The 209,820-nt window shown below is 48.1% G+C and overlaps 2 protein-coding genes across 6 annotated transcripts in view; both read left to right on the forward strand.

The window, feature by feature from the left end:
• Positions 1–626: 626 nt before the first annotated feature.
• Positions 627–132,031, forward strand: LOC147108854 (protein NDRG3-like). Of its 5 annotated transcripts, none has more exons than XM_086005763.1 (17): positions 629–933; positions 51,452–51,520; positions 66,311–66,346; positions 84,696–84,801; positions 88,084–88,204; positions 90,109–90,171; positions 90,315–90,375; positions 91,842–91,928; positions 93,707–93,763; positions 99,243–99,346; positions 104,251–104,316; positions 107,564–107,615; positions 112,188–112,235; positions 112,962–112,997; positions 115,037–115,088; positions 117,342–117,374; positions 130,479–132,031. In XM_086005763.1, the coding sequence occupies exons 2-17, from the start codon at positions 51,464–51,466 to the stop codon at positions 130,649–130,651; spliced, it is 1,152 nt and encodes a 383-aa protein (XP_085861889.1). In that variant the 5' UTR covers positions 629–933; positions 51,452–51,463; the 3' UTR covers positions 130,652–132,031. The 5 variants fall into 5 exon arrangements, with proteins under 5 accessions (XP_085861891.1, XP_085861889.1, XP_085861888.1 ...); XM_086005762.1 differs by lacking the exon at positions 117,342–117,374 and adding an exon at positions 125,130–125,168; XM_086005764.1 differs by lacking the exon at positions 117,342–117,374 and adding an exon at positions 117,418–117,432 and having other exon boundaries at positions 630–933.
• A 68,419-nt stretch (positions 132,032–200,450) lies between these two features.
• sla2b (Src like adaptor 2b) overlaps positions 200,451–209,820 on the forward strand; it is a 35,927-nt gene continuing 26,557 nt past the window's right edge. The window contains exon 1 of the mRNA XM_086005767.1: positions 200,451–200,737. The gene's annotated coding sequence lies outside the window, so the exon portion shown is untranslated. The remainder of the gene's footprint in view (positions 200,738–209,820) is intronic.

The following is a 209,820-nucleotide window of genomic DNA, read 5'->3' on the forward strand; positions in this document are numbered from 1 at the left end:
CCCACCAGAGGAAAGAGTTTCTCTCTGTCTACCCCATCAACTCCTTTAATTAATCATCTTAAACACCACAATTAGATCGCCCCTTAATCCCTTTAAAACGGCCCTAATTTGTCAACTCTTGTCTGTTTGTTCCAGGGGTTCCGGTGGGTGTTGCTACCCAACATTCCTGTCTAAACACTAAGCAAATTAATTCATCATTCACTTGATTGTGGCATCTTGCTGTTTACAATTAACTGGCTATTTCACTGCATTTGAACGGTGTCTGAGAGATATGATATGCTACTTAAATTCAAGCCAATTTTGAAAAAAATGTTTTAAGCTGGTGTAAAACATAAAACGCTGTAAATAAACATTGGATTCCCAACAGTGGCAGTATTTTAAAATTTGAATCAACATAGTCGCTGTTTCCTACATAATGCTGCATAATATTTGCTACATAACCCAAACAAGGTATGCTCTTCCCCATGATTTTTTTTGCACCATCTAGATTTGTTTTTCATATTCCTCCCCCTTCCCTTCTTGAACCTGCTCTTTTGCAATGTTTATGGAATAGAGTTCTTGTGATTCCGATGCCGTGTTTGGAGGTGGGGCAACATCAGTCACTCGCTGCCTTCACACAGGACGATTTCCCGGGGTGGCGAGAGATGGGCGGAGTAGATCCTCTGTCCCCTGTTGCCACAGTGACTCACGCTTTTCTCTCTCTCATTGCGGCTTCTTCCTTCCTGCCTGGAGTGTGTGTGATCCCTCCCCATTTTCACCAATTCTCCTCCCTCCTCTTCCCAGTGGAGCCGTGACGCAGCTGCTCAGTCGGAGTGAGATCAGTTCAGTATATAATCAAGAGGGGAAGAAGCGAGCAAGACAGCAACAACGTGAAGGGAGACAGAGATCGCGACTCCATCGAGATCCTAGAGACAGTCTATCCCTGTGCAGTCGGTGAGTGTCGGATACATTTTGTATCAGTTTAGACAGAATGGAACGCTGAGAAATGGATACAATGACTCGGATTCCACACATGTTTCCATTCACTCCAAGTGCATCTTTATTCCCCTTTTCAACAACTTCCCCTGAGCTGAGCGAGATTGAAATAGTTCGACTTTAATTTAAACAACAATGCACATTGGGCCAAAAAAGAAATTCTTAAAGCATTTTCAGCGGTGCCCCCCAGTTAAGATTAACAACTTATGGGGGAAGAGAGAGAGGGAGGGAGATGAAGAAAAGACATTGATCATTTACTTTAAGATCCTGTGACAATGAATGCAAAGAGTTATTTTATTTCCCCCTATTTGTGGTGATTTGTGTTCTCGGTGGACGGGGGTGTTGTTAAGAGGGGTGAATAGGGACATTTTGTGGCGGTAGAGAGATTGCTAGGTGCCGAACGCCCCTCTCTTTCAATTGCACTCGTCCGATTTTTTTTCGGAAATTAACGAGACACAGAAGGAAATCGACGCGCCAAGCCGCGCGGCTGATGTGAAGCGAGCCAGACCTGGCGACTTCGCTGCAATGGTGTGCATGCGGATCTCGGCCTCTGATTCACTCTGTATTGCGGGATGGACACGGCACAATTCTATTCTCTTCTCCCCCCCCCCCCCCCCCCAATGGCATTAGCCGAAGAGATTAGCGAGGACGGTGACACCTAGTGTGCACAGTTGCACTATCCTGTCCTCGGGTATGCCTCTTTGATCACGTCGCTTAAGACGAGATTGCAGGCGTCGTAAATTTCAGCGAGCTTCCCCGCACCCCACAGAAGTATTTAACAGTTCCGTATCAGAGTCTCCATCAGCATCATCTTTTCACCTTGCCCCATTTGTCCTTGGAGGAGAGGACGGCGGTGAAGGATGAAATATAATTCTACCATTTGAGCTGCAGAGTGATGGTTAACAGTTGCACGCTGTGTCCAGAGTTGTTAAATCCTATTCTTTCCATGGGCTACTTTCCCCACCCCCCTATTCTTTATTCAGAGCTGACCGCTGGCCGCTGTCCTTCAGAAAGGGGGAGGAGTTCTGAAAAATACTGCAGAAGATTGAGGCTAACAATTGGAGTGGCGGTGGGGGTCGCCACATCAGCAGCGAGAATGAACCAAGAGTTCTCGGAGTGCCCTGGAGCAAGCTGCTGTTGTTACTTGTGGCGCTGGAGTCCACAAGCACATGCACCCCTGCTCCCACTTCCTTCGCCCACCATCAGTGCAGTGCTGAGGGACAGGGTAACACAAAGAATTCGACCCAACACAATCGTCGCTAAGCAAAAGGAAAAATATCTGTCATATTGGGCAGAAACAACAAAAACCCAAAGCAAACTCAATTGCTACTTGGCCCTAAACAGACAATACAACATAGCTGATTACCTGACCATGGTAAAGGATAACAAACTGAGAAGAACCTTGACAAGGTACAGACTTAGTGAACATAGCCTAGCGATCGAAAAAGGCAGACACAGGCAGACCAGGCTGCCAAGAGAAGACAGGATATGCTCTCACTGCAGTCAGGGAGTAGTTGAGACAGAGATGCACTTCCTCACAGCCTGTGGAAAATATCAGGGCATCAGAGAGAATTTCTATCAAAAATTCTCACAAATATGCCCTGAATTCAGAAATCTGACTGACAACCAAAAACTCCCATTCCTACTGGGGGAGGAGAGAAGCTGTGTAACACTGGCTGCACACTATGTTACAGCTTGCCATGAACAGAGGGACAACCAGTAAACTAAGACAAGAGTATATATAAAGAAGGCGAAAATATATTTATAAACTCAGGGATATACCTGTTTATACACTGTATGAATGGAACCGCGTTTATGTGTTCAACCATAAATGTATTTTGATGCTTTGGCAACATAAGATGTACCTTATCATGCCAATAAAGCGATTTGTATTGTATTGTATTGAGTGCTGCACTGTCGGAGGTGCCGTCTTTCGGATGAGACGTTAAACCGAGGCCCTGTCTGCGCTCTCTCAGGTGGACGTAACAGATCCCATGGCACTATTTCGAAGAAGAGCAGGGGACTTATCCACAGTGTACTGGCCAATATTTATCCCTCAATCAACATAACAAAAACCAGATTATCTGTTTGTGGAAGCTTGCTGTGTGCAAATTGGCTGCCGCGTTTCCCACATTACAACAGTGAGAACACTCCAAAAGTACTTCATTGGCTGTAAAGCGCTTTGAGACGTCTGGCGGTTGTGAAAGGTGCTATAGAAATGTAAGTCTTTTATTGGAGTCCCTGCCTTCAACTGTCTAGGCCCTGAGCTCTGGAATTCCCTCCCTAAACCTCCTCCTTTCATGACACTCGTTAAAACCTGTCTCTTTGACCAAAGCTTTTGGTCACCTGTCCTAATATCTCCTTCAGTAAAACCAGGTCGTGCAGAGTGTCTCCTTAGGTTGGCTCGGTGTCAAATTGATAATCGCTCCTGTGAAGCGCCTCGGGACGTTTTACTATGTTAAGGCACTATATAAATGCAAGCTGTTCAGGATTAGGTGTGAGGCAATGTTCCCTTTTAAGTTATGCAGCCGCACAGCGTTCTGCAGTTCTGGCGCAGCCGGCTCACCGGCTTTTAAATAGGAAAAACCATGCATGCGCGGTATCTTGAATGGGCCTTAAAGGAGCCGCGCACCCCCAAAAAAAATTTAAGGGATCATTGGTGTGGGGCGATCACTATCTTTCTGCTCCAACTTTCGGCCTCAACTTTATGACTGACACTGGGGTATGGGTCCATCACTCGATGGCTGACACTGGGGTAAGGGTCCATCACTCTGGCTGACACTGGGGTATGGGTCCATCACTCTGACTGACACTGGGGTATGGGTCCATCACTCTGACCGACACTGGGGTATGGGCCCATCACTCGATGGCTGACACTGGGGTATGGGCCCATCACTCGATGGCTGACACCGGGGTATGGGTCCATCACTCGATGGCTGACACTGGGGTATGGGCCCATCACTCTGACCGACACTGGGGTATGGGTCCATCACTCGATGGCTGACACTGGTGTATGGGTCCATCACTCGATGGCTGACACTGGGTATGGGTCCATCACTCGATGGCTGACACTGGGGTATGGGCCCATCACTCTGACCGACACTGGGGTAAGGGTCCATCACTCGATGGCTGACACTGGTGTATGGGTCCATCACTCGATGGCTGACACTGGGGTATGGGTCCATCACTCGATGGCTGACACTGGGGTATGGGCCCATCACTCGGACTGACACTGGGGTATGAGTCCATCACTCGATGGCTGACACTCGGGTATGGGCCCATCACTCGATGGCTGACACTGGGGTAAGGGTCCATCACTCGATGGCTGACACTGGGGTATGGGTCCATCACTCGATGGCTGACACTGGGGTATGGGCCCATCACTCGATGGCTGACACTGGGGTATGGGTCCATCACTCGATGGCTGACACTGGGGTATGGGTCCATCACTCGATGGATGACACTGGGGTATGGGCCCATCACTCGGACTGACACTGTGGTATGAGTCCATCACTCGATGGCTGACACTCGGGTATGGGCCCATCACTCGATGGCTGACACTGGGGTAAGGGTCCATCACTCGATGGCTGACACTGGGGTATGGGTCCATCACTCTGGCTGACACTGGGGTATGGGCCCATCACTCGATGGCTGACACTGGGGTATGGGTCCATCACTCGATGGCTGACACTGGGGTATGGGTCCATCACTCTGACTGACACTGGGGTATGGGCCCATCACTCTGACTGACACTGGGGTATGGGCCCATCACTCGATGGCTGACACTGGGGTATGGGCCCATCACTCGATGGCTGACACTGGGGTATGGGTCCATCACTCTGGCTGACACGGGGTAAGGGTCCATCACTCAATGGCTGACACTGGGGTAAGGGTCCATAGTACCTCAGTGGCCACTTGGTTGTGAGCCTAAACAGTGAGTGTTGGTTGGCTGTTTAATCACTGAGTGCATCACACCTGAACCCGATCCTGTTTTGTGTCCATGCACATGCGGGTTTTCAGCAAGGATCACTGGATAATGATCAGGAGTGAAAACTTTGCCTGATATTCCTCTCTCTCTCCTATGGGCACTGTGACCAAGAGTCTGAAATCACATTTAGCAGAGACTGGGGATTAATCCTGGAGCCTATTGATTTGCATAAGGCAAATATGTTTTTATCAAATCCTTTTTGCTTGCAATTGTAGCTTCCTTGTACTTTGCACCCCGTTACAGAGTATAGGATTTTAAGAGTAGCTTTATTATTGCCGTGGGTCACAAATGGTTCAACAGCAGCACATTCTTTTCCCCTCCTAAGCTGTGACTTGTTTAGTTTCATAGGTGCTAGCCTTTGCCAGCTGGCCGTTGTTCACTTGTGAGCCTTGTGTTTCCAAGCTATTTGATTGTGACGGGAGGGGGTATCTAATTACCTCTCGGATATGGTGGTGATCACGAAGTCCTCACATGACAAGGTGGGTGGGGATGAACAGTAATTACAAGCTCTAGTTTATTGTATCTAGTGAAAATATCAGTGTCATCCGTGGCTCAGTGGGCAGCACCCTCGCCTCTGAGTCAGAAGGTTGTGGGTTCAAGTCCCACTGCAGGGACTTGAGCACAAAAATCTACGCTGACGCTCCAATGGCGTGCTGCATTGTCAGAGGTGCCGTCTTTCAGGTGGATGAAAAGTCCCCATGGCACTATTTTGAAGAAGAGCAGGGGAGTTCTCCCCAGTGTCCTGGTCCCAATATTTATCCCTCAATGTAACCAAAACAGATTATCTGGTCATTATCACATTGCTGTCTGTGGGAGTTTGCTGTGCGCAAATTGGCTGCCGCGTTTCCCACATTACAACAGTGACTGCACTTCATAACTACTTCAGTGGCTGTAAAGCGCTTTGGGACGTCCGGTGGTCATGAAAGGCGCGATAGAAATGCCAGTCTGTCTTTTAGTGACGAGAAGGGCTGGTGATCGAGGAATTTTATTTTGTTTTTGATAAAGGTATAGTTATAGATGAGTCTAGGCATCACTTATTTATATATGAATCCTTGTGTCATTCCTTACCTTGGTACTGCGGTTAACCTTTTGAAGGGGCAGCTTCAGCAGGAATTGCTGGCTTGCAAGGCAGGGATTTTTGTTCCATTGGCAGTTTCAAAAATAGCACCGTACGTCCAATAACACCGTCCCGGTCCATTTTGTTTACTTGATTTTTTTGTTTAGGCAAAATGCAATCTCGAGGCCAAGCTCTACCCTTCAGTGAATGTGCTGCATTATAATTCAATATTGATTCATTATCATGCTTCGTGCATTTTTAAAGCGTTTCATGTCAAAATCAAAAACTCCTGCTTCTACATTGTAGCCAGTGGGTGGTTCCTGTTTTGGTTTTACGAGGTCTGGCTGCATGATGGTCGCAATTAACACACTACCTGGTAACAAATTGAACAACATCAACTTGCATTTATATAGCGCCTTTAACCTCTGTGAAACGCCTTGGGATGTTTCACTGGGCGTTAGCGGACAAAATTTGACACCGAGCCACATCAGGAGAAATTAGGACAGGTGACCAAAAGCTTGGTCAAAGAGGTAGTAGGTTTTAAGGAGCGTCTTAAAGGAGGAAAGAGAGGCGGAGAAGTTTTGGGAGGGAATTCCAGAGCTTAGGGCCCAGGCAACCGAAGGCACGGCCGCCAATGGTTGAGCGATTTAAAATCAGGGTTGCCCAAGAAGCCAGAATTAGAGGAGTGCAGATATCTCGGGGGTTGTGGGGCTGGAGGAGGTTGCAGAGATAAGGAGGGTGAAACAGCTTTATATCTTTTTTTTGTAAAGAATATTTTAACTGCAGCTTTTATTAAAAAAAAAAGTAAGGGTTGCACCTGCGACCTTTATGCTGAGTGACGACAGGGCACCTGACTCTAGCCAGTTAGAGAACAGAGTTATGGGGGAAGGTAAGTATTCAGTAGCTTGTCAACTCAGCAGGGGTAGAGAGACCCCCCCAAAAGGAAGAGAAACGGAAACTCTGGAAAATTAGTGTCAAAGTCACAACCTCCATGGGGTATAAACCAGCAATGGATGCGACCAAATACACAACAATTACAACAGCAAAATACTGCGGATGCTGGAAGTCCGAAATAACAACAGAAAACGCTGGAAAAACTCAGCAGGCCAGGGCAGCATCGGTGGAGAGAGAAACCGAGTCAACGTTTCGGGTCGAAGACCTTTCGTCAGAACTGGAAAAAAGCAGGAAATGGAAAGCAAGTTTAGGGGCTGGGAAAAGGGGGAGGGGATGAAAGAACAAAAGGGAAGGTCAGTGATAGGATAGAAAGCAGGAGAGATTGAGAGATATTCAAGGTGAGAGGAGGTGGTAATGGGACAGGTTAAGGAACAAAGGATGGCTCTAGATGGGGTGTGAATTGCGCTGGCAGAATGAAGGACAGCTGCCCTGTGGGAGGGAAGAAAAAAAAAGGGGGCCAAACAAAAATTGGGGATTAAAAAAAAAAAAGAAAATATATCTGTGTGATAGGGGCCGAGGTTATGATCTGAAATTGTTGAACTCTGTTGAGTCCAGAAGGCTGTAGAGTGCCTAATCGAAAGATGAGGTGCTGTTCCTCGAGCTTACGCTGAGCTTCCAACAATTACCCTCTTGCCCAGACTCCCCAACTAACACTTTTTTATATGCGATTGTGCTCCTTGCCTGGGAGAGAGAGTTTTGATTTGAAGGCTGTTGTTGGTAGAATTTACTTCACCAATATTTACCTTCACCAATACCAGTTTAGGTGCCTGAAACCTGTAAAGGATCTGTGATTAACACGGGGGTGGCTATGACAATGACTGTATCACGCTTAGCAGCCTGGCAGTGTGGTCAGTTTGAAGAGGAGGAAGTCCAACATATTAGCTACAGCTCTGCCCGCCTACCATGCAGAACTAGCAGGAGAACAATGCTATTTGTAAATTGCATTTTTTTTTTTAAATATAAATTTTAAGACAGCGTGTGCTAGTTTGGCAGATTCTAAGTAGTAGAGGCATGAATCTTGAGCGGTTTGGTCCTCTGATGGTTTCGGTTCATGAATCCAGCCAGATGGATGGAACCTCAAATTCAGTCTAATCTGAACATTTCAAATCTAAAGACAGACTCTCCAATCTCGCAGATAAAGTTTTCATTACTCAAGACTCCTGTGGGTTAATCCATCACAGTCTGATGCAATGAGTGCCATCAGTAGCTGGCCTCGGGGAAAGAAGTTTTAGACCTTCGCAACTCATTTCCTACTGGGTGTAAGTCCAAAGTACATAATTGCCTATATCAACGCACTAATTTGGCAAACTGATTCAAGCACAAGACTGATCGGTGTCCTGTGGATTTATTGTTCACTGTGCAAATATATTTCAAGAAATGTTCTACACTGCGATCCTACAGAACCCTCTTAAAGATAAGACTGTTAAAAGTCGCACTTTCCTAGAATCATAGAATTTTGCAACATGGACGGAAACCATTCGGCCCATCGTGCCTGTGCTACTTGGTTCCATACCCTTCGAAAATGTTAATTTTTCAAATATTTATCCACTGCCTATTTGGATTCTGCTTCCACCACAGTTCCTGTTGGGTCACTCCCACGTCCTAAAAATCTTCTAGATAATAAAACAAGTTCCTAATCTCTTCACTCTTTTGCTGGTGATCTTAAACTTGGCTCCTCCAATTACTGACTCACCAACCAGTGAAAATCATTTTTTCCCTATTTACCTTATCAGAACCCCTCATAATTTTGAACACTTTAATCAGCTGCCCTCTTCACCTTTTATCGTTTTAATGTTAAGAACCTCCGTTTCACTAATTCTTCTCATAAATAAAGCCTCTTGTTCCGGGTATCATCTTGGTGAATTCCTTCTGCAGCCTCTCCATGGCCATAACCTCTTTTTCCTAAAGTAAGGCACCCAAACCAAGACACAATATCCTAAATAACAACAGAAAATGCTGGAAAAACTCAGCAGGCCAGGCAACATCCGTGGAGAGAAAATAGAGTCAACGTTTTGGGTGAACCCTTTGTCAAGACTAAAAAGACACAATATCCTAACTGTGGTCCAACCAGATGATCTGTATAGGGTTAGCATTACTTCTTTGCTTTTGCACTACAAACTGCAATTGAGGATCCCATATTTTTTCTAAAGCTTTATTAACTAAGATCTGGAATGCACTGCCTGAAAGGGTGGTGGAGGCAGACTCAATTTTATCTTTCAAAAGGGAGTTGGACAAGTATCTGAAAGAAAAAAAATTGCGGGGCTGCGGGGAAAGGGCGGGGTGGGGGGGGGGTAGACTAGCTGAGAGCCGGCATGGGCTCGACGGGCCGAATGGCCGCCTTCCGTGCTGTAACCATTCTATGTTTCTAACTTGTTTCTACTATCCGATTTGTGTATCTGCACACCTAGGTCTCTCTCTACTCCGAGAATCTTACAGCACAGAAGAAGGCCATTTGACCCATCATGCCTGTGCCGGCCTTTCCCCATAGCCCTGCATTTTTTGCCTTTACAAGTCTATAACCAATTCCCTTTTGAAAGTTACTATTGAATCTGCTTCCACCACCCTGTCGGGCAGTGCGTTGCAGATCATCATAACTCACTGCGTTAAAAATTTAAAAAAAAATTCTCCTCATCACCCCCCTTCCGGTTCTTTTGCCTTTAAAACGCTACCTTCCTTTTATTTCTCTTCTCAAACGGAACACTGAAATGATCTTTTAAACTTTTTTTTTGCTTCCCCCATTTGCTTGGCGAGTTCATCCGGCGAGCAGCCGAGCTGTATAGGAGCGGAAGGTTTGGTATCCGAGCTGTAGTCAGCTGATCACTGCAGTGCTCTCCTGCCTGGCACACCACCTACTACCTTCCGTAAACTTGAGTTCATCCAAAACTCTGCCCGTATCCTAACTCGCACCGAGTCCCGTTCACCCATCACCCCTGTGCTCGCTGACCGCCATTGGCTCCCGGTCCGGCATCGCCTCGATTTATATTTAAAAAAAAAAAAAAAAAAAAAAAATTCTCACCCTTGTGTGCAAATCCCCCCCCCCCCCCATCTCTGTAACCTCCTCCAGCACTACAACCCTCCGATATCTCTGCGCTCCTCCAATTCTGGCCTCTAGCACATCCCTGGCTTCCTTCGCTCTGTCATTGGTGGCCGTGCCTTCAGCTGTCCTGGTCCTAAGCTCTGGGGTTTGCCCCCTAAACCACTCCTCCTCCTTTAAGTCGCTCCTTAAAAGCTACCTCTTTGATCAAGCGTTTTGTCGCCTGTCCCGATAGCTCCTTGTGTGGCTCACTGTCAAATTTTGTTTGATAATCGCTCCTGCGAAGCGCCTCGGGACGTGTTACTACTTTAAAGGCGCTGTATAAATACAAGCTGTTGATGGTCACAGACAGGTCAGTGGTAGCCGTCTTACAAATGACCTCGGTGCCCTTGGGCAAGAGAGGGACTAGTCAGCCGGGGTTCCCGCTCCTGACCCATATCCAATGACCCCCTGCTTCTTGCGTGAATGTTGGGTCATGACACGATTGTGCTTGGTTCAGAGCTCCTGCAGTCGAATAGCCTGCCCACACTCGCCGTCAAGGCTCATGCACAAACCACCAATGACAGACTAATGGGTGCATGCTAGAATCTGACCGTAGGAAGAAGTAAACACCTCGAGGAGAGGAGCAGCAAAAATCCGCTGCAAAGGAAACTCTTGTTTTGCTGTTATTGATTCCAGGTGCAATGATATGGTGAAAAGAAGGGTCAAAGGGCAGAGGTCTGCACTATGTAGGCAACTGAACGTGTTGGCCCCTCAGTGAGGAAAAAAATTGCATCAGGTTCACAATTGATGTTTAAATTGGTGTACCTGTACTTGATAAAGAAATATCATTCTGAGACATGCTGTTCAGACACCAGCACTCAAATTTAGAAGAACATATTTTTTTTAAAGCCGGTGGCTACAGCTGTTATTATCAGAATTGAAGCAGTGCACCATGGCAACCATCCAACTGATTACCAGAGCGACGGGGAATGGGGCTTTAAACCTCAGCATGGGTGGAAAATGCAGTTCTCAATTTATTTAGCTTACTGTGATTCCGTTCCCTCAAGCTATTATGTCACAAACCTGCTTCCCTTCCGCGCCATGATTTACCTTTCTCCCTGCACGCACAGCGACACACACGGGGGGGAGACGGCGAGACACACACAGACACACTCCCTCCCTCTGGAACATTTTACCCACAGGGCAGTAGACTCGAGGAATACATTAAAACACAAGGCCATTGATGCAAACAGTATAAATGAGTTCGAGACAATTCAATAGTTGTAAATTTCTGTGTAGCATTTTTTTTAAAGTATAAAAATAATAGTCAGTGATCACCTGCTGCTTTGTTTTAGTTTTGGGAGGAGCTAGCAATTTACAAGCAATTGCCAATCTATAGAGATTCTTTCCAGCAACACAAATATCCTCTGATTGACCTCTGGATATACTTGAGAGTAATTCGCCTTTAATTGACCAGAATGTGTCTATACAGCAAATGGATCTTTTAGCCTTAAAGGGATACAAACGATCCACCTTAGCAGCAGAATAATACATAGTGTTACAGGGTACAGTAGTCCTCTCCTCATGAAGCAGCATATCCTCTGAGAGACCCAGTAGTTATATTAAAAATTAAGAACATTGCCCATCCAATGTGTGGCCTACTTTTGTATCTGTCTCTTTATGGAGAGCTGACTGGTCTGGAAACTAAGTGGTATTATTGGTCCAATCTGATGAACCAGCCTTATTGGAAAGTGGCCGTACAAAAGCAAAATATTACAGATGCTGAAAATCTGGAAAAAAAACAAAAGTGCTGGAAATACTCAGCAGGTCAGGCAGCATCTGTGGAGAGAGAAACAGCGTTAACGTTTCATGCCGGTGATTGTGACCATGTTTGATCTGTTACTGCTCCTAGTCTCTGGCTTTGACCCTCGCTGCCTCTGAAGGAAACCAACAGACCTATCTCCACCTCTCCTTTTAAGACATAGAATTACATGGAATTTTATAGCACAGAAACAGGTCTATGCCGATGTTTATGCTCCACACGAGACTCCTCTCACCTTACTTCATCTCACCCTAGCAACATATACTTCTATTTCTTTCTCCCTTGTGTTTATATAGCTTCCCCTTAAATGCACCTATGTTAATTGCCTCAACCGCTCCTTGTGGCAGCGAGTTCCACACTCTGGCTAAAGAGGTTTCTCCTGAATCCCCTATTGGATTTATCGGTGACTATCTTATATCTATAGACCCTAGTTTTGGACTTCTCCCCACAAGTGGAAACATCTTCTCTACGTCTACCTTATTGAACCCCTTCATAATTTTAAAGACCCCCTTAAAATCCACCTTTTGTACCAAAATTTTGTCCCCCCTGCCCTAATGTTTCCTTCTTTGGCTCAGAGTCAATTTTGGTCTGATTTAAGCTCTCGTGAAGCACCTTGGGACAATTAATATGTTCTAGAAACATAGAAGATAGGAGCAGGAGTAGGCCATTCGGCCCCTCGAGCCTGCTCCGCCATTCAATGCGATCATGGCTGATCATCCAAACTCAGTACCCGGTCCCTGCTTTCTCCCCATACCCCTTGATCCCTTTAGCTTTAAGAAATATATATTATTAAAGGTGCTACATAAATGCAAGTTGTTACATTTACTCACACAGGAAACAAAGGAATCTTGGCTAACCTGCACCCTAGACTGGCCTCTTCCCCTGGCCGTATACTATGGTCATCTTTTCCTGGATTTGCTTCTCCCTGGCTATAAGCTGCATTCTTAGACCCTGCAGACCTCGGCTGCTCCGTCACCTAACTGTGGCATTGCCTGTCTCAGCATTGCGCAGGAGCTGTTAAGAGTACAGCCTGGAACAAGATGGCTGAAGGGTCAGATTTATGGTGATTGCCAAAAGAACCAGAGGCGACGGGAGGGAAAAACTCTTACGCAACGAGTGGTTAGGATTTGGAATGCGCTACCCGATAGGGCGGTGGAAACAGATTCAATAGTAGCCTTCAAAAGGGAATTGGATAAACACTTGAAGGAGGAAAAAATTGTAGGGATATGGGGAAAGAACGGGGGAGTGGGATCAATGTTCCTCGTAATTTGTTTAGGTGCGCAGCCCCTTTAAGGGGCTGCATAGCCTATGCATAGTTTGGCGCCTACGCGAACTTTAACCTTGCAAAAGCCGGTCCCAGGCTGTGCGGGACCTGCAGAGAGCCGCGCGGCCTAAAGGGAACGTCGAATGGGACTAACGGGATTGCTCTTCGAAAGAGACTCAGTGGGCCGAATGGCCTCCCTCTGTGCTGTACTATTCTGTGATTCCATAAGAGAGAGCGAGCGAGAGACTCTCGGCTTTAAATTTAATTGGAGGGGCCATGACTTTCATTTATTCTCCAGTAGCCAGCTACTATCCTGAGGAGAGACCACTGGTTTTTGGGAACTTGATATTTTCTGATGGGATGTAAGTGGGGCAAGGGGCGGGGGCGGAATAACTAACCAGCCACAAGCAGTTTTGAAACATTAACACTTCTGTATGTGATAATAAAAGGTGAGGATTTCTATTTTAATGGTTGTTCTAAGATGAAAGGGAGGCAGCTTGTTCACAGAACACGCTCTACGGAGAAGGGCATAAAAAATGAGAAAATAACCATCAACAACGAGCTAGTTACACCAGTGTCAGTGGTAATGGCCCTCCTCTGTATTAACATCAGTCAGTATGCACTTTGTGGGTGATTATCAGCTGCCTGGCATCTCTTTATTTTAAATGTACAGACTGAATTGTTAGCGACGGTTGCTGACCCTCTCCTTAAGAACGCTTATTAATTTTGTTTGTGTCAATGCTGTGCTCTGCACCTGCCCCAGAACAGCTGAATGTCAAAGGATAAGCCTGATTTTTTTTTTTTCACATTATGGCCCTAACAAATTCTGTCTTAGTTTTGAACATAAATCTTGGAGAATAAATGTTCCAATATAAGCAGAGGGTAAAAGAGCAGATATTGAGAGTGGGATTGGGGGAATAAATTAGGTATAGAATGTTGAGACATTATCAGGGACAATGGACAAGTGGAAAGATGGAGAGGTATAAACCTTCGGAGAGAAAGATGGAAAAAGAGATTGAGGATATGAGGGGGACTGGGAAAGAAAGAAAGAACTTGCATTTATATATCACCATTCACAACCTCCGGATGTCCCAAAGAGCTTTACAGCCAATGAAATACTTTTGAAGTGTAGTCACTGTTGTAATGTAGGAAACATGGCAGCCAATTTTCACACAGCAAGATCCCACAAACAGCGATGCGATAATGACCAGATCATCTGTGTTGCTGATGTTGGTTGAGGGATAAATAGTGGCCAGACGATCTCGCCTGCTGTTCTTCGAAACGATGATATGGGATCTTTTCGGCGAGAGCGGACGGGGCCTCGGTTTAATGTCTCATAGAAACATAGAAGATAGGAGTAGGCCATTCGGCCCCTCGAGCCTGCTCCGCCATTCAATGCGATCATGGCTGATCATCCAAACTCAGTACCCGGTCCCTGCTTTCTCCCCATACCCCTTGACCCCTTTAGCCTTAAGAAATATATCCAACTCCTTCTTGAATATATTTAATGAATTGGCCTTGACTGCCTTCTGTGGTAGAGAATTCCACAGGTTCACCACTCTCTGGGTGAAGAAATTCTTCCTCATCTCTGTCCTAAATGGTTTATCCCTTATCCTTAGACTGTGACCCCTGGTTCTGGACTCCCCTGCCATCGGGAACATCCTTCCTGCATCTAGTCTGTCTAGTCCTGTTAGAATTTTATAAGTTTTAATGAGATCCTCTCTCATTCTTCTAAACTCCAGCGAGTATAAGCCCAATCGACCCAATCTCTCCTCATACGTCATTCCTGCCATCCCAGGTATCAGTCTGGTGAATCTTTGCTGCACTCCCTCCATGGCAAGAACATCCTTCCTCAGCTAAGGCGACCAAAACTGCACACAATACTCAAGATGTGGTCTCACCCAAGGCCCTGTACAACTGCAGCAAGACATCCTTGCTCCTGTACTCGAATCCTCTCGCTACGAAGGCCAACATACCATTTGCCTTCTTAACCGCCTGCTGCACCTGCATGCTTGCCTGCAGCGACTGGTGCACAAGGACACCCAGGTCTCGTTGCACTTCCCCTTCTCCCAATCTATTGCCGTTCAGATAATAATCTGCCTCCCTGTTTTTGCCACCAAAGTGGATAACCTCGCATTTATCCAAATTATACTGCATCTGCCCAATCACCCAACCTGTCCAAATCATACTGCAGTTTCTTGGCATCCTTCTCACAGCACACACGCCCACCCAGCTTTGTGTCGTCTGCAAACTTGGAGATATTACATCCAGTTCCTTCGTCTAGATCATTAATATATATTGTGAATAGCTAGGGTCCTAGCACCGATCCCTGCGATTAGTCACTGCCTGCCACTTGGAAAAAGACCTGTTTATTCCAACTCTCTGCTTCCTGTCTGCCAACCAGTTCTCTAACCAAGTCAGTACCTTACCCCCAATCCCATGTGCTTTAACTTTACACGCTAATCTCTTATGTGGGAGCTTATCGAAAGCCTTCTGCAAGTCCAAATACACCACATCCACTGGTTCTCCCTTACCTATTCTACCAGTTACATCCTCAAAAAATTCCAGTAGATTAGTCAAGCACGATTTACCTTTTGTAAATCCATGTTGACTTTGTCCGATCCTGTCACTGTTTTCCAAGTGCTCTGCTATTACATCTTTTATAATGGACTCTAGCATTTTCCCCACTACCGATGTCAGGCTTACCAGTCTGTAATTCCCCGTTTTCTCTCTACCACCTTTTTTAAATAGTGGGGTTACATTAGCTACCCTCCAATCTATGGGAACTGTGCCAGAGTCTATAGAATTATGGAAGATGACCAGCAATGCATCTACTATTTCTAGGGCCACTTCCTTAAGTACCCTAGGATGTAGATTATCAGGCCCTGGGGATTTATCGGCCTTCAATCCGTCAATTTCCCGAACACCATTTCCCTACAAATACTGATCTCATTCAGTTCCTCCCTCTCATTAGGCCCCATGTTCCCCGACATCTCTGGGAGGTTATTTGTGTCCTCCTTTGTGAAGACAGAACCAAAGTATGTATTTAAAATGGGATATGTGGAACATTCTTTGTTCCAGTCCTACTCGGGTCCCCTCCCTCACCTCTTTTTCTGGTACATCGATGACTGTATTGGTGCCGTTTCCTGCTCTCGCCCTGAACTAGATAAGTTCATTCACTTCCAATTTCCACCCTTCTCTCTCCTTCACATGGTCCATCTCCGACTCTTCCCTTCCCTTCCTTGACTTCTCCGTCTACATTTCTGGCGATCGGCTTTCGACTAACATCCACTACAAGCCCACCAACTCCCACAGCTACCTGGACTACACTTCCTCCCACCCCGCTTCCTGTAAGGACTCTATTCTATTCTCCCAGTTTCTCCATCTCCGTCGCGTCTGTTCTGACGATGCCGCCTTCCATACCAGTGCTTCCGACATGTCTTCCTTTTTCCTCAACCGAGGATTCCCCTCTACTGTGGTTGACACGGCCCTTGACCGTGTCTGTTCCTTTTACCGCACTTCTGCTCTCACCCCTTCCCCTCCCTCCCGGAACCACGATAGGGTTCCCCTTGTCCTCACCTTTCACCCCACCAGCCTCCACATTCAACGGATCATCCTCCGCCGCCTCCAACGTGATCCCACCACCAAACACATCTTCCCCTCACCTCCCCTTTCAGCATTCCGAAGGGACCGCTCCCTCCGCGACACCCTGGTCCACTCCTCAATCATCCCCAACAGCCCTTCCCCTTCGCCTGGCACCTTCCCGTGCAAGCGCAGGAGATGCAACGCATGCCCTTTTACCTCCTCCCTTCCCACTGTCCGGGGCCCCAAACACCCCTTCCAGGTGAAACAGCGATTTACTTGTGCTTCTTGCAATTTAATATACTGTGTTCGCTGCTCACGATGCGGTCTCCTCTACATTGGGGAGACCAAACGCAGATTGGGTGACCGCTTTGCGGAACACCTCCGTTCAGTCCGTAAGGGTGACCCTGAGCTTCCGGTCGCCTGTCACTTTAATTCTCCACTTCACTCCCACTCTGATCTCTCTGTCCTCGGCCTAATACATTGTTCTAATAAAGCTCAACATAAGCTCGAGGAACAGCACCTCATCTTTCGATTGGGCACTTTACAGCCTTCAGGACTCAACATGGAGTTCAACAATTTCAGATCATAAAACCCTGCCCCCATTTTTCATGCAGTATGATTTTGCCATTCCCATTGGCAACATTTTCACAGCATGTTCTTTCAATTCCTTCTTCCCCTCCTAACCCCCCCCCCCCCCCACTCTGTCTCTGCACCTGCTTAAAATCTGTTACATCTCCAGCTTTTTCCAGTTCTGATGAAGGGTCCCAGACCTGAAACGTTAACTCTGTTTCTCTCTCCACGGATGCTGCCTGGCCTGCTGAGTATTTCCAGCATTTTCTGTTGTTATTATGTATTTAATTGGTCTGCCATTTCTTTGTTCCCCATTATAAATTCCCCTGATTCTGACTGCAAGGGACCTACGCTTGACTTTACCAATCTTTTTCTCTTCACATATCTATAGAAGCTTTTACAGTCAGTTTTTATGTTCCCTGCAGGCTTGCTCTCATACTCTATTTCCCCCCTCTTAATTAATCCTTTTGTCCTCCTTTGCTGAACCCTAAACTGCTCCCAAACCTCAGATTTGCTGCTTTTTCTGGCCAATTTATATGTCCTCTCCTTGGACCTTATGCTATCCCTAATTTCCCTTGTTAGCCGCGGTTGCGCCACCTTTTTTGTCATCCGAAAGACGGCACCTCCGACAGTGCAGCACTTCCTCCGCGCTGCACTGAGAGTGTCAGCCTGGATTTTGTGCTCAAATCTCTGGAGTGGGACTTGAACTCTCAATCTCCTGACTCCGGCGAGAGTGTTACCCACTGAGCTACAGTTAACACCGTGGGAAGATGGAGAAATAGACACATGGAGAGAATCCAAACCTTTACTATCATTGTATCCTATATTGATATCCTAATGATGGAGAGACCTCCGCATAGACATAGCTCTTTGGTTGCTGCCAGGGAATAGTTTCTTTGAGGTGATTATCAGTCAATGGCACCAATCCTTTGCCCATGGAAATGTATTCTTAATAGTGAAGCATCATCTGACTTTGTATAAATTCATTGCACGAAAGGATTATTCCTGAACTCCTGCTGCACAGAACTACTGGGATATAAATAAATGAAAGGTGATTGTTGGCAGTTTCAGCCAGTGAGGAAAAAATAAAACTGGAAAGATTGAATAAATTGCCCTAAAATGTTTCCAAATACAAGGCGGCGACAGTAGACCCTCTGTAAGGCTGCATTTGAGTCTCTTAGAGTTGGTTTAAAGGGTGTGTACGGCAGAGATGATGTTTGTATATAAGTTTTCTAATAGAGAGGAAGCCAAAAATATCACTAAAGTAAAACTGACCATAATTATGTACAGATTGGCGTTAAATTTTTAGTCTTGCTTGGAGAAGCTGGTGCGAGAAATAGAAATGTCATATCAAAGAAAAATGATGGACAAGGAAGACCATTTGGCCCATCTTCGTTCCCTCCAGATGGACCGTAAAGTTCCCCCACATTGTAGCATCTGATTGTTTCTTAATTGACTCCAGGGCTTTTGCCGCCACTGGAATCCATTCCAAGTGTGTGCTGCACAATAAGGTTGGGTTACAGAAGGAGGCCATTCGGCCCGTCGAGCCCGTGCCGGCTCTCTGCAAGAGCACTTCAGCTAGTCCCGCTGCCCTGCCCTTTCCCCGTAGCCCTGCAAAAAATTTTCCTTCAGGTACTTATCCAATTCCCTTTTGAAAGCCACGATTGTCTGTTACCCGTGCAGCTCAGGATCTGACGCATACTTTTCGGTTCCTGCAAACACCTACATGTCTTTTGGTCTTGACTCCATCCACCTCACCAACTGACACCTCAGGCTAAGCCCAGAGGTGCAGCACTTTGCACGTGCTCGATCCTGTGCTAATCGCCCTTCCCAATCCATCACCAAGATCACTTTCTTTTACTTGTGCAACATTGTCCACCCCACCTCTACCCCCCAACACCCACCTCCACCCCCAACACCCTACTCCACACTCTGATCACCCATCAGCTGGATTTCTACAACTCTATCCTTGCTGGTTTCCGTCATTCCTAAAGTACAAGTCTCATTCCTCACTCCGTCCGCACCACCACTGGCAGCTGCTCCTTCAACGAGCGTGTCCCACCCTCTGGAATTTTATTCCTCATTCTGTCCGCCTTGTCACCTCCATCCTTGCCCTCCGAAACCTCCTTAAGACCATCCTCTTTGTCCGTGCTTTTGTTCTCCATGTGATCCCCGTTTCCTTTACCTCCACTTGGAATCCATCAAGGGTAGATGCAGGGAGGATGTTTCCCCTGGCTGGGGAGTCTAGAACCAGGGGACATAGTCTCAGAATAAGGGGTCGGCCATTTAGGACTGAGATGAGGAGAAATTTCTTCACTCAGAGGGTGGTGAATCTTTGGAATTCTCTACCCCAGAGGGCTGTGGAGGCTCAGTCATTGAGTATATTCAAAACAAATCGATATATTTTTGAATATCCAGGGATATGGGGATAATGCAGGAAAGTGGAGATGAGGTAGAAAATCAGCCATGATCTTATTGAATGGCAGAGCAGGCTCGAAGGACCGAATAGCCTACTCCTGCTCCTATTTCTTATGTTGTTATCACCCTGTGAGTGCTTGATGCTGGTTCTGGGCACTAAAGGTAGAAAAAAATTGGGCAAGGATAACCCCAACTCTCAGTTTAACATCAAGTCTTGATATGTGAAGAGAAAAAGATTGGTGAAGTCAAGCGTAGGTCCCTTGCAGTCAGAATCAGGGGAATTTATAATGGGGAACAAAGAAATGGCAGACCAACTAAATTCATACTTTGGTTCTGTCTTCACAAAGGAGGACACAAATAACCTCCCAGAGATGCCGGGGAACATGGGGTCTGATGAAAGGGTGGAACTGAAAGAAATCAGTATTTGTAGGGAAATGATGTTAGGAAAATTGATGGGACTGAAGGCCAATAAATCCCCAGGGCCTGATAATCTACATCCCAGGGTACTTAAGGAAGTGGCCCTAGAAATAGCAGATGCATTGCTGGTCATCTTCCAGAACTCGATAGACTCTGGAACAGTACCCATGGATTGGAGGGTAGCTAATGTTACCCCACTATTCAAAAAAGGTGGTAGAGAAAAAGTGGGGAATTATAGACCGGTAAGCCTGACATCAGTAGTGGGGAAAATGCTAGAGTCTATTATAAAAGATGTTATAGCAGAGCACTTGGAAAGCAGTGACAGGATCGGACAAAGTCAACATGGATTTACAAAAGGTAAATCATGCTTGACTAATCTACTGGAATTTTTTGAGGATGTAACTGGTAAAATAGTTAAGGGAGAACCAGTGGATGTGGTGTATTTGGACTTTCAGAAGGCTTTCGATAAGGTCCCACATAAGAGATTAGCATGCAAAATTAAGGCACATGGGATTGGTGTCGAAGTTTCGACTTCAATAAGACTCTGTGAAACAAAGTGATCGTCAAAGGCAGACTTTATTTAACTACTTGCTAGCAAGGGGAGCTTCACGTAGGCAAAGGCTATCGTGACTTCTCCGAATACATGGACAAAAACACCTCTTTTTATACACAAAGATCAAAACCTTTTATCACATGGTATGGTATTGAGACACAATTAATAACATTAAGAAAGAGATGAGTAAGGAATGCTTAAGGTCAACAAGAAGATGACTAAAGGGTCCGCGGAGCCTCAGTGTCTTAAGATAAGGTTAGTCAATAGATACCCAAAAGTCATGCTTTAGGAATACCTTTAGATAAAGAGAACTTATCATATACAATGAGAGACAGTTTGTCTCTCATCTTGGGTCTGGACAGTCATAGAATGTTTACAGTAAATGTCCTTCGGTTATCATGCTTTTGTTCTACTAGGCTTATCTTGTTTACTGGAACTGCTTAGCCTGCAAGCTACAAAGGAGTCACATCCTCTTCCTTAAACCGCTTCCTAATATGGGCCTGCCCGTTTCCCCTTATGTTATACTGTGTGAAGCCATTTTGGCCTGTTGAAACCGTTCCAGACTCCATTTTAATATAAGAGAGAGTATGTGTGCTTATTTTATACTAATATGTGTGGATATATATTTCTATGCTGATGCACTTCTACATTGGGGGCAAGGTATTGACTTGGATAGAGAACTGGTTGGCGGACAGAAAGCAAAGAGTTGGAATAAACGGGTCGTTTTCCGAGTGGCAGGCAGTGACTAGTGGGGTACCGCAAGGATCGGTCCTAGGACCCCAGCTGTTCACAATATATATTAATGATCTGGACGAGGGAATTGGATATAATATCTCCAAATTTGCAGATGACACAAAGCTGGGTGGGAGGGTAAGCTGTGAGGAGGATGTCGTGAAACTCCAGTACGATTTGGACAGGTTGGGTGATTGGGCAGAAACATGGCAAATGCACTATAATGTGGATAAATGTGAGGTTATCCACTTTGGTGGCAAAAACAGGAAGGCAGATTATTATTTGAATGGCAATAGATTGGGAGAAGGGAAAGTGCAAAGAGACCTGGGTGTTCTTGTGCACCAGTCGCTGAAGGTAAGCATGCAGGTGCAGCAGGCGGTTAAGAAGGCAAATGGTATGTTGGCCTTCGTAGCAAGAGGGTTCGAGTACAGGAACAAGGATGTCTTGCTACAGTTGTACAGGGCCTTGGTGAGACCGCACCTTGAATATTGTGTGCAGTTTTGGTCGCCTTACCTGAGGAAGGACGTTCTTGCCATGGAAGGAGTGCAGCGGAGATTCACCAGGCTGATACCTGGGATGGCAGGAATGACGTATGAGGAGAGATTGTGTCGATTGGGCTTATACTCACTGGAGTTTAGAAGATTGAGAGGGGATCTCATCGAAACCTATAAAATTCTGTCAGGCCTGGACAGACTAGATGCAGGAAGGATGTTTCTGATGGTCGGGGAGTCCAGAACCAGGGGTCGTAGTCTAAGGATAAGGGGTAAGCCATTTAGGACAGAGATGAGGAGGAATTTCTTCACCCAGAGAGTGGTGAACCTGTGGAATTCTCTGCCACAGATGGCGGTGGAGGCCAGTTCATTAAATATATTCAAGAAGGAGTTAGATATATTTCTTAAGGCTAAAGGGATCAAGGGATATGGGGAGAAGGCAGGGACAGGGTACTGAATTTGGATGATCAGCCATGATCTCATTGAATGGCGGAGCAGGCTCGAGGGGCCGAATGGCCTACTCCTGCTCCTATCTTCTATGTTTTAATGAATTGGAAGAAATTTTGATTCAGTGTAGCAAAACTGAAGCCGTTCTTTTTGGCTCTCGTCAGTTCCTACATGTCTCTCCTATTAACTGCATCAATTGTCACCTAGGGCTAAATCTGGTGATGCAGAGAAAGAAAGAACATTCATTTATATAGCGCTTTTCAGGACATCCCAAAGCACTTTACGGCCAATGGGGGAGTACTTGAAGTGTAGTCGCTGTTGTAATGTAGGAAATGCGGCAGCCAATTCGCGCACAGCAATCTCCCACAAACAGCAATGTGATAATGACCAGAAAATCTGTTTTTTATGATGTTGGTTGCGGGATAAATATTGGGCAGAACACCGGGGAGAACTCCCCCTGCTCTTCTTTTGAAATGGTGGCCGTGGGATCTGAGAGAGCAGACAGAGCCTCAGTTTAACATCTCACCCGAAAGACAGCGCAGCACTCCCTCAGCACTGCACTAGAGTGTCAGCCTAGATTTTTAGATTGCGGTTTGGGTTACAGTAACTGCGAGGACGGTCAAAGGTGCGACTGCAGAGCACAATATTATTATTTAAAGCTCAACATAGTAGGTAAAGTGAGTCAGATGGTAGAGGGTTCAAATGCTGCACCAGGAGTTGAGCTTTATAAGTTAGGCTGATACTCCGATTTCAATACTGAAGGAGAGCTGCGTCATTTGAGTGGTCATCCTCCAGATCAAAAGTTTAACCCAATGTCTCGCCTGAGACTCCATGATAGTATTTGAAGAGCAAGGAGTTCTCTCCCTGTCCTGGCTGACATTTCTTCCTTAAGGACTTTTTTTTTTGTGGAGTTGGTTAAGAGCAGAGAAGGTTAAGGAGTGATTTGCTACAGATGTTCAAAATCGTGACCGGTTTATTTACTCGAGGACATATTGGGGGTGATTTTATCAATTGGGACGTGATGGAGGCGGGAAAGCTGCTTGCCGGGTTTTAGTCCCCCCTCCATCGACGTCTGGCCAACCCACGCTATTTTCCCTTGATTGGCCTTGTTAAGCCTGCCCAGTGGGCTTAGCCGACCAATTAAGGGAAAGACAGTGACAGATGACGTCAGCGTATGACGCTTCATCTGTCAAGACTTTTTGACAGATGAATTGTCGCCGTTTGACAGCTCTGTGAAGCTTTCAAACACTGACCATCTGTCTTCTAAGTTGAGACCGAGGACACAGGCTCACTCCTGAGCAGAAAGCGGAAGGCTGCGGCATTTAAGAATGCAGCGGCCATTCTGCTTTCTCTGTCGGTGAGATGAGGCAGCTCCGCAGCCCAAAGGGATGAAGCCTGGAGGAAGAAGCAAAGGTAAGTAATCTTATTAAAACACTTCAGACTCACCTCACACACTTACCTCTCCACACTTGCACTCATCACTCACCTGCACACCGGACATTTTGGCCCCTCCGACCCCCGCAGACCCACGGCTCACCTCGCTGACCCTGGTGAGGTTCGGAGCAGTTGGGAAGCCCACACTTTAGGGCTCAAAATAGGGACTAGCCAAAAAACTACCTGTTAACTACCAGTTAATTGGCACTAATCCTCTTCCCGCCTCGAGGAGATGGGACCCGGCGCAGGTCGGGTACCCGCCTCCTGGGAAGATGGCATGGAGGCGGGTTGGGTACCCGCTCCCAGATTCTGCCATTTTCCCGGCAGTCCCGCCTCCCCGGGGCTGGGAAAATCGCCCCCTTAGTTTCCAATGGTAGAAGGGTCATTAACTTGAGGACACAGATTTAAGGTAATTAGCAAAAGAACCAGAGGCGATGTGAAGAAAACATTTTTTACACAGTGAGTTACGGTGATCTGGAACGCAATGCCTGAAAGGGTGGTGGAAGCAGATTCAATAGTCACTTTCAAAAGGGAATTGGATAAATACATGAATAGGAAAACATTGCAGGACTATTGGGGAAAGAGCAGGGGGGAGTGGGACTAATTGGAGAGCTCTTTCAAAGAACCGGCATAGGCACGATGGGCCGAATGTCCCCTTACTATGCTTATCATTCTATAATTAATTGATTATTCGGTTATTGCAAAATGGTTGCTATATTTGCCTTCATTACGTCAGTGACTGCGCTTCCAAGGTGTTTCACTATAGGCAAAGTGCTTTGGAATATCTCGGACCTTTGTGACGGTGCACTTTCTAAATGGAAGTGTGAATTTCCTTTTCAGTGGGCCTGGCCCTGAATGGAATCAACATTACTGCTTCAAGTGTTCAAGGAGATTAAATGAAGTTTTTATTTCTCCATTCCCTTTTGTAATGCCCAGATTGCAAAATGTATTTTTTTTTTAATTTATGGGGCTACAGTATATTGTGTAGCAGCTCTTACAGTTCACTGACATGGATTGGTGAGTTCTTCCGCCGCTGCTAGTCTGTTGGAAGACAAATTTGGTGCACCTGCAAGTATTTTTTTATTCGTTCTCGGGATGTGGGCATCGCTGGCAAGGCCAGCATTTATTGTCCATCCCTAATTGCCCTTGAGAGGCCATTTCAGAGGGCAGTTAAGAGTCAACCACATTGCTGTGGGTCTGGAGTCACATATAGGCCAGACCGGGTCAGGACAGCAGATTTCCTTCCCTAAAGGACATTAGTGAACCAGATGGGTTTTTAATGACAATCTGGTAGTTTCATGCTCACCATTACTGATACTAGCTTTTTATTCCAGATTTATTTAACTGTATTTAAATTCCCCAGCTGCACGTGGTGGGATTTGAACCCTTGTCATCGGATTACTAGTTGATCTTGGCTGAGGCCAGGATGGGATTATAGATTTTTTAAAACAAGACTTGCATTTATATAGCGCCTTTCACAACCACCGGACGTCCCAAAGCGCTTTACAGCTGATGGGTAATGAGGGGATATTGTCAGCCGCGTCCTTCTGCGTGCGGTCTTGTGGCGTATTTTTGAGTCTCATTGGGACCGGTGGCAGTTGCCAATTCTTCTCCGCTCGGGCATGGCATGTGGCACTGAGGGCTGTGGGTGGGCAGGCAAGAGAAGGAAAGAGAAATACGGTGTGTAAACTTTCCAATAAAGACAATACTTCTAGCTTTCCTGCTGGTTCATCGCGTAGTTGCATCACCTACTGAGCCACACAGAGCAGAAAGGTAGAAAGTTCTATCTCTGGTGCCCTGGCCAATATTTATCCCTCAACCAACACCTAATAACTAGATCACCTGTTTTACCACATTGCTCTTTGTGGGAGCTTGCTGTGCACCAATTAGCTGCCGCGTTTCCTACATTACAACAGTGGCTACACTTCAAAAGTACTTCATTGGCTGTGAAGCGCTTGGGGATGTCTGAGGTCGGGAAAGGTGTTCTATAAATACTAGCCTTTCTTTACTGAGCTCACTGATTTCGGTAAGGATAATGGTAGGGATGCTACAGTTGTCTCCCTTGGGTGAGGGAGAGGGAAACGTAGCCAGTTCCTGCTCTTGGCAACCACGCAAAGACCCTTTTGGGAACTGAGCACGCCTGGCTGGCAAGCAGGGACACGATCAGGCTCGGTTGTAATAACCCCATCCGAGTCATATAGTCTGTTTGCACTTGCGCATGAAGAATGGCTAATTGGCAGGTACTGGAAGGGTTCCAGAGGTCATTGAACCAGACGCCAGAATGAGTCAGTGCCTTCAGCAGATGAGAGGAGAACAGAGGAACAGGAGTAGGCCATTTAATGAGATCATGGCTGATCTGCGACCTAACTCCATATACCCGCCCTTGGCCCATATCCTGTAATACCTTTAGTTAACAAAAATCTATAATAAACTTTATTGTCATTGTTAGTGCACAAGTGCAGTACAACGAAATGTAGGCTTGCGGCTCCCGAGAGTGTACATTTAGATTAAGACATTTAAACATTCAACATTCATTTGGCTTGTAATACATTAACATAAACATAATAAAGTGCATTGGCAGATGTGCAGGCTTTAGAGTTTATTTGTGGAGTTCAGTAGGATGACAGCCCTGGGAAAGAAGCTGTTCCTAAATCTGGTCGTTCGGGTGCGAATGCATCTGTAGCGTCTCCCAGATGGCAGGAGGGCGAACAGACTGTGGCTGGGGTGGGTAGGGTCTTTGATGATGGACCGTGACCTCCGTAAACAACGTTTCTGGCATATGTGCTCTATGGTCGGTAGCCGGGTGCCGGCAATGCGTTGGGCAGTTTTGACTACCCGCTGCAGGGCTTTCCGGTCATAGTAGCTACAGCTGCCATACCATACTGTGATACAGTTCGTCAGGATTAATAATTGATCTAGCATCAATTGCCATTTGCGGAAGAGAGTTCCAAACTTCTTCCGCCCTTTTGTGTGTAGAAGTGTTTCCTAATTTCACTCCTGAAAAGTCTGGCTCTAATTTTTAGACTATGCCCCCTAGCCCTAGAATCCCTGACCAGCGGAAATAGTTTCTCTCTATCTACCCTATCTGTTCCCCTTAATATCTTGAAAACTTCAGTCAGATCACCCTTTAACCTTCTAAATTCTAGGGAATACAACCCTAGTTTGAAAACTGAGAGGGGGTGGGGAGGGAGTATTTTATCAAAGCGTTGCAGTTTATAGATTCTATTTATAAACCTCATGACTTCGCTAAGTGGCATTTTGCTGGGATCGGGGTTTCTGTCATTTGCAGATAGAAATAACCAATTAGGGAAGCTAATCCTTAACTTGTTCTATTGCCTCACTCAATTCTACACTTGGAAGGAAATGGATGGAAAAATTTAGTGACCGTGATTAAAAAGAAATTGCATTTATATAGCGTCTTTCATAGAAAAATAGGAGCAGGAGAAGGCCCTTCGAGCCTGCTCTGCCATTCAATATGATCATGGTTGATGCTCTATCTCAATACCATATTCCCGCTCTCTCCCCATACCCCTTGATGCCTTTTGTGTCTAAAAATCTATCTATCTCCTTCTTAAATATATTCAATGACTTGGCCTCCACAGCCTTCTTTGGTAGAGAACTCCACAGGTTCACCACCCTCTGAGTGAAGAAATTTCTCCTCATCTCAGTCCTAAAATGTCCTACCCCATATCCTGAGACACTGACTCCTCGTTCTAGACCCCCCCCAGCCAGGGGAAACATCCTCCCTGCATCCAGTCTGTCTAGCCCTATCAGAATTTTATACGTTTCCACGCGATCCCCTCTCATTCTTCTAAACTCTAGTGGATACAGGCCTAGTCGACCATCTCTCCTCCTACGACAGTCCTGCCATCCCAGGAATCAGTCTGGTGAGCCTTCGCTGCACTCCCTCTATGGCAAGTATATCATTTCTTTGGTAAGGAGACCAAAACTGCACGCAGTTGATGACCGCCGGATATCTCAAAGTGCTTTACAGCCAATGAAGTACTTTTTGAAGTGCAGTCACTGCTGTAATTATATAAGAACATAAGAAATAGGAGCAGGAGTAGGCCAATTGGCCCCTCGAGCCTGCTCCGCCATTCAATAAGATCATGGCTGATCTGATCCTAACCGCCAATCCACTATGACCGGACTATTTCCTGAATCTAACAGAATTAGACACACGAAACAGGAGCAGGATCAGGCTACACGGCCCCTGGGCCCGCTCCGCTACCCACAGGGCCATGACCGATCCGCACCTAAACTCACGTCCAAATTCCTGCCCGCTCCCCGTAATCCTTAATTCCCTTTTCTTCTAGGAAACTGTCTATTTCTGTTTTAAATTTATGTAATGATGTAGCTTCGACAGCTTTTTGGGGCAGCATATTCCATGGACCTACCACCCTCTGAGTGAAGTAGTTCCTCCTCATCTCAGTTTTGAAAGAGCAGCCCCTTATTCTAAGACTATGCCCCCTAGTTCTAGTTTCACCCATCATCGGGAACAGCCTCCCCGCATCCACCCGATCCAACCCCTTCACAATCTTATGTTTCAATAAGATCGCCTCTCATTCTTCTGAACTCCAATGAGTAGAGTCCCAATCTACTCAACCTCTCCTCATATGTCCATCCCCTCATCCCCGGGATTAACCGAGTGAACCTTCTTTGTACTGACTCGAGAGCAAGTATGTCTTTTCTTAAGTATGGACACCAAAACTGTATGCAGTATTCCAGGTGCGGTCTCACCAATACCTTGTACAACTGAAGCAATACCTCCCTATTTTTATATTCTATCCCCCTAGCAATGAAAGCTAACATTCCATTGGCCTTCTTAATCACTTGCTGCACCTGCATACTAACCTTTTGAGTTTCGTGCACCAGGACCCCCAGATCCCTTTGTACTTCAGTACTTTCCAGTTTCTTGCCATTAAGATAATAACTTGCTCTACGATTTTTCCTGCCAAAGTGCATAACCTCACACTTTCCAGTATTGTATTCCATCTGCCAAATCTCTGCCCACTTACTTAGCCTGTCTATGTCCCCTTGCAGGTTTTTTATGTCCTCCTCTCTCACTACTTTCCCTCCCATCTTAGTATCATCTGCAAACTTTGATATGTTACACTCGGTCCCCTCCTCCAAATCGTTAATATAGATTGTAAAGAGTTGGGGACCCAGCACTGACCCCTGCAGAACACCACTGGTTACTGATTGCCAGTCTGAGAATGAACCATTTATCCCAACTCTCTGCCTTCTGTTAGATAGCCAATCCTCTATCCATGCCAGAATATTACCCCCAATCCCGTGATTTTTTATCTTAAGCAATAATCTTTTGTGTGGCACCTTGTCAAATGCCTTTTGGAAGTCTAAATACACTACGTCCACTGGTTCACCTTTATCCACCCTGTATGTTACTTCCTCAAAGAACTCCAGCAAATTTGTCAAACATGACTTCCCCTTCATAAAACCATGCTGACTTTGTCTTATTAAACTATGATTATCCAAATGTCCTGTTACTGTCTCCTTAATAATGGACTCCAAAATTTTACCTACCACAGATGTTAGGCTAATCGGTCTATAGTTTCCAGCCTTCTGTCTACTGCCCTTTTTAAATAAGGGTGTTACATTAGCAGTTTTTTAGTCTGCTGGGACCTTTGCTGAGTCCAGGGAGTTTTGGAAGATTATTACCAATGCATCCACAATCCCTACTGCCACTTCCCTCAAGACCCTTGGATGTAAGCCATCAGGTCCAGGTGATTTATCCGCCTTGAGTCCCATTATTTTACCGAGTACCACTTCCTTAGTGATTTTGATCGTGTTTATCTCCTTCCCCCCCGCGCCCCCCCCCCCCCCCCCCATAGCCCCCTGCTTGTCCAGTGTTGGGATATTCTTGGTGTCCTCTACTGTAAAGACTGATACAAAATATTCATTCAGTGTTTTTGCCATCTCCATATTTCCCACCATTAATTTCCCGGTCTCATCCTCTAAGGGACCAACATTTACTTTAGCCACCCTTTTTCTTTTTATATAACTATAAAAACTCTTACTATCTGTTTTTATATTTTTGCTAATTTACTTTCATAATCTATCTTCCCTTTCCTAATCAATCTTTTTGTTATTTTTTGCTGTCTTTTAAAGTTTTCCCAATCCTCTATCCTCCCACTAGATTTGGCTACCTTATATGCCCTTGTTTTTAGTCGAATACTATCCTTAATTTCTTTACTTAGCCACGGATGGCTCTTTTCTTTTACACCCTTTTCTCAGTGGAATATACTTTTTTTGGAAGTTGTAAAATAACTCCTTAAATGTACACCACTGATCATGTATCGTCTTACCCTTTAATCTATTTTCCCAATCCACTTTGCTCAATTCTGCTCTCATACCTTCATAGTCTCCTTTATTCAAGCTTAGCACGCTTGTTTGAGATACAACCTCCTCACCCTCTAATTGAACATGGAATTCAACCATGTTATGGTCACTCATTCCAAGGGGATCCTTTACTAGGACATTTTTAATTAATCCTGTCTCGTTACACAGGACCAGATCTAAGGTTGCTTGCCCCCTGGTCGGTTCAGTTACATACTGCTCAAGAAACCCATCCCTAATACACTCAATGAACTCATCCTCAAGGCAGCCCTGCCCAATTTGATTTGTCCAGTTAATATGATAGTTAAAATCCCCCATAATTATAGATGTTCCCTTATTACAAGCCTCAACTATTTCCTGATTGATACTCCGTCCAACCGAGTTGCAACTGTTCGGAGGCCTATAGACTACGCCCACTAGTGTTTTTTTCCCCTTATTATTCCTTATCTCCACCCAAACTGTTTCATTGTCCTGATCTTTTGACCCAATATCATTTCTCTGTATTACAGTGATTCCTTCCTTTATTAACATAGCCACCCCACCTCCCCTTCCTTCCTGCCTGTCCTTCCTGATCGTTAAATAACCTGGTATGTTTAATTCCCAGGCATTGTCACCCTGCAGCCATGTTTCTGTAATGCCCACAAGATCATACCCATATGTAGCTATTTGTGCCATTAACTCATCTATTTTGTTACGAATGCTACGTGCATTCAGATAGAGAACTTTCAAATGTGTTTTTTGACACTTAGTTCCTGCTTTTGCCCTTTTTATTACTTTACCTTTTACTCCATACCTTCTGCCCCTTCCTGACACGCTCTGGTTTTTCATTTCCCCACTGCTACCTAAGTCTATGACCTTCTCTGTTGTCATTTTTATTATTTGTTCTCTAGGAACCTCCCCCCCCCCCCCACTAGTTAGTTTAAAGCCCTCTCTACAGCCCTAGTTATATGATCCGCCAGGACCCTAGTCCCAGCACTGGCCAAGTGAAGCCCGTCCCAACGGAACAGCTCCCTCCTGCCCCAGTACTGGTGCCAGTGTCCCAGGAAGCAAAACCCATTTCTCCCACACCAGTCTTTGAGCCATGCATTTAACTCTGATTTTATTTGTCCTAGCCAAAGTCGCTCGTGGCTCAGGTAATAATCCAGAGATTATTACCCTTGAGGTTCTGTTTTTTAATTTGACCCCTAGCTGCTCATACTCGTTTAACAGAACCGGCTTCCTAGTCCTATCTATGTCGTTTGTACCAACATGGACCACGACGACTGGATCCACCCCCTCCCACTGCAAGTTTCTTTCCAGCCCAGAGGAGATGTCCTTAACCCTGGCACCGGGTAGGCAACACAGCCTACGGGACTCTCGCTCTTGGCTGCAGAGAACTCTATCTATCCCCCTAATAATACTATCCCCTACCACTACAACATTTCTATTTACTCCCCCCTCTTGAATGGCCCCCTGTTCCACGGTGCTGTGGCCAGGTTGCTCATCCTCCCTGCAGCCCCTGCTCCCGTCCCCACAGGGAGTAAGAACCTCGAACCTGTTGGTCAAGAGCAAGGGCTGCGGCTCCTCCAACACTACCTCCTGGTTCCCCGTACCTGCCTCACTCGTAGTCACACCGTCCTGACCCTGGCCATGGGCTACATCTGAATTAATTAACTTCATAGGTGTGACCACCTCCTGATACACAGAGTCCAGGTACTTCTCCCCCTCCCTGATGTGTCGCAGTATCTGAAGCTCAGACTCCAGCTCATCAACACGGAGCTGGAGATCCTGTAGCAGCAGACACTTGTCACAGATGTACTCACCGTTAGCCTCAATGGGGTCTACCGGCTCCCACATCTCACAACAGTAACACATCACCTGCTCCATTCTATGTAATTAATTTTTAAAAAATTTATTGTTAGTTATGGACACCCTCTTCCCGATTATAGATGCTAGTATCCCCTTTAATTAATTGGATTTAAATTAAATCAATCCCTCTAATTACACCAGTTAAATGGTTTACCAACTGTCTCCACTACAGCACAGAGACCCTAGAAAAAAACTGCAGAATTTAAGATTGTAATAAAAAGAAGAAATACTCACCAACCAATCCAACCAATCACTTACCTCCTTCCTGGTGACGTCACACTTCGATTACTTTTTACCCCTCTCCCCTGCTGTTGAATTGGTATGCCTCGCCCCCTCCTTTTAAAGTTGCCGCGCTGCCTCTACCTCACGCAGGTCCGCTCTGGTCGGGCGTCGCTGCTCTGATGTCTCCGGGGGAATCTTGTCAATTTGCGTTGTGCTTGGAGCAGGTGTGTGTTTATCCGGCAGTGACTGGAGTACAATTCCGTTTGCTCGCAGGCACAAACAAGAGGTGCTGTGCTGTGAAAGAGTTAGATACTGAATCGGGGTTATTTGGTAAAGGAAGAACATGTATTTATACAGCGCCTTTCACAACCTCTGGACATCTCAAAGCACTTTACAGCCAATTAATTAATTACTTTTTGAAGTGTAGTCACTGTTGCAATTTTTTCCACCCCCTAACCCAAGGGAGCCCATGCCAATTGTAGCATCCCTATCATTGCCCTTACCGAAATCAGTGAACTCAGTAAAGAAAGACAGATTTGCATTTCTATAGCGCCTTTCATGACCTCGGCCCCGCCCCAACATGCTTTTACAGCCAATGAAATACTTTTTGAAGTGGAGTCGCTGTTGTAATGTAGGAAAACGCGGCAGCCAATTTGCGCACAGCAAGCTCCCACAGACAGCAAAGTGATAATGACCAGATTGTCTGTTTTAGTGATCTTGGTAAAGACTCAATTTATCTCGCGCCCCGATGCTTTTAGTCCTTAGATTTGTATTCACGGCGCTCTGAAATCATCACAAGCCTCTCGGTCTAGACATCCAGCGCAGAAAGAAACTTCTCGTAGCCTTTTCGCACATTGAGAGTAGATGGTCACGGGTGTGCCCTGAGGTGGTCTGCTAGCTGCGTCATCCTTTACTTTAGAAAAATTTGCCGTTTTTAAACTCTGCTGAATCTTGTGCATTTTAAAAGTGATGTCGATCACAGATCACCTATGGAGCTGGTATACTGCTCGCGGTTACTGCCTAATTCATAATTAATTAACAATATAGACAGCGCCTTTAACAAAGTACAACATCCCGAGGCGCTTCACAGGAGCGATTACCTAACAACATTTGACACCGAGCCACATAAGGAGATATTGGGACGGGTGACCAAAAGCTTGGTCAAAGAGGTAGGTTTTAAGGAGCCTCTTAAAAGAGGAGAGAGAGGCGGAGAGGTTTAGGGAGGGAATTCTAAAACTTGGGGCCATGGCAGCTGAAAGCACGGGTACCAATGGTGGAGCAATGAAAATCAGGGAGGCTCAAGAGGTCCGAATTGGAGGAGCGCAGAGTTCTCGGAGGGTTGTGGGGCTGGAGGAGGTTTCGGAGTAGGGCGGGGCGAGGCCATGGAGGGATGTGAAAACGAGGATGAGAATTTGAAAATTAATAGTGTTGCGAGAGAGTATGTAAGTGTCTGAGATTCGCAAGTGTTTCATTTCACAATACAAGTGTTGCATTGACATCTACTCTCAAATTTATTAAAGGAGATTTTGATGAGGGAATAAAGCCATGAGTTGTACTTGCTGCAGTGACTTTCAAAAGCAACGCAGTGATAATTCTAGTTGAAAGCAACTCGTCGTGTCTTGTGTTCACAAAACAACGGGGAATAGTTTTTTTTTCATACACTATTCAAGGAGGCCTTTCGGCACAACTCAAATCTTCAAACTAGGGAGGGAAGATCATTTTCAACCTCAATTCGTGATGAGCGAGAGCAGGGAGGAAATCTGTGTGTGACGCTTTTTTTTAAATTCATTCATGGGATCTGGGCGTCACTGGCAAGGCCAGCATTTATTGCCCATCCCTAATTGCCCTTGAGAAGGTGGTGGTGGTACAACTGAGTGGCTTGCTAGGCCATTTCAGAGGGCAGTTAAAAGTCACCCAGATCTGTGGGTCTGATGTCACATATCGGCCAGACCGGGTAAGGACGGCAGATTTCCTTCCCTAAAGGACATTAGTGAACCAGATGGGTTTTTACGACATTCTGGGAGTTTCATGGTTACCATTACTGATGCTAGCTTTTTAATTCCAGATTTATTTAATTAACTAAATTTAAATTCCCCAGCTGCCGTGGTGGGATTTGAACTCGTCTCTCCGGATCATTAATCCAGGCCTCTGGATTACTAGTTCCGTTGTGGGCTGGTGTAAGAGTTTAGTAAGCTACAGCATTGATTGACAAAAGGAACATTGTCGTGTGACAAAACTTTTATTTTTGTGAGTGCGTTACATAGTGGAGACCCCTATGATTTATTTTTTGGACTTGGCACACACGGGCTTGGCTGAATTCAGAGGTGAGGTGAGAGTGACTGCCCTTGACATCAAGGCAGCATTTGACCGAGTCTGACATCAAGGAGCCCTAGTAAAACTGAAGTCAATGGGACTCGGGGGGGAAAACACTCCACTGGCTGGAGTCATAACTAGCACAAAGGAAGATGGTGGTGATGGTTGAAGTTCAATCGTCACAGCCCCAGGACATCGCTGCAGGAGTTCCTCAGGGCAGTGTCCTAGGCCCAATCATCTTCAGCTGCTTCATCAATGACCTTCCCTCCAACATAAGGTCAGAAATGGGGATGTTCGCTGATGACTGCACAGTATTCAGCGCCATTCACAACTCCACAGATAATGAAGCAGTCCGTGTCAGCATGCAACAAGACCTGGACGACGTTCGGGCTTGGGCTGATGTGTGGCGCGAATGTTACCTGCCACTTAAGTGCCAGGCAATGACTATCTCCAACAAGCAAGAGTCTAACCACCTCCCCTTGACATTCAATAGCATTACCATCGCTGAATCCCCCACTATCAGCATCCTGGGGGGGGTCACCATTAACCAGAAACCTAACTGGACCAGCCACATAAATACTGTGGCAACAAGAGCAGGTCAGAGGCTAGGCATTCTGCGGCGAGTGTCTCGCCTCCTGACTCCCCAAAGCCTTTCCACCATCTACAAGGCACAAGTCAGGAGTGTGATGGAATACTCGTCACTTGCCTGGATGAGTGCAGCTCCAACAACACTCAAGAAGCTTGACACCATTCAGGACAAAGCAGCCCGCTTGATTGGCACCTCATCTACCACCTTAAACATTCACTCCCTCCACCACCGGCACACCGTGGCTGCAGTGTGTACCATTTGCACAAGATGCACTGCAGCAACTCGCCAAGGCTTCTTCGGCAGCACCTCCCAAACCCATGACCTCTTCCACCTAGAAGGACAAGGGCAGCAGGCGCATGGGAACACCACCACCTCCAAGTTCCCCTCCAAGTCACACACCCTCCTGACTTAGAAGTATATCGCCGATCCTTCATCATCACTGGGTCAAAATCTTGGAACTCCCTCCCTAAGCACTGTGAGAGCACCTTCACCACATGGACTGCAGCGGTTCAAGAAGGCGGCTCATCACCACCTTCACCAGGGCAATTAGGGATGGGCAATAAATGCTGGCATTGCCAGCCACGCTCACATCCCATAAATGAATTAAAAAAAACACGGAACAGTGATAATTAAACTAGAAGCTGAATGAATCTTAAGTAGAACCTGGTCACTAAATTGGAGGGAGAGGGAATTTTGAGAGTGGGAATGCCAGAATGGGTGTTGATGTTGAGTGGATCCTGTAGGGCTCAGTATCAGGACCGGTTGGTTTTTAATCTATGCCAATAACTTGGATATTCCAATGGAATGAGAGCTTGTTTAATTTGGTGATGACAAGAGGGAGAGCGATCGGGTCAGAGGTAGCAGCGAAAAAAATTTAGTGTTGGGGTCGCTAGAAATCAACAGGCTCTGAGACTTTTGTTGCAGCAAAGGCAAAACGCGTGTTACTTTATTCACTCTCCATGAGGACTGAGAGACTCAGCCTCATTGCAGGGCTATGACGTCATCATGCTACCGACGCTCTTAAAGGGACCCTGCCCCGATAACCCAACCAAGTACGTACATATAACAACATTGGCTATACTGTACATAGTGAATTGTGTTTAGGTACATAGGGGCAGCACGGTGGCATAGTGGTTAGCACTGTTGCCTCACAGTGCCAGGGACCCGGGTTCGAATCCGGCCTCGGGCGACTGTCTGTGTGGAGTTTGCACATTCTCCCTGTGTTTGCGTGGGTTTCCTCCGAGTGCTCCGGTTTCCTCCCACAGTCCAAAGATGTGCGGGTTAGGTTGATTGGCTATGATAAATTGACCCTTAGTGTTAGGGGGATTAAATACGTGGGGTTACGGGGATAGGGTGGGATATGTGTCGGTGCAGGCTCGATGGGCCGAAATGGCCTCTATCTGCACTGTGGGGTTTCTGTGATTCTGTGATATAACAACATTGGCTATACATTGTGAATTGTGTTATTGTCCCGATGTGGTCTCCGCCACATACGTTCCCCCCGCCCCCCCCCCCCCCCCCCAGAATTCAGTAGCACTGGCAATGTCAGTCGTTGGGGGGGGGGGGGCCGGATCACATGGTCGGAACGGCTCCTCAATTCCGGGCCGGGGACCGGGGGGTTCGTCAGAGGGACCTCGGGCGCTCGGTGGTGGACTGAGGGTGCAGAAACCGGAGGTCGGCCCCGCCTCGGGGGCTGTGCCAACTCAACGGGTCGGTCCAGATCCAGGTGGGCCGGCTTAAGACGGTCCACGGAAATGCAGTCCGGCTTACCGCTGACATGCACTGCGAAGGTGTTGTCCCCGGTTTCCAGGACGTGGAATGGTCCATCGTAGGGTGGCTGCAGAGGTCCCCGGTGGGCGTCGTGGCGGACAAAAATGTACTCCGCCGCACGAAGGTCGAGCGGAACGTGGGACTGCGGGAGGCCGTGCTGCGACGTGGGCACCGGCGCGAAAACCTTGGCGTTGTCCAGAAGGTCGGACCGCTGATGGGCTGCGGACCAAGGTTCCGTTGCGTTGGGGTCGAAATCCTCGGGAACCCGCAATGGCTGTCCGTAGACGAGCTTCTCGAACGAGGACTGGAGGTCCCCCTTGGGGGCGGTCCGGAGTCCCAGCATGACCCACGGGAGTCTGTCGATCCAACTGTCGTCCCGGAGGCTGGCACGGAGCGCGGCCTTCATGGAGCGATGAAACCGTTCGCACAGTCCGTTAGCCTGAGGGTGGTATGCTGTGGTGCGGTGGAGTCTCAACCCGAGGCCTCGAGCGACAGCGTTCCAGAACTCCGACATGAACTGGGGCCCCCGGTCGGAGGAAATGTCAGATGGGGGCCCCGAACCGGGCAACCCAAGTGCTGATGAACGCCCGAGCCACATCGGCGGACGTCGTTGAAGACAGCGGGACGGCTTCCGGCCATCGGGTGGTTCTGACGACCATTGTGAGGAGGTGGGTGAACCCGCGGGAGGGCGGCAGGGGCCCCACCAGGTCCACGTTAACATGGTCGAACCGCCTCGGGCACCGCGAAAGGTGCCAACGGGGCCTTAGTATGGCGATGCACTTTCGAGCATTGGCATATCACATAGGTGCTGGCCCAGTCGCGAACGTCTTTCCTGAGCCTGTGCCAGATGAACTTAGCCGCCACCAGCTTCTGTGACGGCTTCCTGCCCGGGTGGGAAAGATTATGGACGGCGTCGAAAACTTGCCGTCTCCGCCCGTCGGGCATGACGGGACGTGGCTGCCCAACGGAGACGTCGCACAGGAGTGTGGTGCCGGCATCGAACGCGATGTCCGCTAGTCGAAGGCCCATGACCGCCGTCCTGTAGGCCTGGACGTCCGGGTCGGAGGCCTGGTCGGCCGCCATGCGGGTGTAGTCGATGCAGAGGTGTACGGCGCTGGCGACTGCTCGGGAGAGACAGTCGGCGACAGGGTTGTCTTTCCCAGCCACATGCTGGATGTCCGTTGTAAACTGAGATGAAGGCCAGCTGGTGTTGCTGACGGGCCGACCACGGCTCGGAAGCTTTGGCCATGGCGAAGGTCAACGGTTTGTGGTCCACGAACGCTGTGAACGGGCGGGCCTCCAGCAGGGAACGGATGTGTCGGACGGCGAGGTAGAGGCCGAGAAGCTCTCGATCGAAGGTGCTGTACTTCCGCTTGTTGGGGCGGAGCTTCTAGCTGAAGAAGGCGAGCGGCTGCCAGGTGCCGTTGACCTACTGTTCGTGGACGGCGCCGACCGCATAGTCCGAGGCGTCGGTGGTGAGAGCGATCGGTGCATCAGGTAACGGATGCGCCAGCATGGTCGCGTTAGCCAGGGCCCTTTTCATGTCAGTAAAAGAATTGGCCATCTCCTCGGACCAGTCGACGGCGAGCTTGTCGGGCTTGTCTTTGAGGGCCTCGTAAAGGGGCCGCATAAGCTGGGCTGCTCTGGGGACGAAGCGATGGTAAAAGTTCACCATGCCCAAAAACTCCTGCAGGGCCTTCACGGTGAGGGGTCGCGGGACGTCCATCACGGCCTCCACTTTCGATGGCAGTGGCACCGCCCCGTCCTTCGTGATGCGGTGCCCGAGAAAGTCGACCGAGGACAGCCCGAACTGGCACTTGGCTGGGTTGACAATTAGGCCGTGCTGGCTGAGGCGTTGGAAGAGAGTCCGACGGTGCGACACATGCTCCGTCCTGGAGGCGCTGGCGATGAGGATGTCGTCCAGGTATACGAACAGGAATGTCAGGTCCCGTAACACGGTGTCCATTAGGCGTTGAAAAGCCTGGGCGGCGTTTTTGAGGCCGAATGGCATGCGGAGGAATTCGAACAGCCCGAACGGGGTGATCACCGCGGTTTTCGGGACATCCTGCGGCCAGACAGGGACATGGTGGTAACCCTGGACGAGGTCCATTTTCGAGAATACCACTTTCCCAGCCAGGCGGGCGGAAAAGTCCTGGATGTGTGGGATCGGGTAGCGGTTGGGGGTTGTAGCGTCGTTGAGGCGCCGGTAATCGCCGCACGGGCGCCACCCGCCGCCTGGTTTCGGAGCGATGTAGGGGGCGAGGCCCACAGAATGTTCGACCGGCGGATGATGCCGAGGCGCTCCATGGTGTCGAACTCGGCTTTAGCGATGGCGAGTTTCCCCAGGTCGAGGCGCCGAGTGCGGGCGTAGACGGGCGGACCGGTGGTCGAGATGTGGTGTTCTACCCAGTGTTTGGTGGCGGCGGACGAGAACGTGGGCTTCGTGAGGTCCGGGAACTTGGCGAGGAGGCGGGAAAACTCGTCGGAGGCCGAGAGTGCGCTGGACAACTTCGTCGTGCTGGACCTGCTGAGGGAACACTGGAGCGAGCTGAAAGTCTCAGCGTTGATGAGACGTCGGTTCTTGACGTCCACCAAAAGGCCATTGGCACAGCGGAAGTCAGTGCCGAGAAGTGGGGTGGACACTTTTGCCGTGACAAAGTCCCAGGTGAACCGCTGCCCACCAAAGCCAAGCGCCACTCTCCGTTTCCCGAAGGTGCGGATGGAACTGCCGTTGGCGGCTTTGAGGACGGGGCCGTGGTTCCCCCGTTGCATGTCTATGGTTGACGCGGGCAGGACGCTCACCTGGGCACCCGTGTCGCAAAGAAAACGATGTCCGGAGTCGGTGTCCGTAATAAATAATAAACTGCCTGAACGGCCGACAGCCATAGCAGCCGACGAGTGGTCTTTCGTTTGTTTCGACGTGGGAAAACTGCACGGGGGCTGGCACTTCCTGTCTTTGGGGCCGAACTGCGTGTGGTAGAAGCAGAGGCTTGGGGGCTGCCGCCGTTGGGCTGTATCATTGGGGGCAGGGCTCCGCGTGGCCGCGCAGTACTGTTGCCCGGCGGAGAAAAATTTGTCGGCCTCCTTGGCCAGGTCGCGGAAATCAGTACTGGAAGAGTTGGCTAAAGCCGACTGTACCTGACCTGGCAGCTGTTGAAGGAACAGTTCCTTGAAGAGGAAGCATGGCCTGTGTGTGCCCAGGAGGGCCAGCATGTGGTCCATCAGCTCCGAGGGCTTGGAGTCGCCAAGCCCGGGTAGAGAGAGAAGTCGGCGTGCGCGCTCGGCTTCGGTGAGTCCAAAAGTTTCTAAGAGGTGCGTTTTCAGCGTTTCGAATTTGTTGAGCTCCGGGGGGTTTTCGAGCAGGTTCACGACTCTGGCCGCGGTGGAGCTGCCGAGAGCAGAGGCGACGTAGTAGTACCTCGTGTCGTCAGCGGTGATGCCCCGGATTGCAAATTGAGCCTCGGCCTGGGTGAACCAAGCGGCAGCCTGTCGTTCCCAAAACTCGGGTAATTTGATGGAAATGGCATTCGTCGCCATTTCAGATGAGCTCTTTGGAATCGTCCAAAAGAGCAGCGGGGTCACCAATGTTGGGGTCGCTAGAAATCAACAGGCTGAGACTTTTGTTGCAGCAAAGGCAAAATGCGTGTTACTTTATTCACTCTCCATGAGGATTGAGGGGCTCGGCCTCGTTGCAGGGCTATGACGTCATCACGCTACCGACGCGCTTAAAGGGACCCTGCCCCGATAACCCAACCAAGTACGTACATATAACAACATTGGCTATACATTGTGAATTGTGTTATTGTCCCTATGTAGTCTCCGCCACAACAGAATAATTTGGACCCACTGTGCAGTTGGACAAACAAAGTGCTGATTTCATAGAAACATAGAAGATAGGAGCAGGAGTAGGCCATTCGGCCCTTCGAGCCTGCTCCGCCATTCAACGAGATCATGGCTGATCATCCAAACCCCAGCACCTGGTCCCTACACCGACAGCCATCCCACCCAAGCCCTATCCCCGTAACCCCATAGCCCCACGTATTTAATCCCCCCTAACACTAAGGGCCAATTTTTTTATCCAATCAACCTAACCTGCACATCTTTGGACTGAATATAAAGCATTTCGTAGTGATTGAGGCAAATAGCATGGATGCATTTAAGGGGAAAGCTAGATAAGCAGATGAGGGAGAAAGGAATGGAAGGTTATGTTGATGGGGTTAGATGAAGAAGGGTGGGGAGGAGGCTGGTGTGGAGCATAAACACCGGCATGGACCTGTTGGGCCGAATGGCCTGTTTCTGTGCTGTACATTCTATGTAAACATTTTTTTATTTGTTCACGGGATGTGGGCGTCGCTGGCGAGGCCAGCATTTATTGCCCATCCCTAGTTGCCAATTGCGAAGGTGGTGGTGAGCCGCCGCTTTGAACCGCTGCAGTTTGTGTGGTGAAAAGTATATAATGAATGGGTTTGAATTGACGGAAGGGGACTGGGGCTGATGTAGCAAAGCAATATTAAGCGATAAAACCCAGAATGCTGGGATGCATAAAACCAGACAATAAAGTCTGTGAAGAGCTTTAAAGTGAATTGATCGATCTTTCCTTTGGCGGATTGTGCTCAGTTTTGCACAGCAATATTAATCCTGAGTGTAAGAGGTTGTGTTATGAGGAAAGATTTGGGCTCTACAGTGTAGAAAGGAGGGCCGAGAACTTCGTCTCGGGCGGTGACACAAAGCCGACGGTATCGGATCGGCCGCCCGTTACACACAGCACCTGATGCTCAGTTCCGTTGCAGTCAGTAGAACTGAATATTGGGCGCTGCGTGTAACTGGCGGCCGATCAGATACCACCCGAGGCGAATTTCGAGGTTGAGGTACCTTGTTGATGTGTCTAGAATATTTAAATAGTACAGATTAAAGCAACCCGGAATAGTACTTAAAATACGCTCGGGGAAACTGATGAAGTGGACAGAGATTTAAAGCGGATATTCGGAAGAGCTTCACTCGTAAAGAGTGGTAAATGCTTGCAATAATCAGCCAGGTGGAATAGCAAAGCCGTAAAAAATGGGCATTAGTCAAAAAGAGATTGGTTACTGTAATGGGAGATATGGGATATTAAAGAGCCGACCTTCCGTGGGCCAAATGGCCATTTCTCAGCCTTAATTTTTCTTATGTTCTTGTAAGAGGCAGTTTAAAGAGTGTGCCAGTAAATGGAAAGCCTGAAAACATGTTGATCAAATGTTTGTGGCTGAAGTCTGGGGGAAATAAAAGTACTTGGCGGGGGGGGGGGGGGGGGAATAAAAACCTGGCGGGTGAGATTTGAACCCATTTAAAAAAAAATCTCCTGCGGCCCCCCTCACCGTATGTTTGCATTGTTTTATAAGGACAGGAAGATTACACGATGTAAAGCACGGTGTCGTATTCTGCGACTAAAGGGTGGATGTGTGCTTTTGCATGTTGTAATTGCTCTGCAGTTTCTGCGTGCTTGGGTTAGTTACAGGTCAGACTGCAGAATCGAAAACCCTGGCTTGGTGAAGTAGTCAATCAAGCGGCTGTTAACATTTCCAGCTCTGGTATTAATGTGGTACAGAAATTTGCATTAAACAGTGTGAGACATCTGGAGTTTAATCTGGTGTACAGTCTACTGATCATGCAGTCAATTTTTCCACAGAAGAAATTTGAATTATCCTGTAATTTTGAATGAAGCCATGTTAATAACCCAGCAAAGTGGGAACATAGTGCTAAAAAATTTCAATTATCAGGTAATTTTTCAAATATGCAACTTTAAATTAAGGGGTAGGGAAATCCATATTCTCTAGAGTTTAGAAGAATGAGAGCTGATCTCATTGAAACATACAACATTCATACAGGGCTAGACAGGGTTGTTCCACGGAAGCTCAACGTAAACTCGAGGAACAGCAAATCATCTTCCGATTAGGCACTTTGCAGCCTTCCGGACTCAATATCGAGTTCAATAATTTCAGATCATAACCTCGGCCCCTATTACTTTTTTCCTTTTAATTTTTTCCACCCCTTTGTTTTGGGTCCTCCTTTCTCCCCCCCCCCCCCCCCCCAACACACCTTTCCTTTTGTTTCTCTCTCTCACCTGGCAGCTGTCCTTATCCTGCCAGTACACTTCACACCTAATCTCAGCTGCCTTTTGTCTCCATGGGCCTATTACCATCTCATCTGGCTTCTAATACCTTTTATTGTCTCCTTTTCTTCTTTTGTTCGATCGCAGCTTTGCCTTCGATCTTTTTATTTTCTTTCCAGTTTTGAAGAAGGGTTTCAACCCAAAACTCAACTCAAATTTCTCTCCACGGATGTTGCCTGACCTGCTGAGTTTTTCCAGCATTCTCTGTTGTTATTTATTGTAGATATTTCCCCTGGCTGAGGAGTCTAGAACTAGGGGGTCACAGTCTCAGAATAAGGGGTCGGCCATTTAGGACTGAGATGAGGAGAAATTTCTTCACTCAGAAGGTGGTGAATCTTTGGAATTCTCTACCCCAGAGGGCTGTGGAGGCTCAGTCGTTGAGTATATTCAAGACAGAGATCGATAGATTTTTGGATATTAAGGGAATCGAGGGATATGGGGATAGCTGAGTTGAGGTCAAAGATCAGCCATGATCTTATTAAATGGCGGAGCAGGCTTGAAGGCTGAATGGCACACTCCTGCTCCTATTTCTTTAAGCGCTTAAGTATATGCGCCTCTAATCTGTCACATACACTTCCATAATCTCTGACAAATTCTGCGGATGCTGGAGACCTGAAATAGCAACAGAAATTGCTGGAGGAAACTGACTGGAGCGGGTCGGCTGCCCGTTTCATGGGCAACGCAAAGCCAAATGGGGGCGGGATACAAAGATATTCTGAACCAGAAACTGCGATGTGGATGAGCTCAGTCTGATTTGTCCTTTGGTTATTGTTTTGTAAAATTGTTGTTCTCTCTCTCTCTCTCTCACTGGGGGAGACACCGCTACAGATGGCCTGGCGTTGAATTTGCATCCCTTCAGCTGCCAAGGCCCTCGGCTCCGGAATTCCCTCCCTAAACCTCTCCGCCTCTCTCCTCCTCCTCCTCCTCCTTTTAAGATGCTCCTTAAAACCTAGCTTTTTGGTCGCCTGCCCTAACATCTCCTTATATGGCTCGGTGTCAAATTTTGTTTTTGATAACGCTCCTGTGAAGTGCCTCGGGATGTTTTTCTAGGTTAACGGTGCTATATAAATGCAAGCTGTTGTTGTTATCCGTCTCTAGAAAAGAGAAGGCTGAGGGGTGACCTGATAGAGGACTTTAAAATTATGAAGGGGTTTGACAGGGTAGGCGTAGCGAAGATGTTTCCACTTGGTGGGGGGGGGGGGGGGAGACCAGAACTAGAGGCCATCAATATAAGATCGTCAGTAATATATCCAATCGGGAATTGAGGAGAAACCTCTTTACCCAGAGAGCGGTGAGAATGTGGAACTCGCTGCCACAGGGAGTGGTTGAAGTGAATAGCATCGATGCGTTTGAAGAAAGACAGACTTGCATTTATATAGCACCTTTCACGACCACCGGACGTCTCAAATCGCTTTACAGCCAATTAAGTACTTTTTTTTTTGAAGTGTAGTCACTGTTGTAATGTGGGAAAAACGCGGCAGCCAATTTGCACACAGCAAGCTCCCACAAACAGCAATGTGATGATGACCATATCATCTGTTTTTGTTATGTTGGTTGAGGGATAAATATTGGCCAGGACACCGGGGAGAACTCCCACTGCTCTTCTTCGAAATAGTGCCAATGGGATCTTTTACGTCCACCTGAGAGAGCAGACGGGGCTTTGGTTTAACTTCTCATCCGAAAGATGGCACCTCTGACAGAGCAGCACTCCCTCAGCATTGCGCTGGAGAAGCTAGATAAGTACATGAGGGAGAAAGGAACAGAAGGATATGCTGATGGGGTGAGATGAAGTAGGGTGGAGGAGGCTCGTGTGGAGCATAAACACCGGCACGGACCAGTTGGGCCGAATGGCCTGTTTCTGTGCTGTACATACAATGAAACACTCAGCAGGTCAGGCAGCATCTGTGGAAAGAGAGCGGACCAGAGTTAACGTTTTAGGCCGATGACCTTTCAAGAAATGATGAAAGATCATCGGCCTGAAACGTTAACTCTGGTTTTTCTCTCTCTCTCTCCGCAGATGCTGCCTGACCTGCTGAGTGTTTTCCAGTCTTTTCTATTTTTATCCTTTTAATTTCTGCTCTGTTTCCAAAACACAATTTATTTAATTCCTGCCGAGTCTTTGCCCCGTAACAGGAAAGTCTTTTCGGTTTAAGTGACTCGTCTTTATATGTTGAACGAATTTCTGTTTTCGTGGCTGAGCTGAGCATTTCCCAAAACAAACATCCGACCCTGTGGTCGTCTGGGACTGAGCTACATTTAGTTTAGTTTACGGGGTCCCCAAGGCGGATGGGAGCTGCCGTCTGGAGGCTGGGTACAGCAGCTTACGCTAACAGTCGGATAGTTGATCCTGTCAACAGTGAGCTATGTAAGGCAGCTGTGTACTAAAGCAGGTTAGTTTACAGGGTAAACAGCGCGCAGCTTAGAGGCTGTGTCCTAATCAAAATAGATTACAGTGCCAGCTCAGTGTGGCTGTCCGGATGGTTTAGTGCATGAATGTCCCATGTGGTGAGGTTCTGCCCCATGTCCTAACTCGCATCAAGTTCCTGTTCACCCGTCACCCCTGTGCTCGCTGACCTACATTGGCTCCCGGTCCGGCAGCGCTGCGATTTTAAAAAATTCCAATCCTTGTGTTCAAATCCCTCCCGAGCCTCGCTCCTCCCTATCTCTGTAGCCTCCTCCAGCCCCTACAACCCTCCGAGATCTCTGTGCTCCACCTTCTCTTCTTAGGCAGTCCCTCGGAACCGAGGATGACTTGTTTCCACATTAAAAATGAGTTCTCAGGTGACTGATGAGTCCAATGTGGGACCTACAGTCTCTGTCACAGGTGGGGCAGACGGTGGTTGATGGGGTGGGTGGGTGGAGTGCTTGGGTTGACGTGCGCTCCTTGCGCTTGGCTTCCGCTTGCTCCCGGCGAAGAGACTCGAGGTGTTCGGCACCTTCCCGGATGCTTCTCCTCCACTTTGTGCGGTCTTGGGCCAGGGATTCCCAGGTGTCGGTGGGAATGTTACACTTTTTCAAGGAGGTTTTGAGGGTGTCCTTGAAGCGTTTCCTCTGCCCACCTGGGGCTCTCTTGCCGTGCTGGAGCTCCGAGTAGAGCGCTTGTTTTGGGAGTCTCGTATCGGGCATGCGGACAATGTGACCCGTCCATCGGAGCTGATCGAGCATGGTCAAAGCTTCGATGTTGGCCTGAGCAAGAACACTGACGTTGGTGCGCCTATCCTGCCAATGATTAGCAGGATCTTGCGGAGGCAGCGTTGGTGGTACTTCGCCAGTGTTTTGAGGTGCCTGCTGTACATGGTCCATGTCTCTGAGGCATACAGCAGGGTGGATATCACTGCTGCTCTGTAGACCATGAGCTTAGTGCCGGGTTTGAAGTCCTGGTCTTCAAACACTCTCTTCCTTAGGTGACTGAAGGCTGCACTGGCACGCTGAAGGCGGTGTTGGACTTCGTCATCGACGTCTGCCCTTGTTGACAGTAGGCTCCCGAGGTATGGAAAGTGGTCCACGTTGTCCAAGGCCCTGTCGTGGATTTTGATAATCGGGGGGCAGTACTGTGTGGAGGGGGCAGGTTGGTAGAGGACCTTTGTCTTACAGATGTTTAGTGTAAGGCCCATGCTCTCGTACACTTCGGTGAAGGTGTTGACGATGGTTTGGAGTTCGACCTCCGAGTGAGCGCAGACGTATGGGACGACCTACAATTCTGCGCTCCTACAATTCTGGCCTCTTGCGCATCCCCGATTGTCTTTGCTCCACCATTGGCGGCCGTGCCTTCAGCCGCCTAGGCCCCAAGCTCTGGAATTCCCTCCCTAAACCTCTCTGCCTTTCTACCTCTCTCTTCCTTTTAAGACGCTCCTTAAAACCTTTTGCTCACCAGTCCTAATATCTCCTTGGGTGGCTCGGTGTCAAAATTTGTTTGATAATCGCTCCCGTTAAGTGCTGTGCGGACATTTTACTAGATCAAAGGCGCTATGGAAATGCAAGTTATTGTTGCTGCATTCGGTGGGTGCAGCGGAAGTTGCAGTATAGCGAGTCTGCAACAGCGTGGCATGTTATAGCAAACAAGCTAATTTAAATTAAAATCCATCGGTTGTTAATCGTTTCATGACGAACAAAGAAAATAATGAGTGAAATAAGAACAGGTAATGCTGGAAATCCACAGCGGGTTAGTCGGACACTGTAAGAAGAGATGATGTTTTGGGTGCGTACCCTTCATCAGATTGAAGGCTAAATGATAAACAGGCATTTTAGCGAAGTTTGCCCACCTGGAATATTATAACTTGTCTTTTCTCCTCCTTCGAGTTATTTCAACTCTAATATTTCCTGTTAATTACCGTAAGTCAGGATAGAGAAGCTGGGGTTGTTCTCCTTAGAGCAGAGAAGGTTGAGGAGGAGACTTTACTAGAGGTGTTGAAAATTGTGAAGGGTTTTGATGGAGTGAATAAGGAGAAAGTGTTTCCACTGGCAAGAGGGTCGGTGGCCAAAGGACACAGATTTAAGGTGATTGGCAAACAAACCGGAGGCAGAAATGAGGAGAGATTGTTTTACACGAATTGTTGTGATCCGGAATGCGCTGCCTGAAAGGGCGGTGGAAACAGATTCAGTAGTAACTTTCAAAAAAGGGAATTGGATAAATACTTTTAAAGGGAAACATTTGCGGGGCTATGGGGAAAGAGCAGGGGGGAGTGGGACTAATTGGGATAGCTCTGTCAGAGGTTGGCACAGGCACGATGGGCCGAATGGCCTCCTTCTGTGTTGTAAGCTTTTATGATTCTAAGATGCTGCAGTTTATTTCCAGTGTTTTCTGTGTTTCTTTTGTAGTGGATGAACATGTGGGTAAAAAGAATCCGAACTTTCTTTGCCAAATTAACGGCGTTAATTTAAATTATTATGGTTGAAATCAGATCAAGGAAATGCTGCGGCCAGGGTACTCTATAAAGTTTCAGCTTGAACCGTCCCAGACAGCTGTTGTTGCAGGTAGACGGCAGGTGACCCCCCATCTGTGTCAAAACAGATAAGCACGAAGACTCTTCCACAGCTCCCAGCACCAGGCTTCAAAGCAAGATTGATTTAAATCGGAAATAAAAAGAGAAAATTCTGGAAATGCTCAGCAGGTCAGGCAGCATCTGTGGAGAGAGAAAAACAGAGTTAACGTTTCAGGTCGATGACCTTTCGTCAGAACTGGGAGAGGTTAGAGGTTGTACTTTTTATAAACAAGTACAGAGCCAGGGAAAGGAGGGAATGGAAGAAAGAACAAAGCCTGTGATGGGGGGTTTGGGGGGGGGGGGGCAGGAGTGGTTATATGACAAAAAGGGTAGACAACAGATCAAACAGGAGAAGGGGAACAGAAAGCAATTGAACAAGGGAAAAGAAACAAACTGAAATCCCTTCACAGCGAAGATTGATTTAAATCGGGCCTTGGAGTAGGCCACTCATCAGACATATCATCGGGGGTTGGCATACAGCATGGTGCAATATCAACCGAGAGGAAGGTACAAAATAGCTTCATTTATATAAAAAAAAATGAATAATCTTTTTCCTTTGACCCCTGCTCGAAAGTGCACATATGTGGGTGTCAAATGAGGACCAGATTGGACTAGGTTTTGACGCCTTCTCTGGTTGAATAGCTGTCAGATATTCACGATCCAGCCTCTCGCATGAAGACTGATCTCTGGCATCTGTGGAATCTGACCCTAGTTTGAGCCAAGACCTTCAAGAGAGGCCAGCCAGAATGAGAGAAAATTGGTATTGGGGGATGGGGTGGTAGGGTTGGTAAACAAGAAGCCTGCCCTGGTTTATTCACGGAAAGCTCCGGAGACATTTATCTGACTTCTCTGTGTAATCACGTTATAAGTACCAAATCTCCCAAACGGATTAGATCACGCTCTGTGCATAAGTTGATTTAGACGAAGGATGCATCAGTGAATGGATTAAAATGATTTTTGTAAGGAGCAGATGGTTTAGAATGAAATGTGTTTGTTTAAAGTGAGACTTTGATTATGCTTCAGTAATCCCTCTTCTCCGTCTTTAATGTGATTTTTTAAATAACTTTTTTTTCCCGTTGTATGGAGAAACTGTTAGTGATCTGCCCAATGATAGGGTTTTTATTCCCACTTCCTATTTTTTTTTGAAGTTTCTGCCTTACATAATGGAGATGTGTGTGTGTGTGTGTGTGTGTGTGTGTGTGTGTGTGTGTGGACACAATTGGGCTCCACTCTGTTGTGCCCTCCACAGTCAGATAGTGTCTTGAGTCTGGCACTTGGCCCAGATTTTCCAATCGAGATTATGTTAATGGCTGCGTTGACCTATTTAAAAATAAATGGGTTACCGCCAGTGTTGTATTGACGCCAGTCGGAAACTCTAGTCTTTGTTATCGAGGTCCACACATCAGTGGTCATTCGGGCCGAGTAGTGACTGAAGCTTCTTCAAATGTTCGTCAATGAGGGAGGAAACACCATCAGGAGAGGAGAGGATGGGGAGAAAAGATAAGTTACATTTATTTAAGCGCCTTTCACGACCTCTGGACGGCCCCAAAGCGCTTTACAGTCAATGAAGTACTTTTTGAAGTGGAGTCACTGTTGTAATGTGGGAAACGCGGCAGCCATCTGCGCACAGCAAGCTCCCACAAACAACAATGTGATAATGACCAGATAATCTGGATTTTTTTTTTAGTGATGATGGTTGAGAGGATAAATATTGGCCAGGACACTGGGGATAACTCCCCTGCACTTCTTCGAAATAGTGTCGTGGGATCTTTTATGTCCGCCTGAGAGAGCAGACGGGGCCTCGGTTTAAAGTCTCATCCGAAAGACAATGAAGCACTTTGGAAGCGTATTCACTGCTGCAGGGAAACACGGCAGCCAATCTCCGCACAGCAAGGTCCCAGAAACAGCAACATGACCAAATGAATTTTTTTTTAAAAGTGATGTTGGTTGCGGATTAGTGTTGGACAGGACACCCAGAGAACCCACTGCTCTTTGAATGTTGCCCTGGGATCTTTTGTGCTCACCGGAGAGGGCAGACAGGGGCCTCGGGAGAGGAAACTTTCATCCCACTGGCCCAAGCTGAATTGGGGCCCAGATCATAGAGTGGGCCAACCCGCTGTCGCACCCAGTCCCCACACAGGTTTTACACCTGACGAGAGCATGGTGTTCAATTTGCTTCTGCGTGCAACTTCAGTTTCTCCTTAATCCTGCTTACATTTTTTAAATTGCAAATACCAACTCCAGATCCTTCGAATTTCCCATCTGCTCCCAGCGATTATCTGATCCTCCAACATGTCGATCTGTTCTAAATCTCTGGCCCACTCCAGATTTTCGAATGCGTGCTAATTATCTTAATTGAAACCGGTTTGGCACGCTGTATTTCGGTTCCCTTCATGCGAGCTTGACCATCGTGATTCAAATGGACACCGTCCTCACTTCCTCGTCTAAAGGAAAGTGTGGTTCCACCCCTCTTCCGCCCTCGACCCCCCACACTTGCTGGCCATTCTTCAGGAGAATGCTGCAAACCTGCTCTCAATTGTCACCTCTGACTGTTAAGTCGAGTTGTGCTGTTGTACAAGACAAAATTCTGTCTGCTTCCCTCATCAATCAAGGTATTTTCCTCCCTAAACACCCCTACCTCTCTTTCCTCCTTTCTGTTGCTGCTTAACACCTGCCTCTTTGACCAAGCTTTTGGTCACCTGTCCTAATATCTCCTTCATGACTCTGTCAAATACTGTTTGATAATCGCTCCTGTGAAGCGCCTTGGGACGTTTTACTATAAAGGCGCTATATAAATGCTGCTGCTTCTTGTTATGACTGCATTCGGGACAGGGGGGTGGGGGGAAGGGAAATTGCAGTATAGCGAGTCTGCACCAGCGTGGCATGTTAGCGCAAACAAGCTAATTTAAATTAAAATTCATTGGTTGTAAAAAAAAAAAAAATGCTTTATGACGAACAAAGAAAATAATGAATTAAATAAAAACAGGTAATGCTGGAAATCCACAACAGGTTAGTCGGCAACTGCAGGGAGAAAAGAGGATGTTTTGGGTGCGTAACCTTCATCAGACTGAAGGCTAAAAGATAAACGGGTGTTTTAGCGAGGTTTGCCCACCTGGAATATTATAACGTGTCTTTTCTCCTTCGAGTTATTTCAATTTTAATACTTTCCGTGAATTACCGTAAGCGCTGCACCAAAACTACTCGGCCGAGTAGAGTTGATTTCTGTTAATTCAAGGTCATTTTGTTTTCCTCGTGCGCTAAAACATTCGATCCAGCATTTCAAATTAAGCGATTGTAATAAAGTAGCACTGGGGGCTTTTTTTTTTTTTAAAAAGAGAGATTCACGTCATCCAGTTGTTCGCATTGAGCGGTCTGCTCGGTGTACTGAAGACTGCTTTGTGATCGCATTTTCTGGTTGCTGTGTAAGTCCTGTTTGTTTACAGTAATCCTCCGCTCCCGGACTCTGTGCTTAACTTGTGCTCCTTCTGTGCTTGTGCAGATTTTGGTAGCGATGGAGGAGCTCCAGGATGTCCAGTTGACTGAGATTAAGCCACTCCTGACAGATGGGGTAAGGAACTGGTCCGTTTGAGTCTATTTTATGTTGCTGGACCCGTAATCCACAGAACGTGAGTGCAGATCCCCACCGTGGCAGTTTGAGAATTTGAATTCATTTTATTTTTATAGATCTGGAAATAAAAAGCTGCTACCAGCAATGTTCCCTGCCAAAAAAAAAAAAAAAAAAATTTTTTTATGCAGCCCGTTTAACAGGCTGCGCAGCCCATTCAAAATTCTGCGCGTGTGTGGCCTTTTCAACTTAAAAGCCGGCTCATTGGCTGCGCGGCTTACAGGAACCATTGGCTGCCAGTAAAAGTGACCATGAAAGTGACGTAAGAAAACTACTAGGCACTTGGTCTAAGCGTTAAACAAAGCTTTAATCAACTGTTTTACAACATGGAGGTCTAGTTGTGTCCTTCACCAGTTCCTGCTAAGAATGTCCTGCGCAAGCTGGGCCCGTGCCCGAGTATTTATACTCTCCCTGGACAGCGTCACCCGTAGGCCGCTCCAGTATTATTTCATAAGTCTTTCTTTCATGAATGACTGACTGATTCATGTCAAAAGTGTTGGAGTGTCATTAAAAACACAACTGGTTCACTAATGTCCTTTTTAGAGAAGGAAACCTGCTGTCCTTACCCAGCTTGGCTTATATGTGACTCCAGTCCCACACCAACATGGTTGACCTTTAACTGCCCCCTGAAGGGGCCTTGCAAGCCACTCCGTTGTATCATACCTAGACAACTAGGGATGAGCAATAAATTCCTGCCTTGCCAGCAACACCCACATCCTGAGAATTAATGTTTAAAAAAACAAAATCAGAGCTAAATACATGTTTAGTGTATTTGACATTGACCTGTGCAGATTAAAGTCATCAGGACTGTGTTAAGTTCCAGTTACACAATGCTTATATGTGCCGTGCCAAATTATTTAAGAATCATGCCACTGAATGTGAGGTGGAGCGCAGTCGCGCAGACGAGGAAAGTCCCTGGTTTAAATCCTAATCCGTGCCGAGCTAGTTGATCTCACTCGGCGCAGCTATGGGAGGCCAATCGTTGGCCCTGGGCCAGAAAGGGTTCCCGTCCTTGCTCACTGCCAAAAAAAAAAAAAATGAGCGTTGCTGGAAAGTGGTCATTGAGTGAGGAAGCATTAGGTTTGCCTACAATGCCCTCAGTGGTTGAACCATCTGCTGGCGGTCGCTGTCTGGCCTCACATACAAAGGAGGTAAGAGAGAGGGCTGCCAATGTATGAGCCAGAATGAGTCACCGCCTTTCACAAGAGGAGGGAAGGATTCCCTCAGAACCCTGAGCCACTGGTTGAAGTGTATTGAGAAAATCAGTTGGGGGGGGGGGGGAAATTATTTGGGAAGTAAAATACGTTTGTGTGAGAATTGCACACAATATTTTCCTTTATCTTTACATAGATAAAATGATTGACAAATGCCTAGGTGAGAGTGGGTAGAGATGCGGCATTGATACTTCAAACTGTCTATTGACACCACTGCATCAGCCAATGAGTCGGAGGTGGGGCGGCACATACGGCAAAACTCGCAGCAAACAGTTTATTTTACAGCAAGCAAAGTCTAGCCATGATTGATGGGGGAATTACACAATTACATCCATTCTGGCTGAGAATAGTGGTGTCACTATATGAAGCTATTTCACTACAGCAAACAGTCTACAGAGTCTAGTTAAAAAGTCTCTCTACAAACTACAGCAAACACAAACATAACATAAGAAATAGGAGCAGGAGTAGGCCATTTGGCCCATCGAGCCTGCTCTGCCATTCAATAAGATCATGGCTGATCTTCTACCTCATCTCCACTTTCCTGCACTATCCCCATATCCCTTGATTCCTTTAATATCCAAAAAATCTATCGATCTGTGTCTTGAATATACTCAACAACTGAACCTCCACAGCCCTCTGGGGTAGAGAATTCCAAAGATTCACCACCCTCTGAGTGAAGGAATTTCTCCTCATCTCAGTCTCAGAATAAGGGATCGGCCATTTAGGACTGTGACCCCTGGTTCTAGACTCCCCAGCCAGGGGAAACATCCTCCCTGCATCTACCCTGTCAAGCCCTGTAAGAATTTTTGTATGTTTCAATGAGATCACCTCTCATTCTTCTAAACTCCAGAGAATATAGGCCTAGTCTACTCAATCTCTCCTCATAGGACAATCCCCCCATCCCAGGAATCAGTCTGGTGAACCTTCGTTGCACTCCCTCTATGGCAAGTATATTCTTCCTTAGGTAAAGAGACCAAAACTGTACACAATACTCCAGGTGTGGTCTCACCAGGGCCCTATATAATTGCAGTAAGACATCTTTACTCGTACTCAAACCCTCTTGTAATAAAGGCCAACTATTTGCTTTCCTAATTGCTTGCTGTACCTGCATGTTAACTTTCAGTGATTCGTGTACAAAGACACCCACGTCCCTCAACACCAACATTTCCCAATCTCTCACCATTTAAAAAATACTCTGCTTTTCTATTTTTCCTACCAAAGTGGATAACGTCACATTTCTCCACATTATATTCCATTTGTTATATTCTTGTCCACTCACTTAGCCTGTCTCTATCCCCTTGAAGCCTCTTTGCATCCTCCTCACAACTTACACTCCCACCCAGCTTTGTATCATCAGCAAACTTGGAAATATTTTAACTGGTCCCTTCATCCAAATCATTGATGTAGATTGTGAATAGCTGAGGCCCAAGCACTGATCCTTGCGGTACCCCACTATTTACAGCCTGCCAACCCGAAAATGACCTGTTTATTCCTACTCTCTGTTTTCTGTCTGTTAATCAATCCTCAATCCATGCTAGTATATTACCCCCAATCCCATGAGCCCTAATTTTGTTTAATAACCTCTTGTGTGGCACCTTATCGAATGCCTTCTGAAAATCCAAATACACCACATCCACTGGTTTCCCCTCATCTATTCTGCTAGTTACAACCTCAAAAAACTCTTAACAGATTTGTCAAACACGATTTCCCTTTCATAAATCCGTGTTGAATCTGCCCAATCTTATTTTCTAAGTGCCCTGTTACCATGTCCTTAATAATAGATTCTAGCATTTTCCCTACTACTGATGTCAGGCTAACTGGTCTGTAGTTCCCCGTTTTTTCTCTCTCCCTCCTTTCTTAAATAGTGGGGTTACATTTGTCACCTTCCAATCCACGGGAACCGTTCCAGAATCTCTGGAATTTTGGAAAATGACAACCAATGCATCCACTATTTCTATAGCCACCTCTTTCAAAACCCTAGGATGTAGGGTTATGCTCATGATCGAAACCACAGCAACATCTCCCGATTAAAAGCAGAGCGATTTCTCCAGCAAAATGCAGTGAGAGAAGGATAGTTACATAATACAAATTATGTGTGTAAAATCAATCCGTTACTTACAGCAGTGCGGTGTCCAGGCAGGCTTGACGGCAGAATTCACCAATCATCTTTGTTCTGGCCGGGAATAGTGGAATATGCAACCTTGATACTTTAATCCCTCGGACAAAGGTTTGATTCCAGTTCTGTCAACTTGGGCCATTAAAGAGGTAACAAAGGGGAAGTGGGATTAAGCTCTGCCGTTAGCTAAACCATCGTATACTCAACACACTTCCTCGTCTGGTTGAATCAAGAGTAGTTTTGACGGCGGGCGTGCTGGGGGCTTAAAACAGGTTCCTTGCCTGTCCACTTTGGAGGCCGGGTTGTGGCAGATTGCTTCGGCATGCTTGCATTCCTGGCACTAAAGCGGCAATGTCAGTGGAGCCTCCAAGGTGAACGGTGTGGGGAATGGAAAAGGAAAAAAAAATGTTATCACTATCCTTTGAATATTCTGCTCTCCCGCACAAACCTGGACATCCTACCCTCTTAACACGTCCATTCTTGGGAGCAGCACACAGGCTCCGGGACGGATCCCTGAGATATGCTGCAGGCCACAGCTGACCAATTAAGGAGCCTCCCGTTAATTGCAACCCTATTATTTAACTAATTTATGACCCAGTTTCCAAGATCGTCCTGTATACCAGACGTCTTGACTTTATGTGCAGGTCCCTTGCGAGGCATTGTATCAAATCACTTTTTGATAGTCAGGCGCCAGGAATCTCCGCTGCGGATCTCCCGTTCTAGTGCTGTAAGATCAGTGGAAGCCCTGGCGAAAAGGTGTAATCTGAGTTTCTGCCAAAGTTACGATGAGAAGACCAATCAGAAATTCTCCCCCCTCAAACGTCTGATATTCACCACATTATCCTCTGCCCTTAAGCCTGTTGCGTCCTCAAATGATCCCGTTAAGGGGGGGACCTAATAGAGGTATTCAAAATTAGGAGGCGTATTGATCGAGCAAGTAGGGAGAAACTGTTTCCTCTGGCAAGTGGGTCGGTGACCAGAGGTCAATAGATTTAAGATGATTGGCAAAAAGAACTAGGGGGAAATGAGGAGAAATTTTTCACACACAGGCCTGTTAAGATCTAGAACGCACTACCTGAAAGGGTGGAATCAGATTCTATAAGAACTTTCAAACGGCTATTGTACATGTACTAATTTGCTGATTATCAGGAAAAATCTGGGATGTGGGGCTAAATTGGACATCTCTTTCAAAGAGCCAGCACAGGCACGACGGGCTGAATGGCCTCCTCGTGTGCTGTATGATTCTAAGCATGTTCTGCTTTTCATGTACTATTTTAGCCCTGGAATTACTGTCTTCGCTCTCATTGCTTCCTTTATGATTTTATTTTACCACAAATATCAAACGAGCAGGTGTATGATTCTCTGGGTCTGACCTTTTCTACAAAGAACTGCTAATTGCTTTCCACGCTTCTGGTATCTCCCTTTGCGTTAATGAACTGTGAAAAATTTCAGCTACACTTTCCCCATTTCCTTGAGTGTTGCTGAGCACTTCTCTATGCGATAAAACTGAATCTAATGAGAAACGAGCAGCTCTCTGCTAACGGGGAATATAAAAGGAATGAAGGCGAATGTCCCCGTGGCAGCAGAGACCCATATTTTCATGCGCGTTGTGAACGGATGTTGGAATCTCGACCTCTGCTTGGTGTATAATGCTGGAAAAGTAACCGGAGGAGAGGGACGGGGAAAGGGGTTTACTTAAGCTGGCACAGCAAGCTCGGGGGGGGGGGCTCTTGATTGTGTTCCATTTGGCCAGGTGTTCTGACGAATATTCTGGCAGTCCAAACATTATTTTGTTCAGTGAAAACTGATTTACAAATATCCACCATTTTTTTCCCCCTTCGCATTGTCCTACCTCTTTGGATCTGCCAGTTTTGAAATGAATCTTCCATTTCTGTATGGGGAAATATATTCACATTATTACTGTCTTCTAATTTAGCCTCCTGAACACTGATTTATTTTTACTCATTTAATATAGTTTTCCCCCCCCCCCCCCCCCCCCCAATTTTGACCCTTCGGTTTTGAGATCAGCTTTTCTGAAAACTGTCAAAACACAGTACAGGAAACTCTCTCTTAACCGGCAAAATTCAGGAGTAGGTTCAGGTAAGTTTTATTATATATTAGTGGTCGTGTAACCGGGGTTCCTGGATTTGTGGCCGTGTAACCGGGGTTCCTGCACCTGTGGCTGTGCAACAGGGACTCCTGGATCTGTGGCCGTGTAACCAGGACTCCTGCACCTGTGGCCGTGTACGGGCCTCTCTGTAATCCGGACTTTTTGATCAACCGGCACCACGCTGGTCCCGTCGGTGCCGGATATAAAAAAGTTTCCTGTAACATTTTCAGGCAGGTGACCATCTAACCTACACGTTCAACTTCCCACGAGATGCCTTTGATGAATTACTGATTCTATCACCCCTGCGTTCCGTTTGCTGGCTGGTACTTGTCTCGTCCTTCACCGAATCCTTAGTTTCTTGTTTCTCCACCCGAGCTTGTAGTCTGTTGCAGATTTTGCAATCGCCCCTTTACCGAACAAAATGCCAACACTTCCGATTTTCCTTTGTCCTTAATTTGAAACTATCTCCCCCATGCTCGTCAATTTTCCACATGGCAGAAACAAAATACCCAAGTGCAAAGTCTCCAAACTTCTCAATCTTTAAATATGTCTTTCAGATCATTTTTCAATCTTTTTTTCAAGAGGGAATATCACTGGGAGCTGCGTTAACCTCTCCTGATCGTGTTGTCCTCTCTTTTATATCTGGAATTCAGTAGCTCTCTTTTTTTGCGTTCCCTCCGTGGAGCCGAGCCGGCAACAGTGAGGAGGAGGCCGCGGTGACGAGGAGGACGGAGCGGCTGAGGGACATCGTGCTCCCACTGCCACTGGATGCCAAAGAATTGACTTTCAGAACGCGGCGCTGTAAAAATAGCTGACGTGTCTCGGTGAGCTCCCACAGCTTTATTGTGGGAGTGATTGGGGAGTAAGCATTCCATTGTACTAGTTACATATGGCAAATAAAAATCTTGAATCTTGAACTTAATATCCATTTCAAAATAGGGTGGCCAAAACTACACAAAGTGCTCCCGATGTCCTGAGTATCACACCGAGGCCTAATTTCATTTTTAGAGTTGAGGGGTTTTGATAGAGTAAATAGGGAGAATCTGTTTCCACTGGCAGGAGGGTCGGTAACCAGAGGACACCGATTTTAAGATAATTGACAAAAAGAGCCAGAGGGGAGATGAGGAGAATTTTAAAATTCTTTTTAGGCAGTGCGTTGTTGTGATCTGGAATCCACTGCGGTGGAAGCAGATTCAACAGTAACTTTCAGAAGGGAATTGGTTAAAGAATTGAAATGGAAACATTTGTAGAGCTTTGGGGGAAAGAGCAGGGGAGTGGGGACTAATTGGAGAGCTCTTTCAGAGAGCCGGCACAGTTACAATGGGCCGAATGGCCGCCTCCTGAGCTGTACGATTCTATGATTCCAATTGCGCCTCTCCATTTATATGTTACACCCCCAGCTGTACATCTCAACGTTCTGCTCACTTTCCTAACTGCTTGGGAACGCTGTGTTAGCAGCTCAAACCCCACGATCTTGTTCCTGGTGGAAGCGCATTTCCGTTTAGTACAAACTGCACAATATCCGTTCCGCTGCTAAGTCACATAACTTTCCACTTCTCTACCCGCAGATGCAGCTTCTCTAGGTCCTTTTTGATTTATGTAACTTGCATAATCGTCATTTGCCACTGCTTCCAATTTGGTGGCAACAAATTTAGAACCTTTGGGCGTATTTCCATTTCCAAAGATTATAAACAATAATGGTCCCAACACTGACTCCCTCTGGAACAACACTAGCTACAATCCAGATAACTGCCCCTCCCTCAATCGGTCTATTAACTTTTTTGGTTCTACCTGTACAACAGTATTAACAACAACAACAGCAACGTGCATTCATATAACGCCTTTTAATGTCCCAAGGCACTTCACAGGAGCGTAATCAGATGAAAATTAACACACAGCCAAAGAAGGAGACATTAGGACGGGTAATTGAAAGCTTGGTCAAAGAGGTAGGTTTTAAGCAGCGTCTTAAAGGAAGAGAGAGGTGTAGAAGTTTGGGGAGGGAATTCCAGAGCTTGGGGCCTAGATAGTTGAGGGCACAGCCGCCAATGGTGGGGTGAAGGAAGTGGGGTTGCAGAAGAGGCCAGAATTGGTGGAGAGCCGAGATCTCTGAGGAGTTTAGACAATGTTCCGAGTAATTTTTTTTGGGTGCATGGCCCCTTTAAGTTGCTGCGTGGCCCATTCACAGTTTTTAGCATACGCAAACTTTAACATTAGAAAAGCTGGTCCCGGGCTGTTTGAGTGTTCCTGTGTCTCTCAATTGTCCACCATCTTGGGCTCAGTAACTAATAAATTATGTCTGACCTCTTTCCCTGTTGTGAACCAGTGTTGTTTTCCTCTGTTACCCTGAGGAGGAAAACAGTCGTATAATTATTGTGCTTTCATCAACTAAATTAAAAACAGGACCTGGCTTTTTGTATGGAGGTCAGAAACTTAAAGATTAAAATTCGAGATGAGACATAAGAACATAATAAATAGGAGCAGGAGTCGGCCAGACGGCCTCTTGAGCCTGCTCCGCCATTCAATAAGATCATGGCCGATCTTCTACCTCAACTCCACTTTCCCACCCGACCCCCATATCCCTTGGTTCCCCTCGAGTTCAAAAATCTATCGATCTACACGACTGAGCATCTATGGCCCTCTGGAGTAAAGAATTCCAAAGATTCACAACCCTCCGAGTGAAGAAATTCCTCCTCATCTGGGCCTTAAATGGCCGACCCCTTATTCTGAGACTGACCCCTAGTTCTAGGCTCTCCAGCCAGGGGGAAACAACCTCTCAGCATCTACCCTGTCAATCCCCCTCAGAATCTTATGTTTCAATGAGATCACACATCATTCTTCTAAACTCCAGAGAGTATAGGCCCAATCTATGCAATAGAGACGAAGATTAAAATTATTTCTTAACGCTCAAAACACTGATCAGTCCACAACTTTTGGAACAAATGTTGAAAATTGAGACTGGTGAACAACGTCTCAATTGTTGTTTGAGCCTCAGTTTGATATTTCTCAACACTTTGGGGGGGAATTTTCCCGAAGCTGTCGGGGAAGAAGGCGGGACTTCAACTTTCGGGTTTCTGACCCGCCTACTTCGACGTCTGGCCAATCTGCTTGATTTTTCCCTTGATTGACCTTGTTGAACCCGCCCAGCAGGCCAATTAAGGGCCACCCGGCAACAGGTGACGTCACAGACTGCAATTTCATCTTGACAGATGAAATATCAGTGTCTCACAGCTGTTTGAAGCTGTGAAGCACTGAAAGTCTGATTTCTAAGATGAGTCCTTCTGCGCAGACTCATTTAGAAATCTCAGCAGCACTAAAAGCTGAAGGCTGTCGCTTTTGACAGATCGCAGCCGTTCAGCTTTAAGCGCCGGCTGACTGATGCGCTCCCGACGGCTACAGGAAGGAAGGCTGTAAAGGTAAGTGAAAGTTCTTTACACACTTTAGACACACCAAACACTTTAGACACATCAAACACACTTACTTTTGCACTCATGCACCCATCACTCGCCTGAGCGCTGACATCGCAACTCCTTCAACCCGACGGCCCGCCTGCTCTACCTGGCGTGGTTTGGAGCCATCGGGAAACCCACACGAAACCCCTCAAAATGGGGATTAGGCTAAAAACTGCCTGTTAACAGGCAGTTAATTGGCACTAATCCCTTCCCGTCTGGTTTCGGCGGGTCCCAGTGCGGGGTGGGTACCCACCGCCCCTGAAACTTACGCGGGGCGGGGTTTTGGGCAGGGTGCTGTCGGGGACCCCCAAAGTCGGGATCCCCCCCCCACACGCCTGAAACCCTGCCTGACAGCTCCCTGAAAATTTAGCCCTTTGTGTGAGCTGTGTAAGGAGAGAAAGAACAATTGTAAATTTTTAAAAAACCTAACCTGTTAAAATTCTTAAAGGCTAGAATGAAAATATAGAATGCAACAATTAGATCTTGGACTACATTTTTTCCCTCGCAAGATTACGACTAAAAATTGGGAACAAAGGGCTCAACTCCACTTCTTCCAAAGATTATTAGGGCCGGATTTTCCGATCGGAAAAAATCTACGCGCTTACCTGCTGGCTCCGTAGGTCTGAGACTTCCGATCCAGGGTCTCTCCACTACGAAATGCGCAGAGGCCCGGGTGTCCTGGGGACGCAGGTGGTTCGCAAGCGTCCCTGGGATCGCGTGGGCCGTAGGGAACCAATCAAAGAAGGGAATCCCCCTGCACACTTTTGGCAAGTCTCTCCGCACAGATCTGTCAAAAGTATGAATGGGGATCACTTAAACAGTTAAACATTCTGCCGAGGTGTGATAAATGGCAGTTAGGAAGATTACCTGTAAACATCTGACATTATTCTCTGACTATATAAGCTGTGTTTTTATGCATCGCTCCACGTCACCTGACGAAGGAGCAGCGCTCCGAAAGCTTGTGATTTCAAATAAAGCTGTTGGACTATAACCTGGTGTTGTGTGATTTCTTACATTTGGAAATATATCAGCCGTTCCTTCATCGCTGGGTCCAAATCCTGGAACTCCCTCCCTAACAGAACTGTGGGAGCACCTTCACTACACGGACTGCAGCGGCTCAAGAAGGCGGCCTGTCACCATCTTCTCAAGGGAAACTAGGGAAGGCCAATAAATGCCGACCTTGCCAGTGATGCCCACATCCCGAGAATTAATTAAATAAATTCTAATAGTAATGCAGTTCGTCAGCATTGCCCAAATAATCATTATTTACTTTTGTTATCTCCTCTGATCTTCACAATTCAGCTCCAGTGGGGACTGCTCTTCTAAAGCTGAGGTTCTACATGCAACCTGCGCTCTGCTTGATGCAGCAGTGTTGATGTCAACAGTGGCTCGGAAAAACATTTCATTCTTCAGTATTCCCTTCGATTACCTTGGAGATCTGACAAGGGAACTGCTGAGAGCAATCCATTTCAGAGCATAAGAAAGCTTGGACAGAAAAAAGGTCCTGTGGCCTGGCCAACATGGTCCTTTCAAATGTTGGTGTTCAGAGAGATTTGGGTGTCCCCGTGCAAGAAACACAGAAAGCTAGCGTGCAGGCACAGCAAGCAATGAGGAAGGCAAATGGCATGTTGGCCTTTATTGCAGGGGGGTTGGAGTATAAGAGTAAGGAAGTCTTGCTACAATTGTACAGGGCCTTGGTGAGACCACACCTGGAGCACTGTGCACAGTTTTGGTCTCCTTATCTAAGGAAGGATATACTTGTCTTGAAGGCGGTGCAACGAAGGTTCACTAGATTGATTCCTGGGATGAGAGGGCTGTCCTATGATGAGAGTTACTTCTCTCGATCCCTCCACGGTGTCTAAATTGTCAGACTGCTTGCCTGACATACAGTTCTGGATGAGCAAAAACTTTCTCCAATTAAGTATTGGGGAAAACCGAAACCATTGTTTTCAGTCCCCGCCACAAACTCCGTTCCCTCGCCACTGACTCCATCCCTCTCCCTAACATCTGTCTAAGGCTGAACCACACTGTTCGCAACCTTGGTGTCATATTTGACCCTGAAATGAGCTTCCGACCACATCATCCTCAGCATAATAAAGACCGCCTACTTCCACCTCCGTAACATCGCCCGTCTCCGCCCTTGCCTCAGCCCATCCGCTGCTGAAACCCTCATCCATGCCTTTGTTACCTCTAGACTTGACTATTCCAACGCACTCCTGGCTGGCCTCCCACATTCCACCCTACGTAAACTTGAGGTCATTCAAAACTCAGCTGCCCATGGCCTAACTCGCACCAAGTCCCATTTGTCCATCACCCCTGTGCTCGCTGACCTACATTGACTCCCGGTTAAGCAGCGCCTCTATTTCAAAAGTCTCATCCTTATTTTCAAATTCCTCCAGGGCCTCACCCCTCCCTATCTCTCTAATCTCCTTCAGCCCCACAACCCCCCGAGATATCTGCACTCCTCTAATTCTGCCCTCTTGAGCATCCCTGATTATAATCGCTCAACCTTTGGTGGCTGTGCCTTCTGTTGCCCAGGCCCTAAGCTCTGGAATTCCCGGCCTAAACCTCACTGCCTCACTTTCCTCCTTTAAGACGCTCCTTAAAACCTACCTCTTTGACCAAGCTTTTGGTCACCTGCCCTAATTTATCCTTATGTGGATCAGTGTCAAATTTTTTGTCTTAAAATACTCCTGTGCAGCGCCTTTGGACGTTTTACTACATTAAAGGCGCTATATAAATACAAGTTGTTGATGATTGTGTAGAATGGGCCTATACGCTGGAGTTTAGAAGAATGAGAGGTGATCTCATTGAAACATACAAGATTCTGAAGGGGATTGATGCTGAGGTTGTTGCCACTGGCTGGAGTGTCTAGAACTAGGGGGTATAGTCTCAGGATAAGGGGTTAACCATTTAAGACTGAGATGAAGAGGACTTTCTTCACTCAGAGGGTTGTGAATCTTTGGAATTCTCTGCCCCAGAGGGCTGTGGATGCTGAGCCTTTGAGTATATTCAAGGCTGAGATAGATTTTTGGACTCTAGGGGAATCAAGGGACATGGAGATCGGACGGGAAAGTGGAGTTGAGGTCGATGATCAGCCATGATCTTAGTGAATGGCAGAGCAGGCTCGAGGGGCCGAATGGCCGACTCCAGCTCCTAACTCTTATGTTCTTAAACCATGTGTGATGTACCTTACTGTAGATTCTATCCCAAACATAATCCCCAAACGGAATGTTCTCTATACATGCTCCCTGATTCCTAAACATAATGGAGCAAACATGTCCTATTGTTCTTGTATCCTCCGCTTTGGTCCGGTGACTTCTGTAGAACTGTCTCCGTCCCTCCCACCACCGATTTGCTCCTTTGTTGCCACATGCCCAGTACCAGTTATATCGTTTTGTGTGTCTGAAATGACAGAGATGCTGTGAGTCAAGTGAGGCTCGATTTGAAATCCAAGCTGTTGTGAAAGCCTGTCTGGCCCCACAGTCGCCGCGTGTCACTGTCTCTTCTTGGCCAGCTTTGAAGTAACCCCTCAATGACATTTCCGCATCCCTCGTCCCTGCATCGAGGAACGGCCGCATCTTGCGAATGATTGCTCCCCACCCCCTCCGGTAGAGATCCTCACTTTGGAATCAAAACCTCTACTCGGTAAACACACGATGAACCCATCTGTAGCCTCCTTCATCTCTGCTGAGATGGCCCAGAGAAAGCCAAGGAATCTCTGAGGGGCATCTGGCATCAGTGCAGGTTGCAGGTTGAATGAATGATTGTATTTACCAAGCTGCAGAATAAGAACTGACAGCGATATGACCGGTCCTAAGCACCCCGCGCACCACCTTAAACATTCACTCCCTCCACCACCGGCGTACCATGGCTGCAGTGTGTACCATCTACAAGAAGCACTGCAGCAACTCGCCATGGCTTCTTCAGCAGGTTTTAAAAATTATTTTATTCGTTTTATGGGATGTGGGTGTCGCTGGCAAGGCCAGCACTTATTGCCCATCCCTAGTTGCCCCTTGAGAAGGTGGTGGTGAGCCGCCTTCTTGAACCGCTGCAGTCCGTGTGGTGAAGGTACTCCCACAGTGCTGTTAGGGAGGGAGTTCCAGGATTTTGACCCGGCGACGATGAAGGAATGGCGATATATTTGCATGTCAGAATGGTGTGTAACTTGGAGGCGAGCTGGGAGGTGATGGTGTTCCCATGCGCCTGTTGCCCTTGTCCTTCTAGGTGGTAGAGGTCGCGGGTTTGGGAGGTGCTGCCGAAGAATCCTTGGCAAGTTGTTGCAGTGCATCTTGTGGATGGTACACACTGCAGCCACGGTACACCGGTGGTGGAGGGAGTGGATGTTTAAGGTGGTGGATGGGGTGCCAATCAAGCAGGCTGCTTGAGTGTTGTTGGAGCTGCACTCATCCAGGCAAGTGGAGAGTATTCCATCACACCCCTGACTTGTGCCTTGTAGATGGTGGAAAGGCTTTGGGGAGTCAGGAGGTTGAGACACTCGCTGAAAAATACCCAGCCTCTGACCTGCTCTTCTGGACACAGTATTTATGTGGCTGATCCAGTTAAGTTTCTGGTCAATGGTGACTCCCAGGATGTTGATGGTGGGGGATTTGGCGATGGTAACGCCATTGAATGTCAAGGGGCGGTGGTTAGACTCTCTCTTGTTGGAGATAGTCATTGCCTGGCACTTGTGTGACGCGAATGTTACCTGCCACTTATCAGCCCAAGCCTGAATGTCGTCCAGGTCTTATTGCATTCGGGCATGGACTGCTTCATTATCTGAGGAGTTGCATATGGAACTGAACCCTCTGCAATCATCAGTGAACATCCCCACTTCTGACCTTATGATGGAGTGAAGGTCATTGATGAAGCAGCTGAAGATGGTTGGGCCGAGGACACTGCCCTGAGGAACTCCTGCAGCGATGTCCTGGGGCTGAGATAATTGACCTCCAACAACCACAACCACCTTCCTTTGTGCTAGGTATGACTCCAGCCAGTGGAGAGTTTTTCCCCTGATTCCCATTGACTTCAGTTTTACTAGGGCTCCTTGATGCCACTCTTGGTCAAATGCTGCCTTGATGTCAAGAGCAGTCACTCTCACCTCACCTCTGGAATTCAGCTCTTTTGTCCAAGGCTGTAATGAGGCCTGGAGCCGAGTGGTCCTGGCGGAACCGAAACTGCGCATCAGTGAGAAGGTTGTTGATGAGTAAGTGCCGCTTGATAGCACTGTTGATGACACCTTCCGTCACTTTGCTGATGATTGAGAGTAGACTGATGGGGCAGTAATTGGCCAGATTGGAGTTGTCCTGATTTTTGTGGACGAGGACATAACTGGGCAGTTTTCCACATTGTCGGGTAGATGCCAGTGTTGTAGCTGTACTGGAACAGCTTGGCTAGAGGCACGGCTAGTTCTGGAGCACAAGTCTTCGGCACGACAGCCGGGATGTTGTCTGGACCCACAGCCTTTGCTGTATCCAGTGCGCTCAGCCGTTTCTTTATCACGTGGAGTAAATGGAATTGGCTGAAGACTAGCTTCTGTGATGGGGACCTCGGGAGGAGGCCGATATGGATCATCCACTTGGCACTTCTGGCTGACGATGGTTGCAAACGCTTCAACCTTGTCTTTTGCACTCACGTGCTGGGCTCTGCTGTCATTGAGGTTGGGGATATTATTAACACGTTTGAGTCCCGCTTCCCTCGCTGGCGGACTGCTGGCGGACATTGTTGGGTATATGTCTCCTGCGGCCCCATTGACCTCCAATACGGATGAGCAGCTGAACTGGGGACAGGTTGGTAATTAATCGAGTTATTGATGGCTGCCCTTTTCCCTTTCTTTCTCCGCAGAACTCCGCGAGGAACTTCCAGGATTTCGACTGTCAGGTGAGTCATGTCCATGTTCTCTGAAGTGTTTGGGAAATCTCTTCTGGAATTCCGTGGGGAGGGGAGGGGAGGGTGGTCTGCTTCTCCATTTTGTGGCATTTTATTCCATCGTTGGAAGGACGTATACAGAGGACTCGAGTTCTACCGGGTTGGTTGCTGGGCTGGAGGGAATGGGAGACAGGAAGAGGTGTACGGAATTCAGAAGGAACAGCTGAGAAGATCTCCCAATTGGTGAAAGCATTGCTCCGTGTGCAGCCGAGCCTTGCAGACCGGGAATATTTCAAGCTTAACTGCCCCCCGCCAGTCTAGACTGCATTAGCGGCTCTCAACCTGGGCAGCAATACAGATGCTACAGTTGGTTTTGGCAACATCTAGACTTCAATGGGGAAATATTGACTCCTGGTCAACATCCAGTGACCTTTGGAAGAAAACATGTGCACTACCTACCCTGCATGATTCAAATTTGTTTTATTTGTCCGATAATCCATTCTAATTATTCAATAACTTTGATTAAGATCACAGCAAAGGAATTTAGCACTTAAAAATAATTTGAATTGTCAGATAATTTGAATTAAGTGATTTTGAATTAAGAGTAGACTATACATGGACAGGATCTGGCTTGTTAGTGATGCCCTCCATAGTAAAATAGCCTGCTGACGCTGCCTAGACTGAGGGTGAAGAATGGTGACTTGGTTTTTGTTTGAATCTCTCCATTCGGGATTTGGTCCCTGTCATCGTATCGAAACGGCCCTGTGACCATGTTGCATTTTCCCCTCAACCGTCTTGTCTTTCACATAGTCGTCAACACTGCCTTCCTCCAACCCCTCCTCGCCATTATCCAGCTCAGTGAGACTGTCCTTGCTTGGTTAGAAACATAGAAGATAGGAGCAGGAGTAGGCCATTCGGCCCCTCGAGCCTGTTCCGCCAATTAATGAGATCATGGCTGATCATCCAAATTCAGTACCCTGTCCCTGCTTTCTCCCCATATCCCTTGATCCCTTTAGCCTTAAGAAATATATCCAACTCCTTCTTGAATATATTTAATGAATTGGCTTCAACTGCCTTCTGTGGTAGAGAATTCCACAGGTTCACCACTCTCTCTGGGTGAAGAAATTCCTCCTCATCTCAGTCCTAAATGGCTTACCTCTTATCCTTAGACTGTGACCCCTGGTTCTGGACTCGCCCGCCATCGGGAACATCCTTCCTGCATCTAGTCTGTCCAGTCCTGTTAGAATTTTATAAGTTTCAATGAGATCCCCTCTCATTCTTCTAAACTCGAGTGAATATAAGCCTAATCGAAACAATCTCTCCTCATACGTCATTCCTGCCATCCCAGGTATCAGTCTGGTGAATCTTCGCTGCACTCTCTCCATGGCAAGAACATCCTTCCTCAGATAAGGTGACCAAAACTGCACACAATACTCAAGGTGTGGTCTCGCCAAGGCCCTGTACAACTGCAGCAAGACATCCTTGCTTCTGTACTCGAATCCTCTCGCTATGAAGGCCAACATACCATTTGCCTTCTTAACTGCCTGCTGCACCTGCATGCTTACCTTCAGCGACTGGTGCACAAGGACACCCAGGTCTCGTTGCACTTCCCCTTTCCCCAATCTATTGCCGTTCAGATAATAATCTGTCTTCCTGTTTTTGCCACCAAAGTGGATAACCTCGCATTTATCCACATTATACTGCATCTGCCATGCATCTGCCCAATCACCCAACCTGTCCAAATCATACTGGAGTTTCTCTGCATCCTCCTCACAGCACACACGCCCACCCAGCTTTGTGTCGTCTGCAAACTTGGAGGTATTACATCTAGTTCCCTCGTCTAGATCATTAATATATATTGTGAATAGCTGGGGTCCTAGCACCGATCCCTGCGGTACCCCACTAGTCACTGCCTGCCACTCGGAAAAAGACTTGTTTATGCCAACTCTTTGCTTTCTGTCTGCCAACCAGTTCTTTATCCAAGTCAGTACCTTACCCCCAATCCCATGTGCTTTAACTTTGCACACCAATCTCTTATGCGGGACCTTATCGAAAGCCTTCTGAAAGTCCAAATACACCACATCCACTGGTTCTCCCTTATCTATTCTACCAGTTACATCCTCAAAAAATTCCAGTAGATTAGTCAAGCATGATTTACCTTTTGTAAATCCATGTTGACTTTGTCTGATCCTGTCACTGTTTTCCAAGTGCTCTGCTATTACATCCTTTTATAATGGACTCTAGCATTTTCCCCACTACCGATGTCAGGCTTGCCGGTGTATAATTCCCCGTTTTCTCTCTACCACCTTTTTTAAATAGTGGGGTTACATTAGCTATCCTCCAATCCATGGGAACTGTTCCAGAGTCTACCGAATTTTGGAAGATGACCAGCAATGCATCTACTATTTCTAGGGCCACTTCCTTAAGTACCCTAGGATGTAGATTATCAGGCCCTGGGGATTTATCGGCCTTCAATCCCGTCAATTTCCCTAACACCATTTCCCTACAAATACTGATTTCATTCAATTCCACTTTTCCCTATTCAATCGTAGCCAGAGCATCTCCAGAATGGCTTCTCTTCCCACGCCTGTGCCATTGCCTCCAGATCTGTCCTTGGTCCTCATCTACATGCTTACTCTTGGTGACATCATCAACAGACATGGGGTCAGCATCCACTGATGACACCCAGCTCTACCTCTTGACTGCTCCACTGTCTTGTGTTATCAGATTGCTTATCCAGACTTGGATGAGCCGCAGTATCCCGTTCAGCATTGGGAAAGCTAAAGCCATTGTCTTTGGCCCCCGCCACAAAGTCCGTACGCACCCTTGCCAATGAGTCCACCCCCCTCCCCAAGCACCGAACGAAACTGTCGCAACCTCAGCGTCCTATTTGATCCCGAGCTAAGTTTCCAACCCCATATACACTTCATCAAACTGCCTACTTCCACCTCCGTAACATCGCCCGTCTCCGCCCCTGTCTCAGCCCATCTGCTGCTGAAACCCTCGTCCATGTCTTTGTCACATCCAGACTCAACTATTCCAGTGCCTTTCTGGCCAGCCTCTACCTTCCATAAGCTTCAGCTGCCTGTATCCCATCCTGTGCCAAGTCCTGCTCACCTGTCACCCCAGTTCTTGCTGACCTACATTGGTTCTTGGTCCCCTTACACCTTCAATTTGACCTCATTCCCCCCCCCCCCCCCCCACCGCAATCTCCGTGACCTCCTCCAGCCCTAGAAACTTGCCTCTCCCCCCAAACTAGCCGTTCCTCCAACTACAGCATTGTGTACATTCTCCCCCTCCCTTTGACACACCATTGGTGGCCGTGCCTTCAGCCACCTGGACCCCACCCTCTGCAATTCCCTGACTAAGCCCCTCTAGCTGTCCAACCTCCCTCTCCTCCTTTTAAGACCCTCCTTAAAACCCATCACTTTGACCAAGCTTTGGGTCACTCCTCCTAATATCTCCTCCTTTGGCTTGGTGTCCATTTATTTATGCTGATGCCTCTGCGAAGCGCCGTGGGACATTTTCCTATGTTAAAGGCACCATATAAATGCAAGTTATTCTTGTTGGTTGAGGTATCCAAGGCTGACCTGCCTCAGCAGAAACATACTTCTGCCTTTGGGAAGGAAGCCGAGAACATTGTTTGCACGGGGAAGGGGGCTAATTTCATTTGAAAATTTGGTTGAATTAATGAGTGAAGAGGGGCGAAGAGTTGATGCCTCTCGGTTGGTTGTGCCTTGGTGTGGTTGTTTCTTATTGAAACGTATAAGATACTGAGGGGGCTCGACGAGGTAGATGCAGAGAGGATGTTTCCCCTCGTGGGGAAATCTAGAACTTGGGGGCATAGTTTCAGAATAAAGGGTCGCCCTTTCAGAACTGAGATGAGGAGGAATTTCTTCTCTCAGAGGGTTGTAAATCTGTGGAATTCTCTGCCCCAGAGAGCCGTGGAGGCTGGGTCATTAAATACATTTAAGGTGGAGATAGACAGATTTTTGCAAGATAAGGGAGTGAAGGGTTATGAGGAGCGGCTTTGAGCCCAAGATCAGCCATGATCTTATTGAATGGCGGAGCAGGCTCGAGAGGCCAAGTGGCCTATTCTTGCTCCTGTTTCTTATGTACTATCTCTTCTCCCAGCTCCCCCTCCACACACGGAAGAATGGGTTAGGCCAGGCTACTCTGATGTAGCTGGTTGGAGAGCAGCATGGGCCGCTGGTCACTGGCACATTCACCCTTCACCCTGTCACAAATGGAGCTTTGATGCAGAGTATGGAGAAGTGATTTAAAGAGATCTAAAAGGGAAAATGCAATGCGTTAAAATATCCGTTCGTGTGCTGTACGTTTTCCGTTGTGTTTACGTTGCAACCTACTGTGTCAGCTGTGGCTCAGTTGGCAGCACTCTTGAGTGTGAGTCAGAAGGTTGTGGGTTCAAGTCCCGCTCCAGAGACTTGAGCACAAAATCTCTGCCGACACTCCTATTCAGTACTGAGGGAGTGCCGCACTGACTTTCAGATGAGATGTTAAACCGAGGCCCCATCTGCCCCCTCGGGCGGACATAAAAGATACCACGGCCCTATTTGAAGAAGAGCAGGGGTGTCCTGACTAATATTTAACCCTCAACCAAGATAAAAACAGATGAGCTGGTCATTTATTTAATTGCTGTTTGTGGAATCTTGCTGTGCACAAATTGGCTGCCACTTTTTTTTTTACATTACAACGCTGACTACACTTCAAGGGTATTTCATTGGCTGTAAAGCGCTTTGGGACATGCTGAGGTCCGTGAAAGGCGCAATATAAATGCAACTTCTTTGTTACTGTAACACTAACACGGGATCAGTTCTGTAAATGGGAATAAACGAGGAAAGAGAGCCTGCCTGGGTCAGCTGGGTGCAGTGCTTGTAATCTAGTCCGACAGCATTCAGCTGCTAATCCCAAGGCTGGAGGTCTAATGCATTGTGACAGGACGGGCCTACATGCTGACACCCAAGTGCTGCCATCATATTATTCTGCAGCTTTGCTGGTAATCTTGGGAGCGAGTGGCTTCAACACAACAGCGAGCAGCTGACGTTACGGTTCCTCAAAGAGGAGACTCCCCGAGACGCGCTAGTTAACGTGAGGAGAGTTTAAAAAAAAAAAAAAATCTAATCCGTACAAGTGTCATATTTGAAAGATTTGTCAAATTGTGCAACTGCTGCGATGAAGGTCGATTAGCAGGCTGCAAGTTTGTTTCGGTCCGATCTCTTCCCCAGTGGGCTGGAAATCGAAGACGACCAAGAGAAAACATTAAACCCACCGCACCGTCTCACTCGGCAAGGTGTTGCGCTGATTTACTGGACTGATGGAGAGAATCATCCCGGATTATTTGAATTTTTATCCTTCCATTCCTCCCATTGTCTCCTGAAGGTGGTGACTCCTGATTTTGGGTTGTGCTGCCAGCATCCCTCCAGAACCTCATCCCTAATGGACATTCTTAATCATTGAAACCTAAATAGTGAAGCTATTCAACCATGGTTGGGTAGCTGAGCATTAAGGCCAATCCTGACCCTGCCCACATGTGACGACCACGCACGCTTACTTTCCAGTCGGGGGGTCATTGGATAGTGATTAGGAGCTCAAGTCCTGATTGACTTCATTTGCTTCACAAACCCTCAACGCCACCCCGCCGAGTCCACGGGCACAAGGGGCCATTTGCACCACTTATTACACTATCCTAGCCTGAGATCTGCTAAGTCAGCACAGGTCAGTGTCGGATCTGCGGCCTCCATTTTTTTTGACTGGCTCCGTGCATGGCTGCCTATTGCCTTTCGGAAATGCAACCCCACAAATACGCTGTACGTCTCCTCCGCATCCAATTACTCCAATGTTCTTCTGACCCAGCCTCCCACCCTCCACTGTCAACAAGGGTAGACGTCGACGACGAAGTCCAACACTGCCTTCAGTGTGCCGTAGCAGCCTTCGGTCGCCTGAGGAAGAGAGTTTTTGAAGACCAGGACCTCAAACCCGGCACTAAGCTCATGGCCTACAGGGCAGCAGTGATCCCCGCCCTGCTGTATGCCTCAGAGATATGGACCATGTACAGCAGGCACCTCAAAGCACTGGAGAGGTACCACCAATGCTGCCTCCGCAAGATCCTGCAAATCCATTGGCAGGATAGGCGCACCAACGTCAGTGCTCTTGCTCAGGCCAACATCCCCAGCATCGAAGCTTTGACCACGCTCAATCGGCTCCGATGGACGGGTCACATTGTCCGCATGCCCGATACGAGACTCCCAAAACAAGCGCTCTGCTCGGAGCTCCGGCACGGCAAGAGAGCCCCGGGTGGGCAGAGGAAACGCTTCAAGGACACCCTCAAAGCCTCCTTGAAAAAGTGTAACATCCCCACCGACACCTGGGAATCCCTGGCCCAAGGCCGCACAAAGTGGAGGAGAAGCATCCGGGAAGGCGCCGAACACCTCGAGTCTCTTCGCCGGGAGCAAGCGCAGGCAGCGCAAGGAGCGCACGTCAACCCAAGCACCCCACCCACCCGCCCCTTCAACCACCGTCTGCCCCAACATTGGACTCATCAGTCTCCTGAGAACTCATTTTTAATGTGGAAGCAAGTCATCCTCAGTTCCCAGGGACTGCCTAAGAAGAAGAAGACATAGTTCGGCTGATCCAAAACTCTGCTGCTCATATCCTGCTCCATTTGCCCATCACCCCTCTCCTTGCTGACCTACAATGGCTCCCAGTTCCACCCCTCCCCCCCGCTCTCAATGCCACAAGTGCAAAATTCTCCTCCTTGTATTTAAATTCCCGTATGGCCTCACCCCTCGCACGTCCGTAATCTCCTCACAGCCTACAGCACCCAAACTCGCCATTGCTCTGACTCCAGCCTCACTTCACTGCACCATGCGGCCCATACCTTCAGCTGGCTAAACCTCTCCACCGCTCCATCTCCCTCTCCTCCATTTTAAGACCCTCCTTAAAACCCACCTCTTTGACCACACTTTTTTTTGGTCATCCTTCCCAATCACTCCTCCTTTGTCTCGGCGTCCATTTTTTCTTTGTCCTCGGGACACTCATCTCTGTTAAAGGCGCTACGTAAATGCAAGATGACCCGCTAAACCGTGGGCGAGTAATCCAGGATTATTTTGATTGGCTCTTGCAAAGATAATTGATGATGGTGGCAGAGAATCAGAGGTCGGGAAGGGGAGGGGCAAGACACCCAAGATAACTGTTGGGCAGCTCAACGCCACATTGATGCTGCTATAACCTCCGGCTGGAATTTGTGAAATAGATCTAATATATCATTTTAAAAACTAGAAATGCCGGCCTGACCCTGCCCACCCCCCCCCCCCCCAAATCGTTAACAACTTGCATTTATATAGCACCTTTAATGTAGTAAAACATCCCAAGCCTCTTCACAGAAACGTTAGCAAATAAAATTTGACACCGAGCCACCTAAGGAGGTATTAGGACAGGTGACCAAAAGATTGGTCAAAGAGATCGGTTTTGAGGAGCGTCTTAAAGGAGGAGAGAGGTTTAGGGAGGGAATTCCAGAAATTGGGGTCTAGGCAGCTGAAGGCACGGCTGCCAATGGTGGAACAAAGAAAATCGGGGAAGCGCAAGAGGTCAGATATGAAAGAGCACAGAGATCTTGGAAGGTTGTAGGGCCGGCGGAGGTTATAGAGATAGGGAGGGGCAAGGCCATGGAGAGATTTGAAAACGAGGATGAGAATTTTAAAATCGAGGCGTTGCTGGACCGGGAGTCAATGTAGGTCAGCGAGCGCAGGGGTGATGGATGAATGGGACTTGGTGCGAGTTAGAATACGGGCAGTAGAAGATAATGGATTCAGTGTCTGGTCAAACATTTTTACACTTTCAAAAATGATTATTTTATGCTCAGCTATTACATTGTGTTAAGGATCCTGTGCGTGACTAAGATTAGAATGGAGCCCTGCGGTGAGACTACAGAAACGCTGCAGTAACTGGGACAGCTGTAGGCAGAATGGAATCGACATCTCGCTGCAGGGCAAGTAATTCATTACTGCCCCGAAACCAGCACTTTGCAATCTGCAGGGCGTTTTGTAAAATTGAGTGACAAATCGCATCGCCTAACTAACAGTGTGGAAGTCGGGAGCTGCCACGCCATCTTGCCCCGTAACAAATCACTAGCCTCAGCTCTGCACAAAGCCAACTGTCTGTTCGTTTGAGAAACAGTAGATCGAAAATAGAGGGGCTCGTAGCCCGAGACAAAAGCACATTGCGTTAGTGCGTACCATTCGCGGACACGGTAGGAGGGGCTTGTTGTTCTTTTGAACTCTCGGTGCTTTTGAGGAGGGTGCAGTTGAGCTCTCCTCTGCTCTACATTCACGCATTTGCAGATTGGAATCACGAGAGCAGTACTTTCCCCAGGACCGCTGCATAGCAGTTCAGAGAGTAAAGACCGAAGGTGGCGGGGGGTGGGGAGTAGAATCAGACTTTGCACTATCTTCAGTGCAGGCAGTGAGTTTCCTTCCAGATCTCTCGGTTAATCTTCAAGCTGGTTCTCTAAGCTCTGGAATTCCCTCCCTGAACCTCGTCACCTCTCTCTCCTCCTATTAAGACATTCCTTAAAACCTCCCTCTTTGACTAAGCTTTTGGTCACCTGTCCAAATATCTCCTTATGTGGCTCGGTGTCAAATTTTGTTTTATAACGCTCCTGTAAAGCATCTTGGGACGATGTTAAAGGTGCTATATAAATACAAGTTGTTGTTGTTGTAGCTGCCACTCCATTGCTGATTCCTGTGAAGCGCCTTGGGATGTTTTACTATGTTAAAGGCGCTATATAAATGCTTGTTTTTGTTGTTGGTCCCATCAATTCAGGTTCAATAAACCAGTAACGCCCACCACTATCCTGACTGGGCTCATTTTCTTTATTAATTTAATTATTAACCGTTATCTTTTATTAATATTATATAGCATCTTATGACATCAAAACATTGTCACAATGGATTGTTGTAAATGGAAGCCTATTTAAATTGGCCGCTAATCTTTTAACTTTATGTCCAGTACAAAGCTGATCGAGTCAAAATCTGATGAAGCTTCCGGAATTTGTTATTTCATCTTGCTGCTGTCACTCTTGTAACTGACAGTGATCACTTGGGGTGGCCCAGGCACAGCGCAGTTCTGATCCATATCAATGTGTTTTGGTCTCCATACCTAAGGAAGGATATGCTTACCTTAGAGGGGGTACGACAGAGATTCACCAGACTGATCCCTGGGATGAGAGAGCTGCCCTATGATGAGAGACTGTGTAGAATGGGCCGATACTCTCTGGAGTTTAGAAGCATGAGAGGTGATCTCATTGAAACATAGAAGATTCTGAAGGGGGATTGACCGGGTAGATGCTGAGAGGCTGTTTCCCCAGGCTGGGGAGTCTAGAACTAGGGGCATAGACTCAGGATAAGGGGTCGGCCATTTAAGACCGAGATGAGGAGGAATTTCTTCTGAGGGTTGTGAATCTTTGGAATTCTCTACCCCAAACGGCTGTGAATGCTGTGTCTTTGAGTATATTCAAGGCTGAGATCAATAGATTTTTGGACTCTAGGGGAATCAAGGGATATGGGGATAGTGCGGGAAAGTGGAGTTGAGGTCTAAGATCAGCCATGATCTTACTGAATGGCTCGAGGGGCCAAATGACCTGCTCCGATTTCTTATGTTCTTATGCTGCTGAGAGTTTTTTTAAAGGAAGGTGGCAAATATTTTTTCTCCTCGTTATGGAAATTGTGCTGTGTCACTGGTCTGTTTTAAAGACTGCCGTTGACATTTTAGCTTGCTCACCCGATGGCTTAGCAGGTAGATGCCCTGGATGCTCGTTGTACTGAGACACACCGATGAATCTGGGGTCTTTTTCAATCGGTGGAGTGATCCGATCTCTGCCGGCGTACTGCAGGTGGCCTCAGCATCATTGCAAACCGCCAGGTCCAATTTTCAAGAGCCCAAATACCAGGATTCCAGGGGTCAGAAGGAGGAAAAGTTGACGCTGTCACTCCCAGTGCAGCGTCGAGGGAGTGCTGCACTGTTGGAGGTGCAATGCTGTTTGTGGGAGCTTGCTGTGCACAAATTAGCTGCAGCATTTCCTACATTACAACAGTGACTACACCTCAAAAATACTTCATTGGTTGTAAAGCGCCTTGGGACGTACAGGCACAGTGTGGGGTACAGGCACAGTGTTGGGCCCAGAACCCTAAAATGTTGGACAGTTTGGGACCTTGAATTGGGAGACAGTGTGGGACTATGAGCCTGAAATGTAGGATAGTGTGAGACACAGAATCCTAAAATATGAGGGGGGTCTAGAACCCTAAAATGTCAAGAACCACATGTTTGGTATACAAAATGCTTTATTAGACGTTTATTAGAATTCACTAACTAAGCATGCACCTTTTACAATTGAATTTCTGTCTCTCTAAGCAGGCCCTAACATTAATCTGTGTATCTCTCCGTTCTCCGCACCTGCATTGTAGTGCAGAAACCCAATGCCATTGCTGTTGGGGGGGGAGGAGAGAATAGAAACCAAATAACCCTTGCAGTGCTGTCACAATCTTTCAGTTCCTCACATCAGTTCCTCACATCATTTCAGTGAGTATTTAGCTGCACTGCATATGGAGCAGAATAGCGCCCTTAACATCATTTCTTTAGTAATTCACCATAGATGGGAGCATTTTTGGCGTGTAATACAGATACTATTACAACTATAACACAATTATTATTGTGCTATATTTTGTATTTCCCTATGGGGGAAAAATCCGCTTGATTTGCGCCAACGGGGCGCAAAGCAACTAGCACCTGGGCGCAGCACCGCTAACGCCTCCCGTGAAATTCAGCGGGAGGTTAGCGGCGGCGGTCACAGTTAGTGCCGCCGGCGATGTCATCATCGCCCCAGCTGCAATCTTCGGTAGCGCCCCCTGACTTACCGCCGGACGCTATGTCCGACGGGGTCAGGGGGGCCTACCTGCGGCCGGGGCAGCGCAAATTAAAGGGAAGGTGCCGGGTGGCCATTTTTGTTGCTGGCCGCCTGCCAGCACCTGCCTCCTGACCAGCGCCCCCCCCCCCCCCGCCCGCGGCGTGCTGGCTGCGCTCCGTGAGCCCGGCACTTCTCTTGGGTTCCGGGCTCTTTTGCCGGCACTCCGATCCCTGGTGGCCCAGCTGGGCCCCGGGTCCGCTGCGCTATGCCCCTCCCCTTTAATAAGGGGAGGAAGGCCTGCAGTACTGCGGTGGCGCTGCGGCACATAGCTCCACGATATTCACTCGCGTCACCCCAAGAAGGAGGCGAGGCGCTTCCAATAGCACCCCGCCTCCCTCTTGGGGTGCTACCGGTGAATTCCTGGCGCGGGGGCGCTAACTTTTTCCGGGCGCTAAAAGTAGTGACCCAATTTTCCCCCCTGCGTGTTTTATGTTAGCTGATCTTTGTGCATTACCGAGGGATTGTCGTCTTTCAGATGCGGCGTTAAACCGAGGCCCCAGCTGCCCTCTCGGGTAAATGTAAAAGATGCCATGGTACCAATGTTCCCTGTAAAAAAATTTTGGGCTGACCTCAGCTCATTCAAAATACCGCGCATATTCGGTTTTTCTATTGAAAAGCCGGCTGCGCTGGAGCGCTGCGCGGCCGCACTGCTTACAGGGAACATTGCATGGTACTATTTCAAAGAAAGAAAGACTTGCCTTTATACAGCATCTTTCACGACCTCAGGATGTCCCAAAGCGCTTCGCAGCCGATGAAGTACTTTTGAAGTGTGGTCACTGTTGTAATGCAGGGAGCTTCTCGGTGAGTCCTGGCCAACATTCCTCCCTCAGTCAACGCCACCAGAAACAGATTAACTGGTCACTTGTCTTGTTTGCTGTTTGTATTTGTGCACAAAATGGCTCCAATGTTTGCCTACAAAACAACAGTAACCATACTTCAAAAGTAATTAATTGACCGTTTTTGTGAGTGCGAGTCCTCCTTTATCTGGCAGTTCACATCATGTCTAAAATAGAATACTATCAATCTATTTTACACATCTTTCCTTTTCCATTATGACATTTTAGTTATGAAACAAATGAACTGTAGGCAAATGCAGTCATTTATATAAATGCTTGAGCAATGCAGTCTGTTGAAGTGACCTATCTATCGCCATCCGAGGATACTTCGTTACAACCTGAGCTAACAAAGATTGTTTGCATCATTGATTCACACTTGGAGCACTAACATGGCCTGTTCCTCTTCTCACGCCAGCAGTAACTGTTCAGGGCCTATTTTCTTGCCAACACCAGAAATAACTGGAGGTCACAGATTGGCAGCAGCAAGTCCAAGCGGGAAGCTGGGAGTAGGTCCAAAGCCGAGAGGTGGGATGGGAGGCAGGAGCGGGATCACGACCAAGCTTCTCTGGCCGCGTGCTTGTGACACATTGATTATTGGGAGTTACAGCTTTCCGTCCACCAGCCGCGTAGAACCTCGCCCATTGCAAGTTCAGTCTCCAGCACATGACTGTTCCGGACCTCAGGAGGGTTTGTTCTCTGTTTAAATGTGGGATAAACACTGGAGGGATATGGTAATGGTGTTTGGTTTAAAATGTAATGATTCAATACACCAGAGGTGTGAATACCCCCTCGCCCTCACTGCATTGAGAGTTGAATTATAGCCATGCTGCTGTGAAGCAATGCCACATGGAGGCCATGCACCTCAACAACAGCGTGCATTTATATAGCGCCTTTAACGTAGTAAAACATCCCAAGGCGCTTCACAGAAATGCTATCAAACAAAATCTGACACCGAACCACATGAAAAATTAGGACAACTGACCTAAAACTTGGTCAAAGAGGTAGATTTTAAGGAACGTCTTAAAGGAAGAGAGCGAGGGACAGGTTTAGGGAGGGAATTTTTTAAAATTTGTTTATGGGATGTGGGCGTCACTGGCAATGCCAGCATTTATTGCCTATCCCTAGTTGCCCTTGAGAAGGTGGTGGTGAGCTGCCTTCTTGAACCGCTGCAGTCCGTGTGGTGAAGGTGCTCCCACAGTGCTGTTAGGGAGGGAGTTCCAGGATTTCGACCCAGCGACGATGAAGGAACGGCGATATACTTCTAAGTCAGGATGGTGTGTGGCTTGGAGGGGAACTTGGAGGTGATGGTGTTCTCATGCGCCAGCTGCCCTTGTCCTTCTAGGTGGTAGAGGTCACAGAGGTGCTGCCAAAGAAGCCTTGGCGAGTTGCTGCAGTGCATCTTGTAGATGGAATTCCAGAGCTTGGGGCCTAGGCAGCTGAAGGCATAGCCGTCAATGGTGGAGCGATGAAAATTGGGAATACACAAGAGGCCAGGATTGCAAAGCGCAGCAATTTTGTAGGTTTGTAACTTGTAGGGCTGGAGGAGGTTACAGTGATGGGGATGGGTGAGGCCATGGAGGCATTTGAAAACAAGAAAGAGAATTTTAAAATCGGGGCATTGTTGGAGCCGGTGTAGGTCCGCGAGCAGGAGGGTGATGGGTGAGCAGGACATGGTGCAAGTTAGAATATAGGAAGCAGAGTTTTGGATGAGCGCAAGTTTATGGAGGGAGACCAGCCAGAAGTGCAGCCGAGTCTGGCGGTAACTACTTCCTCAGACATGGTAGAGAAGAGCCAAGGGAGAGTCATCTCCGGGCCGCGCTCGTGAACCTCCCAGGATGCTGACTCGGTGCAGGCCTGACAGGAGGCCAGGGAGCCAGTTTGTGTGTCGGGGAGACCAAAAAAGCAGGGCTGATGGCGTGAAAAAAAAATGCACGCTTTGCTATTGAGTTCCATCCATTGGCACTCTGGAGGTTTTTTGTTTCTGTGAAGTCTCCACTCCAAGTTGAGTGGAGGATGATGTACTGAAAGAGATTCCTTTGCTGATGTCACTCCAGCCAGCGTGCTCTTTATATAAAAAAAAACAAATGCACTTGACTTGAGGTTGGCTCTAGGATTGGACTCGGCTATGACGCTGCCACAGTCCGATAGCCCCCCCCCCCCCCCCCCCCCCAACAGTACTCGCTGATTATGCGGGTGAGCTACCAGAGGGCAGCCTTGCGCCTGACGTATCTTATCCTACCACACCCGACCCTTTGGGCTCGCATCTCTCATCACTGCTGGGCTGGGCTTCTCTGGGATACTTGGCGAGTCCTTTGAGACCCTTCTGCAAATGTATCGCTGCTATTCAAGAAAGGAGGGAGAGGAAAAACAGGGAACTACAGGCCAGTTAGCCTGACATCAGTCATCGGGGAAATGCTGGAATCCATTGTTAAGGAAGTGGTATCAGGGCACTTAGAAAATCATAACATGATTAGGCCGAGTCGACATGGTTTTATGAAAGGGAAATCGTGTTTGACAAATTTATTAGAGTTTTTTGAGGATGCAACTAGCAGGGTAGATAAAGGGGAACCAGTGGATGTAGTATATTTGGATTTCTAATAAGCATTCGATAAGGTGCCACATAAAAGGTTATTGCACAAGATTAGGGCTCATGGGGTTGGGGGTAATATAGTAGCTTGGATAGAGGATTGGTTAACGGACAGAAAACAGAGTAGGAATAAACGGATCTTTTTCAGGTTGGCAGGCTGTAACTAGTGGGGTGCCGCAAGGATCAGTGTTGGGGCCTCAGCTATTTACAATCTATATTAATGACCTAGATGAAGGGACCGAGTGTAATGTATCCAAGTTTGCTGATGATACAAAGCTAGGTGGGACAGTAAGCTGTGAGGAGAACACAGAGTCTGCAAAGGAATATAGATAGACTAAGTGAGTGGGCAGTAAGGTGGCAGATGGAGTATAATGTAGGGAAATGTGAGGTTATTCACTTTGGTGGGAAGAATAGAAAAACAGAATATTTTTTAAATGGTGAGAAATTTTCAAATGTTGGTGTTCAGGGAGATTTGGGTGTCCTCATGCAAGAAACACAGAAAGCTAGCATGCAGGTACAGCAAGCAATAAGGAAGGCAAATGGCATGTTGGCCTTTATTGCAAGGGGGTTGGAGTATAAGAGTAAGGAAGTCTTGCTACAATTGTACAGGGCCTTGGTGAGACCACACCTGGAGTACTGGGCACAGTTTTGGTCTCCTTATCTAAGGAAGGATATACTTGCCTTGGAGGCGGTGCAACAAAGGTTCACTAGATTGATTCCTGGGATGAGAGGGCTGTCCTATGATGAGAGATTGTGTAGAATGGGCCGATACTCTCTGGAGTTTAGAAGAATGCGAGGTGATCTGATTGAAACATACAAGATTCTGAAGGGGATTGACAGGGTAGATGCTGAGAGGTTGTTTCCCCCTGGCTGTAGTATCTAGAACTAGGGGGCATAGTCTCGGGATAAGGGGTCGGCCATTTAAGACTGAGATGAGGGGGAACTTCTTCACTCAGAGGGTTGTGAATCTTTGGAATTCTCTGCCCCCAGAGGGCTGAGGATGCTGAATCTTTGAGTATATTCAAGGCTGAGATAGATAGATTTTTGGACTCTAGGGGAATCGAGGGATACGGAGATGGGGCTGGAAAGTGAAGTTGAGGTTGATGATCAGCCATGATCTTATTGAATGGCGGAGCAGGCTCGAGGGGCCGTCTGGCCTACTCCTGCTCTTATTTCTTATGTTTCTTCTCGAGGGTGAATGATACTGAACGGATTTTGTCACGGATTGATGCCTGTTCCATTTCTTAAATCGTGCCAAAGTCAGCTTTAAAAGTTCCAAATATCAGTCCAGGATTTGGCACAATTCTGTTAAACTTGGGTCTGAATCAGTTAGTCGTGGAAATTCTGATAAATTGAGGGTGGAGGGGAAGAAATGCAACGAACAACAGTTTGAAGTGCAGCTGGCACACAGTGCCCAGTTTGAGGCAGTTCCTCTTTGCTTTTGCTGTGATCACCTGTGCAGTGTTTTTCCATCCAGGTGTCCCAACTGACCTTCACTAATCCATTTACTGTAACCAGGTTGAGGTTTAGCTGCGGCAGTGAGCTCACAGTGAACTGATCAGCACCGCAGTCAGAGTTGACCAAGGATCTACTGCACGGAAATAAATGTGTCACTTCAGTAAAATTATTTGGCTTTTCTAATGGCACATAATTTTAGCGCACTTTAATTTCGACTTTTTTTGATTTGCATGAAAGACTTGCATTTATATAGCGCCTTTCATGACCACCGAACATCCCAAATGAAGTACAGTACTTTTATTTTTACAACCAATGAGGTATTTTTTTTTTTGGAGTGTAGCCACTGTTGTAGGAAACGCGGCAGCCAATTTGCGCACAGCAAGACCCCACAAACAGCAATGAAACCAATGACCAGATAATCTGTTTTAGTGATGTTGATTGAGGGATAAATATTGGCCCAGAACACTGGGAATAACTCCCCCGCTCTTCTTCAAAATAGTGCCATGAGATCTTTTACATCCACCTGAGAGGGCAGACGGGGCCTCGGTTTAATGTCTCATCCGAAAGGCGGCACCTCCGACAGTGCAGCACTCCCTCAGCACTGCACTGGAGTGTCAGCCTCGATTTTTGTGCTCAAGTCTCTGGAGTGGGACTTGAACCCACAACCTTCTGACTCAGAGGCGAGTGTGCTACCCGACTGAGCCACGGCTGACACTGAGATTGAGTGTGCAATTGTAGTGGCGAGTGAGTGCTGCGGGGGCTGTGGTAACCAGATTTAGTGCATTACTGTAGTTGTGTCCTGGGAGATTCTTGAGTAAATACGGTTCTACATTCATCAGTTTGAATTTTGAAACCGGTCGCTCTTTAGCTGTAACTCCATGCAGTCACTGGGGTTTTAGCGGAGCGTAACGCTGGGTGTGTGAAATCTTTGTACCGTTGCCACTTACAGCTTCTGCCCTGAAAATGAGTTGTTGCTGGAAAGCATTTTAAGCTGTGTAACACTCTGGGTAAGCACTGACGGTTACAGGCTCTTTACTGGTTGCGAGTAGCTTCAGGTAACAAATTCAGAGTTGGGCACAATAATCCGATCGCACTGGATTAAGATATGTCAGGTCAAGTGTCATTTCCCCTGCACCCAATCAAATTAGGTGTCAGTCTTGGCTCAGTGGTAGCAATCTCGCCCCCGAGTCAGAAGATCATGGGTTCCCGGACTTGTACACATAGGCTGTTTCTGAGCCGTATATCTTATGTAATCATATCGGCCCAACCAGTCCATGCCGGCATTTATGCTCCACTCGAGCCGCCTCCTGTCTTTCCTCATCTAAATCTATCAGCATAACCCGCTATTCCCTTTGACGTAATAAAACTCACTACGCACTTGGTTTGAGTATAAAGCAAGGCTTTAATCATCTTGTTTCAGAACATGGAGGTCTAGTTGTACTTCACTAGTTCCTGTCTTACAAAATGTCCCTGGGCAAGCTGAGCCCACGCCCAAGTATTTATACTCCTTGGACGGCGCCACCAACTGGCCGTCCAGTGTTATTTCATGCGTCATTTCTTCATGATGATGAGATTTATAACACCCTTCTCCCTCGTGCTTGGCCAGCCTCCCTGTTAAATGCATCTATACTATTCACTTCACCCACTCCCTGTGGTGGCGAGTTCCACATTCTCACCACTCTCAGAAGTTTCTTCTGAATTCCCTGTTGGGAATCGTAATCTCGGCTGCTTTACGAATTTTCTCCCAAATCCGGTGTTGACCTGCTCTGCCGCCACCTTCCACGTGGCTTGAGCTGCCTCCATTTGTAGGAGGTTGGTCCAGTTACCCATGCCACCTCTGTGTGCTTTCCAGCAATCTGATACAGAGCGCCATCAACAAAGACAACAGGCCACCACACTTGAAGAAGGATATCGAGGCCTTGGAGAGGGCGCAGAGTAGATTTACTAGAACGTTACCAGGGATGCGGGACCTCCGTTACGTGGAGAGACTGGAGAAGCTGGGGTTGTTCTCCTCAGAGCAGAGAAGGTTAAGGGGAAATTTAATAGAGGTGTTCAAAATCATGAAGGGTTTTGATAGAGTAAATAAGGAGAAACTGTTTCCAGTGGCAGGAGGGTCGGTAACCAGAGGACACAGGTTTAAGGTGATTGGCAAAAGAACCAGAGGCGAGAGGAGGAGAAATGTTTTTTCGCAGCGAGGAGTTGTGATCTGGAATGCCCTGCCTGAAAGGGCGGTGGAAGCAGATTCAATAGTAACTTTCAAAAGGGAATTGGATAAATACTTGAAGGGGAAAAATGTGCAGGGCTATGGGGAAAGAGCAGGGGGGAGCGGGACTAATTGGACAGCCCTTTCAAAGAGCCGGCACAGGCACGACGGGCCGAATGGCCTCCTTCTGCGCTGCATGATTCTCTTTCGCATTTTCTCGGCAGAGAATGCTCTGTGGCACCGGGGTCTTGAAAAGCAAAGAACAAGTGTTATTTTGTGTTCTTTTCCGCCTGCAGGAACACGACATCGAAACTGCGCACGGTGTGCTGCACGTAACCATGCGAGGCACCCCAAAGGGGAACAGGCCCGTCATCCTGACCTATCACGACATAGGCCTCAACCGTAAGTCCTTGCTTTCTCTGCTTCTCACTCTATGTGCGCCGTTCTCTGGTCAGTCTGTGGGTGGGGATGAGCAGGGAGGTAAACTGCCCGTTCCCAAATATCTACATTTTGCTGTTCATTAACCGCAAGAGCAACCAGTGGGCTGAAGCTCCGTGCACTTTACTTCTTTGCCCATAAGGAAACAGCTGACCTTCCCCACTCCCCCCGGCCCCGCTTACAAAACAGCGGAGGTCAGTAACTCGGTGGGTAGCGCTCTCGCCTCTGAGCCAGAAGGTTGTGGGTTCGGGTCCCATTCCAGAGACTCGAGCATGAAAATCTAGGCTGACACTCCCAGTACAGTGCCGAGGGAGTGCTGCACTGTCTGAGGTGCCGCCTTTCGGATGAGACGTTAAACCGAGGCCCCGTCTGCTCTCTCAGGTGGATGTAAAAGATCCTTTGGCCACTATTTCAAAGAAGAGCAGGGGAGTTCTCCCCTGTGTCCTGAGGCCAATGTTTACCCCTCAATCAACATCTCTAAAAATGGATGATCTGGTCATTATCACATTGCTGTTTGTGGGAGCTTGCTGTGCGCAAATTGGCTGCTGCATTTCCTACATTCCAACAGTGACTACACTTCAAAAAGTACTTCACTGGCTGTAAAGTGCTTTGGAACGTCCTGAGGTTATGAAGGGTGCTATAGAAATGCAAGTCGTTTTCTGGGGTGAAATCGCTGGCACGTGGCAGATTGTACCATTTAATGGCACGGCTCGGTTGTTCCTCCCCCCATGCCACAATGTAGCATTTAGTGGTTTAAAGGAAAAGTGGACAGTTTTACTGAAGGTGCTCGGGAATGATGCACGGACTCCGCGATTACCATGTACAGTGAGCTTTTGAGATGCTCAAGTGAGTTCTAGCATCATCCCTGTAAATAGCTTTGTCGGGGGTGGGAATATCTGCTCTGACCAGTGTAAGGGAGAGACTGGCATAGATTGGGAATCTGATCACGCGCCCCCCCCCCCCCCCCCCCAACTCTGTTGTGGGAAATGGGTCAGGGGCAATATTCTACCCCAAAGGGCTGTGGATGCAGAGTCGTTGTCATGTATGTTTATCTAGATTCCCCTTAAATGCATCTATGTTATTCGCCTCAACTACTCCTTGTAGCGAGTTCCACATTCTCACCACTCTCTGGGTAAAGAAGTTTCTCCTGAATTCCCCATTGGATTTATTAGCGATTGACGTAAGAAAACTACTAGGCACTTGGCCTGAGCGTTAAACAAAGCTTTAATCAACTGCTTTACAACATGGAGGTCTAGTTGTGTCCTTCACTAGTTCCTGTTAAGAATGTCCTGCGCAAGCTGGGCCCGTGCCCGAGTGTTTATACTCTCCCTGGACAGTGCCACCCGCAGGCCGCTTAGTATTATTTCATAAGTCTTTCTTTCATGAATGACTGATTCATATCAGTGACTATCTTCTATTTATTTGCCCCTAGTTTTGGTCTCCCCCCGCCCCCCCCCCCCCCCCCCCCCAAGTAGACCTACGTCTACCTCTGCTCTGTTGAACCCCTTCATAATTTTAAAGACCTGCTGAGGAGTTCAAGCTTTTTCTGTTTTAGTTATGTCATACCATGAGCCTGAAATCCAAGTACTATTGGCACAATCGGACTGAACCTGTTGTAGTTCGGATTGTGGGAGATCAGCGCCTGTGAGCTGACTCCAGGTGTTGACGCTGTTAAATCGGGCTCTTTTGTCATGGCAACAGAATCAAAGACCTGTGAGAACTTGTGCCTGCGAGTCTGTTGCTGAGATAGATTGAGTAGATTGGGCCGATACTCTCTGGAGTTTAGAAGAATGAGAGGTGATCTCATTGAAACATATAAGATTCTGAGGGGGCTTGACAGGGTAGATGCTGAGAGGCTGTTTCCCCTGGCTGGAGTGTCTAGAACTAGGGGGCATAGTCTCAGGATAAGGGGTCGGCCATTTAAGACTGAGATGCGGAGGAATTTCTTCACTCAGAGGGTGGTGAACCTTTGGAATTCTCTACCCCAAAGGGCTGTTGGTGCTCAGTCGCTGAGTATATTCAAGGCTGAGATTGATAGATCGTTGGACTCTAGGGGAATCGAGGGATATGGGGAGCAGATGGGAACGTGTTGAGGTCGAAGGTCAGCCATGATCTTATTGAATGGCGGAGCAGGCTCGAGGGGCCGAATGGCCGACTCCTGCTCCTATTTCTTACGCTCTTATGTTCCCTCCAATTTTTTTTTCGAGCACGGTCCCTTTAAATTTGCTGTGCGGCATCTTCCAACGGCAGTAGCTTGTTGGCGACCTGCGTGGGACCTTCCGATTGATGCGTGGCTGCGCGTCCATGCACCTTCGGGAGAACAGGGATGCCGGGGGAGTTGCAAGATCCTGTTATTGGTCCACATGTTGGGGTGGGGGGGGTGGGCCCTTGGGGCATAGACTGCTGGATAATCCATTGGGATTGTACATTCTGTTTGCAAATCTATGGGCATGGGGGTCTCGGAACAACCCAATGCAACCAGGGGAAAAACCGATGGGATTGTGCAACTCGCTTACATAAAGAGCCGGCATAGTCGCTCGGTTGAAAGAAGAAAGAAAGAAAGACTTGCATTTATATAACGCCTTTCACGACCACCGGACGTCTCAAAGCGCTTTACAGCCAATGAAGTACTTTTGAAGTGGAGTCACTGTTGTAATGTGGGAAATGCGGCAGCCAATTTGCACACAGCAAGGTCCCACAAGCAGCAATGCGATAATGACCAGATCATCTGTTTTTGTTATGTTGGTTGAGGGATAAATATTGGCCCCAGGACACCAGGGGATAACTCCCCTGCTCTTCTTCGAAAATAGTGCCATGGGGTCTTTTACGTCTACCTGACAGAGCAGACGGGACCTCGGTTTAACGTCTCATCCGAAAGACGGCAGTGCAGCACTCCCTCAGCACTGCACTGGAGTGTCAGCCTAGCTTTATGTCCTCAAGTCCCTGGAGTGGGACTTGAACCCACAACCTTCTGACTCCGAGGCGAGTGTGAAGATGAACACGCGAGGTGGGGAAGGAATAGAAGGATATGCTGATAGTTAGATGAAATGGGGTGGGAGGAGGAGGCTCGTGAGGGGCATAAACACCGGCATGAACCTGTTGGTCCGAGTGGCCCGTTTCTGTGCTGCACATTCTGTGTAAGAGGGAGGAAGAAAAGAATGTCATGTGTGCGAAGTGCTGGTTGCTTGTGTTTCCCTTTACTGCCTCCCACGCTCCCTCCATTAATACTTTGTCATTCGCCCACAGACAAATCTTGCTTCAACACATTGTTTAACTATGAGGACATGCAGGAAATCACGCACCACTTCGCTGTGTGCCACGTGGACGCCCCTGGACACCAGGAAGCAGCGCCACCTTTCCCAACGGGGTGAGGGGTTATTTTTTGCACGTTGTATTTTGTTTTTGTTGTCGCAAACTTATCTTTCAGGAGTATTCGGATAAGTCTCTTGGCAACATAAGAACAGGAGGAGGCCATTCTGCCCCTCGAGCCTGTTCCGCCATTCAGTGCTATCATGGCTCATCTGTGCCTTACCTCCCATCTACCCGCCTTGGTTCCATATCCCTTAATAACCTTGCCTAACAAATTCCTTTTTAATTTAATATTTTTATTCCCCCCGACGACCTACGCTTGGGCCACTGCCAGTGCCCCTTGTAGCTGATTGTCAGGGAATGCCAGAAATCAAACGGGTACGGTTGCCTCTCCGAATTTTGCCCTTGCCCCTCCCCCCCGCCCCTTACCATCCCGGCCAAGAGGCACAGCAGCCTGCACATGGCATAGGACTTACCCCTCTTCCCCCAGCACCCCACTCAATACAGCTCAATTGCCCTTGTTTTATGTAGAGACAATCAGTCGTGGCATTACTGCCTAGGCGACTTGAGTCAATGAGAAGTCTAGAAACCCAGTGCCAAAGGAGTGACAGCAAAACCAGGCAGCTAAGATGGTGGCACTGATCGATTTGAAAGAAAATTCCTTCCAAAATGTGTCATCCAAAATGTGGGTTCAAGTCCCACTCCAGGGACTTGAGCACATAAATCTAGGCTGACACTCCAGTGCAGTGCTGAGGTAGTGCTGCACTGTCTGAGGTGCTGTCTTTCAGATGAGACGTTAAACCGAGGCCCCGTCTGCTCTCTCAGGTGGACGTAAAAGATCCCATGGCACTATTTTGAAGAAGAGCAGGGGAGTTCTTCCCGGTGTCATGGCCAATATTTATCCCTCAATCAACATAACATAAAAAACAGATTATCTGGTCATTATCACATTGCTGTTTGCGGGAGCTTGCTGTGCGCAAATTGGCTACCGCGTTTCCCACATTACAACAGTAACTACACTTCAGTAGAATATAAACTGTCAGGTAAGCAGTGGAATAATAGGAAGTATAAGGGAATGTTCCCTGTTCCTAGTATTCCCTTGAGGGAACGTGGATCGGAAATAGACACTGAAGCCTTGATTCTCCCAGTCTGGGAGCACAGGATCACGGAAATACCTCCGAAAAATTTTTTTTTTTGCTCACAAGCAGCAGCATAAAGGATAAAAATCACATCACAGGACTTTACAATGGATGTTAAATTTAAAAAGTGTGGTGAATGTGTAGTGTTTCCCAACAAAGACTAAAGACCCAGCCTCATATGCCACATACAAACAAATACAGGCGCGCTGTAAGATTCATTACGTTTGTATTGGGGTGGGGGGGGGTGGTGGTCTGGGTTTGACATTTTTATGGTGCAAATAATTTCATACAAATCTTTTTACATAGCTGAAATCATTAGCTGTAATGAGCCACAGATGGGGGAGGGTAATACAGCTTGAAGGAAGAGAGATAAGACTACAAATGTGGCAAAACGAGGGGTGGGAAAAGGCCAACTAACTGGTCCATCAAGCCTGCCCCAGACCATCTTGGTGCAACTTAGCACCATGACCAAGGTTCCCTCTAATTTTTTTTTTGGGGTGCAGGACACCTTTAACGGGCTGCGCGGCCCCTTCAAACTTCCATACGTGGGTGTTATTTTTTGCATTGTGAGGCCGGCAAGCGGCCTGCACGGGAATGTTAACCACGAACCCAATCACAGCCTCTCATCCCCCTGCTAATGGGTAGGGGCAAGGGGCTTCGATATTGGCTAAAATGGGCCCAGAAAATGACACGTTTGCTGTCTTTGGGATTGTTGCGGAAAATACAGCAGCGTCTGTGTAGAAATTTCCTGGATGTTGTGCGGCAGCGAATCATCAGCGATGGAACGTTCCTGACGTGTTTTCCTCTTTTTTTGGTTTTGCAGGTACCAGTACCCGACCATGGATGAGCTGGCTGAGATGCTGCCTTCGGTTTTAACCCATTTAAAGTGAGTTGAGTGCACAAGCGGGCTCGGATTGAACCCCAGCCCCTCCCCGCCCCCCCCCCCCCCCCCCAAACCTACATGACCTTCCTCTTCATCTGCCTCAGTGAGCGACTGTGCATACTGATTGTTATCTGATTGCTTTGCAGCATACAGAATGTGATTGGAATCGGAGTTGGGGCTGGAGCCTACATCCTGACCAGATTTGCAGTGAGTATCCAAATATTATTAATATAAACTATATCGGGCACGGTAGCGCAGTGCTTCTGTTACTGGAGTAGTAATCCGGGGGCCTGGACTGATGATCCGGAGACTTGAGTTCAAACCCCAACACGGCAGCGGGGGAATTTAAATTCAATTAAATCTGGAATAAAAGCAACCGCATTGTCATAAAAACCCATCTGGTTCATTAATGACCTTTTTAAAGATGGAAATCTGCCGTCCTTACCAGGTCTGGCCTCTCTGTGACTCCAGACCCACAGCAATGTGATTGACTCTTAGCTGCCCTCTGAATTAGCCCAACAAGCCGCCACCACCACCTTCTCAAGAGCAATTAGGAATGGGCAATAAATGCTGCTTGCCGGCGATGCCCACACCCTGTGAATGAATTAAAAAAAACACCAATAATCCTGCACAGGCACGCACTTCCTGCCTAGCTTCCGGTTTTCACAATTTTTGGCCACACTTTTATGTCAACATTTAACATTGAAAGTGCCTATGTAAACATTTCGAATGGGAATCCTGTATGTAAACATTTGGCTGTAACCATGCAATTTCAGGCTCTGGCCAGTAGGTGGCGCGTTGGAGTGAGTTTCTGAAGTGTCTCAAGTCCGTCATCGTCTTGTATAACAAAACTTGTATTCGTCGACTGACTGCCCACGGTGTTTGCTAGTATTCTCTTCATTTTCCTTTCAGTTTCTGTACATCCCTTATTACCTGCAATGGGTTTGGTCCAAATAAGAGGTTTACCTTGGCATTCTCCCCTGGTGATTCAGTGGCTAAATGGTAGGGTGAATGCCGGGCAGATTCAGTCACTGGGCGAACTCACTGACCACCTTCGAATAATGCCACAAGATCCTTTCACAGCCATGCCTTCAGCCATCTCGGTCCTGAGCTCTGGAATTTCCTCCCTAAACCCCTCTGCCTCTCCTCTTCTCCTGCCTCCTTTTAGACCCTCCTTAAAACCTATCCCTTTGACCAAGCCACCTGTCCTAATAACTCCTTACGTGACTCGGTGTTCATATTTTGTCTGATTATGCTCCTGTGAGGCGCCTTGGGACGTTTTACTACATTAAAAAGGTGCTATATAAATACATGTTGTTGTTGTTGTTGAATGGGCAGATGGGGCCATTCATTCTCTCCCCTCTGCTCGCACCCCATTCACAGACATGAGGGTGAATTCAGTAATCCTGGGCTCGCAGCATGGAGCCTCGCTGGTCAGGAGGGCACTCGGAGATGGGGCTGAAACACTCGTGCCGATTCTCCCACCCACGGTCTAGTTGAGCAAGTAGATGTTGTGCTCAAGTCTCTGGAGTGGGACTTGAACCCATAACCCTCTGACTCCAAGGCATGAGTGCTACCAACGGAGCTACTGGCTGACACCCAAGACACAGTGCAGTGTATCAGATTGTATCTTGAATTGATGCGAATCTCTAACTTCCACTTGTTTTGTGCAGCTGAATCACCAAAATCTTGTTGAGGGACTTGTCCTCATCAACATTGACCCATGTGCTAAAGGCTGGATGGACTGGGCTGCATCAAAGGTATGTTGGACTGTATTTCAAATGATTTGTTCCATAAAGAAATTACTTGCCAATTTCTCCCCTCCTTTCCTGAAGAGATTCGCAATATCCTTGCTTGGGTATAAGAACAAAAAAATTGGAGCAGGAGTGGGCCATTTGGCCCTTTGAGCCTGCTCCGCTATTCAATAAGATCATGGCTGATCATCTACTTCATCTCCACTTTCCTGCACTATCCCCATATCCCTTGATTCCCTTAATACTCAAAAGTCTATTGATCTCTATCTTGAATATACTCAATGACTGAGCCTCCACAGCCCTCTGGGGTAGAGAATTCCAAAGATTCACCACCCTCTGAGTGAAGAAATTTCTCCTCCTCTCAGTTCTAAATGGCTGACCCCTTATTTTGAGACTGTGACCCCTGGTTTTAGATTCCCCAGCCAGGGGAAACATCCTCCCTGCATCTACCCTGTCAAGTCCTGTAAGAATTTAGTATGTTTCAATGAGATCTCCTCTCATTTTTCTAAACTCTAGAGAATATAGGCCTAGTCTACTCAATCTCTCCTCATAGGACAATCCCCCCATCCCAGGAATCAGTCTGGTGAACCTTTGTTGCACTCCCTCTATGGCAAGTATATCCTTCCTTAGGTATGATCCCCCTGACACTAATTGCCTTCCAGTAACTTGCACTAAAGATCCTTATTCATTTGTGCGCCCTAGCAATGCGTATCGGCATGTCGTTTAACCATGTAGTTTGTGGGGATGGTGGTTACTCTCCGGGGTGTGAGGGGCACAGCCCAATCCAACGTGGGGTGGGCAGGGCAGGGCAGAGGTTTTCTGATTGCAGCATGAGAGCGGGTGCTTTAGCCCCGAGTACTTGAAAGGATAACATTTACAGGGCTATGGGGAAAGAGCAGGAGGAGTGGGACTAATTGGATAGGTCTACGTAAACATGAGGTCATCCAAAACTCAGCTGCCCGTGTCCTAACTCACACCAAGTCTGCGTGTGTGTGTGTGTGAGGGGGGTGGGGTGGGTGTTGGGCAAAAAAAACCAGACAGGGATTCCCCTCAACACCACCGCGTTTTGACTTCTGCTGGAAAGTGCGCGTCCAGACCCACCCGTGGAGAATGGGACGCTTGGCCAAGGTACTGGATGACTGCCGACACCCATGGAGCCATACCCCAACACGACGGAGCTCCTTCAGTTGAGAAAAATCTCCCATCACTCTGGCGTCTCTTGTTGATCTGCTGGCAGTAGTGGTTATTCAGTTTTGGGTCTTTTGTTTGTCTGCTAACAACCCACTCTGGGCTGATGCTGTTGGTGCCCTGTGAGTTCCTCAGCAGATAACCTGAGATGATGGTGATGGGAGTATTGCGAGTTTAGCACAAGGTAATTTACTGGTCACTACCGGTTTCATCCAGTTTGGTTACTAGTCACACCCAGTTTGGCTACTGATTGCATCCAGTTTGCTTCCTTCTTGGAGATAAGATGAGGTCAGGGTTTGGGCTTGGTTAAGATGATCTTTTTAGTTGAATAGCCTGCCGTCAATCGCTGTGCATGCTCACAGATAAAGAAGTGCCCTTGAGTGAGGTATCAGAGGGCAACTGATGCCTATGAACTATTACTCAACATGAGGTGGTGATTCCAGGAAGGAAGGGAAGAAAATTGGGACCAGAAACATGGGGAATGTTTGATAGCTGGTGATTGTTTGAGTCTTCTGGTGATGGGGGTAGCGGCTCCTGGTTGTTCGTGGTGGTGCATTTGTTCTTGAGGGAATAACCAGCCTCCTCTTCTCTTTCAGCTTTCTGGATGGACAACCAATCTGGACGACATTGTGCTGGCTCATCACTTCAGCAGTGTGAGTTGAAGCTATTGATGCGCTAACAATTACTCATAAAAGACTGAGAGTTAAGAGAGTAACTAAAGGCTTTTATTAACAAAAGAATGAAGGTCTGCCTCGAGTGGTCGACCGGTCCAGAAATACAAAGGGCTGGGGAGCAGTCACCTTTATACTAGGACTTGTGGGAGGAGTCAGCCGAGGCATGTCCAGGCATGTACACAGTGGAATACAAACAGTGGTTTACCACAGCTATTTACTCACTGCACTCGTTGGGATTACTGCTACAATCCGATTTGTGCTCTCCTCTTACCCTCCCTGATTGTTCATTATGGAATCGTGGCCAGTCATTTCCCAGCATGTTGCAGTTATAAATGGCTCAGATTTTTTTTTAAGGAGGCCTTTGTGGAGATGTTGCCCGTGAAGAGGCATTTATAGATTGGTGGTGGTGCCAGAATGAATCGCCGCACCCTCGCCACTCTCGGCAGCACTGGAGTAGTGTTGAGCCTTGGGGAATGAGGTGCGCTGGCTCGGGGAGGGGAGTGGGGTCGGCAGAATAAGCGAGGCACAATCTGCTTTTATTTTGTTCCCTCTTCCTCCTCCAAAGGTGAAATGTTGAAACTGTGACTGGAGTAGAATTGGCACACGTCAGGCTTTTGAGAGGGTTGCCCAGAAATGTCTCGAATGAAAGCACAGTAACACACTTTTAAAGAGCCAGCAAATGAACGATGGGCTGAACGGCCGCCTCCTGCGCAGCATTTCCTCATGTGTCCTCTGGTTACCGACCCACCCGCCAGAGGAAACCGTTTCTCCTTATTAAAACCATTCATAATTATTAAAATCCTTCCCAAAGTATTGGCCCCAGTACTCCAGCTGAGGCCTAACCAGTGATTTATAAAGGTTTAGCATCACTTCCGTGCTTTTGTAAGTTAAGTGAATTTGTCTTGACACATCCCAGTGGGCGTGAATCGCACGACCAAACTGCATCCAATTCCGCACAAAGGGAGGGGAGGGGAAGGGAGATTATTGTCTGTTACTGTTTAATGGCAGTGACAACCGAGAGAGACATTTACATTGGTAGAACAGCAGCCTGTAGTTTTCATTTTCTATGCCCCTCACTGCTTTCTGCTCTTCAAGTATAGAATAAAATTTGTAACAATTTTCTGCTGGGAGAAATTGTGATTACGTCGATGGAAATGAGCTGGCCTGCTGAGTTGGAGTTATTTTAATGATTGAGAGGCTAAACCTTTTGGCACAGTTTCTGTTTGAGATGGATTTTGCTGCGATTGTTACATTAGTCGGTTCAGGGTCACTATGGTTGAGGAGCGGACAGTAGCTCAGGCTCCAGTGGAGATCGCTCTCGCTCTCGCTCTCACTCTCTGCTGGGGAACACTCAGCAGCGATGTTCCCTCTAATTGTGTTTGGCTCCTTTAAGGGGCTGCACGGGCCATTCAAAATACTTCGCACGTGCGGTTTTTATATTGAAAAGCCGGCTGCACGGGTTCCCTGCAGCGCCATGCAGCTTACAGGGAACATTGTTCGGCCAGTCAGGCAGCATCTGTGGAGAGAGAGAAGCAGAGTTGACATTTCAGGTCGATGACCATTCGTCAGAGCTGGAAAAGGTTTAGAGATTTGGGGAAGTTCGCGATTTAAGCAATTTTTCAGCAGGTGCTGAGCCAGGGGGTAAACTGGATAGAACAAAGGTTGGTCTGGGATAGGGTGGAAGGCAGGAGTGATTCACTAACAAAGGGGATGATGGGGGCAAGGCAAAGGGGGATGGTAATGGGACAAGTAAAGGAACAAAAGATGGGCCCAGAGGAAGTGTAACTGGTGACAGCAGAACCTGCACCCGCTGTCTGAGAAAATGGGAGCGGTGGTCATATGAATGGAGTGATTATTTGCATGGCGTTTTTTGACTCCCTCTGCGCATGCGCTCCTCTTTGGTAATGCACGCGCGCACGCGATCCGCTCGCGCATACGCAGTACGATATATATATGAAGAAATGGGGGGAGGTGTCTTATCCTCAAAGGGGACCAATCAGCAATCTGGTCTCGCCATCCAAGGGGGCCAATCAGAACTTTGGTGTTGCGAATAGACACGTCCTTAAATGAAATAGGAGCAGGAGTTGGCCACACAAGGCCCATCGAGCCTGCTCTGCTATGATTTGAAACCGAGAACCTCGCTGCTAAGCAACCCTCCACCCACAGGCACTTTAAGCAATGAATAGCAAACCTATTAATAGCTCCAGTGACACAAGCAGATGACGTGCCTGAGTTCTAAGATTCTGAATTATAGTTCAGTCTTTCTTTCTGATTTCAAAACTGAGGTTAGATTGCACTCACAAGAATTGATAATTTGGTCTTAATGCCTCAGGATCTATAAACCAGTCTGCCAAAATCTGGAAATGGCCACTTCATTGTAATGCCTATACAACTTGGGTCATGCATTATATCCGTTTAATATCATTGCCGAGCAGGCTCGATGGGCCGTATGGCCGACTCCTGCTCCTATTTTGTATAAGGACGTGTCTATTCGCAACACCAAAGTTCTGATTGGTCCCCTTGGAGGACAAAATGCACCCCCCCTGCGCACACACATTTCTGGCTTCCTGTGCTCTGGTTAATTTGCTGAAGTTTTCGGCTCTGTGGAGCTCTCCTTGACCTAGTTACTGTGCTAGTTAGCATGCAGGTACAGCAAGTAATTAGGAAGGCAAATGCAGTGTTGGCCTTTATTGCAAAGGGAATGGAGTATAAAAGTAGGGAAGCCCTGTTACAACTGTACAGAGTGTTGGTGAGACCACACCTGGAGTACTGCGTACAGTTTTAGTCTCCTTATTTAAGGAAGGATATACTTGCATTGGAGGCAGTTCAGAGAAGGTTCACGAGGTTGATTCCTGAGATGAGGGGGTTGTCTTATGAAGAAAGGTTGGGCCTATACTCATTGGAGTTTAGAAGAATGAGAGGGTGATTTTATTGAAACATATAAGATTCTGAAGGGGCTTGACCGGGTAGATGCAGAGCGGATGTTTCCCCTCCGTGGGGGAATCTAGAACTAGGGGGCATAATTTCAGAATAAGGGGGCACCCATTTAAATTGGAAATGAGGCATTTCTTTTCTGAGGGTTGTGAATCTTTGGAATTCTCCGCCCCAGAGAGCTGTGTCATTGAATATATTTAAGGCAGAGATTGACAGATTTTTGAAAGGTAAGGGAGTCGAGGGTTATGGGGAGCGGGCAGGGAAGTGGAGTTGAGGCCAAGATCAGATCAGCCATGATCTTATTGAATGGCGGAGCAGGCTCGAGGGGCCGAATGGCCGACTCCTGCTCCTACGTCTTATGTTCTCATGACTGTTGTCATTTGAGAGGGTCAAAATGAGCATAATTTCAGATGGGTTGTGATAGACCAGCTTTCTGATTAGAAGACTGATAAAAACTCTATTGAATGGACTTGCCCCGAGAGCTGAACTGATCAACAGTCCTACCTACTGCTGTTAATTGTGCAAAAAAAAAAAATTATTTAATTTAAACAGCCTGGTTTGTAAAGACTGTAAACAACTCACTGAATGAAGAGCCTTAAATAAAATGCTGGAAATACTCCGCAGGTCAGGCAGCATCTGTGGAGAGAGAGAAACAGAGTTAACGTTTCAGGTCTCTGACCTTTCATTAGAACTACAGGAAACTTTTCTATCCGGCACCGACAGGACCGGCGTGCTGCCGGTTGATCAAAAAGTCCGGATTACAGAGAGGTATACTTACCAAGGTATGAGAGCCCCATACAAGGCCACAGATCCAGGAGTCCCTGTTGCACGGCCACAGGTGCAGGAACCCCAGTTACACGGCCACAGGTGCAGGAACCCCGGTTACACGGCCACAGATCCAGGAACCCCGGTTACACGGCCACTAATATATAGTAAAACTTACCTGAACCTACTCCTGAATTTTGCCGGTTAAGAGAGATTTCTGGATATTTAGGTGCTGGGTAAAAGAGAGTTTCCTGTATTATGACATCGACCTGAAACGTTAACGCTGTTTCTCTCTCCACAGATGCTACCTGACCTGCTGAGTGTTTTCCAACATTTTCGGTTTTTAGTTCAGATTTCCAGCATTCTTCTGGATGCTTCAATTAACAGCCTTGCCCAATGCAACATATAGGGATTAAAAACCAAAAATGTTGGAAATACTCAGCAGGTCAGGCAGCATCTGTGGAGAGGGATGTTAGCGATCAGAGGTGCAGTGTTTGTGAGGACTGGGTGAAAGATGACTTGCATAAAATGCCCATGCTATAATTAATGACCTGCACTAACCACATCCATCAATTAACTTCACGTGCCGCCAACTCACTGGGTCTCGTTTCCCTTGTCTCTTTCTCTGTCTATTCCTTTGATTTCGTATGAAACATATGAATATTAGAAACACTTGCATTTCTATAGCGCCTTTCGCCATCTCGGGACGCGCCAAAGCGCTTTACAGCCAATCAAGGACTTTTGGGGCTAAAAATTCGGTGGCGCTGCATTTGGGGCGCCAAGCTCGCCTGGGCACCGGAATTTGCGCTCCGGGCGGAGCCGCTTGCGCCCTCCCGATATTCAGTTGGAGCGCCCCAAGAGGGACTCGGGGCGCTGCTCGAGGCTCCCCGCGTCCCGCTTGGGGCGCTCAAACTGAATATCGCAGCGCTACGCGCCACATGCTGCGGCACGGCGCGCTGTGGTACTGTAGGCCTTCCTCCCCTTCTTAAGGGGGAGGGGCCTGCACCAGCGCGATCACCGATCGCAAGTGCCGGCAAAACAGCCTGGCACCGAGGAGAAGTGCCGGGCCCTCGGGACACAGCCGGCACTGCCCGGGGGGGGGGATCAGGAGGCTGTGGAGGGCGGCGCGAGGAGGTGCTGGCAGGCGGCCACCGAAAAAAATGGCCGCCCCGCACCCCCATCTTAATTTGCGCCACTACCGCCACAGGTAGCCCCGTGAACCGGTCGCGATTTGCGACCAGCGCTATGGGGGGGGGCGCGACCCAATATTGCGCTCGGGGCGGTAGCGGGGCGCTGCGCACACCGATGACGTCATCAGTGGCGGCGCAGCGCTACAGGCTAACACCGCCATTAGCGCCCCGCTAAATATCGCGGGAGGCGTGGCCAGTGGTGCTAAAGCCACTGAGTGCCCTCTTTAGGCGCTAACTGGTGGCGCAGCCCACCGAATTTCTAGGCCTTCAAGTGTAGTCACTGTTGTAATGTGGGAAACACGGCAGCCAATCTGCGCACAGCAAGCTCCCACAAACGGAAATGTGATAATGAACAGATGATCTGTTTTAGTGATGTTGGTTGAGGGATAAATATTGGCCAGGACACCCGTATATCAATAAACAGCAAGCAGTTTGTGCAGGAAAAAGGGCTGCACCCAGTTGGTCGTTGATCGACGGAGTTTTATTTGCCATGGGATAATCAAGTTTCGATCCTTTATGACGGCTATCTCTGTATTTTCTCCTCCTCCCTAAACTACTGCCCCCTATAGGAGGAGTTGGAAACAAATTTGGAGCTGATCCAGACCTATCGCCTCCACATCTCCCAGGACATCAACCAGGATAACCTTCACCTCTTTGTCAACTCATACAACAGGTACAGACGGCTTTATACTTCTTCTTAGGCAGTCCCTCGGAACCGAGGATGACTTGCTTCCACATTAAAAATGAGTTCTCAGGTGACTGATGACTCCAATGCGGGACCTACAGTCTCTGTCACAGGTGGGGCAGACAGTGGTTGAAGGGGCGGGTGGGTGGGGTGCTTGGGTTGACGTGCTCTCCTTCTGCTGTTTGCGCTTAGCGTCCGCTTGCTCCCGGCGAAGAGACTCGAGGTGTTCGGCGCCTTCCCGGATGCTTCTCCTCCACTTTGTGCGGTCTTGGGCCAGGGATTCCCAGGTGTCGACGGGGATGTTACACTTTTTCAAGGAGGCTTTGAGGGTATCCTTGAAGTGTTTCCTCTGCCCACCTGGGGCTCTCTTGTCGTGCTGGAGCTCCGAGTAGAGCACTTGTTTTGGGAGTCTCGTATCGGGCATGCGGACAATGTGACCCGTCCATCGGAGCTGATCGAGCGTGGTCAGAGCTTCGATGCTGGGGATGTTGGTCTGAGCAAGAACACTGACATTGGTGTGCCTATCCTACCAATGGATTTGCAGGATCTTGCGGAGGCAGCGTTGGTGGTACCTCTCCAGTGCTTTGAGGTGCCTGCTGTACATGGTCCATGTCTCTGAGGCAGACAGCAGGGCGGGTATCGCTGCTGCTCTGTAGACCATGAGCTTAGTGCCAAGTTTGAGGTCCTGGTCTTCAAACACTCTCTTCCTCAGGTGACCGAAGGCTGCACAGCTTTATAAAGGGACTGTTGACAGTGGTCTTGGAAACCATGTAGTCCTGGAGCGATGCTATATATTTTTCAAAACTGCATGGAAAATATCGACCGTTTGCTCATCCACTCAATAGATCACAGTCGTCAATATTAACCCTCACTATGCTGAAAAACCAGTTCCATGCAAAAAAAACAATATGCTTTAAGGTTCACTAGATTGATCCCTGGGATGAGTGGGTTGTCCTAGGATGAGAGATTGAGTAGATTGGGCCTATACTCTCTGGAATTTCAAAAAATGAGAGGTGATCTCATTGAAACAAGATTCTGAGGGTGATTGACAGGGTAGATGCTGAGAGGTTGTTTCCCCTGGCTGGAGAGTCTAGAACCGGGGGCACAGTCTCAGGATAAGGGGTCGGCCATTTAATACTGAGATGAGGAGGAATTTCTTCACTGAGGGTTGTGAGTCTTTGAAATTCTCTAGCCAGAGGGCTGTGGATGCTGAATCGTTGAGTATATTCAAGGCTGAGATTGATAGATTTTTGGACATGGGGAATCGAGGGATATGGGGATCGGGTGGGAAAGTAGAGTTGAGGTTGAGGATCAGCCGTGATATTGAATGGCGGAGCAGGCTCGAGAGGTCATAGGGCCGACTCCTGCTCCTAAATCTTATGTTAAATTCCAATTCCGCTGGTGTCTCTAAGATTATCCAGAGAGCAGCTGAACAATACAGACCAGGCAGATCCCAGGCTCAATCTCTAGTCTGTGCTGAGTTACCTAATCTCTCTCAACCAGGGTAGCGCCCATAAGTTACCCAGGAGAAAATTGATGGGGGTTTCTGCTCCTGGTCGCTCCTCCAGCAACCCCTGCTGGAAGACTCTACATTTGGATGTTAGGGCGAGCACCCATTTCCGCGTCTGTTTGTGATATCCCAGGTGCCCGAGCAGCCTACCGACGCTCATTGCCACGTCTCGTGCGTGAATAATGCCCACCCGAGTGAGGTACAGGGTGCCTGTGAATCCATACCCTGGCAAGGCTAGGGGTATGGTAGCACGTGGTTATGTTACCGGACTAGTAGTCCAGAGGCCTGGACTAATGAACTCATGAACTGAACATTGAGTTCAAATCCCACCACGGCAGCTGGGGAATTTAAATTCAGTTAATTAAATAAATCTGGAATTAAAAAGCTAGTACAGGAGACTTTGGTTTATCCAGAGGTTGAATGTCCGGAAACCTCGATCTACCGGCAGAAATCAGGAGCCGTTTTGTTAGGTTTTTTTTCTTCTCGTGGCTTTTTTTTTTCCAACAGTCAGGCTCTGGAAAGTCTCTCTGAAGCTGTTGCTAAGCTACAGAGACGCTTCCAAGGTACGGGCCGACTGTTTACAAGCTGTTGCTAAGCAACAGTGTTTGTTGTCCGATACGGAGATGAAAACCTCCGTATGCTTCAACATTAACGCTGGTATGTCCGGCAGTTTTGATAGATCGGCAACAGCTCGGTCCCGTTGGTGCCGGATATAACAAAGTTTCCTGTACCAGTAATGGTGACCATGAAACTACCGGATTGTTGTAAAAACCCATCTGGTTCACTAATGCCCTTTAGGGAAGGAAATCTGCCGCCCTTACCCGGTCTGGCCGATATGTGACTCCAGACCCACAGCAATGTGGTTGAATCTTTAACTGCCCTCTGAAATGGCCTAGCCAGCCATTCATTTGTACCAAACCGCTACGAAGAAATATACTCTCTGTGGGAGTACCTTCACCTCACGGACTGCCGCTCACCGCCACCTTCTCAAGGGCAATTAGGCAATAAATGCTGGCCTTGCCATCGACGCCCACATCCTGTGAATGAATTTTTTTTTAAAGAGAGTCCTCGCCTTGATGAAAGGAGGAGAAAATATTGGCAAGTCAAACGAAGCATTATATTTCCTGCGTGCGATTTCTTGTTTGTGCAGATGTTGCAAAAAAAAAAGCCTTTCTACATCAAAAAGCATAGCTTGGTATAAGTGGGAAGAGGTGAGTTCTTACACGAAAGAGACAGGCTGCTCGATACCTGCACAGACCAATCTCCGTGTGATGCATTCTTACTTTGCCAAGTACTTTGCCATTCTTACTTTCCCTCTGCAACTGGACCCTGGACTTCCTAACAAACAGACCCCAGTCTGTCAAATTAGGTAACCACACCTCCCCCCTCCCTGATCCTGAACACAGGGGCCCCACAAGGATGTGTGCTGGGCCCCCTCCTCTACTCCCTCTTCACCCACGACTGTGTGGCTGTTAATGGTTCCAACACCATCATCAAGTTTGCGGATGATACCACGGTAGTAGGCCAGATCACCAACAACGATGAGTCAGCCTACAGGGAGGAGGTCCAGCATCTCGTGAAGTGGTGCGCCGATAACAACCTGGCCCTTAACATCAAGAAAACCAAAGAAATCATTGTGGACTTCAGGAAGTCCAAAGGCGGAAGTCACACCCCCATCCACATCAATGGGACTGTGGTGGAAAGGGTGGACAGCTTTAAGTTCCTCGGAGTCCACATCACGGAAGACCTCTCCTGGTCCCTCAACACCTCCTCTCTGGTGAAGAAGGCCCAGCAGCGCCTATATTTCCTAAGGAGGCTGAAGGGATGCAACCTGTCACCCCTGATCCTCTCTAACTTTTACCGCTGCACTATAGAGAGCACCCTGACAAACTGTATCACAGTATGGTATGGCAGCTGTAGCCACTACGACCGGAAAGCCCTGCAGCGGGTAGTCAAAACTGCCCAACGCATTACCGGCACCCAGCTACCGACCATAGAGCACATATACCAGAAACGCTGTCTACGGAGGTCACGGTCCATCATCAAAGACCCTACCCGCCACAGTCTGTTCGCCCTCCTGCCATCTGGGAGACGCTACAGATGCATTCGCACCCGTACGACCAGATTTAGGAACAGCTTCTTTCCCAGGGCTGTCATCCTACTGAACTCCACAAATAAACTCTAAAGCCTGCACATCTGCCAATGCACTTTATTATGGTTATGTTTATGTTAATATACTACAAGCCAAATGTATGTTGAATGTTTAAATGTCTTAATCCAAATGTACACTCTCGGGAGCCGCAAGCCTACATTTCGTTGTACTGCACTTGTGCCCTAACAATGACAATAAAAGTTGATTTGATTTGAAATGTTGTGCTGGGGCGGAGGGATCAGCACTTGAAAGAAAAACAGGCAGTTTGTAAAAGTGTAATCGTTCATTCAGTGATGCCAAGAAACAGAATATTGAACAAAAATATAATTTATGTTAGAACTGCGTCTGCGTTTCAAGTGCAGTCTTGATGGCATTTCGTACTCGATTAAAACCAGAATAGATAATTAAGTGTAGGCTCGGGGTTCTACATCTGTCGGGGCTGATTCCATGATCTTGCACTCCCATCGAGGTAGCCGCGTTCAAAGGGAGTGGGGGAATCAGATTGAACACTGTGTCCTCCATTCTCCGAACTGCGAGTGCAGCTCCCGCTGGGAGAGCGGGAAGGTGGAATTAGCCCTTGGATCAGTATTTCAGTACGGGAAGTACTTCTTGTCTCGGGATGGGCGCGTGTTCACCTGGAGTTAGCTGTTTGGGATGTACGGTTTGCATGGAGTGCATTTGTCATGCTAGAACCCTTGAAGATCTGCAAAGTAAAGGGGAGCCTGATATATTTCCTAGGGGTGTTTTACATGGATTGTAGGAGACTTCTATCAAATATTATCAGTCCCATGCCCCTCCCCAGTTAAGTGGAGCTTCAAGAACTAAGTGGAAAAATTCCATCCTCTGCTAATTGTACAGCCTGAGTATTGATGACTTTCTTATTTGTTCTCGTCAATGGCATGGCACTCGGTCAGTTGTTTTTATTTACATCTCAGTGATGGGAGTTGGGAAGAGAGACTTCAGGAACTTGCTCCACAGAACCACCTAGTGGCGAGTGCCTGGAACTGTACTGTGACACTTGATGTGGAAAAACTGAATGGGGAAATGTTGACATAGCAATTTATGATTGGTAAAGTTCGACACGCAAAGCGTGACCAAAAATCGTGATGACAGGGTTTGTGAGCAGAAAGCACATGCCTACCACAGGATCTTTATGAATATATAGATAGATGTGTTTATTTGGAGTCAGCCGTGTAATGATAACTTGTGTGCATCTTTTTCCTTTTATAGTCGCAGAGACTTGGATATTGAACGACCAGTTCTTGGCGTCAACGAAGCGACTGTTAAAACTCTGCAGTGAGTAACTTCCATCACCAAACAGGTTTATTAAGTTATTGAAGTCAATTAAATGTGGGAATCCTACCTTAGAAGTATCCACTGAAAGCCTGGCCTTTAACTTGAAAGGTGTTCTCTCTTTCTCTCTCTCTCTCTCTCTCTCTCATGGTCTGTCGTGGAATTATTCTGCAGTGAAATTATATCTTGAAGCCCTTTTTCCATTGTACTGTGAGATGCCAACCTCCACTTCGAAATAGCAACTTTAGTGCTGTTTCTGGGAGTCCACTCGGAGTAACTGCCACACTTCATCTTCTCCGGAATCGGGTACGATACCATGCCAACAGCCGTCTAGTGTCTCACCCAAAATGGCTATTCGAAACATTGGGCTCAATTTTCATTGGGCCGTTGAGGCGGGATTGGAGGCGTGTGGGGGGTTGAAATCGGGGGGCAAGAACCCATCCCGCCCCCAACCCGCCTCCATGCCTGTTTCAAAGGAGGCGGGTACCCGACCTGTGCTGGGACCCGCCTCCCCGAGGCGGGAAGGGGATTAGTGCCAATTAACTGCCTGTTAACAGGTAGTTAACAGGCAGTTTTTAGCCTAATCCCTATTTTTATTGCTGAAGTGTGGGATTCCCGACGACTCCAAACCATGCCAAGTTAGCGAGGCGGACCGTCGGGCTGAAGGGTTCGAGATGTCCGGTGTTCAGGTGAGTGATGTGTGCATGAGTGCAGAGGTAAGTGTGTGTAAAGTGTTTAAATAAGTTTTACTTACCTTCACTTTACAGCCTTCCTTCCTTCAGGTCTCTGGAATCCCTCATCTCACCGGCACAGAAAGCAGAATGGCTGCAAGCTGTCAAAAGTTGCAGCATTCAGCTTTCTGTTCTGGAGAGATCTCTAAATCAGCCTGAGAGGAAGGAATTAACTTAGTGTACAGATTGTCACTGTTTGATGGCTTCAAAGATCTGTCAAAAGCTCTTGACAGATGAAATGTCAATCTGTGATGTCACCTGTTGCCAGGTGGCCCTTAATTGGCCTGCTGAGCCCGCTGGGCAGACTCAACAAGGTCAATCAAGTGAAAATCGCGTGGGTTGGTCACAACTCGATGGAGGCGGGACTACAACCCTGAAAGTTGTAGTCCCGCCTCCTACACGCCTCCAGTATCAAAATCCATCCCATAGAGTCTGGACACTGAGCGCCGGTAGTTCGGTCAATGTGGAGAGGAGCACGCATCATAGCCGAACAAGATCCTGCCCTTGCATCGGATAACGAGCAGACGCAGAATCCTCGGCTAATTGGTTTTTCTTTATCACCACCTACCGAGGCTTGGGTTCTATTCTGTCGCTGTCCCACGTGAAATCCACTAGCTCTACGCTGACCAAAGGTTGAGCTTGCAATGTTTCCGGCCTGTATGGCTTTGCATCACATGACTGACCCATCGGGAGAGCCAGAGAAATGACCAACACGACTGACCGGCTAGTCTGCCCAGTAGGGCAGTGGAGTGGGTGTATTCTAAGAACCACCGTGAATTTGTTCTGCGCTTTTAGTTTTGATGAATTCGTGAATGAGTGGCTGTAAACTAAAGGAATACATGAGCCCTGTGTTAGTCATTGAAATGATGGAGTTTTGTTCGTTTGCCATAGAATCATAGAACAGTACAGCACAGAGGATATTATAGCCCAGATTAGTTAAAGTAAAACGGTGTTCATCTGATTTGCTGCATAATCCTAAATATTAAATTTAAAATTGAATGATCCCATTCATCAGCAAGGCCGCCCACTTCCACCTCCGCAACATCGCTCACCTCTGCCCTTACCTCACCCTCCCCAACCACTGAACCCCCCTCGACCACGCCTTCACCACCTCGATGCCTGACCCCTGACCTTTGCCGGCCTCCTGAGTCCTATTATCCATAAACTCCAAATCATCGAAACATAGAAACATAGAAGATAGGAGCAGGAGTAGGCCATTCGGCCCCTCGAGCCTGCTCCGCCATTTAATGAGATCATGGCTGATCATCCAAACTCAGTACCCTGTCCCTGCTTTCTCCCCCTATCCCTTGATCCCTTTAGCCTTAAGAAATATATCCAACTCCTTCTTGAATATATTTAATGAATTGGCCTCTACTGCCTTGTGTGGTAGAGAATTCCACAGGTTCACCACTCTCTGGGTGAAGAAATTCCTCTTCATCTCTGTCCTAAATGGCTCACCCCTTATCCTTAGACTGTGACCCCTGGTTCTGGACTCCCCGACCATCGGGAACATCCTTCCTGCATCCAGTCTGTCTAGTCCTGTTAGAATTTTATAAGTTTCAATGAGATCCCCCCTCATTCTTCTAAACTCCAGTGAATATAAGCTCTGCCCTCCTGTATCCTATCCCGTGCTGAGTCTCGCTCCTCTCTGACCCCTGTCCTCACTGGCCTCTATTGGCTCCCCGTTCCCCAGCACATTAAATTCAAAATCCTTCTCGCGCGCAACTGTCTTGGCCCTTCCTACCACTACTATCTCCTCCAGCCCTAATAACCACTGTGCACCCCCCACTCTAATTCTGGTCTCAGTAGCATCTCCCCTCCTCCTGCCCCACCTTTTGGTCGGCCATTCTTCTTCCCAAGCACGTCGCTGCTCAGTATCCACTTTCCATCTCTGTGAGGTGTCTTGGGGCATCCCACGATGTTAAAAGAAATTACAGGAGTGTAAGTTATTGTTGAAGGTGGAGAGAGATCTGTACCATTACTGGCAACTCCCAATCCCTCCCTTTTGGAGTATCTTTAATAATACAAGTCATTATGAAGTAAAGGTGGCCGTAACACGCAAGCCCGATAAACAGCCGTGCTTGCGGGAGGGGCTCCATTGTCCAGTCTGCACTGCATGTCGACAACCATGTGCCCATTGTTTTCCATTTGCCAACTGTTGCCGGTTGACGTTTATGTGATGACACACTCGGTTGGCATCAGAGTCTTTGGCATCAGAACAGATTTCCAATCTGTATGATCGTGGCCTAAATTTTCCCAAGTTTCTGGATGATTATCACACCTCTTGACAATGACCGTTGAAACATTCCCGCTGACTCTTCACTGTCACTTTGGGAAATTCCTGAAGCCTTTATTGAGGTCGCAGTGATTCCTTGCTCTCCCTGTGGTTTTATTGCTAACACTCAACTAATTTTAGAAATTCTCTCGGTTTGAACATCCGGTGTTGGCTTCTGTGTTGAGACCCATTAGGATGGAGTCTGCGGAGTGGGACTGAACTCTTTCTTTCTATCTTCTCTCAGGTGCCCCGCTTTGCTGGTTGTTGGTGATACCTCTCCTGCAGTGGAGGCAGTGGTAGGTGACTCGGCAGCCAATTTATTTATTGTGTGTGTGTGTTTTAAATTAAAGGGGAGTTTGGTGCATAGCAAACTCATTCGCACAGCATTCCCATGGTCCGACCAGGTGAATAGGCAACTTTCAGCACCGTTAGTGTTCAGAGTTTGGGTGGGGGCTTCGCTCGCTTTCTTTTCACCCCCACGGCCTCACCCCTCATCTTATAAGCAAGATCTAGAAGCACTGGAGAGAGTGCAAACAAGATTTTCAAGGATGATACCAGAACTGAGAGGGTATAGCCATCATGAAAGACTGAACAAGCTTAGGGCTCTTTTCTCTAGAAAAAAGACTGAGAGGTGACCTAAGAACATAAGAAATAGGAGTAGGCCATTCGGCCCCTCGAGCCTGCTCCGCCATTCAATGAGATCATGGCTGATCATCCAAATTCAGTACCCTGTCCCTGCTTTCTCCCCATATCCCTTGATTCACTTAATATTCAAAAATCTATCGATCTCTGTCTTGAATATACTCAACAACTGAGCCTCCACAGCCCTCTGGGGTAGAGAATTCCCAAGATTCACCACCCTCTGACTGAAGAAATTTCTCCTAATCGCAGTCCTAAATGGCTGACCCCTTATTCTGAGACTGTGACCCCTGGTTCTAGACACAAATTTTCAGAACCTCTCTGGCCACAGGGGATGTACCAGAGGACTGGAGAACAGCTAACGTAGTACCATTATTCAAGAAGGGTAGCAGGGATAAACCAGGAAATTACAGGCCAGTGAGCCTAACATCTGTGGTAGGGAAATTATTGGAAAAAATTCTGAGGGACAAAATTAGTCTCCACTTGGAGAGGCAAGGATTAATCGGGGATAGTCAGCATGGCTTTGTCAAGGGTAAATCATGTCTGACCAATCTGATTGAATTTTTCGAGGGGGTGACTAGGGGGGTGGATGAGGGAAATGCTGTGGATGTGGTATACATGGACTTCAGTAAGGCTTTTGACAAAGTCCCGCATAGGAGACTGGTCAAGAAGGTAAGAGCCCATGGGATCCAGGGTGCCTTGGCACGTTGGATCCTAAACTGGCTGAGTGGCAGGAGGCAGAGGGTGATGGTCGAAGGTTGCTTGTGTGACTGGAAGCCTGTGTCCAGTGGGGTACCTCAGGGATCGGTGCTGGATCCCTTGCTGTTTGTGATCTACATAAATGATTTGGATGAGAATGTAAAAGGTATGATCAGTAAGTTCGCAGATGACACGAAAATTGGTGGGGTGGTAAATTGCAAGGAGGAAAGCCTCAGGCTACAGGACGATATAGACGGGTTGGTCAGATGGGCGGAAAAGTGGCAAATGGAATTTAACCCTGAAAAGTGCGAGGTGATGCATTTTGGACGGACAAATAAGGCAAGGGAATACACAATGAGTGGTAGGGCCCTAGGAAGCACAGAGGGTCAGAGGGACCTTGGTGTACATGTACATAGATCCCTGAAGGCAGCGGATCAGGTAGATAAGGTGGTTAAAAAGGCATATGGGATACTTGCCTTCATTAGCCGAGGCATAGAATATAAGAGCAGGGAGGTTATGATGGAGCTGTACAAAACGCTGGTAAGGCCACAGCTGGAGTACTGTGTGCAGTTCTGGTCGCCTCACTATAGGAAGGATGTGATTGCTTTGGAGAGGGTGCAGAGAAGATTCACCAGGATGTTACCTGGGATGGAGCGCCTCAGCTATGAAGAAAGACTGAACAGGCTGGGGTTGTTTTCCTTGGAGCAAAGAAGGCTGAGGGGGGACCTGATTGAGGTGTACAAAATGATGAGGGGCATAGATAGGGTAGATAAAGAGGAACTTTTCCCCTTAGTAGGGGGGTCAAGAACAAGGGGGCATAGATTCAAGGTAAGGGGCAGGAGATTTAGAGGGGATTTGAGGAGGAACTTTTTCACCCAGAGGGTGGTTGGAATCTGGAACTCACTGCCTGAAAGGGTGGTAGAGGCAGGAACCCTCACAACATTCAAGAAGCATTTGGATGAGCACTTGAAATGCCATTGCATACAAGGCTACGGACCAAGTGCTGGAAAATGGGATTAGACTGGACAGGGATGGATGGGCGGCGCAGACACGATGGGCCGAAGGGCCTCTTTCTGTGCTGTATGACTCTATGACTATGACTCCCCAGCCAGGGGAAACATCCTCCCTGCATCTACACTGTCAAGTCCTGTAAGAATTTTGTATGTTTCAATGAGATCACTTCTCATTCTTTTGAACTCGAGAATATAGGCTGAGTCTACTCAATCTCTCCTCATAGGACAATCCCCCCGCCCCACCCCCCAATCCCAGGAATCAGTCTGGTGAACCTTCGTTGCACTCCCTCTATGGCAAGTATATCCTTCCTTAGGTAAGGAGACCAAAACTGTACACAATACTCCAGGTGTGGTCTCACCAGGGCCCTATATAATTGCAGTAAGACATCCTTGCTCCTGTACTCAAACCCTCTTGTAATAAAGGCCAACACACCATTTGCTTTCCTAATTGTTTGCTGTACCTGCATGTTAACTTTCAGTGATTTGTGTACAAGGACACCCAGGTCCCTCTGAACATCAACATTTCCCAATCTCTCACCATTTAAAAATACTCTGCTTTTCTATTTTTCCTGCCAAAGTGGATAACTTCACATTTCTCCACATTATATCCCATTTGCCATGTCCTTGCCCACTCACTGAGCCTGTCTATATCCCCTTGAAGCCTCCTTGCATCCTCCTCACAACCTGATGGAGGTCTTTAAAATGTTGACGGGTAGACATAGAAAAGATGTTTCCACTTGTGGGGAGTCCAAAACTAGGGGCCATAAATGCAAGATAGTCACTAATAAATCCAATAAGGAATTCAGGAGAAACTTCTGGTGAGAATGTGGAACTCGCTACCACAGGGAGTGGTTGAGGCGAATAACGTAGATGCATTTAAGGGGAAGCTGGATAAGCAGGAGGGAGAAAGGAATAGAAGGATATGTTGATAGCGAGAGATGAAATAAGGTAGGACGAGGCTCGTGTGGAGCATAAACACCGGCATGGACATGTTAGGCTGAATGGTTTGTTTCTGTGCTGTAAATTCCCTGTCACTTGCGCGTGACGTGAATTAGGAGCTTGGTGAGTTCTGCAGGATGAACACACACATGGTGTATTGGAGTCAAACTGTGGCTGGGGGTCTCGTCATCTTCAGACTGTAAGTAAGTGTGTACAGAGACACTAATCTGAAAGCAAAATACTGCGGATGCTGGAAATCAGAAATAAACACAGAAAATGCTGGAAATACTCAGCAGGTCAGGCAGCATAGAGTCATAACGGCACAGAAGGATGCCATTCGGCCCATCGAGTCCGTGCTGGCTCTCTAGAGCAATCCAGTCAGTCCCATTCCCCCGCTCTATCCCCGTAGCCCTGCAGGTTTATTTCCCTCAAGTGCCTATCCAGTCTCCCCTTGAAAACATTGAGTGTCTCCGCTTCCACCACTTCCGTCAGCAGCGAGTTCCAGGTCCTCACCACTCGCTACGTTAAAAAAGTTTTCCCTCACATCCCCCCTGTATCTCTTGCCCAAAACCTTCACTCTGTGTCCCCTAGTCCTTGTACCATCAACTAGTGGGAACAGCCTTTCCCTGTCTAGCCTATCCAAACCCGTCATAATCTTGTACACCTCTATCAAATCACCCCTCAACCTCCTTTGCTCTAATGAAAACAAATCCAGCTTCTCCAACCTGTCCTTGTAGCTAAGATCCCCCATCCCCGGAACCATTCTGGTAAATCTCCTCTGCACCCTCTCAAGGGCCTTCACATCCTTCTTAAAGTGTGGTGACCAGAACTGGACGCAATACTCCAGCTGTGGCCTAACCAGTGCTTTATAAAGATTCAGCATAACTTCTCTAATTAACCTGTAGAGAGAGAGAGAGACAGACAGACAGAGTTAACGTTTCAGGTCAATGACCTTTTGTCAGAACTGAAGGAAGTTAGAGATTTAACAATTCATAAACAAGTATAGAGGCAGGGAAAGGTCGGGGGGGGTGGGTGGAGAAAAGAACAAAAGGAAGGTCTGTGATGGGGTGGAGGGCAGAAGCGATGGTGCAACGTGGTAATGGGACAAGTAAAGAAACAAAAGATGGGTCCAGAGGATGTGTAAATGGCGACGGCAGAACCATTACCAGCACCTGCTGGCCGAGGAAATGGGAGCAGTGGTTCTGATCTAAAGTTGTTGAACTCCATTTTGAGGCCGGAAGGCCGTAAAGTGCTTAATCAAAAGATGAGGTGCTGTTTCAGTCACATCTGGTATTAAGCACAACTCAATGCAATCTCCTGACTTTAAACTGGGTAAGTTGCATAGCCACTATAGCAAGGGACCTATTACTGCGAGCAGGACAAGCCTTGTTGGTGAATGAGGAGCCAGTATTCCAGGCACGCACTCTTATAGATGGTCCTCATCTCTCGTACAGACTTCGCATATCTCTCCTGCGAATGGATGTATTGCGTCCCCTATGATATGTATTTGTGACCTCTTAGTGCGACTACAGTTCGTTTGCTGCTAATGTTATTGTACTTGTTTCCATTTGGCTCCAGGTGGAGTGCAATTCTCGGCTAAACCCAACCAACACGACACTACTGAAGGTGAGATTTCCCCTCCCAAAGACCAGCACTGCTTTCCGCTCTGTGTGTTCGTTGTCTTACAGCAAGAACCCAAAAGTGGACGAATGAGGATAACTGAATGGGGCACCCCTGTAATGGTAACCCGTCCACCGAACATCAGCAGGTTTCGTTTGTAAAGTCCATTGTTGGGTCGATCCCATATTCAATGCATTCCACCATTAAGTCCGATTTGGTGAAGGACCCCACTCCTGACGTGATGACGGAGGAAACGTCATTGATGAAGCTGCTGAGGGTGTTTGGGCCAGGGTCGCTTCCCCGAGGAGCCCCCTGCAGGGATGTCCTGCAATAATTGGCCTCCAACAACCACAACCAGCTTCCTTTGTGTCAGATAAGAATCCAGGCGTTTGGAGGGGTTTTCCCGTTGACTCGCATTGACCTCAGTTTAGCTAGCACGCTCCTTGTTGTCATAGTCTGTTGAATTCTTGTCTTATCAGGATTAATATGAATTATAAATGACACCAGTCAGTTTACCTATGGTTCTGGATGTTTGCTTTACATTTCTTTACGTCCTGTGGAAAGGTTGTCGCCTATTGAATTTCCAAATAACTGAAATATTCATAACCATTAAGGGGACTGTAATAAACAGCAGCCAATGCAGACTGTTCAAGGGCTTGTCATGTATTGCTTCTGATCTGCTAGCAAGGCTTTGTACAGTAACATATCTCCACTTCCACTTTTTATTGGCAGATGGCAGATTGTGGCGGGCTTCCACAGGTCGTTCAGGTAAGTGGAGTCGGTACTGGCTCTTCCCGCGAGAACATTCACCCCGTGTTAAAATCAGATTCTAATTGCCTGGAACAAACGTTCCTCACTACAGCCACGTTTGGGATGGACGTCTCTTGGCTGCAGTTTGTTTTTTATCTTCTAGTGTTTCTGCTACACGTGCTACTTCTAAGCATTTGCAGCTCAATGTTTGAGAGTACGACACTTGGTGGTGTTGCGCTCGAGTCAGTGCAGCTTGATGTGGACCAGCCTGCATTGAAGCCCAATATTTTACCCCTCAAAAGTCTGTTTTCCTTTAAAAAAAAATTCTTCCCATTTGTCTTTCCCTGAGGTGTTGACTGATGATGGGGTATAACTGTATCTCAACTATGTGACTGATGGAATGCAGTTATACCTCACCCATGTGACTGATGGGCTATATTGTATCACCCATGTGACTGATAGGCTATATTATATCACCCATGTGACTGATAGGCTATATTATATCACCCATGTGACTGATAGGCTATATTATATCACCCATGTGACTGATGGGCTATATTATATCACCCATGTGACTTTTTTTTAAAATTCACTCCTGGGATGTGGGTGTCACTGGCAAGGCCGGCATTTATTGCCCATCCCTAGTTGCCCTTGAGAAGGTGGTGGCGAGCCGCCTTCTTGACCCGCTGCAGTCCGTGAGGTGAAGGTACTCCCACAGTGCTGTTAGGGAGGGAGTTCCAGGATTTTGACCCAGCGACGATGAAGGAACGGCCCGATATATTTCCAAGTCAGGATGGTGTGTGACTTGGAGGGAAGCTTGGAGGTGGTGGTGTTCCCATACGCCTGCTGCCCTTGTCCTTCAGAGTTAGTTGTTAGTGTTTTATTTGGAATGGGCCGTGGAGAGGGTTTTGTCCGTACCACTTGATACTCCCACAGTAAAGATCTTCTTTACACCTCGTTCCTAGACCTAGGCCAGGGGTGCTCCTCTGCTAGGGTTGTGAGCGAGGGGGCTGAAGATGACCCGCCTTCCGAGTTTACCCCTCCCTCCCCGTGAGGAACAGCCTGCTCTCCACAGAGTACTTCCTCACAGTCATGTAACTGGGATGTGAATTCACGAGCACAAATCCGTCTCTTCCCACCCCCCACACCCCAATCAAAGTAAAAGGGGTAAGAATTCGGTAGCGCCCACCTTCGCCGGGGCGCTAAAGTTAGTGCACCCGCGGCCAATTTTCCAGGTAGCGCCCCGAGAGGGAGGGGGGGCACTACTGGAAGTGCCCCACGTCCCTCTTGGGGCGCTGCGAGCCACAGCACGTCGCGCCGCGGTACTGTGGGCCTTCCTCCTCCCCTTAAAGGGGAGGGGCCTGGCACAGCGCGTCCCGGCGCCCAGCTGGGCCCCCAGGGATCGGGAGTGCCGGGCTCACGGAGAGCAGCCGGCACCCTGCGGGGTGGGGGGCTTCACGGGGACCAGGGACAGCAACGGGGGGCAGGTGCTGGCAGGCGGCCAGCAACAAAAATGGCCGCCCGGCACCTCCCCTTTAACTAGCACTGCCCCGGCCACAGGTAGGCCCCTCTGACCCTGTCGGACATAGCGTCCGGCGGTAAGTCGGGGTGCGCCACCCAATATTACAGCCGGGGTGTGAGCGGGGCGCTGCGCACTGCGATGACGTCATTGCCGGCGGCGCAGCGCTGCGCGCACCAACAGTTAACACCACTGCTAACCTCCCGCTGAATTTCGCAGGAGACATTAGCAGCGCCGCACCCAGGCGCTAATTGATTTGTGCCCCGTTAGCGCCCTCTTAGGGCGCCAACAGGAGGCGCAAATCAACTGAATTTAGCCCCCATAGTCTCTCGTTTCCCCTGCCATTTTTCTAGAGAATGCACTGTCTCCTTCTCACGCAGAACGTCTGGCTAAGATACGGGGCGCCCAGGCTCTATTCTTGACCCCCCCCAACACTTTAGTGCATTGATGGTGACTGGCTCATAATATGCCCCTTATTTCGAAATGCTTTGGCCAAAATAAGCATGTTGTTTAATGAGTGCCTGTGTTTGCATCCTAGCCTGGCAAGCTGACTGAAGCATTCAAGTACTTTGTGCAGGGGATGGGCTACAGTAAGTACAACCTCTTTAACCTTGGTTATTTAATGGTGTGATACTCGAGGGCTTGTTAAGCCCGTATTTAGCCACTGGATTGTTTAATAATGGAGAAAGCTGCTTTTCGTTCTTTGTTACTCTAGAACAATGTTTGACTTAATGTAAGATTTCCCGACCAGGTGGACACCATAAACAGGTGGAGCGGGTTGCGTTTCACAGTGGAGGTTCGGAAAGTACAGGCTTGTTTAGTTTGACCAGCGCAGAAAGCATTTTTCCCTGGATTTCTTGGTGTTGCGCAGTAGGTTACACAGTGGAGGGCTGAGTCTGCATCCTGAGGGTGGCCTCGTGCAGGATTCACTTTGAATCTCCTGCGCTGTTTCCATAGTAACCTGTCCATGTGTAACTTTTTTTAGGTACATTCCAGATGACAAGGCAAGGCTCACCCCCACGGTGTTTTTATTGGAGCTATTTTTCGCAGTGTTAATGTAACGTGATTTATTAAATTATTTAATGGAAACCTTGCTGCCAGTGAGAGAACATTGAGATTCCCCATTTAATCTGTGTATAAAAATGTCACTGTTGAAACAATTAAGCTGGTAATTGCTTGGAATTACGTAGACTTTTACAGCACAGAATCAGGCCATTCAATACAGCAGGTCAATGCTGGAGTGTATGCTCTACAGAAGCCTCCTCCCACCTTACTTTGTCTCACCCTCAGCCTATCCTTCTATTTCTTTCTCGCTCCCGTGTTTATCTAGCTTTCCCTTAAAAGCATCTGTGTTATTTGCCTCAACCACTCCCTGTGGTAGCGAGTTCCACATTCTCACCGCTCTCTGGGTAAAGAAGTTTCTCCTGAATTCCCTATTGGATTTATTAGTGACTATCTTATATTTATGGCCCCTAGTTCTGGTCTCCTCCACAAGTGGAAACATCTTCTCTACGTCTACCCTATCGAACCCTTTCATAAATTTGAAGACTCCTATCCGGTCACCCCTCGGTCTTCTCTTTTCTAGAGAAAAGGGCCCCAGCCTGTTTGATCTTTCCTGATAGTTGTATCCTCTCATTTCTGGTATCATCTTAGTAAATCTTTTTTGCACCTTCTCCAGTGCTTTTCGATCCGTTGTGTTTAATGGACGTCGTGGAAAGCGCGCCCACCATTTCCCGAGCCGCACTTTTTTTGGACCTCGAGCCGGGTCGTGGGATCACACCAGCAACACCCCTCAATATTTCTTCCAGCACCACAAGCCCTCCCTCAGCCCAATTTGTACTTTTACTTTTTTCTATACAAAGCCCTGGTTAGACCACACCTGGAGCACTGGGAGCAGTTCTGGGCACCACACCTGGAGCACTGTGAGCAGTTCTGGGCACCACACCTTAGGGAGGATATATTGGCCTTGGAGGGAGTGCAGCGTAGGTTTACCAGAATGATACCCAGACTTCAAGGGTTAAGTTACGAGGAGAGATTACACAAACTAGGGTTGTATTCCCTAGAATTTAGACAGTTAAGGGGTGATCTGATTGAAGTTTTCAGGATATTAAGGGGACCTGATGGGGTAGATAGAGAGAAGCTATTTCCGCTGGTTGGGGAGTCTAGGACTAGGGGACATAGTCTAAAAATTAGAGCCAGACCTTTCAGGAGGGAAGTTAGGAAACACTTCTACAAGCAAAGGATGATCGAATTTTGGAACTCTCTTCCGCAAACGGCAATTGATGCTAGATCAATTAATTTTAAATCTGAGATTGATAGCTTTTTGTTAACCAAAGGTATTAAGGGATATGAGGCAAAGGCAGAGTTATATGGAGTTGGATCGCAGATCAGCCATGATCTCATTGAGTGGTGGAACAGGCTCGAGGGGCTGAATGGCCTCCTCCTGTCCCTATATCCCTGGTTTTCACTCCAGTTTAATTTGTCGTTTGTGTTTAGTAGCTGCTTCTGCCTATTCACTTGGTGTTTCTGTTTAGAATGAAAATGCCATTAGTTCTGAATGGTGAACTTTATCACAATAGTGGAAGGGATATTGCTGAGAGAAACTAGTGTTGTGTACACACACTGGCCCACTTTTTTCTTTCTCCCTTTCTAGCCCAGTAGTGCTGAAGCTCGCTGTTGTTTTAGTGCAGCATTTTTGAATAGAGGGGAACTTCTTAACACAAACGCCTATTGTAAGTTCACATTTATGGTTAAGCCAAGAGGAGGGGTGGGGGGGGGGGGGGAGAAAACAGCCCCAATAGTGTAAGCATTATATTAAAGTGCAGGTCACTCTTGTGCTTCAGCTGTGCAGGGTTGCAACTCAACAAGGTGCAAAGGTGAGGTGATGAACTAACTTTCCCATTACTGTCTTGTTTGCAGTGTTTCACAGTCATTGTAAGTATTTGAAGTAACTGGTTGGAATGTCTGCATGCACTGGGGAGTGGGGCCTCTGAATCAACGCTGCTGTCTTAACGGAGAAACAGCCCATGGGTTTCCTTTGAGGCAAGCTCCTTTTTGAGAGAAAGCAAAAAAAAAACGCATAGAAAATCTCGAGGATTTGTCTTTTGAAATCATGTCCCAGCTGCTGAGAGAGCTCTATAATGCAGGCGCGCCATCTCGCCCTGAAGCTCACTTTTAACAGTAACGCTAATTATCTAATTGCGACTTATAAATCCGATTGATAACGGCGGCCAGTCCGACTCGCAACGCATGACATTCCCAATGCCTGAATTCCCTTTTGTTTTCTGGCGTCTTACCCTGGATATCACGTTCCCTTTTAGTCTCTCCGCTTCGCGAAATCTCATCTGTGGAAATCGCCGAGAGGATGTTTAAAATGTTACGTTTAAAAAATAAATAAATAAATAAAATAAATAAATTTAAATAAAAGGTTTTATCTCGTAGAATCTTACAGCGCAGAAGGAGGCCATTCGGCCCATCGTGCCTGTGTCGTCTGTTTGAAAGAGCGATCCAATTAGTCCCACTGCCCCGCTCTTTCCCCGTAGCCCTGCAATTCTTTTCCTTTTTAACTAGAGATCCAATTCCATTTTGTCTCCTTTTGGAAAAAGAATTTGATGTTGAATCTCCTATAAATTTTGGATCCCCATTGCTTACAGTGTAACTGCAAGTAACCACCCTTTGAATTTTATCTCACTTGATTAACACTTCTGCTTAAGGACTGTTTTTCCCTCATCAATCAATGTCAGCTTTATCTGTGGGTTTTTTTTAACACACACGATTCTTTTTGATTTTCATCCCCCTCTCGCTTTGTGTAAATGCCGTACCCCTGCATCGCAGGTGGGATGGGAAGCTCATCGTACAGTGAGCTGAAGGCATGGACCTCACGCGACTGTGCATTGGAACATCCGCCTGCATCTGCTGGCAGTTCCACAGGTGCCCTGGGGCTCGGGACGGACACCTTGACCAGCTTCTGGCTGCTCTCTAGTGACCCCTGCTGGAAATATGGTGCGCAGGCACAGGGAGAGGACAGGACCGGGCTTGGCTGTGATGTCCCCTGTGGTCGAATAGTCCCCCCTGGAACTTTTACTGTCTGGGATCATGCCTGAGTAATAGGCAAGGTATCGGAAGGCAGCTGGGACCATATAGCCCAGCAGGGAGTCCACAAATTTAGACGGCGGGGAGTAAATTGGCATGGGGGAGGGGATTTTTTTTTAAAAAGAATTAAAGACAGTTCTGACTGTTGAGATAGGATTACGCATCCTCTTTGTGCCAAGTCTCTTAACAATCCTGATCAAATTCTGAATATGAATTATTTAAATCCTCATCCCGAGATATTAGAAATCAGTTTCTCTCGCTCTAATAAATATTTCAATCCAGGTCCGCCTGTAACTAATCCAGAGGAGCGGATTATAATGCTGGAGCCTTTTGATACTGGAGAGAAATTCCCCACTGGAGACCCAAGGCTTTTCCCCCCTTTTGACATTATGTTCCCGGCATTGCCCTTTTTGCAGTAGAAATAGAAGCAGCACCTGGAGACCGAACACCGTGAAAAGCCTGATGTTGATGGGCTGGTATCGTGACTGAACCCGCAGTTTGCCGCATGTTTCGGAGTGCGCGGGCGACGCTTTGTTTATTTCACCTGATATGTAAACCCCAGGCCCTCGTGCTGTCTGATTGACAAAGGATCAGTGAACCTTAAGCCAAGTGTGTAAACTGCAGCACTAACAGGGGCCACTTCCACTGCATTATCTCTGTCTATGTGTAACCTCCCTCGGATATTTAATATAACCGTTTTTTGAGGGGGGGTGGGGGGGTTTAGCTTCCCTTGGGGCATTTTGTGCGGGGTGGGTGTCGGCCAAAAAATTAATAAACTCCCCGCTCTTCCATTTCGCACACCTCCCCCATCATACAACATTCACAGGCTGGGGACAATCTGCATTCACCAAGGCCACTATATAAGAATATGTTACAAAGTGGTAATGAGAATGTAATTCTATGATTTCCTCTCTCTTTACCACCCCCCCCCCCCCCCCATATATTCCTCTCGTGTCTTATTTTGGATCTACAGGAAACTCTCTCTTAACCGGCAAAATTCAGGAGTAGGTTCAGGTAAGTTTTACTATATATTAGTGGCCGTGTAACCGGGGTTCCTGGATCTGTGGCCGTGCAACAGGGACTCCTGGATCTGTGGCTGTGTAACTGGGACTCCTGCACAAGTGCCGTGTAACCGGAGCTCTTGCACCTGTGGCCGTGTAACCGGGACTCCTGCACAAGTGCCGTATAACCGGGGCTCCTGCACCTGTGGCCGTGTATGGGGCTCTCGTACCTTGGTAATTATACCTCTCTGTAAACCGGCACCACGCCGGTCCCGTCGGTGCCGGATAAAAAAGAGTTTCCTGTACTTTTTAACTCTTATTTTGTTTACCATTTTCCTTTTGAACTTTCGCCAGATGTGCGGCGGAATTCTCCGCTGAGTTACGCGCAGTTTCCAGCTGTATTCTTCCAGGCGGGAGCGGACAAAACCTCCTGGTGCCACTTCCTGTATGCTGGAAATAACCCCCCCCCCCCTTTTTGTAAATACGGTGGGCATATTCAAATAAGGTGATAAAAGGGTTAAATTATGAGGACAGGTTGTGTAGACGAGGCTTGTAGTCCCTGGAGTATAGAAGATTAAGGGGTGATCTCATTGAGGTGCTAAAGATGATTAAAGGAGTTGATAGGGGAGATAGAGAGAAACTCTTTCCTCTGGTGGGGGCAGTCCAGAACAAGGGGGCATAACCTTAAAATTAGAGCCAGGCCGTTCAGGGGGTGAGGCCAGGAAGCACTCCTTCACACAAAGGGCAGTGAAAATCTGGAAAACTCTCCCCCAAAAACCTGTTGAGGCTGGGGGTCAATTGAAAATTTCAAAACGATTGATATTGTTAGGCGAGGGTATTGAGGGATACGGAACCGAGGCGGGTAAATGGAGTTAAGATACAGGTCGGCCAGGATCTAATTGAATGGCGGAATGGGCTTGAGGGGCTGAATGGCCTCCTCCAGTACCTGATGATGGAGTGACGTCCTACATCAGGCTTTCCGCCAATACTGTGGTGGACACCAGTCACTCCTGCATTTCACTGGCATCCCCGGGTTACCAGGGACTGTGGAAGGGGGCTTTAAAATAGATCAGTGCACGGTCCAGGAAACGAGGAGGCTCCCACGCCTCTGCTTGCCGCGTGGGAGGTGGGCCCCCTATAAGCTGGGGGGCGATCTTCCTCCCACCTGCCTGCAGGGGGCTCCAGCGCCATCGGAAACTCCACCGGGAAGCCCAGCGGAAGAATTTGGCCACAGGCTCACCTGGTGAGGTGAGGTAGGGTGGCGGCAGGGCAAACGGTTTGGCAGACGTGACCCTTGATCCGTCAGCGGTGTTGGGGTGTGGTGGCAGCGGCGGAGTGGAGATTCTTGCCAGTAGTGCATGGGACTCTTATTGTCTAATTGCACGTGTATCCAACAGTGGGGCCTAGGAAGGTAATGCTAGCACTCAAGCGGTAAGGTCCTTGCTGAGATGTAAAGAATCGGCTAGTTTTTTTTTTAAACAAAAAAAACAAATTGTGCTACTGAAGCCGTGAACTGCACAGGATTGCAGACAGCGATCCTTGTCACCGGAGCGATTTCTCTTCTGTTTTGCCCCAGTCAAGTTCCACTTACGCCACTGGGGGCATTTATAACAGGTGACGAGAGTTACACACAGACAGAAATAATTCACTGGAGTTGCCCACTTTAGCAGGGAGTGGATTGCCCTACTTTAAGCTGAACTGGATGGTGCCCGTCACCCAGCCTTAGCCTCTCCTGTGCTTGTCGGGGCTCATTTCATTTGATCATTTGTGATTTGTGAGATTGTGAGTGGACAGCACCTTTGCCCTGTGTAGGGCAGACGCGGTACTGTTTTTTTTTATTGACATGTTTGATTCCGTTCACTTGCTCCTTCACCGGCCCTCACTTAAGCCCACCTGTATTTCAGTTTGTGCTATCGGGGCTTTTCACAGAACAGTTGTGCGCGCATTACTCCCCCCACCCTGTTAATCAAAGTTATAGCAGGTTACGTTCAAGAAACATCAGTGTATAAGGTTGGGGTAGAGCGGATAACTCCCGAATCCATGGACGTGCCCTGCTGCTGCTTTGATGCAGGGAGCTGGCTCGGGTTAAGTGAATACGATTGATAATGTGAATGCAATTCTGTTGGAAAACAGTCACTCGCTGAATAGGGACTGACTGTGCTTTGAAAGAAGGGGGACATCTTTGTTGGGTTTTATAGGAGTCTAGAGTGATGCAGCGCAGAAGGAGGCCATTCAGCCCATCGCGCCTGTGCCGACCCGCTGTTGCAGTATTCCACAATGACCTGAAGGGGGTGCAGTTTTTGCTCTTTGTCGGTGGCGAGTTCTTCAGTTTGCCTGCAGTGCCACCGTTTCGTCTCGCCAGAATCGGGTCTGCTCGTCATCCTGGACTCGAGCTCCCGGTGTGGGAGGATTTACAGCAAACCTGAGGAGTGTAATTTGTGGCCTTCGATGTCTGCAATGGAAGCCAAAGGCGGGCAATCCTGAGATGATCTGACTTTAGAAGTACTTTGACACATACACCAACCTGTGGCTGTGTCTCGCAATGAGCAGATGTGCCCTTGTATTGTCTGTGACTCTTGGAAAGAAATAAGGCAATTTCCCTAAAAATATTGTACGGTAGCCAATGTTCCCCTTAACGGTGCAGTTCATGGCCCTGCGCAGCCGGTTCACTGGCTTTAGAATGGAAAAAGCACGCATGCGCGGGAATTTGAATGGGCCACACACCCAACAGGTAGACTGTAAACTCCCTGGGGTGTCATTTTCCCCACAGTGATTTGTAACGCTGGGGAATATTCCATCCTTAAAATTCATGACTGTGAAAACTTGATCAATTGTGACCCAACCATAACAGATTTTCCTTCCCTTCACTTCCTAATCCTGCACTCCCTGCAGCTCAGCCCCCACTGTCCCGTCGGCCCACCTTCCCCAGTCTCTCCCTCTCTCAACCGACCCCATTCCCTCTCTCTCCCCAAGCCCCCATTCTCCAGTCTCCCCTCCCTCCCATGACCCCCATTCCCCAGTCTCTCCCTCCCATGACCCCCATTCCCCAGTCTCTCCCTCCCATGACCCCCATTCCCCAGTCTCCTTCTCTCCCACGACCCCCATTCCCCAGCCTCTCCCCTCTCCCCCGACCCACCTTCCCCAGCCAGCCTGCTCCAGCGTAAAGGCTCAAAAGAATTGAGCAAGAGCAACATATTGGAGACTCTCTGACCTTGCCTATTGACGGCAGGTGTCTGGCCTCTGCTCTGTGCCCCTCCACAAGAGTGCAATTGATATTGGGAATCAGCTGCAGAGTGGGGGATTGGCCAAACATCCTGGCCCTGTTATATTTTGGGAGAAGTGATTATAGTACCTCATGATTATAGACACCAACACCTTCGCTGCCTCCTATGCCATGAATATGCAGTCTCCAGAGAATACAACCTCTACACCAGCAAAGACACGCCGATCCAGGCCGACTTGAACAACCTACCACCAACCCTTCAGCGATCTCCCCTGATGACACTAACAGTAAAGGCAACACCTGCTATTCTTACTTCCTCCACATGATGGCGCAACCTCTTAAGCAGATGACCGATGGCAAAATGCTTGGAAGAACTGCGACATACGGAATGGATTCCTTATAGAGGACCCCACAGTACAACCTGAAGGATCAAACCTTCCTCGCAAACAGTGGACAGCCATCAACCGCCTCAGAACCGGTCATGGTAGATGCTGCCACCTTCTCCATGAATGGAAGATTAAAGCATCCCCATCATGTGACTGTGGAGCTCCTAATCAGACCCTGGAGCACATCATTGAGCGCTGCCCTCAGAGGAAATTTGCAGGCAGCCTACAAGATATCCACGCTGATACACCGGAAGCTTTGGCCTGGATATCGGACTTGGATATTGACATTTGATTTGCTTTGTTACTACCGTACGAAAGAAGAGGACGAGGAGTACCTCATGGGGCAAAGCTGTTATTAAGTTGATTCCTGGTGGCACAGTTGGCAAAGGAAACTACCCAGTGCGGTATTGAGCCCATGAAACTAGAAGGTTCCGGGTTCAATTCCCTGTTTGCACTCAGTCAGTTGATCTCAATTGGTCTGAAATGGATTCTGCACCATCGTCCTCGAGGTTAGATAGTGTTCCCACTCCTAATCGCAATCCAGCGACCCCCGTGCTGGAAAGTGCACATGTGGACATCAGGTGTGAAGAGGATTAGGTCAGTTGTGATGCCTGCTGTGGGCGAATAGCCCACCAGCATTGGCTATCCACTTGCACATGACGAAAGGCTAATTTAACAAGATTCCGAAGGGCCCATTGAACTGTAGCGAGCAGAGTCGGTGCCTTCAGAAGAGAAAGTGAGGAATTTAGGGGTGAGGGAAGAAAAGGAAGGCAAATTGCTTACTAAACGCATATTCTATATTCTATTATTGTGTATGTCTTCTCTGTATAAATTACTTTATTCTCACACGTGTCAATGATGGGAAGTGCTGTATCATTTGGCATCACATTGAATGCTGCTGGCAGGGCAAAAATTCATTATAATGCTACCCTGTAAAATAAATTGTGTTTGTATATCCTCAAACTGGTAACGCTAACGGTAAAGGCAACACCTGCTGTTCTTACTTCCTCCACATGATGGCGCAACCTCTTAAAAACCAATACAAGAATTCATGTTATTCTTCCTTCCTCCAGAGGTGGCGATGTAACCTCTCTCGGCCTGTTACAACAAAGCACAGCTAAAAAAGATTGTATTGTCGAATAGAATCATAGAATAGTACTGCACAGATGGAGGCCATTCGGCCCATTGAGTCTGTGCCGGCTCCCCGGTGTTGCAAGGGATTCACTGATGCGTATATATTCCATCTAATCTCTGTGTTCAGATGAAGGCTACAAGCCACTCAAGCTTTACTTGTGTTTTATTGTACATGATATCCTTTGAACCACATGTTGCATTCTCTGTTTTCCTTATTCTCTGTATAATGACACGGGAGTATGTAAGCATGAAGTCGAGAGGATTGTAATCTGGTTTTAGTTTTCAGGTAAGACCCTCGCTCCCTGTTGAGTGTGTGTGTGGAGCCTTGGGTTTTGTTGTCGAGCCGAGCTCCCCTCAGCAGTCTTGCAAAGCCCCCACTCTTGGCGTTGCAGTATGCGAAGCTGTGACAGCAAAAGTTGACGGTCGTGTGGCCAATCAGTTGAGGAAAACTGGTGGCCTCGGCAAATGATGCAAGCTTCCAGCAGCGAGGTCAGAATGAGAACGGCGGGGGAAATGGGGAGAAGTGGGAAAACTGCCTTACATTGTGGAACGTGGGGAGTGTGTTGTGGAGCGTAGAGAACTCCCCCTGCCCCCCCCCCCCCCCCCGGGGGGTTTCGAGAGCGTGCGCGTCTCGCACTTGCAGTATTATTTTCTGACCCCCCCACCCCTGTGTGTTTACAGCCTTTGCAACATACTCCCAGCTGTCTGCTGTTAGTACTGTGTGTAACGTGCATTGTTTGATCAATAATAACCTGGTTCTTTTCCTGTGTGTGTCCCCCTCTCACCCGCTTACAGTCCCGCACGTCCAGCTCAGCCACCTGCACAGTGAAACAGGTAGCTCTATGTGCATTCAGTGTTTCCCATCATGCTGTAGTGTTTCCCACAATTCTTCACTCTTCCTTTATATATGGTTCCATCTTGTGGTTCTTTGAACTAAGTTAGTGCCAAGGTTATCCAGATCACCAAAGGACAAATTAATATGTTTATACAGTCCACACCTCTTCATTCAAAGTTACTTAATTCAACATCTGATGATTCAATTTTTTTTAGCGCTATATTTCCACTTTTAGGTGTTATTAGTTTGCTGGATAATTATTATTATTTTAGCGCAACCGCTGACTTTGAATCATCGGGGGTGTAGACTGTGTTTCATAAAACAAAAGTGGCCGTGAACACTTTTGTAGCCACTTATTTGCAAGCCATTTAATCGAGGTTTCGGCGCGATTGGTGGTAAGTATTCATGGCTGGTTTTTACGGCTGTGGCTCTCTGGTGCATTTTTGCGACACTTGAATGCAATTTCCAGTTTCTCCCGAAGATTCTGGAAATCCCATCCAGCATGGAACTCGCGTTCCCAGGGTCGGGATAAACGCTATTCGGGCTACCGTTAGAGTGCCAAGTCACACAGTTGTGGGATACTAAAGAGCCCGGTAACGTGTAAAAATAAACGCTCGAGTCATTTCGCAGAAGTTGTAAGGGGGGGGGGGGGGGGGAAATTAACACTGAGCCAGAGAAGCAACAATTAGAAGAGGTGACCAAAAGGCTTGGTCAAAGAGGTGGGGTTTTTTTTTAGCAGAGGCAGAACGGTTTGGAGAGGGGATTGCTAGGTGGCTTGAGACCCTGTATAATGGGGAGAATAGCAGGTAAATGGCGCGCTCCTGAATGAGGAGTAGAAAACCGCTGGTAGGTTTTGAAAAATACTTCGGTGACTAGGGGAGTCCAATCTCTGCTTCATTTTTTTTCCCCCCTCATCTCTGAAACTCAATTTTTGGTAAGTAGGCACTCTTTTTAAAGAATGTCCTTGCGAGACCCGACTAGGCGCCCTGGCTGAAGAAAAGAGGAGGCGGCCACTGTCGCGATAACGGGAGTGCGACAAAGATTGAGCGCGGCAAATCTACCCTTGAAATCTAAAATTCTTGTGCATTGGAATTCCAAGCTGATGTGAATTCTATTCCACTGCCATGTTTAGTCAGCTTGTTTGGGTGTGGCTCTCCTCTCCTTGCATGGCGCTTTCCTCTTTTATGCTGCGATAACATTGTGACCCGCTTCCCGATTTGATGTGTGTTTTGTATCGAACATCTCGCAGGCCTCCACACTCTCTCTCTCTCTCTCTCTTTTTTTCTCTCTCTCTCTCTCCCTCCCAGCTCAATCCAGGGTGCATCCTGCACATGACTGAATTGGGGCTTGCAAGTCAAACAGACCATATTTTTTCAGGCGTTTCTTTGGCTACATCCACTGCCGCGTCGAGGTGTGTAGGGGCTGTGTGGGTTTGAGGTAACCGTGATATGGGCATCTGGGATGAGCAAATAAGTGTCGGCCATAGCTCATTGGTAGCGCTCTTGGCTCGCAGCCAGAAGGTCGCGATGAGGCGTTAACCAGTCCCTATCTGCCCTGCAACTGGATGTAGAAAATGCCCTAGCACCATTGGAAGATGAGCCAGGGGAGTTCTCCAGTGTCCTGGTAAATATTTATCGCTCACCCAACATCACTCAAACAATCGTTGTGTACATCATTGCTGTTTGTGGGACTTTGCTGTGCACAAATTGGCTGCTGCTTCTGTCTACGCAACAGTGACTACACTTCAAAAGTAATTCATTGGCTGTAAAGCGCTTTGGAACATCCTGAAGATGTGAAAGGCGCTATATAAATGCAAGTTCTTTCTATCCATCAGGGCCATACATGCTTACCTGCAACTCTAAGCTGATTTCACCCTCCCTCGTCCCCCTAACTCGTGGGAGAGGCTGAAATACGGACACCTGTAACCAATTGAGGAGTCCTCTATTGGCCCTGGTGAGACCACACCTGGAGTATTGTGGACGGTTTTGATCTCCTTTCCTAAGGAAGGATATACTTGCCATAGAGGGAGTGCAACAAAGGTTCACCAGGCTGGTTCCTGGGATGGGGGGGATTGTCCTATGAGGAGAGATTGAGTAGACTAGGCCTATATTCTCTGGAGTTAGAAAAATGAGAGGTGATCTCATTGAAACATACAAAATTCTTACAGGGCTCGACAGAGTAGATGCAGGGAGGATGTTTCCCCTGGCTGGGGAGTCTAGAACCAGGGGTCACAGTCTCAGAATAAGGAGTCGGTCATTTAGGACTGAGATGAGAAATGTCTTCACTCAGAGGGTGGTGAATCTTTGGAATTCTCTACCCCAGAGGGCTGTGGAGGCTCAGTCGTTGAGTATATTCAAGATAGAGATTGATAGATTTTTGAATATTAAGGGATATGGGGATAGTGCAGGAAAGTGGAGATGAGGTAAAAGATCAGCCATGAAATGGAGATGAGGTAGATGATCAGCCATTGAATCGTGGAGCAGGCTTGAAGGGCCAAATGGCCTACTCCTCCTGTTTCTTTTGTTCTTATGAAATTCCTCTCCGAGCCCCCATGGGCAACCAAGCAAACCCCAGGAGTTGAGCCTTAATTATACCAGAAAGCCCATTGATGCTTATTAGCTGGACATCATCTTCGGACCCTTTGGAAGTGTATCGTCGGGAAGCCCAGCTACGTTCTTCCAGCTTGCCGCTTTTTTTTGTCTAGTGTATTTGCGCTGAGCCACACGACAAGGCTTTGTGAAAGGGTTGGGCAAGCCACTCCTCAGGCTTATGCCATTGCCGCTCTGAAGCCAGCAGCTAAGAGGTCATGCTTGCCAACCTGTGAATGAATTTTCCCCTCCCGTTCTCAGTTTGCGACTGAAAAGTTGCCCGTGGCACTTCATGGTGCATCCTGTTGAGGCTCCGATGAGTTATGCTAATACAGTAACCGCATCTTGCATTTATATAGCGCCTTTAACATAGTAAAAGGTCCCAAGGCGCATCACGAGTGTTATAAAACAATTTGTCACCGAGCCACATCATGAGATTTTAAGGCAGGTGACCCAAAGCTTGGTCAAAGAGAGAGGTTTAAGGAGTGTCTTAAAAGAGGAGAGAGAGGCGGAGAGGTTTATAGAGGGAATTCCAGAGCCTAGAGTTGAGGCGGCTGAAGGCACAGCCGCCAATGGTGGCGATGAAAATCGAGGATGCGCAAGAGGCCAGAATTGGAGGAGCGCAGAGATCCCGGAGGGTTGTAGGGCTGGAGGAGGTTACAGAGATAAGGAGGGGCGAGGCCGTGGGAGGGATTTGAAAACAAGGATGAGAATTTTAATATCGAGACGCTGCTTAACCGGGAGCCAATGTAGGTCAGCGAGCCTTGAGGGGGGGAGGGGGATGGGTCAACGGGACTTGGTGCGAGTCAGGACACGGGCAGCTGAGTTTTGGATGACAAGTTTAGGGAGGGTAGAACATGGGAAGCCAGCCAGGAGTGCGTCGGCATAGTCAAGATTAATAGATTATAAACCTAACCTTTTCTGGGAGTTGTCACCTGTCCCAGTGCTAAAATGCAGCGCCATCTCATGTTTGCCCGCAATATAGAGAATAAACTAATAAAATACCCAGAGACCTTTCATTTTCGTGCCCTACTTCACCACGTTTGTGGGACTGCTGAGGTAAAATATGGTCTGTTGCCCAACCCTGACTCTTCCATTGCACGGTGACATGCTTTGTTGATGCAGTGCATCATGGGAAGGTACGCTCTCCGCAGCAACAGTGGGAGGTTGCAGGCAGAGTCCGATGATGCAGTGGAGCCTTTCCGTGTGCAGTAGGAATGAGACCTTGCAAGTTTACTAGTGGAAGTTTCCTGGAGAAACCGTGTTCCAAGCGAGTGGCAGGAAAATTCTGCGTGTGCATTTATGTTTTTTTTTTAAAACGAAAGCAAAAATACCATCACCAAGCCGCAGAGACCAGACGGTTCCATCCGCAGTCTGGCAGCTGGTCTGAGCCAGGGGCAGCGGTAGTTTGTCGGCACTTCGCTCTTCCCGAGCTGCCTCAAGTCAAAATGACTTTTTTTGGATAAAAAGGAAGAAGTCGCAAAATGCTGACGATATGAAAACAGCAAATGTTGGAAAGGTCGCGTCAGTATCTGTGAAGAGAAAGGACAAGCGGACCCTCTGGTGTAGAATCCTTCGTCAGTACTGCCTCTGTTGCTATGGAAATTTAAAATCTACATCCACTCACATCTATATAGTGCCTTTAACGTAGTAAAACATCGCAAGGCACTTCACAGGAGCGTGATCAGGCAAAAACTGACACCGAGCCACATAAGGAGATATTAGGACAGGTGACCAAATACTTAGTCAAAGAGGTAGGTTTTAAGCAGCAGGTGAGAGAGGTTAGGTGAGGGATTTCCAGAGCTTAGGACCTAGACGGCTGAAGGCACAGCCGCCGATGGTGAGGCGAAGAAAGTGGGAGATGCACAAGAGTTTGAGGAATGCATAGTTCTCGGAGGGTCGGAGGAGGTTACAGAGGTGGGATTGGGGGGGGAGGGGGGGTGAGGCCATGGAGGGATTGGAAAATCATTTAAACTGCACCGTGTTGTGTTTAGTAATGGCTCCTTGGTACTGAGCGCCACAGAACAGGAAAGTCCATGGTTCGATCCACGAGCCGAGTTAATTGGTCTTTGTGTCCCTGATCTAGGGAAAGGGGAAAAATCAGCCCCGATTCCAACTCCTGATTGACAGTGAGTTGCCCTGTTGTAAAGTGCGTGGGGGTAAGGAATGGATTGAACTGGGCTGTGAAACCGCCCTAAAAGTTGAACAGACTGCCAACACTCAAAACAAAAAAAATTGTCGCCAAGTGCTACTCAGCAAGCAAATCTGCATCAATCAAATTGGAGTAAGAGGGGACATTGAAGAATGTGCTTGCTTTTTGGTGTGTTCAGTACCAGATTCAACCCCTTCAAGTTTGTGTGTTTTCCAATGTGTCCGACCTATAGAGGAAAAGCAAGGCTGGTGTGAGATGGGGAATGATGATGGTGGGGGGAGGGAGGGTGCTTTCAATTAATAGAGCAATTTTAGCTTCAGAACAGAGATGCAACTTGACAAAACCATATCTGGCCCTTTGGTAGAAGATTCCAATCCCAGTAAATGGTCCAATTTTCAGAAGTTCTCCCCAGGAAACAAAAATCCAGCAGGCTTGTAAGCAGAACTGACTAAATAGCAGATGTACGATTTGCATCTAATTATTATCTTTTTTCTGTGTGTGTGTCTTCTGCCTCCCCCTCCCTCCCTCCCCTTTCTCTCTTTCCCTCCCTTCTCTCCATCCCCCCCCAGTGCCGGCAGTCAGCATGACCAGGCTAGTCCGGGCTCGCACCACCTCGACTTCAAGCGTGGGATCCGGAGACGCCGCCCGCAATCAGTCTCCCGCCAACAACCACCAGGCGGACGCCGTCGGGAACAGCGAAACCGTCCAGGGCAGGCCTCAAACCATGGAGCTCTCCTGTTAAAACAGCAACTTCAGTCCTTTATTTATTTGTGGGGTTTTTTTTTGTTCATTCCGTTTCAAGAGATCGTCAACTTGGCTGAGTCGCGGCCTAAAAAAAAAAAATGGAGAAACCCAACAATGGAGTGCAAGTTTTCTTGTTAAATTGTGTCTCTTTAGTGCATGCCTGATACACTGGTTGATGCTCTTACACTGTAGCTGATGCTCCTTGTTTTCATTTCTTTGGAATATTCTTGTTTTACCTCGTGGTACAGAATGCGCACTGTTACATTCCCTAATTCCCTGTGTGGTAACCAAAGCAACTCGTGTCTTCTGTGGATTTAAAGGGGCAGCGCCAGAGTTCCCCTCCCGCTCTCTGTAACCAATGGACAGATAACAAGCCTTTTTTAAAAATTCGAGAGTAAGGTTATTTTTATCCTTTCTATTTTTGGAAGGATTTTTTTTCCTGCATTGTCAGAAGGTTGAGAGTTTGGACCCTCGAGCCAAGCTTGAACTCCTAACCTAGGTTGACATCGCAGTGCAGTAAACCCAAGTGAGTGCTGCACTGTGGAGAGGCATGGTGTCCTTTTTTTTTTCTGGATGAGACTTTCAAACCCAAGGGCCCTGTGGGAGGTTAAAGATCCCGTGGCAATAGACGAGTCGGGAGTTTGTGGCCCATCCTGCCTCCGGTAACGCCCCCCAAAAAAAACACCGATTTAACTGGCTGTCTATCTCATTGCTGTTTGTGGGACATTTTTGGTGCGGAATGGCATAGTCGCTGATGCAAGGCGAGATACAAGGCCCTATTTGTTAATCGCAAGCAAAAAAAAATATAGAAGCTGCGATTGAAAACCCTATGATCTATTCGGCATTAGCAGGAGGTCGGGCAGCTATTGGGAATGAGACAGGCTGCAAACCCATCTCAACATTTGGAGCTGTGATTATATGTCAGAATGAGATACATCAAAGTATGTTGCTTTTTATTTTGCATGTGATTGTTTGGCGCAACTCTCCATCCAATTGACCAAGGCCTGTGATTGCGGCCTGGTCGCAGTTTGGCATTACAGTGGGATGCCATTATCAGGAATGGTTTTGGACTGTTCTTGGGTATTCCCATAACCCCTTCATATTCCCCTACCCCCCCCAGGATGCGAATACCTTTTTACATACTAAATTGTAATTTATTTACTCTCTGCTTCTCCCCCCCGCCCCTCCCTCGCTTTCTGTTAAAGATTTTGAGCTTGATTTGGTTTTGTTTTTCTTCTCGTCGTTTGCCATACAGTGAGACAACCGCGCTGGGTGCAAGCCAAACCCGCTCCCCGTGTGATCAGTGTCTGCGTTCATCCCGTGCGGCTTTTCTTTGTGTTTGTTTCCCACGTGGCCGGAGCACTAGCTTGAAATTTTTTTTTTAAATGTTAATACTATAGGCACAAAAGCTAGTCGTGTGAGCTTGTAGTGTCTATGTGCAGGTTCATTGTGATAAACTACAGGCATTTGACACTATTGCTGTCCTTTAAAAGATCTAGAGGTGAACGAAATGGCTAACTTTCGAATAAAGGCAAGCCCTGGCTTGCAATTCTAGAAGTGACTGCTGTGTCCAGACGTTTGTGTTCTTATGCAGTGAGAATTCATTTAATGCATTTATTAAAATAGAAATTTCTTGCGTGCAAATTGGCAAAAGGGACCATGCTTCATTCGTTGGGTGTGGAGCACTTTGGGACGTCCTGAGGATGTGAACGGCACTATATAAATGCAAGCTGTTTCTATTGAACATATGACCATGTGGACCATTGAACATATGAACATAGTCCAAAGATGTGCGGGTTAGGTTGATTGGCTATGATAAATTGACCCTTAGTGTTAGGGGGATTAAATTCATGGGGTTACGGGGATAGGGTGGGATATGTGTTGGTGTAGGGGTTACGGGGATCGGGTGGGATATGTGTTGGTGTAGGGGTTACGGGGATCGGGTGGGATATGTGTCGGTGCAGGCTCGATGGGCCGAAATGGCCTCTCTCTGCACTGTGGGGTTTCTGTGATTCTGTGATGACGGGTACAAAAGATAATCAAAAAGCCTAATGGAATGTTGGCCTTTATAACCATGGAACTAGATTATAATAGGGAGGAAGTTTTGCTGCAGCTACAGAAATCCCTGGTTAGACCACATCTGGAGGACTGTGCACAGTTCTGGGCACCGCACCTCAGAAAGGGATATATTGGCCTTGGAATGAGTTCAGTGCAGAATCACCAGAATGTTAGCAGGGCTCTGAGGATCAGGTTATGCAAAGAGATTACATAAATTAGGCTCTTATTCCCTGGAATATAAAAGGCTGAGGGGTGATTTTGAGTGAGATTTTTAGGATTTTGAAAGGAATTGAGAGGGTAGATATAGAAACTTTTTGTGCTGGTGAGGGAGCCTAGGATAAGGGGACATCACTTGATCTTCAAATCAGAGCCAGGCCATTCAGGAGTGAAGTTAGGAAACTCTTATTCACACTAAGGGTGGCAGAAGTGTGGAATCCTCTCCCACAAAAAGCTTCAGATGCGAGCTCAATTAATTTTTAAATCTGAGATCGATAGATTTTTGCTAGACGACAGTCTTGAGGGATGTGGAGCCAATGCGGGTGGATGGAGTTAGGATACAGATCAGCCATGATTGCATTGAATGGTGGAACAGGCTCGAGGGGCTGAATGGCCTCTTCCTGAGACACTTCACCTGAAGAAGGAGCAGCGCTCCGAAAGCTTGTGATTTCAAATAAAGCTGTTGGACTATAACCTGGTGTTGTGTGACTTTTTACATTTGTCCACCCCAGTCCAACTCCGGCATCTCCACACCATGAGACATAAGAGTCTTTAGATTTTATTACTTCAAGTCTACTTTCTGACTGTCCTCTCCAGAAGATGAGACATTTGCTGTGGTATGGTTCCAGCGATGCCAGCAGCTCACGAGGTGGAAGCTGAGTGTTGGCAGGCTATTCAAACAAAGAGGGCATCGCTCAGTCCTGCCCTTACCCAAAGTCCGCATTTGTTTTCTAGAACAACACTGTTATACCAGTCCCAGTGAGATGTTGGACTGCGGAATCGGCTTGAAGTATAGCTTTGTGCTCACAGTATCTTCGGAGCATGCAGGTGTACTTCTGACGAGCCCAGTAGGCAATCGGAAACACGATCCTTATCAATTATTTAGCACGTGCTTTTTTTTTTAATGTCACCAATTGATGCCAAAAGCCGGTGTAACCAGAGTCTGTAAAGTTACTGAGCATTGGACAGTGCAAGACATCTGTAATCTCAACAGGAACTTCAAAGGACATGTACAACATGATTCCTTGCTCCCCTTCCCATGCCCTTGCCGCATGTCATTCTCCAACTGGCTGTCTGTGACCTCCAACAGCCCCGCTAAAGTGATTGGAGGAAATGCCCCAATACCTCCAGTTTTTCTTTCCCTCTTTCTCTCCTCTCCCTCTTAGAGATGCCCCTCCTCTCTGGCATTTCTGCCCAGTCCCAAATGTCCTCCTTCCCCAGATAGAGGCCTTGGAGTCCTCTTGTGTTAATGAATTAGTTGGTAATACCCATAGGTGGTGCTGTTGTGTGGCTGTGCATGCTTCAACATAAGAACATAAGAAATAGGAGCAGGAGTAGGCCAATCGGCCCCTCGAGCCTGCTCCGCCATTCAATAAGATCATGGCTGATCTGATCCTAACCTCAAATCTTCTATCACTCTCCATCCCACCCGAACCCATGTGATCTCCCGGGAGAGGCGAAAAAACAGATAAAAAACCCAATGGCCAATTTGGGAGAAAAAATCTGGGAAATTCCCCTCCGACCCATCTAGGCGATCGAAACTCTTCCAGGAGATCACTCTGTCCCTATATTTTCTACAGTACTTACCTTCTGTAAAGGTGATCTCCACCCAGCCAGGAACAGGAATAAAACCATCTCCTGAAATCTAACACAGAATTAGAACACAAGAAGTAGGAGCAGAACCAGGCTACACGGCCCCTGGGCCCACTCCACTACCCACAGGGCCATGACCATTCCGAACCTAGACTCGTGTCCAATTTCCTGCCCGCTCCCCGTAACCCTTAATTCCCTTTACTTCTAGGAAACTATCTATTTCTGTTTTAAATTTATTTAATGATGTAGCTTCCACAGCTTTCTGGGGCAGCAAATTCCACAAACCTACCACCCTCTGAGTGAAGAAGTTTCTCCTCATCTCAGTTTTGAAAGAGCAGCCCCTTATTTTAAGATTATGCCCCCTAGTTCTAGTTTCACCCATCATTGGGAACATCCTCACCACATCCACCCGATCAAGCCCCTTCACAATCTTATATGTTTCAATAAGATCGCCTCTCATTCTTCTGAACTCCAATGAGTAGAGTCCCAATCTACTCAACCTCTCCTCATATGACTACCCCCTCATCCCCGGGATTAACCGAGTGAACCTTCTTTGTACTGACTCGAGAGCAAGTATGTCTTTTCTTAAGTATGGACACCAAAACTGTATGCAGTATTCCAGGTGCGGTCTCACCAATACCTTGTACAACTGCAGCAATACCTCCCTGTTTTTATATTCTATCCCCCTAGCAATAAAAGCCAACATTCCGTTGGCCTTCTTGATCACTTGCTGCACCTGCATACTAACCTTTTGAGTTTCATGCACCAGGACCCCCAGATCCCTTTGTACTTCAGTACTTTCCAGTTTCTTGCCATTAAGATAATAACTTGCTCTATGATTTTTCCTGCCAAAGTGCATAACCTCACACTTTCCAGTATTGTATTCCATCTGCCAAATCTCTGCCCACTTACTCAGCCTGTCTATGTCACTTTGCAGGTTTTTTATGTCCTCCTCACTCACTACTTTCCCTCCCATCTTTGTATCATCTGCAAACTTTGATATGTTACACTCGGTCCCCTCCTCCAAATCATTAATATAGATTGTAAAGAGTTGGGGACCCAGCACTGACCCCTGCGGAACACCACTAGCTACTGATTGCCAGTCTGAGAATGAACCATTTATCCCAACAACAACAACTTGCATTCATATAGCACCTTTAATGTAATAAAACGTCCCAAGGCGCTGCACAGGAGCGTTATCAAACAAAAATTGACACTGAGCCACATAAGGAAATATTTAGGACGGACGGATGACCAAAAGCTTGGTCAAAGAGGGAGGTTTTTAAGGAGTGTCTTAAAGGAGGAAGGAGAGGTTTAGGGAGGGAATTCCAGCGCTTAGGGCCTACGTAGCTGAAGACACGGCCACCAATGGTGGGGCGATGAAAATCAGGGATGCTCAAGAGGCCAGAATTAGAGGAGCACAGAGGTCGTGGAGGGTTGTAGGGCTGGAGGAGGTTACAGAGATAAGGAAGAGGCGAGGCCATGGAGGGATTTGCAAACTAGGATTAGAATTTTGAATTTGAGGCGCTGCTGGACCGGTCAGCGAGCGCAGGGGTGATGGGTAAGTGGGACTTGGTGTGAGTTAGGCTACGGGCAGAAGGCCACTGTTTAATACTCCTCTAGTAACAGGTAGAGGTTTTAGAGGGCTGTACCTAGCTCTCGCTCTCTCTACCTTTCTTGACATGGGTTGGACCTATGCTAAACGATACAATCGTTATGGACTTTGGCCCAGAAGAGGTGCTGGCCTTTGGGGTGGTGTGAGTGTGTCGGAAAGCCTGGGAAATAGGTTAGGACCTGGGTACATCAAGTCCCAGCGTTTGCTTGGAGCTTTGGGGTGGGACTTTGGAGTGGCACCTCCATCGGTCTCAAACGTGGTTCCTCGCATTAGACAGGGTGAAGCCAAGAGCAGGAACACCCTTTTTTGGACACTAAAGGAATCGAAGGATATGGGGTAATAGTTTGGGAGTTGAGGTCAAAGATCAGCCATGATCTCATAGAATGGCGGAGCAGACTCGAGGGGCCGTATGGCCTAAACCTGCTCCTATTTCTTATCTTCTACGTTGGGAGTGTCTGCTTCCTTGGCCCCAGTGGTAAGCGGCCTGAACCCCCAAAGCTGCGGTAATTTAAAAAAAAAATTGTTATTGTTGTACGGAATCCTGAATTTTAGAGGGGAAGGGGGACGAGGAGCCTAGGCAGCCTAACCCCCACCGGCAGCAGGAGGCACCAGAGTTTTCAGTCACTGTATCTGGTGGGTTCCCCAGAAACACCTGAAGTGCCGTGGTCACCTACTGGGCTTAGGTGTCCTTTCACTCACTTCGCACACTCAGGTGGGGTTAACACTGGATGGCACCGGTGGGCATGATACTGGCGTGACTGCATCCTGTATAAAGGGGTCAATTATGGACTGGAGAATTTTAGCTATGAGGAAAGATTAGAGAGGCTGGGATTGTTTTCTTTAGAACAGAGGAGGCTGAGGGGAGACTTAATTGAGATGTATAAAATTATATGGGGCTTAGATAGAGTGGACAGGAAGGGCAGAGAGGTCAATAACCAGGGTGGCAGAGATTTAAAGTAATTGGTATAAGGATTAGAGGAGAACTTTTTTCACCCAGCGTGTGGTGGGGGTCTGGAACTCACTGCCTGAAAGGGTGGTAGAGGCAGGTATTTGGATATTCACTTGAAGTGCTGTAACCGACAGGGCTACAGACCAAGAGCCTGGAAACTGGGATTAGGCTGGAGAGCTCTTTTTCAGCCGGCACAGACACAATGAGTCAAATGACCTCCTTCGGTGTTGTAAATTTCTGTGTTTCTATGTGGCCCAATTTCTGGGCCACTAACACTGCGTGGGCACTGTTCGCACTTCCTGAGAAACAGGCTGACCTCAGCGGATGATGCAAGATCAGTCCTTTGGTATCATGTGCTGGCGTTTTGGGTGAACTTCTGTTGATGCAGCCCTGCACCCCCCAAACCCCTCCCCACAGGCAGCAGCAGCCACTGGAGTCTGTATCAGACGTGCCAATGCTGTCATGTGAAGGGGCCACAGCCTGCTCGCTGTGGACAGGCCGCTTTGCCAACTTTTCCATGAAATGGTGGATGATCAAAAGGTACAGACGAGACCCACCTTCACAAAGCACATGGGCTGTTTTGAATGCTGTAAAACTGACTGACTGCACTTCACCCTTTACCAATCATAGGCCTGGAGTTTCCGGCGGGTTGCGCTGGTTCTTTCAGCACAACTCGCCTGAAATCGGCCAAACCAGCACAATACAAACTCGCGGAATTTTAAGCACGACTCGCGTCCAGCGCGAATCGAGTTCCCCTGCCCTTTTGCGCTAGTTTTTTTTTAATCGTGCGAGAAGCTAGCCCCGCCCCCAAAACCCGGCCACGCCCCCCCAGATCAAATTAATCACCGTGGCGAGTTCCCGCTAATTGCGCCCGTTTGCGGAGGCTCATAAAATTAAGTTTTTTTAGGCGCAAGGACACTTAATAGGCACCTTTTAAAAGCTTTTAAATATATTTTTTTAATTTACTGAGAAACAGACAACTTGCTGTACGCCAATGTAACTAGTAAGTGGTTCTGTATAGTTTTTTTAAAGTCAGTTTTAATGCAACTTTTTAAAAAAATTCTAAAACGTTGCCCGATTGCTCTGGTTCATGGCAGATTTTACGTTCGGCGATATGCAAATGACTTTGAGCGAAATCTTGAGCAACAAAAAAAGCGCAATTCTGAAAACAAGCGCAATTTTGGCCGCAATTTGCGGCAGGATCGATGATTGCGCCCAAAGAGGAAACTCTTGGCCGTAGTGTTGACATCATTAGCACGTCCACTACAGGAAGGATCACGCTCATGTGCTGGGGTTTGTGAATTTGCACCAATTAACATACAAAATTACTGGTTAAAATATGTCACGTCTTCCCCCCCACCCCCTGTCCGCCGTCTCATTGATTGTTCGTTGCTAATAGCGGCGAGAGAAAAATATTCCCTTTCACTAGGGCTATCTGAGGGTAGGAGAACTGGTCTACTTGATATGAATGTAGTCACTGCAGGCTTTGCTACTTGGGAAAATGATCAGAGAGAAACTGGCAGCCTGAAGCTCCCACTGTAAAGTCAATGATCTTGCAATCATATTTCTTATCTGTTATATTTGAAAATAAATGAATTTAAGATCATAACGTAAGAACTAGGAGCAGAAGTAGGCCATTTGGCCCCTCGAGCCTGCTCTGCCGTTCAATAAGATCATGGCTGATCTTCTACCTCATCTCCACTTTCCTGCACTATCCCCATATCCCTTGATTCCCTCAGTATCCAAAAATCTATCGATCTCTGTCTTGAATATACTCAACGACTGAGCCTCCACAGCCCTCTGGGGTAGAGAATTCCAAAGATTCACAGCCCTTTGAAGAAATTTCTCCTCATCTCAGTCCTAAATGGCCGACCCCTTATTCTGAGACTGAGACCCCTGGTTCTAGACTCCCCAGCCAGGGGAAACATCCTCCCTGCATCTACCCTGTCAAGCCCTGTAAGAATTTTGTATGTTTCAATGAGATCACCTCTCATTCTTCTAAACTCTCGAGAATATAGGCCTAGTCTACGCAATCTCTCCTCATAGGACAATCCCCCTCATCCCAGGAACCAGTCTGGTGAACCTTTGTTGCACTCCCTCTGTGGCAAGTATATCCTTCCTGAGGTAAGGAGACCAAAACTGTACACAGTACTCCAGGTGTGGTCTCACCAAGGCCCGATAGTATTGCATAATTTAAAATATCAGACATGATACAAAATTATACTTAAAGAAAATAACTTAAAAGTTTTATATATGCGCGCACTTCCCTTCAACCTTTCCTATTATAAATTCCTATGTCCGCACTTATATTGGGAACTGCCTCTGTAAACTTGTCCCACTATAATTGCACCCTCCCCCTGCTCCAGCGCCGTCAATGGTGAAAGGGTGTCATTACAGCACTTGGCCCTTCACCCAACTTTCTCAATAATAATCAGATGAGCTGTCATCAAGTTATGTGGAACTGTGAGCCGCTGAACTTCTAAACCCTACTGTTGCCAAAGGTAAAAGGATGAGAAAGTATTTATTCAGCCCTGTAATATTATTTCCTCCAATTTTCTCCTTCAGGTAGCACTGAATTGTAGAGATGAAAGCTTCTCAGAATGTGAGCGTGTGTGAGGGGTTTGAAAACAAGGATTGGAATATTAAATTCGAGACATTGGTGGCCCAGAAGCCAATGTAGGCCAGCGAGCACAGGGGGTGATGGGTGAACGGGACTCGGTGAGCACAGGGGTGATGGGTGAACGGGACTCGGTGAGCACAGGGGGTGATGGGTGAACGGGCCAGCGAGCACAGGGGTGATGGGTGAACGGGCCAGCGAGCACAGGGGTGATGGGTGAACGGGCCAGCGAGCACAGGGGTGATGGGTGAACGGGCCAGCGAGCACAGGGGTGATGGGTGAACGGGCCAGCGAGCACAGGGGTGATGGGTGAATGGGCCAGCGAGCACAGGGGTGATGGGTGAACGGGCCAGCGAGCGCAGGGGGTGATGGGTGAACGGGACTCAGTGAGCACAGGGGGTGATGGGTGAACGGGGCGAGCACAGGGGGTGATGGGTGAACGGGCCAGTGAGCACAGGGGTGATGGGTGAACGGGCCAGCGAGCACAGGGGGTGATGGGTGAATGGGCCAGCGAGCACAGGGGTGATGGGTGAACGGGACTCAGTGAGCACAGGGGGTGATGGGTGACCGGGACTCGGGGTGAGGACAGGGGGTGATGGGTGAACGGGACTCGGTGTGCACAGGGGGTGATGGGTGAACGGGGCAGTGAGGACAGGGGGTGATGGGTGAACGGGCCAGCGAGCACAGGGGGTGATGGGTGAACGGGCCAGCGAGCACAGGGGGTGATGGGTGAACGGGCCAGCGAGCACAGGGGGTGATGGGTGAACGGGCCAGCGAGCACAGGGGTGATGGGTGAACGGGCCAGCGAGCACAGGGGGTGATGGGTGAACGGGCCAGCGAGCACAGGGGGTGATGGGTGAACGGGCCAGCGAGCACAGGGGGTGATGGGTGAATGGGACTCGGTGAACACAGGGGGTGATGGGTGAACGGGGCAGTGAGGACAGGGGTTGATGGGTGAACGGGCCAGCGAGCACAGGGGGTGATGGGTGAACGGGCCAGCGAGCACAGGGGGTGATGGGTGAACGGGCCAGCGAGCACAGGGGTGATGGGTGAACGGGCCAGCGAGCACAGGGGGTGATGGGTGAACGGGCCAGCGAGCACAGGGGTGATGGGTGAACGGGGCAGTGAGCACAGGGGGTGATGGGTGAACGGGACTCGGTGTGAGCACAGGGGGTGATGGGTGAACGGGACTCGGTGTGAGCACAGGGGGTGATGGGTGAACGGGCCAGCGAGCACAGGGGTGATGGGTGAACGGGACTCGGTGAGCACAGGGGGTGATGGGTGAACGGGACTCGGTGAGCACAGGGGGTGATGGGTGAACGGGACTCGGTGAGCACAGGGGTGATGGGTGAACAGGACTTGGTGTGAGCACAGGGGGTGATGGGTGAATGGGGTGAGCACAGGGGGTGATGGGTGAACGGGGTGAGCACAGGGGGTGATGGGTGAACGGGCCAGCGAGCACAGGGGGTGATGGGTGAACGGGGTGAGCACAGGGGGTGATGGGTGAACGGGCCAGCGAGCACAGGGGTGATGGGTGAACGGGGCAGTGAGCACAGGGGGTGATGGGTGAACGGGACTCGGTGAGCACAGGGGGTGATGGGTGAACGGGACTCGGTGAGCACAGGGGGTGATGGGTGAACGGGCCAGCGAGCACAGGGGGTGATGGGTGAACGGGACTCGGTGAGCACAGGGGTGATGGGTGAACGGGACTCGGTGAGCACAGGGGGTGATGGGTGAACGGGGCAGTGAGCACAGGGGGTGATGGGTGAACGGGGCAGTGAGGACAGGGGGTGATGGGTGAACGGGGTGAGCACAGGGGGTGATGGGTGAACGGAGTGAGCACGGGGTGATGGGTGAACGGGGTGAGCACAGGGGGTGATGGGTGAACGGGGTGAGCACAGGGGGTGATGGGTGAACGGGTCTCAGTGAGCACGGGGTGATGGGTGAACGGGACTCGGTGAGCACAGGGGGTGATGGGTGAACGGGACTCGGTGAGCACAGGGGGTGATGGGTGAACGGGACTTGGTGTGAGCACGGGGTGATGGGTGAACGGGACTCGGTGAGCACAGGGGGTGATGGGTGAACGGGACTCAGTGAGCACAGGGGGTGATGGGTGAACGGGACTCGGTGAGCACAGGGGGTGATGGGTGAACGGGACTCGGTGAGCACAGGGGGTGATGGGTGAATGGGACTCGGTGAGCACAGGGGGTGATGGGTGAACGGGACTCGGTGAGCACGGGGTGATGGGTGAACGGGACTCGGTGAGCACGGGGTGATGGGTGAACGGGACTCGGTGAGCACAGGGGGTGATGGGTGAACGGGACTCGGTGTGAGCACAGGGGGTGATGGGTGAACGGGACTCGGTGTGAGCACAGGGGGTGATGGGTGAACAGGTCTCGGTGTGAGCACGGGGTGATGGGTGAACGGGACTCGGTGTGAGCACGGGGTGATGGGTGAACGGGACTCGGTGTGAGCACAGGGGGTGATGGGTGAATGGGACTCGGTGAGCACGGGGTGATGGGTGAACGGGACTCGGTGAGCACAGGGGGTGATGGGTGAACGGGACTCGGTGTGAGCACAGGGGGTGATGGGTGAACGGGACTCGGTGTGAGCACAGGGGGTGATGGGTGAACAGGTCTCGGTGTGAGCACGGGGTGATGGGTGAACGGGACTCGGTGTGAGCACGGGGTGATGGGTGAACGGGACTCGGTGTGAGCACGGGGTGATGGGTGAACGGGACTCGGTGTGAGCACAGGGGGTGATGGGTGAACGGGACTCGGTGAGCACGGGGTGATGGGTGAACAGGTCTCAGTGAGCACGGGGTGATGGGTGAACGGGTCTCAGTGAGCACGGGGTGATGGGTGAACGGGTCTCAGTGAGCACAGGGGGTGATGGGTGAACGGGACTTGGTGTGAGCACAGGGGGTGATGGGTGAACGGGTCTCGGTGTGAGCACGGGGTGATGGGTGAACGGGACTCGGTGAGCACAGGGGGTGATGGGTGAACGGGACTCAGTGAGCACAGGGGGTGATGGGTGAACGGGACTCGGTGAGCACAGGGGGTGATGGGTGAACGGGACTCGGTGAGCACAGGGGGTGATGGGTGAATGGGACTCGGTGAGCACAGGGGGTGATGGGTGAACGGGACTCGGTGAGCACAGGGGGTGATGGGTGAACGGGTCTCGGTGAGCACAGGGGGTGATGGGTGAACGGGACTCGGTGAGCACAGGGGGTGATGGGTGAACGGGCCAGTGAGCACAGGGGGTGATGGGTGAATGGGACTCGGTGTGAGCACAGGGGGTGATGGGTGAACGGGTCTCGGTGTGAGCACAGGGGGTGATGGGTGAACGGGTCTCGGTGTGAGCACAGGGGGTGATGGGTGAACGGGACTCGGTGAGCACAGGGGGTGATGGGTGAACGGGACTCAGTGAGCACAGGAGGTGATGGGTGAACGGGGTGAGCACAGGGGGTGATGGGTGAACGGGTCTCAGTGAGCACAGGGGGTGATGGGTGAATGGGACTCAGTGAGCACAGGGGGTGATGGGTGAACGGGACTCGGTGAGCACAGGGGGTGATGGGTGAATGGGACTCGGTGAGCACAGGGGGTGATGGGTGAACGGGACTCGGTGAGCACAGGGGGTGATGGGTGAACGGGACTCGGTGAGCACAGGGGGTGATGGGTGAACGGGACTCGGTGAGCACAGGGGGTGATGGGTGAATGGGACTCGGTGAGCACAGGGGGTGATGGGTGAACGGGACTCGGTGAGCACAGGGGGTGATGGGTGAACGGGACTCGGTGAGCACAGGGGGTGATGGGTGAACGGGCCAGCGAGCACAGGGGGTGATGGGTGAATGGGACTCGGTGAGCACAGGGGGTGATGGGTGAACGAGACTCGGTGAGCACAGGGGGTGATGGGTGAACGGGTCTCAGTGAGCACAGGGGGTGATGGGTGAATGGGACTCGGTGAGCACAGGGGGTGATGGGTGAACGGGACTCGGTGTGAGCACGGGGTGATGGGTGAACGGGACTCGGTGTGAGCACAGGGGGTGATGGGTGAACAGGTCTCGGTGTGAGCACGGGGTGATGGGTGAATGGGACTCGGTGTGAGCACAGGGGGTGATGGGTGAACGGGTCTCAGTGAGCACAGGGGGTGATGGGTGAACAGGGTGAGCACAGGGGGTGATGGGTGAACGGGGTGAGCACAGGGGGTGATGGGTGAACGGGACTCGGTGAGCACAGGGGGTGATGGGTGAACGGGACTCGGTGAGCACAGGGGGTGATGGGTGAATGGGACTTGGGCTCGATACCTGGTATGGTGAAGTACTCACTGGATGGGAATTTACACGTAAAAATATTCTGCTCCAAGAGTGAATACTGTGGTTGTGGCAAGATATTGGTTTGGAGCTCCCCTCGTGGTCTATTGGGTAAATGGTGTTGCCCGAAGGCACCCATTCCAGAAGATTTCAGATTCAATCCCTGGTCTTACGCTGCATTAACTGAGTTTAGTCGGGGCAGCAGTAAAGGAGTCAATTATCCTCCCTCAGAAGTGCTGAGTGGCAATTAGCCTCAGCACCCCTGGGCTAAGAAGGAGAAAAATCCCCAAAAGTCTTCGACTCTCATTGCTGCCGATGACCCCTCCGGATAGTGGATGGAGAGACGATTGTCCTCAACTATGATCATGTCCCCCACCCCTCCCATCGCCGTTACATTTGTTTCCTAGGTTCACACGTAAAGAGAAGAGTGGCTGGCACTCAGCACCATAGCTACTTGTGAACAGGCGAGAAGGGATGAAATATATACCAAAATGATCAAAAAAAAGAGATTCAGGCCTTCGGTACTCATGGAATGCGGGGGGGGGGGTGGCAATTATACTTTACCACTCATTGTCAATATCCTGATATCCTGCTGTACCTTCATGCACTGAAAAGAAACAAAAGACCTGTAATTATCGCATCTCAAAGTGCTTCCTTCACATACAAAAAGTCCAGTGACTGTTGTTATGTTGGCAGCATTCAAGACCACTACAGCGGTTCAATAAGAAAACCCACCACCACCTTCTCAGGGTGGCTAGGGAGAGGCAAGAAATGCCGGCCTTGCCAGCGACGCCTACATCCCAAGAATTTTATTAAAAATGTAAAAGGAAAATTAATAGCCATTTTGCAAACAGAAGACTGGAGCAGCGGCGGCAGCAGTGAGGGGGCGGAGGATAAATTGAGTGGGAGGCCCTGAGAGAATGCAAACCAGAGCAGCGGCGGCAGCGAGGAGGCGGAGAACCTCCAGCGAAAACAACAATAACAAAAGCAGCAACTGCAAAACAGCTAAAGTGACGTCGCAACCAGGGAAGGAGCTGATTGGTGAGTAGCTGGTAAGTGTTTCTAGTTTTTTTTTCAAGTTTATTCCTGCTAAGTTAGTTAATAGTCTGTTAAATACAGGCATAGCAGGGCAGCTCAGTCCCGCGGAATGCACATCCTGTGCCATGTGGGAAATCCAGGACGCTTCCTATGTCCTGGACAACCGCTTGTGCAGGAAGTGTCGTCAGCTGGAGGAGCTCGAGCTTTGGGTTTCGGAGCTTGAGCGGCAGCTGACGTCACTGCGGTGCATCTGCGAGGCTGAGAGTTTTGTGGATTGCACGTTTCAGGAGGTGGTCGTCCCCACAGCTAAGGAGTGTGCAGGCAGAGAGGGACTGGGTGACTGCCAGACAGAAGAGGAGGACCAGGCAGGTAGTGCAGGAGTCCCCTGGGTGCATCACGCTCTCCAACCAGTATTCAGTGCTGAGTACTGGTGGGGGCGATGGTTCCTCTGGGGAGTATAGCCAGAGCCAAGTCTGCGGCACCACGAATGGCTCAGCTGTACGGGGGGTGGGGGGAGGAAGAAGATCGGGAAAGCAATAGTGGTAGGGGATTCGATAGTTAGGGGAGCAGACAGGCGTTTCTGCAGCTGCAGACGTGGCACCAGGATGGTGTGTTACCTCCCTGGTGCCAGGGTCAAGGATGTCATCGAGCAGCTGCAGAATATTCTGAGGCAGGAGGGTGAACAGCCAGAGATCGTGGTCCATATCGGTACCAACGACATAAGTAGAAAGAGGGATGAGGTCCTGCAGGCAGATTTCAGGGAGCTAGGAAAGAGATTAAAAAGCAGGACCTCAAAGGTAGTAATCTCCGGATTACTCCCGACACCATGCGCTAGTGAGTATGGAAATAGGAGGATAGCACAGATGAATGCATAGCTGGAGAGATGGTGCAGGAGGAAGGGCTTTAGATTCCTGGGGCATTGGGACCAGTTCTGGGGGAGGTGGAACCTTCACAGGCCGGACGGGTTGCACCTCAACAAGCCCGGAACCAATATCCTCGTGGGGAGGTTTGTTAGTGCTGTTGGGGAGGGTTTAAACTAATTTGGCAGGGGGATGGGCACCAGGATGTAACATTAGAAAGGGGAAATAAAGTGCTCAAAGGATTGGGAGAGGCAGAGAGCAGTAAAGTAAGAAATAGTAAGGTATTAGGTGGGGTCAAACTAAGAGAGAATACAGGATGGTCTAAGATGGGTTTACAGTGTATGTATGTGAACGCACGAAGCATAGTAAACAAGGTGAGTGAGCTGCAGACACAAATAGCCACATGGGAATATGATGTTATGGCAATAACTGAGATCTGGCTCAAAAAAGAGCAGGATTGGGTATTAAATATTCCTGGTTATAAAGTGTTCAGGAAAGATAGGGGGTGGTGTGGCAGTATTGGTTAAGGAGAATGTTATAGTGCTGGAGAGAGAGGATGTCCTGGAGGGGTCAAGGACAGAATCTATATGGCTAGAGTTAAGAAATAATAGAGGTAGTATTACACTACTAGGTGTATTCTCTAGACCACCAAATAGTGGGAAAGATATGGAGGAGCAAATGTGCAGAGAAATTACAGAGAGGTGCAAGAACTATAGTGTAGTAATAATGGGGGACTTCAACTATCCTAATATAGATGGGGATCGTAATAGTGTTAAGGGCAGAGAAGGGGAAGAATTTCTGAAGTGTGTTCAGGAGAACTTTCTTGATCAGTATGTTTCCTGCCCGACGAGGGAGGAGGCATTGCTGGATCTGGTTCTGGGAATGAGGTAGGTCAAGTGGAGCAAGTGTCAGTAGGTGAACATTTAGGGAACAGTGATCATAGTATCATAAGGTTTAGATTAGCTATGGAAAAGGACAAGGAGCAACCTAGAGTAAAAATGTTTAACTGGGGAACGCCAATTTTAGTGGGATGAGAACGGATCTGGCCCAGGTAAATTGTAATTAAAGATTGGCAGGCAAAACTGTAATGGAACAATGGGCTGCCTTTAAAGAGGAAATAGTTCAGATCCAGTTGAAGTTGGTCAAAGAGGCAGGTTTTAAGTGTCTTAAAGGCGGAGAGAGAGGTAGAGAGGCGGAGAGGTTTAGGGAGGGAATATCAGAGCTTAGGGCCCAGGCAGCTGAAGGCACGGCCGTCTATGGTGGAGCGATGAAAATCGGGGATGCGCAAGAGGCCAGAATTGGAGGAATGCTGAGATCTCGGAGGGTTGTGGGGCTGGAGGAGGTCACAGAGATAGGGAGGGGCGAGGCCACGGAGGGATTTGAAAACAAGGATGAGAATTTTAATATCAAGGATTTGCTGGACCGGGAGCCAATGTAGGTCATCGAGCGCAGAGTGGGGTGATGGGTACAGCAGTGGAGTGTCGGAAAGCACCTCCATCAATGCAGCACTCCCTCATTACTGCACTATGTTATGTATTGTGTGTTCTATTGTGTGTTCTCCTCCCACCTGTGGTGGCGCTGTCACAGGAGATAAATGGTTGGGTGTTCTCTGTTAAGTTTAGCTCTCTTTGTTTGGAACTTTCCAGAACTTCCTTTCCTTCCAATAAAGCACTTCATGTTTGAATCTCTGAGTTCTGAGTCCTAAATTGTGTCTAGGTAGAAAGGTACCGACACAACAAGTGGCGACGAGGAGCGGATGAATCTGCGTACGTTACGGGTGCAGTGAGTAAACAGAAATTTTAATTTGAAACGTGAGATGGCTACTATATTAGGAAACAGTGATTTTAATGAAAATGTGGAGCAATGGAGCGCATATACGGAACGTTTTGACTATTTTGTATTGGCGAATGCGGTGGCAAATGAAAAGGTCGTGCCTACCTTTTTGAGTGTAATCGGGCCGAAGGCATTCAATTTACTTCGCAGCCTCGTGCAGCCACATAAACCAGGAACTAAAACATATAAGCAACTAGTGGAAATTCTTGGAGCACATTTTTCACCAAAACCTCTGGTTATTGCTGAGAGATTTCAATTTCACAAACGGAATCAAGAGGAGGGGGAATCAGTGACGATGTTTATTGCTGCTTTAAAAAGGTTGTCGGAACACTGCCAGTTCAAGGAGGTGCTGAATGACACCATTAGAGACAGACTTCTGTGTGGTCTGCAAAATGCAGCCACACAGAAGCGCCTTCTTACTGAGGACAACCTTACTCTTGAAAAGGCCATTGAAGTTAGTGTCTCCATGGAGATGGCGGAAAAGGAGGCTCACCAGTTGAGTTCAACAGGGAGAGTTCACAAGGTGTCGTCTGAGCCTAAAGGTGCGCGGAACGGCACATGTCACCATTGTGGGAAAATGGGCCATCACGCTGCTGGTGTACGGAGCTGGAATGCCGAAATTGTGGCAAAAAGGGTCACATTGAACGTGCCTGTAGAGGTAAAAAAAGAACAGACAGAGCTGGGAAGCATGGAAGCAAAATGTCTGTATTTGGACAAGAGAGGAAAAAGAGTGTTCATTCAGTGCAGTATGATGGAACAAGCAAAACAGAGGGGAGCGACACCTCTGAGGAGGAAGAAGTGCACATACTGACGGTTGCAGGTGATTCAAATGGCTACTGGGTGTCACCACTGGTGGAGGGACAATCAGTGCGGATGGAGGTGGACACAGGCGCGGCTGTGTCCCTTGTTTCAGACACTGTCTACAACAAAATGCTAAAGCATCTTACCCTTCAGCCAACAAACATTGTGCTAAAGACGTATACCGGCGAACCTGTGGCCATGAGAGGCGTCATTGAGGTGACAGTTAAATTGAACGGACAGACTGCAAAACTGCCACTATATGTGGTAAAGGGAAATTACCCATCGCTACTGGGACGTGCGTGGCTAGAGAAAATCACGCTGGACTGGCCTGCAGTCCGCATGATGTCAAAAGGGGAGTCAGGTCTGACTGCAGTGTTAAACAAACATGCAGAACTCTTCAATGGGGAACTTGGGTGCATGAAAAAGATCAGCGTGAGACTAGACATTGAACCTGACAGCAAGCCGAAGTTTCACAAAGCCCGACCTGTACCCTATGCAATTAGGCCAAAAGTTGAGGCTAACTTGGAGGCCCTTAGTCGAGAATGGAGTCCTGGAGCCTGTGAGCGTGAGCAAATGGGCCACACCCATTGTTCCTGTCCTGAAAAAGGATGGATCTGTTCGAATCTGCGGGGATTTTAAAGTGACTATTAACCCGGTGCTGTCTGCGGGACAGTACCTTCTTCCCCTCATTGATGATCTTTTTACGGGTCTGGCCGGAGGGCAAAAGTTCAACAAAATAGACTTATGCCAGGCTTATCTACAAATGCATGTCGATGACAAATCAAAGGAGCTGCTGACAATTGTGACACACAAGGGGCTATATAGGTACTGCAGCCTTCCGTTTGGAATTACGTCGGCCCCTGCTCTATTCCAAAGGGCAATGGATCAGATTTTGAGTGGACTGCCAGGAGTCCAGTGCTACCTGGACAACATCCTTGTCACTGGGACAAATGAGGAGGATCATCTTCTGAACTTGGATGCGACACTACAACGACTGAAAGAGTACAGACTCAGAGTTCGTAAAGACAAATGTGAATTCTTTCAGTCTTCAGTTGAGTACCTGGGGCATGTGATTGACGCTACTGGCCTGCATAAGGCGCCGTCAAAGGTCAAGGCGATCGTGGAGGCCCCAGCACCCCAGAATGTGAGCCAGTTACGTTCATTTCTGGGGCTACTTAACTACTATGGGAAGTTTATTCCAGACTTAGCAACATTGCTGAAGCTGTTACATCAGTTGCTATGTCAAGGCAAAACATGGAAATGGACTGAACTGTGCAACGAAGCTTTTGCCCAAGCAAAGAAAGCATTGCTGAATCCGGAGGTCCTGACACACTTCGACCCAAAGCTACCCGTGCAGCTAGCATGTGATGCATCACCATATGGTGTGGGAGCGGTCATATCCCACATCATGCCTTCTGGTGAAGAGAAACCTATCGCCTTCGCATCACGCACCTTGAACAAGGCTGAGAGTAACTATGCGCAGATCGAGCGCGAGGCCTTGGGAATCGTTTTTGGAATTTGAAAATTTCATCAGTACCTGTTTGGGAGAAGGTTCACACTCCTGACAGACCACCGTCCATTGACTTCAATCTTCGGGCCCCACACCGGAATTCCGTCTCTCGCTGCAAGCAGGATGCAAAGGTGGGCTTTACTGTTGTCAGGACACACATACGACATCAAATATCGCAAATCAGACTTGCACGGCAACGCAGACAGTCTCTCGAGGCTACCCTTGCCTGTTACTCCCCCAGAGCCTCGTCAGATAGACATCTTCTACTTTAGACAAGTGGAGGGAGCACCTGTCACTGCAGTTCAGGTGCGAAGGTACACCCGCAACGATCCAGTCCTGTCTGAGGTAATGGACGATGTCATTCGAGGGAGAACTATAGGAGATTCTCCTAGTTTGAAACCTTACGTTTCAAAAAGAAATGAGCTCTCCGTCCAGGCAGGTTGTCTTCTTTGGGGACGCCGTGTCATCATTCCGCCACCTCTGAGGGAACCTATACTGCAACAACTTCATACAGGCCACAGTGGGATGGTTCGGATGAAGGAAATGGCAAGAAGCTACTTCTGGTGGCCAGGTCTCGATGGGAATATTGAGGAGAAAGCCAAAACATGTTCCCATGTCAAAGGGTCCGGAATGTTCCACAGCTGGTAACCCTACACCCCTGGGATTGGCCTGCAGAAGTGTGGCAGCGAGTACATGTGGACTTCGCTGGTCCTTTCGAAGAGAAGATGTTTATGGTGGTTGTGGACGCTCGTAGCAAGTGGCCGGAGGTCACTGTGATGAGGTCTACCACGGCAGAGAAAACAATTGAGAAACTTGGTGAGATGTTCAGCCATTATGGCTCACCGGAACAACTCGTAAGTGACAACGGTCCACAATTTGTATCACAGGAGTTTGCAACCTTCCTGCATGTGAATGGTGTCCAACACATCAGGTCTGCGCCCTATCATCCCTCTACTAACGGCCAGGCAGAAAAATTTGTGCAAACTTTGAAGCACGCCTTGAAGGCATTGCAAGGTCAGGGCTCAATCCACCAACGTCTGAACAGCTTCCTGTTGTCCTACAGGAACGAGCCGCATGCCACAACCAAAACTTCCCCCGTTTCGCTCATGATGAAGAGGCAGTTGCGGACAAGTTTTGACTTACTCAAACCTCCAAGGGCAGAACAGGTTGTCCATTGTCAACAACAAGCTCAAGTTGAAAAGAGAGAGAAAAGAGCCAAGGAGAGACGGTTTCACCCTGGAGAGCACGTCCTAGCTCGAAACTACAACGCTGGACCGAAATGGGTTCCTGCTACGGTGATCGCACAGACGGGCCCTGTGTCTTACACGGTTGAGACTGCTGAGGACGTCGTCTGGCGAAGACACACAGATCAACTGTTGCTAGGAGCAGAGACATCCACAGAGGCTCCAACGGCTGGTTGGCCTGAACTTTTTCCGGATGATACCGCAAACCAGCATCCTTTGCCACAGTGCTCTTCTCCAACACAGGAAGTCAAAGAGACTGTTCCACCTGTGCAAACTCCTGACTTTCGACTGACACAGGCACCTTCTCCATCCAGGCCTGTGTCAATGCCTACTGCTGTGGAAGCCAGCGATGACTGCTGGTATCCTGTCAGAGAGCGGCAGCCTCCAAGACACTTGGATCTGTAGGCTTAGTGACTTACCCACAAGACTGGGGCAGAATAAACCCCAGGGTAAAGTCAGGGGTTGAGGCAGTCTACCTCTACCCTAGGTTCATTGAGTGCATTGAAAGTAACTTACCTGTTGAGGAATAATGTGGACCTTTCATTTAAGAGGGGAGGAAATGTTATGTATTGTGTGTTCTATTGTGTGTTCTCCTCCCACCTGTGGTGGCGCTGTCACAGGAGATAAATGGTTGGGTGTTCTCTGTTAAGTTTAGCTCTCTTTGTTCGGGACTTTCCAGAACTTCCTTTCCTTCCAGTAAAGCACTTCATGTTTGAATCTCTGAGTTCTGAGTCCTAAATTGTGTCTAGGTAGAAAGGTACCGACACAACACACTAGAGTGTCAGCTAGGAGCAGGCCTTGAATCCACAACCTTCTGATTCAGAAGCAAACATGTTACCTGAGCCAAGCTGACAATCACTGAATGTGTAAAAGGTGAAAAAAGAGTGGCATTTGCATTTATATAGCACCTTTCACGACCACCGGATGTCTCAAAGCGCTTTACAGCCAATGCAGTATTTTTGAAGTATAGTCGCTGTTGTGATGTGGGAAACGCAGCAACCAATTTGCACACAGCAAGCTCCCACAAACAGCAACGTGATAATGACCTAATAAACTGTTTTTGTTATGTTGGTTGAGGGATAAATATTGGCCAGTAAGAACTCCGCTGCTCTTTTTCGAAATAGTGCCGTGGGATCTTTTACATCCACCTGAGAGAACAGATGGGGCCTCGGTTTAACGTCTCACCTGAAAGACGTCACCCTCCGACAGTGCAGCACTCCCTCAGCACTGCATTGGAGCATCAGCTTAGCTTTATGTGCTCAAGTCCCTGGAGTGGGACTTGAATCCATAACCTTCTGACTCAGAGGCGAGTGTGCTACCCACTGAGCCACAGCTGACACTGAGGGAAGGTATTGAGTCAGAGTAATGAGCTTTCTAGCTCCTTTGCATTGCACAGAAACACAAATGTGTTATTTCCTTGTGAACTTAACTTGAGCAGAGCCTCCGCACGTACCAGATGTTTTTCACAGATCTGGTCCTGGTTACCATTTAAAGTCCAACACCCACAACACTGTTCTTAAGGTTTTGAGACCTTAAAGCTTACCTACATGCGAGGTCGACTGGGCTAAAAGCGTCGCTCGATGCAGGTTGTTTCACTGTAAAGCTGCGGTATAGGAGCCACAGACACTTGCAGTATTGTCCATGATCATCATGCCGTTTCGCTCTTTAGATTCCCAAGTAAGGTCAAGCTTACAGGCAATACAAAACCGAGAGGGCAGGTCAGACCAGAAAAGGCAGGTAGGGGTCTACATACAAACTATAGAAGTAGCCAGACCTCAATACATCTAAGTGCAAATCAGAAGAAAAAGAATGATTGACATATGCACTTCACAAATCATGTTGAGATATCTATGGGTGAAATGGAAAGTGAGCTAGGGGTGCTAATGAATTGGGTGGTTAGAGTGTTTTGTAGTATGTTTTGGTGGCTGTGTTTCAGCTGCCTGGGTCCTAAGCTCTGGAATTCCCTCCCTAAACCTCTCCGCCTCTCTTTGACCAAGCTTTTGGACACCTCCTGCCCCAATTTCTCCTTTTTGTGGCTCGGTGTCAAATTTTGTTTAATGGCGCTGCCGTGAAGCACCTTGGGATGTTTTACCACGTTAAAGGCGCTATATAAAGACAAGTCGTCGTTGTTGTTTTGTCACAAAGCTACAGCATTCCGCATAGCAACTGGAATGCTCAAGGAATCATAGAACGGTTACAGCACAGAAGGAGGCCATTCAGCCTGTCGAGCCTGTGCCGGCTCTCAGCTAGTCCCACCGTCCCATCCCCCCGCCCTTTCTCCGAATGTTGAATTATTATAGCCAAATCGGCGGAACGCTGATTGGAGGTTGCACAGTCCTCTGGTCAGACCTTACCTTCAGCACTGTGTCCAGTTGTGGTCACCGAGATACAAGAAAGACATTCAAGTGCTGGAGGCAGCGTAGAAAAGAACCACAATACTGATCTCTAGCATCAGAGAACCGAGCTACAAGAATAGACAAGAGAAACGTGGGCTTTTCAGCCCTGCGAAGGTAGTCACGAAGAGGTTTACCTCAAAGATAGTAAACTTCAGAGAAAAGTGGATCAGGAACATGCCTTCAAGTTAAACTGTGACAGTAGATCAAGGAGTTCCAACTGGTGAAGGCCAAATGTAGGACTGATGCCAGGCAGTTCTTCACACAAAGAATGATCAATCCATTAACTCCTGGGCAAGATAATGGAAGCAAAAACTTCGGAATCATTCAAGAACCAGTCAATGCGGTGAACTTCCTCATTCATATCTATCTCATGTTCATGACAATTAAGATGTTTCCGATGTGCACAATCCAGTTACATTTTGGTGAACAACAGAAAATGTTGGGAACACTCAGCAGGTCAGGCAGCATCGTGGAGAGAGAAACAGAGTCAACGTTTCAGGTCTCTTTTTTCTTTTTTCTTTTTTTCTCGGAGTTCCACGGAGTTCCTCGGAGTCCACATCACGGAAGACCTCTCCTGGTCCCTCAATACCTCCTCTTTGGTGAAGAAGGCCCAGCAGCGCCTATATTTCCTAAGGAGGCTGAAGGGATGTAACCTGTCACCCCTGATCCTCTCTAACTTTTACCGCTGCACAATAGAGAGCATCCTGATGAACTGTATCACAGTATGGTATGGCAGCTGTAGCTCCTATGACCGGAAAGCCCTGCAGCAGGTAGTCAAAACTGCCCAACGCATTACCGGCACCCGGCTACCGACCATTGAGAACATCTACCAGAAACGCTGTTTACGGAGGTCACGGACCATCATCAAAGACCCTACCCACCCCAGCCACAGTTTGTTCGCCCCCCTGCCATCTGGGAGACGCTACAGATGCATTCGCACCCGAACGACCAGATTTAGGAACAGCTTCTTTCCCAGGGCTGTCATCCTACTGAACTCCACAAATAAACTCTAAAGCCTGCACATCTGCCAATGCACTTTATTATGGTTATGTTTATGTATTACAAGCCAAATGAATGTTGAATGTTAAATGTCTTAATCAAAATGTACACTCTCGGGAGCCGCAAGCTTACATTTCGTTGTACTGCACTTGTGCACTAATAATGACAAAGTTGATTATTATTATTATTATTATATTATTATGACAGCTGTTGATTATTTTGCCACTTACACCTCACCTAGAGTTATCTTTTGTTTCTTTACTTGTCCCATTACCATCTCCTTTCGCCTTGCACCATCATCCCTTTTGTCCTTTAATCTCTCCTGCCTTCTACCCTATCACAGGCCTTCCCTTTTGTTCTTTCCTCCCCTCCTCCCTTTCCCTGCTTTAAAAATCTGTTACTTCTCTAACTATTTCCAGTTCTGACGAAGGGTCATCGACCTGAAACGTTAAACTCTGTTTCTTTCTCCACAGATGCTGCCTGACCTGCTGAGTGTTCCCAGCATTTTCTGTTGTTATTTCAGATTTCCAGAATCCGCAGTATTTTGCTTTTGTACCTTTGGGTAAACTTCAGTGGGGTTCATTTTAACTATGGGCGAAGGTGTAAAATGGGCGCTATTGAATTAGCCAACCATTACACTCCATTGCAAATTGGAAATTTTCATGCTGCGCAATATCGTGGCTCTCCTGGTGCACAGCGCGTGAGGCACTGAGAACGCATGGGCGCGTTATCCGGCACCAGCAGCTCTTAAAGTGCTGCCGCTCGCCCTTAAAACAAAAAAGAAAACACTCAAGAAGCTCGACAACGTCCAGAACAAAGTAGTTCGCTTCATCAACGTCCCTCCCACTGGAAGGACAAGAGCAGCAACGTCAGGGGCACAGCATCACCTCCAAGTTCTCGTCCTGACTTGGACATAGAATCACTGTCCTTTCCTCCTGGAATTCCCTACCTAACACCATTTTGGGAGCACCACCAACACAAGGGCTTCGGCGCTTCAAGGAGAAGGCCCACGATGACTTTCTCAAGGCAACTAGGACTGGGCAATAAATATGGCCTTGCCAGTATTGCCCGTATCCTGAGAACAAATGAGAAAATGCCCATATTTTAGAACTTAAGAGCATAAGAACATAAGAAAGAGGAGCAGGAGTTGGCCAATCGGCCCCTCGAGCCTGCTCCGCCATTCAATAAGATCATGGCTGATCCAATCTTGGGTTCAACACCACTTTCCCGCTCTCTCCCCTTACCCCTTGACTTCCCTGTAGTTCAAATGTCTGTCAATCTCCGCCTTGAATATATTCAGTGACTCCGCCTCCACGGCTCTCTGGGGTAGAGAACTCCAAAGATTCACGACCCTCTGAGAGAAGAAATTCCTCCTCATCTCCGTCTTAAATGGGCGACCCCTTATTCTGAGACTATGCCCCCTAGTTCTAGATACCCCCACTAGGGGAAACATCCTCTCAGCATCCACTCTGTCAATCCCCCTCAGAATCTTTTTGTTTCAATAAGATCACCTCTCATTCTTCTAAACACCAATGAGTATAGGCCCAACCTACTCAACCTTTCGTCATACGTCAACCTCCTCATCCCAGGAATCAACCTAGTGAACCTTCTCTGCACTGCCTCCAATGCAAATATGTCCTTCCTTAAAATTGTTAGGGTAGTTTGTATTTGAAAAGTGTAGATGAGTAGAGAGACCTTGGTGTCCATATACACAAATCCTTAAAGGGCAAGTTGATAAGGTGGTTAAAAAAGCATATGGGTTACTTCAGTTTATAAATAGACGACGAGACCATAAAAGCAAAGAGATTATGCCAGAACTTTATAAATCACTGATTAGGCCTCAGCTGGAGTATTGAGGACAATTCTGGGCACCACACTTCAGGGAAGATGTAAAGGCCTTAGGAAGTGTGCAGAGGAGGTTCACCAGGATGTTACCAGGGAAGAGGGACTTCAGTTATGTGGAGAGGTTGGAAAAGTTAGGACTGTTCTCCTTGGAACAGAGAAGGTTAAGAGGTGATCTAATCGAGGTTTACAAGATGATGAGAGGTTTTGGTAGAGTAGAGAGAGAAAAACTGTTCCCTCTGGCGAGTGGGTCAATAACCAGAGGTCACAGATTCAAAAATCATTGGCAAACGATCGAGAGGGGCGATGAGGAGAAAGTTTTACACTTAGAGAGTTGTTGGGATCTGGAACGCTCTACCTGAAAAGGTGGTGGAAGCTGATTCCATAAATAACTTTAAAAGGGAGTTGGACGGGTTCTGGAGGATGAGGAACTCTCAGGGTTACGGACAAAAAGCGGGGGGGGGGGGTGGGATTGGGCACGACTGCTCTTTCAAAGAGCCGGCACAGGCACAATGGGTCGAATGGCCTCCTTCTGTGCTGTAAGGTTCTATGATTCTATGCTGCCTTGTTAATTCTCTGGGGCCCATTAAATGTGGCAAGCAACAAACACCAAGCCTACTCTCAACACAAAGTCCATTGTAAGTTGTATGGTCACAGACCCATAATAAAAAGAAGAATCACTGGGTCAAGATGCTTCACACAACTACCAAACAGACATCCCTTGAAGATATAGGACCCAATATGGCTGATTCCACAGCCTACCAACCAGGGCCTATTTCACATTCAGCACAGCTTGATTCACTCGGTTAATTCCAGAGATGAAGGGGTTGACTTATGAGGAAAGGTTGAGCAGGCTGGGCCTATACTCATTGGAATTTAGAAGAATGAGAGGTGATCTTATTGAAACATATAAGATACTGAGGGGGGCTCGACGGGGTAGATGCAGAGAGGATGTTTCCCCTCATGGGGAAATCTAGAACTCGGGGGCATAGTTTCAGAATAAAGGGTTGCCCTTTTAGAATTGAGATGAGGAGGAATTTCTTCTCTGAGGGTCGTAAATCTGTGGAATTCTCTGCCCCAGAGAGCCGTGGAGGCTGGGTCATTAATTACATTTAAGGTGGAGATAGACAGATTTTTGCAAGATAAGGGAGTGAAGGGTTATGAGGAGCAGGCGGGGAAGTGGCTTTGAGCCCAAGATCAGCCATGATCTTATTGAATGGTGGAGCAGGCTCGAGGGGCCAAGTGACCTATTCCTGCTCCTATTTCTTATGCTCTTAAGTTCTTATGATTGGCACCCCAGCCACCATCTTAAACATTCACTCCCTCCACCACCGGCGCACCGTGTCTGCATTGTATACCATCTATGAGATGCATTGCAGCAACTCGCCAAGGCCTCTTTGACAGTACCTCCCAAACCCACGACCTCTACCACCTAACATAGAAGATAGGAGCAGGAGTAGGTCATTCAGCCCCTCGAGCCTGCTCCGCCATTCAATGCGATCATGGCTGATCATCCAATTTCAGTACCTGGTCCCTGCTTTCTCCCCATACCCCTTGATCCCTTTAGCCTTAAGATATATATCCAACTCCTTCTTGAATATATTTAATGAAGTGGCCTCAACTGCCTTCTGTGGTAGAGAATTCCACAGGTTCACCACCCTCTGGGTGAAGAAATTCCTCCTCATTTCTGTCCTAAATGGCTTACCCCTTATCCTTAGACTGTGACCCCTGGTTCTGGACTCCCTGACCATCGGGAACATCCTTCCTGCATCTAGTCTGTCCAGTCCTGTCAGAATTTTATAAGTTTCAATGAGATCCCCTCTCATTCTTCTAAACTCCAGCGAGTACAAGCCCAATCGTCCCAATCTCTCCTGATACGTCATTCCTGCCTAGAAGGACAATGCTACAGGCAATGGGTGGACATCACCTCTGTGCATCAGTACTATGGGAACCCAGCACTGCGTTATTGAGCTCATAATTTAATTATATTCACAAGGCACTTGACAAAGTCCCTCAACTGAGTTTGCTAAAGGGGCTTAAGGCTCATTGTATAGATTAAGATTACTGAGATGGATTGAAAATTGCTTTCACTAGTGCTGCTAGGGAAGGATAATAAGTGGAAAATCTACAGCTTGGGAGTCAGAAATAAGTGTGTTCCGCAAGGATTTATCCTGGGTTCCTTGCTGTTCACTGTACTCGTGAATGATATAGAGCAGGATATTAGTAATAATGTAGAATAAAATCTGCTGATGACAAAGCAGATTGGGCAGGTAAATGGTAGAGAGGAGATTTAATCATATTTAAAGGGGCTTTGACCAATTAGGCAGACAGGCTGAGAAATGGCAGATGGATTTTATTGCGCATAACTAAGATAATTCAGGAAGCAAATAACATCTGTATAAGATGAAAAGGTATATATTAGCATGTTTGGAATCAAAAGCCAATCCTCATAGTTAGGCCTGATTCAGAAGGTTCTGCTCACACCAGGCTCGATGGGCCTTATAGAACATAAGAACATAAGAACATAAGAAATAGGAGCAGGAGTAGGCCAATCGGCCCCTCGAGCCTGCTCCACCATTCAATAAGATCATGGCTGATCTGATCCTAACCTCAAATCTTCTATCACTCTGCATCCACCCGAACCCATGTGATCTCCCGGGAGAGGCGAAAAACCAGATAAAGACCCAATGGCCAATTTGGGAGAAAAAAATCTGGGAAATTCCTCTCCGACCCATCTAGGCGATCGAAATTCTTCCAGGAGATCACTCTGTCCCTATATTTTCTAGCCGACTCCTGCTCCTATTTCTTACATTCTTATGTTTACAGCCAATGAAGTATTACAAAATATTTACAGCTCAGAAACAGGCCATTCGGCCCAACAGGTTCATGCCGGTCTTTATGCTCCACACGAGCCTCCTCCCAACCCTCCTTCATCTAACTCCCATCAACATATCCTTCTCTTCCTTTCTTCCTCGGGTGCTTATGTAGCTTCCCCTCAACCACTCCCTGTGGCAGCGAGTTCCACATTCTCACCACTCTCTGGGTAAAGACGTTTCTCCTGAATTCCCTGTTGGATTTATTTTGGCCCCTAGTTCTGGTCTCGCCAGCAAGTGGAAACATCTGCTCTGTGTTGTACCTTTGAATTGTAATCACTGTTGTAATGTAGGGAAACGCAGCAGCCAATTTGCACACAGCAAGCTCCCACAAACAGCAATGAGTCACATAAGCAGATAATCATTTTTTTTAGTGATGTCGATTGAGGGACAAATAGTGGCCGTGGGATCTTTTATGTTCACCTTGTTACGTCCGTGTATAATCAGACACAGACTGCGGAGAACGGTACAAACGGTGTTTACTCAACATGGCTCAGACTGCAACTGATCTGTACAGATTACTACTCAACGTTATATACAGGTGTGGTCCTGCCGGTACTACAGTATACATGAGCTGTAAAAAGTAGTTCCCCCCCTTAAAGGTACATACATTACAATTCCTCCCCTTTTAGATTAACAGTATCATAACACTCATTTAACAATTAAATATCAAACTAATTACATGCAACATTAGCTGAAAATAGTCTATTTATAAATTCAGTCTTTGAGGAGGCTTCCTGATCCTTTCTGGATAGCGCCTTTCCCGAGTGTCTTGCTCTTGGTGCGGAGGCGATTCTGGCCCCCTGTCGTCGGTTGGTTCATCAGCTTCCGATGCTACTGTTTCTGGGGTAGATGCTACCTGTACGTCGGGTTCATCACCAGGTACGTATGGGCGAGGCATGGGGTTGACTTGTTCCTGTGACTCTAGGATCTGGTCAGCATGGCGTCTCATGATGCTCTCCCCAACGTCCACTGAGTACATTAGTGGGCCCTGCCGTGTGCATATCGTTCCTGGCTGCCATTTTTCTGTTCGGTAGTCGCGGGCCAAGATTGGTTGCCCTACATTGAAGCTCCTTGTTGGCTTCTCATGGATGTGCTAGAATTGCTTACTCTCAACATCTCTTCGTACGTTTGGTCTGAGCAAATCCAGGCGAGATCGTAACCTTCGGTTAAAGAACATCATGGCTGGGGCCTGGTTGGTGACTGCATGTGTCGCATTCCGGTAGGCGAACAGGAAATTGTCCACCTTGTGCTGCAGCGGAATGTTGTCATTGTACATAGCCTTTATTGCCTTCTTAAAGGTTTGTACGAACCTCTCAGCCAATCCATTTGTGGCTGGATGATACGGGGCGGATGTGTAATGCTTTACCCCATTCTTTTTCAAGAAACTCCGGAACTCTTCGGACACAAACTGTGGTCCGTTGTCGGAGCAAATCTGTTCTGGCAAGCCATTCCTGGCAAAAATGGTCGGTAGGACTGCAATAGTTTTCTCCGTGGTGGTGGAGGACATTTTGATGACCTCAGGCCATTTCGAGTGCGCATCCACGGCTATTAAAAACATTGAGTCCATGAATGGACCAGCAAAATCAATATGCACCCGTTGCCATGGAGATGAGGGCAACTCCCATGGGTGTAGAGGGGCCTGTGGTGGTGCATTTTGGACTTTCTGGCATCCTGAGCAGCTCTTGGTCAGGTCCTCGATTTGTTTATCGATTCCCGGCCACCACACATAAGCACTGGCTAGGCTTTTCATTTTTACCCCTCCCAGATGACCCTCATGAAGCTCATTGAGCACTCTACCCCTTAACTTGGGTGGAATTACCACTTGGGATCCACACTCCCCCGGCACACTGACAGCTGTTCTCTCCTTGTTGAGAATGCTGGCAACAGTGAGTCGCCATGTGCTGGCCATCCCTTCACTGTCAAATCATATACCCGAGACAGTGTTGGGTCATTTCGGGTTTCCTTTTCGATACAAGCGTTAGTTACCGGTAGGTATTCAACTATAGTCAAATGGAATATTTCGACAGGATCCACTGCTGGTGCTTCCTCCGCAGTAGGCAGTGGCAGGCGTGATAGCCCATCAGCATTTCCATGCTGTTTCGTGCCCTTATATTCAATCTCATAGTGGTGCGCCCCTAGAAAAAGTGACCATCTTTGTAGTCGTTGCGCAGTCATCACCAGAACGGCCTTCTTTGGATTAAAAATGGAGACAAGAGGCTGGTGATAAGTCAGCAAGGTGAATTTCTGCCCGTGCAGATAGTGATTGAACTTTTTCACTCCCCACACTAGGCTGAGGGCCTCCCTGTCAATCTGGGCGTAGTTACGCTCGGCTGAGGTTAGTGCTCGTGACGCAAAGGCTATTGGCCTCTCTGAGCCGTCCAAGAATTTGTGCGACAGCACCGCTCCAATGCCGTAGGGTGACGCATCACATGCCGACCAAATTGGTAATGCCGGGTTGTAATGGGCCAATACCTCTTTCGATGTGATTAGTGTTTTGCTCTTCTGGAAAGCTCGTCTACATTCATCACTCCACTTCCATGGCACCCCAGTTTGCAGTAGGGTGTTCAGTGGGTGTAGTATTGTAGACAAATTTGGCAAGAACTTATGGTAGTAGTTTACCAGCACGAGGAACAACCTCAATTGTGACACATTTTCCGGTGCTGGAGCCTTGACTACTGCCTCAATCTTCTCTGGGGACTTATGTAACCCCTCTTTATCGATAACGTGGCCACAATACGAGATCTGTTTTCTAAAAAACTCGCATTTGGGACAGTTAGCTCGGAGCCCATATTCCTGCAATCTAGTGAGCACCTGCTCCAGGTTGGCAAGGTGATCACTGTCATTTTCGCCCGTGACCAGGATGTCGTCCAAATAACACTGGGTCCCTGGGATCCCTTGCAGGACTTGTTCCATTGCCCTCTGCCAAATAGCCGGAGCTGATGCTACCCCGAATACCAACCGGTTGTATTGGTAGAGACCTTTATGGGTGTTGATTGTGAGGTATTTTTTTGATGCTTCTTCTACCTCCATTTGCAGATACGCCTGGGCCAGATCAATCTTAGTGAAGCGTTTCCCTCCAGATAGCGAGGCGAAAATATCTTCAATCCGCGGAAGTGGATATTGTACGGTGTGAAAGACCGGGTTCACTGTTACCTTAAAGTCCCCACAGATGCGAACCTTCCTTGGTTCCCCAGGCGTGCTGCTCAATGACTTTTTCATCACAGGGACGATGGGTGTAGCCCACTCGCTCCAGTCTACCTTGGACAGTACACCTGAACGTTCCAGACTCTCCAGCTCTGCTTCGACGGCTGGGCGGATTGCATAAGGTACCGGTCTGGCCTTAAAAAATTTTGGACTTGCATTTTCTTCAATTTTAATCATCGCTGTCATGCCTTTTAGTGTTCCGAGTCCTTGCTGGAACACTTCTTTCGCGTCAGTTAGGATCTTTGACAGTCGCCCAGGTGTGACGTCGTCATCCTTTTTGTCAGCCACAGTCAGTGCCTGTATGGAATGCCAATCCAGTTGTATTTTCCGGATCCATTCACGTCCCAGTAATGGTGGTCCTCCATCTTGCAATACATACAGGTCTAGTTTTGGTGCTTCCTTACCGTTATATATAACGGTCACCCTTATTTTTCCTTTGGGGTAGACTTTTTGCCCCATGTACGTCTTCAAAATAATTTTTGTGTCTCTCAAGGGTATGTGTGAAAATAGCCGCTCATAGTCCCATCAGTTTATGACTGTTAGGGCTGATCCTGTGTCCAATTCCATCTTTACCTGGACTCCTGCTATCTTGAGAGTGACCCAAATGGTTCGGTGATCCTCTGTTGTAATCACATTATGTAGTTTCAGACAACTCAGTTCCCTGCTTTCGGAGTCAATATCACTCTTTTGTTCGTCTGAACTATTCTCTGTTATCTTATGTACCTGCTTGTACTTTCCTTTGGTCGGTTTCTTATTGCTGGTTTTTTTTCCCGACCTGCAGACTCATGCTATGTGTCCTACTTTTCCACACTGTCTGCACACTTTGTCTTTGAACCAGCAATCATTCTGGTCGCGTGTTGTTCTGCCGCAGCGATAGCACTTCTCTGTTCCATATGACATTTCGTTTGTGCCATATTCTTGCGGTCTCTGTTGTATCTCTGCAGTGCCCCGTGCTGCTGCTTCACATGATACCGCAATGCTGAAAGCCTTTTCCAGCGTAAGGTCCTTTTCAGATAAAAGCCGTTTCTGGGTTCCTTCACTTTGAAGCCCACATACAAACTTGTCCCTTAAGGTATCTGCTAGTCCCGTTCCAAACTGGCAGTGTTTCGATAGCTTGCGCAGTTCCATTAAACACTCAGCATTACTTTCATCTTTATGCTGGTTCCTTTTGTGAAACTTAAATCTTTCTGCTATCAGCAGCGGTGTGGGGTTTAAGTGGTCCTGTAGGATTGACACTATGTTTTCAAAATCCTTTTCTACTGGCTTCTCTGGGGTTACTAGGTTTCGTAGTAAGCCATACGTTTTTGCACCCATTGAATTCAACAATACCAGCGCTTTCTTGTCATCTGGCACTTCATTCGCCTTGCAGTATACTTCTATGCGTTCGACATATGTCGTCCAATCTTCGACTTCGTTGTCGAACGCTGTGATACTGCCACTCTTCGGCATTTTTGGGTGTGGTTAGACTGACTTAAAATGGCGTCTCCTGCGCTTTCCTTTCTTCCCCGCTGCGGCTTAAAATGGCGTCTCCCACGCTGCTGCCAACGCCGCTCTCGGCGGTCCTCGTGGCAAATGGCGACGCCCTGTGGGTTTCGCGCGCTGCTCCTGCGCTGCTGCCAATGCCGCTCTCTGCGGTCCTCGTGGCAATGGCAGCGCCTCGCGTTTTCCTGCGCGCCTCTCTCCCCCGTTGACGCTGCTCGGCCCTTGAACACCGGCTGCGCTCTGCTCTCTCTCGTCTCTCTCCCCCATTGACGCCGCTTGGTCCGGAACACCGGCTGCGCCCTGTGCACTCTGCCCTCTCTCTCTCCCCCGTCGACGTTGCTCGGCCTTTTTCTGTGCCGCTCGGACGGGCTCTAGCCCGCCGCTGTCCGGGAAGGGTCTGCGCAGTACCTGTTGCCAACTCGTTTCGCTGGACCACCGTAACTGGAAAGCCAAGCCTGGCTCTCGACAGCCTCCCCTGCGATGCTCAAATCTCTGCTGGATGACTGGGCGGTTGCTTCTTCCACTGTTCTCCAGGAGCGAATCCCTGGGAGGTGATGCAGAGTTGCAGGTAGGTTCGAATCTGCCTCGTCGTCAATGTTACGTCCGTGTATAATCAGACACAGACTGCGGAGAACGGTACAAACGATGTTTACTCAACGTGGCTCAGACTGCAACTGATCTGTACAGATTACTACTCAACGTTATATACAGGTGTGGTCCTGCCGGTACTACAGTATACATGAGCTGTAAAAAGTAGTTCCCCCCCTTAAAGGTACATACATTACACACCTGAGTGGGTTTAACATCTCATCCGAAAGATGACACCTCCGACAGTGCAGCACTCCCTCAGTGTTCTTGCTCAGGCCAACATCCCCAGCATCGAAGCTCTGACCACGCTCAATCAGCTCCGATGGATGGGTCACATTGTCCGCATGCCCGATACGAGACTCCCAAAACTAGCGCTCTACTCGGAGCTCCGGCACGGCAAGAGAGCCCCAGGTGGGCAGAGGAAACGCTCCAAGGACACCCTCAAAGCCTCCTTGAAAAAGTGTAACATCCCCACCGACACCTGGGAATCCCTGGCCCAAGACAGCACAAAGTGGAGGAGAAGCATCCGGGAAGGCGCCGAACACCTCGAGTCTCTTCGCCGGGAGCAAGCGGAAGCCAAGCGCAAGGAGCGCACGTCAACCCAAGCACCCCACCCACCCGCCCCTTCAACCACCGTCTGCCCCACCTGTGACAGAGACTGTAGGTCCCGCATTGGACTAATCAGCCACCTGCGAACTCATTTTTAATGTGGAAGCAAGTCATCCTCAGTTCCGAGGGACTGCCTAAGAAGAAGAAGACTCCCTCAGCACTGCACTGGAGCAGCAGCTTAGATTTTGTACTCAAGTCTCTGGGAGTAGGGCTTAACCACTCAACCTTCTGACTCCGAGACGAGATTGCTACCACCGAACTTCAAAAAGTGCTTCATTGGCTGTGAAGCGCTTTGAGACATCCTGCTTTTATTCACAATTTGAGGCACACTTCAACTGGGAAAAAACTTTAAATAAAAATGCACTGCAAGGCACAAGAGCAGAAGTGACGCACACTCCTCACTGATGCCCACCATCTCTTACCCTGAGTCAAATTCCTTTTGAAGTTTAAGACACTGAATGAGGGATTAGTAAGAAAAAATTACCTATTAAACCTTCAATTGCTGCAGGAAGTGGGTGGAAGAGGAGGGCACATGATCCTTGCTATTTATGATTAACACTTCTTAGTATGCTGCATTTCCATTCCAGAACCGGTAAAGGATCAAGCAGTAATACGATAGCAAAATACTGCGGATGCTGGAAATCCGAAATAACAACAGAAAACGCTGGAAAAACTCAGCAGGCCAGGCAACATCCGTGGAGAGAGAAACAGAGTTAAACGTTTCAGGTCGAAACCCTTCTACAGAACTGAGAGAAAAGGCAGGAAATGAAACAAAAAGGATCAAGCAGTGTTTATACAGCAAGGGGTCAGGATATACTGCGATGTTTTTCTGTCTGCAGTAGAGGATGTTGGTTGTTTCTAGACGGTTGTCAACACTCCAGGATTGGCCCTGGAGTCTCCAGGATTTGAAGGTTAATCTCCAGGACACACGGCAGCCAGCAACACCCAGGAACAAAACCATAGGGACAATAAGCAAAATTGTGGGTTTTCTTTTTATTCTTCTCTTTGAAAACTTCCATGAATTAGTTATAAAAACATGGGCCCAGAAATTCGGGTCGGGGGCTTCCCGCGGACGTAAGCCCCCGACCTGCACTTACCTAGCTCGCCGGCTGTTGAGCTGTGGGCCCGCGTGGGATTCCGATCCTGGGCCTCCTCCAACTGCCGGCGCGCAGTGCTTGCGTATCCCAGGGGCGCAGTTAGTTCGATGCGTCCCCTGGGATCGCGTGGGCCATGGAGAGCCAATCGGAGCAGGGAATGCTCCATTCATAAGTTTGACAGGAAGAGCTGTCAAAACTTATAAATACTACGGGCCCCAAATCACTAAATCTTCAAATAAAATTTTTTTTAAATCAAATTTTTTAAATAAACTATAAATTACATGAAATAAATATTTTAAACAATAATTTAAATTTTTGAAAAAAATAATTTTATTTTCTAACGGGGCTAAAAATAAACTTGCCTTGCTTTAAAGTATTTAAAAATAATAAACCTGTGGAAAAAATGTTTTAATTTTAGTTAATTCACCACTTACCTTGTAAAAAGCAGGCCTTGCGCCCAGAAACGTTCACAAATTCAAATGTTCATTCAGGAAAATCCAGTCTTTCTCAGGTGGATGTTTCCCCTCGTGGGGGAATCTAGAACTAGGGGGCCATAGTCTCAGAATAAGGGGTCGCCCATTTAAAACGGAGAGGAGGAGGAATTTCTTCTCAAAGAGGGTTGTGAATTTTTGGAATTCTCTACCCCAGAGAGCTGTGGAGGCGGGGTCATTGAATATATTCAGGGCGGAGATTGACAGATTTTTGAGCTACGGGGAAGTCGAGGGTTATGGGGAGCGGGTGGGAAAATGGAGTTGAGGCCAAGATCAGATCAGCCATGATCTTATTGAATGGCGGAGCAGGCTCGAGGGGCCAAATGGCCGACTCCTGCTCCTGTTTCTTATATGTTCTTATACATCAGTAGTTCCAGTGCTGTGTTGCCAGGGTAACCAGACACCTCTGACTGAGAGTCCAGCATTCCATGGTTAGATCTCCGTACCCTATTGGATGGGAGCCCCAGCGTGCTACGACTGCAGTTATCAGGCCCTTTCAATGGCCTTCCCATCACTGCACTGCTAGAGTTCCTGTCTCTTCTAAGTGGGAGTCCACAAGTAGAGCTAACAAGCCCCACTGAATGGGAGTTCAAGCACACTTTAACCAGAATTATCGGGCCCCTCTGAATAATTTTACTATTAAAGCGACCGAGCCTTTTTAAAATGAAAGATTAAAAGGAAAGGATTGCATTTTTAAAGTGCCTTATTACATACAATGAATTACTGTGAAATGCAGCAAAGTTAATATTCACCGGGACTAGTGGAACAGGCAGACAAGGCCTTAGTTTGACATCTCATCTACAGAGCAGCAGTGCCCCCTTAGTAGCCAGCTTAGATTATTTTTATTAGTTTATGGGATCTGGGCGTCGCTGGTAAGGCCAGCATTTATTGCCCATCCCTAGTTGCCCTTGAGAAGGTGGTGGTGAGCTGCCTTCTTGAACCGCTGCAGTCCGTGTGGTGAAGGTACTCCCACAGTGCTGTTAGGGAGGGAGTTCCAGGATTTTGACCCAGCAACAATGAAGGATCGACGATATACTTCTAAGTCAGGATGGTGTGTGGCTTGGAGGAGAATTGGAGGTGGTGGTGTTCCCATGCGCCTGCTGCCCTTGTCCTTCTAGGTGGAAGAGGTCACGGGTTTGGGAGGTGCTGCCGAAGAAGCCTTGGCGAGCTGCTGCAGTGCATCTTGTAGATGGTACACACTACAGCCACGGTACGCCGGTGGTGGAGGGAGTGAATTTTTAAGGTGGTGGATGGGGTGCCAATCAAGTGGGCTGCTTTGTCCTGGATGGTGTCGAGCTTCTTGAGTGTTGTTGGAGCTGCACTCATCCAGACAAGTGGAGAGTATTCCATCACACTCCTTACTTGTGCCTTGTAGATGGTGGAAAGGCTTTGGGGAGTCAGGAGGTGAGACACCCGCCACAGAATACCTAGCCTCTGACCTGCTCTTGTTGCCACAGTATTTATGTGGCTGGTCCAGTTAAGATTATGTGGTCAGTTCTCTGGAGTGGGACTTTGAACCCACAACCTTCTGACTCAGAGGTGCAAATGTTAAAACCTATGGGCGCTGACACTGGAGCAGGACTCATCAATGCTGCTGAAAGTGAGATGGCCGGAAAAACGCTTCTTGCCTCAGGCGGATGGCTCTGGCAGGTGCGAGAAGCATGGGCTGGTGAAAGGAAAGGATTCCTCCCCCAAACTCTACGCTCGGAGTCCCGACAAGGCAAATCTCTGTCGCTAATCTGTTAACTGCAGTCAGTGCTATTCACCATCAGGAGGCACTGACATGGAGACCAGAGGCAGACTGGCATGTCTTTTCAAAATAAACCAATAAGGAGACATTAGGTTGCCCTAGTGTCAGCGAACTAAAACCAAGCAAACGTGCTCCCTTTTCAGAGGGGCCACAACTAATAGCAAACCATAGGGGCCATTGGTATCAGATTTTTTGACAATCAGCGATTGGGCGGGAAAGTGGAGTTGAAGTAGATCAGCCATGATCTCATTGAATGGCGGAGCAGGCTCAAGGGGCCGTATGGCCGACTCCTGCTCCTATTTCTTATGTTCTTATACATTCTTATAGTCACTAATATATCCAATAGGGAATTCAGGAGAAACTTCTTTACTCAGAGAGGGGTTAGCATTGTTCTCTTTAAGCTGCGCAGCCGCACAGTGCTCTGCAGCTCCCGCGCAGCCAGCTCACCAGCTCTTAAACAGGAAAAAAACCGCGCATTCGCAGTATTTTGAATGGTCCGCACACCCTAAAAAAATTAATTTTAGTGGTTAGAATGTGGAACTTGCTACCGCAGGGAGTAGTTGAGGCGAAGAGCATCGATGCATTTAAGTGGAAGCTAGATAAACACATGAGGGAGAAAGGAATAGAAGGGTATGTTGATGGGGTGAGATGAAGAGGGATGGGAGGAGGCTCGTGAGGAGCATAAACACCGGCATGGACCTGTTGGGTCGAATGGCCTGTTTCTGTGCTGTAAATTTGATGTAATACAATGTCTGGGGAATTAGCTCAAATGGTAGAGCGCTCGCTTAGTATGTGAGAGATAGCGGGATCGATGCCCGCATTCTCCCCTTTCCTTTTGGCTTCAAAACTGAGATGAGGAGGAACTACTTCACTCAGAGGGTGGTAGGTCCATGGAATATGCTGCCCCAAAAAGCTGTAGAAGCTACATCATTACATAAATTTAAAACAGAAATAGACAGTTTCCTAGAAGTAAAGGGAATTAAGGGTTACGGGGAGCGGGCAGGAATTTGGACATGAGTCTAGGTTCGGGTCGGTCATGGCCCTGTGGGTAGCGGAGCGGGCCCAGGGGCCGTGTAGCCTGATCCTGCTCCTATTTCGTGTGTCTAATTCTGTTAGATTCAGGAGATGGTTCTGTGATAGTGGATTGGCGGTTAGGATCAGATCAGCCATGATCTTATTGAATGGCGGAGCAGGCTCGAGGGGCCGATTGGCCTACTCCTGCTCCTATTTCTTATGTTCTTATGTAAAAAGAACAAAGGAAACTGATAAACATAAATAATAATGTTATTCCTAGTGTCCGCAATGCACCCCAGTCCCTGCGGTGCCCACTAGTCGCAGAAGGCCTCAAGCGTAGTGGCGGACACTTCCAGGGCCACCCAGACGCGGGCAAGACCGCGGAAGAGAGGCCGGCAGCCAGAGCGCCACCTCCCGACGAATCCGGCCTGGACCTATAGATGGCCACCTGGGCCAGGCCCAGGAGCAGACCCACGAGGAGGTCCTCCGACTTGCCCGCCTCCTCCCCAACCACCACCCCCCCGCATCAGGTGGCCAAAGATCAGGAGCGTGGAGCCAGAAGTTGAGGAACAGCCCCTTCAAATAGTGGAAGAGGGGCTGCAGGCCCCCAAAAATATAGGACATGGTCTCGTCCAGGCCGCAAAGATTGGAGGAGGCCTGGGAGTTCATAGAATAACTTAAAGTGATCGGTTGTGGACCACACCTCTATAATCTCATGCGGCAAAACCTGAGCAGCCACGAGTGAGGAAGGCGGGAGAGTAGGGCCGAGGCAAAGCTGGGGGCCAAGAACGGGATAGAAACCTGGCAAGATTCCAGCTGTGCCGTTTTACTTCCTTCTGAAAATGCTGTGCCTTTATAAAGAGCTGAGTTTCAATAGAGTTGGTGCAGTAGTGGCAAAGATTATCAGTTCGATCCTCTTTGGTGTAGAATACCGTGGGCTCACCCAGCCTACTTTGCCCCTCAGTGGAAATTGCTCACTGCTTTTCCATGTCAGATGCACTTAACAAAAAATAAATGATCTAAAAATAAAGCCAGTCAAGGTGATTTCCCTTCTTGCTTTTAACCTCTTAAATGTTTAACTTGTGTCCCCTGGCACTTGAAGCCCTCCCCATAGCGAACATTGTGCTGGATCGATGTTGTAATCATAATTCATCTTCCCAAGCTGTAACAACCCATTCATAGCTCCAACACCTCCAGCCTATCCCAGAATTAAGTCTTGTTCACCTCTCACCCCTGACCTCAGTGGCTTCCCATTCCCTAAGCACACTAGATTTCAGAATTTTCGTCATTTTTCAGATCCTCATAATCTCGAATCTACGCAATCGCAAAATCTCCTCTTTTCCAAAGGAAACAAGCTAAAGCCACAGGATAAAATGCTTACTGACCTTTTGGCTTTCAGTTCTGATAAAAGGTCTGCACCCGAAATATTAACCTGCCTTTTCTCTTTACAGATGCAGGCCTCGAAAGTTCTCGCCAACTCCTGCCACAACTTTGGCGGGTATCCGCCAGGCTAGCCGTGGGCTAGGCCGGGTCCCAGCCTCGCAGACAACTTTTTTGGATGGGTCTTGTTGGGGTGGAGCCTCTCCCAGTCCCTTGAAGGGCCATTGGCTTGAGGAATGTGGGGCTGGGGGGGTGGGGGGGGTGCGGTCTCTGACCATGAGAGTTGCTGCTCCCCTGGCTCACCTTTGGGGCCAGTGTACAGTTGGCACTGGTAAGCCTGGTCAACCCACCGGCGGTTGTAGGGGCCACACCTTTGCAATGGGGCTGCAGGGTCACCTACATTTGCCTTGCGATGGGCCAGGAGTCTTTGGCTGGACTCTCCAGCCTCTCCAGTAGGTGGGGCATGCCCCTGATGTTCCCCTAGCCCGCTCTTGCCGTGCAACTTGTCGGACCTCCTTCTGACCCTGCGGGTGTTGGCTGGGTCAATGGCGGAGATCTGTGGCGGTCGCCTCTCGGCACTTGTGTCAGCCGTGGCTCAGTGGGTAGCACACTCACCTCGGAGTCAGAAGCTTATGGGTTCAAGTCCCACTCCAGGAACTTGGAGTACTTAAAGCTAGGCTGACACTACCAGTGCAGTGCTGAGGGAGTGCTGCACTGTCGGAGGTGCCGTCTTTTGGATGAGATGTTAAACCGAGGCCCCGTCTGCCCTCTCAGGTGGACATAAAAGATCCCATGGCACTCTTTCGAAGAAGAGCAGGGAAGTTATCCTCAGTGGTCTGGCCAATATTTATCCCTCAACCAGCATAACAAAAACAGATTATCTGGTCATTAGCACATTGCTGTTTGTGGGACCTTGCTGTGCGCAAATTGGCTACTGCGTTTCCTACCTTACAACAGTGACTCCACTTCAAATAGTACTTCATTGGCTGTAAAGCGCTTTGAGACACCCGGTGGTCGTGAACGACGCTATAGAAATGCAAGTCTTTCTTTCTTTCTTTGTGCTGACACGCACCGTCCCGTGGATATCCTCGCCTCCTGTGTATTGACATCATTTTCTGTTCTCTATTTCAGATTTTCAGTTTTTGTAACGTAACAATATGCTTTTTCAATCGACCAAATGAGTTATGATTTCGCTAATCAAAGAACAGCGTGGTGAGGGAATCTGGCCATATATTTCATTGCTGTTGGTGGGGCATTGCTGTGCGCCAATTGGCTGCAAATTTCCTATGTTACTTTTAAAGAGCTGGCGCAGGCATGATGGGCCGAATGGCCTCCTTCTGTGCTGTAAGTTTCTGTGATTACAACAGTGACCACACTTCAAAAGAATTTCATTGGCTGTAAAGCGCTTTGGGACGCCCGGAAGTCGGGAAAGACGCTCTATAAACGCGAGTTAAACATAGAAACACAGAAACATAGAAGATAGGAGCAGGAGTAGGCCATTCGGCCCCTCGAGCCTGCTCCGCCATTCAATGCGATCATGGCTGATCATCCAAATTCAGTACCCGGTCCCTGCTTTCTCCCCATACCCCTTGATCCCTCTAGCCTTAAGAAATATATTCAACTCCTTCTTGAATATATTTAATGTATTGGCCTCTACTGCCTTCTGTGGTAGAGAATTCCACTGGTTCACCACTCTCTGGGTGAAGAAATTCCTCCTCATCTCAGTCCTAAATGGCTTACCCCTTAACCTTAGACTGTGATCCCTGGTTCTGGACTCCCCGACCATCGGGAACATCCTTCCTGCATCTAGTCTGTCCAGTCCTGTCAGAATTTTATAAGTTTCAATGAGATCCCCTCTCATTCTTCTAAACTCCAGCGAGTACAAGCCCAATCGACCCAATCTCTCCTCATACGTCATTCCTGCCATCCCAGGTATCAGCCTGGTGAATCTTCGCTGAACTCCTTCCATGGCAAGAACATCCTTCCTCAGATAAGGCGACCAAAACTGCACACAATACTCAAGATGTGGTCTCACCAAGGCCCTGTACAACTGTAGCAAGACATCCTTGTTCCTGTACTCAAACCCTCTCACTACAAAGGCCAACATGCCATTTGCTTTCTTAACTGCCTGCTGCACCTGCATGCTTACCTTCAGCGACTGGTGCACAAGGACACCCAGGTCTCGTTGCACTTCCCCTTCTCCCAATCTATTGCCATTCAGATAATAATCTACCTTGCTGTTTTTGCCACCAAAGTGGATAACCTCGCATTTATCCACGTTATATTGCATCTGCTATGCTTTTGCCCAACCACCCAACCTGTCCAAATCATCCTGGAGTTTCCCGGCATCCTCCTCACAGCACACACGCCCACCCAGCTTTGTGTCATCTGCAAATTTGAAGATATTACATCTAGTTCCCTTGTCTAGATCAATAATATATATTGTGAATAGCTGGGGCCCAAGGACCGATCCCTGCGGTACCCCACTAGCCACTGCTTCCCACTCGGAAAAAGACCCGTTTATTCCAACTCTTTGCTTTCTGTCTGCCAACCAGTTCTCTATCCAAGTCAATACCTTGCCCCCAATCCCATGTGCCTTAACTTTACACGCTAATCTCTTATGCGGGACCTTATCAAAAGCCTTCTGAAAGCCCAAATACACCACATCCATTGGTTCTCCCTTATCTATTTTATCAGTTACATCCTCAAAAAATTCCAGTAGATTAGTCAAGCACGATTTACCTTTTGTAAATCCATGTTGACTTTGTCCGATCCTGTCACTGTTTTCTAAGTGCTCTGCTATTACATCTTTTATAATGGACTCTAGCATTTTCCCCACTACCGATGTCAGGCTTACCGGTCTGTAATTCCCCGTTTTCTCTCTACCACCTTTTTTGAATAGTGGGGTAACATTAGCTACCCTCCAATCCATGGGTACTGTTCCAGATTCCATCGAATGCTGGAAGATGATCAGTAAAGCATCAACTATTTCTAGGGCCACTTCCTTAAGTACCCTAGGATGTAGATTATCAGGCCCTGGGGATTTATCAGCCTTCAATCCCATCAATTTCCCTAACACCATTTCCCTACAAATACTGATTTCTTTCAGTTCCTCCCTTTCATCAGACCCTATGTTCCCCTTTGTGAAGACAGAACCAAAACATGTATTTAATTGGTCTGCCATTTCTTTGTTCCCCATTATAAGTTCTTTCTTTTCCAGGGACTGAGAGGTTCTATAAGTGATTACCCGACTACAGTTGTGGCAGGGGCGATGGCAGATTTATCAACTCTTTCAATCGTGTTTCTCTCTCCTCTTCTGTAAAACCTGTAACATTTTTGCGCTGTTCAGATTATGGTCGTGCCATCAGAAAGCCAAAACTTTCCAATTAAAGAAGGAAGCTGTGAATCAGAGAGAAAGCTGTGATGTACGTATAGGGGGGTTACTAATTCTTTCTGTTGCATTTTAATAAAGATATTAAAGATGATTTCATGTGGGAGTCCTCCAGATACAAAGACGTCTACTTTCGTTCACTGGTTTTTATTTTTAATGATGTATTAACAAAAAAGGTGGTAAAAGAAAAACTCACCTTTCTATAACGTCTTTCACGACCTCAGGACGTCCCAAAGCGCTTTACAGCCAATGAAGTATTTATGATGTGTAGTCACCGTTGTAATGTAGGAAACATGGTAACCAATTTGCATACAGCAAGCTCCTTACCCTGTGATAATGACCTGATCATCTGGTTTTAGTGATGTTGATTGAGGGATAAATATTGGCCAGGACACCGGGGATAACTCCCCTGCTCTTTAAATAGCACCATGGGATCTTTTACATCCACCTGAGAGAGCAGACGGGGCCTCGGTTTAACATCTTAAGGTGACACCTCCGACAGTGCAGCGCTCCCTCAGTACTGCGCTGGGAGTGTCAGCCTAGATTTTTGTGCTCAAGTCTCTGAAGTGGGACCTGAGCCTATGACCTTCATGACCCGGAGATGAGAGCACTATCCACGAGCCATGGCTGACTTCTCTAATTAACCGCTAGTTGACATCTCTATAGTTAAGTATCTTTCGGTCATTGAAATGGACAGACTAGCAACTGGTCTAAGAGCAGCGACTAGCTAATACTTGCAAATATCTCTGGTTGTAGATGACCTATCTGGTTCCATAGCTTATGAAATTGCCAGCTTGCAGTACGCAACAGGGAAGGAAGGGCTGTCTTGAAGAAGTTTTTTGATGAGGTAACAGAGAGGGTGGATGAGAGCGGTGCAGTTGATGTTGTGTAAAGGAACCAGAGGCGACATGAGGAAAAACTTTTTTACACAACGAGTGGTCAGGATTTGGAATGCGCTGCCTGATAGGGCGGTGGAAACAGATTCAATAGTAGTCTTCAAAAGGGAATTGGATAAATACTTAAAGGAGAAAAAACTGCAGGGATATGAGGAAAGAGCGGGGGAGTGGGACTAACTGGATTGCTCTTCGAAAGAGCCGGCGCAGACTCGATGGGCCGAATGGCCTCCTTCTGTGCTGTACTATTCTACGATTCTATGATTCTAAGTTCACCTCAAGTAAATTTGAGTATATTCAAGACTGAGAGCGATAGATTTTTGGATACTGAGGGGATCAAGGGATATGGGGATCGGGCGGGAAAGTGGAGTTGAGGTCGAAGATCGGCCATGATCTTGTTGAATGGCGGAGCAGGCTCGAGGGGCCGTATGGCCGACTCCTGCTCCTATTTCTTATGTTCTTAAAACAGTTTTCTGAAACTAATGGACTTAGATTAAGAAAAAAAAAGTTGCACTTGCTCGTCGATGGGGCTTCAGGCTGGTTTACTGATCGATAAACTCCGGGGGCCATCGGTGTAGGGTTTCCAACTCTGGTTGGACGCGTTCCTGGAGGTTGCATCACATGACCTCCCACCTCCAACGGCCCTCCATAGTCAAACAGTCTTTTTTCCCCTTTCCAATATTTCTATAACTAATAAAGCATGAGCCTTCAAAGAATACTTAATTTCTATAAATGCCCCCATGAGTTTTCTCTCAGGTTGTTCGCCGCAGTGTCCCGGAGATTGGTCTTCAATTTCTGGAGACTCCAGGGCAGCCCTGGAGGGTTGGCAACCCCACCTCAGTAAACTCCCAGGATGTCAATATTCCAGTTTCTACAGGGAAAGCTCCACTTGGAATCTGATCGATGTCATCGTACGTGTCAGGTTAAAGGAGAGGACGTATATGAAAATTAGTGAATGGTGTAACTAAGGGAATCGAGGGACACGGGAATCGGGCGAGAAAGTGGCATTGAGGTAGAAGATCAGCCATGATCTTACTGCACGGCGGAGCAGGCTCGAGGGGCCGTATGGCCGACTCCTGCTCCTATTTCTTATGATCTTAAGTTCTAAATCAGCTTATTTTACAGTCCCTGGTGCTGTAGAAATACCAATGTGAAATAAGAAAAGCCTAATGTAATCAAAGGGTTTGAATGGTGGATACCTGGGAATAAGTTACAGGTTGTAATATAATGGAGTGGTTCAGATGATTTATACATATTTATATGCTGTCATTAACACAAATACTATAACCTCACACTGTAATTAACACAGACACTATAAGAACATAAGAAATAGGAGCAGGAGTAGGCCATTCGGCCCCTCGAGCTATTCAATAAGATCATGGCTGATCTTTTACCTCAACTCCACTTTCCCGCCCACTCCCCATATCCCTCGATTCACTTAGTATCCAAACATCTATCGATCTCTGTCTTGAATATACTCAACGGCTGAGCATCCACAAAGAATTCACAACCCTCACACTCACTAACACATTCACTATAGCCTCACACTCACTAACACACTCACTATAACCTCACACTCACTAACACACTCACTATAACCTCACACTCACCATAACCGCACACTCACTAACACACTCACTATAACCTCACACTCGCTAACACACTCACTATAACCTCACACTCACTAACACACTCACCATAACCTCACGCTCACTAACACACTCACTATAACCTCACACTCACTAACACACTCACTATAACCTCACACTCACTATAACCTCACACTCACTAACACACTCACTATGACCACACACTCACTATAACCTCACACTCACTATAACCTCACACTCACTATAACCTCACACTCACTAACACACTCACTATAACCTCACACTCACTAACACACTCACTATAGCCTCACACTCACTAACACTCACTATAACGTCACACTCCCATTAACACACTCACTATAACCTCACACTCACTAACACACTCACTATAACCACACACTCACTATAACCTCACACTCACTAACACACTCACTATAACCTCACTCACTAACACACTCACTATGACCACACTCACTATAACCTCACACTCACTAACACACTCACTATCACCTCACACTCACTATAACCTCACACTCACTAACACACTCACTATAACCTCACTCACTAACACACTCACTATGACCACACACTCACTAACACACTCACTATAACCTCACACTCACTATAGCCTCACACTCACTATAACTTCACACTCCCATTAATACACTCACCATAACCTCACACTCACTAACACACTCAATATAACCTCACACTCACTAACACACTCACTATAACCACACACTCATTAACACACTCACTATAGCCTCACACTCACTAACATTCACTATAACTTCACACTCCCATTAACACACTCACTATAACCTCACACTCACTAACACACTCACTATAACCTCACACTCACTAACACACTCACTATAACCTCACACTCACTATAACCTCACACTCACTAACACTCACTATAACCTCACACTCACTAACACACTCACTATGACCACACACTCACTAACACACTCACTATAACCTCACACTCACTATAACCTCACACTCACTAACACACTCACTATAACCACACACTCACTAACACACTCACTATAACCTCACACTCACTAACACACTATAGCCTCACACTCACTAACACTCACTATAACTTCACACTCCCATTAACACACTCACCATAACCTCACACTCACTAACACACTCACTATAACCTCACACTCACTAACACACTCACTATAACCTCACACTCACTAACACACTCACTATAACCTCACACTCACTAACACACTCACTATGACCACACACTCACTAACACACTCACTAGAACCTCACACTCACTAACACACTCACTATAGCCTCACACTCACTAACACACTCACTATAACCTTACACTCACTAACACACTCACTATAACCTCACACTCACTAACACACTCACTATAGCCTCACACTCACTAACACTCACTATAACTTCACACTCCCATTAACACACTCACTATAACCTCACACTCACTAACGCACTCACTATAACCTCACACTCACTAACACTCACTATAACCTCACACTCACTAACACACTCACTATAACCTCACACTCACTATAACCTCACACTCACTAACACACTCACTATGACCACACACTCACTATAACCTCACACTCACTATAACCTCACACTCACTATAACCTCACACTCACTAACACACTCACTATAACCTCACACTCACTAACACACTCACTATAGCCTCACACTCACTAACACTCACTATAACGTCACACTCCCATTAACACACTCACTATAACCTCACACTCACTAACACACTCACTATAACCACACACTCACTAACACACTCACTATAGCCTCACACTCACTATAACCTCACACTCACTAACACACTCACTATAACCTCACACTCACTATGACCTCACACTCACTAACACACTCACTATCACCTCACACTCACTATAACCTCACACTCACTAACACACTCACTATGACCACACACTCACTAACACACTCACTATAACCTCACACTCACTATAACCTCACACTCACTAACACACTCACTATAACCTCACACTCACTAACACACTCACTATGACCACACACTCACTAACACACTCACTATAACCTCACACTCACTAACACACTCACTAACACTGACTATAACTTCACACTCCCATTAACACACTCACTATAGCCTCACACTCACTATAACCTCACACTCACTAACACACTCACTATAACCTCACACTCACTAACACACTCACTATGACCACACACTCACTAACACACTCACTATAACCTCACACTCACTAACACACTCACTATAGCCTCACACTCACTAACACTGACTATAACTTCACACTCCCATTAACACACTCACTATAGCCTCACACTCACTAACGCACTCACTATAACCTCACACTCACTAACACACTCACTATAACCTCACACTCACTAACACACTCACTATAACCTCACACTCACTAACACACTCACCATAACCACACTCACTATAACCACACACTCACTAACACACTCATTATAACCACACACTCACTAACACACTCACTATAGCATCACACTCACTAACACACTCACTATAACCTCACATTCACTAACACTCACTATAACCTCACACTCACTAACACTCACTATAGCCTCACACTCACTAACACACTCACTATAACCACACACTCACTATAACCACACACTCACTAACACACTCACTATAACCACACACTCACTAACACACTCATTATAACCACACACTCACTATAACCACACACTCACTAACACACTCACTATAACCACACACTCACTAACACACTCACTATAACCTCACACTCACTAACACTCACTATAACCTCACACTCACTAACACTCACTATAACCACACACTCACTATAACCACACACTCACATACACTCACTATAACCTCACACTCCCATTAACACACTCACTTTAACCTCATAAGCCATTTACATAGTTAGGCTAATCACACACTGCCATTGAAAGTTACCCACACCTGTATCTTCAGTGTGCACACTGTGGAACACAATCAAAAGGGTGAGAAAGTATTTTTATTTGTATGTAATATTTTGCATACAATAACAACTAGTTTTTCAGTCATTCTCCCTCTATGTTCAGTCCAGTTATTGATCTATAAAAGTTATACATATAAATACATAAAAGGTGGCTTAAAAGTGTGACCCATTCAGAAGTCAGAAGCAGCTGTGGTCATCAGCCAATTCTGTGAACTGCTTGTCTCGTGTCGTCGTCTGTAGTTCTGTATCTGGACGCTGTTTGAGGTTATGTAACATTGGACGATGTTCTTGTCAACAAGTCTTTCTTGCGTTTCTCTACAGCATCGTGGTTTTATCATGTTGCACAAAACAATACCCCAGCTCTCCCTGTCAGCATGGGAGGTGCAGCTGGGTGACAGAAGCTGAGGTAATTGTTCCTTTTAACGTACTAGTATTTTACGGACTGGTACATTTAAGCAATACATTGGGTTCCCTGGTGAGCTGAGAGCAGCACAGCGTGACGTCCTTAGACACGATACGAAACGACGAGGAGGGAAGTCAAAAAAACAATTAGGGAGGCAAAGAGGAACTATGAAATTAAATGATCAAGAAACATAAAACAAAATAGTAAAATATTTTACAGGCACATCAATAAAAAAAGGAAGGTTGGGATGGGAATCGGGTCATTAAGGGATAGACAGCATAATACCACAGGTAACGATAGAGAGATGGCAGAAATATTAAATAATTATTTTGCTTCAGTATTTACCAGGGAGGTAGAACAGGCGGGCATGACATTGGATGATGAGATTAGTAATGAGATAAGTGCATGTAAAGTAAAGAGGGGATATATTAAATAAACTAATCAAACTCAGAGGATAAAACCCCTGGTCTGGATGAATTGCATCCATGCATTTTAAAAGAATCTAGGGATGAGATAGCAGAGGTATTTCTTCACATATTTAATAATTCGTTAGAAAAAGGTGTAGTGCCAGAGGACTGGCGGATAGCTAACGTAATACTGATATTTAAGAAGGGGGATAGAACGTGTCCAGGGAATTATAGACCAAGTCAGCTTAACATCGGTAGTAGGAAAAATAATGGAATTTCTACTAAAGGAGAAAATAGAAGAACACCTAGAAACCAAAAATATAATAATGAATAGTCAGCATGGATTTCAAAAGGGAAAGTCTTGCTTGACCAGCCTTATTGAATTTTTTGAAGAGGTAACAGAGAGAGTAGACAGTGGTACTGCAGTAGATGTCATTTATCTGGATTTTCAAAAGGCCTTTGATAAGGTACCCCCTAATAGACTGATGAACAAGGTCAGAGAATGCGGAGTCAGGGGGCAAGTAGCAGAATGGATAGCTGAATGGCTTCAGGACAGAAAGCAGAGAGTGGGGGTAAAGGGTAGTTATTCACAGTGGCAGAAGGTGGGTAGTGGTGTTCCACAAGGATCAGTGCTGGGGCCACTGTTGTTCACAATTTATATTAGTGATTTAGACTTTGGAATCAAAAACACAATTTCTAAATTTGCGGATGACACCAAAGTGGGGGGATAGTCAATACTGAGGAGGACTGCAACAGATTACAGGAGGACATTAATAAACTTGCAGAATGGGCATATAATTGGCAAATGAAGTTCAACACAGATAAATGTGAGGTACTACATTTTGGTAGGAAGAATAGGGAGGTCACTTATCACTTGGAGGGTGCGAGTCTAGGTGGGGTAGAGGAACAAAGGGATCTCGGAGTACAAATACACAAATCACTAAAAGTAGCGACACAGGTTAGCAAGGCCATAAAAGAAAGCAAACCAAGCACTCGGATTTATTTCTAGAGAGATAGAATTGAAAAGTAGGGAAGTTACATTAAACCTGTATCAAATCTTGGTTAGACCACACTTAGTATACTGCGTACATTTCTGGTCGCCATATTATAAAAAGGATATAGAGGCACTGGAGAGGGTGCAGAGAAGATTTACAAGGATGATACCAGAAATGTGAGGGTATACATATCAGGAAAGGATGAACAGGCTGGGTCTCTTTTCTCTTGAAAAAAGAAGGCTGAGGGGTGACCTAATAGAGGTCTTTAAAATTCTGAAAGGTTTTGATAGAGTGGATACAGAGAGAATGTTTCCACTTGTGGGGAAGAGCAAAACTAGAGGCCATCAATATAAGATAGTCACCAAGAAATCCAATAGGGGATTCAGAAGAAACTTCTTTACCCAGAGAGTGGTGAGAATGTGGAACTCGCTACCACAGGGAGTGGTTGAAACGAATAGTATAAATGCATTTAAGGGGAGGCTAGACAAACACATGAGGGAGAAGGGAATAGGGGGTTATGCTGATAGAGTTAGATGAGGAAAGACGGGAGGAGGCTCGAGTGGAGCATAAACACCGGCATGGACTGGTTGGGCCGAATGGCCTGTTTCTGTGCCGTATATCCTATGGGATCCTATTTAATTACTGAAGGAGTTGGAGACGCCAGCATTCATTGCATGTCCAGTCCAGATGATATAGTTCTGTTCACATTACACTTGGTAACTTTCCTCACAACCCACCATACAAAATGCAAAACAAAGCATTGGGGTTCATTGCTAAAGGAATAGAATTGAAAAGCAGAGAAGTGATGTTAAACTTGGATAGAACCTTGGTTAGACCACACTTAGAATACTGTGTACAGCTCTGGTCTCCCATATTTCAATAAGAATATCGAGGCACTGGCGAAGGTGCAAAAAAGATTTACAAGGTTGATACCAGAACTGGGAGGTTATAACTTTCAGGAAAGGCTGAACAGGCTTGGGCTCTTTTTCCCTAGAAAAGAGGAGGCTGAGGAGAGAAAGGGAGTAAATTACTTTAATAACATGTTTTGTCACATGTATGTAACGTTTCATGATGGAAAGTGCTTATTCAACATAGACCACCAAATAGATTATTGGATTTCTGTGAAAATAACCCCTGCAAAGGCTGCAGACAAACAGACGTTAGAGCACTGTCCCTTCACTTTGGGCATCGGAGTGCACATCCATCTCAGACTGAGGGGATGGAACCCTCTTAAGAACATGAGAACATAAGAAATAGGAGCAGGAGTCGGCCATTCGGCCCTTCGAGCCTGCACCGCCATTCAATAAGATCATGGCTGATCTTATACCTCATCTCGACTTTCCTGCACTATCCCCATATCCCTTGATTCCCTTAATATTCAAAAATCTATCGATCTCTGTCTTGAATATACTCAACAACTGAGCCTCCACAGCCCTCTGGGGTAGAGAATTCCAAAGATTCACCACCCTCTGAGTGAAGAAATTTCTCCTCATCTCAGTCCTAAATGGCCGACCCCTTATTCTGAGACTGTGACCCCTGGTTCTAGAATCTCCAGCCAGGGGAAACATCCTCCCTGCATCTACCCTGTCAAGTCTTGTAAGAATTGTGTATGTTTCAATGAGATCACCTCTCATTCTTCTAAACTCTAGAGAATATAGGCCTAGTCTCCTCAATCTCTCCTCATAGGACAATCCCCTCATCCCAGGAATCAGTCTGGTGAACCATAGATACATAGAAACATAGAAGATAGGAGCAGGAGTAGGCCATTCGGCCCTTCAAGCCTGCTCCGCCATTCAATGAGATCATGGCTGATCATTCAAATTCAGTACCCTGTCCCTGCTTTCTCCCCATATCCCTTGATCCCTTTAGCCTTAAGAACTATATCTAACTCCTTCTTGAATATATTTTAGATTTGGCCTCAACTGCCTTTGTTGCACTCCCTCTATGGCAAGTATATCCTTCCTTAGGTCAGGAGACCCAAACTGTACACAATACTCCAGGTGTGGTCTCACCAGGGCCCTATATAATTGCAGCAAAACATCTTTCTTCTTGCAATAAAGGCCAACATACCATTTGCTTTCCTAATTCCTATTTCCTAATCTTCTTTCTCCGCTGGCTATAACAGTCTCGTGGTGTAGAACTCCCCCCAAGAGTTCAGCACAAGTTGGTAAATAAATTGCCGGTCTCTCTGGCAGAGGCCATGATGGTGGCTGGTTGGTGCAAGAGACGGAAAGGATCACAGCCGCGCACTTCTCTTCTAACTTTGGAGTTAAAGGACATTGCGGGATCGGTTTAGAGAGACCTGTATCCTGAACTTAACCTATCAACAACAACAACAACTTTTATTTATATAGCGCCTTTAATGTAGTAAAACGTCCCAAGATGCTTCACAGGAGTGTGATAAGACAAAAAATCTGACACCGAGCCACATAAGAAGAAATTAAGGCAGGTGACCAAAAGCTTGGTCAAAGAGGTAGGTTTTAAAAAGCGTCTTAAAGGAGGAGAGAGAGGTAGAGAGGTTTAGGGCGATGGGGATTCCAGAGCTTAGGGCTCAGGTAGCTGAAGGCGCGGCCACCAATGGTTGAGCAATTAAAATCAGGATGCTCAAGAGGGCAGAATTAGAGGAGCGCCGGGGGTTGTGGGGCTGGAGGAGGTTACAGAGATAGGGAGGGGCGAGGCCATGGAGGGAATTGAAAACAAGGATGAGAATTTTAAAATCGAGGTGTTGCTTAATCGAGAACAGAAGAACAGACAGGACTGAAAAAGACCACCACAGTCCATAATGTCTGGGAAAAATTCTATCCCACCATAACTCTCGATCAAATTTATCTCCCAGTTCTTATCCAACTCTTCTCTTGAATCTTCTGATGCGACCAGCCCTCACTGCCTCCCTTGGCAGTCCATTCCATTCATTCACCACCCTCTACAGGAGAAGCTCAGGGAAAGAACTCAGAGTGCAGCCCCCAAAGTCTCTTCTAAATCTAAACTGTCTCTGCATCACCCCTCTTCTAAGTTTAAGGCTCCGCCCTTCTGTTGTGGAATCTGTGACTATGTTAAACACATTGGGAGAAATTCGGTATCGTCCTGTTCGGGGCACAATTATCGGCCGGGCGCAAAGTTTAGCGCCTGCCGCTAATTATCGCATCCAACTGCAACATTGGCTGCTATAGCCCCTGGAGGTGATTGGAGCGCTAAATCAGGCACTACACACCTCTCTTAAGGCACTAACGCCAAGGAGCAAGGCGCTACCTCAGAGCGCTGCCAAAGCTCATGTGATGTCAGTCAGCAATGGAACACAGGCACACTGGTGCCGGCCAGTTCTTAAAGGGGAGGGTCGATCTTGCTCTCCATCCACACCCTGCTCATTGCAGCCTTGAATCTCGGCCTGGAGAGACCTGTACATCAAATCTGCTGCAAAGAACAATGGAGAGGCCCAGGGAAAGAGCTCAGAGTGCAACCCCCACAGTCTCTTCTAAATCGATACAAGGAAGGTCAAATCAAAATGAACCTGCAAAGTGCTGCTCCGTACCCAAAACCCCTTCACACAGCGTTGAATCTCTCCAGAAGTCTCCCTCTCTCTCTCTCTCTCTCAGAATGCGTGGTGCAAAAATGTCACCGACAAAAAAAGGCAGGAAGCGGTCGCCTTTAAATAGCGCTCCCCAGTCCCTTCCCGACTGCAAAACGTTCCCCTCTACCTGTCGTTGCTAGCGGCAGGCGGTAAGGCAGGGGGGCACCACTCAATATCGGGTCCGGGCGCTACCGGGGCGTTGCACACTCGACTGACGTCACAATCTGCGGGCGCAGGAGATCGTGGCGGTAGTGTTTAGCGCCGCTGCAAAATATCTGGGTCAATTTTGCGAGCGAGTCAAACATCGCTGCGCCCGGGCGCTAGTTGCTTTGCGCCCCATTAGCGGGCGCTAACGGGAGGCGCAAAGCAATCAAATTTTTCCCCCATTGGTCCTAAATTTCCCGTGTGCTAGTGGCGCACTCCTCCTGGCTTAGGTGTTCAGCCGCGGCTCAGCTGGTAGCGCTCTCGCCTCGGAGTTGGAAGGTTGTGGGTTTCCCACACCAGAGACTTGAGCACAACATCTAGGCTGATATCTCCAGTGCGGTACTGAGGGAGCGCTGCACTATTGGAGGTGCTGCCTTTCGGAGATATTAAAGCGAGGCCTTGTCTGCCCTCCCAGGTGAAGTCAATGGAAATAAAAATCAGCAGAGATGTAGAACGGGCTGCCGGTCCGCTATCACCCGTTTTTGCACTATCGCGCAAACTAAAAATCTATGCCACTGTTTCTACTCTTTAAAGAAGTTACATGTCTGTTGTTAATATTTCACAGCGAGATTTCAACCCCCTAGTCCTGGTTTAATACAAAAGCAGCATCCCCACCACTCAAGCCATTTCATTTATTTTCACATAAATGTCAGCCTAGCACATAAAGCTAGGCCGACACTCCCAGTGCAGTGCTGAGGGAGTGCTGCACTGTCAGAGGTGCCGTCTTTCGGATGAGACGTTAAACCGAGGCCCCGTCTGCTCTGTCAGGTGGACGTAAAAGATCCCATGGCACTATTTCAAAGAGCAGGGGGAGTTCTCCCCGGTGTCCTGGCCAATATTGCTCCCTCAACCAACATAACAAAAAAACAGATTAGCCGGTCATTATCACATTGCTGTTTGTGGGAGCTTGCTGTGCGCAAATTGGCTGCCACATTTCCCACATTACAACAGTGACTCCACTTCAAATAATACTTCTTTGGCTGTAAAGCGCTTTGAGACATCCGGTGGTCGTGAAAGGCGCTATAGAAATACAAGTCTTTCTTTCTTTCAATCACTAACCACAATTTTTATTAAGATGTGTGATTTAGACAGTAATTAATCCGTGTACAACATGTGACTACTTATTCTTGGTACAAGCATGAACTATTCTTCCACCGATGACCATGTCTACGATAACATGTCTTTTCCATTGCATCAAATAACCGTATGCCCTTCCTCAATTGTGTCTAACGCTACGGGGCATCTGCTCATAAAGGTTAATGCAGATTGTTCTTTTTCCACTGCATCAGTTGACCTTGTTAGTCAATACCAGCAGTAATCGGCAGTAATCAGCGGTTGCTTTGGTTAGGTCTACATTCTATTCTGCCTGTGTCTTAGTACGGTCAGGGTTGGATCCACAGGCAGTGCCAATTTCTCCACAGAGATGTGGGGAAGGCATTCCCACCAACATGGTGTGTGGACCAGTGATCCCGAGTTTCCTGAGTGTACAGGGATCCAACAACTCCTGGGAAGGGATCTGCACGTTAATCTGCACACAATAATCTGCACATTCTTCTCTAGGTTGCACACCATCCTGACTTGGATGTATATCGCCGTTCCTTCATCATCACCAGGTCAGTGCCTTATTGGGAGCTCCATCAACAAAAGCTTTCCCGTGCTTCAATGAAAAGGCCTACCATCACCTTCTCAGAGCAACTAGGGATGGACATTGGCCCAGAAATTCGGGTTGGGGGCTTCCCGCAGGTGTAAGCCCCCGACCTGCACTTACCTTGTGTGCCGGCCGTTGAGCTGTGGGCCCCCATGGAATTCCGATCCTGGGCCTGCTCCAGCTGCCGGGCGCAGTGCTTGCATATCCCGGGGCGCAGTTAGTTCGATGCGTCCCCTGGGATCACGTGGGCCATGGAGAGCCAATGGTAGCAGGGAATGCTTCATTCATAAGTTTGACAGGAAGAGCTGTCAAACCTATAAATACTATAAGCCCCAAAACATCACTAAATCTTCAAATAATTTTTTTTAAATCACATATTTTAAATAAACTATAAATTACATAAAATAACTACTTTAAACGATAATTTAAATTTTTGATTTTTTTTTAAAAATTTTCTAACAGGGCTAAAAATAAACTTACCTTTCTTTAAAGTATTTAAAAATAATAAACCTGTGGAAAAAATGTTTTAATTTTAATTAATTCACCACTTACCTTGTAAAAAGCAGGCCTTGCGACTGCTTTTTACATGTCTAACTTCTGGAGACTTACCCTCCCGGGAAAACCTGCAAAGAAAACGTAAGTTCGATGCACACGCGCTGCCTCTCCCGCGCACGCGTTCGACCTCTGAACCCCTGCTTTCAGGGGAACGGAAGTGCCGGTTTCCCGCGCATGCGCAGTGCATGCAGGAAACCGACACTTCCATTGGGCTTACAGGTGAGTACCCCATGCGTACTCACCCGTGGAGACCCGAATTTCTGGGTCAATAAATGCTGGCATTGCCAGTGGTGCCCACATCCCAAGAACAAATAAAAAAGGATGCAGAATCTTGATCATCCCACTGCCAGCAGAGAGGTCCTTTTTCATTCTTGGGGTGTGGCCATCCCTGGCAAAGCCAGCATTAATGTCCCATCCTTTGTTGGAAGAATCCTGCTACACTCAGCATATCTTGGTCAATAGGTACCAGCGAGTGGAAGCAAGAGGCATAGAGGGAGAGGGTAAATATTAACCTTACAGGAAGAATGACTAAAAGATAAAGTAACACGAAAAATCAAAGGCATTGGTTGTCAGAGGCCAATCATCACAGCCCGAGTTCTTCAGAAAAGCATCCTTAGTCCAACCATCTTCAACTGCCTCATCAATAACCTGACACTGTGGCGGAGCCACCAAAGGACTCAGAGCGGTTGTACATAATTCCTTTAACAGCAATGTAGTTATAGCCTGCGTCCTGTGTCTGTACCTTTAATTACACTGTTTAACTGTACTATGTCTAGTTACCTTTACAGCGCGGTTTTAACGTGGTGACATCATGCCGTTCGTCACATGATCCCCCAATGGCGGGAAGAACGTGATGACGTGATGACGTCAGCCATCGGACCAGCCCAGCAGTCCTCGTGGAGCCTTCAGAGAGAACAGACCTGTATTCGATGTATTCCAGCAGTTTCCCGTTTAAACCTGTTTTGTTCCATTAAAGTTCGTTGTTTTAATTGCCTGAGTCGAACTCAGTCTTTTCGTTAGGAACCTCTATTCCTACAACACCACCATTGCCAAGACCCCAACCATCAATATCCTGGGGGGGTGGGTCACCACTGATCAGAAGTTAACTGGACCGATCATATCAACACTGTGGCCACAAGAGCAGGACAGAGGCTTGGTACTCTGCAAAGGATGGCTCAATAGCTCTTCACAAGGCTCAAGCCAGGAGTGTGATGGAATACTCACAAGTCGCCTGGATGAGTGCAGCAGCAACTTCACTCAAGAAGCTCGACGCCAACCAGGACAAAACAATCTGCTTGATCGGCATCCTTGCCACTGAACATAATATCCATCATAAAAGATAGGAGCAGGAGTAGGCCATTCGGCCTCTCGAGCCATTTAATGAGATCATGGCTGATCATCCAAATTCAGTAGCCTGTCCCTGCTTTCTCCCCATATCCCTTGACCACTTTAGCCTTAAGAAATATATCTAACTCCTTCTTGAATATATTTAATGAATTGGCCTCAACGGCCTTCTGTGGTAGAGAATTCCACAGGTTCACCACTCTCTGGGTGAAGAAATTCCTCCTCATCTCAGTCCTAAATGGCTTGCCCCTTATCCTTAGGCTGTGACCCCTGGTTCTGGACTCCCCCGCCATCGGGAACATCCTTCCTGCATCTAGTCTGTCTAGTCCTGTTAGAATTTTATAAGTTTCAATGAGATCCCCTCTCATTCTTCTAAACTCCAGCGAGTATTGTGACGGGGTTGGGGAGCCACGGGGCCGTATAAATATGGTGCCGTGCTCTCCGGGTAATGTAGGTTCTGGACCCAAGTGCAGAAACGAGGCGAGAGGCAAATATACAGTACTTTGTTTGAACTTTACTAGATTCACACATAACTAGATTCACACAAGGAACACAGCAACATACATAAGAACTAGAGACAAGTTACAAAGCGGCTAGTCAAGATAGGAACTCAGGACAGCTTCCATGAGGCAACCCACTTGTCCATACAGAGCCTGAGACAAGCTACCACAAGGGCAACCGGCTTGCCGAGACGAGACTCGAGACAAACTACCACAGGGGTAATCAGCTTATCAATACAAAGCTCAGGACAAGCTCCAACATGGCAACACGCTAGTCCAGCCCAGCACCTTATCAAGACTAAGAACAACAAGAACACAGACTTAGATACATCTTAAATACAGAGCTCGAGAGAACCATGGCAGCCAGCTAGTCAAAGCCAGGAGCCACAGAGCGAAGGCTAGTCCCCGGTTCCCCGGTTAGGACTGAGGCCAGAGGGAAGCAACCACAGAACTTATATACCAAGAAAACCAGGTAACAGGCCGTTAAGAATTAACACAGGAGGCTAGGAACAATTAACAAAGGGCTAGAAACAATTAACAAAGGAAATAAACAAGTGAAGGTGCCATCTAGAGGTTACAAAAGGAACTGACTGGCACCCTCACAACCTCATTCTAGACCTTGCTCTCTGAGGAGCAGGTTGTGCTGCTGCTGCTGCTGTGTAGGAGGTGGTGGTCGCTTTGGCCTGGGAGTGGAGGGGAAGGAGTGACCCCAGGCCACCACTACCAGCAACCTACCAACTACAAACCATCTACATCTACCGAGGTGCCTGGAGAGGGAGGAGTAGAGGACAGAGGAGGAGGCCAGCATTACAACTGGAGAGGCCTTCCATCACTGCCTCCCAATTTGGCCTCCAGCCCAGGAGAGGGAGAGAGGGGAGAGGAATACCACTCAGCTCCAACTTGGAAGGAGGGGAGGAGCTGCATCTTCAACATCTGCAGGTGGGTGTCTTTTGTGCATTCCCCTAAAGACTTTGCATTCTAGGCATGGGGAGGAAAGAAGACGGGCCGGAAAGCCTGGCCTGGGTTGGCTGGAGCCTGCCCAGGTGAAGCTTTTTCCCTTGCATTGAGAAGACCTGGTGTGGGGCTGAGCCTGGGCTTTCTCCAGCCTACCCAGGCGAAGACATCTTCTCCCCCTGCCCGAAGACCATCTGCTAAGACTTTGTTTTTCCATCGGGGAGTGCACCCTGCCGACACCCACCCACCGACTACCACCTTGAGTGGGGACCCTGCCTTTGCGGCCCCCCCCTCCTTCCCACCCCCCCTCTCTCTCTCTCTTTGTCCTCTCTTTGCCTCTCTAAAAGGCACCTCCTTTTTACTTTACTAATTGCCAATTGAGCAGAGGGAAGGAAGACCCCTCTCCCAATTAATTCCATCAGGGGGAGAGGCGGGCCAGTTACTTTACACTCCCTCTGCTCAAGGGAAGACTTCAAACTTTTACCAAGGCCATTAACACCTTCAGGCCTGTGACTTTGGGGTGTGTGTAGCTCTTTAAAGAACCACCCCACTATGGCGTCCACATCTGCGGCGGTGACGGGGCCGGCAAGAACTTATGCGGCGGTGGCGACCAAAGCCGCGGCTACTCCCGCTTCTGCTGCTGCCCCGTCGCCGTTCCGCCTGATAACAAAGAAGCTTGGGGTGAAGAGCTACACCCACCCCAACATGACCATCGAGGCGTGCGTGAAGGCCATGGCTGGGGTTGTCGGCCCTCCAGCCATACTCGCTGCCTCGAAAATGTATGGGAAGGCTGTGTTTTTCCTGGAGTCGGAGCGGGCGGTGGCCCTGGCCATCACCAAGGGGCTCACCGTGGGCGGGACCTTCCTGCCGGTGGACCCTCTAGAGGCCACCGCGCAGAGGGTCGTGTTATCAAATGTCCCGCCCTACGTCTCGAGTGAGCTCCTCCTCCCCCACTTGCTCCAACTCGGGGAGGTGAGGTCGGGGATCACGCCGATCCCGCTCGGATTCCGGGAAGCCAGCCTTCGCCATGTCTTCTCCTTCCGGCGCCAGGCCTTTGTTCAGCTGGTGCGGGAGGGGGAGACTGACGGGGCTTTTTCGGTCCTCCATGAGGGGACCCTTCACCGCGTCTTCTGGACGACGGACGGCGTGCGGTGCCACGCCTGCAAGGAGGTGAGGCATGTACGTAAAAACTGCCCCGCCTCCAAGGCCGCCAGGTCGTCTGGCGTGGCCGAGGCTGGCGCCGCCGCCGCTCCTCCCCCCGGGACTGGCCGTGCCCCCCCCCAAACAAATACTACCGGGGTGCGGTCGTCGTCGGAGGTCGATGCCATCCAGGCCTCCGGCGAGGGGGAGGAAGTGTGTCCGGTCGGGAGGAAGGCGCGGGGGAAAAATAAACACCGTAGGGCGGGTCCCCCCGTGGAGGGCGTGCCCCATGATATGGAGCCCCTGACGCCCGAGAACATTGCCGCGATGATCGCGGGGGGCGACAGTGGGGGGGACCTCGTGCCCGAGCATGTGGCCGCGACCGCTGAGGCGGGAGTGTTAGGACCTGCGGCCGGGCTTGGGCCCGAGGGACCCGACGAAACTGCTCCACCGGAGGGAGCAGGGGAGGCCCCTGCAGAAATGAAGGTCTCCCCCTAGCCCTCCACTTTAAAAAGAAGGCGCGACCCCCAGGATGAGGAGGAGGACCAGGAGGAGGAAGGTCCCTCCGGTCAGGGGGAGTCATCGCCCGCCGCGGGCACTGCGCCCCACCCCACCGCTGTCACCATCGTAAGCGATCGGTGGGGGTCGCCTGTCCCTGGGGAGGCTGAGGCAGAGGTGTCTGCCCAGCTCGTGCCTCCCGGGGATGGGGACGAGACCCTGCCCGTGGGGGGGGTCGCGGAACAACCCGCGGCTGAGATCGATCCCCTATCGGTGGCGTTACCCCTCGACGAGTCGGGCGGCTTGGAGTCTGGGTCGGGCGAACTCGCGGAAGATGAGCTCGCCCAGAGCGGCCCGGACTTTTCCCAGGTGCTGCTCGACCTCGTCGAGGATTTTACCAGAAATACCCCTTCTGCTGGGTCGGAGGCCGGTGGCGTGGTGGAGGAAGGCCCTCTGTCTGTGTCTCTGGCGCCGGGCGACTTGGAGGAGATCGGATTTACATATTCTCCGGTCTCTCCGGTCTCTCCGGTCGTTCCGGCGCCTGGGGCGGAGGGGGGCTCCAAACCGCCGCTGTCTTCTGGCCCGGCGCCCCTGCAGGAGCCCAGGGAGGAATCCTCCGCCACCGATCCTGGGGGTGGGATCCGGGCGGAGGCGGGGCCGGCCGTTGCGGCCGAGCCGTTCGCTGCGCTCTGCGTGACGGACGGGTCGGCCGCCGGTGGCGACCCCCCGGAGGAGGACGGGGACTCGGTGGTGGGGGCGGAGGACGACTGGGATTCCATCGCCGATGAGGCGATGGATGACCTCCCGTCCCTCGCCGGGACCCCCCTCATTCCCATCGAGGAACTCCGGGACTTTGTGGCCACATGCCAGGGTCGTCGCAGGACCCGGCTGGCCCTCGACAGATGGCCGGGGCTGGCGCTGCTCGTCGGGTCGGCCCGCGTCGCCTTCAAGACCATGGGTGCGGACGCGGGCATGAGCCCGCCCGAGCTGCGTCACTTCCGGTCGTTCCTCACTGGGCTGCTAAGGGAGTGGCGGTTGACTAGCGGCCGCTCTCCCTTCCCCCGTTAGATATAAGTAGAGGTTGATCTATGCTTCTGAAATGAAGATAACCATAGCCAGCCTCAACATCAACGGCAGCAGGGAAGCTAGCCGCAGATTTAATAACTTTTCGGTCCTTCGGGACGGGAAGTATGCGGTGTGCTTCCTGCAAGAAACCCACACCGTTCCGGGAGACGAGGCCACGTGGCTCCTGGAGTGGCAAGGAGGGGTCAGCATGAGTCACCTCTCCAGTGTTTCCAGTGGGGTGGCTATCTTGCTGGCCCCGCATTTTCAGCCGGAGATCTTGGGGGTCAAGGAGCTCGTGCCGGGCCGCTTGCTCCAGGTCACTGTTCACCTGGGGGGCGTGCCGCTCCATCTAGTGAACGTGTACGCCCCTGGGGCCAGTGCGCAGCAAGCGCGCTTCTTTGAGGAAGTGTCCACTCTTCTGGGCTCCATCGACGCGGGCGAGTGCGTCATCCTCGGGGGGGATTTTAATTGTACCCTCGAGGCGAGGGACCGCACGGGCACCCTGCCATGCCCGGCGGCGATGAAGAAGTTGAGGGACCTGGTCGGGTCCCTCGACTTGGTGGACGTCTGGCGAAATCTCCATCCCGACTCCAGCGCCTTCACTTACGTGAGGTCTGGGGGAGGAGCGTCCAGGATCGACCGCCTCTACATTTCCCGGGCATACGTCTCCTGCGTTCCGGCGGCTTCCATGCGGCCGGTGCCATGCACGGACCACCACCTGGTGTGGGCGGAGCTCGTTCCGCTGCGCGCACGGGGGGGGGTCCGTGTATTGGCACTTTAACAACCTGCTGCTGGAGGACGCACGGTTCCGGGATTCGTTTAGTCGGTTCTGGGCCGGCTGGAGAAGGAAGCGGGGGGGCTTCCCCTCCTTGAGGCTATGGTGGGATGTGGGCAAGGCTCACATCCGTCTCTTCTGTCAGGAGTACGCGAAGGGGTCGACCAAGAGGCGGGAGGCCCGGGTCGGGCAGTTGGAGAAGGAGGTGCTCGACCTGGAGTCCCGTCTCGGTCAAGTCTTCGAGGACCCGGCCCTGCGGATGGTGTACGAAGAGAAGAAGGGCGCGCTAAAGGACCTGCAGCTCGTCGGGTCCCGAGGTGCGTACGTGAGGTCGCGGATCCAGTTCCTGCGGGACCTGGACCGCGGCTCCCCCTTCTTCTACTCGCTGGAAAAAAGACGGGGGGTCCGTAAGCAGCTCTTGGAGCTGCTGGCCGACGACAGATCTCTGGTCTCGGATCCGGAGGGAATCCGCGCGGAGACCCGCGCCTATTATGGGGCTCTGTTCTCTCCGGATCCGTCCAGCGAGGATGCGCGCGGAGTTTTGTGGGAGGACCTGCCGAAGGTCGGTCTGGAGGACGCCGAAAAATTGGACGCTCCTCTGAGTTTGGAGGAGCTGACCGGCGCCCTCTGCCAGCTCTCTAGGGGAAAGTCCCCGGGGCTGGACGGGCTGACCGTGGAGTTCCACAGGGCGTTCTGGGACGTCCTGGGGGGCGACTACGCGCGGGTCCTGGGGGAAAGTTTGGCGACCGGGGAGATGCCCCTCTCTTGGCGCAGGGCGGTTATTGTCCTGCTGCCTAAGAGGGGTGATCTCCGCCACCTTAAAAACTGGCGCCCGGTCTCCCTCCTCAGCACGGACTATAAAATCTTTGCCAGGGCTATGTCTGCTCGCCTAGGCGCCGTGCTGGCCCACATGATCCACCCCGACCAGTCCTACACGGTCCCAGGCCGGACCATCCATGATAACATCCATCTGGTCCGGGACCTGGTCCACCATTCCCAGAGGGCTGGTCTGTCGGTCGCCTTCCTTTCCCTGGATCAGGAGAAGGCGTTCGACAGGGTGGATCACGAGTATCTTTTCGGGACTCTGCGCGCATTCGGGTTCGGGACGCATTTTGTCGCCCGGATCCGACTTCTGTACGCTGCCGCGGAGTGTCTGATTAAAGTTAACGGGTCCTTGACGGCGCCCCTTCGCTTCGGGAGGGGGGTGCGTCAGGGATGCCCCATGTCCGGCCAGTTATATGCCGTTTGCGTAGAGCCTTTCCTGCGCCTCTTGCGGAAGAGGTTGACGGGACTGGCTCTGCAAGGGCCGGGCGTGGAGGTGGTCCTCTCGGCTTACGCCGATGACGTGCTCCTCACGGTCACGGATCCCGCTGACTTGCGGAGGATGCGGGAATGCCAGCAGATTTACTCGGACGCATCCTCCGCCAAGATCAACTGGGAGAAATGTTCTGGACTTCTGGTGGGTCAGTGGCGGGTGGACTCCCTGCCGGAGGAGTTCAGGCCCTTCGCCTGGAGCACCACGCACCTCCTCTACTTGGGAGTCTACCTCAGCCCTGCCGAGGACGCCTGGCCGGCGAACTGGCAAGAGTTGGAGGCCAAAGTCACCGCTCGCTTAGGACGCTGGACAGGATTGCTCCGAGTGTTGTCCTACAGGGGCCGAGCGATGGTCATAAACCAACTGGTGGCCGCCATGTTGTGGTACCGGTTCGTCACTTTGATCCCCCCCCTGCGTTTGTCGCCAAGATACAGAAGAAGCTCGTCGACTTCTTCTGGGACAAAAGGAAGCACTGGGTCTCTGCCGCGGTTCTGAGTCTCCCGCTTAGGGAGGGCGGTCAGGCGTTGGTGTGCCTCCGCACCCAGGCTGCGACTTTCTGTCTTCAGACGCTGCAGAGATACCTGTACGTCGAGAATCCTCCGAGATGGTGTGCGCTGGCGACGTATTTTTTCCACCAGCTGCACAGCCTCAATTACGACATGCAGCTCCTGTTTTTGGAAGTGGGCGGCAGGCGTGCCAGCCTGCGGGAGCTGCCTGTCTTCTACCAGGAACTGCTATGGGTTTGGAACAACGTCGCCTCCAGGCAGAGCTCTCCCCCGTCAGGAATGGCGGCTGTCCTCCGGGAGCCGCTGTTCAGGAATCCGCACCTCCACGTCCGCGAGTTCGGGTGGCTGGCGGAACGCAGGGCTGTGCCTGGTAGGGTGACTAGAGTCGGGGACCTACTCGATGGCGGAGGAGCGGGCTGGATGGCGCCGGAGGAGTTGGTGCGGCGCATGTCTTGGGACAACGTCCGGCTCGCGGTCGATGCCATCGAGGCGGTTAAAGCGACACTGCACCCCAGCGCCACGAGGTGTATCGAGGCAGCTCAAGCGCGTGGGGCGATCCCGTCCGAGCTTTCCCCCGTTCGGACGGAATTCCTTATCGGCGCCCTGCCCCGAAACTCCCCTCGGGGATCGGCGCCTCACAACTTGAGCCGTCTCGAGGAGATGCCCTCCGTGCCTTTTCATTCTGCACGGAGGGGTTTCCTGTACGGGCTGCTCCTGCACACCTTCCACTTTGTCATCTTCGCCTGCCGTCCGGACACGCCGTGGCATGCCGTTTTGCCTTCCGGCGGAGGCGGAGGTCCCCAATGGAGGGCTCTCTATGCGGGAGTCCTCCCTTGTTCTATTGGGGACTTGGCCTGGAGGGTGTTGCACGGAGCAGTCCCGTGCAATATATTGTTAAATAGGTTCACGGACACCCAGACCGCCTGTTTGTTCTGCGGTCTGGAGGAGTCCGTGTTCCACGTCTATGTTCAATGTGTGAGGTTGCAGCCCCTCTTCCATTATTTGAAGGGGCTGCTCCTTGATTTTTGGTTGCACTTCAGTACCACGCTCTTGATCTACGGTCACCCGGTGCGGAGGGGAGTGGGCAGGCTGGAGGACCTCCTCGTGGGTCTGCTCCTGGGCCTGGCAAAAAAAGCCATTAATTGGTCCAGGCAGCGGGCGGTTGAGGGGGTCATCCGGCCAGATTGCCTCCCTCTCTTCCGCGGCCATGTTCGCGCCCGGGTGGCCCTGGAGATGGAGCACGCGGTGTCCGCCGGCGCGCTCGAGCACTTCCGTGACCGGTGGGCGCCGCGGGGACTGGAGTGCATAATTGGATTAAACGACCAAAATTTTAATTTGATTTGTTAAGCTTTATTTAAAGATTTATTAGAGTTTTAGTTACAGTTTATTTGTTCAATTTATTTTGGTTCTACAAAAGAGGAACAATTAACAAAGGAAATAAACAAGTGAAGGTGCCATCTAGAGGTTACAAAAGGAACTGACTGGCACCCTCAGAGTATAATCCCAATTGACCCAATCTCTCTTCATACGTCATTCCTGCCATCCCAGGTATCAGTCTGGTGAATCTTCGCTGCACTCTCTCCATGGCAAGAACATCCTTCCTCAGATAAGGTGACCAAAACTGCACACAATACTCAAGGTGTGGTCTCACCAAGGCCCTGTACAACTGCAGCAAGACATCCTTGCTCCTGTACTCGAATCCTCTCGCTATGAAGGCCAACATACCATTCGCCTTCTTAACCGCCTGCTGCACCTGCATGCTTACCTTCAGCGACTGGTGCACAAGGACACCCAGGTCTCGTTGCACTTCCCCTTTTCCCAATCTATTGCTGTTCAGATAATAATCTGCCTTCCTGTTTTTGCCACCAAAGTGGATAACCTCACATTTATCCACATTATACTGCATCTGCCATGCATCTGCCCAATCACCCATTTGTAAGATTTGGATCACAGGTCACACACAGATTACCCAAAGGGTCTTAGGAGTTATAGGTTATTTTATTGAGGAGCGACAGTTCCAATATAATCAAATACAATTTGCAATCAGGATAGATGTAGTAGACATACAATCCGCAACAGATGAAAATGGTTTACCGGCCTCAGAACGAATGGACAGATGGACGCTGATACAGAACGGTGGTCTCGGATCCCTGCAGCCTGCGGCAGCGATCTCTTCCTCTATGATAGTCTCCCGAGGCTGGCGGAGGTGTTAAGCCGGGGAAGCTCTTCCCCTCTCTGCCCATTTTCCCCTTTCGGCTGCCCGTTATATACTTTATTTCGGGGGGAAGGGGGGGCAGTGGATACCTCGCGTCAATCATTTGTTACTCATTCAATTGTCCAATGACAGGGTAATACGTACCTACGGCAAACCCCGCCTGTCCCCATGAGATCATCCCTCTGCTTATCTCTTGTTTGGACCTCTGGTTACCTTCACTTGGACAGTCTGTTCATCTCAAGGCTCCTTGCTCAATCTCTTATCAGGCCCAGTCATACCTACATGAAGGCCTGTTTCTGCGTTATGCCCTTGTAAACGGCCTCAGCTCTTTGTGCAACTCCTTATTTAACATGTTTGGTTTCTTCTGTGTCATCAGCTTATCCAGGCTGCTGAGCTAGGCAAACCCATTTCTTTTATAAAACCATTATTTTTTTGCAATTCACAATTTCTTCCAATTCACGATTTCTTACACCCCCTCAACTGACTGTTGACTGTGGTTGCAGTGTGTCCTGTCTATAGGATGCAGTGCATCAACTCACCAAGTTTACTTTAACAGCACCTCCCAGCTCCATGGCCTGTACTGTATTCGCTAGAATTTAGATATTCGCTAGAGTTTAGAAGAATGAGAGGGGATCTCATTGACACTTATAAAATTCTAACAGGACTGGACAGACTAGATGCAGGAAGGATGTTCCCGATGGTCGGGGAGTCCAGAACCAGGGGTCACAGTCTAAGGATAAGGGGTAAGCCATTTAGGACTGAGATGGGGAGGACTTTCTTCACCCAGAGAGTGGTGAACCTGTGGAATTCTCTACCACAGAAGGCAGTTGAGGCCAACTTATTAAATATATTCAAGAAGGAGTTAGATATATTTCTTAAGGCTAAAGGGATCAAGGGATATGGGGAGAAGGCAGGGACAGGGTACTGAATTTGGATGATCAGCCATGATCGCATTGAATGGCGGAGCAGGCTCGAGGGGCCGAATGGCCTACTCCTGCTCCTATCTTCTATGTTTCCATGTACCGCTAAAAAGGACCAGAGCAGCAATATCATGAGAACACAATAATCTGCACGTTCTTCTCTAGGTTACACACCATCCTGACTTGGATGTTTATCGCCATTCTTTCGTCATCACCAGGTCAGTGCCTTATTGGGAGCTCCATCATCACAAGCTTTCCCGACCTGCAATGCTGCAATGTTCTTAGTGATTAAAAGCCTTCAGTTGAATCCTTGTCTTTGAGTTATTGATGGCATATCACTGGGTACAGTTCAGGTCACCACATTACAGGACAAATGTGATTGCACTAGAGAGGGTACAGAGCAGATTTACGAGGATGTTGCCAGGACTGGAGAATTTTAGTTATGAGGAAAGATTGGATAGGCTGGGGTTGTTTTCCTTGGAACAGAGGAGGCTGAGGGGAGACTTAATTTAGGTGTATAAAATGGATAGGAAGGAGCTATTTCCCCTTAGCAGAGAAGTCAATAACCAGGGGGCAGAGATTTAAAGTAATTGGTAGAAGGATTAGAGTGGATTTGAGGAGAACTTTTTTCACCCAGAGGGTGGTGGGAGTCTGGAACTCACTGCCTGAAAGGGTGGTAGAGGCAGAAACCCTCATCACATTTAAAAAGTACTTGGATATGCACGTGATGTGCCGTAACCTACAAGAGCTGGAAAGTGGGATTAGGCTGGATGGCTCTTTTTCGGCCGGCACAGACACGATGGACCGAATGGCCTCCTTCTGTGTGGTAAATTTCTATGATTCTATGATTTCAGTTGTGTATTGTGATATCGAGCTATGCATGCCATGTTTGATCCGTGTTCTCAAGCAGACTGGCAAAGAGGTGCAACAATTGCCTTTGGGGTGGGGTTAGGGGTTGGCGGGGGTGGAAACAATCACCAGTCTACCCATTTCCTACGCCTGATCGTTCTCCTGAGAGTCCTGCTGGACATCCGATGAGAACAGAATTGGGCTTGGTTGTGATGCCTCCACGGTTGAATAGCTGGAATTTCCAACTCAGCGTGACTTTAACGCCAGTGTGTTACAATAATGCCGATTGAAAAACCATGGCACTTGCTGTCAAGGCTCAAACATTACCAGTGAATACCAGCACCAGGCGACCCCAGCAACAGCCAGCACCTTCAGAAGAGGAGCAAGAAAGAGAATTGAAGGGAAAAATATACACTAATGTAAAGTATTAAATTTCCCCACAATATCATCAGTCAATCTGTTCACACTAGATAAATGGGCCTTGTGATGTGGAGTAAACATTCCATTACACAGCCAGAAAAAAAGTTATTTTGCAAAACACCAGCATAAACAGGAACCATTTATCGGACTGACCTAAGGTAGAACGTCACAGGAAACACACAGCAAGGAGATGTTAGACAGCTGCCAGAGACATAAATACTGGGACACTAACTCAGCGCGTCATCATACAGCACTGCAGATTCTGGAGACAACCCCCAGCAGCAGCTGCACATTGACTCATTCCCCCTTAACTGAACCGTCACATTGCTCACACTGTCACTCGAAGGCTCTCTTGTGACTTTTAGAATACATCGACGCTCTGCCTTCACCACCCCAGCAGGGGCTGTTAATTTGATTAGCTGGTTGCTGGGTGCTGTATCTTCTAGCTGGTGACACGGTGCGGTCTTTAGGAGAAGGAAATCTGGTAGAGAAGATGCCTCTTGCCTCAAAGGAGCAGTAGAGACAATGCTGTGAGTATTGTGCATTTCATATTTTGCCTGGGGAGTGGGAGGGGAAGGTGTAAGAAAAGATTCTAACTGCTCTTTTCATTATATGTGTCTCTGATATTTAAGCTTTTTTGTGTGTGTGAAAAGATTGTGCCCATCGGCATGAGATATGTGTGCGATGGCGGACTGAGCCGTTTCCATTTCAGACCTGCACTCACACCTAGGTCAGAGGCAGCAGGCTTAGATACACAGCAAAGCTCCCCTCTGCTCTGCGCCAACAGTGTGCTCAGTCCTAACTTTTCATATAACATGGTACGTGTCACTGAGGCTTCCGGAGAGTAATGGTGGAGAAGTGGTGCTGGTTAAGGGGAAGCATTTTTTATTCCTGCCGCATTGGTCACATACCCTAAGTTATGTAATTTAGCAAAGATTTGCAATACTACCAGGTGCTGAATTTTGTAACAGCCTTTGCAAAGCTGTTATAGTGTGTGGTAGGGTGTCCGGCTTTAGAAGTTTTAAGCTCCTTATACATTTTGACATCATTACTCGATCAAGTATTCACTCTCCGCCACTTCAGTGCTCTTGACAACAACAACAACTTGCAGTTATATAGCACCTTTAACATAGTAAAACCAAAGCCATCCACAGTGATGGGCGGTTGTGGCGTAAGTGGGTTGGAGTGGCTTGAACTGAACTCACTTATTCTTTGCAGCTCCCTCTCCCCATGTGACATTGGTTACCCCAAGGCAAATGGCTAAGACTCAGTTAGAGAATCCCAGAAGTGCCTCCTCGCATCTCTTACAGATTGGGGAGCGGGGCACAGAATTGTCTTCTATCTTGCCGGTCACTGAAAGTTGAGTCACATTCAGAATCCGCTCGAATCAACATTGAGAAACTTGGACAGAGTCCAGCACACAGAGGAATCGACAGGTGTAAACCACTGGATAAAATGGGTGCTTTTCTTAAAAAAAACTTGAGCATTGTGTGCAATTTTGGTCGCCTCATCTGAGGAAGGTTGTTCTTGCCATGGAGGGAGTGCAGCGAAGATTCACCAGACTGATACCTGGGATGGCAGGAATGATGTATGAGGAGAGATTGGGTCGATTGGGCTTATATTTGCTAGAGTTTAGAAGAATGAGAGGGGATCTCATTGAAACTTATAAAATTCTAACAGGACTGGACAGACTAGGTACAGGAAGGATGTTCCTGATGGCGGGGGAGTCCAGAACCAGGGGTCACAGTCTAAGGATAAGGGGTAAGCCATTTAGGACAGAGATGAGGAGGAATTTCTTCACCCAGAGAGTGGTGAACCTGTGGAATTCTCTGCCACAGAAGGCAGTTAAGGCCAATTCATTAAATATATTCAAGAAGGAGTTAGATATATTTCTTAAGGCTAAAGGGATCAAGGGATATGGGGAGAAGGCAGGGACAGGGTACTGAGTTTGGATGATCAGCCATGATCTCAGTGAATGGCGGAGCAGGCTCGAGGGGCCGAATGGCCTACTCCTGCTCCTATCTTCTATGTTTCTATGTTTCTATGTTAGCATGTGAAACAGAGAGAAAAGAGAGCAGATCGCTTTGTGAGCTTACCGTCTTGAGGCCCTGTACGAAAATTAAAAATACATTCTGCACCTGGTAGGTACAGTACTCTGGTTCATTCCCCCCCATGCTAATTATTCAGAAACTGTCTCTATTTCTGTCTACGCTGTTCTAACTTTTGATTAACAAACTTGGTTATCAGCAATGTGCATAACCTTGGCACGCTATGTGAATGCAAAGGAGTGCGTTATTTGGATAAGCAAAATGATCTTTCAGCACTCGAAGGGTTAACTTGTCCACTTAAAAACAGATGGGCCAGTTCAGACTGACAAGGGGACGTCTTGGGTGCAACTTCTCGGGGCTGCGGTTCTTTGTTACTCAAGTGCATCGTTGTTAAGATGGACTCTTGCCCTGCAATGACGTTTGAAGCCCCATGGCGACATCTGGGCGAAGAGCAGGGGAGCTCTCTCCCAAATGCTCTCCCACTGAAATGTGCTCCACTTGCCCCACTTCATTCCCTAGAACGAGATTCCTCGTTGGGCTGGAAGTTCTCTTGTACACATTTCAGGAATTCCTCTTGCACTGTTCCAACGAAGCTCAACGTAAGCTCGAGGAACAGCACCTCATCTTTCGATTAGGCACTTTACAGCCTTCTGGACTCAACATCGAGTTCAACAATTTCAGACTATGAATTGCTCCCTGTAGTTCTTTTTCTCTTGTTTCCTCGCATGGTAGCTGTTAATGTTGCTGCCATCATCATCCACACCTCATCTAGAGCCATCATTTGTTTCTTAACTTGTCCCATTACCTCTCCTTTTGCCTCGCACCATCATCCCTTTCGTCAGTCAATCTCTCCTGCCTTCCATCCCATCACAGACCTTCCCTTTGTTCTTTCCACCCCTCCTCCCTGCCCCTGCTTAAAAATCTCTCCTCCCGAACCTTTTCCAGTTCTGACGAAGGGTTCGACCCGAAATGTTGACTCTGTTTCTCTCTCTCCTCGATGCTGCCCCGACCTGCTGAGTGTTTCCAGCACTTAAACATAGAAGATAGGAGCAGGAGTCGGCCATTCGGCCCCTCGAGCCTGCTCCGCCATTCAATGCGATCATGGCTGATCATCCAAACTCAGTACCCTGTCCCTGCTTTCTCCCCATATCCCTTGATCCCCTTAGCCTTAAGAAATATATCCAACTCCTTCTTGAATATATTTAATGAATTGGCCTCTACTGCCTTCTGTGGTAGAGAATTCCACAGGTTCACCACTCTCTGGGTGAAGAAATTTCTCCTCATCTCTGTCCTAAATGGCTTACCCCTTATCCTCAGACTTTCTGTTGTTATTTCAGGAATCCCTCCCCCTCTTTGCCCCTTTACACTGTTATCTTCCCAGTCCTCCCAAATTTGCTCCTCTGTCTCCTATCCACAATTATTCAGCGCCTGATACAAGACCGTCAGTAATTGCAGACTGCCGGTGTGCTTCATAAAAGGAGATTGCACCTTCAGTACTCCGGCTGCACTTGTCGGAGATACTGGGGACAAGAACCGGTTTCTCCATCCCTGCTCTTCTCCTGTCTGTCACAATTTACAGGACGTTAGCAAACCCTGCAAATCCCGATTATGCCCCAGAATGTGCGTCTGCTCGTGCATACCATTCGGGATCTTGGAAAATTCCAGGATTTGTTGATATCCTGCAATTTGTCGGCAAAGAACCAAAGGGGGAGATGAGGGGACTTTTTTTTACGCAGCGAGTTGTTGTGATCTGGAACGCGCTGCCTGAAAGGGCGGTGGAAGCAGATTCAATAGTAACTTTCAAAAGGGGAATTGGATAAATACTTGAAAAGGAGAAATTTGCAGGGCTCTGGGGAAAGAGCAGAGGGGAGTGGGACTAATTGGAGAGCTCTTTTAAAAAGCCAGCACAGGCACGATGGGCTGAATGGCCTACTTCTGTGTTATATGATTGACAGCAAGTAACAAGGCTTGATTCATGGTTTTTCTTCACACACGCACACACACCACCCCCGCCACTTTCTATTTATTATTAGATTTAATCAATTCAGCATAGGAACCAACTTGATCGGACAGGAGGAATGGTGGAAATGGAATGGCGGCGCGCACAGACGCAGCGGCTTTGCTTCTCCCAGGACGGTGCTATTTACGTTTAATGTTAATGTTATTTGTACTGGACTCATGGGAGCTTGCAAGATCACATTTCGTTGTTCATGTACTTGTGCATTGTACAATGACAATAAAGTTGAATTATTATTATTATTAGGGTTGGTGCCTCTGTCTTTAAACCTTTGTTGTATCAGGTATGTTTCATTCCGAAATGGATATTTAAACGCCCATGTTATAAATTCACACTCTCTATTAGCACGCTGCTACGGGTCCCTAAGCTGTGGCACACAAACATGACTTGCTAACATTTCCCCTTGCATGTGTTCTGCACGTTCATCAGATCCAGATAGATTGGGTTACTGTCTCACACACACACACACACAGAGCCTCCCCCGACCTGGTTATGGTAACGAGTTGATTTGCACTTTGCTCTGCAGCACAATCACACTCTTGCAGTTATCTCCCGCACCCGACATTTTTGTTGAAAATTCAGGACGGAAAATCCTCTTCACTTGATCATTTCTCTTAAATGTGCAAACATTTCAGGGCTTCTCAGCCTTGCTGACTTATGGAATAAAGACCAGAACTGTGCACGTGTGGCTGTAAAGCCGGGAGAGTCACAATAGCGTCAGCTGCACTCGCCCTTTAGCAGTGCATTAAGTCCGCTATTAATGTCAGGAGATTTTAGGCTGAGGGGCTTCGATGGCTGGGGTTGCTGATTCAAGTGAGGGGGAGACCCCCCCCAATAACTTGACGCCAGAGCTTATCCATCTGGCCACCGGCGCTGCACCTGCCTGAGCTGAGATGCTGCGCAGCTCACTGCGGTTGGAAACTTGGTCTGGTTGTACAATAAGCTGTGGTTAGGTACATCCTCCGGAACATGTATTGAGCTTACTCAAGAAATCTGAGAAAAGGGAGAGAGAGAGAAAAAAAAGCATCTTTGCAGGTCAAAGTGCTCTTATCACCATTGGAACTATTTGTTTTTAAGTCTTAATCAGTACGAGTTTCACAGTGCAAGGTTAATGCTATCAAGCCGTTTGTTAGGATTCTCATCGGCTAGCTGTTTATCTTTGGTTGGCATGAAGAGACTGGAATACATTGAACTACATAGCATTTTCAGCACAGGACCAGGCCATTCGGCCCAACTGGTCTGTGCTGGTATTTATGCCCCACACGAGCCTCCTCCCACCCTACTTCATCTAACCCTATCTGCATATTCCTTCTATTCCTTTCTCCCTCGTGTGTTTATCTAGCTTCCCCTTAAATGCATCTATGTTATTCGCCTCACCCACTCCCTGTGGTAGGGAGTTCCACATTCTCACCACTCTCTGGGTAAAGAAGTTTCTCCTGAATTGCTTATTAGTGACTACCTTATATTGATGGCCCCCTCGCTCTGGACTCCCCCCGCGGAACAAAATGTCCCCAGGATGGCACTGAATGATATTTAAAGTTCGCTCATCCAATGGCTTGGTGGGCAAACACATTCTCCAGCCTTCTCCTGTGCCAGACAGACCAGGAAAGTCCTAGCCTCGGTCCCTGACCTTTGCTGATCACAACTTCGGCTGCAACTGGCGCACTGCGATTGGCCTCAGTATCCGTTGGCTAAGGGGGGGTGGGGGTGGGAGGGGCGGGAAGCGAGGTGGTGGGGGGGGGGAATCAACCATGGTTCTTGTTCCTGGAAAGTGTAAATTTATGGATTCCAATTCAGAGCAGCATCTGCAGTGATACCCTCCACGTTTCAATAACCGTTCAGTACTTCCCATTTGGCTCATATTTTGCAAATGGCCATGCGCGAGGCATCAGAGGGCAGCAGATGATTCTAGAACAAAAGTCAATGCTTTCAGGAGAAGAGGGGGAAAACTGAGGTGGTGGGGGGGGGGAGGTAGCTCTAGTAGGAAACTGAAGGTTTACTGTGATGGTGAGAAGTCCTAATGGACCAGAATTTAAGGTTTCCTGTTAATTGGTTTATATTTATGCTGAGCCCATCACAGCCACATGGGTTTAATTAACAATTCAGTTTCTATGTACGTATCCACCATTTTGCTCTCTTAGCTTTTTTTTAATTTAAAAATTGCTGATTAAATAGTTATTCTCACCCAGTTTATGCTCCAAAGTCCGTGTTCACCTGCAAGACATGATATTTTACCCAGCAAGCTCGAGTCCTGTGTTCTTCGATTGCCTCTCTCCCCCTCACTCTGTACCTCAGTAGTTGCCGACCCACACACTTGTATCAGGCTCTGCGCATGTGTGTACGTCAGTCCGTGCTCGGGTGTCTGATGTATTTCATTCTGTGGGTGTATGCCTCCTTTTGTGTATGTGTGGAGCAACGTGCATGCATGCATATGGGTATGCATGTCTTTTATGTGACTTTCAGTCATGTATTTTTTTATAATTCACTTATGAGATCTGGGCATCGCTGGCAAGGCCAGCATTTATTGCCTATCCCTAGTTGCCCTTGAGAAGGTGGTGGTGAGCCGCCTTCTTGAACCGCTGCTGTCCGTGTGGTGAAGGTACTCCCCCAGTGCTGTTAGGGAGGGAGTTCCAGGATTTTGACCCAGCGACGATGAAGGGTCGGCGATATACTTCTAAGTCAGGATGGTGTGTGACTTGGAGGGAAACTTGGAGGTGGTGGTGTTCCCATGCACCTGCTGCCCTTGTCCTTCTAGGTGGTAGAGGTCGCGGGTTTGGGAGGTGCTGCCGAAGAAGCCTTGGCGAGTTGCTGCAGTGCATCTTGTAGATGGTACACACTGCAGCCATGGTACGCCGGTGGTGGTGGGAGTGAATGTTTAAGGTGGCGGATGTGTCTATGTCAGTCCTTATTTGTGTATCAGTCTGTTTGTGTGAGTAAGACCGTGTATGTCACTTCATGTGTCTCTTTGTATAAATATTAGCATGTGCATGTATGTTGCATGTGTGTCGGTCTGTGTGCATCTCTCTCAGCTCAGTTGCCATCTGCATCCATTCTGCGACTCAAGTACACAGTCTGTCTGCAGTGCTTGGCACTGGCTTCATGTGGTAGACAAGTCGTTTCATTAATACTGCATACAGGCAGACTGAATCATTCACTAAGCACTAGAAAGAAAAGAAAGAACATGCATTTATACAGCGCCTTTCACGACCTCAGGACGTCCCAAAGCGCTTTACAGCCAATCAAGTACATTTTGAAGTGTAGTCACTGTTGTAATGTAGGGAAACGCGGCAGCCAATTTGTGCACAGCAAGCTCCCACAAAGAGCAATCCGATAATCACCAGATAATCTGTTTTATAATGATGTTGGTTGAGGGATAAATATTGGCACAGGAGACCGGGGAGAACTCCCCTGCTCTTCTTCAAAGTAGAGTCATAACGGCACAGAAGGAGGCCATACAGCCCATCGAGTCCATGCCGGCTCTCTGTAGAGCAATCCAGTCAGTCCCATTCCCCCGCTCTATCCCCGTAGCCCTGCAAGTTTATTTCCCTCAAGTGCCTACCCAGTCTCCCCTTGAAAACATCGAGTGATCCTAGTGCCCGTGGGATCTTATATGTCCACCCGAGAGAGCGGACGGGGCCTCGGTTTAACATCTCATCTGAAAGACGGCACTTCTGACAGTGCAGCACTCCCTCATCACTGCACTGGGCGTGTCTAAGGCAGTTCTTATAACACCCTGTTTCACTGTACGTAACTTTCAAAGTAATTTAAGGGCAAAACAACTGAAATCACAAAATAACCCTAACTACAGAAAACAGCACGCAATCACGCTGGGGAGGTTCTAATTTGCTCTTAATAAGATTTGCATTGTTGCTTCAAACAATATTCAGTTAATAAATTAGATGTAATTAAAATAATAATAATAGTTGCAAATTTCTAAACCTGGCAGTGGGCAGAATGAGCTGGCCACACTGTTACAAGATTTCTTTTGCACAGCATAACAGAAAAAGATGTAAAGTGCAGGAAATGGGAAGCCACACACTGGTCAACCACTTGACCCTCATGTCCGGTCTGACCCTATTTGGGCCATTCAGCCCGTTTTCCAAGGATATCTGGTGAGTACCATCGCGCAGGACACCATGTATTGACACAAGATGTAGCAGAGTAGATGTGCGCGTTGGCAGATCCCCCGTAGCACTCCTTAGGGTAAGTAGGAGGACACACCGTCTTATCACAAGAGGAGCGGTGCATCATGTAACGTGCAATGTATTATTCTGCTGCTAAGGCGCTGTTGTATTTAAAGTGGCTGGTTTCTTAGAGGCCACAAAGTCTAATTTCGGTAAGAGGAACACCTTAAAGTCCATTAGAGGTAGTTGCAGTCAATAATGGAAGCTTCATGGCTCCAGGTCAGAATAAACCAGCCTTGAAATGACTGCCTTTCTTATTTCCATTGCTTTTGACGCTTTGAAATGTGACATCGGAAGTGTGATAGACTCAACATGTTTGACTGTAGATAGGTATATGTACAAATATATTTAAAAAAGAGAAAGACTTGCATTTATATAGCGCCTTTCACGACCTCAGGACGTCCCAAAACGCTTTACAGCCAACAAAGTACTTTTGAAGTGCAGTCACTGTTGTAATGTAGGAAACGCAGCAGCCAATTTGCGCACAGCAAGCCCCCACAAACAGCAATGTGATAATGACCAGAATATATTCAAGGCGGAGATAGACAGATATTTGCGCTACGGGGGAGTCAAAGGTTATGGGGAGTGGGCAGGGAAAGTGGAGTTGAGGCCAAGATCAGATCAGCCATGATCTTATTGAATGGCGGAGCAGGCTCGAGGGGCCAAATGGCCGACTCCTGCTCCTATTTCTTATGTTCTTAGATAATCTGTTTTAGTGATGTTGATTGAGGGATAAATATTAGCCAGGGTACCGGTGATTACTCCCCCTGCTCTTCTTCGAAATAGTGCCCTTGGATCTTTTACGTCCATCTGAGAGAGTAAATGGGGCCTCAGTTTAAAGTCTCATCGGAAAGAGGGCATACTCCGACCGTGCAGCACTCCCTCAGCACTGCACTGGAGGGTCGACCTTGATGTTTGTGCTCAAGTCTCATGAAGTGGGACTTTGAACCCACAACCTTCTGGCTCAGAGGCAAGAGTGCTGCCCACTGAGCCACAGCTGACACCGATCTCAATAAATGTAGTACGTTATATATATGTAGTATATTATATTTATATATGGTGCAAGCAAGGCTAAGTGATTCCTATATGGTGGCAAAATAAGCTTTCAGCAACTTTGAAAATCAAAGCTGCGAACGAACAGAGTTAAATGAAGGGGCTCGCAAGTGAATTCAATTCCAATTACATAGTTAGAAGTAAGGGAAAAATAGACAGCTTAGAGTCTTGGAGATGTAGGCTGTAGAAATAAGGTTTGTTCAAAATCTACAGGTGAGTTAATGCTGATTATATAAAAATCAATAATTCACTGAATGATACTTGTCACACATCCATTCCAGAGGCTATTTTGAATAATTCTCTCCTGCCTG

Source organism: Somniosus microcephalus, chromosome 13 (genome assembly GCF_052327205.1).
Source record: "Somniosus microcephalus isolate GS21.2 chromosome 13, FLI_Smic_1.0, whole genome shotgun sequence".
Taxonomy (NCBI): domain Eukaryota; kingdom Metazoa; phylum Chordata; class Chondrichthyes; order Squaliformes; family Somniosidae; genus Somniosus; species Somniosus microcephalus.

What these genes read in the sequence shown, in the direction of transcription:
- LOC147108854 (XM_086005762.1), top strand. Translation starts at nt 51,464, where the DNA reads ATGGAGGAGCTCCAGGATGTCCAGTTGACTGAGATTAAGCCACTCCTG. An exon ending in TCCAGGATTTCGACTGTCAG is followed by an intron (nt 66,347 to 84,695) that starts GTGAGTCATGTC and finishes TTCCGCCTGCAG; the next exon opens with GAACACGACATCGAAACTGC. An exon ending in GCGCCACCTTTCCCAACGGG is followed by an intron (nt 88,205 to 90,108) that starts GTGAGGGGTTAT and finishes TTGGTTTTGCAG; the next exon opens with GTACCAGTACCCGACCATGG.